Here is a 288,358-nt window from a genome sequence, read left to right as displayed (position 1 = left end):
CTTGTTGTATGCTCTAGGAAGCTGACTTGAAGGTCAGCATCAATGAACTTCTCCATTTTGTTCTAATCAGCTTGGAAATGGCAGCTAAGAATCACATAATGGGTGGACAGAGAGTCAGGACATTTGTTTCTTCCAGCTAGGCTGCAGCTGGGTAGCTTAGAACATTCCTCTCTCAAAGGCCAATGCTAAATTTCTATCCTTGCTCTCTTTTACCAGCATTCTCCCCTGCCTCTTCAGGCCTATGGTGGTGCTATGGTTTGGATATGGACTGGGTGTATCCACAAAAGGTTCATGTGCTAGAAGCTTGGTCCTCAGCGAGGCATGGAAAGGTAGTGGCACCTTTAAGAGATGGGGCCTAGGTGAAAAGGTCTCTATTCCATGCTGGATTTATGGTCAGGTGAGAGTGGACTGGGGCTAGCAGGGGTGGATTAGTTTCTCAGAGCAGGTTGTTATAAAAAGAACAAACATTGGCCCTCCTCAAACTCTTGCTTCCTGTGTCACTACATGATGCCGCAGTCTGGCTGGGCACAATTTAGGAGCCACTTGTCAAAAGAAACTAACTTTATTTTTAGAACCACACACGCCAAACAAAACAGCTCCTCAGGAAAAAACCCTCAGAGCCCAACTGCCACCACCGGCTTCCCACAAGCCACACCCACCAACCCAGCCTCTTCCTCCCACAATCCTCCTGCTCTGAGGCCGATTGGCTGGGTCGCATGGGCGGAGCCAAAAAAGTCCCCCAATGAGCAGCTCCGTGGTCTGAAAGGGCAGGGAAACAGCCCAATGAGCATCACCGCAGAGGAGCCAATCAGCTAGATGTTGCTAGATGTTGCTGGGGCCGCTGTGAGCCAATCATCAGCTGGTAGTCTGAAAGGGCAGGGAAACAGCTCAATGAGCATCTCCACAGAGGAGCCAATCAGCTAGATGTTGCTGGGGCCGCTGTGAGCCAATCATCAACTGGCAGTCTGAAAGTTTGCTGGGGCCCCTTTGGCTGTGGCTCTCAACAACATGACTTCTTTTTTTTTCCACATGTGCACCCGACATTGTGATATCATCTACCATGAAATGCAACCAGAGCAACATACAGACTAAGACAAGTGGTTACAGCTTCCACTGTTGCCAGCTCTGGAGCACAACACTATTTCTTGTTTATTTCCCATACAGTTGCCCAAACATTTCTAAATAGCCCCTTTGAACTCCTTCAATTTTCCCTTCTTCTCAGGACCTTGAGCAATGAAGATGAACACATGATGAGTTAATTGAGGGCAGAACAATTTAGCATCACCAAGAAATTCACATCTGGGAATTTACACAGGGAAGGTTAATCTTGAGGGATGCCTGGCATCATCAAGTAGGCAAAGAGGAGATGGGAACTTCAGGCTGAAGGGATCGTATGTGCCAGGGCAAAGGAGGGTGAGCAATAGAGACATGTTTGGTATGAGTAGAGCAAGGATTTCATAATGAAAAGTGGCAGAGAAAGAGACATGTGGAGAAGGACCCTGAGTGCCTTGCTAAGGAATTCAGGAGGGGTAGGAAACCATGATATATTTTTATTCTAGCAAGATTTCTCTGGAATTGCTGAAAGTTATCTATGGAAAAGCTGGCCTGAAGGTAGAAGGTTAGCAAATTCTTGGTGGTTAGGAAGTGAAAAAGAGATGAGAATTCCAACAGGAGTATCAAGGTGAAGTAGCAAGTTCAGGGAGATATTTAGGAGGCAGAATTAACAGGAGAATGAGACTAAAATGGAGACATAACCAATTTTTTATCCTTCTGGATATATAACTCAATTATATTTCCTAGCTTCTCTTACAATTAAGTTAGCCATGTGACTAAGTGGGCAAAAATGATTCACATTACTTCAGGCTTAGCTCTTACTGCCTTTCTACATATTCTTCCATGCTCCCTCTACTTTCCCTTTTATGAAGACAATGCAGTGGAGGGTCCAGGAGGACTCTAAAAGCCCAGGGGATCACTGGATGAAAGAATCTTGGGTTCCATTATACACAAATCAGCAAAGTAGCAGGATATAAAATTAACACTCATAAATCAATCATGTTCCTATACATCAGTGATGAATCAATTGAAAGAGAAATTAGGAATACTATCCCATTCACAATAGCCTCAAAGAAAATAAAATACTTGGGAATCAATCTAATAAAAGAGGTGTGAGACTTCTACAATGAAAACTCCAGAACACTAAAGAAAGAAATTGAAGAAGACCTTAGAAGATAAAAAGATCCCCCATGCTCTTGGATAGGCAGAATCAATATTGTCAAAATGGCCATACTATACAAATTCAATGCAATTCCTATTAAGATTCTGATGACATTCTTCATAGAAATATAAAAAGCAGTCATGAAGTTCATTTGGGAAAGTAAGAGATGCAGAATAGCCAAAGCAATCTATACCAAAAAAAAAGTGAAGCAGGAGACATCACAATACCAGACCTTAGATTATACTACAAAGCTACAGTAACAAAAATGGCATGGTATTGGCACCAAAACAGACATGAACATGAATGGTACAGAATATAAGGCACAGAGACAAACCCACATAAATACAGTTATCTCATATTAGACAAAGGCACCAAAAACATTCATTGGAGAAAAGAAATAAGCCCATTACAAAAAAATGAAATAAGCCAATTCTAAAAAAACCAAAGGCGTGATGTTATTTCTGATATGCAGATGCTCACTCAAAATAGGCATTTGCTGGGCTGGGGCTATAGTTCAGTAGTAAACCACTTGCCTAGCATGCATGAGGCACTGGGTTTGATCCTCAGCACTACATAAAAATTTTTAAAAAAATAAAATAAAGGCATTCTGTCCATCTATAACTACAAAAAAAAATTTAAATAGGCATTTGCTGGTAAATGGATAGAACTGGAGACTATCATGCTAAGTGAAATAAGCCAATTCCCCAAAACCAAAAGAACCAATGTTCTCTCTAATACATGGATGCTGATTCACAATAGTTGGGGTGGGAAAGTTGAGGTTCACCAGATTGAATAGGAAGGAATGGGGGAACAAAAGGGGAGGTAGGAATAGGAAAGACAGTAGAATGAATCAGACATAACTTTCCTATGTTCATCTATGAATACATGACCAGTGTAACTCCACATCATGTACAACCACAAAAATGGGAAACTATACTTCATGTAAATATGATATGTCAGAATACATTCTACTGCCATGTATAACTAAAAAGAAATTTAAAAATTATAAAAAAAGAATGTTGGGTTCCTGAATGACTCTGTGGAGGGGGCTAATACAATCTGTCTTTGACTATGATGTGAGAAATTAATATTTACACTGCTGAGCCACTGAGATTTGTGGATTACTGCATAGCAAAGCTACTTGCTCGGGCTGACTAAGGCAATGATGAAAAGCATATGAAATATGAGAGTCAACCTTTCCCCTAACTTCCCACATCCAATCATTCACAAAGTGGTGCAGGGTGTATCAGAAGCATAGTGGCCAGATCTTAAACTTCACATGTCCCGCTCCAGACATCCACCATGTCTTCCCATGTTTTCCATCCCCCATAGACACCTTGAAAATGACTCTTTCATACAGGCTCAGCCACGCCACAGGAAGCATCTCATGTTGCACTTGTTGTATATATTTGTCTCCATTGCTAGGTATGATCTCTCTGAGGGGAAAAACCACATCTCAGTCATCTTCAGGACTCCAGCAGCTCACACAGGCTGGACACAGCTGTCATTTTACATAGAGATGACAATGGACACCAGAGACCAAGGGAATTTTGAGGAGTGAGTGGTCCCAGTGTCACCTTCCATGAAGAGAAATCCATGGGACCTGGCCCTTCAGGAGTCCCTGGAGACCTGACCAGGCAGTGTAGGCAAATGGCAGGGGCAGAAACCAGATGGCAATTTGTGCCAACTCCTGTGAAAATTCCTCAAAACAGAAATGGTCTCTGGTGACAATATTCTAAAAGCCCATAAAATGCAGAAATATTTATAAAGGTGAACCTTCTGGGTTTCAACAACAGGCACTCATATCCCAACCTTCCAAAAAAAAAAAAAAAAGTGGCATATTTTGTTAAAGCAGGTCACTAGGAAACAACAGGATTTCAAGAGCTCAAATAATTTCAACCACAGAACAGAAATTCACCTACTTTCTTTAACACATTCAGGCTATTGTTAACCTTTTATTAATCCACAAAAGGGCAATCCTCTTCCTCCACATCTGGGAGCAGTATTAGCAGAATCAGAAAACAAAGCTTTGACCAAAAGTTGACTTTGCATTCCAATCTCTACAACAGAAACGTGAAAATGTGAGCATTTTAAAGCACATACTATGTGCTGTGCATTTATGATCATGGGGAATTTTTTTTTATCAAATTGTACCTATTAAGGCATCATTGATGAATTTCCTGGAAACCATGTTTCAATTCACTAAGGTAAGAAGAAAGAAAAGGCTCTTTTTCTTTTGGATTTTCACTTTTCTCTGTAAATGAAGGCTAGACAATCTGAAATTGTTCTCCATGGCTTTAATTAACATGTATCATACTTCTCAAACTGAACTTCTCTGTCTTAAAAAAAAAAGAAAGAAAGAAAGAAAAGAAAAAGGTGTTTAAAAGCCCTTGAACTTACAGTGAGTCATTCCTTACCCTTTTCTCTCCCCTCACCTTAAGAGATCCTTGCTCACCAGAAATTCAAGAACACAAAGATTAGACAGAGGGGCAGAAGTTGAAGAGGAGACAGTAAGGGCAGGGAGAGGGTACTGAGTAGATTCCACTCAGGGGAAGACTAGTCTCAGGCAGGCAGGTGGCAATAGGAGTGAGAAAGTCTGTAGCAAGTCAGGATGAGCGAGTGAGCTTAGGAGCAAAACAATCCCCAGCTCAGCAGCGACTGCCATACACTGAGCTGGGGAAGTAATGGTAGCATCCAGAGAAAAATGTACTCTTTCATTTATTTCTGCCTGTTATCTCACTTGGTCCTCTTACTGGGTCAGGAGCGGATTACCACACCAAATCTTTCTTTTTAAGGTGAGGAAACTGAAACTCAAAGAGTTTCTACCAAAGGTACAGATAAAGCAGGAGGCAGATCCACGACCGAAACCCAGGTATAACTTCTAAGCCAACATTCTTAACCACTTCTAAGGGGGACTGACTTTGAAGAAAGAGATGAAGAGATCAACCAGAAAAATGAGGAAGAACAAGTGGACGCCTGCTGAGAGAGCCCAGCAGTGGGTGGGGAATGGGGACTCCTGTGGACTCAGGGCTCAGGCACAGGGAGGAGAGGTAAAGCCATGAGAACAGATACAATATTTTCAGGAACTTCTGGGAGCAAGATAGAAGCAAGAGGAGCTCTCACTTGGGAGAAGAAAGAGACCATCAAAGAAGATGGAAAAGGAGAACCCAAGGAGGTAGAGAATGTACCAGGAAGGCAGAGTCTTAAGGAGCTGAGAGTTTAATTGCAGGGCGCAGTGCATACTGAAACACTATACATTCAATTAGGCTATCAATCCATTTCATAAATCCACTAATAGCCGCCAATAAAATTAAGTTAATGAAATTGTGTTAGCATACCCAAATTTATTTCTACTTGACACAGTGTTTTGCATGTGAAATCAGTTTAATTAATAGTAATAGTAGCTAATTTTAATTAAGTGCTTAACTCCAGTCCAATTATCATGCTAAATGCTGTGTACACTTTTTCAGTTCATTCTCATAGCAACCCAGTGAGATTTGTAATTATTTTCTTCATCCCCATTTTAAAGATGAAAGAGTTGAGGTTTCAGAGAGGGTAGATAATTTGCCCAAGGCTGCAATCAGTAGTAGCTGGTGGGACAGGGGATCCAGGGCACCTAGACTCCCAAATTAGACCACACTGCTCAGTTCTTAGTCAAAAAATAGGGTGTAAGAACAAAGCACTTTTGTGTAATTGAGGTTTAATTCAATACTTTCCAGGAGCCCTGGCTCAGAGCGAGAAAGTTCCAAGAAGCACAGGTGGAAAACCACTGCCCTGAGTTATCTCCCAAACTCCTGCACCCTCACCAGCAGGAACTGCCCTGTGCCTTTCACATAGTAGGCACTTAATAAATAATTGTGAGGAAACGCATGAAATATGACTCTGCCTTTTCGGAAATGTGGCCATGTAGTTTTCATTTCCTCTGCTGACTGACCCAGGTAGTTAAAGTGCTAAGATGGATCCTGGGGGAAACCAAATGTTACATTTATGGAAAAGCTGCTTTTAGATACTGAAGCGGCTTCCAAGTTCACCGTGGCCATAAGTTAAGGGTCTGTCAGCACTTCCATTATGAAAACCGCTTTGTGGTTTCATAACTTAGCCATAAAAGTTTGCCTCGGGCTCTGCTTGGGCATACAAATTGAAAAGCTTGTTTTAAGCCAAAATGTGGGAATTAGAAAACAAACAATTTATTGGTTTCAGACATAGTTTTGTACCCGACTTAGCCAAACAAGATTTATTATGTGGGCAATTAGAGTGGACTAAACCACTTGGTTCTTGAAAAACAAAAATGGCCAAATTATTTATATTTCAAAAAGAGTCCCTGAACACAATCAATCATTCTTTTTAGTTATATTTTCATCACATACCCTGTACCACACATTGATGAAACAGTCTATTTATGTATATTTTTTTAACATTTTTTGTTAATTTTATCAGAATGACAAAATTGCCTTGTCTTTACCAGAATACAAGAAATGTAAATAAGAACATTGTCAAAAAAAAAAAAAAAAAGAGCTTTATGCTGCTTTTGATAATTTCTTTGAGAATGACGAGTGGCTTATTTTAATGAGCAAAAAAGCATCCTTAATAAATTTTTAAAAAGCAAAGTAGGGTGGGCAATGAGGTTTTCTCTTACAACATTATAGATGGTAGAGACCTGAGTCAAACCACAGAGACAGGACACTGAGGTCCAACCAAGAATGACCTGCCAGAAGCATTCCTGCTGGCATTTAGGAAGCCGGAACCAAGGACTCCTCATCCCAGCTTGGTGACTGGCCACACAGCTGGGGTTAGAAGCAGGCCTGAGTCTTGGAGTACACTGTAGCTGGAAAATACTTGATAGAGTTGCTAAATTGTGTCATGTATGTTTTAACAAAATTTCTGGTTATTACTTGGACTTCAGACTTGCGTCTAATTAATAAAAGAGTCCATGGTGTTTTCCAGAATATTTTTTGAACAGTCACCTCCAGAATATTTTCAATCAATCAAAGTATTGAATTAAACCTCAATTACACAAAAGTACTTTGTTCTTACACCCTATTTTCTGACTAAGAACTGAGCAGTGTGGTCTAATTTGGGAGTCTAGGTGTCCTGGATCCCCTGTCCCACCAGCTACTACTGATTGCAGCCTTGGGCAAATTATCTACCCTCTTTGATATAACCATTCAAGTTTCCAGGATTCAACATTTTTCTGGGCCACCAGTGTTAGTACAACACACACAAATGCCCCTGCTTATACAAGAATCCCTTTTTGCACACAAGATATAAGGCATTTGGTGACTTTGACCTGCTAGATCACAAGTCACATGTCATTAGTATCCTTGTTGTAAATTTGTTTTATGTCCTCTTTAGGCCAGGCACAGCTGTGAGCAACTAGAAATGGGAAGTTAGTTATCAAGGGCAGACTACTAAGGCACAGGCTCTAATCTCACTCAGGAGGGACACAGGCCTGGGCATGAAGAGCAGCTTAACAATGAAGAAGCCAGTTCTGGCCCAGGCATGCCCTGAACCAACCAGGCTATTGACATCACAAATGTGCTGGTGACAGAAGCAGATTGTTTATACATGAACCAGACCAAATGCTAGATAATACTCTGCTACAGCACTGGAGAACAGAAGCATCTGGTTCAAGATTTAGACCCTCTTTCTTTGACATTACCAAGGCACCTTGCACCACCCTCTCATACTGTCATCAAGGTCTGCTACATCTCTGTCTGTCCTTCCAGACTCTACTCTGTGGCATGAGCCAAACCTCACTGCTCTCAGTGTCACAGAGGAGGTATCAACATCCAGTTGCGGAGTGAATGAATGAACAAATACTTGCACTCACTGGTATATCCAATTTCTCTTTCAAAGTAGCTTTTCCAGGTCTCTCCTTCATTATCCCCTCCATCTTATATAATGTCTCTGTTCCCACGGAAACCATTCTGAACCCTCAGCAACCACCGCTTAGTTTTGCAGAAATATTTTTGGTAGAAAGAATGCAATTCTGTTAATAACCATCCAGTGAAAGTATTTTCTTAAGTCAAAGAAGAATCTGGGTCAGAAAAACAGGAAATTCTTAAATACCTGGGTAGAAGGTCACATCCCACTCCAATCTCTCTGGTTTCCACTTCAGTTTTGGATTGGGTTTCTGTTAAATAGTCCAACCTGCTTTGTAGCTCATTATTCTAGAAATAAGGGGGAAAGTACTTTTAGTCAACCAAATGTTTTCTCACAAATATGCAATTTATACACATTATTTGATTTTCCCCTATGACATGGACATCTACCACAATGTATTTACTAAGCATCTCTTATACAATAGAATGTGAACAAATACATTGATTGAATCCTTTTACATAAATTGGTGTGTGTACATACATGTACATCCAATTTTACATAAATGAAAACAACATATCCTAGTCTATAAAATAATCTGTTTTTTTTTTAGTCAACAACTTGTTATAGGTATCTTTCCATGTTTACTAGTTTTCTTTTTGTCAGCAAACTATTTTAATTGGTTCATATTATTCCATCCTACAGATGTTCATTGTTTATTTAACTAGTCTCTTATTGATGGGCATTTAGATATTTATCACTTTTTTGCCATTAAAAATAAGGTGTCGCTCAACTTTTAACACTCCCCCATTAAACTATAAAATGGGTAAGTCTATTAATTTAATTTAGTGGGAAATACCTCTATAACTCAATAATTAGTATTTCATAGGTGTGGAAAATTCAAAATCTCAAACATATAAAATAGAACAAGCTCCTTGGGATTAAAATTAACATTCTGAATAGTTTCTTTTTTCTTTCTTTCTTTCTTTTTTTTTTTCTTTTTTTTAGTCCAGAGCCAAACATTACATAGGTAGATGATTAGATGCTCACGAACTGGAAATTTGTCCCATGGGAGAAATGAAGGACAAAGGTGCAAGAAAGTTGAGGATATGGGAATAAAAACAGATGAAGTGGTTGTATCTGAAATTTAAAGGGCAAATCACATAAAAAAAATCAGAAAGAAGTGGTTATCTCTGTGTACTGAGGTTTTTCAGATGCTTTTAAAGAAGTTTTTTATATATATATTTTTGGTAATGCTAGACTAAATTTCCAAGAGGTAATGACAGCATTTATCTTCCTGGCTCTATCCTTGAAGCATGACATGTAGGAGATGTCAGATAAAATGTATCAAATAAATAAATGTATAAATACTTTTACAATGTTATTTGTCTAACTAGAAAAAATTAAAGCATTTGTTTTTTATTTTCTTTTTATTTATGTAATTTTTATTTATATATGACAGAAGAATGCATTACAATTCTTATTACACATATAGAGCACAATTTTTCATATCTCTGGTTGTATACATAGTATAGTAACATCAGTTCGTGTCTTCATACATGTACTTTGGATGGTAATGATCATCACATTCCATCATCATTAATTTTCAAGTTGGAGCTGAAGCTAAGGCTCTAGTCTAAGATACTAGAAAGCACAAGGAAGTTTAAACATCTTTTGAAAATAGAAGCTTATTTGTTTTGAAAAGAAATATGTAGGTTAGAGTCAGAAGCTCTCCCTCTGAAAGGGTGATACCAAGGAGCAAAGCAGCAGCTCTCGTGCAAACCCGAGTTCTTCACCAGGTAAAGGTCTCTGGATCCCTTCTGATAATTAGGGAGCAAAGAAAGATAATGCATTCCAGATTCCCAAGAAGCCAGCCAGCTATGACAGGAGTCTGGACTCTAAATCTTTCACCCACTCCTTAGAATGAAGAATAGTGTTGGCTTACTGCCAAGAGGATGTCAACATTCTCTCCTCTCTTTCTCTCTCTCTCTCTCTCTCTCTCTCTCTCTCTCACACACACACACACACACACACACACACACACACACACAGCTTCCCTGGCAATATCTGGACTCTCCCATTTGCAAGGAAAGAGAAAGGCAAAAGAGACCTGCCACTGCGCTAAATCCAGCAATCCTGTGACCTTACCCCTTCTCAGTTTAAAGACTTTAGTCATAAGGATTTCACAGGACGCTGGGTCTAGAACCTATTCTCAGGGGGCGTAAGAGACAAAGTTAGCAGATATGCCCCAAGTGCTACATAGTGAATAATGGCTATGTAGCCCCAAATCCTTTGCTGTCATGGAAATTCTATCTATGTACATCAGGCAACCAGAGAAGCACAGAAATAAAACATTTATATTTATGAAAGTTCAATTCGATCGATAAAATATTGGTTTATCTTCTGTATATCAGGCAACCTGTGAAATTAGGTGAGGAGAATTAGTTAGCAATTTTAATAGATATAGCATGATTTGCAACTCCAGAGCAACTCAGGCCTATGGGAGCACAGAGAACTGAGCAGAAAGAACTTTGTGACAACTTTCATTACAGGAAGTCACACAGAATACTAAGAGAATTTACAGGGGACAGCAAATTCAAAATGGGAACAGAGAATAGTGATTCTGAAATTAGGCGAGGGAGAGTAAGAAAAGGCAAAGTAGAGAACTCCAGGACTGTAGAAACACACTAGGTTGAGAAAAGGCACTATGTTGCATTAGAACAGCAATTAGTTATGAAGGGCTATGGATACTATTATAAGGAGTCAAAAGCCAATCCCATAAAAGCAAGGTCAGCACCAAAATTTCATGATCCCTTGGCTCCCAAGTGAAAATTGCATTAGAGGGAAATCAGACTAAAGATAGGAAGGGTAGCCTGGAAGGCCACTGCAGTTATATCGCTAAAAGAGTAAGAGCCACACTTCTAGTATAGAGGAGAATGTACCAAAAAAGCCAATCCTGCTGCAAATAATATCAGTACATACTGGATAAGAGATAAAAGGCAGCTAACCAGGTCTCTAGAGAGTTAAATAGAGACAGGCAAGAGACCTGAAACTTGAAGCAAGTGATAAGTACTTCTTGTATTCTCTGTTTTGTTTATTTTTGCTTTTCATTTGTAGCTTTGCCTTCAGAGTAGCAATGCTGTGGTAGCAGCCACAGATAAAATAAAAATTCATCATAAAGACCATTGTTCTGGTAAAAGAAACCAAGAGAAGGAGTAAGGGCTGCCAAGAGAGAAGTCAAAAGAAAAGTGTGGGGGGATTGGAAATCTGTGCATATATCAGCTCACTCAAGTGTCTGATATATCCTTGAACCATGTTTACAAGGGGTGAATTAAAAAGAGTTTGCAGCTAAGACTTAAAGAATGGAACTCAGACCTGAGATATCATCTATCCTGGGCTTGGCAGTGCATAGTTGGGGTCAACAAAATTCAATTCATTTTAAGACAAAAACCTCAGTAATCTTCTCATCAAAGAAATAAAGTGTTATGGTTTAGATATGAGGTGTCTCCCAAAAGCTCCTATGTGAGACAATACAAGAATTTTCAGTGGTGAAATAATACAGATTATGAAGTTTGACCTAATCAGTGGGTTAATCCACTGATATGGATTAACTGAGTGGCAACTTTAGGAAGGTAGTGTGTAACTGGAGGAAGTAGGTCACAGGAGGTGTGACTTTGGGGCTTATATTTTGTCCCTAATGAGCAGACCTGTTTCTTGGTTGTCAAGTCCTGAGCTGCTTTCCTCCTCTATACACTCTCGCCATGATGCTCTGCTCACCTTGGACCCAAAGCAATAGAGTTGGCCAGCTAAGGACTGGACCTCTGAAATCCTGAGCCCCAAATAAACTTGCTCTTGTCTATACTGTTCTTGTCAGGTTTTTGGTCACAGCAATGAAAAAGCTGTCTAAAACATCTTGTCTCCATAGCAAAGCACTTATAACATCCAGCTTACAATACAAAAGTTCTTGACATCTGAAGAGTCAGGAAAAATGTGATCTATTTTCAAGGGAAAAAGAATCAACAGACACCAATGTTGATATGACTCAGATGTTGAAATGTTAGATAAGGACTTTAATGTAGCTATCATAACTGTGATCAATGAAGTAATGGAAAAATATGCTTACAAGTAATGCTATAGTTAAAAAAAAAAAAAAGAAAGAAAATATAAGAAAGGACCAAATGGGAATTTAGAACGGAGAAGAACAATACTTAAAATTTTTTTAAAAATTATTTTTGCTAGATAGACTTAAGAATGAAAATGATGCCAGGTGTGGTGGTGCATGCCTGTAATCCCAGTGGCTCGGGAGGCTTTAGGCAGGAGAATCAGGAGTTCAAAGTCAGCCTCAGCAACTGCAAGGTGCTAAGCAACTCAGTGAGACCCTGTCTCTAAATAAAATACAAAATTAGGCTGGGGAGGTGGCTCAGTGGTCAAGTGCCCCTGTGTTCAATCCCTGGTACCCTGCCTCCCCCACCAAAAAAAAAAAAAAGAAGGAAAAGAAAATGACAAAGGAAGGAATCAGTAAATTTGAAGATATATGAGTAGAAATTATCCAAATAAAGGAAGATAAAGAATGAAAATAATACATAGAACTTCATGGAACTATGGGACAATTTTTTGAGGGCTAAACTAAGAATACTAGAATCACAGAAAGAACAGGGAGGGAAACAAAAGCAGAAAAATACTCTAAGAAATAACGACTGAAAACTTTCTTGAATTTGGTGAAAGTCAAACATTTACAAAAGAAGTTCAGCAAACCCAAACAGGATAAAGTCAAAGAGAAACATATTATAGTCAAACTGCTGACAATCACAAGCAAACCTTGAAAGCAATCTGTTGCCTACTAGGTAATAATCATTTGGGTTACCACAGATATCTTATTAGGAAGGATGGAAACCCAAAACAGTGAGTATTGAGAGAAAGAAACTGTCAAGCTTGAGCTTTATACTTTTGGTAATAAAGTGAAATTATGATCTTATTTTCAGGTACGAAAAACTAAGAAAAAGTTTTACTACATGGCTTACATTACACACATGCTAAGTAAAAGTTCTTTGGGCTGAAAAGAGGTGATATCAGGGAGAAACTTAGAATTTCAGGAATGAATATCAAGCATCATAAATAAAAAAACATGAATAAATATGAAGTTTTATATTTTATTTTAATTTCTTTATAATATATGTAATTTATTGAAGCAAAAGTAACAACAATGTATTGTGGGTTTGTAATAACTGTAGATACAATGCATACAACAATTTTAATAGTGGGGAAAGAGTAATCATACAATCACTGCAAGGTTTCTTCATTTTACACACAATGGTACAAGACTGTCTCTAAGTGGACTATGAATAGTTGGTATATATTGTGACTCCTAGAGCAATTACTGAAATATTAAAGAAATAGAGCCAAAATGCCTATAGATAAAATGTTCATCTAAAAAATATTGAAATAATCCAAAAGGAGGTAAGAAAAGGGAATAAAGTAACAAAGCAAAACATACAAAAGAGCACAAGCAGAAATGAAATGGTAGACCAAAATCCAATCATACAAGTAAAATTACTATCAAATTATCCTTTATAATTAAATGTTGATGGGCTCACTGCAATTAAAGGCAGAGACTACTAGAATGTATGAAAAAACTAAGTCTCAACTATATATTGCCTATAAGAGATTCACTTTAAATACAGAAAAACAGACCAGTTGAAAATGAGTGGATGGAATAAAATATGCCATGTAAATAATGAATATAAGAGGGTAAAAATGGCCATATTAATATGAACTAAAAAAAATTCAAGGCAAAGAGTATTAACTAAGGTACTGACCAATATTTCATGATGAAAAGGTCAATTCATCATCAAGATGTAACAAATAAAAATGTGTACATATCTAAAAACAGAGGCTTCAAAACACAAAATTAAAAAACCAATAGAATTAAAGAAATAGTCCAAAAGATATTAAGGGATCTTAATAAACTCTCTCAGCAGCTGATAGGACAACTATTTAAAAATCAGGAAAAATATGTTATGTAAATGATATTATCAATAACCTAAATGTAACTGATATTTATAGGACATACACAACAACAGAATATATATTTTTCACAATATTTAATCAAAAGAAACCATATGCTGGCATAAAACAAGCCTCAATAAATTTAAAATAATTAAAATCAGGGGGCTAGGGCAGTGGCTCAGTGATAGAACACCTACCTTGCACATGTGAGGCCCTGAGTTCAATCCTCAGCTCCACATAAAAATAAATAAAGATATTGTGTCCATCTACAACTAAAAATATTTTTTTTAAAAAAAAAAGAAGAAGAATTAACATTAGAGCTGGGATTGTGACTTAGTCAGTGGTAGAGAACTTGCCTAGCATTTGTGAGGCACTGGGTTCAATCCTTAGTACCACATAAAAATAAATAAATAAAGGTATTACATTCATCTATAACTAAAAAAAAAATTTAAAAAAAGAATTAAAATCATACAAAGTAGGTTCTTGGCCCATAATGATATTAAATTAGAAATTTAAAAAAATAAGATATCTAGGAAAATCTCAAAGCTTTAGAAGTTAAACAGCACACTTCTAAATAATCCATAAACCAAAGGAAAACCTCAAGGGAAATTAGGAAGCATTTTGAACTGGATGGTAATAAAAACACATCATATCCAAGTTTTGAGGATACTGCTGAAGCAGAGCTTAGAAGGCCATTCATGGCTTTAAAGGCTTATATTAAAAATAAACAAACAAAAGCCTAAAATCAATGACCTAAGGTTCTGCCTCAAGAAGCTAGTAAAAGAAGAGTAAAGAAATCTCAAAGTAATGAAAAGAAAAAATTAATGAATACCTGAGAAAACTCAATAAAATGTAAAACAGGAAATAGAGAAAATCAACAAAGCCAAAAACTACTTAAATTTTTCTAAGAAAATCAACAAAATTGATAACCCCACAGCTAGATGATTAAAGAAGAGAAAGAATGTACAGATCACCAATATCTAGAATTAAAGAGAGAGCAAAAGGAAAGAACTGAATAGCTAGGTGGGTAAAAAAGAATAACTCTTACTTGATATAAAACCAAAAATTACCTCATAGTGAATCATCTAGATGAAAAAGCTATAAAATCCTTAGGGGGAACCACAGGAGTAAATCTCTGAAAACTTGCAGTATGAAAAGACTTCTTAGTACCACAAAAAGCATAAATAACAAAAGAAAAAAAGTTCAACTGAACTTTATCAAAACTAAAAATAAAAATCTTTTCATATTTATCGTTAAGAAAGCAAATTAAGAAAAATATTTGTAGCACATTTATCTGACAAAGGGCTGGATCCCAAATATATAAAGAACTCTTCTTACAACTCAATGAGAAACCAAAAATTCAATAGGCAAAATTCAAAGGGCAAAAGATTTGAACAGAGACTTCAGAAACCAAGATATATGACTTGTCAGTAAAGACACAAAAAGATGCTCAAATAGGAAAGATATTCAACATCACCAGTTACCAAGAAAACTCAAATTAAAGCCACAATGAGATGCTACTACATACCCTCTAGAACAGTTAAATTTAAAAACAAAAACAAAAAACCCAGCAATGCTAAGTCTGAGTAAGGATGTAGAAAAACTGGTATATTCAAAGTGATGGTAGGAGAATACTGTATGATTCCACTTATATAAAATGTAAACAAATCTACAGTGATAAAAAGTGATTAAAAAGTGAACCCCCGCCCAAAAAAATCAGGGGGTACCTGTGGTGAAGGGGGGATAGTTTGCAGAGGGAAACAGAGAGTCTTTGGGGGAATGACAGAAATGTTCCTTATCTTGACTCTAGTGGCCACTCACAGGTATATGCACCTGTCAAAGCTCACTGAATTACAAGTGGAGCATCTTTAATCCAAAATTATGAAATCTGAAACTTTTTACACACTGACAGAGTGCTCAAAAAATTGTATTTTGGAGCATTTTGGATTTCCAAATTTTGGATTTCAAATTTTGAATTAGGGATATTCAACCAGTAAAGTCTGGAAATATTCCAAAATCTGATAGACTCCAAATACTTCTGGTCCTAAGCATTTCGAGTAAGGGATTCTCAATCTTCATACGTTTTAAATGGATATAGCTTATTTATGTAAATTATACACAACAATGTTGATAAGAAAAGGTAAAAGATGATAAGCGTCTACCCATGGGTAGTTGAGGAAAGTTGGAGGAGGGACAGATTTAAGAAATACTTAAAAAGTAAAATTAACAGGACCTGACCCAGTGAAGCACAGAACATCTGCCTCTCAGTCTTGCAGAACTGGACCAGAGTGTAAGACAATGAATAGCTTCAGACTGCTGACTGGACTATGCTCCATAAAAGACTGCTTCTGAGAATCAAATTGCAGCATTTTCCTGCTTTCAAATACTACCACCTTGTGTTTACATGTGTAATGAATACTACCAGGTGACTTGGAGGCTTGCGTGCCTCCCAGAAAGGAAAAACCTAGTGTGGCACCTTTGAGCATTTGGGGGAGCTTATGTATGTCACAAATGTATGGTAGACACCTCCTTCCCAGCTCCCCTAAGACCCAGGAGAGTGAACAACCAGGAACTGTAGCACATGCACTGAACAAAAATTCATCCAGTCAAAATTAATGGGGATATAGCTAATTAATAGAGTCCTTGCCTAGGATGCACAAGGCACTGGATTCGATCCCCAGCACTACCCCCCCCACACACACACACAAAGTGAATGGGGAGCCCTAGTGCAGGCACTGCAGCCTAGAATTATAGAGAAAATGAATGATAGTCCCAACAATGCACCAGACATATTGAGAGGTTTATGAGGCACACACAGCAAATATCAAGTGCAGAATGGACAAAACCAAGACATTTGACTCCTTTCTTCTGACTTTAAAATTTCACTGTAAGTTTAGGATTTTCAGCAGAGAAAAATGTAATGGAATAAGTCCCAAAAAGCCTTTCAGCCTAGTGTGGTGTGTACGCCTGTAATGAGACTTGGGAGACTGAGGCAGGAGAATTGCAAGCTCAAAGACAGCCTCAGAAACTTAACAAGATTCTGTCTCAAAATAAAAAAATAAAATGGGCTAGGGATATGGCTTAGTGGTTAAGCAACTCTGGGTTCAATCCCTGGTACCAAAAAAAAAAAAAAAAAGCCTTTCAACCTTATGAAGATGTATGCTTAGAATTTTATTTTAGGAAAAAAATCTTACATCAGAAATAAGGAATTGAGATATTTTGTCTCCTAAAGATGAGCAACACAGAATTGTTGGGAAAAAAAGAAAAAGAAAGAAGAATTGATCTATTTTTGCTATTAGGAAGATTTTAAATCAGTTGATGATGGTGGAGTCTGACAGGGCCAGGCAGAAGAAGCTTTTAGAAATTTGACGTGTGTTTTTGAGGGGGTGTATAAGTGTAAAATCTAATGAGTTTGAACACAGGTAAGTATTGATGATGAATACAAGAAACAAAGTAATTCACATTCTCAATTTTCAAAGAAAAAAAGGGTTCTAGATTGTCAGTCATGATAAAGGGAAGAGCCAGACCCTTTCTCTCAGTCCAAGATCAGGTACAGAATATTCTCATGCACTGTTCATCTAATGTCCTGAAAATTCAACAAAGTTTTAAAACATTTATAAAAGTAATCTCAGAGATGATCTAAATCCTCTTCTTTCCTTCCTCCCCGCTTTTCTAAAGATGAAGTAACTGAGCCCAGGTTGTCAGTTGGCATGATTTCCCTGAGGTTAAACATAGAAAACAGCAGAATGTGGATAAGAATCTAAGTTTCAGGCTGGGGTTGTGGCTCAGTGGTAGAACACTTGCCAAGCACGTGTGAGGCACTGGGTTTGATCCTCAGCACCACATAAAAATAAATAAATAAAGATATTGTGTCCATCTACAACTAAAAATCTATTTTAAAAAAATGAAACAAATAAAAAAAGGTATGCTGTCCAGCTACAACTACAAAAATATGTTAAACAAACAATAACAAAAAATAATCTTAAGTCTCCAAATTGCTGAGTGATCAAGAAAGAATTAACATCGGGCAACCTTTTACAGTGTGTCAAGCACAGGTCTAAGTGTTTTACATAACATTATTTCATATAATCTTAAAAAAAAAATCCACGTTACAAATGCTGAGACTGAGGTACAGCAAGATAAGTCACGTGACCAGAGTGGCTCAGCTTGTAAGTGGAAGTGTCAGTATGCAAATCAAGAACCCCTAAGACAATGGAGTTAAATTAATGATGTGTTAGTAATTTTTTTTCTCTTTCTAAACAGTATATATTTTCTTAGTTTGTACACATTCTCTTATCACAAAGGCAATTAATTTAGTGAAGATTTTCCCTTTTGATATTTGAATCCTCTGAATGCAAACAGCACTATACATTAAAAAAATAAAAACACCTCACTTTGTGTTAGTAAATTTTTAACATAAGGCTCTCCAGCGAGGAAAAAAACTCCAATTTGTGGTGACTGTGATCTCCATGGTGTAAAGACTCCCTTTTCACAGCTAATTTCAAAGTACCCATGTGATATCTCACTGAAAGTAGAATTGAGAAAACATGCACAGAATCATGTCTCATGAGCCAATAGGAAGCAGCAGCTCCAGAACAGCACCAGGTGTTCCTGATGCTCTGTGCAGTCCTGAAATCCATGGCTCAAGAGAATAGCTAAAATGCTCCTGGGGGAGACGGAGGATGGAGAGGGGGCCTCAGACTGAAACTGAGTTTGCTGAGCCGGACTGCCGGGGTAAGGTGGGGGCATTGTTTGGGTGACCTTCTTTTTCCCCTCTTTCCTCTCTCCTAGAACCAGCCTCTTTCTGGACACATGGACCTCCATTGGGACACTCACTCCAACTTTTCCCAGGGAAGGCGTGATCCCTTTTACAGGGAGCTGCAATTTCAGAAGGAAATCTGAGAAATAGAAATGCTCATTCCTAAAGCTGAAGCTAGACCCAGGGACCATGGTGGTGGGGGAAAGGGCGGGCAGGAAGAGGGATGAGAAAAATAATAATTTACTCAGCTTCCAGAGACTGGAATTCTTGGGCCTTGACTCTGATACCAGACCCCTATGGGCCACAGGAGGCTTCTGGTTATGACTGTTGTAGGCAGCCCCTCAAAACCAGAGTAAATGAAGACCCAGCTCATAATCCCTACAAACAGGCTCAGGCTCTGATTCAGGCTTACCCATCTCCACTAACCTGGACAGGTTTCATATTGTCCCTGAACCACGGGTTCCCATCTATAAAATGGGGAGAATACAATCTAATTTGAAAGGAATCCCTTTTAATAAAAAAGAGAATAATCCATTAAAAATTGAGTGTGAGCATGTGCCAGGTACCATGCATTCTCATTTCACTGTCACACATACGTAGGTGCATTTATGATCCCATTGTATAATTTTAAGAAATTTCCCCAGGTCACTCAGCTAATAAGAAGCAGATCCAGTGCTCACTCTTGGGTAAGTGTGATTCCAGTCTTCACTTCTTACATTATGCAGAGCATATGGAAAGTAACTAGCAATGTCCGACACACACTTCATACTTGATAGATGTCATTTCTTCCCTTTCCCCTTGCTTCATCATTGTCTCCTGTGCTGTCTCACTGGGGAAGGACAATCATGAGGAACACTGACAAGGACAGGTGCTTGGCACACCAGCTTTTCATGGAATCTCAAAAGGAAAAGGCTCCATGCCAAGTTCTTAAGAGCCTTTAGAGCAAATAGATTTTGGCTTCTCCTGCTATTAATACCTCACCTCCCAAAGTTCTTCCAACCCCATAATTTCCCTCTCTGGAACCTATACAAAAATCCCCAAATGACTTTCAAAAAGTCAGAGAGTCAAGAATACTATGCATCTTAAAGTTTCAGGTGAATTAAGTCACCTCATGGTCACGCACTCAATGTAACAGAAGACCACTGGATTAGGAATCTGTTTTTCAGCTGGCTCTGGCATTCACTAAGCTGGGTGACCCTGGGCGACACCACTTATCTTCTCTGTACCTCTGTGTTTTCATTTGTTCACACAGAAATAATAGTCCTTGTTTTGCCTTTCTTAAAGTCACTGAGAAAATCATATGAGGAATGTAAGTGAAAATACTCCACAAACTATACCGTACTACATGAATGTTGGAAATTGTCAATATTAATCAACAGCTTTTCAGCCTCATTGAGGAAATTCTCAAAAAAAGAAAAAAAAGACAACTATAGCCAAAAAGCAAAAGTGAGCAGCAAGCTGGCGTGAGGAGAGTGAGATGGTAAAGAAAAAGGAGCTGTCAGAGCCTCATTTGCAGAGCTGGCAGTTAACCTTCAATCCATTTTATAAGGCCAGGAAATAGCCATATTTTTTAATTAAGTGTCAGCAGCAGGATCAGCAACATAAAATTTAATGGTAGGGAAGACACTGACTTAAAGAACCATAACTTCTTACCTCTCCTTCCAAGAAGGAAATCTTTTCTAAAAGCTGCAATATCAAGAGCTGTTTCTGTTGCACTTTTTTCTTTAATGATTCAATCTAGAAAGAAACAAATGAAAAACTGTCAAAAGTATAGAACTGTATAAGTTAACCTACCAGGAGAGTCAGATGGCTTTGGCTGTCACTTGAACAGAACCAGCACATGGATTTCTTTGTGTTTTCTAGAACAGCGCTGACCTGAGATGCTCTACACAGGAGCTCTGTGACCAGGGAAGCTTGGGCTTACAATTGTGATTTCAGAGTCACGTCTCATTAAGTTTGTTTAGTGCAACATCTCCATGTTGGTTCTGCTGTGTGATCCTTAATAATAGCCTAGAGACAATCCAGGGAACTGCAGATATAGCTCAACAAGAAATAATCATTCAGCTTGAATTTATGAAGCAACCCACATTTCAAATATTCAGTTTTGTTATTCCTGTTAGCACATTCATATCTGTTCAACCAAGTGTCAAAAAGTTGATGTGTTAATGGAATTTCAAGGGTTGAGGATTCTGAGGTCTGGAGTAAGCAGGACTAGCTTCCTAAAACAGACTTGCGCTGAGCTAATGCCTTTGTTTCTATAGTATACTTTAACTTGGACTCCTCCCAGACAAACCAGAGGTTCCCTAAAAGCAAGAACTGGAGTACTTTATATCAGACTATGTCTTGAACAATAGCGAAAATGGTATGCTCATTAAATAGCACATTAACTTTCTAACCATCTTGCGTATTAAAGTTGAACATTCACAAAATCACATTTAAAATTTAAAATTCCTCTCAGTGCAAAATGTCATAATTCCTCCTGCCACAGTGGTGCACGCCTGGAATCCCAGCAGCTGGGGAGACTGAGGCAGAAGGATTATGAGTTTGAAGCCAGCCTTGGCAATTTATTAAGGCTATATGGAACTTAGCTTCACCCTGTCTCCAAATAAAATATAAAAAGGGCTGGGATTGAGCCCCCCTGGGTTCAATCCCTGGTACCCCTCCCAAAAAAGTTATAATTTATATGGAAGGGAATATAGCAAAATAGAAAAAGTACATATGCATTTACCCTTTGACCCAGCAATCCCATTTCTAGGAATAGATTTCAAAGATATAGTGGTTAAATAGAGAATGACTTAGTTACAGGATTTTTTTTTAAGAAAACATAAAGCAAAACTCCATGATGAGTGATTGGTTTAATAAACCATGTATCATAACAATAGATGTAACCTTCCAAAACATGAAGACCTCTAAAACACTGATATGATGTGCATAAAGCATGTATAGTATGCTAGCTTTGGTGTAAAAGAGCTGGGGACAAACAAATGCATATATATTTGTATAATAAATACTACAAAGATAAAGCCCTAATTATTTTTTATATGTTTTTTTTTTTTTTTGTATTTTTGGTACCAGAGACTGAACCCAGGAGTGCTTAACCACTGAACCACATCCCCAGCCCTTTTTATTGTTTCTTTAAATTTTGAGATGGGTTCTTGCTAAGTTTCTTAGTGCTTTGCTACATTTCTGAGGTTGGTTTTGAACTTGTGGTCCTCCTGCATTAGCCTTCCAAACCATTGGACTTATAGGCATGTGTCACCACACCCAGCTAGAACTCTAATTATTAAGAAATAATTTATCAATAGAGGGAGGAACTTAGGTAGAGAGAGTCTGGATGAAAGACATTTTATATATTTTGTTACTTTTTGGATAACTTTGGGAGCATACTTTATAGATTCAAAAAATAAAATTTAACCAAAAAGAAAAAACTAACCCTAAAACATGATGATTAACTGAAATGAAGCAATTTTATCTGTAATATTAAATTGGTGAAAAGTATTCAAATGTTGTTAGCACAGGTAATTTGATATTTTAGAGGGAGAAATACATTTTAAGTATAAATACTGTTGCAAAGAAATAGCACCTTCACTAGGAAAATTCTGAGTAGCAACACTGGTATTGTTATTTTGAAATTATTTTATATATGTTGTAGTATAATCATGTTTGGGAACAAGATTTTTAGTATAATAAAAAGCAATACAAGCATGAAATTAAAGAAGCAAAAAATATTTTGTTAAATTTGAAATGACCATATCAGTATAAACTCAGAATCTTTTGTTGTTTTTCATAAAAGAGGCATTACTCCTCTGAGAAAACGTCAAAACAATGACAACATGACACCTTCAGATCATGGTCTCTATTTACTATTCTCCATTAAAATCAAACAAACAAAAAACCCATAAGATATGTTAGAGGAACGACCCATTCCAGGGACAAAAAATAAATTAGATGAATGTGAGATACTTTATTATACCTGAAAACAAGAACAGGACAAGTCCCTCAGTGGGCCAAGGAAAGAACAATCTGAGCATCAAAAAGAATAATGAAGCCAGGCAAGGTGGTGCATGCCTGTAGTCCCAGTGGATCGGTATGCTGAGGCAGGAGGGTCATAAGTTCAAAGCCAGCTTCAGCAACTAGTGAGGCCCTAGGCAACTAAGTAAATTCGTTGTGAGGAAGGGGGATGTGGTTCAGTGGTTAAGTGCCCCTGGGTTTAATCCCCAGTACCAAAAAAAAAAAGAATTATGAAATTGAGTAAAATACATACATGGGAGATATATATTCATGTGTATATGTACATATACACATATACGTACACACACATGAATACTTCATAGGTCTTCAAAAAAAAAGCAATCACAGCTGCTTTGGGCTCCACTGGAGGTGACAAAGGCACCAACTCCTTACCTGAAAATGTGGCAATATAAACAGAAAAAAATCAAGCATTTCTCTTGCCTCTTTTATACAAACTACTTTTTGAGACTGTAACAAGCCTTAGTTTATGAGGAAAACGTTTTCACTTTACTGAAGAATTTTACTTAATCAATATGGTAGGAATGACAGAATAAGAAAAAAATCACAATCTTGCAATCTCTGTGAAATACTTAATACAACCATCACCAGAGAATGAAACAGAGTGGATGAAAGCTGAGGAGGAACTGTATAGTTATGTTTTGGCCCATCACCACCTGAATCCATTATTAGCCTTCACATCACCCAAAGTAGGACAACTGGCCTGTCTAGGCCTCAAAAGTGACACAAAATGAAGTATATAGTACCAACCCCGAAGTATTCTTGACTTCTCATAAATAAAAGTTAAAACTTAATCTGATCAAGTTTCCAGAGCTAATAAGGAAACGAAAAGTCAAATACAGAATGTGGAAACCTTTATAGGACAACTGGCTCAGTTCCTGCAATAAGCAGCCAACAGGGTAAAATCAGAAGGTGGGATCAGACAGGGGCAGCATGCTCTAGGTTAACAGATCTTAGAAATGTAACAACTAAATGTGAAGATAATGGTGCTGATTGGGATAAAGCATCAGTAAAAATAAACTTTGCAAATTTTTATTACAGATTGGCGTTAAATGATACCAAGAAATTACCACTAATTTTGTTTCAGTACGACAATAGCCTTATGATATAAGGAAAAGTTCATATGTTTTAGAAATGCTTGGTGAAGTATAAAGGAAACATATGCAGAATGTCTGGGGTTTGCTTTTTATCTTTTTTTCCTTCAAATTTTTGTTTTAGTTATTGATGGACCTTTATTTAATTTATTTATTTATATGCAGTTCTGAGAATCAAACCCAGTGCCTCATATATGCTATGCAAGTGCTCTACCAGTGAGCTACAATGCTAGCCCTTGCTACACAAGATGAAGAAAAGAGGTGATTAGAGCAAATATGGCCAAATCATAGTATCTGTTGAACCTAGATAATGAGTCTAGTGGGCGTCATTGATTTTTTTCTCTGTTCTGAGTGCATTTGGCATTTTCATTATAATTCCACAGAGTTTTAAAAAATAAAATAAAAATACTCTGAAAATAAAAAGCAAACTACACAAAATAGAATATAAGAAACACACTTAAGGAAAAAAAAAAAAAAAAGTCCAGGGCTGGGGTTGTAGCTCAGTGGTAAAGCACTTGCCTAGCACATGTGATATACTGGGTTTACGCGTGGCAACACATAAAAATAAATAAATAAATAAATAAATAAATAAAGGTATTGGGTCTACCTACAACTAAAAAAAAATTTAAAAAAACAATAAAAGAAAGTCTAGTGTTGATAATAATGAAAGAAATTACCAATTAAAAACTGTAACAAGTTACCCTTTAATACCTATTAAATTTGCTCAAAACTAGTGACTAAAGAGGCCGGTGTTGGCAGGGCTGGGAGGGACAGCCACTCTCATGTGTTGCAGGTGGCACTGTAAATTAGAATGACCCTTTAGGCAATTTAGCAATAAATATTAAGAGCCATAAAGCTGTTCAGACCCTTTGACCCACTAATCCCGCTCCTGGGAATTTATCCTGAGGATATAATTCAAATATAGGAAAAGAGCTGTATATATAGAGATGTTCTTGCTCCCATTATTTATAATAGAGAGAAAATGGAAATAACCTTAATGTCTAGCACTAAAGGAATGAGCAGTAAATTATGGAATATCAATTTGATGGAGTGTATTACACAGATGCTAAAAACAAATACACTGCAAAATGGAAGAGTGTTTACAAAAAGCCTCAAGGGACAGAAAAAAGTTTACAATGGTGAAAGTAAAAGCTGGAAGAGAAGTTAGATAAATGACGTAGTTTTGGGGTTGATGTAGGATTATGAACAACATCAAAAAAAAAATTAAATCTGTGTAAATTTTCTTCAATTTTTATCAGAATAATTTTCAAAAGTAACCTCATCATGCTCCTTTTTCATTCTTTCCTACAGTATTAAGATTTTCTTTTTAAATTGCCTTTTGAAATCTAAATGACAGCCATAATAGGCACTGAAATTCACTAAAACTTTCTAAGAAGGTGAAGGGTGATATTTAACCCAACAACATAAAAAATGGTTTCAAATATACTACTTTGCTGTCTCTGAAGGACTCAGAGAGGTATGTGAGTCAAGAAAAGCAGTAGATGTAGTTTAAAAACACAGGAGTGAGCAGCTTATAGGCACATGCCAAGAGGATCCTGTAGATTTTACTTTAAAAAATAGTCCTGCATACTTATGTATTCTGTGACCTCAAATTCAAACCAACAGCATATTGAAACTATTTTTTTAAAAAAAACAACTGAACATGTACAGACTTTATTTTCTTATCCTTAATCCCTAAACAATACAGTATAACAATTAGTCAGACAGAACTGATATTTTTTTAGGTATTATAAGTAATCTAGAGATGATTTGAAGTCCATGGGAGGATATGTGCAGGTTATATACCAACAATGTGCCATTTTACACAAGAGACTTGAGCACCCTTGGATTTTGGTCTTCATGGGTGTGTCCTAGAACCAATGCCCTGAGGGACAGCTGTAAAAAAATTAAATAAATAAAAGGCAAAGATATCATCAGGAAAGAGTGCTATCAGGAAAGATTCTGGGAGCTCTTCTGAGAAAACAGGGCCAATGCTACACTGATAAGTTACCTGGTTCTGGAAGAAGGAAAGGGCCATGAGAAGGATTTGGGGTACAGAGTCTTCTGAAAACAGAACTCCAGATTTTCAGCAAATAATATTTCATGAAGCAACCGTGCTATTGTGCTAAGTGAGGGCTGTTCATGCACATTTGCTTCCATCTTTAAGCATTCCTTACAGCAGCACCCTGTCCAGAATATTCTATGACCAGGGTTGACTAGTTCAGATTAGAGGGGAAAAAAGGATGCTTGGGCTGGCCAAGCCCCACATGCCTAGAGAGGGGACCTACTTTACATCTCGCCTTGGACTCCCCTGCAATCTGCCCTGGAACACAACCCATACCTTATCCCAAGTGAGGCCCCATTCTCTAAAATAGCACACTCATGTGCTCCTGGGTTTTATAGTGTGGTAGTAATATCTGACCTCAAAGTCCTTGGTTCTTTCTTCAGAATCTCTAAATCACATGTTGGTATGGAAAATGATACTATTTCTAACCACTTTTTAAAAAATCTTAAAATACTGTCTCGTAGCATGTTTTGTACATGAGAAGCCTTCATAGTTAGCTTCTACTACATGATTACTGGTTTTTCTCCTTCACTAGACTTTCTAAAAGTAAAGATCTTAAAAATTTTTAAATTCACTAATAAGAAATGAATAAATCAATGAACCCATCTGTCTATCCTCAAATAATCCAACTTCAGGGTCAAAATAGTCCGGAATCGACTCTGTTGAACCAAGATGGTCTTGCTAACCACATGTTTCCAAAGCACCCCCCAAATCAGAGACTACCCCAAAACCCAGGGTACCATGCTGTCAGTATGCAAAGGAAATCTGTTAGTTATATCTGCTCCTACTCCTTGATCCATTTCAGTCTAAAATTTGACCTACAGGTTTACCGACTCCTCACAAAGCTGCATTTAGGGTTAGCTGTCACCAGGAGGTGGCAAAGGACCCACGTCATCAGGCTCAAGTCAGTATTAAAACTGAGAAGTCAGAAGTACGTATCTCCAGACTTTGCCTAAACCATTTCTATGAGGACACTTATCTTGTTGCAATGCCTAAACCTAAATATCAAAAACAATCCATTATTAGACTCTCTTAATAGAGCAAGGGGCAAATACGTCTTGATGGAACCTTTTAATGAATGTTAACAAAATTTCTTCTAATCTTCATCTCAATTATCATGTTTGTTTGTAACTCAAACTGAATATGACTGGCAACCTCATGCAACCAGGCTGGATGCTGAATCTCTAAGACTTCAGGCTGGTTTGATATTTGAAAAGAAAGGCGAAGTAAAAGTTCTAGCTCCTTAAAACTGATGGAGGCTTTTCTTCTTTTAGCTATAATTGAGTTATCTACCTATGGGGTTTGAGCTAAGTGGTTACCTTTAAGCATTGCTGCCCACTTATGGGGAACCCAGGCCCTGGCCCCAGAGAAGCTGGATATCTCAGTCTCCTCCTTAAAGGCCCTCCAAAGCCCTAGTGCAACACATGAGGCCCTTCTGCTGGGATCCCATTCTTGTCCCAGTATCATTTCATGCCCAACTCATCCCTCAATGAACCTACATGGAAGCTGCTGCACCCCTTCAGCACTTGGTTAACATACTACACTCCTGCCTGCAGGCCTCTGCACAAAGCTGGTGCCTCCATCAGGAATGCCCTCCCACCCTCCATCACTTCTCACGCGGATAATTCCTGCTGTCATGATCAACTCACTGTCGTCTCCCAGGCCAGCACATCCCAACTCCATGTCCCTCCTCTGTGATGCTTCAACCCTCTGAACAAACCCATTAGGACATGTCAATGTTATTGTTATCCTTTGTTTCCATCTCTGCCTTGCAAAGACCCAAACCCACAGAGAACAAATGAATGGTGAATCAATTATCTTATACAGAAGATCACTTCTTGGAGATGAAATCACCCTTATCAACCCACAATTTTTTTTATAAACTGCTTTGGAAACAGAGACTGCTAGAGTAAAAGAATTTCTCTCAATCCATTTCAAAAAAGAGCTTCTGTCAACAAGACCAAAATGAAATTGCATACAAATTAGGAAGGTTCTGTTTTGAATTCAGCTCAACCCTGGAAGTTGTAAGATTTCTCAGCTTCCTGAGAAGTTTTTTTTCCCCCATTAGTAGCAGGTAGAACATGGGCCACTTCTATTAGATGTTGGAAATTATAAAGTTGTGTAGTTAGAATTATGTGACCAGTGTCCAACAGTGTTAAGACTCAGAAAACATAACTCAGTGTTGCACTTGGGGACTATGAAGAGACATTAATGAAAAAAATACAGTAACAAATAATCATTAAATACTAGACAACAATTGTTTGTCAAGATATTGTTGTGTAGGTGTTTCCCAGCTGGGAAATAATAATATACATGGGAAATGCCTCATGTAAAATAGGAAACTGGCTGAAATAGCATGTGGGAGGTGCACATTAGATTGTTACACACTAGGAGTGCAGAGCGTGCAACAACTCTACTCCTTATTTCACTAATACTAGAAGGCACATTAAAATGGATAGTCACACAAGTTTCACACTGACACAAACTAGCCACGATGGCGACAAAGAGCATCACACCCAAGTTTGGGTCAAACTCTCATAAATGAGAGACTGAGGACCAGGGGTGCCTACCAAGCAAACCAAACGCAACCAGAATGCATCGTCATAGGTTAGGAAAATGAAGCTCACGCTTAACCAATCACAAACTGATAACTAACCTCAGACTAAGAACTCTACCCATCAGAAGCCACCAATTAATCTGTAGCTAGGAACTTCGCCAATCAGAAATTGCAGACTAACTTCAATGAGGGGCTTTCTACTTTAACCAATCAAATGTTTTCCTCACACCCCTTGGTTGAAGCCCCAGTCACTTTCCATCTGGTGATGCCAGGTTAATGATCTGCTGATTTCTCACATAAACTCCTTAAAACTAAAACAAAACAAGACAAAAGTGAGAGTCACATTTAATCCAACTGTTGAAGATCCTGTAAGGGAAAGAGAACTAGATTTTTAAAATCCAGACCATTTATGACATTATTATTTTCTTTGAAGTTTATTATGTGTTCACTTTAATTTTAGGAATAACCAGTTGAGGCCCACAGGCACATTTATTCAAGTCTGGGTTTGGGGGCTTTGTGCATATTATGTGTACCCACACCACAAAACTCCACCACACATTAGTGAACAAAGTGTCCCAACCTCTGTCACCAACACCCCTGCTTTGTTACTCCTTCCGGTGGACCCTCATTTACAAAGACTTCCTATGCATTCATAAATAAATAATTAATTTTTCCATTGAAATATTTTTTAATGATGTATAACTACCAATTAATGTTACTTAACAAAATGAGATCATTTGGATTATGAATTCTAGGTCATAATTAAGCAAAATGATGCTTTATTTTGAGTTCCAATAGCCTTTTCTGGGGAAAGTTATGTTGCTATGTTATTTTAAATTTTTAAAATTTCCCAAGGAAATAGTTCAAAATTCCCCATTATTGTTTTCAAAACCCCTATAGATCCAGTAAACCAGTGATCTGACTAGGCAGGGATGGAACAGGACAGGCAAGAACTTTCTAGAGCTCAGCCAGGCTTCTACCAGATTCTCCCTTGGTTTCCTCTTGTCCTGACAGGGCCTTGTTTTAACCCAACCTCTTGATCACTATGGCAGACAGTTGTCTCCATTTCCCTCAACAAAACAGGAATCATGTTTGATCCCTATATATTGCATTGCAGAGAGAGAGGGGGGGGGGAGGGGGAGAGAGAGAGAAATTGATATTTTACATTCTTTCTCTGAAAATGATTTTTTTGCTATAGCTTCCTTTAATTCTATTTTGAAAGTCTTTAATGCTGTAATTTCATAGCTATTGTATTTTTAAAGTACATTCTCCTTGATAAAAGCCATCACAAAATTCAAGAATAAAATAATAAAGCTTAGACTCTTTTATTAAAAAAATAATACATAGAGAAATATGACAAGATCAGAATCTGCCCTGCCTTAATGCAGCATGAAAGAACAGTTTAATAAGGGGAAGGAAAATGGAACATTATCTCATTTGTGGGGAGGGAGTGAAGGGAATGAATTAAGGCCACAACAAAATTCAACTGAAGAATTGCTAAATGAAGCTCTGAGTGGGCAAAATGAAAAATCAATGAAGGAACGGAGGGGAAAAGGTACATTTTTCATCTTCATGATGCTTGATTGGGTTTGTGGAAATTCATTTTCAATTAATGTGCCTTGTGGCATTCAGCCAGGCTACATATGAACAAGGCACATATTTTAATCAATTTTTTTCTATTAAGTTTGAAGTAATATACAATAATAGAACTATGCTATTCAAAAGAATCCATTGAAACTGCCTTCTGAGGTAAAATAATCTAATTTGGTATGATTTCTATCTTTTATTAAAGATAACCTAACTTCTCTTTAAGGAGAGCAACTGATTCTCCAGGGTGCCTAAAAATGACTTGGCTATAAAAATGTCAAGTAAAGGTGGATAAACTGGCTTCCCAATCTGAGTGCTTTCACTGAGAAGGCAGGAAGGATGTGCACTGGGTACCTGGCCTTTGCAGGGTTAGCCCTCGATGCTGAGAAACGAACTCAGGTGGTTATCCCCACTCAATGAGGATCCAAGAGATTCACCATTCGTTCATCCCCTCAACAAGCACCTCGACGTTGGTGGGGCCAAGACCTCAACTCAAGAAAGTCTCTATCCATTGGGAGAGGCCCAGGCCCTTTTATTCACACCTTCCTGCTGGTCAGAGGTTTGTCTGCCCCCATCCTTCCTGGGGCAACAAACTAGCATTACATTGCTGCCCTCAAAGTGAGGAGAGGATGGGAAGAAGGTTGGCACGAGCTCTTTAACAAAAAACCTGCAAGGACCCTCATTCTTCAGGCTGTTCATTTCCCTGTGACTTCAGAGGAGGCAGGTGGGATGGAGAAGTGGGGAAGCAGCTGATTTATCCCTGTGCTTTCTCTGATGAATGCAGTTTCAGAGACAAAATACCAGATGCTTCATAGCAATATCCAGGGAGAGAACTATTTCAGAATAATGTAATGAATATATACATATATTCACACCTGGTGCTAAAAAAAATGGTATTTTCAAAAATGTTCATGAATGAAGTTCAAGTACCCTTGGACATCAGCCCTCCCCAGCACTAGCCCAGCCTCCCTCCCAGCTGTCCTTCCTGCCCTTTCCCCTCCTATTTGCCCAACACCCACTGCCAAAAACCTCAATCAGAGACTCAGATATGATCAGGAAATAGGGAGCCACTGAGGAATTACGAGCCAAGTAATAAAGACGATTTTTCTTGGCTTGGTGTTGACCACCTACCACAACTACTCTCAACCTACATTTCCAGCCTCTTCATTCAGCAATCTCTCCTCTAATCCAGTCAAACTAGATCAGTGTTCCCTGGACTCACCCCGCTTTCTGGCCTCCATGTTTTTGTTTTTATTTATTCTATATCTTGTCTGGTATAACCCTTCCCACTCATTCAATTCCTGCCTCAAAAAATTCAAGCTATCCTGCAAGACCCAGTCCAACACCACCTCCTCCCTGAAGTCTCTCCGCCCACACCAAATTTAGTACTGATTTATAGGCACTGTGCTATTAGCACTTGGCATGCATGCTCTCAGTGGCCCTTACAGCCACCTTATAATCATCCGTGGAGGAAGGCCTATGATGATTATTCTTATTTTATTGATTAGGAATCAGAATCTTGGAAAGGAGAAGTCATTTGTTCAAGATACAAAGCCTGATCAGGAGCAGAGGCAGGATGCAAAGCCAGATTTCATTTACTCGGAGCCTTCAAACTTAACCACTGTGCGGTCCTGCTTCTGTGTTCTCAGTACACAAAGCTCACAACTGGGTGTATCACTTATTCTGTCTCAGACCTGAGGAGTTGAAATGTTAGCCAGAAAGTCCTCTGAGAGCAGGAACTCACGTCCATTTCTGGACTCAGTTCACAAAAGGTACTTCTTTCGTGTTTATTGACTGTCCCATCAGAGGAGAGCTATTCCTGGCTCTGCCTCAATCCCACTCCCACGAAGCAAAGGCCTGGGTTTTCCTTTAGACTTCAGCAGAGGGGCAGGAGGACAGAAATATTCAAAGACTGGCACAGGGCAAAGAAGTACAATTTTACAAAGGTGACATTAAAAAAAAATGGTCTTGAGAAACAAGCTTTCATGAGCGAAAAAAAAAAAGATGCCTTAGTCATACCATATGCAAAAAAATAAATCCCACATGGATTATTCTTTATCAAATAAATTTTTATTGAACACCTACTACAGGGCAGTGACCATGCCAAGTATCGGGGATACAGCCATGAGCACAACAGACAAAAGTCCCTGCCTGCACAGAGCTTACATTCTAGCAATGAGACAACAACAAAATAAATAAGTAAAACTGACAGGAGAAGTACAAAGTGCATTAGCAGGTAATAAGTGCTACATGAAAAAATGGAGTAGGGAAAGGACGGAAGGGATGGGCACATGGGGCATAATTAAAGACCTAAAGAAGAAAAACAAAACTTCAAAACAGTTACAGAAAATATCTTTACAACAAACAAGATGTACAGCATAGCACAAAAGGACTGATAACTTTTCCAAGATTTAAAAGTCATACAATATGAGACACCACAAACAAGCACCATTGACTAGGTCACCCAAATGTTTTTGATAAGTGATTAATATTAATAATATGGAGAGTTTATACAAGCCAGCAGGAGAAAAGATAAAAACCTAACATAAACATGAACAGAGGATGTATTATCACCCATATACATGAAGGAGGACAACTGAATGGTCAAGGAGCTTATGAAAAGTCGCTCAGTCAAGAGATCTGGAATGGGTAGAAGTTAGGTTGACGCAAATTAAAATTAAAACAATGAGATGCTATTTCATAACTGTTATTTCATAACAAAATTATAGTCCACACAGCGCCAGGTGGTGATGAGCATTTAAAGAAATCTGCCCTCTCATATATGACGTAACGTAGGAATGCTTTGGAAAGCACATGGGCAGTATCCAGTAAAGCTAAGCTAATCAACCCCACGTCCTGGCCATTCCTCCTGTAAGTGTATTTCCCAGTTAGAGAAGATGGAGGCATGTTTGATGCAGTTTGTTGAATAATAAACCTGGGAAACTAATAAATGTCTATCAATAGGATAAACAAATTACAATACATTCAGATAAAAATATATTAGACAGCCAATGAAATAAATAATTTAAATGTATATGTAGTAACATCAAAAACAAAACAAGAAAAAAAGAGTAATTTGCAGCTGGGCACCATGCACACACCTGTAATCTCAGCAACTCAGGTGGCTAAGGCAGGAGGATCACAACTTCAAGGCTAACCTCAACAACTTAGTAAGAACTTGTCTCAAAATTTTAAAAAGGGCTGAAGATGTAGCTCAATGGTAGAGCACCCCAGGGTTCAATCCTCAGTACCACACACACACACACACACACACACACACACACAGAGTAAGTTGCAAAATGTGTATAATATGATTTATTTTCTACAGTATAGATTAAAATTTATGCAAAAATTTTCAACACAAAATTAGCCATATACTAATAATAAACACATATCTCTGTACTAAAAGCATGGAATAATGGCCTGGATAGACCCCAAATTGCTTCTGAAGGAGAAGGAAGGGTAGAAGTGGGAAAAGGGGTAGAATTGGATGGAATAGAAAAAAAAATAAGAACCTGTTCTTTATCTGCAATGTTTCCTTTTATTTAAAAAAAGAAACAAAAACATGTCAAAATGTCAGCATTTTTTAATTCTAGAAAATTGTATGTGGAGTTTTTTTATTGTTATCTCTAATTTTCTTTAGCTTGATTTTTTTTCCCAATCAAAAAACTGAAAAGAAGCTAGCTTTGGAGTCAAAGACCTTGAAGTGGAACCAGCACCACCATTATTTTTTGAGAGACTTCTGGCTACTTATTTTCTAAGACTCTGAGCCTCAGTTTCCTGGACTTATAAAATTGAGTAATGGATACCACTCAGAGGAGGTGAATGTGGGAATGTGAGGTCTGTATACACAGCCTTGAAAAACAAGACATGCTTAACAGCTGGTAGGGACCCGGAACAGGAACTACTCAGCCTCACATACTTCCTAGGGGCAGAAACTGGTCAGCCAGGTCTCTGAGAACTAGTTCAAAGCATATGAGAAACAAGCTCAATAAAGAGAACATGGATTCAGTGACATTTACAAAGAAAAGACCTTCTCCCTAGGGAAGACACTGGTGCCATGAAAACATTAATCAAACTCTATCATCAAGTGCACTGTGATAGTTCTTGCGAGAATACGTAGAGAACAAAGGTTCACACAATTATGCTCCTTCTAATAGTTTTGTATTTTGGATAAAGTATTAAGGTTTTTAAAACAAGGATGTAACTAATACCATATTTAACATTAAACTTCAAAACTCTAACATTTTCATATACTATAAATAAATTCTGCCACAAACTCTTGAGAAGCACCTCCTTTGGGTGGGAGCATCCAGGAGAGGAGATGCAGTTAAGGGCAGTTAAGGGCAGGGCAAGGGAGGCTGGGGATGGGGTGTGTTTGAACACACAACTCGGGTTTTGCTAAGGCAGTAATTCAAGTTCCTACCACATCCCCAGGCAAGAAAGAGGTGAACTGGAGGACACCAGAAAAGGCAGAGCAGAGCAGCTGAATATGGGTTGTGTGAGGAAGGAACGAAGATTTAAGAAGATCATGAATTAGCCCAGACCATGGCCAGGATGAGAGGAAGGTACAATGAGGCTCTAAGCCATAGCATTTAGGAGGTACTCTAAGGTTAATAGAGATGCTTGGACCTCTACTCACTATCTGCTCCACAAAACAAGGCCTGTCTGGCCTCCAGGTACTGTCCATATCCAAAAGAGAGGGGAGCCCACCTCCTGGGGGACTTGGCTGGTGCTCCACTATCTCTGAAGGTCATGGCACTCCCTTCATTCCAATTATCGCACCTTTTGAAAGTGGGTAATGAATCTATTCCACTAGAACAAATGCCAGAGACTTTTCCACCAGAGACTTAGAAAAACATGGGATGAGCAGAGGAATCCCTGGAAACAGTGTAAGTCACCGCCATAGTGTAGCATCCAGGTGAGCTGTTCTTCAAGCTCACTCCAGGTCCTGCGGAACTCTGGATGCTCAGAAGGGTGTGTGGGATCCATGTTTAAATGGAGCACCAGGCACAGGGTAAACTGGTTGCAGCTGCTTAGCAGCAGTTAATTTCAGAAGTGGCTGAAGCAAGTAGAGAATGACTGGAAAAGGGCCGGATAGAAATATCAAAATGAAAGACTAAGGGCAAATGTGGACAAGAAAACATCTGCATACCTGCTTTTCCACAAAGATGTGAGGGGAGAGAACTATCCAGTGTCAGAGGCATGGTGGGCCTCCCCATGAACTGCCTCCATTAGCCCAGTCCACTGGTTTACAGAAGCTAATACTCCCTTCACCAAGACTGCTGCTGCTACGACCAACTAGTTCCCAGCAACACTGTTAAGTTTTGATGAAAAACCAGCACTTATGGATGTCCAGAAAGACCTCTATAAAAATAAAGTTATACGTGAGCTATATTGCACTTCAGTATATTTTAGCCAAATAGTTTCATCAGACATATTTCTCTTTCCACGAGGTTTGTTGAACTGTCCAATCCGGCAAAATGCCCAGGTTGGATACACTTTTCTTAAACAAACAAGGAGAGAGAGCCTACTAGTGTTGATACCCATTCGGAAAGGACACCTAAGGGCCACTTCCCAAATGCAATCACACTACAGGGACATGGCACTGCTTGTCTTTTGTGAGGTGTGATCCAGTGGGGCACACTTTCTTCTCAGGGCACTGAAGTTCTTCAAGTTCTCTTCCCATCACCATATCTGGTGTCCTCAGCAGCTTTTCCATAAGAAAGGATTCATGTTCCAAGATCCTAGGTCAATCTACGCTTCCTGAATTATGGTGAGTAGTCTTTTTCATTGTGGTTCTTTCCTGATGTCTGAGAACCTAAATGTCTAAAAAGTGCTCTGTGGATCTCGGATTTCTCCCGACTCTGCAGTTTTATGATGTACAAGTTGAGGTCACAGTATGTGGGTGTTTTCACAAATGAGAGCCCCACAGGATCCAATTTTCTTTTGAATAGAATGTCCTTCCTTTTTTGTTCCTTGGCTCATCACAGTAAATACCACCTCTTCCTGCAGAGGGCGTACAAGTGTTCTTCTAATCAGGAGCAGCAGAGGGAATCACTTCCACACAGAGCAGAATACCACTGTATCATCTTCCAAAGAGCCGTAGACTAAATCTGGAGAAGAGCTCGTGCGACATGATCTGGAGACAGTTGAATTGAGCGGATTAGGGATGAGGGCTTAGTGCTACAGCTCCTTCCCCTACCCCAACCTGGCTGATTATCAGAGACGGGAAACAGAATCCTCTAAACAGGACATTTGGCCAAAGTGTGTTTCTGTGTGGCACACTCCAGTGCACCACAACAACTTTGAAATGAACTGTGACAGCAAATGGTTGAGCCAATTAAAATGGAAGTTTCCTGGGAAGAATTTGAATTTTAAAAATTGCATTACATATAAATATTCTACTCAATAGTCTGATGGCTAAGCTAAAGATCAGCACAGAACAAAGAAGGGAAGAGAGCAGAGTACCAAAAAATCTGATTTGGCCCCCACGACCTCCAAAAGGAAAAAAACAGCAGACCTGAGTAATGGCCAGTACTTTAATCAGCTATACTTGCTTTCAGTCACTTCCCTTTACTGAAGGTGTACACAGCAGGAAGACATTCACCAGCAGTAATAGTAATAGCAGCAGCTAGTATTTATTGGGCATTCCCTATGTTCCAATTAACACAATGCTTTATTAGACTTCATCTCATTTAATTCTTACCCAAAAACCTCTCAGCTAGATAATGATATTAACCTCATTTTATAGACAATGAAATGAATACCTTTTCAGGTTACTTTTTATTGTCATCCCTAACAATCTCCAGTCTCTGCCCACAAGAGGTACTTGTGACTCATGGACTGGGAAGATAAGTTCAGGGGCTCCACACAGAACAGACAAGGGAAGCCCTGTTTGGCCAATTGGCCAAAGAACCAGAAACTCAAAGTTGCTACTCTCTGAAGAGCCACATTTCATCCGTCCCCCCTTCCCCACCCCCATTCAGTTTGTTTCCCCAAGGAACTGTCATCACATTATGATGAGGGCATCATCACTCTGAAAAGGGTCTAAGAGATGGTGAACAAATACTTTGAAAAACATTGGATAGGAATTGAGAAACCATTTTGCTGTGTCTTCCACTTCAGAAGTGGTCATTGTTAATATTATTTCACCAAGGCATTCTGTTTGTTTTGTTTATATGGCAGTAGTAGGATTGAACCTGGCTCACTCTACCACTGAGTCACAACCCCAGTCCTTTTTACTTTTTATTTTGAGACCAGAGTCTTGATAAGTTGCTCAGGCTGCCTCAAACTTGCAATCCTCCTGCCTTAACCTCCTAAATCCCTGGCATTACAGGTGTGCATGCATCAAGTCTAGCTTGTTTGTCTCTTTTCTAAAGAGGTACAGTATAGCCAAGTGTAAGGTCCTCTGATAAATAGAAGAAGATTGTTTAAACCAGGAGGAGAGCAGTTACACCCAGATGTGCACAGTGGGAAAAGGATCCAGGAGAACCACTCAGTCTCTGTGTTAAGTGTTAGGTTCCCAGCCTCCAGGGACATTATGTAGACTGGATTCTGTGAACTTCAGTCTATTCTCTGTTTAACAAGGACATCTCAGACCCCTTTGTAATATCATCCCTCCAGGATTGATCTGGATGACTATAGAAAGATGTTATGATCTGCATACCCCCAGGCTAATACAGCATTAAGAACGAGTTTTATAGAATCCTCCCAGGACACAGGATCTAGGGGTTGGCAAGGAACAAAGCTTGCCTGACAGGACCTGGATAGTTTCAGACTTGGACCAGCTTTCTCCCTTTAGTGCTCCAATCCCTGGTGACTAGCCCCCTGGGCTTTCTTCCATGAAGACCTTCTTACTCCAAGCTCATCAGCAGCTTTCCCCCTCAGGTCTAGGAGCTTCCCAGGGAGGCTGGCTGAATTCATGAAAAACATGAAACCCAACAGGGGGAGTCAGGCCACTGCTATGAAAATCCGGGGCATGGGTCTCAACCTTGGCTGCAGTCTGGAATCACTTGTAGAGTAAAAAAGCAGCCTAAAAGGCCCCCAGTACCCAGTCTGCACAGGTGGGGCTTTTGTTGATGTCATTGTTGTTTTGCATACTATTTTTGTCAGACCCAGAATCAGCTAAGAGAGCTAGTGGTGGGAAGGAGAAGCTTGACCTCCATGACAAACGACATAATCCTGTAGAAAGACCTAGACTAGTGCAGGTACTTACCCTACACTTTTCAGAAGACACTGCTCTTTTTGCTTTTTTTCAATGAATTGACCCCTTCAAATATGTACTCAACTCTAGATAGGGCAAAGGGGAGGAAGGTGAATGGAGGGGGAATGGAGATAGGAAAGATGGTGGAATGAGATGGACATCATTACCCTAAGTACATGTACGAAGACACAAATGGTGTGCCTCTAGTTTGTGTTCAACCAGAGATACGAAAACTTGTGCTCTATATTTGTAATATAAATCTTATTGCATTCAGCTGTTATATATAACAAATTAAAATAAAAAAAGAAAAAATATGTACTCATCCTACATTTCAAAAGGTCCCCTCCCCACCCTAAACCCTTCTTATATAGTACAAGTCCTTACTGTCCCACACAATGGAAATTATGACATTACTGAGCTAAGGACTATAAAATGTGGGCCAGTCACTTTTTATTTAGATTATTATCATTACCTCTATTATTATGAGATGATATCCTACAGGGGTGGAAAAGATAGATTGCTTAATATTTAAGGTTTCCAAGAGCCTCAGTAGTAGTATCTGGACATTTTGAACTGAAAAAAGAAGCCAATCAAATTAATAAGTTTCTTCACAGGCATTACAACCAAAATGACACTAGAGGTAGATGGAAACTGGATTCCCATCCTTGCTAAAGGTGGAGCTGTGGTGCATACAAGCTTTCAGATTCAGCATGAAGGAAAGAAAACTGTCCCTAATATCTGCTTGAAGGTTGGCCTCTTTCCTCTCTTTCTCTTTCAGTAGCAGGTGTTTACAGATAAAAATACACTTCTCTTCTAAAGCCAGAATTCAAGAATTCACACTGACCAATTCAGTCATCTAGATTTTTCAAAACTTGGCCCAAGTGATCTGGAGGGATTTAATTATGGTTTAGCTGATTTCACTCATTATGCAATGTAATAAGCTAAGATCATAAGAAGGGGCACATCCTAGTAAACAACAAAAAATTCTTTATATAAAGGTACTGGATTTCCTCCACACAGCCTTTCAGATGACAGAACACAGAATTCTGTTGGAACACTGAAGAGCTCCTCACTCGACTTCTTACTTCATGAGGAAGACACCCTTGGTGAAGGGCTACATACCTTCCCAATATCAGAAATGTTTTCTATATTTTGAATGAAGCAATGAAATTTTTTTCTTGCAAGTGCCACCCAGTGGTTCTGGCCTGGCTCTGCCTCATAATACAGACCAAAATATACTTCCTCTTCTGCAAAGCTTCTTTCTAAGAGCACAGCTCTCACAGTGCTCCTTGGTTATGTCCTCCCCAATTTCTCCAACCAGTGCCCCCATTATCAGAACCCTCAACTCCTTCCAACCTGGTCCTGCTCTTCTGAAAGTGCTCATTTGTCAATGCCGCTTTTCCATGTTTCTAACTTTAAGAAAAAAATATGTATTTCCATAAATGTATACACAGCTGAGATTTTTCAGCAATTCTTTTGTTGTAGAAGTTAAATGGTATACTAGAAAAATACGATCATTTTTACTATTTGATTTAGGTAATTTAAATCCAGAAAAAAAAAAACATTCTTTTTGTATGTCTCCATTCACTGTTAAAACCCAGACAGCCCCTAGGTGGCGCCAACTCTAAAGGCGCCATCCTTATGAGTGACTGGGCTTTCTGAATGCAGAGAGAACACAGCATGGACATTGATATATGTACATGCTCCCCTATACATACATACACACACACACACACACACACACACACACACACACAAACACACACACAGTTGGTCTTTTGTCTCCACACCTGTGGGTTTAACCGACCTCAGACTGAGTATATTTAAAAAAATTAAAATTGCATCTGTACTGAACATGTACAGATTTTTTTCTTGTCATTAGTCCCTAAACAACACTGCATCAACTATTTACATAGCCTTGACACTGCATTAGGTATTATAAGTAATCTGGAGATCATCTGAAGTACATGGAAGGATCACATAAATTGTATGCAAGGGATCTGAGTATTCAAGGATTTTGGTATCTTTGGGAGTCCTAGAGCCAAAAGTCTCAGATACTGAGACATAATCGTGTGTATGCACATGCATGTTCCCCCACTTCATTCAAACTGGTACCTTCGTTCTAATCTGGCAGGTTACAAAGCAGAGAAGTCTATACTTCCTTTTATAACAAAGTCTATCTAATTTTGCTACCACTCTAAAACCCTTACAGATAAGGATCTAACTGCATCAAAAGCCAATCAGTGTGAAGTTCTGTTTTATGGTTTTCCAACATGTCACATGAGAATAGCATACTCTCCTGCAGTGAGGAGGAAGAAATGCAGCTCCCACAGGTAAGGAGTCCCATGGGAGACAACAAGAGATCACCTTTGCCCCAGACTTCCAGTGTGTGAAATTCAAAAGCAGAAAAAGTATGCCCTGAAAGCCAAGGTTCACTGAGATGGAATTGTGACAAGTGATGCCTCCCCTTGGGAAATACCTCTGAGATCTACCTAGTGCAGATGGCAGGCCAGATTCACCCCTGTGGCCACTGCCTGGGGTGGAAATCAGACAAAGGTACGGCCTAGCTTCTCCTTAACTGATTCCACTTCTCCCCAGACACTTCTGTGCAAGCTCATAAAAGACATGATTCACACGGTATGGTTGGGCTTCTCTTCTGGGGACAAAATTCTATCTGGGTGACATGTGTGCTTATCCTATAGCCAATAAAAAAAAAGTGTCCCTCTTCACCCTTCTAATTCACTGACTTTAACTCCACCACACTAACATCCCCAACATTTTATGGGTTAATAAAACACATAAACTTTGAATGTGTCTATCATGTGTATGAATTATTGATCAGAAGTAAACTTTTAATTTTAATAATGCCCTAATAAAACAGATATCTCTTTAGGGTTGTGCTTAGTATTAGGCAAAAAAAAAAAAAAATTTTTTTCAGTTCTCCAGTGACAAACAAATGTCGAATTGAATTAATGCCTTTTCTTCTCTTTTGCAAGTTAGAGAATTTAACCAAGGGATTTCTTATAACCCCATTAGCACTGACTGTTCTTTTTCTGTCAAACTACAATAATATGTGACAGGCTTTACAACAGCATGGACTCCCCTCTATCAAGTCAGCACAGGAGGGAGAGAGATGAACAACACTGACCAAGCCCAAAGATCTCTTCTTTCCCCTTAGAGGAATGTAAGTGTTCAACTTACCTGCTTTTTCTCATTTAGAAAAAAAGTAAAACATCCCCAGAAGAATAAATATGTGACTTCATTTCATGTTCTAGAGACCATTACGAAAGAGAAAGGACTACAGGAAAAAGAAAGCATGAAGAACAGGAGTGGGAGAGAAAACAGGGAGTTGGGAGAAAAGAGAGAAGCAGACAAGGAAAGGGAATGTGAGAAGCAGCACAGGAAGAGGCACTCAGTCATGGAGAAAGGACATCAGTGGCGGCTGGGAGGGAGAGGCAGGCGGGTCTGGGAGGCTGCAGCGCCCTGAGCTCAAGTCAACCTCTCCGTTCACACCACAGAGGGTATCACTGTCCTCCTAGACTGGGTGTATTTATGAACCCACTTGCCTTCACAGCTTTCTAACTGCAGTACTTTGTGTGGAGAAAGCCCTCTTTTAGAAGGATAATCACCAGTCCACACCAGACATATGAAGAAATCCCTGCCTGGGTAAGTTCATGTGGGAGCCAGAGGAAACTGCTGAGAGAGCCACATCCATTCTAGGGCTGAAGTCTCCCCACCACAGGAAGCACTCCTGGTCCCGAGGCTTTGCGCTGCTGCTTACCTCTTCAACCATCTGCTTGACTTTCTTCTGCTGGCAATGCACCATGTCATCTAGGTGTCTGATCCGTTCTCGCAGGCTGGCTGATGCCTCCTCCAGCTGTTGATACCTAACACAGGGAGAAAAAAGCAACTGAGTCCTAAACCAATGCAGTCACACCAGCACAGGAGGTCACCACTTTGTAGAAATACTGTCAAAGAAACTCCAAGACAGGCTGTTCTTACAGTGCACAACCTAGATGACTAGAAGGAAGACAGGACTCTTCCAAGTTCCCACTTTCAAGTTGTATCCTATGTAAAGCCAATTGCTACACCTTCTGGGGAAAGAGAATTTTTTTTTCCACTTACAGGTATGATAGCAGAAAAGGAAATATAACATGCAGTATAGAAAGATGTACCCAGAAATACAGAAAAGACAGTAGTCGGGGTTAATACAGGATTGGAGCATCCAGTTGCCATGATTAGGAAGACAGAGAGGGAGAGTCTAGCAACACAATAAAATATGTGAAATCCAGGGCAAGAGTCCTAGAAAAGCTGGAGTCAGAGTTAGCCTACACATAATTTATTTGGGATAAACAGAGAACATGTTGAAAGACCTTCTCCACATCAAAACAGAGTCGCTCAGGTCACAGAGCATTTCATACTTTTGTTTTGAAGCAGCACAAATGATTCTCTGATTTTGTTTGGTTCAAAGAAACCAAAGGAGCCGCAGATGACTCTAGCCTCGGGGACCTCCAGCATGGAGCATTAGAGGAAGGGTTTGGTAGTCTGCACCTCCCAGCTCTGCCAGGTCCCTCCTCAATACTACAGTTAAAAAAAAAAAAAACACTTCTATAACCTTGACAACTCTGAAGTTACATAAGAGGAAGGAAGGGGCTGGGGCTGGGGCTCAGTGGTAGAGCACTCATCTAGCATGGGTGAGGCACTGGGTTCCATGCTCAGCACTACATAAAGATAAATAAATAAAGGTATTGTGTCCATCTACAACCAAAACATAAAAAAAAAAAGAGGAAGGAAAACAGGTATTTTTTCAGCATATACTAAGTGGTGGGAAGTATGTCCTTTAGGACTAAAGTTCCGTCCTAATGTGATCCAATAAGAGGGACCATGCTATCAACATTATTACCCTTTCCACCTTTAAAAAAAGAATTCTCATTTGACAGTCAATAAAGAGCCTCAGGGAAGTTAAGTAACTCACCCAAAGTGCTCCAATATTCCAGCCTCCTTTCCTTCAAGGGACAGCCATGGGAGGGGCCACTGCTCTGCCTTTCTATATCTAGAGGGAAAGTGGACAACTCCCATATTTTCCATCTAGGGTTTTATATGCCCATAGCCAAAGGGCAATCCAAGATTTGGAAACAAACAAAAGCATTTTAAAGTTAATTCCCAGGACAAACAGTATTAGTCATAGTTGATGAGCTTTCTCATCAACAAGGTGCATCCTGCAAAGTTCAAGGCTCGGGAGAACATTTATAGATTGAACTTTTGCACTTGCGGCATCTTTGATGTACTCCAGTGTGCCCAACAACTACTGCAGGGGAAAGGTGGCTGTAAGTGCCTAAAAGAACCTGCTCCACACTGGAAGCTCTCAATCCAATGTCACACTTGCATAAGTTTCTAGTAAGTGAAAACCACATGAGTGAAAATGCAAGGGTCAAATGAGCCCACAAAAACAGAGCGTACCCACCTTTGATATTCACAACATGACAAAGGGCATTTCCTCTTACCTTTCCTTGTCAGAATCAGTGATTTCCCCTGACATTTCTGTTTCATGCTCCAGGAGTTGGAGTTGCAGTTGATGTCGTTCCTAAAATCAATACAAATTGTAATCAATGGATCAGGAGCTACACAGCAGATATGCACATGTCAAGCAATTCCAGCTCTAGTGACTACAAGTCTATATGATGCCCCCCTGGGCTTTCCACACCACTCGCACAGAGTCCAAAGTTCAAAGGTGCCAGATCTGTTGATGTGCATTTACAGCTGTATTTATGGATTTAGTGACAAGTACCCTAGATAAAACCACATTCAAGATTTTTTAATACTTATTTTTAGTTGTAGTTGGACACAATACCTTTATTTTATTTATTTATTTTTATGTGGTGCTGAGGATCAAACCCAGGGTCTTGCACGTGCTAGGCGAGTGCTCTACCGCTGAGCCACAACCCAGCTCCAAGATTTTTTAAAGAGTATTCCATCAGCCCAAGCTCTAAATAGTGGTAATCAATGCTCTGAGTTAGTAGCTCTGGGACTCTGGTGATGTCCTATGTTCTAACCTAGTAGTGTTTACACAGGTGTCACTTCTGAAAAATGTACTGTGGTTAGAATAATGGTCCTCTCAAAGATATCCATGTCCTATAAGCATGTCATCTTATACAGAAAAAGGGAACTTAAAAAGTTTCCTAGATCTGGTGAAGGATCTCTGGGCCCTTACTGGAAGGAAGCATTAGGTAGACTCAGAAAAGTTGGAAAATACTACAGTGCTGACTCTGAAGCCAGAGGAAGGGAACATAAGCCAAGGAATACAGGAGTCCTCAGAAGTTGGAAGAGGTACGGAAATGGATGTTCTAGAGCTTCTGACAGGAATCCAGCCCTGCCAACATCTTGAGTTGAGGACTTCACCTCCAGAATGGAAAAAGAATAAATTGGTGTTGTTTTACGCCACTCACTTTGTGGTAATTTGTTACAACCATAATGAGAAACATATCCTTCATCATATATACGTAAATTTTAAAGTTTACCTTAAAAAAAGTAAGAATTTGGACAATTATTTCTTTGGAGAAAGTAGAAAAATGTTAAAGCGTGGTGCTCATCATCACTGAAATTGTACTAGAAATTCATTATAAATGTCAATGTGATACATTCCCTTAAAGTGGAAGTTTATCAAGTCCTGCTCACTAAGTGGGAGGAGAGTATTTTAATTTCAGTCCTCTTCTAAGAACTACTGTGCCTCATCTTTATGTTCAGGAATTCTCTTCAATAAACTCCTACAAATTTTATAGATACCAAACCTCTTTTCCACCAAGTTATTAAAAGCAAATCTTTGAAACTTTACCTCCCACTCCTGTTCCCAAGGGGAAAGCAGGAGCGGGCCAGAAGTCTCTAGCCTGGCCAGGGCACATTGGGAAAATGAGGGAAGGCTGGCTTTTGCTGGGGCTTTGTTATTGTTTTCAAGACTCCACAGCAGACACATATTCATAAGGCCTGGCCTAGGCAGAATGTGCACCCTATCAGTGTGGTATGCCATCAGCTCTGAAGGAAGGGTGACAAACTTTTCACAAATGGGTATTTCTCCACTACACAAGTAGAGGGTCACACAATAGGACAAGACCTAACTACAGAACGTGATAAAAATTCTATTTTTAAACAGTGAGATACAACCAACCTTCAGTGTACACTGCACAAAAGTTTCTTTCATTTGTCTACACTTGTGAAGGTTATCTGTTCCTGAGGAGACCCTGGGGAAGCACATTCCTTAGATTTTCACTGAATAGAAACAAAGATGCTTCCAATATCACACTCGGTGAGAGAAACAGAAATGAGGTATGAAGTAGAGAAGCCATTCAAAAGCACACGGTTTGTCCTCCAGCAAAATCCGAAAGTAGAAGAGAGCAGGACACAAACACTGCCACCATTCCCGCCTGTGGACACACTGCTCACATGCAGTGAGCGGGACAGAGATCTGGCCAGATGCCTGCTTGCAAAGATTTATCCCTGAAGGGGAAAGAGCCTAAGTGGGTATATCTAATCTTAGCTAAATAAAGGAAGCATTTCTGTAGTCTAAATGGACAGGAAGATTTAGAGAAAGGACAATAAATTTTCAATCACTAAAGAAAAAGCCAATAGGATTTGAGGAACCTTTTGTGTTCTCTTAAGTGCTGGCTGGCCTCACCCACTTCCTGGCCTTCCCTCCCATTTGCCTCATATAAGGGCTGCATGTGGAAATCAGTGGGAGCAAACTAGAAACTTGCAGAAAGCCAAGGGTACCAAGAAGACCACCTATAAGATGGGCCCTGCGAAGGGAAAGCTCCTGGGGCAGACACTTAGGCAAAACTGTAGCAAAATAAAATTGAGGTCATAAATTATTAAGCCCTTTATCATGTGCCAGGTACTATGCTCAGTTAGCATTTGGCATGGACTTTCCCCCCTCATTTATATCTCACAAAAGCCATTAGGATAAGAACTAATATTATCAGTATTTTCAGAAGAGGAAACTGGGTTTTAGAAAACACAACTAGAAAGACAGGCAAGGTCCAAACCCTGGGTCTGTCTGATTTTAAACACTGTGTTCTCACCACACACATATACTCTTTCTGGAAGATTCTTTGCTGCCGAAGCCACCTCTCCAATACTGCCTGCTTTTTATGCAGCAGTAGAAACTGCCATCTAGACACTGTGTTTGACTTAACCAGCATATTCTGCTTTGTAGGAGAATGATGATCAGGGGAACGTTCACCCAGGTTCTAGAAAGTGCCCCTATTGTCGCGTCTTCACTACTGTGATCACCTCCAGTCAATACTGATATTATTCCTAAATGAGCAAACCAAGTACAGGTGGGATTCTGTTTCCCAGGGGTAGAGGTGAGAGCATAACTCCCAAATTAGGATATTTGCTCAAAAGGAGCCTTCAGTGAACTCAGAAGCTCCATAGCCCTGAATTTAATGCAGTTTCCCCTCTGGTTAGAGCCCACCTTGTGAGAGGGCTGTAAAGGGATTATGTGGCAGATACCGAGGGGGATATAAAAGGATCTCTCCTCTAAAAAAAAAGGAAGCCTGGGCCGTGACCTTGCTCATTGTCATTTCCCAGTCTCTATCATCAGTTAGAAGATTCTCAGCATGCAGAGTGAGTTACAGGGTGCTAATAATGTCTGTCTTGACTGGTCACCTCTATCTGCAACCTGGTAGGCACCTAGAGAGCCAGTGCTTTCCCTGAAACCAGCCACAGCTTTGGCCCTGAACTCCTGGGCCATCCCCAGGAAGTCAGTGTTAGGTGCTAAATGTCACCCATTCTTCCTCTTCCTTCCTGTCCTCTGTCCTCTCTCCTACCCCTCTCCCCTTTTTTCCACTTCCTGTCTAGTTTCCAGCCTCTTCCCTTTCTCTAGAGGGTTTCATTATCTCAGCTGTGCTCCTACTTCCCAGGCCCCTATCCCCACCCCTCAGCCTGTTTACCACTCCCACAGAGAATGTGGCTTTCCCAGCTCCTCCCAGTCCCTAGTCCTAGGCGTGTCAGGGAAAAGTCAACATGCCCCAGACGCATGCCCCATAAATAACAGGATGGGGGTGTTGGCTGAACATCCAAATAGGGCTGGATTACTCAATGGGTAAACTACATGCCTGCCTGGAGTATTAGCAAAGCATGGATGCTAAAAATAAAATTAAATTAAATTAAAAAAGGAGTTTTTGTAAAGAATTTCATGTATAATATTTTTTAAAAGCATGGAAATTAAGTAATCAAAGTTACTAAGGGAAAAATTTGAATTCTATTGGACGTTCTCATATTTTATTTTATAGTTTTTTAAATTGCAAACTGGGCGGCTGAGAGGAATCAGTGTTGAGGGCTTCTGTATTTTCAGATAGGCCTGCAAAGCACCTGTAGAAATGCAGCAGAGGCTGGGAAAGTGGGCAACTGTGTCTGGTACCTTCTCCATGCGTTCAATGAGTCTGTCCAGCTCCCCAATCCTCTGGTCTTTCTCCTCCAGGCTGATCTCTGCTGCTTGCATTTTTTTATTGGCTTCTTCAATTGCTTTCAGAAAACTGTTGGTTTCTTCCTGCAAAAGAAATATCCTGTCCTCAGTATAGGCATGGACTACCTAGGCTACTACAAACAGCTCTGGCCTTGGTAGACCATGATTTCCCTGTAAAAGTCAAACCTCAGGAACTAATTTCTGACAAACGATGATCTCAACTTCTGTGATTCTGGTTCTCAATTCTGATTAAAGACTTATCATGTGGTTTTCTAATGGGCCTCAACTCTTATTTCTCCTTTTCTCCTTGAAAACGTATGTACAAAAGGCATAAAGAACCTGTGACAGTTCAAGTAACTTTGAGCAGATTCACAGAATGTCATTGTATTTGCCAACAGTATAAAAGGAATTAGGGCCAGATCTGGATTGGAATGCAGAATTCCCAGATCTTTATCCCATACTGCAACACACCAACTCACTCTTTAAGGGGGAAAAAACACAAAAAACAAAAAAGCAACCCAACTCAGTCATCTGACACATTTACTAAGCCTCTAAGGATGCAGACAAGGCAGACATGGAGTCCCTGCCTGCAAAGAATGTACGCTGTCCTATGAAAGCAAGACGTGAGACACAGCTCAACGCTGTGACAGGTACAAAAAAATTCCACAGCAGAGAGCAGAGATGGAGTGGTTTCCCAAGGACTGAGGACATTTCTAGATGCATGAATGGAAGAGACCCAGGCACGGAGAGGGTGGCACTTACAGGGGATTTAGGAAGCCCAAGAAGACTCTTGGACGGAGAGGCAGAGATTTCAGGTAGAAAGGAGATGCTGCCACATGGTTAGCTGAGAAAGGCATGCATTTAGAGACCAAGACTTGGGCCACTCTGAGCAGGGAAGGGGATGAATGAAGGCAGGAAGTGGAGAGAGGAGGGAAGTGGATGAGCAACAAATTCCCTGATCCCTACCACTTCCAGCCCGCTGTCCCTGTAAGAAACCTGACCCTTACACCTCGTGTCCCAGATTCCAGTGGGTGCTGCCCCACGCACCAGAAGCGCCTCCTTCTCGGCGCTGTGCTTCCGCTGCTCCTCATGCAGCCTCTCTTCATACTGGCTGTACAGCTTCTTGGTCATCTCTCTCATCACCTCAGCATTGGCTTCTTGAGAAGATTCCACCTGCAAAGAGACTCATTTCAAGAACTGCAGCTTTTGCAGGTCCCAGGGCGATCAGCAGCTTTCCCTGTGGGTATTTGGTGCATGGACACACAGAGTTAGGGAGCAGGTCACCCAAAGCTCTCACTAGAGGGAAGCAGCAGAAACTCTCAGGACAGGGAGGGAAGGAACAAGGAAGATGGGTGAGCAGGGCACAAACTAAAGTGGCACTGTACACTGATTTTTTTTTTAGGATGTTCAGGACAAAGGTGGTCCACATGCATGAATTTTTCAAAAGGTAGAAACTTAGCTTCTCTGCACAATCCTAATAATTATGTTGACTAAGCCAGTGTGTAGGTCAGACTTTATTTAAGTTTAAATAAGAAATATGGACTCTCCCTTCCCCACCTGTGTCCCTTCCCTAATGTTACATTTGGAAGCACTTTGACCTAGTGGGGAAACTAATTTAGGCACTTTAATTGGCCTGAATGGGCACAGCTTGGAAGATGAAATGACTCAGTAGCACTGAGGGTGGGCAGGGCTGAGATTGGGGGAGCTGGGGCTTCCTTTCTGATCGGGCCTCGTTCTCACACGTGAACTCTGTGCCGTGGATCTCATGCCGCTGGGGGCTTGCTCCCATGCTCCTTCCAAATGAAGGAATGTTCAACCAAGAGAGCTGAGTCTACAGCATGCATAGCCTCAGGATAAGGGAGGAGTCCTTCAACCTCCACAGGTTAAGTGATGTTTACTCCAAAGGTGTGACTTGTCTCTTTTGACACCCTTTAATTCTCTGTCTCATCACTAAGCAAGTGTTAGCACCAAGAACCACCAAATGGAAACTCCCAGGCAGAGGTTATCACTTATCTGAGAGTCTTGGTCCAGGCACACGAACTGCAGGAAAGGGATCTGTCCCAGAGGCCAGATCACTCCACATTCAGGTTGTGCGAAAAACCCTAAGTTCCCGTAACATTTTTTTATTTTTATTTGGGAGATAAAATAAGAGAAAGGGTAGGGGAAAGAACCCTCTTGAACTCCCCCTGGTGAGCATAAAAACAAGCATCAGTCTATGAAACAGGCCTGGACTTGGAGCCCTGGATTCCAGAAGCAACAAGACCGCCAAGCGGCCTAATGATGTCCCTCCATGTCTGGTGACATGCCACCCAGAGCAAACCAGAATACACAGAGCAAACGTGCATAGTAAACAGTCAGTAAGTATTTGTAGAATAAATAGGCAGATAAAGATCCTGTGTTCAGGAAAAGGCATCATTCAGTCATTTCAGACTTTTTTTTCAGCAACGAATCTTTTTAGTTCAAGCCTCACCCTGAGGGATTGCCCACAAGGGGGAGAAAAACCAAAAAGAGAAAGGAGAAAATGAAATGGAAGACTTGAAGACTGGAGGCGAGAGAAGAAGGGAAAGGTTAGTAGGACATGGGGGATCACGGACTCTACCTTCAGTTTCAGCAGCTGGTTCTCCACTTGCGCCACCTCTAACTGCCTCTGCTTTTCCCGCAGCTTGTCCATCGATGCTTCATACGTCTGCTGCAAATTTCTGATTTGATCCTTAATGTTGCTGTTTTCCAAAGTAACATCCACAAGGGTTTTCTATTTGGATGAAAATAAAAACAAAACCACATCTAGGTGTGAGAAAACATAGCCAGGGTCTTGTGCTACCACATCCCTTTGTCGGACCACCCTGGGACCTGCTGTTTGAGGGACTAAAGGCCTCCCACAGTGGTAACATGGTCTGCCATCCTGTGGCCTGGTGGACCAGCTAGCCTCCCCCATAACCTCCCACAACTGTTGCCAACACCACCTGCCACCGCCTAGGATGGATAGAAGTGGATTACAATGGAGTCTTTCCAAGGAAAAATGTCTATAATACCTCACTTCTCATAGGGAAAAAAAAAACAGGCTTTAAAATAGTATAGCAAAATCCCATTAGTAGATCCAAACTCAAATAATAATCTTCACTGTGATAGAAGTATAAATATCTATTTTCTTCTTTTTTTCTGTATTTTCCATATCCACACAATGAAATTAGAAAACAAAATATAGGCTTTACAGAATGAAGAAATCCCCCTCTTTCTTAAAAGCGCCCTCACTTCAGTACTCCCATCACTGCCCACAGGGATGTTACCAACGTGGCTGACACAACTCTGATGCCTCCCCACACCCCTCTCCCCCCTCTGCCCCTCCCTCTCCCCCAAGTGCATCACCTTCCTCTCTTAGGCAGAGAAGGGTGGTGATAAAGAACTACAGAGGAAGGAACAGAGGTTACTAACTTAGACAAGTGCCTGGCAAGTGTCAAGAGCCTAGTGATTATTGCTTTAGGCCACCCACTAGGGCAAAAATGTTCAAATTAATACTGTGACTATTTATTGCTTCAGTTTCTCCTTGGCTAACCCTCCCTAGAGAGAAATGGCTTCCATACACTCTAGAATTCCCACCACTGAACACTAGGTTCCGGGCACCTTCTACCACCTCCCCCAGTCATCCACATCTTTAGGAGATTTAGAAATTGGTGCTGGACTGTTCCTAACACCTCTGTCCTCTTTTTAAATCATTTTCCTAAGTTTCCTCAGCCTCCACTTTGGACAATAAAAAGTGTCTCATCCAAATCTTATTTGAGTCAGGAAAAAGAATTGTTGATGGAGGTAATTAGATATTAAAGGAAATACTGTGACCATTTAGTAGCAGGGACTCACAGAACATGTGAACTTTAAAGGGCTTTAGAAGGCACCTAGCCCAACCCCCATCTCCAAACCCCTCTGGCTCTACAGATACTATTCTTGTGTCCATATAAATAAAACTCAGTCCAGACCAGAAGACCAGGATTCTTCTAATCCTCATTCTGCCACTAGCTAGACACCTTGTTCACATAATTTCTCTCTGTTGGCCTCAGTTCATCCATAAAACAAAGGGAATGGACATCCTCTCAAGAGTTCTTTCCAGCACTGATAGTCTATGAAATCAAACCAAGGGTCTGGTTTCCCTGTCAATAACAATGAATGTGGGTAGAACCTTCAAGTGAAGAAGCTGAGATCTTGCATGAATAAGAAACCAACAACCTTAGGATTCAAATACTGTTTTAATCTATTAGTTATAAAATTCTCTGAATGTTCAGGACCAAGAGACTGGACAATAACTAGGGGTCAGTCAGGACCCCTGGGTTAAGGCTGCACTTGTCCTAACAGCTGACCTCTGGGGATACATTTCTGGAAGGTTGGTAAGGGGCACATCAGAAGCATTTGAAAAATCACCTGGAAAAAAATATTTTCTGGCAACAAAACAAAACAAAACAAAAAAATAGAAACAAAGTACAGCTATCAACAAAGTCTAAACTCTTCCTGGTGGGCTAGGTGAGGTGGCATCCAGGAGGGAAGGGAAGGGAGCCTTGGCAAGACCCCTTAGTGACAAGAGGAAGGGAAAACAAAGGCTCCTGAATAAATCAGAGCCAAAGTGGGACTGGGACTGGGACTGGGCCTGGGGCCAGGGGAAACTGGCATATACAAAAGAGAGCCAGGAAAAGCAGGGGACTCAAAGGCCCCGCCAGAAATGGGCATCCCAGACAAACCCAAACACAAGACCCACCCAGGCCCACAGCGGGACAGCGGCCAGCTGCTGCTGACACTACTGCCACATGCTGATAGAGCCGTTATTAGAGAACACTAGGTCCTGGGGGGAAGTAGAGAGGCCCAACATGAAAATCTGTTTGCTTATCCACTAAATTATTTATAAAGTACCAGAAGATATTTGAAATAGTCTATGGAACTTTTAAGAAGAGCATAAAAATAGCCCTGTGAAACTGGAGGAGGGGCAAAAACTACTATTTTATGTCTTTGGAAAGTTAGGCCCAGGGAAGCTATTTCAAGCGAATATAGTGCTTTGTTTTGAACATCTTTAAAATAACCTCCATGTTAGGTAGGGGACTACATGACTAAAAGAGTAAGAATGGGAAGCAGTGAATGGCTGGCTCTTAAGAAATCAAATTAATCAAGAGAATGATCTCTTGAAGTGAGCTGACCACACACACACACAGTTTTACAAATGTAGGATACTGGGTCTTTCTCTATCTCTACGTAAAGACATTCTTTGGGATGCACAGGAGTCTTTCTATTGCAAAATAATTTCTAAATTAAGAAAAAGTGTCTACCAGCTTTTGGGAGCTTTTGGTCATGAAAGTATAGACTGTTTTTGGTTAAGTCCGTCTTCTCTATCATTGGGTGGGATTTCCTGAACCATCAGGGTTATGGGAGAAGGTCATTGATGTTTTGGGTCTGGCACAGACACTGAGGACTACTGAGTTCTCTGTTGGAGCAAGTGACAGCTCTAGCACTGGACTCAGAATCCAAAGCCATATTTTACAGAGGATAAAGCAAAGGGTTAGGGTCTCAGCTTGGAAAAGTTTCCTTCCACTTGCTTCAGCAACTCCTTGGCACAGTCTTTGCTGTGGTTGTGCTTAGAGGACTCTGAATCATGAGCTCAGGGCTTTCTGTGACTTTACTACAAAAGAATAGGCCCTCCTCCTGATTAAGCTCAGCTGCCCTATGACAGGAGGAGCCATGCAGCAGGAAGCCGATGAGTACCTGCAGGCCAATGGAGTCCGACGCCAAAGCCGAGTTCATAGCATTAAAACTATCCAGGGCTGACGACTGGGTCTGGATGTGACTCTCTAGATAGTCCTGCTGAGCATGGGAAACCTGGAGAGATGGAGGAGACAGCCACTCAAAACCAATCCGTACACATCCACAGCCTAAAGCTGTAGATGAAAAGTCAACATTGGTGTGACCCCAAGAGTAGAAATGCAGGACTTCTCCTTGGGGTGGTATGTACAGGTCCACCTACAGCACCTCACTGAGACCTCATGGTCACTGTGCAGGAATCAGTCACTGCCCTTTACTACGGGAAGAAGCAGAATGGGAGAGGGGCGTTAATGAGTTGCTTAGAGTCAAACAGCTAAAAAGCATCATAGCTAGGAGAACCCAGTTGGGATGACTTCAGCCATCTTGCCCTTTCCCCTCACCACTGACAGAACACGTTTTGGGTTCACCCAATTCTCAAGGGTTATTTTGTTGCTGTCTCTGTTGGGTGTGTGTGTTTAATGAGTTTGAGGAAGTTTCATCAGAGGCCAGTCTCGAGTTAGACATCACCAAGGGCTGGGCAGAGAGGCGAGCAGGCAGTAGAACTAGGGACAGGAGTTTTCAGCAAGGCTCAGGAGTGGACCTTGTATGAATGTGGGGGCGGTCACAGGAAACAGCCTAGCACAGCAGAGCAGGAGGGTGGGAGAGAGAGAGCTGAAACAGGAAGCCAGGACTTGAGCATGTGGCAGGCTCTTGTCCAGGGGCATGCTTGTATGATAATAATTTAGCAATTCTAATCTGGCTGCAGGATGTAGTTGGAGAGACACTGTGGGCAGAGAGGTAGGGCTCCTGGGACAATTCTACAGTGAGAAAATGAGCATGTGCAAGAAATGATGATGGGAAGCAATGGGCAGGTCTTGTTTACACTTCTATTGCAAATTCAATCCTTTGGCTTTGAGGATAGTCATTAGTGTCTGTCAGGGGATGACAGAGTGAATTTCCATAATTAGGTGAGAATGTCACACATCCCCTCCTCCAGGCCAGTAAAAATGGGCCAGTGGGTATGTTTACATAGCCCTATGACTATAATCAAGGCCAGAGGGCCTACGTGAGCAGGAAACCCCACAGCCCAGCCAGGAACTAAACTCAGGCACAGCTGTAGCAACTGTCCTCTTTCCTGCAGATGTTGATCTCACAGAAGGGATGTCACATGTGTACACAGACTCCTATCTTTGGGATTATTAATAACAAATACTCTATATCCCACAAGCATTAGCTTGGTTTAACTAGAGGAAGCTTATTTTCTTAAATTTTTGAGTAGGTAATAGATTAGCACGGTGCACAAAAAGTATACAAGGCACACACTGAAACAAATCCCCCTTTCATTCCTGTCACATCTGCCAGGTTACCCCCATGCCCTCCTCTGCCCTCCAATTAGGAGCCATTGTGAATAATCACTTTCTGGATTATCTTTTAGTCACTTTTGTGCATATAGAAAACAATCTTGATGTTTGTATTCTTCCTTCCTGTTTTATATAAAACAGGATATTTTGTTATGCATATTTTTTTCTACATTTTTCATCATGGATCCTTCATCCTTGAAGGCCTTCCCTATCTCTTTTCAAAGGGTTTAGTTACTCCTTTTTTTCTTTTACAGTTATATGTCTTCTGTTGGAGATATATAATATATTACTTTCCTCTTCTTATACAATATTTTTGTGTGTATATGTGCTTGGGGATTTGAACCCAGGGCCTCATGCATGCCACGCAAGCACTTTACCACGAGCCACATCCCAGCCCTACTTTCCTCTTCTTAATGAACGTTTAAGTTTCCAATCATTTACTTTTACAAGCAGTGCTGCAATAAATAAGCTCATCCATAAGTCATTTCTCATACATATCAGAGTTTACCTGTGGAATAAATTTTTAGGAATATTAGGAATAGACTTCAATGGGAATGCTTCAAATATAAAGATTATCCTTGCCACAAAAGTTTCCTTTAAATAATAAAGTCTAAGTTGTGATAAAATTCCCTCAGTTTGTTTAGAATGTGGCTCCATTAAAAAACAACAACAACACTGTATACTCAAGTATCTTTGGGGATCAGCTGCTGAGAGAAACCTCCACCACCCCTTAGAACAGCCATGACTTGAGATATGGACTTACTGATAGCTCCTGGGTGAGCTGGCGAATCTTCTGTTTCATCTCATCATAGTCTCCATACATCCGCTTCCTTACTTTTTCCAAAGTGGCTCTTACCTGCAGCCCCCAAAATGTTAAACATCAAGCATTTTTACATTTTCATGCAAGATATCCAAAACTTCACTAATGAATAAAAGGCTCCATTAAAAATAATAATAATAATAATCATAATTTCAAGTACAGGACATCTAGTGAATTAGAGAGAATGATCCAAAACCTAGTTAGAAAACAAGAGAATAATCCAAATTTTATATATAACATAATGATTAAGAAATATTAGATATCCAAATAATAATCTAAAGGAAAATACGGTTTTTAGAAATTCACCAATCACCTTCCTGCTACATTTGGGCAAGGTCTGACTTTTCCCATCACATATATATTTTTATGAGTAGAAAGTTTTTTTGTTTTTTTGCAACAGTTTATTCTGTAAATGCACAGCTAAGAGGACCAAAGAACCAAAAGGCAAACATGAACCTCTATTTTTCCCTATTTCTGCTCTGATTGCCAAAAAGCAATTAATGGAAGATGGAAGACAGGAAAACATAGCTGAATGGTCCATAAAATCCAAAGTGGGTTCCTCAATAATCACCAATAATCCATGAGGCACCAGGTCTAAGAGAGGTTGAAGGGGGCCCCCAGACACTATTCACACAAACACTATTTGAGGTTCTCGGTAGTGACTGTCAGAAGAGCACCAGGGCCTAAACATTTTTAAACAAAATAATAAACCTCACAAACAGACACTGCTTCCTTCTTTCTTCTGATGCCTGTAGATGGACTAAGTGCTCAGGAATCCTCAAACAGGACAGGAAGTCTCAAGGATCTTCCTCCAGGCTCACTCTAAAATATCTACCTCAGGAAGGATTCACGGGCAACAGGTCTCACTAGAATGTGCATGTGTAGGGACAGAATTGGGAGGCTTAATTTTGAAGGTGGGTTTGCATAGCAAGCACATTTTTTATGAAAAATTATTCAGTACCATTAACCACCAGGGAAATGCACATAAAAAGTATAATAATATTCCATCTCCCCCTAGTAGAATGATTGTTATGAAAAACAACAACAAATACTGGACAGGGCATGGAGAAAAGGACTAGTGTACACTGTTTTGGAGAAGGTAGTTAGTAAGTTAGCACAGGCATCATGGAGAACAGTGTGCAGCTCCTCAGAAAACCAATAGGAAGCACAGCATTTTAATTACACTGTAGGCTGGTGGTGATTTAGGGGCAGAAAGGAGGAAAGACCCCAAGCCTTCCCCCATGAATGCTAATAACAGGGTTTACTTTCTTGCTATTAACTATAAACAATTTGGGAAAATTAGGCCAAAAGCATGACTTTCTATTATGGGCAAATGGAACAACTGTCATTTGTGGCCCTGAGCTGACTTGCGTACTGTCACCTGTGGTGAGTGGTGAAATCTTGAGCTGGGTGTCTTTGTCACTAAAGAATACCAGAGGAAGCCAACACAGCCAGCATGCTCACCAGGGAGAGAGTAAACAAACCCATAAACATATATAGGAGTGACCAGGCCAGAGATGGATTTGAAGGTGAGACTGGAAATTAACATTACATTGCAGATCACAGTGGAGGCTGGTAATTCCAGGTCAGAGCCAGCCCTGCAACTCTGGCACGTGTCACCCACAGGTAAGGATCAGCCTGAACCTGCTATCTTTGTCTTGGGCAATTTAAGACTTGCAACCTTGCTTAAAAGGCTTTCCTCTAAAGCAATAGTATGTTATTTGGAGCATATAAATGAGAAAGACCTAAGTGTTTCCTTCAGGAAAATATAGGAGGCTTAGAATGCCCAAGATGTTAAGAACACATAAGAGGCCAGGGGCTATAGCTCAGTTTCAGAGTGTTTGCCTAGCATGTGTGAGGCAATGGGTTCAATCCTTAGCACCACATAAAAACAAACAAAATAAAAGCATTCTGTCCATCTACCACTACAAAAAGGAGGAAAAGGAGGAGGAGGAGGAGAACAGATAGGAATGAAATACTCCACATGGCTAAAAATTGTCTTTGGGGAGTAGAATAACTGGAAATTTGAGGTAGGTGGTTGACACACACACACAGTGTGAGTGTGTGTGTGTGTGTGTTGCTTTTCTAGATTTTCCTCACATTTTCTGCTAAGCACTTATTATTTTTTAAATTCAATAATACATGTTCTTGCGTGAGGGTTGTAGCTCAGTAGTAGAGCACTTGTCTAGCATGTATGAGGTACTGTGATTGATTCTCAGCACTGCATAAACATAAATAAATAAATAAAATGCATGGTGTTCATCTACAACTAAAAAAATTTTTTTTTAAATAGTGGCTTTGCATGTCATCTGCAAACCCACTAAATGAAATAAGGACAGCCTCACAACCTTCACATGAGAAAACAGAAGACTAAAGAGGCAGAGGTGATGTGCTGGGCTACCTGGAAGCAGGGTCTGTGAACTCACAGGCATGGAAGCCTCCCCTGCACTCTGTTGCCCTTGCTGCTCACAAGTACTTTCCATGCACACACAGGTCAGGGCTCGGGGCCCATCAGTGTTAGAGCAGCTCATTTCCTCTTACATCTGATCAGTGTGGTTTGGGCAATAGGAGCACGAGTCAATCTAGGGGGATACTGGGTGGAGCTAAAAGAAACAGAGATAGACATTAAAAGATGAGAGAATGCTCCAAAATGTTAACAACTATGTGGGTTAAATTGGCAATATTATGAATGATTTTGTTTTCTTCTTTATATATTTTTGTATTTCCCAAATTTTCTCAAAAGAATTTGTAACTTTAAAAAGATAAGAAATAAAGCATTCAAAGAAATGGCATTTATTGTCTTGGTTTTGGGCAATGGTCTACTGTGCTTTATTTGCCAGCATTCATTTCACTCAAATAACTGGTCTGAACCCACCACATCCTCTTAGTCCATTTGTCAGGATTACTTTGGGATCAGGCATGTGACCAGCCCTAGTGAATGAGACAAAAGGGGAAATCTAATAGCTGGAGGTGGAGGGGTGGAGGGGATATAAAAGGTATCCCAGATGAGTGGCCTCTTTCCTTTCTCCAGATACTGTCATATTTTCAGAAGATGTCCCAAGCCTAAGGCTAAGGAGGAAAAAAACAATGGGACACAGAAAAGGAGAACCAGCACCTGGCCATGCCCTGCCTGGAGTCCAGCTACTTCCAGACTCACTGCCATGTGAGATCAATTTTCTTTCTGAGTTGACGTTTCTCTTACTTGTATTCTAAAACATCCAAAGTCATGGAGTTGTCCAAACTTATACATTAGGCATGTCCAATGTAAAAAAACAAAAGCACTTAAGAGTCTTTATACCATATATGGAAAAAGGAAACCATGGATGGGTCTCCTAGGATCCTCATTTAGTAACATCTATCCCATGCAGAATGACATCTGTGCTTTTAACATTACCACGAAGATATGTAGAAACATTTCCATTCAAAATAACACTATAAATTTTTTAAAAATGCCTTATTATATTCACATCAATGTTTCCAATGCCCTCTTACATGTTATAAAAGGAAAATAAACCAGAAAAACAAAAAAGCCTTCAGTGGCTCACATCTTTGATGTAGTTCATCTCTTCTTTCAGCTGATTGGTGGACCACCCATACACCACCATTTCTTTCTGCTGATTTGGATCAGATCTTCGCACCACGCCATAAACAACACCCTGAGGAAGTTTCCTGGTAGGTTCTCCATTGCTTAGTTCAGGAGGCTAAAAGAAGGTAGGAAAACAGAAAAAAAATAACAACTCATGAAAATGGCTATAATAATGGGCCCACTGTATGATAATGCAGATTGTGCACAAGGCTGCGTGCCTGGCAGCAGGGATGGGTGGGGCTCCCAGCTTGGGCTGGGCCTCCCTCTACCCTAGAGGAAGAACACCTTTGGCTAACTTCTATAGAGGCCCTTGTCCACTGACCTCAGAGTGCATCTGCACAGCCCCGCCTTCCCAGAGGGGGGCGCCCTTTTTCAATTCTCACAAGGTACCAGAAGAACTCGAGTTATGTCACAAACAAGTGTTTGAAACCTCACGCTTATGACACTAGTTCCTTTTATGACTTAAGTGCATCACTAAATACATGGCCTAAAATGCAGGAGGTTGAGGTTAGCAGTCATCAGTCAGCCAAATTGTCTTCTGAGGGTAGGGCTTACCCTTGGAGCCAACTTCTGAGGAAAAAAGGTGGGGTTAGTGATCATTCATGAAATATTTCTGAAAAGGCAAGCACAGGCCATGTGACTCCAGTCCAAAAGAATCTTCCTACTCCTGCCGATGGATCCTTAATTCCTTCAGTTAAAGCTTTGATCACTGTTGAAATGCAAATCCCTTTAAGAAAGGATAACATGTCCAAGTCTTAATACACCTTTATGGAAGAAGACTCAGGAAGCAAGAAAAAGGAGAATTAAGGTTGGCTGAGTACCGACCATCTGTGCACTCTGTCACAGCAATTTTCCTCTTATTCCTAGCTGAGAAAACTGGTATTGAGAGAGATCAAATAACTTATGTTCTTTAAAAGTAAATTCAAGCCTATCTTGTCTGACTGTAAGTACATCCCCTTGTACTGTAGGGTTTGCTAGATCTAGAGGGACAGAGTGGGGGCCTCTACAGCATGGAAGGGACAGAGGCAAGAAAGAAACCTAGACCAAGGACTGGGACTACATTGATAAGACAGCCCCTTCACCAAGCATGGTGGTGCACACCTGTAATCCCAGCGACTCAGGAGGCTGAGGCAGGAGGATCACAAGTTTAAAGGCAGCCTCAGCAACTTAGTGAGGCCTTAAGTAACTTAGCAAGACTCTGTCTCAAAGAAAAAAAAGGGGGAGGGATGTGGCTCAGTGGTTAAGCACCCATGGATTCAATCCCCAGTACAAAAAAAAAAAAAAAAACCAGCTTCCTCCTCATTTTTCCTGGGCTGATCCTCTTACCACCGTGACACCAGCAAAGGCAGGAAACCTATCAGGGCAACCCCACTCTCCCACTAGCTCCTCAACCACCTTTGCATAGATTCTTTCCATATCTTCACAATGTATTTTTTGACATACAAAACCAAAAATTTGCATTTAATATCATTTATTGTGTCAGAACAATGAGGATTTTATGATCCCATTCAAAGTTTGTAAAATTTTTAAAAAGCCTAGAAAGATACATGACAAATTACTAATACTATTGACCTCTGATGAGGGGACAGTGGGGCTGGACAGGGACACTGGAGAGCAGGATTACTTTTGGTTTTTTTTTTCTTTACATACTTCCATATTATTTGTATAATTTCTCTCTCTCTCTTTTTTTTAACAATAAGTTTTATAAAAAGAGAGAAAACACATTCACTACTTCCCAACCTTCTGCACATCCTTGGGAGAAGATCTGAAAGTCTGGTACACTCTGTCCTTGCTCCTTGTAAATGCACACGTGTCTCTGGCTCCTAGATCCTGCAGGCACTGCTGCTGCCCCAAAATTTGTTCATAAATTCAGGTGAGCAGCTATTTAATGGTTCTCCGTGGGATGGCAAGTCAGCATTAAGATCCCCAATGTGCTCGGCACGTAATTAGGAAGAGGAAAAGCTCTACTGAAAGTCCCCACATACCAGGAAATAAAAACATGTTCTTTCAGTCATGGGCTCCACCCAGTTCCTGAAAAACAAGCCCATGAGAACCTGAGGCTTTGATGAGATACAGTCGCACAAAGCAGAGGTGCTCAGAGGTGGACTAGCATAGAGGAAAACTCAGGTAGCTGGATTCTGTCTTCCAGGAGGGGACATGGGTGCCACCACCAAGACAGGAAACACAATACCAGTTACAACAGATCCATGGAACTCTGCCTGAGAGGGCCTGGATCTAAAGTTGTGTGCGCGGAATGATACTGAAGACGCATTTAGTGAAAAATAGTAAATGGCACATTCCTGTTGTTTGTTTTAGGAATATGTGGCTTATGTGTAAAACATCTAGAAAGATGCAATGCAAACCTCCAATGACAATTTCCTCTTAATTCAGAACATCACTTTTCCTTTACACTCTTTTGTACTCCAAATTTTGGCAGGTGGGGAAAGGGGGGCAAAAAATCAAAGTGTTATTTTTGAGTTGATGATTTTTATTTCAATTTTCAATATTTTCTGAATAAGTAGGAAGCTTTAAAAGATAGAAGAGGTTCTGGGGAATCGTCCTCAGTATATAAATATGGTACAGCTGAAGGGAACACCTTTGTTCCTCTTAGTTGGAGGGGTGGATAGTTAACATTTGCCCCAATCACAAAATGTATATCCAAAAAAGTGCCAAAAAAGCGGAGACTGCTATCCATCAGTTTTACAAAACATCAGTATGCTTGTGGTCAAAAACTGGAGAACACAGGAAAAAATTAAAAGAGCTAATGTTTGGCAACATTAAACCTGAATGTTTCTCCTCTTATAGCCTTTAAAATATCTCTCTGTAAGATAAATAATAACTGATGCATGATAAAAGTATTCTGATAATATTAAGAAACAGTCTATCTTGAAAGAAACATGTTGAAATATTTATGACATACTTATTTCTTTACACAGGGCAGAGGGAGTGGATGGGGGTATAGACAAAGAGAACTGGCCATGGTTGAGGGCAACTAGAGCTGAATGAAGGGTTAGTGATTCATCATACAGTTCAGTCCCCTTTTGTATAAATTTCTCCATAATTGAAAGATTTCTTAAGCCCTCTTGATAGTATTTTTGAATATTAAAAAGTCAAATTTTAAAAAGGATATACTAGGGCTGGGATGCAGCTCAGCGGCAAAGCACTGGCCTCATGCTTGCAAAGTTCTAGGTTGGATCCCTAATCCCAAAAAAGAAAAGACAAAAAAAAAAAGAAAAAAAGAAAGAAAGAAAGAAAGAAAGAAGAAGAAAAAGAACCCCCCACGAAAAAAAAAATTAAACTAGACCTATTACCAGCCTCCTGGGGTAAAACAATAGCAGGCAAAAATCTCCTTGAAGACAAAAGCCCTAATATGACCTGGAAGGAAAAGAAAGTTGTTCCGAGAAGCGAAAAGGAAACAACCAACTGAAGAGGCCCTCCATTGGCCCTGAGTGAAATGCATTAGAATTAACAGGAAGTGTGGTCAGAATGCAGAGGTGCCCCATTAGGGTATGTCTAATGAGTACTTAGAGCTTAAGTTTTACCTCCAGGCTCACATTGTGTTAGCAGCGAGTACTTCAGAAACTTAGAAAGGAGAAACTAAAGGAAAGTATTCAGTCTAAATTGCTGCAATATGGGATTCACTGGCCATTGAAAAGTTTGGCCAGTGAGGCCAGTGAAAGGTCACCATATTTTCCAGCTCCTGAATCTTACAATACAACAAGTTTCACAAAGGCAGGGACTTCCCAGCTGTGTCTCGATACTAAGCATAGATAGATATTCAATCTGCGTATGTTGAAGGAAGGCAGACAGATCAAATTTTTGAAATTGGGACTGGGGTATTTGGCATCAGAGAGACAGTCAATCTGTACAAAAAAAAAAAGAAAGAAAGAAAGAAAAAGAAAAAGAAAATCCTTTTGTCAAAAAGGGATCTTGAGGAATAAATAACACAGAAACATAGCTTAACTCATTGGAACCGATGGCAGTAGACTGCCACAGCCAGCCACGGCCCCAGAGGCCAGAACCAGCAGCTGGTCACATTTCCAGGATCATGGCATGAATGACTTGAAAAGTAGAAGTCAAGTTACTTCCAACACTTCTTGCAGTGGACCTCTTTTCTCTGACCAGAGGATAGTGGGTGCCCTGGGACTGCCGAGTGCTGAGGCAGAGGGCAACCTATCCATCTTGTAAGCAGAACTGGTACTTTCAGGAATCTGCACTGGCCTGTCTGACCTGTGTGTCCATCTTAGCAAATTTTTCATCCCAGGTCATTACTCATATTTGACATTGTTTTGCCTTCTTATAACAAACATGAATATAACAGCTGAGCCCAAAGGCCCTTCCACAGCCTGGACAAGAATAGGGAAGCGAAGGCTGCCAGCTCTGTATTCTCAGAGAAATGAAAGCCTTTGACTTATGAGAAAAGTTATTATTTTTTTATTTTCTGACAGTCTCACAGATTAAATAGAGACCACTCTCTAATCAACAGCCCCAGAGTAAAAGGAAAGAATATCTGGGGGGGGGGGGGGGGGAATCAGGAACTGTTTTTCTGGAACCTAAGGGTATATAGGACATGCCTTAGGTAACCCTGACTGATAAAATGTAAATACATCTCCTAAGCAGCTTTAGCCTGATAAGACAGAGTATGCAAGTCGATGTTCCCAGGGCTACATGGCAGAGTTACAGACCTGCCTTAGGATCGCAAATTCACTCTGTACCAGCTGGGTGGCTCTGTGCAACATTAGTTACTTCTCTGAACTTCAGAAAAATTGAAAAAGAGTTGTGTAGTCGAGACAGTTTACAAACAATATTCCCAGCTCCTTTTCAATGTTCATGGGAGTGTGGGTGGAAGGCTGAATGGGGGTGGGGGCCACTGGGGGCAGCCATATAGCCCTGATCTGATTTGAAATCAAGCCCCTGCACTAGTGGGATGCATTATGGTTTTACAAAAATATTATTTGAAGAAAGAGTTCCACGGCTAAAATAATTTGGAAAAACAATGAGTCTAAGCTAATATTTCCATTTGCTCGCAGAGGAAACTGAGGCCCCTAGAGATGGCACGACCTGCCAGAGCTCTGCAGTGGTGGTGAGGAAGCCAGGACTAGAAGCCCAGGCCTTGTCCCATCCTCCAGGGCTGTTATCGCTGAGAGGCACCAGAGTCCCTGCACACTGTCACAGAGGGCAGCCCCAGCCCCATCTGCAGCCCTGAATCATGGCAGCACACTCCCTCACCTGGCAACAGTCTGGATGTTGTATAAACAGTCACGCCAAGGATAAGAACCAGAGAGCTTATTCATCCAGGGCTTTTAAAGGAAAGGGACTATAAAACCTGATAGCCAGGGTTTCTTCCTGTGAAACATTTTACTGGCTACAAAATTCCCCACTCTATGTCCATATGCACACATCTGCTCTCCCTCATTCGGTTTTCAAAGGTCTGGAAAGGGCTTCTTTAAAAACATCAGGTCACTGAAGGACACTTAAATGCTGGATGTTAATAACTATTTAAAATATTGTCTGCTTCAAGCTTTTCTATCAATTTGTAAAAGCCTTCATGACAAGAACACAATCAGTTCAAATAAGATTCCCTGAAATTCAGCAATTCAGCTAAGCATTAGATCCTGATTCAACACATCTGTGTTGGCATAGGTTCTGTCTCTTATTTATTTATTTGAGTGTGTGTGTGTGTGTGTGTGTGTGTGTGTGTGGTTGGGGGAGTGAGGATACCTGTACACACATGGAAACACCGTGCCAATGGATCTGAATAGTAATGTGGAAACAGACATTCTCAAAGTTCTTAGAAAATTATAGATTTTATAGCTTCAAATTATCTACTATCCATTTTAAATCTAATGTTCAACAATTTTATAAATAATTCCATATTTATCATTTTTTCAACATGAAATTTGTACTTGCAAACTAATTAGCATCCCTTCTCCCACATTACCAATGATTCTTTTTTTCTTTTTTTTCGAAGAAAATGCCCGTTTATTGAGGAACAGCTCTGCATATTTATAGAGCTGGAGGGGGGGTGTGGTTAGACAGATATGACAGTTTAAAGGTTGAAGGGTTTGACAGTTGGCATGGGGTGCTTTCTAATTGGTGGGTAAGGATCATGTGAGCCTGCAGGGCTAGTTTGATTGGTGGGTAAGGATCATGTGAGCCAGCAGGGCTAGTCTGATTGGTGGGTAAGGATCATGTGAGCCAGCAGGGCTCACTATTGGACAGCTTTTCTTAGGGGATGGGGAAGTTCTTTGGAGCTGGGGCAACTCCCAACGTTTCCCCCTCTTTGTTATGGGCATTGACTCATTCTGGCTGTTTCCTGCTGAGATGGGGTAGTGTGGGAGAATCAGAGAGGAGGGAAGTAAGGAGCCCCCCCAGGAGGGCAGAGAGGACTGGTATAACTTCAGGAACCAGATCAAGGAAGGTTCCTTGCCACCACAGATCCGTGATGATGTCAGTCCATTCGGCATAGGTCTCGACTGGAGGTATCATCAGTAGCCAGGAGTTTTAATTCCTCATTCGGGAGGTTCTTCACAATCAGTCGTGACATGGCACCAGGTTCCTCTGTTCTGATTCTAGCACCTCCAGACAGCAACTGCCCACGACAACTTTCACGCTGCTGCCGTGGGAGCTGCCATCTTGAGCAAGCCGGAACAAAGTGACCAGTGATTCTTAATATACAATTAAGAGCCCACAGCTAATTCATCTGAGCTGTTCATACAATTTAAGGTAATTGTATCATACAAAGAAATTTGTTAGAGGTTGAATAGAGTCCTCAAAAAAGAAAAGTTGACGTTCTAGGCCCCAATGCCCTCAAAATTTGACTTTATTTGGAAACAGGGTCCGGCTGGGGATATAGCTCAGTTGGTAGAGTGCTTGTCTCATATGCTCAAGGCTCTGGGTTCAATTCCCAGTGCAAAAAAAAAAGAACAAAACAAAAAAAAAAAAAAACAGGAGACAGAGTCAAGTGAGTCCTTACAGTGGGTCCTAACCCATTTTTACTGCTATCATTACTAAAAGGGCAAATTTACACACAGGGACAGATGTGTACACAGGGAGAACTCCATGTGCCACATGAAGAGTACAGTGATGCAGCCACAAGCCAAGGACTGCAGGAGGCACCAGAAGCTACAGGAGGCAAAGAAAGACTCTTTCCTTGAGCCTCCAGAGTACAGACCTGCCAACACCTTGATCCTAGATTTCTAGTGTCCAGAATCACAAGGGAAAAAACTTCTACTGTTCAAGTCCTACAGTTTGAAATGCTTTGTTTTGGCAGTCCTAGGATATTACCACAAAATTCATTCAACACAATCAACAGTCATTCATTGGGCTCCTACTTGGAGCAAGAAAGGGAGCTAGGTTCTGGGGAGAAAGAATAAAAAGATACTGCTCATCGCTCTACACAATTGAATGTCATATACAAATATTTCAGAAATACAAATCTGTAGACATATGGAGTTCTTAGCAGCAGATGGCTATGTGCCATGCGAGGGGGGCAGCCTGAAGGCTGGAGTTTGACGGAGGGATAGTCACTGAAGCAAGGGGAAGGTCTTTGTGGGGAAGTTGATTCTTGAAAGACAGGGGAGTCTTGGGTAAAGTGAGAGCTGGCTGGGAAGAGACTGCAGACATGGGCAGGGATCATCAGAGGTTCAGAGGAAGAAGGAGATGCCAGTTGCTAGGGAAGTTCTTTAACAGCAGAGAAAAATGACCAGATGTCTTCTAACGTGTCCACCTATACCCTGTTGAATATTCTGCCTAGAACCTTCTGGGAATCTGCTTATATAAAATGAAATATATTTAATACTGAAATAATAGCAATATACCAATAAAACACTGGCATTTTGTAAAAAAAAGAAAGAAAGAAAGAAAGAAAGAAAGAAAGAAAGAAAGAAAGAAAGAAAGAAAGAAAGAAATCATCAAAACAAGCATGGCCACACACTAGGACAGGGCCCAGGCTGCAGAACTGGTATGTGGGATAGGCATCTTTCCAAGAGAAGCCAGTTCCAAACTATGCTGGGAGGTTAGGTGCATGCAGAAAGAGGAGGCATATGGATGGAGGGATGCTCAGATTCACGGAATAGGATGAAATTACATCAAAAAGAAGGTAGAAGGCATGAGCCACATGGCCCCCAAGGAAGTAGGAGAGGCAGGGAAGCAGCATGGGGGTGAGGGGGTGGGAGGATGAGTCCAGAGGGGTAACAAGGAGAACAGCAAAGGCCAAGGCCACTGGGTCTGGCCTTCAAGGGAAGAGATCGGACATGTCATCACTGCCTCTCCAATCCACCTTACAAGACACTGTGGTGGCTACTTTGCTTGTATTAACTCATTGACTGTGTAGCCAGGTGTTGTCACTCCTGCTCTGAAGATAAGGAAGCTCTGTGTGTGGGTGTGCACCTGTGACCAGCAGAAAGCAGGCTCCAGCAGTTGACGTCTCTGAAGAGAGGGACTGAAAGGAGCAGGCAGCCAGGCATCTGCCTTAGGGATAGGAATCCTCCCAGTATATCTCTTGTTCCCACAAATCCATAAAAAGGCACTAACTCTGTTGTAATTGCCCCCAGCAGACTCCGAACACACCTTCACACAGCTGGGTAAAATGTACCATCTGCAACACACCTGCATTTTGAGTAATTCCTCTTCTGATGACTGGAGAACAGGGACAGAAGAATACCCAGCAGGCAGTGGCATCTATGCCTGGCCAACCACCCATGGCATCCCAGTTACTCTAAATACACTAAGTGTTTTCCAGGATGGTGTTAAAGAGTAAAGCTCAGCCCACCCTCAGCCAGCTGTAGCTCTAACAAGGCACTGGAAATCCTTTGTGAAGCTTTAGGTTATTAGGAGTCAATCAGGCTACTGACCTCTTCCCACTTCCATATCCAAGCTAGCACCAATCTCCTGGCCTTTGACAACTACAGTTCCCCTTTCAAAGGAACCAAGTTATCTGATCAGGGAGGGTCATCCAGGGTTTTGGGTACTTTGCAATTTTGTGGATTCCAGGGAGGGGCAGTCATATTAGAACCACATCAGAAGAAGTGGCCCCTCCAGAGTACCCTTGTGGGTGCGTGGACTCTGGCTCTCAATGATTCAAGCTCAGGAACCTGTCCAACACATGATGATGAAACCACTCAGAACAGCCCCAACAGAACCTTCAGGTGCTGCCACCACCCAACGACTTTAGTCCTAGAGAAACCTCCAGCCCCACCCTCCTCCTCTCTATCCCAGTTCTTCTACAATGAGTCACCAGTGTGTGACAGGTACTCAGACTGCACACCCGGTCTCCCTAGTATAAGAGGCATCGTGGTGCATATACTGCCCCAGTGATTTCTGTCCTGAGTTCCTCTGCACCTTGGAGCTCCTAAGCACCCACAATAGGATCTGGGAACGGAAGAGGAAGGGAGACTAGGAGGACTCTGATCCCCACCAAAGCCACTTTTGCCTGGTTTATATATGATGGTTCAATATATAACATATTTATTTAAAAAAATGTCTACTGCTTTAACAAATTTAAAAACCATTACTCAAGACAAATAAGCAAATGGGTACACAACCCGATTATCAATACCACTTGACATGGCTAAACACATGCCTCTTTCCTTGGGATCACCTGATTTGTCTTCAGTAGTGACAGCCCCTCCAGGACATCTATCATCCCAGTTTCAGCACTCAGAAACCCTTTATGAACATCTCCCCAGGCATGCAGCTTGGGTCCAAAGACAACAGACCCAATTCTCAACTCTTCTACCACGCATATAGGCGTAGCCACCAAGGCCCTTATCCTGTCACTCAGCCCACTTGGGCCTCTAATTTAAACCCATATAAATATGGTTATGTCATACTAGACAAATGTGCCATAAATATTCACTGGAGAAAAAAAATAGCCTATTCAACAAATGATGCTGGGAAAACTGGAAATCCATATGTAGCAAAATGAAATTAAACCTCTATCTCTCACCCTGAACAAAATCAACTCAAAGTGGATCAAAGACCTAGGCACTAGGACATAGACCCTGAGCCTAATAGAAAAAAAAAAAGTAGGCCAAAATCTTCACCATGTCAACCTAGGATCTGACTTCCTTAACAAGACTCCTAAAGTGCAAGAAGTAAAATCAAGAATCAATAAATTGGATGGATTCAAATTTAAAAGCTTCTTTTCAGCAAAGGAAACAACCAATAATGTGAGAACAGAGCCTCCAGATTGGGAGAAAATCTTTATCACTTGCACCTCCAACAAAGCATTAATCTCTAGGGTATATAAAGAACTCAAAAAACTTAACACCCCCCCCCAAAATACAAATAATCCAATCAATAAATGGCCTAAGGAACTAGACAGATACTTTACAGAAGAAGTAATACAATCAATCAACAAATATATGAAAAAGTGTTCAACATCTCTACAAATTAGAGAAATGCAAATCAAAACTACATTAAGATTTCACCTCACTCCTGTCAGAATGGCAATCATCAAACTATAGACAACAATAAGTGTTGGCAAGGATGTGCTGAAAAAGGTAGTCATACATTGCTGGTGGGATTATGAATTGATGTAACCACTATACAAAAGCAGTATGGAGATTCCTCAAAAACTGGGAATGGAACCACCATTTGACCCAGCTATCCACTCCTCGGTTTATACCCAAAGGATTTAAAATTAGCATACTACAGTAATGCAGCCATATTAATGCAGATAGAAGCTCAAATCATAATAGTAAACTATGGAACCATGCTAGGTGTCCTTCAATAGATGAATGGATAAAGAAAATGTAGTATATATATTCAATGGAATATTACTCAGCTTTAAAGAAGAATAAAATTATGGCATTTGCCAGTAAATAGATGGAGTTGGAGAATATCATGCTAAGAGAAATAAGCCAGTCCCGGGGCTGGGATTGTGGCTCAGAGGTAGAGTGCTCGCCTAGCACAGGTGGGACCCGGGTTCAATCCTCAGCCCCACATAAAAATAAAGGCATTGTGTTGTGTTCATCTACACCTAAAAAATAAATATTTTTAAAAAATAAGCCAGTCCCAAAAAACCAAAAGCCAAATGTTTTCTCTAATATGTGGATGGTAATTCACAATAAGGCAGGGGCCACTAGAGAAGTATAGCATTACTTAGACTAGATAGAAGGAAATGAAGGGAGGGAAGGGGAGGGGAGGGAATGAGAGAGGAGGGGATGTGGGGATAGGAAGAATAGAACAAAACAGACATTATTACTTTATGTATATATGTGACTGCATGACCAATATGATTCTATATCATGTACACTCAGAAAAATGAGAAATTATATCCCATCTATGTATGATATATCAAAGTGCATAAATTTATTCTACTGTCATGTATAACTAATTAAAACAAAATTTTTAAAAGTATTCTAAGCAGTCATTGTGCCTGAAACCATCAGCTATAAAAGGGACATACAGGGAGAAGAGCAGTGTGGAGGCAGAAGGGAATGTCCTCCCAGCAACAGAGGGTCCCAGCCAATCCTGGTCATCTCAAGGCACCAGTAGCCAAGCTGACCCTTCCCATTCTCTTTGTGGTTATAAGTTTTTTGACCCAAAACTTTTTTTTTGTTCTTCTCAGTTATACATGACAGAGAGTGTAGTTTGGCAAATTATACATACATAAAGTATAACTTATTCTATTTAGGATCCCACTCTTGTGGTTGTACATGATGTGGAGTTACCCTGGCTGTGTATACAAATACGAGGCTAGGAAAGTTATGACCGATTAATTCTATTCTTTCCTATCCCCCTCCCCATCCCTTCCCTTTGTTTCCCTTTATCTAATCCAGTGGATTTCTATTATTCCCCTCCCCAATCTCCCATGTGACCCAAAACTGTTTTTTATGGTAAATGTTCAAAGAACTTTCAGAGAAGCTTAATGAATTCTTCAACGACATAACCATAGTACCATTATCATAAGTAAGAAAATGACCATTTTCTCAATGATAGCTAAAATATTAGATATTATTTATATTAAAAATTATTTAAGTTATCTCAATATGTCTTTTACAAATTTTTTTATCCAAGATCTAATTAAGGTTCACAAATTACATTTCACGTTAGGTCTTTTAAGTCTCTCTTGTCTACTACCAAGTCTCATCTTTTTAAAAATATCATTGAATCTATGGAGAGGCACAAACCACTTGTTTTGTAAACAGTTTCACATTTTGGATTTTGCTTCCTTATTTTAATTCAGTTAGACAAGTTTGGCAAGACTGGTACACAGGTAATAGTGCACTTCCTCAGAAAGCACATAACCTGGCCTGTCTCCTATTAGATCACTCGGTTGAAATGCTGACTGCCCAGTTGCTCCACTGCAAGGTACGCTGACCCTGTAGAATCAGTAAGTCATCTTTCAAGGTAACATTTTTAGACCACATGAATATCCTATTCCACAATTATCTTTCACCAACTAGTTTTTGCATCCACTTATGAACATCCCTGGTTACAAAATGGAGACTTTTTCTAAATTAATTAGCTAGCATTCTATAAAAAGGCCCCTTTCCCCTCCCCAACACTCTCGCTCTCTGATTATCAAAATATACCTATATATTTTGATACATTATCAACTATACCTATTCAATGTGTTATAACCCTTATCCAAAATGCTTGGGACCAAAAGTGTTTCAGACTTCAGAGTTTTTGAATTTGGGGATATTTGCAAAGACTTTACCAGCTGAGCATCCCTACTCCAAAATTTTGAAATCTGAAATGCTCCAAAATCCAAAGCATTTTGATTGTCATGTTAGTGTTCCAAAAGTTCTAGGTTTTGGAGCATTTGGGAGTGCAGGTTTTCAGATCAGAGCTACTCCACCTGTACTGTCATTATTCTTTGTGATGCTCCATCTGTTACCATTTGATCAGACAGGGCCCTTTCAATTGAACTCCTACATCCTTTTCCAGGACTTCACTCATCTCTGAGTGCTACCCTGCTTTCTAGCTAGATGCCCCAGGCCCACCTTGCCCTTTCCCTGCTTCTCCCTGGAGAAGCCATTTTTCTAGATCTTTCTAATGGGACCCATTTTTTGTGAGCACATCAGCAAGTTTATATTCTCTCACTTTTCTCTACCTTTTCTTTCCTCTCCACTTCCTTTCCCAGTCCTTTGTCATCTGCACTGGCATGGGAAGCACCCTGTCCTTCATAGGAAGTGGGAGGAGACGGATGTAGAGGAGGGAAGGGGATATGGGGACCTCCAGTAAACTTAAGGACATTATTAACCAAACTACTCACCAATCAATGAGAAGCTTCATTTTCTATGGTTTACCACATTATTGGTTAATGCCAAAGCAAGGCTTGTACTTCAAGAAGCTTCTATCTCATGATTCCATTTTGGAAACTTACATCATTTTTGTTTTGTTATATTTATATGAAACATGCACAAGGACTACCTAATCTCTGGCACTTTTATCCCCTCCTTTTGTTTTATTTGTCTTCATTAGCACTCGCTATTTCTTAAACTCTATATTGTGAATGAGTAAAATAGCTTGGCCAATGTGTTAGTCAGCCTTTTGGTTGCTGCAACCAAAATACCTGACAAGACCAATGTAAAAGAGGAAAAGTTTACTTTGGGCTCACGGTTTCAGGGCATTTCAGATTTCAAAATTTTGGCAGAACACCATGGAGGAATGGTGGCAGCAGAGGAGAGCTGCTCACCTCCTGGCGGCTGGAAAGCAGAGACAGAGGGAGGAGCTGGGGGCAAGATATAATTCCCAAGAGAGTGCTCCCAATGACCCACCTCTTCAAGCCATACCTCACCTAACTACAATTACTACCCAGTATAATAATAAATATAATTATGAATCTATCAAACGAGATAATCCCTGATTACATTACTAAACACTTATACTCTAATCATTTCACCTCCTACATCAACACAGGAACTTTTGGAAATCTCATATGAGCACTATAATAGCCAGGAACACGGGCTAAGGTAAATACAACCTCCCATTTAGTCTTTAAGCCTGCACTTCAATGTCCCTGCCAAGTATTCAGTTATTCCCTTCTCTGTGTTCCCAAAGCCCTTTCTATGTTGCTGGATCTGAATACTTGAAATATCACATCATTGTTTATTTATGTCTGTTTCACCTGAGAAACTGTGAGTTCCTCTAAGGCAAAGACAAGGTCACACTTATCTTCACGGTCCCAGCACTTAGCACAGGAGTTGCTGGCACATGAGTGTTTACCATTTGGAGCAGGACTCCTCCTGCATCTAGTCAAGGTGTCCCTTCTGCCACCAGAGCAGCCTGCTGGGCTTTTCCTCCATGCCTGAGCCTGAACTGGGCTCCCAGCTGGCTACTCTCAGCTCCTGAGAAAGTCTCTGGCTGGGCAGCAGCTCACAAAGGACCCTTTGACTGAACCGCACTGGGCTGTTTCAGGAAAAACCACGTTCCCTGCCACAGCACCTGTCACTAAGGCCAGTGTCCCTATAGTTCCAAGGCAACACAGGGCCACAGTGTTCGCCAAGAAACAAGAGCAGGGGCAGAACACTGGCAGAGCCACCAGGGAGAACAGGCCGGCTTCTGGGAGACAGGCGGGCAGGTCAAGGAGGGCTTTATATCAGCAGAGTAGCAGATGCACAGCTCTGAGAACTGCCTGGGGACAGGAGGAGAGTGGGTTAAACAGAACAAGTCCAGGACTGTTGAAGATTGGCCTCAAAGATGGCTCACCTGCTCTCTTCTCTCAATCTTCTTTTCAGTTTGCTCTGAAACTGGACTTTCGGGTGGGACGGTTAACCGCAGTCTGCAGACATTTGCCTGGAAGAGGTGGAGAGGAGAGGCAAGTTAGAGACCAGCATTTGATGCAGAAAGAGCAAGGTGACCTTGGACTTCTCACAGCCTGTTTCCACTTGGCAATGGGGGCTGCTGTACCAATCACACAGAAGACTGAGAGGGGAAGGCCAGCCTCTGTCTGGCCCGGCACAGGCACACACCAGCCTGCTATTCAAAACAAGGAAACCACTGATTGACTTCGGAAATTTCAAACATTTTTAAAATATGTATAAAATGATCTCAGTTCACAAGTATAGACCAACATGCAGCTAGAGGAAGAGAAGACAAAATATACACAGTGGTTCTCTCTAAATTAGAAGATTTCAGGTGACCAGGGTAGGAGGGTGCTTTCTAACCAACTATATATTTAATCATTTTTCAACAGAGATATATATGCTTGATCACAATTTTTTAAAGTCTATTTACCTATGTTCATAGTAGTATTATTCACAAGAGCCAAAAGGATTTTATTTATCAAATGGATAAACAATATGAGGTACATACAAACAATGGAATATTATTTAGCCTTAGGAAGAAAGGAAATTCTGACACATACTACAACAGAATGCTAAGTAAATAAGTCAGTTAAAAAAGGACAAATGTTGTATGATTCTATATATGTGAATTACTCAGAGTGTTCAAAGTCACAGAGAAAGAAAGCAGCAAGATACTGGGCATGGCGGTGCATGCCGGTAATCCCAGCAACTCGGGAGGCTGAGGCAGGAGGATCAGGAGTTCAAAGCAGCTTTAGCAAAAGCGAGGTGCTAAGCAACTCAGTGAGACCCTGTCTCTAAATAAAATACAAAATAGAGCCACAATATGTGGCTCAGTGTCCCTGAGTTCAATTCCCAGTACCCACCCTAACCCCTCCAAAAAAAAAAAAAAAAAGCAGCATGCTAAGTTGATGGGGGAATTGGGGAGTTGTGTTTATTGGGTAGAGTTTCAGTTTGGGAAAATGAGAAGGATTCTGTGGGTGGATAGTGATAATGTTCACACAACACTGCAAATGCACTTAATGTCACTGGACTATACACTTAGAAATGGTTAAGACAGCAAATGGGATGCTTTGAGTATTTCACGATTAAAAAAAAAAAACTAATAAAACCAAAGCTGCCCATGTTTGCTGAATATAGATCTAAAGAAAGAGCATTAGATGGAAAGGCACAGGAGACTAAAACATAAGATTATAAGTTGATAAAACACCTGACTCCTTCATTGGCTATACCACCATGAATATTTGTCCCTAATCACTGAGCATCTTCTCAGTTTATTAAAGGCTGCCAACAGAGTTCACTGAAACATTGGAATAAAGGTTCCTACGTGATTTTTTTAAAGTCCAGGGCTGGGCTGTAGCTCAGTGATAGATCACTTGCATAGTATGCACAAAGCCCTGGGTTCAATCCTCATTACTGAAACAAAACAAAACAAAACAAAACAAAACAAGTCTAAATTACACTGTTTCTCTTAAAATAAAACAAACATTATACCATTCCTGGAGAGAAATTACGATATATGTGATCTATCAATATTCTATTGATAAGGACAAACCACTGAGCAAAGTCATTTCTCTGCCTACTAGGACGGAAAATATACAACCACAATCTGTAGTGTGAATGAGGCATTAACTATAATAGCAGCTAACCACAGACTCCACTTACTACATGCCAAGCACCTGTAAGCCTCTTCCCTCCACTTATTCATGTGATCCTCACCATGACCCCATGCAACAGGTCCTCCCACTAGCCCTACTTTGCAGTGAGGAAATCAAGTCTCTGAGGGGCCTCATGGCCTGCAAATGGCAGAGCTGAGATTTGAACCCAGGGAGTCTCCAGAGCCTGTGCTCTTAACCCTCACATTCACTGCCTACTACATCCCTGAAACATCACGTGAGCTCAACTCATGGGAGGGCCACTTGTCCTAATATGGGTTGAACTGTGTCTCCCTAACTTCATACGTTAAGTCCTAATCCTAGTATCTAAGAATATGAACCTACTTAGATATAGGGTCTTTATAATGGTACTCAAGTAAAAAAATGAGATCAAGGGTGACACTAAATCAAAATGATTAGTGTCCTTATCAAAATGGGAAATGTGGAGGTACATACACTTGCAGGGAAAATGGCTTATGAACTTAAGATGGTTATCTAAAAGCCAAGGACAGAGGCCTGGGACAAATCACTCCTTCACGGCCCTCAGAAGGAATCTATCCTACTGACACCTTGATTTTAGACTTCTAGCCTCCAGGACTGTTAGACAAAAAATGTATATTGTTTAAGTCACTGGGTTTATAGTGCTTTTCATGGAAACCCTGGAGAGTATCCCCTACCCTTTCTTGGCCCAACCTGGTTAGCTGGGTCACAGATCTGCACTGCTCAACAGGCAGCCTCTGAGCAAAACACCCTGCAGCCTGGAAACCCGGGTTTGGGTGGGATTGCAAGAGACCTTTCAGATCCAACCTGCCCACCTATGAAGGCATCCCACACTCAGAAATGTACCTGAAAGGTGGGCCCCAGCCTATGGGAATCATTTTGCAGGAGCAAGTGAGAGAATCCGAGCTTGAGACCCAAGTTAGTACTTCCACTTATGCCATCACCTCCCTCCAAGATGTCACTCTTTCTACCAGGCATTTTCAAATTTCTGATGCTGAGACTACATGTTCTGCGGAATTTCTACCTAACCAAGCTAGGGTTTTCCTTGAACTACAGCAAGTTGCCCTTTCTAGATAGTTCTCCTATCCCCTGAGACCTGTTCTGTATGGACTAAACAACCCCAGTTCTTTAAGATATGGTTTTGAGAACCCTTTCCCTCCTCATTCTCTTCATCCCCCAATGTCTTCAGGGAGAGATATGGCCTGACAACCAGGGCTATCAATGGCTCTAATGTGGCTAACCTTGCAACCAGCCTTCAGGGCTCGCTACCAGACCTATGGTCAAAAAGAAACAAAGTCATTCCGCCAGCTCCTTCTCTTTCCTGAGAGAACTATGCAAAGGCACTGATGGAAATCTGGATCCTCCAGAGAAAGACAACCCTCTCACTCCAGGCCACTTGGACACATTAAAACCAGTCTGGCACATGCACAAACATTAGGTATAACCCACCCTGGGTGGCAATCCAAATCCACAATATTCAGCAATCTTCTCTGATAGGCTGGGTCTAATCCAAGGCATAATTCTGTATAGGAAATGAGGTACTTCCCCCTGCACCACATCCCATGCACACACGTATATACTTGCACATATACATGTACACACAAGTACATACAGACTCCAACATGAACTAGTCCTGTGACTATGGACAAGTTAGTTATCTCTCCATATCTCGAAGGTAAAATGAGATATACTAGGACTAGCTAGCATATAGTAAACTTCGATGAATGTTAGATACTTTTATTATTATCTAAATACTATCATTGTCTTAGAAATCTATATCCTCCAAAATGAAACAGACCTATTTGGCTTCACTACCCTGCTTTCCATGAAAATAACAATTTATTCAGTGGGTTGGGGACATTAGCACTGTAAGTGATGCCTTTTGATTGCCTGATTACCCTAGAGGGGTAATCCCTGATGGCCATAATTTTCAGGAAGGTGCTTATGAATCCAATCACCCAAGAGTGAGATGGCCCCTCCCCTGGTTGAGCTCATTCTTCATCTGCTACCACAGAACTTTGATATTCCTCAACATACTTCCTACACAGTGTGCAGGTACCTTTTGTGAATTGAGTTCTCACACTGAACCATGTGTATGCTGGGGTATGGAAACCCAAAGGGTAAAACACAATGCATAAAACAAAACGAACCTGTAAAATAAAACATTTGGCTTCAAAGATACCTGGCAGTTGCAGCAGGTGCTTGAAGCTGCACCCCAGGGCCCTGTCTGGGGAGGTTACTATTGTCAATAGAGGTGCTTTGATGGAAACATTAAAGAGCACAACTATTCTTTAATAAATGCTGACCCACTGACGTACTGAAGCAATTTAAACTCAGCTGGGAACAGGATCACATACACACCTTCTACATTGTCACAGGGAAAAAGAAAGCTGCAGAACAAAATGTTAAGAATAACCTCATTTTTGTTATATAAATATACACTGATGATTTGTATAGACTTAAAGGAAAAAAATATCTTTAAGGAAACACAGCCAACTGTTGATGCTGTTTATCTCCCAAAAAATGGGGTTTCTGTATTGTTCAAACAACTGTTTGAATTATAAGTTTTTAAACAGTAGTAGTAGTAGTAGTAGTAATAATAATAATAATAAAGATGGAAAGAGAATGTGCCAAAGAGACCAAGACAGAAAGACCAATCCTCCCTAAATCCACAGAATAGTTTCAGTGACAGCAAAAATAACAATCTAGAGGTCCAGATGGTACTCTGAATTCCTAACAGAAGCACTAAGGAAAGTGAACCCTGAACCCCTCCCTGCTAGGCTGACCTGGCACAGTCCACCTCCCTCTACTCAGTCACCTCTAGCAATCTCCCCACAGGAAAATCCCCTGATCAAGATCAAGGCCCTGTAGCTTATCTCTGAGCATTTTATGATGCTGATCACCATGGTTTCCTGAAACTCAGATACACAACTCCCAGAGCCGACCCAGGCTAAGCAATATCTGAAAGGCAGAGAGGTTCTCACAGCAGCTGGCTCAACCCTTGAGTTCTGAACAATGCAGAGAATTGCTTCTTACTTATTCTGAACACCACTGCTAGTGGACTAACCATCCCTGGAACCAACATCCATTCCAGTGGATCAAAGCAGGAAACTGGACACAGCCTATTTCATTACTCAATCACTGAGCACCCACTAATTGTAAAATACTTTTTAAGAGATATAAGGGTACCATGTTACCATGTTGATAAAGAAACTGCTGTGCCCAAGGAGCCTATAATCTAGAAACACCCTCAACAAGGTAATAAAGAACAGTTGTCCTACCCAATACTGCAAGCTTAATGGCTAAAGCATGGTAAAACAGCACTTCCTGGGGTTCTTCTGGGTTCTGACACCTACCAGTGATAAAACCTCTGGAAAGCTACTTAATCTTCAGGGCTTCTGTTACCTTATTGTATAATATAACAAATAATATTGTACTCTTTTAAGATTGTTGTGAAGATTAAATTAACTAATATGGATAAAGGGCTTAGAATAGTTTCTGGTACATTTTAAGGGCTCCCTAAGTGTTCTTGATTATCATAGGAATAGAGGACAACCCTAATCTTAAGTGGAGGTAGGATTATGGAAACAAAAGTGCCTAGAAATGACACTTGAACTGGGTATAGAAGGACAAAAAGAACTTTCCAGGTCAGTGAGGTTTGAAGAATCCATCATCATCATGAGAGATAACTATCAGGCAAGGTGTTCCAGACTGGCTGAAGATATACATACCTGTTGGCATGTTCAAAAGATGATAACGGGGCCTTCAACCTGAGCTAGATAGGAAAGAAAAATGAACAAATACATAGGGGCCAAACTCTGACAATCAGGCTCCAATTAGAAGACAATAGAGTCACTGAAATCTTTGGAGGAAGAAACTAACATTCGAATCTGGGTTCATTTCAATAATTAAACCAATAGTCACTGAGTACCTCCTACATTCCCTGCACTATGAAATGGAAGGAAAGGAAAACGTAGGGGGAGACATCAAGCAAACTTTGTACCATAATGGTTTTTTGAGCCCCTATAGTACTTAGCATAATATCAATACATAATGGGTGTTTGTTCAATGAATGTTCTGTTTGTTGGGGGGGGTGCTTTTGTTATTATTATTTTGCTTTGCTTTGCTTTGGTTGAACTAAAACAAAGAAAGCTAGCTACACCTGAAACTCCCTGGAGATTCTTCTACTTAATTGGAAGCAACTCTCCTGGGAGGGACAGCAGGAGAGAGGCAGATAGCATCCAGGCCTCCTGTAGAAGAAAAAATATAACCAAGCCCTTGTTCACAACTCCAGGCACCTAGGGAGCTCAGTGGGCCCCTGGAGCCTTGTGTCTCACCCCCTTTATAGGGCAGAAATTCCTCACTTAGGGGTATTCTGAGGATCCCCATACCATGATGCTCTCAGCCTCTGGTACCTGCGCTCACCCAAGAGGAGAAAAATCTATCTCAAAAAAGAAGGGGTAGAGGAGATGACCCAGGGAATTGACAGGGACTTGCTAATCAGTTTACAGAGATGGATTTCCCTAAGGAAATTAGCCAAATGTATTTGCATTTCTCTCAGGCCTGGTCCACTCTGACTGAGTCTCTGCCCAACTTCCCCTGACAACAGAAGGTGTGGCCTCTGTGGATGTAGCTGGGGAACCCACCCCACACTGGGCTCAGCACAATTAATCCAATCTCTGGCACCTGCAGGCCAAGCTGTGTGGGGCCTGGAGCATGCCCCATCTAGATTAGGCCTCTCAGGTCTGCTGTGTCCCTGAACTTGTAGCTTGATTATCTGCCTCAGGGTGGGGTGAACTTTCTCTGCAAAGTGCCAGATAAGAAATATTCAGGTTTTTCAGGCCACTGTAAAACCATTCCTAATTCAGAGGCATACAGAACAGTAGAGGATCTCCCCCTTCTACTTCCTGGGACGCTTTTCCAGGTGGTATGGTGTCCTAGTGCCCCTCTTTCCCATGTCAGAGAAAAATTCATCAATAAGAGGACAGTAACCTCTCCTCCCTGCTCTCTCTGGCTCCTTCTGTACCAGGCACACAATGTACCCAAAATGTCAAAATCCAGAGAGAAAGCACAGGTGAGATAAAAGCACAAAAAAATACCAGTGTGTCTTAGAGTGCTCTGACTCCCTGCCCCTGCCCCCACCACCTTGTCCTCCATTTTACAAGGCCCAAGGGAACTTTCTAGAACACTGTCCCAAGAATAAACCAGGAAAGCTTTCAGGGAGGAGTGATTCTTATAGAAATAGAAATATTCTTATAGAAATAGTCTTATCCTAAGCTCAAGGAAACCTCCTTAAAAATGCAAATGGCTTAGGGTGAGGCCAGGACAGAGCTCTCTTAAGTTTCCTGGTGATTCCACACAGAACCAGGGTTGAGAACCACTGACTTAATCAAAGAATGAAACTCCAACTGTGCTACAGGATGAAACAACTAGAATATTTGAAGGCTTTCTCAGAACTGTCAAATCCTCACCTGGACTAGCATTCCCATCCACTCAGTCACCTGTTTCCTGCCCAGGTGGACTGGCTTTATCCCAAGGCTTCTCTTCCTGTGTTTCCGTTTGCCAACTGAACACTAAGTATGGCTTCTTTAGGACCCTGGGGACTCCTCTATGTAAGCACCTATTCCATCAGACCTGAGGAGAGAGAGTCCCTAAGACTTGTCTTCAAGTAGTTAACCACAGGGGAAATAAGCAATGGTGAGGTACATAAGCCATGGGAAGGAAGAATCAGGGCAGACTTCCTGGAGAGGATGAGCCTCATCAGAGGAAAGCATGAGGAAAAACAAAGAGGCAAGGAACAGCACTGAAGCTCAGAGAATGACAATTAATTTGGAATGCCTGGGGTTATGTGGGCAGAGTATGTGGGGTATAGAAAAAACAGCCAACGGCCAGGTTGGAGGGCCCAGATGCTACACTAAGAAGTTGGAACTTTTTCCTGGTAGTACAGAGGAGATTCTTGAAGCAGAGGAATCAGGTGACTGGATTTTGCATTTTTGAAAGATTACTCTGACCATAAAGAATGAATAAAAGTCAGTAGCAGTGTGATTGACACTTAGGAAATACCACTCATCTGAAATGGGAAAAGGGGTGAACCCTGATATAGTAGTCTACTCTGTGTTGGAAAAGCACTGCAACCATTTTAAGATCATAATGTGGTTAATCACTGGAAGTATTTGGGTTGAAGCATTTCAATACATTTCTCTCATCAGCCCAGGATCTGCAGCTCCTTGAATGCAATTGGACAACAATTCTTGGGGCTTACTGACTTGAAAGAGTTTCCCAAGTGACTAGAAGCATGGTAGTGACACCAGCCTCCAGGTCCCCTGCTCAGATATGGATGCACAGTATAAAAACAACAGGGACCTCACATACAACCCTTCTGCAGTGCTTTGGAGATAAGAAACACAGGTCAGAATCCCCCATAATCTTTACAGAGCAACCGTGGCATCTCTATAAATCAAGTTTCCTTAAGAATTTCAAGTCTGGCCTGGCATGCTGGCTGGCACACACTGATAATCCCAGGGCCTTGGGAGGTTGAGGCAGGAGGATCAGTGATAAGTGTCCTTGATTCAATTCCTAGTACCCCACCGCCCCCCAGCCAAAAAAAAGAGAATCTCAAATCTGTTCATCCTACACTAAACACAGCAAGATGGAAGAACAAAAACACAGAGTTGGGATTTTTTTTTTCTGAACCTACAACTATCGTTTTTTAGTGACTAAGGCTTTGGGGATAATTACTGAGGATGCTATGGTTTCAAAACTACACAACTTGGTGTGTCAGGAGCTGGCTCAGAAGGACTGTGGTAAGAAGCCAGAGGTTTTCTGTACAGCAGGACCCACCTCTCTTCTCCCTGTGGATGCTGCAGACAGCTTCCTTCCACCAGATGCTGAGATTCCACAACATCCAGTGTTCCTTCCTCAGAGCCCACAGAAGGATACAGAGCTTACATGCGCAGATGTTTTTGCGGACTGGGAAAAAGAAGTGAGGTAACACCTGTCTGACCCAAGGGAATTCTTCATTTTGAGCTATCAGACAGAAAGGGGACATTAGAGACTAGTGCATTAGCCAGGGAGCAAAGACTCTCAGCCCATTCTGGTTTTAAACATAGGAAGCCTCTGCCAAGGCAGAGGCAGGCTAGGAAACAATCCTCTCCTATGGCCTTGTTGGGGTTTGTTTTGGTTTGAATTTTATGTGCCATTGAGGAGCCATGATACCAGCAAAACCAGCCAACAGTCTCTTATTATCAACAGAACACAGTGCCACATAAAACCCTTGACAGGTCTAGCATCTCACACCACCCTAGCCAAACAGCTTAGCCAAAAGTACTGGGGTACATAAAACAACAAGTACTTTCCACCCCAAGCTCACAACCTGGCCACGCAACTGACCTTTCATTTCAAAGGCTCACACAGCAAGATTAACTTTCATTTACGAAATTCCTTTCAAAATCATGAAGTAATGTCAATATATTAAAAAATGTTTCCCCCACTCCCCAAGGTCATCATTGTAGCTGTGGTTATTCTCCAAACAATTTATCTCCCTGCTGTTGCCATAGATAAAACTATTTTTAGAGCACAACTGGTTTGAAGGCTTTTTTTTTTTTATTTCACAACTCCTGTTGTTTGGCATCCATAAATGCTTCTCAGGATTTTGTTTATCAGCTAACAGAAATTAGTCTTCCCACCTCCCCCTGCCCCCGCCTCCCATGAGAGATGATCTTAGGAAGGAAGTACAATTGCAGGTGGCAGTCACTGAACAAAGGATAACTAGTGACAGGCTGGTCTCCCACACTGCCCCTGGCAGCTGACTCAGAGAACTGAACTCCTGTTCAGTGTCAGCTGTCACCACGGTTGGCTGGAATGACTGGACCAACATAGCCTGGTTCCCCACAGACACTAACTCGATTAGCTCTTTGGATGAAACAGAAGATTTACTTTAATGGCTAATATGTTCCTGCCAAAGATCATCACTTGTGTACCACTGGGTGAAATGAAAGAATGATATAGGCTTTACCAAAAATTTTCAACTTCAGAAATAGTTTTCATAATTATTTGTTTAGCCTGCAATTTTATTTTCAAGACATCCTGTTTTGGTTTTCCTAAAAAGAAATTAAAAATAAATGTTTTTGTCCCAAGGCAGGTCCAATATGCCATTGTTGTACACCATATGTCAAATATTCCATTTAGACAAATGCTACCATTCCTCCATGCAGTATCCCAATATTGTCAGCTGCCCTATAAATTCCTACTCACACAGCAAGACTAAACTCAGACATCACCTGCAGTAAGAGGCCTCCCTCAGTTGCCTCAGGAAGAACCGTGCCTTTTTAGCTTCACAGAACTTTGAAAATACTTCACCCCACTACACAATTAATGCTTTGTTAATTTCATGATAGCAGTTTATGACAAAGTCTGCCTCCATAGGTAGAATGGACCCCATTGATCAGCACTGTACCACAGTCCCCCCACACACACACACACACAAACACAGCACCTGTGATATTTGCAAAATCAATGGCAGAGTTGGAAATGATAAAGATATGGAGAATACTAGAACTTTTTGACATCCTATTTCCAAAACAAGTACCAGGATGCCTAGTATAGCCCTGCATAGTCTGATTCAGATCCCTGGGACCTCCAGTCCAAAGTCTTATACAGTCTTATTCAAAAGGCAAAGCACTCTCAAAAATGTTCACAATGTACCAGATACCAAAGCACTTATAACTAAAGAGATACTCAAAAGAAAATATTGGAGAAAAATGTCATTGGGTATACGATATATTAACTAATAACATTTATGTATCTACCTACAATATCATTTTAGCTACCCCAACCAGTCCCTATCTCTGGAGGGGAAATGGACCTCAGCTGGGCTCAGGAGTATCTTTTCAGTGATTTCTATTCTCTCCCAATCAAAATTTTGTTCCAATTGACAAATATTTCCAAAGAAATATGGCAAATATCCACCTTGAAGTAAGGCCAGGCCTGTGGCTGGAAACCCCTTAGGATCTAATATTACTCTTGAAATTAATGATTGGACAACTAGAGTTCTGTCAACCTATATGAACACAAACATAAACATACACACACACACACACACTCAAAACCCATCACTTGGCCCAACCCAATTGTAACACACACCCATCTTCTACAGCTAATGAAAGACAACTCATAAGGTGATATAACCACCACCAATTGGTTGAGGTATATAAAAGTAGATAAGGATGTCTCAAGACTAGCAAACAGAGGTACCAAAGTGGCTTCTGGTTTGGACTTAAGCACTCATTCAGCTAAACTTGGGGAAACATTATTCAGCAAGTGTTAATCCACAGTGAAGAGATGTAAGTAATAAGCAATGAATATCATGATGAAGGAATAAGTCACAAACCAAACCTCTAACAGTTTGCTCTGAGATCCTGATTTTGGAAGAAATGCAGAATGTAAAAGATGCATATGCCTAGCCATTCTTCAAAGAGCATCTACAGAGGTAGGAAAGGATATAACAAAGATTGCAGAGAAACAGGCTTCTAAATAAAACCCTCCCTGAGGATGTTGACCAAGGACCACCTCTGCTGCCATTGTGTTAGTATTTAAGCTAGAAAGAAAAAAGTGGCTTGCATAAACTAACCTCCCATACAACTGGGCTCCTGGGCAGCCAGCTGCTAACCCCTGACTTGCAAAGAGGCACCCACTTTGGCCAAACCCACTCCAGAATCAGTACTATTCTGTCACACTGAACACAAGTGACACCTACTTACTTCTAATCAATGGAAGAAGGAAAGTTTGGGTTTAAAATACCATCTTACTTGTGGGCCTCAGGGTAGAGAAACTACAGAAATGTCTCCCTTGCTTTTTTAAACTGGTGTCACCAATAAGTTTGGCTTGACAGAAGAGACAGGAAGGAGAGGAAAACTCTGGGAATTCCAGAAAGTCTCCCAAGACCTCTTTTCCAGCTGGTGAGGCATCCCTTGGGCGTCAAGTGGGAAGGTCACAACCAGCGCTGGGACTGACGGGAAAGTTGAGCCCAGGGTGGGTGTCAAGGCCAAGGGCTGGCTCCCACGCGACCTCAAACGCAGATACCTACAGAAGTGGCAGGGGAATCAGACCACCAGGGCCACCTCCCCAGCTACTCACCCTCCTGCTGGGCGTCCCGGGCGCTCTGGAGCCGCCGCCAGAGAGCAGGGTGACGGTGGACGTGGAACGCAGCATCCTGCAGCGGTTGTCGGCGTTGGGCTGGGCACCCGAGCTGCTCCGGGGCAGAATAAGTGTGTTGGGCGCGCCCTTCGCGGGGGTGGCTCTGGGGCCACTTGCTGCTCCAGCTTCGGCTCGGCGGGAGACGGAGGGGGCGGGGCCTGTACTGGGGGCGGGGAAGGGGCGGGGCAGGGGCCGGGCCGGGCCGCGGGGCGGAGCCCTAGCGCTCTTGCCCAACAGGTCCTGCTGCATTTTCTCCCTAGTGCTCAGACCCTGCCAAAGTTGAGCGCTGTCCTTTCCCGTGTCTCTTTATTCTGTCCCGGGGAGTAAAGAGTCCTCGATATTTGGGAGGCCTAGACTCTCTGTCTTCTGAGGAGTTGAGCTCCGCCTGCACGTTCAACCTCAGGACTCATTACATAGGTCCCACACCCACCCCTAGCTATTTCCCCCACCCAACCCCCAGCCACACCCGGGGATCCCTGGGACTATCACCCTATCACTTATTAAGTATTTATTGAGTGCCTATCCTAGCAGCCAGCACAATCGACTGACCTCGTGGAGTTGGCAATCTGGTGGGGTCCCGGAAAGATAAAGAGATGACAGGTATTGGGTGCTAAGGTAGAAGAGGGTACACAGGGAGCTATGAGAGTACACAACCAGTCTTAGGAGCCAGGAAAAGCCTCCCAGAGGAAGTGACTAAGCTAGAAAGCAAGTAGGAGTAAGCCAGACATAGTGTCCATCACAACTGCTCATATTTATTCAATGATTACTGTGCAACCAGCTGACAAGTACTTTGCATTACGTCAGTTAATTCTTACAACCACGCTTTGCGTTAAGCACCACTATTATCCTGTATCTTCATTTTGCACATGAGGACATTGACTAACCAATGGATTGAGTAACTTAACAGGGGCCCCACTGGCTGCTGAAGGGCAAAGCTAGGGTATGAATCCTCTCAATCTGACCCTAGTGTCTTGCTTGTGCACTCTGCTGCCCCCTAACATGAAAGGGGCCAGCTCCAGGCCAAAAGAAGGAGCATTTTCAAGATAGAAAGGAAAAAAGGGAAAGTATATTTTTAAAACTGTAAATATCACAATGAAACGGATAAATGGTAGAGATGCAGCTAAAAGGGATCTGAGGCCAGGTCATGATGAGCTCATTTTGGAAATGATAAAGATATGGAGAACACTAGAACTTTTTGATATCCTCTTTCCAAAACAAGTACCAATATGCCTAGTATAGCCCTGCATAGTCTTATTCAGATCCCTGGGTCCTCCAGTCCAAAGTCTTATATAGTCTTATTCAAAAGGCAAAACACTCTCAAAATCAAAGAAGACATGATATCTCCACCCATTCTTCAAAGCCCAGGTAAAACTCTGCCTCCCACCAAGCTTTCCAGGACCTCATGCCCTTGAACACTCACACTCCTGAACCCAGCAACTCTTTGGGACCATGTTCTCTGTTAGAGTCATCTATTTGTATGTTTTCCCCCATCCTTCTGGAGGAGGGGACAGGCTCAACCCTCTCTGAATGCCCAGTATGGCACCAACAGGGAAGATGCTCAAAGAATGTTACTGAACAGAATTTCACATGATCTTGCAAAACTCATTTATTTTGCAGATAAGGAAGCTGTGGCCAGTGTATTTAAGTGATTTTCCTGAAGCCCCACAGCCTGCTTTTTATTATCCTCACCATAGACGTGCCTGTGTTCTAAGTGCTTTATACATACTTTCTTTCTCATCCAGTTCTCATAGTGACCCACCAGTGGATATTGTTATCATTCTTATTTTCAGATGAGGAAACTAAAGCCAGACACATTAGGTCACTTGGTGCATAGCTGAGACTAGACATCTACTCTTCTAACTCCAAACCTATTGCTTTTTGACTACACTCCTTCCTTCATCCTCCCATCTAATTACCTTTTCCAAGAAAGGTTCATGAGAAGTTTCTTTCCATCCTCATTCAACACAGCCCTCTACACTTGGTAGAGTTTTATAAGATTGAAAGCTGCCTTTCAATAAATAGTGGTCAACATATGACTGTTGAAGGCCACCAGAAGTAGAGACATCTGCATGGTCATCTCAGTGGAAAGAAACTAATGATTAGTGTTGCTTTGTTGTTTTGCCCTGGGATAAATGGAAATGGGCTGTTTGTTGAATGAAGTCAAAATAACCTGCCATCAGCAATGTTTATTTATATTATGGTAGCCACCCAATGACTACCCAAAATGGAGTCAACCTTTGAGAGAAAGAGTGGTCCATGGATCCATTTTTCTTCCATCCACTGATGTCTTTCATATTGTTAATATAAATAATACTTTTCATTATAATCCATTGCAAAAGTAGCAGACTGCTTACCAGCTTGGGAGCTACATAGGAACTGTATCTTATTTACTCTCTGCCTGCTTGATACCTGGAACATATTCATTGGCACATGGTAAGTGCTCAGTAAGTGTTGAATGAGTGAAGAAATGATATTACCGAGCAAAAATGCAACTGGCCTATCACTGAGCAAAATAGAAACTAAAGTCCTTGCCAACCAAGCTTCTAGGTGACAAGGGTGGACCAGGGTCTCCAAGAACTTTTCCAACTGAAGCAAGCAAAGCCCTGGGATTGTCCCAGTGAGGGCAGTTTCCCAACAATGGCTGCCACCAATGATTGTGGGCAAAAGCCAAGCTCTGGCTTATGCCTCAGCCACTCCCTACCAGGCCAACACTGGGGCTGGTAGGACCTAGTGGTAGCAAAGTTCACAAGGAATTGCAGGAAAGAAAAGAGTAAGGAGCCCCAGGATGTGGGAAAGGAGAGGAAAGAAAATGGTAAGAAAAGTAGAGAAAATAAATCAATGGAAAGTAGCTCTAGAATGGAGAGGAAATGATAATAAAGCCATAGTCACAGGTTTCCATGAATAATTTGAGAAGAAGATGATGATACAAATGAAGGATTGAGTGAAAGGCTGAAAACTCCTGCTCAAGTCAGAAGTCCTTAGAGTCAGCCAAGCGTGCCTGTAATCCCAGAGGCTCAGGATGCTGAGGCAAGAGGGTTCAAAGCCAGCCTCGGCAACTTTGCATTGCGCTTGTATTTCCCAGGTGGAAAAAGGAGGAGAAAGTTCAAAGCCAGCCTCAGCAACTCAGCAAGGGCCTAAGCAACTCAGTAAGACCCTGTCTCTAAATTATATATATAAAGGGGGGCAGGGATGTGTCTCAGTGGTTAAGTACCCCTGGGTTCAGTCATCCCTGGTGAAAGAAGAAGAAGAAGGAGAAGGAGAAGGAGAAGGAGAAGGAGAAGGAGAAGAGAAGGAGAAGGAGAAGAAAAAGTCCTCAGAGTCTATAGATTATAGAGTAGGAAAGAGGGCAGAGTGAGAGGAGCAGGGACAGGGCTCTGGTGGGGAAGGTCATTGTGGTCCCTCTCAACGTGCTCTGGTTCTCTCCAGGACCTCCCTGAGCATTGGTGGTAGAGGGTTACCACTATTTGGGCTCCAGGGAATAGGAGATGTGACAAAACTAACTTAGCTGCTCTCCCTTACCATCTATTGGAATAGCTACATATGCTTGAGAGCTGCCCTAAATATCTCTGCTGACACACAGGTATATAGAAAATTCCAGATACCTGTATAAATGTTCAGTCTTTTCTTGAAATCAGTTATTGAATTATACCTCCTCTCATCTCAGTTTCTAGAATTCTATTTCATGTCCTCTAGGCATCTGCTTTCTGAATTGTCTCTGTTGCTTTCTGTTAATTCTTGTGCAAACTCTGTGTCTTTAGCTGAGGAGCTTTTGATGGGATCCTTTCTCTAGCCAAGACTGCTATTAGATTTTTAGCAGAAACAATTAGGAATTGAATCACTTGCTGGACAGAAGCACAAAATGAGTGAGCCCAAGCCATGTCAGGCTTCCTGATATTTTGCACCCTCTACACTCTTAACATCTCTGAAGCTTCCCTTTCTTCCTTTTCTATTCATCTGCAGCAACATCCCAAAATCCTGGCACATTCTCCTGTTCTGAATGCCACAGAAACCAAACTTTCACAATGGAAAAAGGACATGTTTGCAGCCCAGGAACAAAAGTATTGAATTACAAAGCCCTTTTGAATAAAGTAGAACAAGAAACCTTACATATTCACAGGCATCTGAAAGGTAGAGAACAGGGCCTAGTGATAAGAAAAGAAGACTGAGAGGAACCCAAAACCCTAGCCAAATCCCCCACATATCCACAGTGTTTGTAAGACTATCTAGACTGGGACCTGCTGCTGACCCACCTGGGAAATACAAGCTCAATGCAAATGATTCTGCTGGCTTACCAACTAACCCAACGAGCAAATGATCAACCAGTAGAATGATCAAAAATAATTTTTTTTCATTGAACAAATATGTACCAAGAATTTACAATGAGCTGGGCACTGGGGAGGCAGAGACAAGTAAGACAGCCCTGCTTTCTAGGATTTCATGATCAAATTGGGAAAAGAAACATGCATTTAGGAAATAAAAATATGGCTAACACTCATGTGGCACTTACTATGAACAATAAATTGTGGATGCATTTTGAGATTTTTGAACATAGAGCAATGAGAAGAGTACTATTATGACCCCTAATTTGCAGATGAGGAAATTGAGCCACAGGGAATTGAAATGACTTACCTATATTACCAATACTGATAGATGATGGAGCTAACCTTCAATCTAAGGCTAGATAGCTCCATCTGTGTACTTGACAATTCACCTCCTATTTTGGGACAGGAGCTAGATTTGAGACATGTCCAAGGCACAGAGGTGGACAGAGAAGAATCTGCTGCTGCTGCAGAGGACAGGAAGGGCTTCCCTGGGAAGGTGACCTGGGAGTTGGTCCTAAATAACAAGGAGGAAAAGGTAAGGGCTTTCCACACCAAAGTCCTGGAGGAAACGGTGAGGTCAGAGGGTCTGGGAAATGGCTGATAGCCAATTCAGCTTGAACTTCAGGGCAGAGAGAACAGCCAGAGACCAAGTAGGGTGAGGTTAGAGTGTAGAGGGCCTTGAATTCAGTTGAGCCTGGATTACAGGTTATGAGTTATGGAAATTTCATGAGCAAAACAGTGATATTATCAGGTTTGCATTAAGAAAGATGGCATGGGCTGGGGCTGGGACTCAGCAGTAGTACACTTGCCTGGCATGTGTGAGGCACTGCATTTGATTCTCAGCACCACATATAAATAAATATTTTATATATATATTTGATAGACCATTATTTTATATATATATATGAAAGATGAAAGGCTGCAGAGAAACCTGTGAAAGGAAGGCAGAGGCTGTCAGATGAGCACTTGTTTGCTTTTTGGTTTTTTTATTTGTTTGGGTTTTGGTACCAGGGATTTAACCCAGGGGCCCTTTACCACTGAGCCGTATCCTCAGCCCTTTCCATTTTTTATTTCGAGATAGGACCTTACTAAATTGTGAAAGCTGGCCTTGTACTTCCAAGCCTGTCTCAGCCTCCCAGGTCACTGGGATTACAGGCAAGTGCCACCATGCCCGACTGTGGGTTGAGTATTTTTGAATGTACTGAAATTGTGTTGTTATGATATAAAGACGATCTCAACAGGGAGATTCAGTGGCAGTGGAAAGAAAAGTAGTGGGGTGGGTTCCAAAGTTTAACAATCAAGAGAGCTTAGTGACCAAATAAAAACTAGGCAATTTTTGTCAATTGTAAGACCAATACTTCTATAGACTCCAAGGGAAGAGGAATCACTCACGCAAATGAATGAAGTTTAGGATGAGTGGTTACTTTCTCAGTTTGGTGGCATTTCTGTTCATTAAACACAAAGGTACAAACCTCATGTCCTACAAGGTGTCAGTCTGACTTTCTAAATAGCTACTACCATGGGCTTATAGTAGAAAGCCTTTAGATGCAGAGGCAGGAACTTATGTGTTTATCTTCTCAGAAAGACATCCTGCTGTCTTTTAGAGGAATTAGGCTCCTCCCAGTATCAATAATAACAGAAGGAGTAAGACAGTTGAGAAATGTTGAAGGAATTAGGACCTTCCTGGTCAGTGTGGTACAAAAAGCAGCTCCCTCTATAGCTTATGTGTGTCATGGGGTAATTTAGATTTTCCCTGAAAGCTACTGAATTGGTGACTGGTTAGAAAATTCCCCTTGGATGAATTAAAATGTGAGTCATACCAGTATTTTATATGAAAAATGAAAGAGCTAATCTATGAAGAGGAAATTTTCATTTTGCATTTCTGCTTTAAAAATAGAAATCCCTGAGATGTTTATGCATACATAGTCATTCATGCAGAACACCTGCTACATCCATGTGAGTTATGACCATTATTTCAAGTTAGCTTCTCCCAGAAGCAGACTCTATATAGGTAATCATTAAGGAGCTGCTTCCAGGAGAAAACAGAAACGAAATGTGGGATGCAGGAAGGGGGAAAGCTAGCAAGGGAGCAAGCTCAGTTGAAGTTTCAGATTCAGCCTGATCCCAAGGGCAGCTCTGGAGTGTAAATGGCCCCTCAGAGCTGGTCCTGCCTCAAGACAAAGGCTGAGGTGCTTGTAAACTATGTTTGTCAGTCCTTGTCTCAGGTTTCCTGAGGAGGGGGTGAAGGATAAGGGAGGTTTATGATCTCCCAGGTGCTTGCAGCACTTGAGAGGAAGGAAACTTCATGTCCGTAGTAGAAAAGTCCTCTATAAGCGACAGGGTAAAGACAATTAAAATTAAGAACACAAAAACAGGAACAGATATACAGAACAGGTCAAAGGAAGTCTGGGTGGGCACTAAGTGTGTCTATCACATCTATATACTATATCTACATACAAATCTGGAAGTAAATATTGATATCAAAGGGTATAGCCTATCTCACTGCTCAGTAAAACCTCTGGAAAAACAATAACCATAAATCACTGTGTGGCCCACAAGTCTGGAACAAAGTAGGGTAGATATAGGCAGTCTAAAATAATCAGAGGAAAAAGTGTTTAATCTACTAATAGAGGAGGCAGTACCTAGAAAATCAAGAAGCTGGAGAAAGGAGCGGAATCTGATTAGATAAAACCTGGAAAGGATAATTTATGGTCCTAAGCTGGGTCCAAAGTCAACAAGAGCATTTTCAGGGCTTTGAAAACCCAGTTCAGCAGTATCATGCACTAAGATACTTGTGAAACTGAGTTTGGTCAACAGCTCCAGAGCAGATCATTCTTCTGTATCAGAACATCTCATCTTATTTCAAGTGGGATTTTCAGAGAAAGGAAGGTTTGGAATCAGAAAAGCAAGCATCTTTACTGTGTGGTGCTGGTCCAGGCATGACTGGAATGTGCCTTCAGGTCTGGGTACCTGGTTAAAAGGAACATGAACACCTGGAAAACAATAGTAGTACCTATTGTGAGGCTTGGATGAAATTATAAAATATAAACTACATGTTTATGATATGTACAACATAGCCTTCAACAACTGTGAGCCTTTCTAAAGAAAACCATGAATTGCTAACTCAGGTTTTGGGTAACACACAGTGTGGACGAGCACAGTTTGCTTCTTTAGATTTGGAGTACTTTCTTCCAAGCAAAAATATTGAGTGGTTCATACCAGTGCTAATGTAAGACATTTGGAAAAGAACAAAAGCATTTCTTTTTTCTCTATTTGATTTGCTCTATTAAGAGAGATTAACATGGAGAATTTATCTGCTCTCAGCTTGTAAGAAAGAGAATCATACAACTTCAAAACCAAGGAGCATTTATCTTTTTTAATCCTAAGACTACCAATAATACACCTTAGCATTATTTTTTCTACATTTATGCCTAATGAACTTGTGCCAACAGACTTCCATTATAGATGCTGAGGCAGATGTAAAGTTTACTAAAAACATGGAAGATGAAGAGTCTTTCTCTAAGTTCAATTTACCCATCTAGCCCCACTCCTGGGGTAATCTTTCTGCTTTCTGGCATGCCAGTGGTCACTCCAGGGAGGAGCTCTGCCTATGGTTGTGAAAGCCATTCACAACACAAGGCTTTGCATCCTCAGAGCTAATGTCCTCCTGACAAGCTGTGCCCCCAATGTGGGGCTATGCCCACTAAAGAAAAAGATGCCATTTCTAATCCAAAGTGGGGGTCCTGTCCTGAATGTGGGGTGCTCCATTATTTTTGTGTAAGATCCCTCCCCGCAAAACCCTGTTCCTGACATAGCTCTCCTCATTTCAGGTTCGTGGGGACCTCTTTCTTCTGGCCAAAATCCTTGGAGTCATCCTTACTTCCTCCCCTTACTCTCCTAACCTTCATTCTATCTCTCTAGCTTTCCCTTCAAAATGTGTCCAGAATCTAAGTTCTTCTCCTTACCGGAGCATAATCCACCATGGCCTCTCCTTTGGTTCCTTCAAGCCACCTCCTAACTTGTCTGTTTGTTTCCATCCTTGCCTCCAATAGTCTAATTGATGGCCACAGTGTTCCTTTCAAACCCACACTACTCCTCTGTTTGAAACCTTGCAATGGCTTCACAACTCTTCAGATAAAAAGCCCAAGCTTTGTGCATCTGGTTTGTGCCCATGTTCCCTAACAAAGATCCAAGGTCAAGGAGGCAAGGGTTTAGTCAGTTTTGTTCATTACTCTAAAACCAGCACCCCAACAGTGCCTGGCACAGAATCAACATCCAGCAAATCATTCCTGAATGAATTATTGGGCTTTTGTCATGTCCCTGGGGTTACAGCTTGTTCAAATCAGTCCTTCAGGATCCCAGCACCTGGAGAGGGGGCAGCGTGGGCTCCATTACTCAACTGACCTAGAAAAATACATGTAAATATCTCTGTCCAAACATCTCTCTGATCTGGCTATTTCTGCCTTGCCCATCAACAGCAGGACATCTCATCCCCTCCTCTTCAAGAACAAATGTGATCAGGTCTCTCAGAAAGTCAACTTTAAAAGACCCAAGGACCTGCTGATTTGGACCTCCATGAAAGGCACTGGAGAGAAGGAACAGAAAGGCTTGAGAAAGGAGGAATAAGGGAAAGCATCATAGCAGAAGAGACAAGGGACAAAGCATCACCCCATCCATTGTGCATCACCCTCCTCCACTGTGGGTGGGCCCTTGATGTCAGAGGCTGCCCATTCATCAGAGCAGACATCTATGTGGCCCAGAGATGCACACAGCCATCAGTTGCAGGTGCCAATCATCCAAATCCTGCTTAACTGCAACCATGTGGCAGAAGTGGGAAAAGGAGATGGGAGGCTGCATGCTTCTGCAGCTGGGACGTGCATGCTTGGGGCTTCATGTCATTGATTCAAGTGCCCTGGATCCATCAGCACCCTCGCAGGTGAGATCATTCACCATGATCTATCTTGATGTGACTCCCATGCACCTGTCAGACTAGGAAGATCTCCTGGTGCTCTGGTTACTGGGGACAGATAGGATGAGGCTAAGGTTGGTTCAGAGAAGTAGTAAGGGAGCTCTTGGATCTGTCTCTGCTGCTGAGGCTGATAAGGACATTGAACTCAACTGGAATATGAGAGGAAGGCAGTGAAGTATCTCCTGGTCACAGCCCCAGACCATCAACCAGGAATGAAGGGTTTGAGGTTAAAGAGCTCCAAGTGTAATAGAGAGGCTGAGCCCAGCAACAGAGAGTCCTGGAAGAGAGGTCAAGAAAGCATGGGGTGGGCTGCCAGGGGATTTCAGGCATGAGGCAGGATTCCAGATAGAGGGGTCAACATGCCCCAGTTTGCCTGGACTTTCTCAGTTTTAGCACTGACTCGGAAAACCCCATCCATCCCAGCCAGACTTGAATGTTTAGTCCCTCCAGATCAGAGGAAAGAAGAAGGCCAGACCTTGGTGTGAGAAAAGAATACTGGACACTCACAGAAGAGTGACCCAAAAAGAAAGCCCAGTTGTAAAATCTAGGACAGATGAGAGAAACTGGCTTTAGAAAGAGGTGAGGTTAAGTGCCTTGGAAGAAGTTCAATGTATTCCATCGAAAAAAAAAAAAAAGTTTCACGCTATGATATTGGCATTAAAACAGGTAGACCAGTGGTATCAAATAGAAGACACAGAGACAAACCCACATAAATACAAGTATCTCATACTAAACAAAGATGCCAAAAACATTGGAGATTGGAGAAAGTTGGAGAAAAGATAACCTCTTCAACAAATGGTGCTAAGAAAATTGGAAATCCAAACATAGCAAAATGAAATTGAGCCTCTATCTCTCACTATGCAAGAAATTCAATTCAAAGTGAATCAAAGACTTAGGCACTAGAACAGAGAACCTGCACCTAATAGAAGAAAAAGTAGGCCCAAATCTCCACCATGTCAGCCAAGGGAATGACTTCCTTAACAAGACTCCTAAAGCTCAAGAAGTAAAATAAAGAATCAATAAATGGGATGGATTCAAACTAAAAATCTTCTTCTCAGCAAAGAAAACAATCAATAATGTGAAGAGAGGACCTACAGACAGAGTGAAAATCTTTACCACATCCACTTCAGAGCATAAATCTCCAGGATATATAAAGAACTCAAAAATTTAAAACCAAAACCCCAAATAACCCAATCAATAAATAGGCTAAGGTACTGAACAGACACTTTACAGAAGAGAAATACAATCAATCAACAAATATATGAAGAAAAAAAAAGGTTCAACATTTCCAGCAATTAGAAAAGGAAAATCAAAACTACATTGAGATTCCACCTCACTTCAGTCAGAATGGCAATCATCAAGAATACAAGCAACAATAAATGTTGGTGAAGATGTGGGGGAAAAAGGTACACTCAAACATTGTTGGTAAGGTTGCAAATTGGTGAAACCACTATGGAAAGCAGTATGGAGATTCCTCAGAAAACTTGGAATGGAACCAACATTTGATGCAGCTATCCCACTCCTCAGTTTATACCCAAAGGACTTAAAATCCGCATACCACAGTGACACAGTCCCATGAATGTTTATAGCAGCTCAATTCACAATAATTAAACTATGGAACCAACCTATGTGCCCTTCAACAGATGGGTAGATAAAGAAAATGTGGTATATATACACAATAGAATATTACTTAGCTTAAAAGAAGATTGAAGTTATGGGATTTGCTGGTAAATGGATGGAACTGGAGAATATTTTGCTCAGTGAAATAAGCCAATCCCATAAAACCAAAGGCTGAATGTTTTCTCTGATATTCGGATGCTAATTCACAGTGAGGGGGATGGGCTAGGGAAGAATAGTGTTACTCTGGATTAGACAGAGGGGAATGAAGGGAAGGGAGGGGGCATGGGAGTAAGAAGGATAATAGAATGAATCGGACATTATGACCCTATGTGCATATATGATTGCCTGACTGGTATAATTCTACATCATGTACAACCAGAAAGATGAGAAGTTATATTGCATTTTTATACGATGTGTCAAATGCATTCTACTATCATGTATGACTAATTAGAACAAATAAAAAAAGTTTCCATAGTTAAATAAAATTGGGAGAAGCAAGGCTAAACAAAGCTAGTGGGGGTTAAGATAAGACCTATTGTCCTGGAACAGTTGGAGCATCTTCCAAAGAGGAATAGCTACATTCCGACTTAATTGACCACAGCACCTTCATCACAAACCATTGGATGCTTGCTAGAGGAGAACTTTAGAAAAAGTAGCAAAACAGCTCAGCTGGAGGAACGCTGCTCCAAGGCAACTTTTCAGGAATGTGCCCGCTATATTTGGTTTGGTTCCCTCCACCCCCCGGAAAACACATGTTGGAATTTAACTTCCATTGTGAGCTACTAAGAGGGTAGAAACTTAATCTGACTATAGTGTTTAGAGGTGGGATCTTTGAGAGTTTATTAGGATTAGATAATGTCATGGGGCGGAGGATCCCATGATTGGATCCCGACAGCTTTATAAAGACAGGGAGTGATACCAGCACACACATGCGCACTCCCTGTCTCTCCCAGAGTGAGGCGATGCTCCACCTTGGGACTCTGCTAACTCTGCTAGCAAGAAGACTATCACCAGATGTGTCCCCTTGACCCAGGACCTCCAAACGTGGGTCAAATTAACCTCTTTCCTTTAAAAGTTAGTCTGTAGTATTGTGTTATTAGAAAAAAAAAAATCACACGGAGTTTGATTATGTGAATTAATAATTGCCAAGCCCAGAGAGCCAGGTCCAGAGACACAGCCTCTGCTTTAGACAAGACAGCCGAAATTGAGCACTACTGCCGCCTCAACAAACTGATGGACTCACCAACTTTTCAGAGGTTGAAGTACCAAGGCTAAGGACCATCATTTGTCATGATGATGCCCCAGCTGAATGTGGGCTTACCTGGGAACCATCTCTGAGAAAGGAGGGGGCCCGCTTAACCCAGGGAGTAGGGGGAAGAACAGCGACTGCCCCACTAATGCTGGGGGCAGGAGTTGGGCGAGCTGCCCCTGAGTGTGATTTCTGTGGTGTCCGCACTATCTTGATCTTCACTGGGGAAAAGCATCTGAGGTAGATCTGGTAGTGAGCACAGGAAGTACAGAGGGTTCTGGGGGCAAAACAGAGCCTTGACTGCATGGCATCAACCAAGCAGGTTCCCTGGGCACAGCCCTGGTGGGGAATTTAAAGTCTTCTGCAAGAGTTTATCTGCAGTCTTACAGATAAGCCACTGTGGGAAAAAGAGTAAGATCGTGAAGGGCTTAGGCTTAGGATTCTGGTAGGCATGATGTATAGACACACCCAGGAGGGGTGGAAAGACCCTGAGTAGAGGCCTGGAGACTGGGTTCTGTGAGGACTCTGGCTCTCTGTGTCTTCCGAGGCCATGACACCTCTGTGGGGCTTCATACTTCCATGTGGTGACTGAGGGCCTTGGGACTGAGTGCTGAGATGGTTTAGCCTTGACATTCCAAAGCATTCATAAACAAAATGATTCCCAAACATTTCTTTGTTGTCATTTACTCAAGCTGTTGACTGTCATTTCCTCTAAATCTTAAGCCGCTTATTATAAAGATGGGGCAGGCCTCTGTGCTGCTGGTCAGAGTTGCAGGGTGAGTTCTTGAAAAAACTATATATGGGTCCTTTATTGTGTATTCAGATCAAAAGTCAGGAGAAGCCACCTGGCCATGACCTGCATTCTCCACCCTGGCAAACTTGGACTGTGTTCACTTTCTGGACATGCTGTGTACCTCCATGCCTGTCTTGGCTTGGATTCCCTGAGGTGTAGACTCTGAGGTGGGGACTTGTGTGCAGGAGAAATGGGGAGGAGAGCTTAGAAGACACTGCTGTCTTGCTATGAGGCAGCTAACTCAATGGAGGGAAAAGCTGAGCTGTGACAGACAGGGGCCTTGGCCTATGCCACAGGTACTCTTGAGCTGAATGGCCCTTCAGAGTTGGGGCCACTTGAGGCAAGGGAGTTGAGCCTTCTTACCCACCACCAATCCCTGAATTTGTGTTTGCCCTGGGGAGGGGACCTAATATTGGTTAAGGCAGCTCCCTCCAGTCAAGGGCAATTCTTGGGACCCACAGGCATCCACCTCTTCCTGTAGCCAAAAGACTGAGAGGAATGTGGCAGTACCCTGCACATCTGCCACAGGGCTTTTGCTCACACTCCTCCATTCACTATGAGGTTATCTTTGCTGAGAAGCTTCCCCTTCCTCCCCCCATAATGCATTGTGTAACAAGGAACTCCTTGAGGGTGGGATTGCCTTACCCATCTCTGTTGCAGACACATGGTGCTGGACAAGTAGCCAGAATGAAAATGAATGTGCTGGATGGGAAGTCAAATCCCACAGCTACCTAGAATGAGAGTATTCAATTTTCTTCCCAGAGCCTCAATTTCTCATTCTATAAAGTGGGTAAATGGTCATTAACACTGCTTTTTAGTGTTGTTAGGATTAAATGAATAGGACACCTGGCCCAGGATAAGTACTTATGAAGAGCAGAGAGCCTGTTTCTCGTAGACAACTCATTGGTCTACTACTCAGTGACAAGCAGCGGGGAGGAGAAAAGAAATCAAGGAGAAAGAAGCTGTGGGTAGCTGAGACCATGAATGGACATCCTGGGGGAACTGTGGGCCCTCAGTGGTGGAGGGACATTGGGAATAAAGGAGGCCAGAGGCTGGGGTGTGGTATCTAACGTGGGTGGCTGGGAGGGTCCTGAACTAGAGGGAGGGGAAATTAAAGACCCAGGATCAAGCCTGGTCCCGAGCCTGTGTCCTGTTTTAGAAAGTCTTAGCCCTTCATCGGTGCCTTATCTTCATAGAGATCTCTGAGCACACTATCTCCACTGTGTTTATCATCTCCCCCAACAACATTCTCAATGAATAAGCAGACAGACATATCATAAATGCCAGGCGTTTCCTCCCTCTAGTTTGGATTTCAGGACAATGCATTTATCACTGTTTCATCATATGGGCCACCACATACACTGCTGAAAGGAAACAGCCTGCATTAGCAGGGGCTGGGGAGCTGGGCTCGCCTGCATCCTGTCTCCCACAGGGTGGGCCAGGCCGGATACCCCACCGCAAGCCCACTTCCACCCCCTCCATCTCCTCCCTCCACAAAACCACTGAGGAGAGAAACATTTTCCTGTCCTGGGTGGAGAGGGACCTTTGTCCTTTGTCCTGCCTAGATGAGGGTGAAAGGGGAAGAGTCACTGCTGTAACTCCATGCTCCCAGCTCCCAGCTCCCAGATGCCCTGTGACTTCACCACAGGCTCCTAACAGCATTCATTTAACATGTGCATTCAGATTATGGGTATTTAATGTATGTACTTTGCTTAAAATCCTCAGGATATATACAGATCCAAACATGTCTTGAATTAAAACCCCTTGAGTAAGTAGTATTTTTATAAACACATGACTGAAATCAAACCACTTCAGTTGAATAACTCAGGATATTGTTCTGACTAGACAGTTTGAAATGGGGGTCAGAAGAAAACCTCATTTGGGCCATCCACAGTGAATTCTACTACTTGGAAGAACCACCACTTTCATCTCTTCATTAGCCACCCAATCCCTTACTAATTTAATGCACACCCATTTATTACTTTCAATGTGTCAAGTGCAGTTCTAAGGCTGTGGGAAATGCAGTGATATGTAGGAATTGTCGCCCGGCCTGAGAAACTAACAATTTGGAGAAGGATTGAGGGGAAATGTGTCAGGACTGGGTGAAAGAATTATCCACTTATGGACCTCAGGCAGTAATAGAGGAAGTGAAGTAGGGAAAACAGCAGGGAAGGAGGCTGGGCTGTCCTGACACTCATGTACTAATGCTTTTCATGGTTGCCCAGAATTTTGCCATTAAATCTTACGTTGGAAGCCAATGAAACATTGTAAGCAGAGGACTCCCATTAGACCAGACTGTCAGTGGTGCCATTAGACTGAGAAAATGAGGGCTGAACATGGCTTATTCAGTTGTTTATCCCAGGCACTAGCATGTGCTATTCAAAATAGGTAGGTTCAATAAATATTTGTGAAAAAAATAAATGAATGCCCCCAAATATTTTAGAATAGCAGCGGAGATGAGAGGGTATCAGAGAGGGGAGGACTTGGACTTTTGAAGTCTGGAAAAGCTTTGGAATATCCACAATAGGATTAGGGAATAATAAGCAAATGATGGATAAAATGATTGACAAGCTGCTTGATATCCTTAGCTGTCAATGCTGTGCAAATTCAAACCAAATAAAATACCACTTCACATGCACTAGAATGGCTAGAATCATAATAAGCATTGGTAAGATACAGAAAAAAATTGGAGCTCTCCTATGGTGCTGGTGGGAATGTAAAATGGTGCAGCCACTTTGGAAAGCAGTATGGCAGTTCCTCCAAAGGTTAGATGGAGATTTAACATAGGCCCAGCAATTCCACTCCTAGGTATACACTCAAGAGAAATGAAAGCATCAGTCCACTCAAAAAATGTGTCCACAAATGCTCATAGTAGCATTATTTATACAAAAAAATGGAAACAACCCAAATCTCCATAAACTAATAAATAAGCAAGATGTGGCATATTATTCAGTCATAAAACAATTGAAGGACTGATACATGCTACAACATGGATGAACTTTGATAACACTATATTAAGTGGAAAAAGCCAGTTGTGAAAGACTACATATTTTATGGTTCTGTTTACATAAAATATTCAAATTAGGCAGATTCAAAGAGGGAAATGAAAATATCTCATTAAGTTGCCTATATCTGGAGTGACTCGAGAGACAATGGAGCAACTATGATTATTAAAGAGAATGGGGCTTCTTTTTGGAGTCATGAAGATGTTATAAATTTGCTTGTGGTGATAGGTGTGCAAGTCAAATGGGCTGACTTAATAGTATTTGAATTAAACCTCGATAAAACCATTAGTGAAAAAAAAAGATACAGTGACACTCCTATTTATCAATAATACTTTTACATATATACACACACTCTCACAATGATTGCCAGACCACCGGGGAATAAGGATCATGACCTGTCATACAGCCAATTGATCTCATTTTTTTCACTTTTTCTGAGCAGTTTCAATGATCAAGGAAAGAAAGTAAGTGAAAGAAAATAGTCCATAGTAGATAATAATAGCTTACAGTTACTGAGGGCATTTATGGACCAGGCACTATAGAAAGTTTTACCCATATGATCTCATTATACCTTCCATATGTTTATGTAATATATATTCATCCTTCCCAGTGAGATAAGTGCCTTCATAAACCCCAGGTTAAGAAAATTGAGATCCAGAAAGATCAACTAACCTGACCAGAATTTTTCAGCCAGTCAGGAAGGTGTGCGGACACTACCCAGGCAGCCTGCTCCTGAGCACATGCACTTAACCCTGTCTGCTCTGCCTTCCTAAGGGTGAGGGCTGAAGGCAGAGGTGCAGCAGGAGGTCAAGAAAAGTGGGATACCCTCACCCTGGGAGGGGCGCAGGTACCTGTGGCCTCAATAAAGGTGAAAAACTGGTTCTGTGAGTGTGACAGTGGTGTGAGGAGCTCCACATAAGCTAAGGAATTTGTGGTTATGACTCTTATTTTGAGATCTTGGAGACGGGCTAGTTTAAAGCTTGGTGCATTCCAAGGTGTGGAGGAAGTGGGTCTGGATGAAGAGTATGGGGGTTGGTCATGGGGCTTTCACAGCCATGACGGGTTATTCCTTCGTCACAGGTAGTAAAATGATTAACATCTTCTAAATCTCAAAATCCCATGAATTTCAGAGGGATGAGCATGTCAAGGATACATCTCCAGGGGAAAGTTAAGGGGAACTCTGTCACCTACCAAGCAAACGTGGAAACAGAACAGGACTGTGAAGAATTCAGTCTGCCAGTGATTTCCAAACAATTAATCACCAAAGGCTTCTTTCAGCAACACTCTCTAAGAATAGCCCATTTGGAAATATTTTGTCTATCCAATTGCATTTTAGTGACTAATTAACTTGTTTTCAACATTTCCATCAATCAAGGAGATTTACAATTGCCAATTAGAGCTTCTGATCAGCAGAGACCACCAACCTTGACTAGCTGGAATGCCCTATGCCCCAAGCCAAGAAACAATGATCTCACCAGCTACCAGTGCTTGGGTAGCTGTGTAATCTCTTTCTGCCAAGCTTTTCCAAGTAAAGTAATGGTGTCCATGAGACCATCTCTGAACCCTAAGGATACTCAGGGCCTGTGTCAGGATTCATTGTCCCTATCTTGTCCCCTATGGTTAGTGCTGTCTTGTTATCAGACAGGTTGGGGGTCAGAGTGGGGGGACAGCTGGGAATTAAGCCCAGGTTTGGGTAGCTGGAGGACAAGATGATAATTAACAGGTTGAGGCATTGAAATTGCATGTATACAATTCCCCAACTGGTGCCAAGCAGATTTTTTTTTTCATTCTTTTCAGTAAAAGTACTCCCTTAGGTCTAGAGCTTAGCTTAGTGAGAACCAATAATATAAGCAATTTAGATTTAAAAAAGAGAGAGAGAGAAAAAGAAATGGGCAATTACTAATATATTTTATTTAACCCATAATCCAAAAAACATTTCAACATTGATAATACTTTTAGTATTATTAAAATAGTAATGAGATATTTTATAATTTTTAGTAGTAAGTCTTAAAAATTTGTATTTATCACTCATAGGTCATCTCAGATTAAACTAGTTACAATCCAAGTGCTCAGTAGTCACATAGGACTAATGCTATACAGTCAGTAAGAAGAGCCATAATTGAGGCCCTTAAAGGGAAATTGGGACCCTTCCCAGACCTCCAAATCAGGGCTGTCCCTGCTGCTGTACAAGTCCTGGTTTTGTTTAAATACAAGTAATGGCTTCTCTGAAGATAATCTTCAAGGTCACACAGCCCAGCTGCTCATCAAAGGCATAGCTGCCTATTGATGTAGTATGGAGTCTACAGAAGCTCACAGTATAGACACAAGCTCCCTTAGGGAAGCCAGGGCCCAGGGACCTAAACTCCATTCTTTAGATAAATTCTAGCTCTTTGAGGAGCACGGATTTCCCACTAAGCTCTTCCCTTGGACCTTCTGGTTTATCCCCTCCAGAAGTCACTATATAGCTAACTGCTCTATTCAGGTACAAACTCAATGGCCATTTTCTGCTGTACAGACTGGAATTCAGAGGAACAAGGAGCTTCCAGGGTTCCCTACAATGCCCAATCTCTAAAGGTTCAAGTTTCCTGCCCTTGGGCTCTGTGAGACATTTTTTCCAGCAGTAAAACTAGTTCTCCCTGTTACTTTAAGGTAATCTCAGTGTGTTCCAGATGATTGCAGCCAACAGAGCCTAAAAGGCCTGCCTCACCCAGAGGCCCTAGGCACATTCCTAGGCTCAAATTTGGCAAGAGCCTGTGTCTTAGATTCTTCTTGTAGATGGCAATGGAACTACTCCGGTTTGTCCCCATATGCCATCAGATTTATGGGGATTTTGTTAAGTAGCAAGACCACTCCAAGGAGAAGAGCAGAGAAGAATGTACACCACCTCCACTTCCACTGGATGGTCTTATGGGAAGACCAGGATTCTGTGCACCAGACCCTAGTGTCAGAACCAGAGGCCTCCCTCTCTGTACCTCTGTTCTGTCCCCCTTTAACCCAGCCCTGTCTCTATTCCTGTGAGTCCCAGCTGCCCATCAAGTCTTCCCCAACCCCCAGCTGGTATTATATGCGCCTTCCTCTGCATTCCTGCACCCCTTTACTACGCTCATGTGTAGTTGTTTAGCTCTTGCTGCCTTCTGCTCCGGCTCTCATAGGGAAGTTGATTGCATGCTCAGATACCTTATGCAGTTGACAGTCCCTTGGTGTATTAATCACCATTATGTCCTCAGGTTTCTTACCAGCCACCTCCCTCCTTATGGTCAGTGAGCAGTAGGTATTCAATAAATGTTCATTGAAGAGAGGAAGGACAGAAAGGAAAGAGAAAAGGAGTTAGGAAGGAAAGAAAGAATCCTTAGGCCAATTGTTTAAGGTGTAAGATAGCATCTAGTCAAATCAAAATCTGGGCCAGTAGAACCTCCCCAAGGGGAGCCAGCCAGAAAACAAACTGCAGCCAGCAAGCTGCCATCAGGGCAGTGCAAGAAGGACTTTTGGGGAGAAATCAAGAAGGCTTCAGCTTCATCACTCTGATCCAATTTCTTTAGTGGAATTGTGCAATTCCAGTTTATTTCCACATATGCATCTGATATGATGCCCACATCTGTGTGCAGGACAAAGTGAGCCTTTAAGAGTAAAGTGGGGGCTGACATTGTGGCTCAGTGGCAGAGCACTTGCCTAGCATATGTAAGGCACTGGGTTCAATCATCAGCACCACATACAAATAAAAGAATAAAATAAAGGTCCATCAATATTTTAAAAATATTTTAAAAAGAAGATTGAAGTGGACATTCAAGAATTGAAACCAACAGGGGTTAGGGTTGTGGCTCAGTGGCAGAGCGCTCGCTTAGCAGTTCAAGGCGCTGGGTTCAAGCCTCAGCACCACATAAAAATAAATAAATAAACTAAAGGTATTGTGTCCAACCACAACTTAAAAAAAAAAAAAAAAAAAGAATTGAAACCAACAGTTTTTTGAAAAAACACCTGATGCCAAGCAAATGTTTCTTGAGAGACCAGTCATTTCCAGGAACTCCGCTGGGCCCTGGGAATACAATGGCCAGCAAAATAATTGCAGAGCATACACTTGTGGAGTTGGTAGATTGTCAATTGCACAAATGGGAAAACAACTTGAAAGAAAACTGAAGGCAAATAAATATTAAGCATATATTTTAAGAGGTAACATTGAAAAGGAAAAGAAGGTTTGAATTCAAAGTAGAGTTGAGTTCAAATACTAATTATGCAACTACTAGCTATAAAATTTATTTAAAAGAAATAAATTTATTTAAAAATCCCAAAGGTTCTATAAGTTTTCTAATGCCAATCAGCATTCTCCATAATTTCCATTCTATGGACACAGCTACTTTTAACTCTGTTAGCAGTTTCCTCTGGTATTAACTCCACATATTTAAGTGGCACACTTAGATGACGATATTTAGATTTGTTTAAATTTAAGATCTTTTCTACTGAATTTCCATATGAACGCCAAGCTCTTAGATCTCCCTGCCCACTTCCCCTCACCATTCTCCAAACAGATAGTTAGGTTAATTCATGTTTAGTGTCTTATCCTCTGACCGTGTGACTATCAATAAGGCCATGTTATTGTGTGACTCACAATAAGGCCATGGGATGCACTATATAGTACTATTTTTGTCATACAACTTTTGTGTTTACAAACTAAGCTAATAATTATCTGTTATTTAGCTCTCTGGGTACTTTTACTAATTCCTCACTAGCTTTCCTTCAAAAGTGACAATCTCTGAATGACCAGACTCATCTGGGCACATACCAGTGGTGTCTTTCCTGGAGATATCCCACCCCACTTCCCTGCAGAACCCCCATATTTCTGCTCCAGCTAGTTTGGGGTTTCTCTAGCCAGCACCACAGAGCTTTCCTGGAGCTTCTCACCACCATCCTAGGGATCATCTGGATGGATGTCCTGGAGTGGACCACTGCCTTTACCTTACATTTTCTCTTTCTTGGAAAATTTCCTCATTTATTTGCAACATACATTAGGTTAAGTAGGAATTAAAGTTTTCAGGACTTCATATTTCTAAACTCATCTCGATCAACAGTTTAGATGTGTACAGAATTCCGGAACAAGGACATTGCTCCATGGATTCTGAGCATCTAGTGTTACTTTTCTTGAAGTCCAGTGCCATTCTGATTACTGATATCCCCTTCCACCTTTCAGAAGTTTTTAGGCTCTTCTGTTTGTCCCTACTGGTCTGAATCTCTTGATTACATGTATCTTTTGGCTCTGTTTCATGCATTGTTCTTGACCTTGTGGGGATATTTTCCATCTTGACATTCATGTTGCTTTCAGATATGGAAAAGTTCATGAATTACATCTTTCTCCCCTTTATACCTTCTGTTCCCTCTCTATGAGACTTCTGTTATTTGGATATTAGTCCCCTCTGGACTGATCTTCTAATTTTATGATGTTTTCTCTCTTGTTTTCCATCTCATTTATATTGTTTTATTCACATCTCTGGATAATTACCTTAATTCAATTTTATTTTCTAAGTTTTTAGTTTATTTTTTTCCTTCTGCTCTCAAACTTTGAAGTTCCAAAGGTTATTTCTATTCTCTGTGTATTCCTGACTGCAACCCCTGGGCTTGGTTAGGTGTCCTGTGAGGATCCATCCCCAATAACAGGGCTTGGTGTTGTGGCTCTGGCTGGTTCCTTCTGCCTAGACTGCCTGTTTCTTCCCAAGTTCTCATTGCTTGCTTTTTCTTGGTTTCCATCTGTCTTTGATATTAGAGTTCTCTCTCAAGTGCCTGATGACCCTTGGCTGGTTCATTCCTATTTGACACTAAATTGGGCACAAAATTGTTGATGGGCGGCATTTTGTGTGTGGTCAGGGTCATTAACTGCAGGGTTCTTCACAGAAGACAAGAGGACATATAACCAGGCACTTTCACTGGTCATATATCTCACCCTTGGCATCTGTAAGTTCTGTGCCCCGAGCCAGCATCTGCCCTGGAAAAGCATCTATGGGCTTGGAAAGATATCAACGTGTCCCAAGCCAGCAGCTCCAGGGTTAAGAGAGAGGATCTAGAAGGATCCAGTTGTTTCATATACAAATATTCAACAAATCCTACTTTCATTTTCAGAGAACTCTACTTCAAGCTTTACCCCAACTATATAGATGGCAGCATTCTCAGGTCAGTTAAATTGACAGTTGACCCTCTCTTTCCAGCTTTCCAGATTTTATTACCATTTTTTTAAACTTTCCTTTTCTCTTTGATCATTGTTGTTTTAAAAAGAAAAATCCCTTTAGTGTCATGGTAGGTGAGTTTCAGGAAAGAACAGTGGTATACACATGTATTTGCCCTGCCATGTTTAACCAAAAGTCTGTGTCATTTTTTTAACCCATTTGCTGGGTTAGTTCATGTCTCCAGGCCTCTTCTTTTTCATTTAGAAAAAGCTGCCTATGAAAACCTCACAGGGCTCTTCTGAGAATAACATGAGATGATGTTGGCAAAGCACTACATGTGGTTTATGCTACCTAATATGTGCTCAATACATAACAACTACTATTTTCAGTTACCAGATACATTCTGAGAAAACGCCATGCAATGCACCAAAAAATATTCAGGTTATAATGAAGCAGAACTCCCCGAATTTATTAAAGTTAGATATTGAAAATAATTTTCTGTCAAAGATTTCTCCTTTCCACACCCATAAAATTTTAAGAATGTGATAGGCAGTCACGGGCTGGATTATTTTAGATAGTACTTCCTGGAATCAGCAGACTGAAGAGATAACCCTTAAAATCACAAAGAAGAAAAGCATCTTTTTTTCTCTTTCCACATATTTTTATTGGTGCGTGATAGTTGTACATAATAATGGAATTTGAGGTTACATACCCATATAGGCACACAAGATAACACTATAATTTGACCAACATCACTTCCCTTCCTAGCCCTTTCTCCTCACCCCCTGCCCTTTACCCGATGGTCCCTTTCCTCTACTGATCTCCCTTTGATTTTTCATGAGATCCCTGTACCCCTCCCCCACCTTACTTTTCCTTTTTCCTCTCTAGCTGATACTATGAGAGAAACTTACAACCTTTCACCTTCAGAGTTTCTTAGTTCACTGAACATAAATGGTTTCTAGTTCCATCCATTTTCCTGTAAATGACATACTTTCATTTTTATTTATGGCTGAATAAAATGTCATTGTGTATATGTGCCACATTTTCTTTATTAATCCATTCATTGATGAACACGTAGGCTGATTCCATTGTTTAGCTATTGTGAATTGTGCTACTAAAAACATGGGTATGCATGTTGCTGTAGTTTGGGGAATGGTATAGCTGGATCACATGGTAGTTCATGCCTAGTCTTTTGAGGAACCTCCATACTGATTTTAATAGTAATTGTACAAAATTACAATCCCAAAAGCAGTGTAAAAATTTCCCTTTTTCTCCACATTTATTATTGTTTGCATTTTTGATAACTACCATTCTAACTGGTTTGAGATGAAATCTCAGTGTAGTTTTGATTTACATTTCCCCAATTACATCATATAATTTGTTGGACATTTGTATTTCTTCTTTTGAGAAGTCTTTGTTTAATTTATTTGCCTATTTATTCATTGAGTTATTTGGGGTTTTTCTAGTGTTACATCCTTAATTATTAACTTTGCTATGTGGAGCTTTTTAATTTGATGCCATCCCATTTATTAACTCTTGGCTTTATTTCTCCAGCTTTAGGGCTCCTATTGAGAAAGTCATTGCCTGTGCCTATATGCTAGGATGTTGACTCTACATTTTCTTCTAGGAGTTGCATAGTTCCTGTCTAATTCCTAGGTCTTTGATTCATTTTGAGTTGACTTTTTGCAGGGTGAGAGATAAAGGTCTAGTTTCATACTTCTACATATGGATAACTAGTTTTTCCCATATCCTTTTGTTAAAAAGGTTCTTTTCTCCAACTGTGTGTTTTGGGCACCTTTGTCAAGGATCAGATGACTGTAGATGTGTGGGCTTATCTCTTTGTCTTGTATTCTGTTCCACTGGTCTACATGTCTGTTTTTATGCCACACCTATGCAGTTTTTGCTACTGTAGCTCTGTATAATCTGAAGTTAGGTATTGTGATGCCTCCAGCTTTGTTTTATTGGCTAGAATTGCTTTGGCTATTCTGGGTCTTTTATTCTTCCAAATGAATTTTAGGACTGTTTTTTTTTTTTTTTTTTCTAATTCTGTGAAGAATGTCAAACAATGCATCTTTGATGAATAAAGAACACAGGGACAGGGCAGTGGTAATGTGGCAGCCCATCCTTCCTGGGCATTTGAGTTGATTGACTTTCCAGGCCAGTAGCTTGTTGGAACATTAGAGCTCTGAGTGTCATACTGCTACAGGAAACATTCAGCTGGGTTGTACTAGAAAGTGATATAAAGTAGCACTGCAAGGATGTATTTGCATTAGAGCTGGAAAATAAATTTGAATGTAGACAAGGAACAGCAGCCCTTAGGTTGAACACAGACCATTAAGAATAGGATTCTGGACTGCTCAGGCTTGGGGAATACACAGCTCTCCTAGAAAATGAGTTTTGATGGGAATTCATCTGTAGAATCTGGTGTCTTTTTTATCCAGAGTGAATTGACCCAATAAAAAGTTAATACAGAATGTTTGAAAATTTATTCACTTTGGGCAGAGAGAAAGAGGCTTCTCTCTTAACTCCATGACTTCTCTAAGGAGTAATCATGCCTGACCATTTTCAGAGAAAATTAAACATGCACATTTGGTGCCAGTGTTGGGGGGAAACAGTTGGATGCGATTTATAGATGATGAAAAACATTTGACAAGAGTTTTTAGTGAACACTTCCCTTTGAAGGAACTGTGACTGTGGGGAAGGGCCTCTCGGGCAGAGTTCACATTCAGGAAGTCCAGAGCGCTCATAAACAGCAACTGCCCTTGTGGAAGAACTGAAAAACCCAGAGACTTCTAGATCCTGGCCTAGCACCCAAGCTTTTGTTTTGATTTTTTTTTTATTTCATATTCACTCTAGGAAAGCAAAATATAAATGAAATGGAAAATTGCTTAAAATCCTAGCACCAATCCTAGTTTTTTTTTTTTTTTTAAACAAATGATCTTTGTAGGAGAAGAAACGTGTAGTAAAATTTTCTAGTTTAAACACACTGATAAGTTCCTACAATGATGCCCAACTAAGGCTTGCATATAGAGGGGGAGTCCTCTAGGGCAAGATTCAAGAGTGCTTCAAAAGACGTTCTTTTCTCTTGCAGGTCTGGCTCCTCATCATTACAGGCTCACTTATACCAAGTAAATATTGGGACTTGGTGAGTCCCCTGAGAAAAGGTCAATGTCTTATTGGCCGTTAACACACTTTAGTGGAGATTTCTTTGCCACAATAAAGCCAATACCTTGGGAAACAGGTCATAAGTCCCCAAGAAGAGGGAAGTAATACACAAATTCTCTGGTGGGATTTTGAAATTATGAAGGCACTTGGGAAAACAGTTTGGCCATTCCTCAAAAGGGTAAACATAGAGTCATTCTATAATCCATCAATTCCATTCCTAGGTATGTACCCAAAAGAACTGAAAACATAAGTTCAAATAAAAATTTGTATGCTAACAATCAAAGCAGCATTATTCATTATTTCCCCAAAGTGGAAACCACCCAAAAGCCCATCAACTGATGAATGAATAAACAAAATATGGTTTATTCATACAATGGAATATTATTCAAACTTAAAAACTAATGATGTGCTGATACCTACTCCAACATGGATAAGCCTCAAAAACATTGTGCTAAGTGAAAGAATTCAGATACTAAGGGCAACATATCACAGGATTCCATTTAGATGAAATTCCAGAACAGACAAATCCATAGAGACAGAAAGCAGATTAGTGGATGCCAGAGTCTGGAGTAACAAAAATATTCTGAAATTGGATAATGATCACTGCACAACTAACTCTATGAATGTATTAAAAACCAATGTATTGCACATTTTAGGGAAATAATATGGTACAGGAATTATATCTCAATAAAGCTACATGAAACCCCCAAACTAATTATTCTTTCCCAGCTGGTACCCAGGCAGGACTTAGCCTTCTCCCAGGATACTAAGCCTACATCAGCACAGATCTTGAAAGAAAGGGTGGGGATAATTTGGGTGGCGAGATGACAGCATTTTACTCAGCTAATGACCTTCTTCTTTAATAACTGACAATGAACATGTCTAGGCATCCTCACTATTAATAAAAACATGCATAGAACACTTGACAGAATCAGAGGTGTAGGACCAGCCCCCAGGTTAAGTATCTGACCTTGCTTGTCTGATTCAAGAAGGAAGAAGGTCAACTCCATAAGGCCCTACCCTGGCAGGTGTACCAAGCAGGAGGGGGTCTCCCTGAAAGCCAGGAAGAGGAGATAGGAGACATTTCTGCTGATGAAAGAAAGAGAACCACACCTGGGCAGGTGCTGCTCTGACAGTGTTAAGTTACTACTTGAAGAAATAGAGAACCTGCCCTATGCCAAGAACCTTTCAAATGAGTTTCTTTCCCAATCGAGCCTTCCTTTCCACTGACAGTTTCCCCTTACAACACAGCTCCTGACAAAATGTCCAGCATATAATGGGAACTCAATGAATATTTGTTTCGTGAATTAACAGCAACATCACTATGACAGCAAACAAACAACACGAATGTCCCACAATAGGCTATTGGTTCAAACGTTTATGGTATAGTCATAATTGGGCAAGCCACTTAATATTTCTATGCATGAATTTTTCTTTGGGCTAAAGTAGAAGAAGTAATAGTATAGATTTCATAGGGTTGTCATAAGGATTAAATGGACCAAGGTATGCAAAACCTCCAGAACACCACCCAGCATAGAGGAATTACAAAATAAATGTGAATGATTATTCCATGGAATACTGTGCTGCTAGCTACTAAAGCTGTTTTGAGGAAATACATTTTTATACCTAGAAAATTTATGATAATTTGAAAAACAGGTTATAAAAACAGTATAAGCTCCATTTTTGTAAAATAAGCATACAAAGACAAAAGATTAGTCATACACATACATATATGCATGTATGTATTTAAATATATAATAGTAACTAGTTACTTCTATTTTTTAAAATATTTTCTCAGTTTTGATAGACTTATTTATTTATTTGTGGTGCTGAGAATCGAACCCAGTGCAAGGGCACTACAGCTGAGCCACAGCCACAGCCACAGTCACAGCCCATAACTAGTTATTTCTAAATAGTGAAGCTGATGGTGACTTATCTTATTGTTACTATTATTATGAATGCTTATCTATAGTTTTAACACGAGCATAAATTATTTAAAGAAGTGAAGAAATTAGTAAAAATTCCATTTGAATGTAAAAATGTTCATAACCTGATACAATAATTCCAATTTGGGGGTACTAGTCTAAGAAACCCCCAAATACAAAAAAAAAATGACTGTAAGAATTTGGTAAATATTTTTTTTCTATATATTATACAATATAGTGATCTATAAATATGTTCAAACAATGTATTTTAACTATAGTTTCTTGCCACTTTATAGCCATGATATTGCTCAAAAACCTTGTTGCAAGTGACCTTGAAAGTTATCAAATCTGCTAGGACTTGAGAGCTCTGGGGGCCCAGCAGAGGGGGATTTGGGCTGGGAGTAGGGACATCCTAGAGAAGAAACAAAATCAAAATTACCAGTTACTCCTTTTTAAAATGCATTATTGAATTTTGAAACGTTTGGTATCTTAATTTCTTGTTGTCATTTTGTATTAGACCTATATTAAAAATTCAAAAGTAACCCTCTGCAACCTCTACCTAGGGCACCAGGTTTGGCCATTGTGGCGCCTGCTGTGCTCTCTTCTGCCACCCAGTGGCTACACTTAGGAAGGTCAGGTAGGAAGATTAACTCAGAGGTTCTCAGCATGGTTCCCCAGACCAGAATCATCAGCATCAAATTCTTGGCTATCCTCTGGGAGTTAGTTCAGCAGTCTGTTTTAACAAACCTTCAGGCTTGTTCAGATGCACATTTAAGTTTGAGAAGCACTGGTTTAGACTATGTAACTATCTGTATCCAGGATACAGGATCTTTCTCATTTGAGAGAAGCAGATTCTCATTCCTTTTGAAAAACAACTAAATTTTACCAGCCACTTTTAAAAAATATTCATCTCCTTCTCAGAAAGGACAAGAAGGCATAAAACCTAACTCCTCTCTGTTTTTTATGTAAAACCGCCTACTTATAAACATACATACAGTGCTTTCTAGTCACTAAGAGTGACATTCAAGGGGCTAGAGGTTTAGCTCAGTGGTTGAACATTTACCTAGCATGTGTGAGGTTCTGGGTTCAATCCCTAGTATGACCAAAAAAAAAAAAAATGATATTCAAGGTTTTCCAAAAATCATCATTCCAAACCTGTTTTCTAGACTCACCTCCAACCAGACTTCCATTTCATTATTCTGAATTCTAATGCAACTGGCTGATTCTGAGTCCAGCTTTCATCCCTGTGTACCTATTGGTAAAATTAAAATTTTGAAATAAAAAGTTATAAAACATTTCACTTATTTTAAGGTTCTCTCAAATACCATTTCCTCCAGGAGGCCTTTCCTGGACCACCACCACACTGCATTTATACCTCTTTTTTGGTGCTTTGAATGTTACCCCTTGTTTATTCTTAGTGGATACCATTTGAGTCCAGGACCCAAGGCTTATCTCAGTGAAGCCCAGTGCAGTGAAGGTGCACAGCAAATGCTCTTTGAAATGTATATAAATCAATCACGCTGGGCTCTCTCAAAATAAAAATTGAAATTAAAACCATTGCAATGCAAACACTGCAACAGAATTGGCATAAGGCTGACACAGGAGCACCAGATGAGCTGGGAAGGCTGGAAAGACAAACCTTGGAATTGTCCCAAAGTCCTCTTTGGGACTAAGACCCTCATCTCAAGATTCAGGATCTGTGCCCCATCTGGGTCAGAGAGGCCAACACCTCCCCCTGCTGACTACTGCCGTGATTACACCAGAACTCACTGCTACAGGTGGCCCTGCAAAGCTTTCCCCCTCTTCTCAACCTCAGCCTCTTAGAGAACCCACCTGGAAACTCAAAAGCTCTCAAACAATTCCACCCCTGCAATTGCTACTAATTCCTAATTAAGGATGCTGCCTCCCATAGACCCGAAGATTTTTGGTCCAAATCTGTTGTCACCTCAGGAAGATGAGGTTAGTACTATTTTCTCTCCTTCCAGGCCATTTCCCCAAGTGTCACCATCCTCAGAGCCTGTCCTGTAAGTGTTCACATGCTTATGGTTTCAATCACTGTGGACCTATATGGAAGAGAGATGCACCAGGCCTCACACTGGAGTTGGGAAGAGGGGGCCCTTGAAAGAGAAACTGAAAGGCAGTGAGAAGTCTGTAAGGGACCCAGGGCTCCTGGAGAAAAACCTATGAGACGTGGAAGATGACTGTCAGGAGGGAGCAAGAGACTGGAGCCTGAAAGGGCAAATGAGCAAGCATCTAGGGCAGCCACAGTGAGAGCCTGGGGTAGAGTTGTGTGCATATCTGGACTCAGGGAGTTGAGATGTGATGTGATCACTTAGCCTAGGCCTCCACAGATAATGCCCTCTTAAGTGAGAACTTCCTCGTGGTGTTACACAATGTTTGTGGACAGCCTTCCTTCAGGGTCACCTCACCAACCCAAGAGTTTCAGGACCTGGTTTCGATTCTTTGGTGAGCAGTCCCATGGCAGATCTCTCTATGTTGTGGACAGGTGAAGTACTGTGAGGGACTTCCAGGGGGGAGGAGTCAGCCTAGGGGAGGGGGTTCCCAGTGGCCACACTTACCTCATATCAGGTGCAAATCCCTTCAAGTTGCTTGTATGGGGGACAATACAATGGGAAGAAACACTGAGAAACTGGCTTGGAAGAAATGAAAGAAACTGGAAACAGTGGTTGCCTCTAGGCAGAGACTGGAGATATTGGAATCAAGGAAAGGTGACTTATTTTTCACTGTTTTACCATACTGTACTATTTTCAGTTTCTAATACATGCTATAGATTTGAATATAGATAGATACATAGATAGATTAAAAGGACAAGAATACACAAGTCTAAAGGGTCACCTTATTAAATAATATGAAAAGGAGCCTGCCCTGATGAGAGTCAGGTTAATCATCAAAGCTGAGGTTAGGGGAAACAGAGAAACTGGCATATTTATTTGTTGTTAGATATATGCAAATTGGTAAGCCCTTCTGAAAAGCAATTTGGCAACATTTATAGAGACATAAAGGTTTATTCTTTTCACTTGATTCCTCAGTAATTCCACTTCAGGTTGTGTAGCTAAAACAAATAACTTGAAATATAGAAAAAGTCATAAATATAAATATATTTGTTATAAGAGAACAGAATTTGGAAAATTTGGACATCCAATAATATAGAGAGAGGGGTACTTAACTAAAATGATGTAAGTAAGGGATGTTAAGCCGCATTAAAAAAATGATAAAGATTAATAATAAGAAGCAATCCTATTCTACCTTGTTAAGTGACAGCAAAAGCATATACAAAATTGCATAAACTCTGTAGTTATACCTGTGTTTTAAAAACTGCATTGAGAAGAAGGAAATGCACCAAAATGCCAATAATTGTTGCATTCAGCTGGTAGAGTTATTTTCCCATATTTTGGTAACATAGTAACCCTATTTTACACGACAAAATGAAGATATGAGGTCTGTTTTGCAATCTCTCCACCTATCAAGCAAGAGCACACATGAGTCCTCTTATCAGTTGGCGGTCCAGAGGAACTTCAGGAGAGCAAATGCACACCAAAGATCAAGCACCACTATGTATGTCTCTATTTCCAAAATGTCTGAAGAGAAACTTCCAGGATGTGAGAATTCCAGCTGCTGTGTCAAACATAAGAGTAATTCAGTCCAAGTCCAAGGCCCGAGAACCAGGAACACTGATGTCTGAGCAGGAGAAGACAAATGTCTCAATTTTAGTAGAGAGTGAATTTGCCCTCCCTTCACCTTCTTTTTCTTTTGGGGCTCTCAACAGATTGTGTGAAGTCACTCACATTGGGTAGGGCATCTACTTTACCCAGTCCACCCACTCAAATATTACTCTCTCCTGGAAACATCATCACAGACATACTCAGAAAGCAGTTTACCGACTGCTTCATATTTCTTAGCCCAGTCAAGTTGAGATGTAAAATTAACTAGCACACAGAAAAGTCTTGTCACTGTTTATTCTTCAGGGAGAAAGTCAGAGACATTGATCTTTGTGAGCCTGGCACTAGACACATGAACACCACAGGAAAGCTGAAATCCTGCTTCCCAAACAGGCTAACATGGTGTTCTTTCACATCAAGAGTTTGTAATGTGTGTGCTCACCATACTTAAAGGGGGCAGGGAAACTGTTCTGAGTGAGGATGGGGAACAAAGTTCTCTGGGGGCAGCCTTTAGTCTTTCCTCCGCTGTTCAAGCAGGTAATCCCAAATTGGCCAAACCCAAGCCTCACTGAGGCTACCCCCTTCCCTTCTTAGCCTCCAGGGACTGCTATTCTACTATCTGCTTCTATGTGATCACATTTTACCTATCATAAAAGAGAATATGCAATATTTGTTTTTCTGTGCCTGGCTTATTTAACTAGTGTCCTCTAGTTCCATCCATGCTGCCAAAAATAATGGTATTTCATCCTTTGGTGGATAATACTCCATCGTGTACATATGCATTTCCTTTATCCATTTATCTGTCAACAGAACTTAGATTCCAAATCTTGCTTATTGTGAGTAAAGCTACAAAAAACATGGCTGTGTAGCTATTGCTTTAGTATAAAGATTAATTTCCTTTGGATATTTATCCAACAGTGAGATTGTTGGACAATATGTTCTATTTTATGTTTTTATAAACCTCCATACTGTTTTTCATAACAGCTATACTAATTTACATTCCTACCAAGAATGTATAGGAGTTCCCCCCCCCCTTTTTTTTTTTATTAGTTGTTCAAAACATTACAAAGTTCCACATCCTCACCAGCACTTTGTGTGTGTGTGTGTGTCTTTTTTGATAATAGCCATTTTAACTGGGATGAGATGATGGCTCATGGTGGTTTTGATTTGCATTTCCCTAATGATTAGTTATGTTGAACATTTTTTCATATGCTTTTGGGGTGTTTGTGAATCTTCTTTTGAGAAATGTCCGTTTATATCATTTGCCCATTTTTTTAAAAGGATTTTTTGTATTTGTTTTTGATTTTTTGCTGTTGTTGTTTGAGTTGCTTATATAGTCTGGGTATTAGCACTTTATCAGATGAATAATTTGCAAATGTTTTATCCCATTCTATAGATTGTCTCTTAATTCTGCTGATTATTTCCTTTGCTGTACAGAAGCTTGTTAAGTTTTGCTTTTGTTGTCTATTCTTTCAGGGGCTTACCCACCAAAAATCATTGCCTAACTAATGTCTTGAAGCAATTCTCCTACATTTTCTTCTAATAGTTTCATGTTTTATATTTAGATCCTTAATTCATTTTGAGTCCTTTTTTTTAATATGGTGAGAGGTAGGGTCTAGTTTAATTCTTCTGCATGTCTCTCTACTTCTCCCAGCACTCTTTATTAAAGAGGCTCTCCTTTCTACAGTGTATGTTCTTAGAGCCTTTATAAAAAAAAAAAGTTAACTGTAGACGAGTAGCTTTATTTCTGGGTTCTCTATTCTGTTCATTGATCTATTTTTTATGTTTTTATTAGTTCATTATAGCTATACATAGTGGTGTTCATTTTGACATAATCACAAATGCATGGAACATAATTTGCTTTATTTCAATCCCCGGTACCTCCCCTTTTCCTCCCTTTAACTCCACATGTTCCCCCTCCTCTATTCCATTTGCCTTTCCCCATCTATTTATAGTTTTTTTTTTTTTTTTTAAAGAGAGAGAGAGAGAGAGAGAGAGAGAACTTTTTAATATTTATTTATTTTTTAGTTTTCGGCGGACACAACATCTTTGTTTGTATGTGGTGCTGAGGATCCAACCCGGGCTGCACGCATGCCAGGCGAGCGTGCTACCGCTTGAGCCACAGCCCCAGCCCTATTTATTGTTTTTAAAATTGGTACTTTATCAATATACATAAAGGTGGAATTCATTGTGGTACATTCACACAGGCACATACGTAATTTTCTTTTTTTATTTGTTCTTTTTAGATATACATGACAATAGAGTCTATTTTGACATATTACACTTACATAAAGTAAAACTTGTTCTAATAGGATCCCATTCTTGGGGTTGTGCATGATGTGGAGCTTCATTGGTCATGTATTCATATATGAACATAGGAAATTTATGTCTGATTCATTCTACTGTCTTTCCAGTTCCCCTCCCCCTCCTTCCCTTCATTCTCCTTTGTCTAATCCAATGAACTTCTATTCTCCTCCCTCCTCATTGTGTGTCAGTATCCACATATCAGAGAGACCGTTCAGCCTTTGATTTTTTGGGATTGGTTTATTTCCCTTAGCATGATACTCTCCAATTCCATCCATTTACTGGCAAATGCCATAATTTCATTCTTCTTTATGGCTGAGTATTATTCCATTGTGTATATATACATTTTATTAATCCATTCATCTGTTGAAGGGCTCCATAGCTTTGCTATTGTGAATTGAACTACTATAAACATTGATGTGATAAAGCAATGAGTATTTTTAAAACTCAGTTCTCTTGCAATTTACCCGACCCCCCCCCAAAAAAAAATAAAATTCCTCCTTTAAAAGCCCAAAATGAAACAAAACAAAGAAAATGAATAAATACATCACTATAATCAGGTCTCAAAAATCATAATTTTAATGTGAAAGATCACAGAATAATATGCATGTAAAATTTTAAACACAAAAATATCAGTGTTTATGGATACATAGATGAAAAAATACATAATGTTGAATATAATACACAGCAGATTGAGAATAGAGGCTTACTTTAAGGAGATAAATGGATGAGGCAGAGTGAGGAACAAAGGGGAATCTTCAACATTATTTATAATATTTTCTTTTATTTAAAAATGTGAAGCATATATGAATAATTGTTAACCACTCTTAAATTCTGGGTGGTGAAAAAGCTAATTTCTCAACAAAACTAATCCTCAATTGAAAATTCCCAGAGATTAGATGTCATGCTTTGCTGCCTTGCCTATTTTTGTCTTCCCCATTTGGAGCTCTCTGAGGTTGCAGATGTTGGTGGCCAAATCACTGGGACTAAGTCCACACACTGGTCTCAATATCTGGGAAGCAAGCTCTGGCTCTAGGCTGGTACTTCTCAGAAAGCACATGTTCCTTGTGATGACCAGGGGAAGTACAGTGCTGTGGAAAAACCACTCCTGAGCTATTTAGCATCGTCACTGGCCTTGAGCCAAGGAGATTTTGATCTGACATTGCAACTATTTTGTGGCCCCTCGCACTTAATGGATTATGCAATGTGCGTGACTTCAGGCTTGGCTCGGCTAGGAAGGCTGCTCTCTAGCTCCAGAACTGCTGTGACCTATTGGGCCTGGACAGCCCACCTCCTACCTTATTGGCAGAAGAACATTCTGTGGAAAAACAGAAGCTTCCCGCATATATAATAAAGCAAACATGGGCTCTCTGTTCCTCTCTTCCCAGTATGGAAGCTCGATCACTAAGGTCATGGAGCTGTCCTGTCCCCGCTTTTCAAAATTATTTCCCTGTTGTGTGGTCTTTCCGTCGCCTTCTTTTTCCTTAAGCTTGTTTTCGTCCCCAGCCTACTTCACACAGAGGAACTCTGTCCCAGGTGGGACGCAGGCAGGACAATGCTTCCAGTCCACATGCCTCTGACTCTCACAAGGAATGCACAGCCCTGGTGACCTTGGGCACCCCAGCCTTTCCACAGGACATGGTAAGTCCCCAGACATTTTGCACCACAATTTTAGGATCCAGCAGCATTGAAACATTCCGACAAAAGTGAAAAAATTTTGACAGGAAGTGGAAGGAGAATAGAGTGACTTACTTCCTCTAAAATCCTGTTTCAGAAAACCAGCCGGGTTAAGGAAACCCCCTCAGAAACACTCAGGAGGGCCAGAGCTGTGTGATTCCTAGGTCATAGGAAGGGGGGTGCAGGCAGTTTGAATGGAAGCCAGTTTTCTAGTTTATTATCCAAATGCCAGAAGTCTCTCCAGAGAGAGCACACAGGGGCACAGAGGAGCTAAGAATCCCAGAGGGAGCTTGGGCACTGTTGACGGACCCCTTGCCTGGCTCTGCAGGGAGCCTTGTACCTGGCTCCAAAGAGCTCAGGTCTGCATGCCCAGAGATAGGCAGGACCAGATGAAAGACAAGACAGCCTAACCGTAGAGATCAGATCCAGGAGATGAAGAGGCTGGACTGGCAGGCTTATCAGCCAGGCCCTTTCAACGACAGGAGGGCATTCAACTGGAGGCACCTGTTTTGTCTTAATCTCCAAGACCTTTCCTGGAAAACAAAGCTGTCTGGAAGGGCCTGGCAGCTGGAACACAGCAAGGCCAGCCAGCGGCTGGGGGAAGTGGCTTGTAAAGAAAAGAGGCAGGTGGCTGCCTTCCCTTGGAGCAGGCCTCAGGCTCCAAGGGCAGATGTAGCAGGAGGCCAGGGGCTATGACTCAATGAGACTTCACACCAATGTCCTCAGCTAAGGACATCAGCAGTGACTATTTTGGAGGGACAGCATGATGAGCATGGCCACATACAGGGAAAATCTGGATTACTAGGAGCAGCAGAACGGGACTTTATCCTACCCCATGTTTTACTAGTTGATGACTTGGCATGTTGTCTTTCTGCACATGTTCCAGAACAAGTAAAAGGGGTAACACCACCCACCTCACAGGGAGCAGATGAAATCGAGTAAAGTGCAGGGATTTCTAGTCACGGGGTTTGCTTATTGCAGCATCTGCTATGTTAGGCATTAATAAAGAATCACTCCTACTGCCCCCAAAATACCACCAAGTCCATTTCCAGGGCAAAGGAGATTAATTGATGTCAAGTCTCTGGGCAAGGTCCTAAAGGGATTGGCTTCTGTTTTGTAAGTTGATTCCATCTCCCACTTGTGCATACAACCCCGCCAAAAACACACCACGAGGCAGCCAGGGTCAGGCCAGTTTCCACAGATGACATCCCCTTACTCCTGGGAAAGGCTGGGGACAGATCTATCTCATTTCAAGATCAGCTGCCACACAGCCCTAAATCTATGCCCCCAGAGCCCACTCCTACTGTGACCATTCCCCCAACTTAGCAGAGACTGTGTTGCCACCTCCAGGAAGGCAGTCCACTGCCCCCAAGCCTAGGGTTTCCAGACTCTACCCCCAAATCCCATATTGCCCTGGGGTGGGAGGTTTGAGAATGACTCCTCTTGATTGCTCTATTGGGGATAATCTGCTGATTTCAGTTTGCAAGTGCAGTTCTGAATGTCAGGCTAGCAGGCTTGGGCTAGCATGATAAACAGAGGGTTGTCATCACAGAGCAATCTGGGGGTTAGAAGGGCATGTATTCCCTATGAAACTCCTAAATTAGGGAACCACCCTACACTGAGAGCCCTGATGACCCCCCCAGAACAGCCATGCTACCCAGATAAGGCTCAGAACTAAAGTCAGCACTGCTTCAGGGAAGATCAAAGATAAAATGAGAGTTCCAAAGAGCCCAGTCACAAAAATGGCACCAGATGGCAGGTTAGAAGAGCTGCTAAAAACACACAAACAGCTACATCCATGAGGTCTGCGCTTCAAAGGCTCTTTGAGTTCCACTTGCCTCCAATGGCGGTGCTGAGTGGAGTGGGCAGCAGGCTGCATAGAAACTCACAAGTGAAGCTCCAGGCGATGAGAGGTAGGGGGAAGCTGCCGAGTATGAGCTCCAGAGCCAGACCCAGGGTACAGTCAGTCCCAGGTACTCACAGCCTGCCACCATGCCCTCCCTCTGCCTAGGGTGCCTTGCTTGTCACAACAGTACCCACTGGGGGTGGGGGTATCATTAAGATCAAATGAGTCAATCCATGTAGTGCGTTTAGACAATGCCTGGTATCCAGCTAAGTGCTAAATAGGTTAGCCATTGAACTGTTCATGGTCTTGAAAACTGGGTCCTGACTACAGATAGGGCTAGCAAAGCATAGGAAGAACAGACAAATTTTGCCTGGCATAAATATACAAAGGACTTCATTTATACCTAATTTCCATTTAGTTTAATCACCATGCTTTTGTATACTGTAAGTTCCAAAGGTCCTAGCCTGGGGCTTACACTTTGTTTAGTGTCAGCCCGAGGCCTAAGGTAGCAAGTTCTACTCTACCAACAGAAAAATGCCCAACTTTCCAGAGACTCAAATTCCTTATTACCAGAGTTTCCGCCTTCTCCAAAATTGGTTTGTGTTTACCCATCAAACCTTTGGAATCACATTCGCAGACCCTAAGCATTGTTGACAATCTGGTGAGACCAGGTAAGATTCTGCACGTGGGCAATTTGTCACCCTCTCTGTACACAATATTTCTGAACTGCTCAGGCACATTCTCTAGCCTTGATGAGTCCTCTTATACTCCAATCTTTCTTCATGGATGGAGGCTTGGCTGGGTCTTAGCTCACATATGTGAAAATCAGGGATGACATTGGACACTGTGTATTTAACAGGTCTAAGACCAGGACTTAGGCATGGTGATTTCTCTACAGAGCCTGGATTTCTAGTTTTGGGACTGTTAAGCTCCTGATAGAAACTTGTTGTCAAGTCATTTTTCCCTACCATTTAAAAATTTAGAACAGAAAAATGACTAATGACAGTCTCCCAACTAAGACAGGCTCCCTGTTACTATGGGCCAGGCCAAGGAAGGAATGCAGAGAATGTGGAAGAAGCCAAAGGCAGTCCCAGAAGGATTTTCCGCCTTTGGCTGTAGGCTCCTAAGCACATTCCTCCTGTCAGCCTGAGGGACAGGTGCCACTCAGAATCCCAACCCCCAGATGGATGCTGGGGTCAAAAAGGGGTCTAAATAGTTTCAAAAGAAAATATCAAAGGGTGACTTTCACTATAAAATTATACCTCAATATACATGACTTAAAAAAAAGTAAACAGAATTTATAAAAAGGCCTGAAGGACTTATTAAAACTAGAACATCTCATTTGCATTTGGGATGCTCCTTCTACTTAGAAGGAGGGGAATAAATGGCTGGTTATCTGAAAGAACAACACATTGACATTGACAGGGACAATGATGGAGCTCTGGGCAGGAATCAGCAGTCAACTGCAGTGGCAGCTATGGAGGATGGGAAGGGCAGTGGAAACCACCAGGGGTGCTGAGAAGCAGCAAGCCATGGCCACCTTTAGAACTGGAGCCCGAGGACAGGAGCTCACTCAAGTCCCAGGGGAGCACAACTCAAAATGCTGCCTGGAGCAGGGAGCAGTGGAGAAATGCCCAGAGCCATCCAAGAGAAGCCAGGGCTTACCTAGAGAAGTCTCCAGAAGAGAGGGTGGAAAACCTTCTTTTGGTTTCCTATAGACCATGGTGCCCATTGTTGCCTACCATGAGGTGGAGAGAGATGGAGCATCACAGGTTCTCCTGTGATGGCAGGAGAACCCACCTGAGTTTAGGGAAAGGAAGAAACCGAGGTGCTTGCTTATTATGGGTTATTAACAATAGAAAATGCTTCTCCCTTTGCCATTCCCTGGTATGGGCAGTGTGGATTTCCTAGAGCAACACAACCATCCAGCACCACTCATTCCCTAAGCATCCACCACAGAGCACTCCCCCACCTTTCTATTTCAGAAGCTGGTTCCAGGACAGGAAGTGTCTAAATTTTCCTTCCTCTGGTAGATCCCAACTAGAGTCACCTTGACAATTTCTTGGAGGACACAGAATCAAGCTTTGCCTGGTGGTACATCCCTGTAATCCCAGTGGCTTGGAAGGCTAAGGCAGGAGGATCACAAGTTCAAAGCCAACCTCAGTAAAAGCAAGGCACTAAGCAACTCAATGAGACCCTGTCTCTAAATAAAATACAAAGTAGGGCTGGGGATGTGGCTCAGTGGTCGAGTGCCCCCGAGTTCAATCCCCAGAACTTACCCCCTTTCCCCGCTAAAAAAAGTTCTGGAGAAAATAAAGTAGCAAAAATAGTGGAAGAGGCATGATTCCCATTGGATGATGCTGTTTATTGAAAGGAAATCTTACATGGAGGTAGCCACAATAAGAACATCTCTTCCCCATGACAACAAAAAGCAACCAAACCATACCCGAAAGCAAAAAAACCAACAGAATAAGCCAATTGGCATGATAGAAGGACACTTCAAAGCAGGGGAAAATATAATAGATATATGGTGATTGTCTCAACATTGCATTTGGCCACATATTTGTTTTTACATAAAATATTTTCTTCAAGCTAGCTAAAGAAAACTCTTGAGCAGGGTTAGTTTTTAAAGCAATAGACAAAAAAAAAATATGTATATATAATAAAATCAAATAATGATAGCATATTCACACTAGGAAGGACCTGGGTCTAATCTTCATCTTGTCCCAGGCAGCACCCTGTTAAGGTCATGGGTAATGAGATGAGCTGGGACTTGGGGGAAAAAAACCTCCCTAAATCTCAGTCCAGTCAATCCCTTCCAGTAGCTTCCCAACCTGCTGTATTGCATGCCAACTCCATTACAGCTTAGGAATGTGCAATCATTCACAGGTTTAGAGGCCTCTTATCTGGGTGGTAATGTGTGTGTGTTTGGAATGATGGCTTTGCTTCTCTTGAGGAGCACTTTTGCTTCTTGTTGCCAGCCTCACAGCTACCAGAAAGAATTAACCAGAATGAGGAGCAAATCAGATGCTCCCTCCCAAAGTCCTCAGGTGTGCTGTCTGGAGTTCAGAGTAGGCCAAGGCATTTCTGAGCAGGCTCATTGGCAAATGGATAGTAATGCAGCAGAGAAAGGAAGACCCCTCCCAGTGTGACTTCAGACTAGTCACGTTCCCCAAGAAGATAAAAGATTGTGGGGCTGGGCATGGAGGTGCTCAGCCCTGGGTCAGCCTGATTATCGCCTATCGCCCTCTTCCTTGAACTCCAGGAGGGGAGGAGTTCTCGTCACTGCTGAGGTCCCAGGGCCAAGGACTGCACCTGATGTATCACAGGTGCCCAGGATGTACTTGCTAAAATGGGTTAATGGCTAAAAGGAAGAATCTGTCCACACCCAGAGGGTAAGCAGAGGCAAGAACCACCCCCAGCCATGGTGAGGGGACAGTAACCCTGGAGGTGGAGAAGGGCTTGGTTCTCTGGCTCCAGACACTCATCCTTCAACTGGGGCCCATCACTCTGAACCCTACTGAGTGGGCTCCGTGACTTGCCCCAGACCTCACCCATTCCCTGTCACTGCTTGCAGGAGGGTGAAAGAAGCCCTCAGTTTGCATATCATGCCATTCTTTCCTCCCTCCTTGACGTCCATCTGAGCTCCAGCTCAGCCTACCTCTTGTCTACACATGCCCCAGCTTTCAAGAACTTCTGTCTTCCTCACACTAATCCCACACACACAACCCATCTCCCCCTTCCTCCATCACTTAACTAGATGCCTCCAGCCCTGTCCTATCACTGAAGCCCAGGAACCCTGTCTCCCTGTGCCCTGCTATTTTCCCCATCCCAGGCCCAAGGGCAGTGGGGGGAGGAAGGAGACATGACAACGGGGCCCCATCCTTACAGAAACCACACCACTTGTTAAAAACCCTGCATACAAGTCTCCCCTCCCCACCTGTATAAAAGAAAGTGGCGACTGGGCACTGGTCTTAGCATGGTTCAAAATAAGTAGCCAAGGTCATAGATACAGCCTACAGGTAAGCGACCTTCTGTCACAAGCTGTTTACCCAGATCACCTGAATACTGACTCGCAGTACTGATTATCCACTGTCACTATGTCAATTCCTTTTGTCCAACTCTGATTTTAAAAGCGGTCTTCGTTCTCCGCCCTCTCTCTCTACTCTTTAACACTTAAAATCTAGTAGCTTCATATTTTAAGAAAGAATACTCAATATAGTGTGTGAACTTCACAAATTAGCCACCCTACAAAGGCTCTGGCATATTCCAAAATGGAACAGCAGCAGTCTGTGAGAAGGTCTGGTTAAAATATGTACAGTCTACATGTCATTTCCTCATCTGCACAGTGACTGTTAATAATAACTAGCATTTCGGACCCTTCCTCTTGGCAAAGGAGAGGAGGGCAGAAGCAGCCAATGAAAGTGGCCGTGGAAAACGGCTGTGCAGAACGGGGCCTTCAGCCGATCAAATTATATTTTTGAAAATGCCCCACTGGGTGCTGGCTTCTCTTCCTCGTTTTAAATTGCAATAGCTCCATAAGATCCAAGAGCCACTGGACCTCAGAGAGACCCTACGGAGGAGTATAAGGTTGAGGAACCGGCATGTGGTGTGAAAAGGAAGTGGTGGGTCTCAGCTCGAGACACACTTCCTTCTGCTTTGGATGGCTGCACTGTCCGTTAGGAAGGATGGGCCACTTCAGCCCTGGAAGTGGACTCAGATCTGGCTGGTGGCGGTGCTGTCCTTGGGAAGGGAGTAGCTCAGTGGTGCCTCATAGAGGCTTCCCCCATCGGTGCTGAGGTCGTCATCGTCGTCCATGTCATCCAGCACTTTACTGGGCAGCTTCTTAAGTCTGTTGAAACAATAAGAGGCATGTTTCCTGGCCCTGGCTAGGGCTTATCTCTAATTTGGAGATGGAGGAAGATCTTGAGTTCCCTGTTCTCCCCAGACCGGCACATGAACTGCTCTGCACCTCAGTTCCTCCAGGTAACAAACTACCCACTGCCCACCTTTCACTACCAGAATTGATGTTGGAAGGCTGGGCCAGGATCAGTAGTATTGGTTCTTTCTTTGGTGCAAACTCCAATAGGGTTTGGCAGGCACTGTTTTTGACCTTGTCTTAATATTTTAAAATTTTCAGACCTTATTCGTCAGATTATATGCAATGTTTTTTCAAATGTTGCATTAAAATGTTATTTTGATTCCTTAAATGTTGCACCCTAATGCTGACCTTAGGGCCAGTTTCCTAATGAAGATGCCCTGTGTTATAGGATTCTAAAAGGGCTAAAGCCTTCTGTCCATTTATGAGAACTACCTGGGCAACTGGCACAGAGCCCCCCAGGCATGGCCAGTCTCCAAGAAAGGCTAACTCTATAGTTGAGCATGAACCTAACCTCAACCTTCCCCTCAATGCCCTAGGCACTGATTCTGTGGTAGGAAAAAGCAACCATCCTGCCCCATCTATCCTCATCATTAGAACTTCAGGAGAGGAGCTTGGGAGATCCCAGTCTTCCATGAGATAATCAGGCTAGGCCAAGAATTGTCCCTCCATGTTGGTGAGAGCTAGTCTGACCTCTGAGCCTCAGTTTCCCTTTATGGTCAACAGGAGTATGACACTGAAGCACTGATGTAAGGATGACACATGAGACCTTACTGAATATGTGGAATGACAAATTAGGCAAAATGACTTTCATTTCTAGGATGGGATGACCCCAAAAGGCAACAATAAGGAACTGGCTTGGGACAACAGAAATGGGAATGTTGTGAAAGCGTCAAGAGCTCCTCAAATATGGGGGGTGCGGCAACACAGACCACCACTTTTACCCACCTTAAGTCCTTCTTCATGGAATTGAGCTGCCCCTGCAGCTGCTCGTTCACATCTATCTGCTCCTCCAGCTCCCTCTGCAGCTTCTTCTTAGAACTTTCCAGTCTGTCGATTTCCTCCTCAGCCTCCTCTACCTGTCGCTTCATTGCTTTCAGGCGCAGGCTCAGCTGCATTGGGAGAGAGGGCGGGTTGAATGCTGGCTGAAGGCCCAACCCAGCTAGGACATAGAAGAGGTCCGGTAGGAGATGCCAGGGGCCCAGACATCTCCTCCTCGGGCAACCAGTCTCATGGAAAAAGAGCATCCTTGTTGAGGACCAAGTTTAGGGTTTGAAGTTCACTGAGACCTCCTACTTCAGTAGGCTTTAAGTCTCCATTCTGTGATGTAAGTCAAGAGGAGGACTCGGCCCCACTCACTCCAGGCATCTGGCCTCCTCCTGCTTCCCCTGCCTCAGACACAGGATCTCATCTGAGAACAAGAGGTGCCCTCACCTGGTCCTTCTGATCGGTCAGCGACAGATGCTCATCATCCACCTGCATCACCAGCTCCTTCACTTTCCGCTCCAGCCTTCGGTTGCTGAGCTGTAGGCTGGCCCGGTCCCTGGAAGAGCAGGGGAGGCAGAACTGAGCACCCCCTCATTTTCAGCCCTGTAGGAAGCCCAGGCTGCAGAGGAGGGGACGCTCTAACCAGGGGAGCTTAGGGTCGAGCTTGAGGTTGGGGAAATAGACAATTATACAGGAGGAAGGACCATTCTTTTGATAAATAAATGAGATTATGAGAAAGGGCATGACTTGTCAAAGGTGGCAAGGCCAGGGAAGGGCTGGGATGGCCTGTCCCAAGTTCTTCCACTCCTGAGCGCTTAACTCTTTCTTTCTTTTCTTTTCTTTTTTTTTTTTTTTTTTTTTTTTTAGTTGTAGATAGACACAACACCTTTATTTAATTTATTTATTTATATGTAGTATGAGGATCAAACCCAGTGCCTCACACGTTAGGCAAGTGCTGAGCCACAACCCCAGCCCCCCTGACCATTTAACTTTGTAAGGCAAAGAGTTACAGACTGCTGGCATTTTGGGTCCACTCCAGGCTGCTCCCTAAAAGTCCTCCTAAAGCACGTACATATGCATGTGTACTGCACCCCTTCTAGGAAAGTGAGGGGCCATGAGGAAGAACTAAGGCTGGCCAAGTGCCTCCCGGTGCTGGTCCTCAGCCTGTGAATGAGAGCTGCAGAGAATCATGGCGACCTGATCTCATATCCCTCATATCTGCTTGGATGCACCTGGTCCTCAGGGCAGAGTTAGCCCCCTGACCTCCAATCTGACTCAAATTCAGTTGCTGTGAGGCAACCTGTTTATTGAAGGGATAGAGAGACAAACAGTAAGCATAGTGAAACAGCTATGGTCTTAGGAAATAAGATATAAGTCTTGGTCCAGCTAGCTATGTTACTCAAATCACTTACTCTGATGGGTCAGCTTTCTCACCCATAAAATGGAAACAGTAACAGCAAAGTTGTACTTGCTCTGCCTTCTATTTGGACTAATGAGGATGGGAAAAGATACCTGGCATGCAAGCACTCTAACAGGATGGCCATGGCCCACTAGGGCCTCTGCCCAACCCTGTACCAGGCTCACCTCTCCTCACTCTCCAGACGGTCCTCCAGTTCTGCAATCCTGGCCTCCATTTGCACCACCAGCCCTTCTTTACTGGACCTGTAGGAACCTTCCAGATGGATAATCCGACTCTTTAAGTCCTTGTTCTGGAATCAGACAGGGAGGTTGTGAGGGCTGTGTGTATGCCATGCTCTCTGAGCAAAGCAGAATATGAGATGGAGCCAGGTATTTGGGTGATGTCCATGCTAGCACATACTGGGATGCAGGACCTGGGGAGCCCAGAGATGGTTGCAGAGAATACCCTTGACCTTGGGTTTCAGATGGTCAAAGAAAGAGACTATAATATCCCCCTTATGAGCCTGAAAGGAGTTGTCTGGCAGGTCCTCAGGCTCCCAAGCCTCACACAGGCTTGGGCTTGTCTTTTTACAAACCTCTGGGGATGGGCAGGTATCCTACCCCAAAGCCATGCAATGGGAGGTAGAAGCCCCTGGGTCCAGCTGCCCTCACCTGTCTCTCCAGGGAAATCTTGTCACACTCCAAGTCTTGCCTCACAGCTCTCTCCTGAAGTAGCTCATTCCTCATCTGCTCCATCTATAACAAGCAGAACAAAAGCTGAGATGTTAAAGAAATGGTCCTACAAACTCTGTACTGAAATGGTTCCCAGGTGCTGAATTCCATCAACCAAGTCAAGTCTCTTCATGAAGGAGGCTGACTTAAAGGGGACCCCACATGATGTCTGCTCTTGGACACAGCATCTATTTCTTATGTGTTTTTGGCTTTCCAAATTGTGAGGATAGTTATATGAATAACAATAACCATCATAGCTAACCCAGCTGTTATAGGCTGAATTGTCTCCCCCAAAAGATATGCTAACACTGTACCCCTTGCTAGTTTTGATGTGACCTTAATTGAAAAGAGGGTTTTTTGCAGAAGTGATCAGGTTAAAAAGAGAAACTGAGGTAGGCCCTAATCCAGCATGACTGGTATCCTTATAAAAATTAGGGAGTCTGGATGCAAAGACAAATGTACACAGGGGGATGCCTGCCTTGTGAAGACAAAGATCCAGGGAGAATGCCCTCTGATGATGGATGACTGCAGTGATGGATATACAGTCCAAGAAGTGTCAAAGATTGCCTGCAAAACACTGGGAACAAGGGAGGCAGCAAGGAAGGATTCCTGCAGGTCTGAGGCTCTGCCAACAGTCTGATTTCAGATTCAAGGCCTCTAGAACCATAAGACAATGCTTCTTTGTTCTAAGATACCAGTTTGTTACAGTAGTCCTAGGAAACTTGATACACTCGCTTAGACTCGGTGACTGCACTACTATCCTGTGACATTCCCCGCAAAACCCTGAGAAGCAGGCAATATTATCTCTGTTGAGGACATTAGGGCTTGGGGAAGTTAATCACTTATAAGGGGATTAACTGCCAAGTATCCCTGGGACTGAGGATTTCTCAGGACACGGGACTTTCAATGCTAAGATGGGGGATGTCCCAGGCAAACCAGGATGAATCACTCCACTTACCCAAGATCTACAGAAGTGGCACTAGAGAGGAATGAGTATCCACCTGAGCTCCTGCACTGCATTACAAGGCCACACTTCAGAAAGGGCTTCCTTTCTCATTCCAGAAAGGGAAGTCAGAACCTGGGGCAGCTCCAGGCCCTGACTAAAGGCTGTGAAGTCATCTTCATATAGAGGTAGGAGAGGAGCCTCACTGAGCAGCACAAGCAAGAAAGCCTCTCTCCTGTCACCATCTCCTCTCCTCAGTGCCAGTGCACCTCCTCAGCAGGAGTGACACTGAATATCAGAGCAGAGGTCCCAGAACTAACCAGCAGAGGGCACCCTGAAAAGGCAGGAGAACTCAGGTGAGCCAGTACAATAAAATCACCCATTCCTTAAGGATGAGAAACACATTCCAGGGTCCAACATGGCTAAGAGAGGCAGATAAGAGTTCCTGAACCACACATGGGGCCTGTGGAGCATTTGAAGTAGGCTCACCTGGCCACAAGTTGAGTTTTTGCCATCTGTGCAAACACCCTAATAAGAAAGATAGACTCACCTTCCCCGCCATCTCCCCCAGGAGCAAGAACTGCAGGTCATGGGAATGATAAGAGGAGACACCACCATATTGGGTCAGGCTTGCATTTGCTGCCTCATCCCCATTGTCCTGACCATGGCATGTGCACAGAAGGTGTGGCAAGGAATGAGGCTGGCAGGATAGGCAGGACCAGATATGGAGGCCTCGGATGCCCCCCACCTAAGGTCCCAGTTTCCTCCTGAGGTATCTTTATATTAAAAAAAAAAAAAAAAAAAAAAAAAAAAAAAAAAAAATTTCTACTTTTGAACTCCTGACTAGCAGCCTTCTAAGTCATGGGGGTTCTGAATTTTACGACAGACGAAACTGAGGCCCAGGGAGGTTATAGAAGCAACTACACGAACCAGACTAGAACCCGGGACAAGATGGTTCACCATCCTCTCCTTCACCTGTTCTGTCTCTCTGGAACAACTAAGTGAAAAGGATCCACATGGACCTAGAGTTCAAATACGACTATAACAAGCCAAGACACATGAGGGGCGCCAAGGGGATGAACAGAGGTGTCCCGTGCTCAACTCAGACCCAGAGGAGAGTCAGAGCAGCAAAGGAAAAACAACATTTTGAGGAGAATGAGAGAGTATGAACTCCACAAATTAGCAAAGACATGGTAGGGAGCCTAAGCAGCACCAAAAAAAAAAAAAAAATGGGAATGGCAACCCAGAGGAATGAATAAAGAAATTGAGACTGCAGCCCCTGTTCCCCTGCTGGGGGTTGAGAACCCAACACTGCTGGCAAAGGTAAGCTAGAAAATGCCAGGAATCACCTTCATAGCTGCAGACTGGTTGTTCTAACTATAGGAGAAATCTCGGTTCTGGCAAGCTTTAATTCTAATTTGGGGAGCTAGCTGATTTAAAGTGACTCCACTGATCCAAAGAAGGTTCTCATTTTAGACCTCTCCCAATAGCCACTGCTAGATATAGTGGTAGGAGAAGAGCCCCAAATATCTAACCCTCCAGGAGCCTTGAACTAGTGTGTGCCCACCTCACTGGGTAGAAGACAGCTTCCTCAGCATCCTGCAGCTTCAGGACCAGTGGCTGCCATCACCATAAGCCTAAGTCCCACCCAAATTTGACATGCAGGAAATAGGGAAGGTCTTCTTTCCATGCCCTGGAAGACCTATAGAACATCTCCACAGCCCACAGACTTCGGATCACAGTCATTGGTACCCAAAGCCTCAGTAACACTTGTTTGTCTCATAGACCAAGAGAAGGTAACATCTGGGTCCCACAGCTCCATAAAATCAGTGAACAGTGCTAAAAGCCCATTACCAACTGCAGTTGCTCCATGGGACCATGGGAGGGTCCTCTTTGTGTTCTAAAACCTTAATCCCACAGTTTCCAGTGCCATAGACCAACGTACTCTCTGTGTTCATCAGAGGGACCCAGGAAAGGCTCCAGAACTCTCTTGCACCCATCCCAACAGTCCTGGGGAAGGTCTCCTAAACATCAGGTGGCACAGGAACCATGGTTGCTGGTGCAAAAACCCTTGGAGTCCCCTGTCCTTGTCCTGAGAGATCTGGAGACAATCCTCTCCACAACCCACACCACTGAGACTGTAGCAGCTGCTGCCCCCAACCCCAGCACCATCAGGGCTCAACTCTGATACACACCTTTGGAAGCCTAAATCCACTGCAAAAATCATACCACTGCCTTCAGGAACTGTTGCAGTTTAGACTGCTGAGGCACTAGATATGAAAGACAAGTAAGTCACACAGACTGTTTTTAAGTTCCCCTATAGCCAAACCACTTATCTAACTGAAAAACTATATGCTATCTAAATGAACAAAATCTTTTCCAACAAAAGCTACTTCATAAAATTGGGAGAAACAAACATTACACAAGATGTGCAGACAGAGAAATATGTAAGGACAGAGAAACATGGAAGGAAACATGACGCTTCCAAAAGACAACAATTCTCCAGATATTCATCTCAATTTGAAGAAAGTCAATAAATTATAGCAGTAATTAATCTGTCTAAACAAAGTTCAGTTCCTGATGACTTCACTGTTGAATTCAATAAAACATTTATGGAACTATTCTAATTCTTTTAAAATTATTCCAAAGAAAAATTAAAATTGACTAGGCAACAAAACTAAAAATAAACAAAATGGGATTATATCAAACTAAGAAGCTTCTGCACAATAAAGGAAATAATCAATAGAATTAAGAGATGACCTACAGAATGGGAGAAATATTTGCAAACTATTCATCCAACAAGGGATTGAAATCCAGAACAAAGAACTCAAAAAATTAAATCATTCATATATATATATATATATGAAATATGTATAATATATACATATCTAATTCAACAATGGGATAAAAAAACCATAGATGCTTGGTAGAAAAAGACACAAATTGCCAACAAGTACCTAAAATTAAAAAAAACCCTGCTCAGTCTCATTTATCACCAGAGAAATGCATAACAAAACTATAGCAAGATATCAACGCACCCAGTTAGCATAGCTATGAAACAAAATGCTAGCAGATAAAAGAGGAATTCTTATATAAATTTACATTCCCACCAACAGTGTATATCTATTATAGAAAACAGTATAGCAATCCCTCAAAAAAATTACAATATACTCTATTTTTTTTCTTTTTCTTTTTTAAAGAGAGAGAGAGAATTTCAATATTTTATTTTTTAGTTTTCGGTGGATACAACATTTTTGCTTGTATGTGGTGCTGAGGATCGAACCTGGGCCGCACACAAGCCAGGCGAGCGCACCACTGCTTGAGCCACATCCCCAGCCCTACAATATACTCTAGCAATTCCACTATTGAGTATATCCTAAAGAAGAAATTATTGCAACAAAAAGATATTTGGACTCCCACATTTATTACAGCACTATTCATAGTAGTTAAAATTGAAGGTTACTCTAATGCCTTTAGTGGGTGAATGGATAAAGAAAACGTGGCATATTTAAACTATAGAATACTGTTCAGCTATATAAAAAAAAAAAAAAAAGAATGAAATCCTGTCATTTATAACAACATGGATGGAACTGGAGGTCATTATGTTAAATTAAATAAGTCAGACACAGAACAATAAATCCCACATGTTCTCATACATTTGTGGAAACTACTAAGTCAAAATGGAGTAGAGGTTACCAGGTAAGGGAAGGAACAAGGGGAGACAGAAGTTCTATAAAAGGCACCAAAACAGAGAGGAGGAATTATTTTTGGTTCTTCTTCAGCACAGCACTAACTACAAAAATATGAGATATTAAAAATGACTAGGAGAGTATAGAAATCCCCCACATAACAATGATTAATGGTTGAAGAGCTGAAAATGCTTATGACCCCGATTTGACTTCACGTACTGTGTGTGTGTATTGAATGACCATAGTGTATCCAGAAAGGATGAACAAATATGTCTCAAACCAAAACAATAATAAAAGAAAACACCCAGGGGCTGGGGGTGTGGCCTAGTGGTAGAGCACTTGCCTAGCATGTGTGAGGCACTGGGTTCGATTCTCAGCACCACATGTAAATAAATGAATAAAATAAAGATCCATCAACAACTAAAAAAAATATTTAAAAAAAAAAAAAAAAAGAAAGAAAAAGAAAAAGAAAGCAGGGGAGGTCATCCAGTTTCCTTAGGGCATCTTGTAGAGAGCAAGGGAAAAATGCCAGCAATGCAAAGGCTCAGCAGGCAGATCCCAGAACACTCCGCCCCAGCCCCTCCATTCCACTTGCCCCAGAGTCCTGAGAATCACATGTTGCAGAGAAAGCACTGGAACATTTCCTGTAACTGCTTATGAGCACAAAGTCCACAGATAACGAATGCGGGCTCACAGACCCACTCTGAACAGTTTCTGCACCAGCTGACGAAACCCACATGCAGAGGTCATCAGAACAGCCCAGCTATGGACTGTGGACATGCTTCCCCCCAGGGAAAGCCAGTCTGATCGTGGCCTTGGGGCCCAATCCCACACTTCAGTAAGGACAGGGCACACCTTTCACAAAAATGTGGTGGGAAGCAATCACACAGACTAGCAGCACTGGACCTGCTTCTCTGCATCACTCTGCCATTCACCTGAGTGCGACCCTGTTCATCTTACATCTTGGATACAGGCTCCTAGTCCCTAAACAAGGAATGGGAACAAGATAGTCCATGAGGACCCTTCCAGCTGGTCTGCGACATGATGTCTACTCTCAGGTTGCTGTGTCATGCCCTTTCTGAAGAAGCCAGAAGACCCTGCCTTAGGCAAAAGTAGCCACCCTCTCTTGCCTTTGGGAGTTCCCCCCATAGGGGTGAAGGTGAAAATATACATTGTCAAGGTGACAGTGGGCGGGTGTTTATGAATGCAGAGGAATGGTTACAGAAATGATCCAGTGGGTCCATTCATTGTTTAAACAATATTATTGGTCTCATACAGACACTGTGACAAAAAGACCCACTCAGTGACTTCCCTCATCACAGATTCCTCCAGAACTACAGCAGGGATGGAGGTGAACATCCAGAGGGCTGGAGAGGACACAGCTGGAGTCTGTAACAGAGAAACCCTGCACCTATCAGCAGGTGAAGGTAAGATGTCATGGAGGAGGGACAGTTATAGAGGACAGAAAGAAGGGAGTATGAGCAGGAGAGCAGAAGGGTAGGGTCCAGACTCAGCACCAGAGTAGGGAGGCAACTTTCTCTAAACCAGGGGAGAAAGAAGCCAGGGCTCAGGGGTGTAGATTCCTATAGCTCAGAAGAAAAGTCAAAGGCAAGAAAGGGAGAAAAGAGGTTGTTTTCCTTAACTGAAGGGATACAGAGACCAATTTATCTATCTGCTGGTAGATAGAGAATGATATTTAGAAATAAAGTAGTTGTGCACTGTAAGGTCAAAAAACACCAAAAGAAAAAAGTCCAGCAGATCAGAGGCAAGAGTCCCATTGTGATCGTATAGGTCAGGGGACCAGAAGGGAAGTACCCAGAGCCTCCCTCAAGCCAGATGCTGGGCCATTGAGTCTATATCTGAGCCCATGAATCCTCCTAGAAACCAAGGCAGGTTTTACTACCATGCCTTTCCAAAGGGATGGAAATGTGCCTGAGTCCGAGGGAGTTGGAAGCAGTTTTGGGATTCTAGCCCAGGTACTCTTACTAAAATTCATATATGCCTTTTCCCTCTTCCCATAATCTCTCAATAAATGGGGAAAATCCTACAGAAGAGAAAATTCTAGTAAGGACTTTAGAGCCCCAGAGAAAGTGTCTGCAGTGTAGTGAGGCAGTGTGTGTCCTGGGGTGGGGTGGATTGAGGATTGTCACAGTCACTCAGCTGGAGGCTCCAGACAAATTTGCACTGAAAGCAGGAACCACTGGCCACAGTCTTGCTCCCTCATTACCAGCAGCTGGGAAATGTGCATCCCACTAGGAAACAGACCTCCCTGCACAGAGAGCTCTGAACAGGGCAGCATTCCCAAGGGTCTCTACAAGTTCAAGCCCTCCCTGGAGAGCCCCAGGCAAATGGCAACTCCCCAAAGGAAAATGGAAAACAAAATGGCCATTATTCATAGTCCACCACATCCTCTCAAAAGATGGCTATTAAAATGAAAGTGTAAAATAAATCAGATTGGAGAACAGGAAGGAGTAAAATTGCAACCATAAAACTGAACAGTTACTATGATTTTTCTTGAATATTTTTGCAAACATTCTTCAAAAAGGACTATCTGACAATACATTCTAAAATAAATCCACTATGTGGAGCCTTATACAAGGTATTCTACAAGGTTTTGTGGACAACGCCCTGAGAAGGATGGTCTCACTGCAAACCCAGAAGTATTCTAGTAGTAGCTGCTTGTGGCTGTCCTTCTCAAGACAGGAATCTCAAAGACTGGGTCCAAGAACTTGGATCAGAGTTTTCTTACCATGTCCATATGGGTAAAATGAAAAGCACCTGGCCTGAGTTGGCCAGCCTCCTTCTTAGGGCCAAGAAAGAAAACTCAAGGCCAGAAATATTTCTATATAAGCTTAGTGCTTTACATGCTATTTACAACTATATTATATAGACAAAAACTTTCCAGTCGAATTGAAAACAGAACAGGAGCAGAGGCAAAGTTTATCACAGCTGGATTGAAAGAATGCTAAACTCTAAACATTTACATCAGAAAAATAACGGTATTAGATTCCTGTGGGCTTTACATCAGCAATACCCATGACCAGAGCCTGCTCTCTAGATTAGAAGCAGCTGCCTTTTGGGTTAATGAAAAGCTAACGATATTTATGATTGCTAATAACAATATTTAACCCCATCACCTGTGTTTATCATTGGACTGTGAAGAGCCTGGCAGGCCTAGGCTCCTGAGCTGGATTTAAAAATCATAATCACAAGAAAATTATTATAAATTAACTGTAATGTCAAGTCTTAGAGCAGCCAGTATAATAAAAGACAGTTCTGAGCCTTGGATCATTTTAACTAAAAGAAAAAGGAGAAAACCCACTTTGATCTCTCGCTTACTTCCTGTCTAGGAGACTCACAGTCTTAGTTATTGGCAACGGCAGCCACTGAGGAGCAGGTGTGAACTGGCCACTGAGGAGCAGTTCCCAAAAGTGAGTGCAGATGCCTGCAGCTTTTTCCACTGGGGTTTGGCCTGCAGTTGCCCAGGCAACAAGGCAATCTTGCTCAGCCCCTGGAAAGACAGTGAAGCTACCCGAAGTTCAAGTTGGTATTTTTCCTCAGCCTGAGAGCAGCTTGGGCTGGATGAGTCATCTTTCCACTGGGCTGGGTGATCCTGGCTTCCATGGCCAAGAGATTACCTCCTGTTTAGGCCCAGCCCTGCTAACTGTTTGCACTCAGCCACCAGCCAGCACAACACTGCCCATCACACCAGAACACCAGCTGGCCTGACATTTTAAACACCAGGCTGGACATCCCTCTGGCTATTTGAATCCTGTACTCATAACGAGAGTCACAGGATGATCAGGTGAACTTAAATCCTCACCCATCTCAAAAAACACCAATGACACTAGGCACTGTGGTACACACCTGTAATGTCAGTGACTTGGGAGGCTGAGGCAAGAGGATGCAAGTTTGAGGCCAACCTCAGCAACTTAGCAAGGCCTTGTCTCAAAAAGAAAAAAAAATAAAAACAGGACTGGGGATGTAGCTCAGTAGAAAAGTGCCCCTAAGTTCGATTCCGAGTACCAAAAAGAAAGAAACACCATGACATTATTTTTAACTTAGGAGTAAAGGTTCAGATGTGCTTGTGGAGGAAGGGGAGCTCTTCAAAAGCCTTACATACATAGAGTTAAAGTGTAGCCCCACCTTTTATAAACCCTGCGACTACAGTCAGTCACTCCACCTCGTAAGCCCTGAAAACAATGAGAAAGCATGTGAGAGACATGGCACAGCCCCTGGCGTTTAGAGAATCCACAGTATGGAGGACAATCATTATAAATGGAAACACGGTTTTTGGAGGAAGGAGGGGAAAAGAGATTTCTCAAGATTTAAACCAGTTAAATACCTATTACTGAACTGAATTCTCTTTCAACTTCTGTCCATTACAAACCTTTCCATCTATGGTGAAACTACATTTGGGTATGAAAATAGACATTCTTCACCTCTGTTGTATAAAAAATATCACTTTATCACATCCGTATATATCCCTTCTCTTCCCTATCAACCAAATACAAAAACAAAGAGTCCAAGCCTCCGAAAAGTCTTAAACACTTTTCTCTCAATTAGGATTCCCTGACTTTATCAGTCTGAATCATAGGTTCTGAGCATGTATGGGGGAAAAAAAGACCTCAGAAAGGTTTGGAACTAATGTTACCAGCAGGTACTAAGTGTCAAATATATACATGAGGAAGAGAACAAAACAGATGCACAAAAAGGATGGAGGACTTGGTCTCAGTTCCTTTCTTTCCTGGGAACAGCCCAGTTGAGGCCTCCTTCCTGTCTCCTGTCCTTACCCCAACTCCTGCTACACTCATCTTCTAGAACCCTGTATACTTCACTGTACTCAACAACTTCGATGGGTCCCCACTGCTTTCAAGATAGAGCCATTCAAAAGCCTCAATCTGCTTTTCCAAACTAATCTCTTTTCCTTCCCCAACAGAAACCAGAACACACCTGTCCCTTCATAGCTCCTCAGCATGCTATATGTCTATTCTTATCTCCCAACTTGGTTCCTGTCACTCGTTGCATCTCATGTTCCATTCCCCCTTCTCTGAGTTGGTATCAGTCTTCCTCTTTCTTCAAAGCTGACTTGAGGTGAAGCTTCCTTTAACTCTGCCTGGGTCCCCCTTGCTAGGATGGTCTTTCCCTCATTAGCTGCTCACGTCCTTCCCTTGGCGCTTAGCATCTACTACTTATCATTTTCCATTTTTTAAATCTGTATACCTCCTTAAACAAATCTTAGCACCTCAAGAATAGGGACCATTTGGAGTAATTCTGTAGCTTTTCCACAATGTCATGCCCACAGCAAGTATTCATCACATTTTGCAAGCATTAGCAGATAAAACACTGTCTTTGGAACCAAGAAAACTAAGGCTAACCTCTGAAGCTAACTGCTGCAAGATTCTGGTCAAACCACTGGGTGGCTCAGAGCCTCAAATCTCTGGAGCAATCTGGAAAACTGAATGAGATCCTTGCCGGATCTCAGCTTCCATATGAGGGGTTGGCCATTTACCTGGGAAACCTTTTTCTGGCTTATTCACCTAAGCCCTAGCACTAGGACTAGGGGAAAGAATAGGAGGTGTTGAGGGGGGAAGCAAAGAATCAGGGGAAAACCTTACAAGAATTCAGAGTTTAAGTAAAGAGAGACACACTTTAACTTTTTTAATTTGAGGAGAGCAAGATCCAAATTTTCCCATGCTTTCCCTTTCTGGTGTCTCTTGGTAGTTTGCTGGGATTCTAGGACCAATGCTATTTATCAGACTCAGGATAATAGGCACCATTTCCTGTTCCTTAAGAACCAGCCCTTGTTAAGGGGTGTCATAGGGTCTGCATTTGGCAGGGCCGGGACAAAGGATCTCAGGTTTGCAAGTTTCTCTTTACTTGTTCTGATTCTAAGCAGCAAAGCAGCAGGCATGTGGCCCTGGAAGTTAACCTAAGTGGACTGAAACAACTTCACAATGAGGGCCCAACTGCCTACACCCAAGAACTCTCTATACAACCTTCACTTGAAGAGGCAGACAATAAGCTTCAGATCAACCTCAACTTGAGCACTAAGTGCTTTCTAGTGAGACAGGTGTTCAGTCAACACATTTCTCTACCCTGCCTCTCAGCTCCTGCAGCCAAGGCCAGAAGCTCTGAGAATTCAGTGAAGACAGAGCACATTATCTTGGGGATTTGGGTTTGGTTTTTACCAGTTTCTACAAAACTGTAAAAAGCATTCACTCAGAAGGTACTATTATCATTGAGTGAAGGCTTCACAGGGTACATATTGCCACTTACCTTGAGAACTGCTTACAAGGCAACATCATGGAGTTTGCTTTCTACTGCACCTAACATAGTACTGCTGCCACTTGTCACACAATGGCTTGATGAACCAAAAACTAAGTGCCTCAGGGTTAAGTACTTAGCCAATTCTAGTTAATAGACTGTCATCCACAACCACTTGGGAACCTTCTACTTTATGTCACTTATTCTCTCATTCTAGTGACTCATTATGGTGAAGAATACTCAGTTTTCCGTCATTTTCCATATGGTATGAACTTCCTCTCCTTGTCCTAACTGAATCCTCATGTTTAACCTCTCTCGTTTTCTTTGTCATACTGTACAGTACCTGTTCCCTGCTCCGAGTGATTCTCTCAGACAGCAAATCTGAGTTGTTTCTTTCTTCTTCTAGTTCCATCTCCAGTTGGGACACCTTGTCCTGAGAAAGAAATCACACCCAAGTTATTTCACTGTCATGGACTCAGATCAGAAGCAAGCACTGGCCTGAGGGAGGAAAACCCCAAGGCAAATGAGAACTCAGTAGCATTAGGGTACAGGAATAAGATATGTCTTCTACTTCCCAAAGCAGATATTTTTAAAACCATGCATTTTATTGCTTTTGTAATATAAAATGTAATTGTGCATGCAGAAAATACATAAAAGAAGAAAAAACTACCCCAATCCTTAACACAAAATCTAAAAGATATTTTGGCATGTCTCCTTTAAGTCTTTTTTTCTCCCTATGAATCAACAATTTTCAATAGATCTACCTAAGCCATTTAGTTGCCTGTTAAAAATTAACATGGGGCCTGAGAAACCATCCCAGGCAAATTTCTCTAAATAGTTCATGCTCAAGACAATGTTTTTCCTCCCTCCTGCTTAGAGTTTCCAAGAACTTCCCTCCTGAAAGCATAAGCAGCAGCCTTCCACACCCGCCTCTCCTCTGGGAGCCAGGCGCTCCAGGCACTATTTAGTTCCAAACCTGCCTTTGAGTACACAGAGCCCTGGTGGCCAGTTCTGGTAAACTCATCATCACATATGAATAATTTGTCTTCCTTGCTGGCTTCGAATTTAATATCACTGAGTGTTAAGAGAAAAGCATTTCAAAGTAGTTTTGTGTATGAAGAGAGACTTCCAATGTGAACCAGCCCATCTAGCACTGGGGGATGGTGGGGTTTATGGCTGTGTTTCTCCTGACACTAGTAGATTAGTCATAGGTCTGGGTAAACTCAGAGCCACGCATACTAAAAAGCAATCGGCATTCTGAGTTTTTAAATGTGAGCCTACAGCATTTGTATATGAATTTGCAATGGCCAAAGCTGATGGACAAGGGACGGATATATCTATAAGCATCAAAAATTAAGCTCTCAGAACTCCTGTGAAGGACCTCCCCTGGCACTGATCACAACCTATAGGAAAACTAAAAAAACTTTCTCCCAGGAACAGAGTCCAAAAAGCCAACCCTGGACAGAGACTTGGGTCCTATCCCAAGCTGCCTATTTCTTGAGTGGTTATCTACTCCCCAGTTCTGTTTCAGTGCAGTCAGAAACCAAGGATCAATCCCCAAGGGCTGCACTTATATCCAACAGACCAAGTGTCTGAGTTTATAGAAAATGTCCATCACTAGGAGAACTCTCAAATCCTAAGAATGAATTTGTTAAGTGCTAGGGAAGGACCAGGCAAGACATTCATTACAGCAAGACAGTCCTGCCAGCCATCTCTAAGAAGAAAATATCCCTTGAGCACCTTTCGTGGTGGCAAAAACCTTGAGAGCCAGTCATTCTCTAATTAACGGAAAAATCTCTAGAATGATGCAGAGGGGCAAATGAAGCTTAGCTATGCCACTGCCTCCAGACCCTAAGTCAGCCAGAGGAAATGCTCTTTTTAGTCAACTACAGAGGGAGATGACCCAACCCAATCATCAGCTAAAATCACTTCTTACTGGTTCTCTCTTCCTGTCCCAAATCCAGACTAGTGCAAGGTCCAGGCCAGGGCTCATCACAGCAAAGTTCTTTCCCATTACCTGAGGGGCTTCCGTTTGCTTTAAACCAGGTTGCCTGAACCTAGAGTAATCCGTTTCTAGTTAACTGGGTTGACCTTCGCTTGCCTTAAAATAACCTCCTCTACAAAGGCCAGAACTAAGAGTAAAATAGAGCAATCTTATTTAAAAAAAGCAATAAAACCATAATCAGGTTATTCTGGTCTCTAAAAGAGGCCGATCTCATAAAATCTTCAATGGTTGAAACATCACTCCCTAGATATAAACTGTTAAGTCCCCTGGAGGCTTTAAAAAGTTATTTCTGCTTGTTTGCAAAGCTGAATCAGGAATTCCATTGATTCTGAATTTAAGCCATCTCTCCCTGGCCTTGAGCACTGTCTGTCTTTTATCAAAACTTTAACAATTTTCACTCTCCCCCAAAAGTCTGAGGTTCAATTTTCAGCCTATCTCTCTCTCTAAATTCCAGTGGCAGTACGTGTATGTGCATGTGTGTGTGTGTGTGTGTGTGTGTGTGTGTTTCTGGTTTGGACTTGGCTTTGTTCTTGAGGATTATTCTTTTTTAAAAGTTCAGGTGCACCGACTTTAATGTTCTTCCTGTCATCCTCAGCGACCATCCATGAGGAGATTCTGCTACTTCATTTACAATTTTTTAGTGTTGCATTTTCAACCCCAACTGGCAACCGGGTTGAGCCATTTCTGAGAATCTTTTTTGTAAACAAGGAATGGAGCCACAGTCTGCTGCTTAGCTTTAGCAAAGCTAGGTCATATATGAAGGCAACAGACCAGCTGTGGATGGAGTGTGTGGTATGGCCAGTGGGTGCTGATGATCTAGGGGACAGGAGACTTGGGTCCAAGGCCCACTGAGGGGCATGCAGCTGGCTTGCAGCTTTTGTAGTTGGAAGCACCACCCAAAAGAACAAGCTATCTGTGCCTTCAGGCTTAGTCCTCTAACTTCTTAGGGAATCTGTTCCCTTTCCTCTTTAAGACAGGACATTTAGACTAAACTGTGCCTGTCATCCCTGCTGGCTGGAACGTCCTCCAGGTCTATGAATTACCAGTTTCTTCACCCAATCAAGAAATGACCTTAATAACATCTGGCTGATGATAGACTAGAGCTGCAAGGCTTCCCACAGGCTGAGGGGTGAGCAGACAGGCTGCTTTCCTGGTGGCATGACTGGCTCTCCACCTCTCTAGCTCCCTCCCACGGGGCCCACAGACCTCCATCTGCTTGAGGAGTCTGCTGTGGTCGTCTTTGAGGTGACTCTTGGCCTCCAGCTCGTATTCCAGGTCCTTCAGTGTCTGCTCCAGAAGCTGTCTTTTTGTGAGTGCTTCATCCTGAGCTCGTTGGTAGTCCCGTAACTCTTCCTCCATTGACCGCATCTAGGAAGGCAAGGAGTGTGTATGTGTTTTGGGGGTGGGGGATTCTGGGGTACATCACTAGCACAGTGACCCCCATTCGATGCAGCTCATCCCAAAGCACAGAGAATCCAGTGAACTTCTACTTTCTTAGAGATCAGAAGACCTTGAGCAGGTCCCACCTCCCTCTGGGTCTCAGATTCTTCTTCTGCTGCTGCAAAAAAAGAGCTTCCCAGCTACAGTAACCCATTAGGTCATAAATTTAGTCTCTGACATACTGATTGACATTTTTTATTAAATAAAACAAAATATCAGTATGAGCAGATATTGTTTTGTGGTTATTTTGTACTGGATACTAATATGGGTGTATGGACATATTGGTACTAGGTCGCAGTGCAAGACCTAACTCTTCCTATGGGTCAAGCTCAAAATACTCAAGGGTCACCCAATTAGGTTAGTGCTTTCCAGAAAGTGATTCAATGCCCATCTGTATCAGCACCACTCAAAAGAGCTTTAAAGTTAGAATAAAACAAAAACTAAATTAATGACCTCAAAGCAACCTGCAGGCACAAAAAATCTAATAATAAATGTACATTAGGTGACAGCCATGGCTTTGTAGAAGAAAATGATCAGCCATCATACCTTACAGTGGTTTATTTCATCCACAAGATGGCACTAAATTAACAGTTTTGAAGAAAATGCAAGTGACAAACCAGCCTGTCAAGGGCCAAAGTTGCCTGTTTGTAACTTCTCTAAATCTCCCTAGTGGGGACAGTCATCTCAGCACACAATAAACATTTCTTAATCATCTGGGTGAGCTGATTCATTGAAGCCCAAGGCTCATTCTTTTGTTCTCAAAGTTCTACCCTCTTGGAGATGTACAGGAGGTAGAAGAAGGCACAGACTGAGGAACAGAATACACCAGGGGTTTATTTCCTTCAGGGAGTGTATGGAAGTGAGTTGCAAACGCTATTACAGGACATAGAACACCCTGTTTGGGGTGTTCAACATAGAAAAGTTGTCGAAGCCCCAATAGGTTAGACTAGTTCAGGAACACCAGTAGGAAAACTTTAGGAAGTGTGTTCTTTTATGGTTAACAGAGCACCCGATATTAGAATAACAGCCTTGATGAAAACATCTCCAGCTACAGACCCTGATCTGGATTTGGTGGTAATGGGGAGTGAAAGCAGAGAGTGAACATCATCCCTGGAAAAAGGGTGATGAACATCCTCTGGATACAGAGGGTTCACTATATTCTAGAGCATTCAGTTTCTCCATGACGCAATTTCTTCATTTGCAACAGTGGAGTAATTATCAACCTACCTCATAGGGCTGTCATGAGAATCAAATGAGATAAAACCCAAAAGAACATAGGTTTCAGAGTCAGAGAGAGACTGGACAATATGTAGCCACATATTCTTCTTGGCAACCTGCCCAACACCTCATGTCTCCCCATGCCCAATAGGTACCCCCAAGCCCCACAAGGGTTCTATCAAACTAAGAGTACCCAATAAGGGCACACAGAGGAGAGTAATAGGCTGAGCATCCCTATTCCAAAAATGCCCTGAAATACAAAACTAAAAACAGAATTTTGGAGTTCAGATGTTCTACAAAGAAATGTTCAACTGGAAATTCTATGCAAAAACTCTGAAATCTAGAATGTTTCCATTCCCAAGCATTTCAGATAAAGGATACTCACCCAGTTTAGTGGTTGAAAACAATTTATGTTGAATCAAACGTAAGCAAATAACTTTTAAAACAAGTGCTACTTTTAAGCAGTTAAAGCCACCCTTTGCAAAACAATTCAGAAACTAAACTGAAAGTTGGTGAACTCTAAATCTAGTTCTTCATTAGAACTTTTCTAGCTCCCTGCCACAGACACAATGGCAATATGGTCACATGTCCATTTCTCTCAACAGAAAGACAGCAAGCACTACAGCACTATTTGACCCCAGGAACTTTTTTCAACTAAGAAAGACAGTGACCAGAGCTGAGCTGAAGTTTTCCAAGGATCAGGAGTGACTTTGATGCCTTAAGGGTAGCACTTGACTATAGTTTTTTTAGGAGGGAGTGATGAGGTATCCATATCTTTTATACAAATAGACATAATATCTCACACAGCTGTGCCACTGAGAAAATCTAGGAAGAATCATCTTTGTTTTCATTATAGAGAATCTTTTTAATTACTAGTTTTATAAATAACAATGGGTCCATCTGGCTTTAACTAATCTCTCTGAGCCTCAGTTTCCTTATCTAACTAGAGGATCTCTAAGTTTCCTTCCAACCCAAAGATTGTAGCATAAAAAACTTTACACAAAAAGCAAGGGCGACTACTTTGCTGGGGTCACTGTGACCCTGTGATATTTGAAAATCAAAACAGACCAGGTATTTTTTGTGATGTCCTGGCAAATATCTGAACCCCCTCCACCCCTTTCCTATAGAAATGAAAATGTTTAATGCCATAGATCTGTGATGTCAGTGTGCAGATTTCAGTTCTTACTGGGAGTCCCGTGTCATGAGACCCTGAGCCAGAGGGGCTCTGTTGTCAGAGTCCTCTCAGAAGTGTTTAGAAGTCTATAATAAATATCCATTGTTCTCTTACAGTTTCAGAGCTGACTCATGGGCCACTTTCCTTTGATCATCAAAGAAATTAAAAGTTTGTTTTTTAAAGAAAACTTTTGTTTTCCTGTGGAATCTTTGTGTTCTTAGTTCTACATGAGAAAATAAGGTTTAGAACTAGAGAAAAAGAAACTATCATTGATTAAGTGCTCAGGTGGTACAGGCCCTCTGCTGTCGTCTCACATGTTCTCTCATTTAATCACTAAGTCTCCAGCATTTTGTGTGGCAACAGATGCTCAGAAAACCGGAGTAACTTGCTCAAGGTCATCCAGCTGGCAAGAGGCACTGTTAGAAATCAGCAACCCCTGAAGCCTCTAGCTTCCCATGAAAACAATTAAAAACATTCCCTTTATTTATTTAGCTCTTTAGAGGCCAGGGCTAAATAGTAATGACATTTGGATTTCTTTGTTTTATCATTAAATACAAAATCAAAAATAGGTTTCAGTAATACCAATATTCAAACTCCTAGGGATTTATTTTAGTCTTCATTATTATTGTTCTGAAACTATTAGCCACCAGCCTATCCTGTTAAAACTCTGAATTTTCAAAAACAAAGGGAAACAAAAAAAAAATTTTTTTAAGTCAGCAGTTATTACTAGGCAGTCACAGTGGAATACACCTGTAATCCCAGCAACCGGAAAGGATGAGGCAAGAGTTTGAGACTAGCCTGGTCAATTTAGCAAGTTCCTGACTCAAAATAAAAAATAAAATGGGCTGGAGATGTGGCTCAGTGATAGAGTGCCCCTGGGTCCAATCTCTATCCCTCCCCCCGAAAAAAAAGGCACTATAATCCTTGTTCTAGGGGTAAACTAAAACACGAATGCTTATAAATCATTTGAACACAACTGGGCAGACCATTCCTATTCCGTCAATGGCAGCTCAACATTTTAGGCACAAATCTTTGAGTCAAGAAAATGCTCCAGTTAAAGTTGTGTCCATTCACCTCAGCGTCAGGGGGGTGTTTTGTGTCACAGAATGTCATTTGCTCAAGTAACCATCAGAGGGCTATGAAGAACCAAGCACAAAAGCCATCTTAAACTATCCCCAAAGTTCCTTGTAGAAGCATCTCAAAGCAGGCTGGAAAAGCACTTTGAATGAGGATCATAGGAGAAAATGATTTGGTCAATTACCTCATCTTGCATTTTCATGGTTGCCAGCCGGGACTTTTCTGCCTCTAGGGTTTTCTCCTTCAACTGCCTTTGCATTTCTGCAAGCTCCCTGCGATTTTTCTCTTTATACTCATCCAGCTGGTTCTGGAGTTCCAGCGTTGATGTGCGGGACGCCTCAACAATGTCAGCCATCTGGAAGAAGTGAAATGGGCATGAGCCCACCCTGTGATGCTCCATCTGGGTCCAGGGAACGATGTGTGGACAGAAGTTCACACAGAAAGCATCTCCTCTTTTCCAAGACTGCCAAGCACCTGGTCCTGGGCTGTCCAGGTTTGGTCATCTCTGACTTGGCAACAGCATGGAGGAGTGAACAAACAGATCCTCTGGAGCTGGACACACTATCTTAGGGTCAGACCCTTGTTCTGCCATTTATCAGTCTATGACTGGGGCACATTCACAACTCTCTGGGTCTTGGCTGAGTCCTCTTTGGAAATACTGAAATCATAATATCTACCTTAAACAGTTGTTAAAAGATAAAGACACAATGAGTTAGATACAAAATAGCAAGTAAAGTAGCACATGGCAGGTGTCAAAAAAAATGGCAAATGTCAAAAAATATCAGGTCCTAGAATGCAGGAAGCCCATCAGCTTTGTGCCTTTCTCCTTCTGAGTATTCTGGGACAGATGTGAGCAGCAACTACAGTGTTTTGAAACTGTCAGATAGATATAAATGCTCTGGCTCTGCACAGAGATGTAGTTTCCGATTGAGGAAACACTGGTTAAGTGTATGCTTCCCTACCAGGTTTCTGCTAATTGTTTTGAAGTGATTCTGGTGCCCAGGGTCCAGTTTCTCTGCATCTGGGATTCTCAACAAGTCCAAAGAGCTGCTCCGGGGATCTACAAATCCCTGGCACATTTGTACTCAGCTAAAACTGCAGGTTTCCCTAGCTTTCATCAGACCCAAAGGGAGCTGGGTCCCAATAGGGGTAGTCCTCCCACATGCCCCACCTCTTGCTCCCTTACCTCCTTCTGCAGCTTCTCAATGGTTTGGTCAAGGTGCCAGCGCTCCTTCTCCATCTCGTTCTTCTGCTTTCTCAACTGTTCCTTCTGCTCAGTCTCATCATTTAGCTTCTCAGACAGATGCTTCTGCTTCTGGGTGATCTGACTGAGATCTCTCTGCATATGGCAGGAAAAGGACAGTGTTGTCACCTAGATATCAGGTCAACCACAGAAACTGGTGGCAGAAGGCATATCATAGCCATACTGCAAAGCAATTAGAGCTGTTACTTCAGAGATAAGGGAAAAGATCAGAATAAAGTCATCACAGAGAAACAAGTACATTGTTGGTTCTGAAATCCAGGGTCAATCCAGGACCTGATATTTTTTGACATTTGCCATTTTTTTTTTTTTTTTTTTGACACTTGCCATCTACTACTTTACTTGCTATTTTGTATCTAACTCATTTGGACAACAACTGTTTAAGGTAGATATTATGATTTCAGTATTTTCAAAGATATAGGTCAATTCAACCAAAAGCATTCTCAGGAATGAAGGGGCAGACCAAGCATGTATTATAGAAACATAACAAATGGCCAAGGCTGCTCATGGTAAGAATTCAGCAGCATCTGAAAAATATTCATGTTCAAAAACTGGCCTATTGTTATACCCTAGACCAACCGAAATCTACTTGGCAATTTATATCCTATGATATACAGCAATGCACCAAATATTCTAGAATTGACTCAGCTATTATACAGTTCTTAGAGTCAGAATAGCTAAAAACAAATATATAAGGAAAGAATACTGACCCATGAGTCCACCTGAGTGAACAGAATTGTCATCAACGGAAGTCATGAGTTGGACTCAGACAGAGATGAAAATGAATTTGAAAATCCATAGGTGAACTTGATGAATAAAAGAGATGCTAGTCAGAAAAGGAATATATGGGAGGTTCTGCCATGAATTGGCACCAAATCCCAGTACTTACTGCAAAATGCAACCATAGAGGATGCAGTATTATCCCTGGTTTCTTCCCCAAGGCTCTCATCTCACAAAGTCACAGAGACACATGTCCTTCAAAATCTAAGCAACATGCAATTCCAAAACAAAAACCCTAAGATTTCCCAGGAAGGTTACACTAACCTCTTTAAATGGCTCAGTGTTAGGACCCCCAAGCATCAGGATGTCAAGAAGGGGAACAATGCCTATAGAATGGGAAAAAGTTTTTGCCACAAGCACCTCAGATAGAGCAATAATCTCCAGGATTTATAAAGAACTCAAAAACTTGACACCAATAATAATAATAATAATAATAATAATAATAGTCCAGTCAATAAATGGGCAAAGGAACTGAACAGACACTTCACAGAAGAAATATAATCAGTTAACAAATATATGAAAAAAAATGTTCAGCATCTATAGCAATTAGAGAAATGCAAATCAAAACCACGCTGAGATTCCATCTCAGAATAGCAATCATCAAGAATATAAGCAACAACAAACATTGACAAGGATGTGGGGAAAAAGGTGCACTCATACATTGTTGGTGGCATTGAAAATTGGTGCAACACTATGGAAATCAGTATGAAGATTCCTAAGAAAACTTGGAATAGAACCACTATTTGACCCAGTCATCCCATTCCTAAGTTTATACCCAAGGACTTAAAGTCAGGATACTACAGTGACACAGCCATATCAATGTTTATAACAGCTCAATTCACAATAGCTAAACTATGGAACCAATCTAGGTGCCCTTCAACAGATGAATGGATAAAGAAAATGTGGTACATATACACAATGGAATATTACTCAGCTTTAATGAAGAATGAAAATATGGCCACTATAAATGGATTGAACTGGAGAACATTATGCTAAGTGAAATAAGACAATCCCAACGAACCAAATGCTGAAATGTGGATGCTAATACACAATTGGGGGTCCAGGGACGGGGGTGAAGGTATTTTGAACTAGACAGAGGGGAGTGAAGAGAGGGGAGGGGCTAGGGGGGTAAGAAGAATAATAGAATGAATTGGACATTATGATCCTATGAATATATACGATTGCGTGACCTGTGTAACTCTACATCATGTTCAACCAGACAAATGAGAAGCTATATTCCATTTATGTATGACATGTAAAAATGCAATTCTATTGTCATATATAACTGATTAGAATTAAAAAAACAATTAAAAAAAAGGAAGAAGAAGAGGCGCCGTGCGAACAGGACATGACCCAAACAAACTGGATCACTTAGAAACTGTTAGCAAGTGTTAATGTGGGTTAGTACAAGAATATGTATGGCTTGTCTGTCTTGTGTCCCTGCAGAGGATGCACAGAACAATGGTTTATATTTGTAGAGTGCTTAACAGTTTCTAAGCTGCCGTCACATGCCCTAAGTCAGGCATCTTAAAAACACTCCCAAACCACTTTGAGCTCTCTGAGTTTGCAGTATTGGACAGCTCTGCTCTGCCAACCACATGGCCCGGAGCTAAAAAGAACCTCCCATGGAGGCCTTCTGGTCCCTGGCTCTGGTAGACTAGCTCTGCTTTGAGAAGCAGCCAGCACAGCCAGGCTGCTGAAGTTAATTGCTGCCAGGAACCAAGGTCAACAAAAGCTATTGGGGAAACGAAGGTGGCAAAAGAGAGGTAAGCAGAAGTTCACCCTGGGGGCAGTTAACAGGAGTGAGTCCTGCCAGAACCATAGCTGGGCACATACCAGAGGTAGGGTCAGACTGGGGTTTCTGTTTTGCAATTTACTTAGTGGTCCTGGGAGCAAAGGGAAAAGAGGAGCTATGATACCAGTGAGGTAGGATTTCATCGTGTGGGAGAAACTCTCAGGAACATGCACCTCCAAAAAGCAGATTATTGGGGGGTGGGGGACCGGGATACCGAGGAGTAGTAACTTCCTATAGAGACTTCAGGTTCCACCTTGGCTCTTGTCCCTGGTAATCCCCCAGCCTCCCTTTCTCCTCTTCTCAGATCCCAAGCCCAAGGATCCTGGGGCAGCAGACACGCTACCCCAGCCCTAATCACCCTCCTTAAGCTGCATTTCTGCCCCGTCCTTGGCTCAGGTTCCTCCTCCTGTGCCACTGGGGGTACCACATTCTCATCCATCCTGGTCCTGGGGGTCCCCCAAACTTCCTCACTTCAACACACAAAGTACCTAGAATAATCATTTTGATAAGTTATATTTATAATATCTCTTGTATGCTTGCCCCTGTTGCAAGGTAGCAAGACCCATGTGGGCAAGGAACAGATTAACTGGGCGTATCTCCTCCCTGAGGCTTGCTATTAGCACATGGCAGTAACTCAGTCACTGAACATAGCTATTCCCAAAAGAGGTCTAAAGGCTTCTTATAGCAAAATCACTAAAGTTTGGGGTACTCCTTACTTAAATTATAGATCCTAGCCCCTTGACAGGATCACATTTTTTGTTAAAGTGAGACCCACAAATTTTCATTTAAAAGTTAACCAAACAATTATGCCCCAAAGTTTAGAATCACTGTCTAGAACAATGTTCCGCTTCTTCAGTTATTCAAGAAATGTGTTCTGATAAGTCACTGCCAAGAAAACATGTCTCAAATTCATAGCAAAAGAAGTAAACTTGGAAACACGGCACTTTTTTAACCGGCCACAAGGACAATGTTGAGTGAAATGCTCCATAGTTACAGTGACTGTATTTCTAAGACCAAATGACACAAGCCCATTTGCTAATAGTGGGACAAAAATTTGGAGAAAATTATCAAAGTGGAGAATCAAGACAAAGTTGATGATGTACAGTGAGTGCCCATGAGGTTGGGACCATTTTCTGTCAATGGATGCAGAACCAAACCAAATTAGCCCACATCAGTAACCAAGTTCAATGAACTTGTGAGCTTAAAGGAGGAGTGGCTTTAATAGAAGGAAGTCCATCTTCTCAGAGCCTTTGCCACAATAACTGTAGACAACAACAGTGGAATCCTTGGAGCTTTTCCCTCTATTGTCTGCTATGCACAGAAGCCCAGTAGGGTTGGGGAAGAAGACAGAATAGATTCCATCCCTGAAGGAGAGAACTGTGGCTTCCCCAGAAAATGTTTCTTCACCTCCCCATCTGCAGAAGTAACCAGGAATCAGAATGATAGACACCTTTGCCTTGAATGCAGTTCAAATAGCCTAGCTAGTAGCAGAGTCCTGGACCAGGGGATAGGGTCAAGCAAACCAAGAACGACACCTTTTACATCCCTCTGCCACAGTCTGTGTCACAGTAAATCGGGTAGAAGTTCACCATTGTCTCCAGTTGCCATGAAAATAAATATTTATCACATGTAAAGCTGCAACAGATACTAAGGTCACTAAATGTAAAATGTTGTGTGAAAAAAATATCAGCTACTCTTTCCTCTTCCTCAAGGGTAAAGTTCCCTTTTGGTTGCCAGTTTTAAGGACAAGAGGCATGCAAATAAGTTATTGAATGAAAGAAGCTGTCGATCTGGACCTCAATATTAGAGAAAAAATATTTTGGAGTGATGATGTATTTTTAATAATAGTGATGATATATTTTTCATGATACTCCTGAGACCAGCTAATTTAGGTAAAGATGGTGAAACCATCAGGCCAATTTTAAATTCTTGCCATTGATCAAGGTGTGGAGCTACACACTGCATTGAAGCATTTGTGCCTTCTCCACACCACTGGGATCACTGTCCCCAAAAGTAACATGTCGGGAATAATCTGAGGCCAGGCTAGACATCAGGAGGGGATGGGGGCAGCAATGACATGAGGATCTGTGGGCCGGCCCCATAGGCCCTCTTCTGTTCTATACAGGAATTAGTTCAGTCCACAGGTGGTGAACTACTTCCCCATGTGGGCAATGTTCTTGTTTAGCCAAAAATGTCCTGAGAGACTCTACAGCTGCACTTCATTCTTAGTGTGGACCTGACATGGAGGTGTGGATTTTTTTCCCCTATTATTACACATTTTCTCCTTTCTTTCTGCCCCCCAACTAACTCACAAATGTAAGCCCCACGTTTGGGCCACTAGTTGGACAATACCAACCATCATGAGTTTTAACTGGCAGCACAGTAAAATTGCCATCCGCACAAAACCATCTCAATAAGAGTTTGTAACAAAGATCTAGACTTGAAGGAGGAAGAAAGAAAAACAAAAGCAGTCAGACAAGGAAATCAGAAAAAACAGGGCTTCATGCAGAAATAGGTTCTCATTCAAACCCAAGGGGCAGACACTATTTGGATGTGAGAGGCCTGAGTTATGGTTGCCCTGTGTGATTCCTGCTCTACAACCCAAGGAGAAACAGCAGTAAAGGAAAGCTGTCATCAGGCATTTACAAAGATGAATCCTGACTCAGCAATTAATACTTACCGTGCCCAGACCCCACCTGTCCCTGTTGACAAGTGGTTGGTCCCTAATGCAAAACTGTAGCAACTTCCTTCTAGCTAACTCTCAACCCTCCACCCCCCATGGGCTTTTATCACCACAGAAACTCGCCTGAGGGATGTGTGGTGCAGGTTCTTTAAAACCCGACAACCAGCAGAAGGAAGGACATACCTGGATCACAATGAGGTCCCTATGCAAACTCAATTTAGAACTTCAGTGTGGGGTTTTGTTAGAATGTACTTCAAATAATCTTTCTAACCTTCAAATGGGAAAATCTCATTTTCCAAGAACCTACTGGTTTTGAATAGAGATAGCTATCTAGTTTCAAGGAAATGACTTCCTCCTGCTCCTTTTAATAGCCATCCTAAAGGACTGTACTTTGCGGAGTGCATTTGCCCAGAGGAGAAGGGAAATTGGCTTCAGCCAGAAAGCTGACTGCACATCGCCTTGGGGACCAATCCTGCCAGCCTTCTCACACAATTCATCTTTTATCTTTGGAAAGCTGTCAAGCTCTTTAATATATAGACGAAGGTTTCTCAACCCCGGCGCCACTGATGTGTGGGCCACATGATTCTTTGTAGTGGGGGCTGTCCTGAGCTTTCAAGGATGTTGAGTACCATCTCTGGCCTCCACCCACTAGGTGCCAGTATCACCCCCAGTTGTGACAGCCAAAATGTCTTCAGACATTGCCAAATGTCCCCCCAGGTGAGAACCATCAGTACAGATGGACAGTCAGATGCTCAAGTGATTATTATAGGTGAAAGAGTACTATCTGAAAGGAGATGACAGTGGCAATCTTTGCCTGCCCCTTCACGAGGGAGCAAAGATGACAGCCCACCATGTTTACCTGTGCATCTGCAAGCTCACTCTCTAGGATCCTTCTGGCTGACATGGCTTCTTTTTCTTCCTTTTTGGCACGCACAAGGGCCTCCTCCAGCTGCTGCATTTCACCCTACAATGAAACACTGGGTCAGGGAGTGCCGAGACACGTGCTGTGCCTCGGAGGCCAACTCAGACATCCACAGTGTGGCTGTGGTCACAACATGCCGTCATGGGTGCAAGATGACACATGACACACAGACGCTGGCTTCTTAGATGTGTAAGCCTGTCTGCAGTTCCAGTTCTAGCCGCATGTAAACGTTTAAATTATCTAGGACATTTTTGAAAATACAAATATTTATGCTCCTGGAGTCTCAGAAGCTACAGGTTTGGAACAGTCCCAGGCTCAGTCAGCTCTGTGAAAGGTCTACAGGTGATGCGGATAGATACCCAGGGTTTCCTCTTCACTGGCAGCTGCCTTTGTTTACTGAGATGGGTGTGTGCATCTCTTGCTAATAGTTTCTCACTTTCAGAGGTCTAGCAAACTGGATAATTGGTTTGGTAAAACCTGTGCAACCTCAAAAACATCAACTACGTGTTAAGAAACAACAGTTTCAAGTGAGAATCAGCCTAATGGTGGTGCAAAGGTGGCTTCTGCAGGGGCTCGGAGGCCCCTGAAGCCTCCACAGGTAAAAGGGTCTGACATAGGGTCGTGGTTTCCCACCCTGACCTCATCATCCCTGTTCCCAGGCCTCCCATTTACACCTCTTCTGGAGGAACAAAAGAAGCGGCTCTCACAGAGAGGATATACTCCGACTGACTTTTCCTACAAAGTTCTGGTAATAAACCCCTTCCCAGTGTCAGAGGCCACTCACCAGAAAGAAAGCGCAAACTGCGAGCCTCACCTGGCACTTCTTGAGCATTTCCTTCGCTTGGGCTTCATCACCCTTCACGTCCTCCATCTGCCTCTGCAGCTGAGCCATTCTCCGCTCCAGCTCTCCAATTCTTTCCCGCAGCTTCTCGTTCTCCTCCTTTAAAGCCTTCTCGCGGATGGCAGCTCCCACCTGGCTTTGCTCTGAAGCATTGCTCCGGCTGGCCAGGACCTCAACATTCTGTTAAAAACAAGGAGCCATGAACAAGGGAACTGGAGTCCACAGGCAGACCCTGGGCTGTGAATAGCTGACATCTACGAAAACCCACCATGTGCCAGGTTTTGTGCTTGGTTAGGGCTGGAGGGGGCTTGGCAATGACAGCCTGTAGGCCACATCCAGCCTGCTCACTGTTTTTAATAAATGAAGCAGGCTGGTGGTGAAGCTCAATGGGTGGGAGAGCACGTGCTGTGCTGTGCATGCACAAGGCCCTGGGTTCCAATTCTCAGTGACAAAAAAAAAAAAAAGAAAAGTAAACAAACAACAAGTTTCTCTGTGAACACAGCCACGCCCACTTGTACGCAAATGTGGCTGCCTTAAAACTACCATGGCAGAGACAGCCAGAAACCCAAAGAGGCTGTCACAAAGCCCAAAAGATTTGCCATCTGACTCTGTAGAGAAACTTGCCAGCTCTCGCCTGTGCTATGTGCTTTCCGTGGGCTCGCCACCATGTAACAAGCCTCATGGTGAGTGCTGCTCTCCTCAAGACGAGGAGATTGGGGCTCGGGTAGATTAAATTGCTCAAGATCACTTAGAAAGAACTGCACTCGGGAAGATGGAATCCAGAACCTGACTCAGCTCGACTTCCAATGTGTTCACTTTCCCGCCCTTTGTCATGGGCAGGGCCCTTAATAAAAGCTCACGATGGAGGATGGCTTGTGTGCACAGGTTTGTTAATGTCCAATATAAAACAAAATAGTCACGCTCAGAGCCATGCTCTAGGCGCTATCATCTGAAAGTGGCTCAAGCTGCACCCAATTCACAGTGGTGTAAGCTGTACTATCCTGATCTTAACCAATAAGAGAGTTTCAGAAACCAGAGCGTCTTTTTACAACCCCAAATGTTTCATTCTATACATCTGAGAAGACCCATTAGCACCAAGCAGCTGAGTTTACAGTAAGGTTAGGTGACATCGCTAGGAGTAAACTAAGGTGCCGGTGGCTGGAATTTCTCAGGATTACTTGGATACCATCTTCTAATGAAACCAGCAAGAGAATGCACCACAGAGACAAACACAGGAGAAAGGAAACGTTGTTGAAATCCAGAGGAATGATCTAAAGAATTCAATAGCCAATCACACTAGCCCATTCCTGTCCTAACTCTTTTGCCTTAAGAGGACACAACGCCAAAAGTATCAAGACAGGGTGGTACTGACATAGGACATAGAGATCAAGGAATACAACAGGAAATCCAGACATACACCCTTACATTTACTGTCAATCAGTTTCAACAGGATGTCAGAATCATTTAGTGGGGAACACATGGCCTTCAACTGCTGGATAGCCATACACAAAGGAATGGAGTAAGACTCTTTCCATACGTGACACAGAAAAATGAACTAAAAAATGCATCATAGATCTAAATGTAAAAGCTAAAACTATAAAATCCATGGAAGAAAAACACAGGATTCAATATCTGTGATCCCAAGTTAGGTGAAGACTTCCAAACTTCAACACCAAAAAGCACAATTGATAAAACAAAAAGGTACGAGGCTCCTTCAAATTCAAAACCTTATGTGCTACAAATGGTACCATCAGGATGCTGCCAAGATAACCCCTTCAGTGAGAGAAAATATTTACAAATCAAATGCTCAATAAAGGACACACATAAAAAAATATATAAAACATTCTTCAAATTAATAAAAAAGATAAATGAGTCATTTTAAATGGCCAAAAAGCCAATTAGATATCTTTGCAGAGAAGATTTACAAAAATCCAATAAGCACACGAAAAGATGCTAACATCATTAGTCATTAGAGAAGGGCAAATCAAAACCACAATGAAGTGCCAATTTACACCCACACAGAACAGCTATAATTAAGAAGACAAGAGCAAGTGCTGGGGAGGATGTAGAGAAAACTCTCGGACATTGCTAGGGGGGTATAAAGTTGTGTAGACACGTTAAAAAATAGTTTGATGGCTGCTCAAAATGTTAGAGTTATTGAGAGCCTGATAATTTCACTCATTGGTAAACACCTAACAGTTATAAAAATGAATGTTCCCCAAAAAACTTGTACATGAATGTTCATAGCATCATTATTCATAATATTCAAAAAGTGAAACAACCCCAAAGTCCATCAACAAATGAATGAATAAAAGAAAAAAAATAGGGCATGTTGGCATAGTATAGAGTAGAATATTATTTGACCACAAAGAAGAAAGAAATACTGATTGCATGCTACAACACAGATGAACCTTGAGAAGATTCTGCCTAGTGAAATGAGCCAGTCCCCCAAAAAATCCCATATGACATTTACATGAAATTTCTAGAATAGCAAATCTACAAAGATGGGAAAGGAGTTAAATGGTTGGCCAGGAGGAATATGGGGAGTGGGCAGGAGAGACTGCTAAGAGGTATGGGATTTCTTGAGTCAGGGGATGAAAATGTTCCAGCATGGCCTGTGGCGATGGTTGCACGACTCTGTGAACGTGCTAAGGACCACTAGGCTGTATGTCATGTGAATCATATCTTAATATAGCTGCTTAAAAAAAGGAAAGAGAGAAGGGGAGACCTGGAGACCACAGCAACGATGGCGTGGGGTTTGCTGCGCTCGTCCCAGTGGTTTGCTGAAGTGTTTGTGGGAGGAAACGCAGACCATAGATATCTGTCTGAACCTTTCAGTAAAGCAAAAAACACATCTGCAGTGGGTCTTTCACCTAGAAGACTCAGGAAAATGAAGATACCAACAACTAGACTGGTTGACCCTGGCTCTGGGTCTGACTAGCGCCCTGACATGCTAGATAAGGCCACTGGACCGTGTATGGATGTGCAGAATTTGGTGTGCAAGTTCATGGCTCAGCTCCCGGCTGGCAGGGATAATCCCAACCCCAACTTTCACAGAGGCACATGCTGAGCATAACTCCGGGGAGTTTGTGTGTATCACACACCGTTTGTGTGTGTCCACACACTTAGTCCTCTTGTGATCCTTTGTAAAGTGAATATGCTTTTCTCTATGTCTTCACGTTATGGTGAACCGCATTATGTTTACAAAGAACTTAGAAGCCTGTGTAGGCAAATCTTTCTAGAAGCACTCTCCTGTCCTGGCCCTCCCCCACCCCCTTCTCCACACACCCAGTTCACTATTTTATACAAAGTTCATAGAGCAAATTTCTTTTCCTGAAACCATATGTAATTTGCCTATAGCAGTCCTGGAATCAAAAAAGACAAATAAAACTACTGTCCCTTTGTTGGAGGCAAGTACTACCTGAGGCTCTTATCTATGAACTGCCAGCAAAAAAAAAAAAAAAAAAAAAAACTGGTCTAGAGCACCTCCCAGGCCTCTCCACTCTGAAATGCTTCAATCTAGGCATCTTCTTTTCCAAAAGCCACAGAACCACAGCATGATAGGGTGAGAAGAAAAAGCTACTCAGACAGAGGTCACCGGGCACAAACACTGAGACCCCACTCACAGTGCTGAGCCTGTGTTTCTGTGACGCTTTGATCTTAAGTCCTACGAGTCATAACAAGATTAGAGAGGATGTGCCATCGGAAAGGAAACCAAAGAGCATGCTTTTGATTTACTTAGCTACATCAGCCCCTTGTGATGCTTATTTTTAAAAGGATCCTGTGGATTTGCTTTTTAGCATTTCATTATTCACTCATACAGACGTCATAAATAGCTTAACAAAAATCAACTCTGATTCTTTTGCCACCCCAGGAAGTTGAAAACACTGTATTAGGTAATATTTACAGAGGCAAAAGTAGGAAATGTGTAATTTTCTATTGTTTTTCAAGACTGGACCATCACTAAAAGTCGAACTCAAATCATTTTTTTTTTTTTTTTCACCTATCAGGCAGCCAATGTCAAAAGATTTGACCATACTGAGCGTGGGTAGGATGAGGAGATGAGCACCCTCATCCATTGCTGGGAGAGCACCCTCATCCATTGCTGGGAGGATGAGAAACTGGGTAGGAACTCCAGTTTGGTAGTATATAATTGAAATTATAATGTACCTTCCTTTGGTCTCTTGTACTTTCTAGCACTTCATCCTACATGAATGCAAAATAGCATACATATGGCACTATGATAGCCAAAGACTGCCAACAGCCAAATGCCAATTCATCAGGCACTAAATAAGTTGCATGGGTTCAATGGTATTCTGTGGAGGTGGAGGGAAAAAATGAGAAAGTGAGGAATAAGACAGAATAGAGCACATAGTGCCATTCTGTGTGCACAAAATGAAGGTAAGGGGGGATAGATACATATCTACTGGGCTCCACTAGAGACTGGCTGTGAGGAAGAAACTGCAACTATGGAAAAAGTAGGGAGAAGTTCTCAATTGCAAACCATCTTGGAATTTTTGAACCATGGGAATTCAACATGTACATTTTCTTTTTCAACGCTGACCATCAATGGCCACAGGCACTTGGAGGACAACTCACCTCCTCAGCCAAGTTCTCACCTCCTCCAGCCTCTGAAACCCCTTCCTGGCCGATTCACAAGCACTTCTGGGCCACGAAAGATAGCGGAGCCCTGGAGCAGCTGTACAAACAGAGCAGAGCGCCAACTCTCCCACGCTCGTTTACATAGTTAAGCAATTCCTTTTCACCACATATAGCTGGGAGAGTAGAAAAGGCCCAGATGGCCCAGGACTTGCAATTGCATGAGTGATTCTCCGGCTTTTCCACCCAACCAATCCTCAAGTAGAGAAGTCCAACATAGGGTGAGAGAAATCCCAAGGGCTGTGAAAAACTGCTTTCAATACTCAGTTTTTCCACTAAAAATGTCTGTAAGTCTTGCATTTGACAACTAACATTTTTCATTTTACACCATGTCTCTTTTTATATTAAAAATACTGTAAGCTTGGTATTCCTGGAAGGTGCAGCTTTTGTCCTGTGACTTTGCCAAGCACCCTCCTCTGCACACAAACATGCATCACAGGCTAAGCAACAACCATAAATCATCTCCAGAATAGAATTTTCACCTTTACTTAAAAAAATGCATAGCACACCTGTAATCCCACCAGCTCGGGAGGCTGAGGCAGGTGGCTCCCAAATTCAAAGCCAGCCTCAGCAACTTAGTGAGGCCCTATCTCAAAATAAAAAAATAGAAAAGCTGTGGATGTTGTTCAGTGGTTAGTGCCTCTAGTACCAATAGTATCTAACAGCGTAGAGGAGGGAACAGAGGCTTTGCAGTTGGCCATATCAGATTCAAACTCAGAAAAGTGCCGCTTGCTAAGGTCTTCCATTGGACCTGGCCTCACAGAGCCCATTTCCTCATCTGTAAAAGGGGATGAAGCACCTACCCAGCACATTAGTGTCAGTATCTGGTTAAGTGAGGCGACTGCTCTTGCAGGTGTGTTATTATGGTTGGTAGACCAACAAAACCTATATCTGTTTCCCAAAAGGGAGGGACTATGCACAGCTTAGCCACTGTGCTTGTCCATCACCATGCTTGGCTTCAGGCCATGACCTGCATATTTTTACCAGCTACAAATGAAGCCTACTCTTCTCAAAAGAGACCATGAAGATGGTCTCAGAGTCTTTCCAGATCAACTGCGCAAAGATGACCCCCATTTTATTTCAAGGAAAAAGTCAGTTTCCTTGGCTGGCTAATTCATTAAAAATTTAAGCCCTTTCCCAATCAATTGGGAAATTGATAGCAACTAAGAAAACAATTCTTCCCAAAGAGGAATATTTTAATATGTTGAATTGCTAAATTTCTACTACTTTTAAAATACTTAATTTTTAATCACGTGCTCCAATTACTAATTTAAAAGGAGGGGGAAAAAAGAATATTTACTTGAATCACACAAACAAAAAGAACAAAACTACACTCTTTACCAGATACAAATAATGACCTGTTTAACAGCTCTTGTGATTAATGCCCACGTTGAGAAATATTCACACTGTCCCTGTAACAGGGGATATTCTACTCATAACAAACACAAAATCTCCAAACATCACCAACAGTGGCCCTTTCCGAGTGTTTTGCCTGGTCAGAACACTTTGTAGAGCACAAATCTGACATCTGACAGTCTCGCTCCTGACGGAGAACAAGTCACCACGACGGGCCGCCTGGCTCATCCTCGTACAGACCCAACACACAGACATATCAGGTTTTACTAATTAACAAGGCCTCTGCCATGGCCAGCTTTTGTTTCTTTTCTGTCTCCCTTTTTCTGCTGAATGAGTGAAAACAGCTGAGGCGTGGAGACCAGGAAGGCCAGGGAGTGGAATGTTGGTTTGTCAGTTCCATCTCGCTGGCCACCCCACGCTCCAGTGTGTTGAGGTTGCAGGATCCCAGCTGAGAGGTACCGAAGTGTCCCAGGTCAGCTCATTTGTTAGAGGGTTACTGTCTTTTCCCCAACACAACTGTGCAAGTCCACTCCCGACTGCACAAGGAGGGTCTAAGTCACCAATAATAAGTCCCTTCCTTACTTGGAGACAATAGGAAACCACACTCCTTGTGTTGTGCCTTCAGCTTCTCCCCAGCTGAGCAACAGTAACTTCTTTAGGTATAGAAACACATATATTTTGGTCATAAGGAGCTCCCTTCAGCCCTTTCCCTAGTCATCTGTAATTTCAGTGGCCTACAGTTTCTAATCTGGAACTTCTCAAATTCAAATGAACATAGGAATAACCTGGGAATTTCAATAACACACTTCTTCTGCTCAAGAAGCCTGAAGCAGGCCCAGCGCTGCATTTCTGACCAGCTCCCAGGTGATGATAATGGTGCTGGTCTGCAGATCCCACCGTGGCCCAAGATCTAAGCCACTCAGACACTGCTCAGACTCTGGAAGGGGTGTGGGCTCAGCTCCCAAATAGTCAAGTCCTTCATGCTTCTTAGCGCAACTCTAAGACGGGAGTAAGTGTGATGAAAGGAAGTGACAAATAAGTTAAGGGTGCTCATTACCAAATCCTCAAATATCTTCAAGGAAGAGTCAATTCCAAAGCCAAGAATAGATAATATTCAATTTCATTTTGCTAAAAGATGCACCCTGCAACCTATTGCATGATTACTTTAGGAGTCATTGAACTTCCATCTGCCCTCAGTTTCCTCCTAACATGAAAGGGTCAGTCTAGTTAACTTCAATGTCCCTGGTAGCTCTAACAGTGTAGGATTCTAGAATGAACCTGAAGAAATCGGGCCATATTAGGCAATCATGGAATTAAGTAAATGAAGAAGTGCAGAGGTTTCACTCCTACAACATCACATTAGTGTGTTATTTCCAAAGGCTGTCAGCTTATCCAGGGCATTTGTGTCAGCATCCCTGAGTACAATAGCCACCACCTAGAGCGGAGGACCATATCTAATGAAGGAAACTTCCTGCCAATAAGGCAGAACAAAGTGGTACTAGCTAATTCTCTCTCTGCAGTCACTAACTTACCATAACTCAAGGCTAAACAGACAATGTTTCACGAAATTTTTATTTACATCCTGTGTTTTTGTTGCTTTGCTGATATTCTTCCTGTGTATGGAACTGCCTAAAACTCCCTTTTATCATATTTGATTACTCAGTTTTTTTTCTGCAGTAGCTCAATAATTACGACACTTAAAATATAATTAACCTCCTTTACAAAGTGAAATAAGTTAATATGGCTTCCCTTTAAATTATCAAGAAGACAGCAAGATTCACAGAGTGGTCTGCAACTCAGACACAGGTCCAAAATAAAAGTTGTGATAATAAAATCCTCATACTTACTCACAAAATGCATTTCACATAGGTTCTCATGAGAGCCACACAATAAATTGGAGATACTCAAAATGGGAATAAAAACATCTATGATAAAATGCTCTGCATTAAATTAGGGAAAATAGTGATTTTCCCAAAAGGCAACATGCGTAACAGTTCAGGCCTCAACATACAGTTTGATTCTGTTCAAATGAAATGTCCAGAATAGGCAAGTCCAGAGAGACAGAAAAAAGACTGGCGGTTGACAAAGGATGTGGGGAGAGGGAATTCAGATGACAGGACTTCATCTGAGAGTGATGGAAATGTCTTAGAATTAGACAGTGGTAATGGTTACTCAAAATGTTAATCAATAAACACTGAATTATATGGAAATGGTGAATTTTTGTGTTATGTGAATGTTATCAAGAAAAAGAAGGGGGGGGGGAAGCTCAGGCCTGGGCATCAATAGACCTGAATTGGCCTTGCTTCTTCTTCTCAGAGCCTCAGTTGTCTGAAAAAATGAACCCCAAGACATTATACAAAGCACTTAGCATTGCTTCAGGCACAGAGTAAGAGCTCTGTTGAGGATGGCTATACATTCAAGTCAGGCAGGCCAAAGCCACACAACCAGCACTTGAACCCAGCTCTCTGGCTCCACATGGGACCTCTGCGAGTTGCTACTAGGTTCTTCCAAAGCGGGGAGGGCAACACCCATCCCCCACTTAGCCATGGAAGGGAAAAGAAGAATCCAAACCTGCCAACTGGGAGCTTTAGCTAACTAAGCCCACACTCACTAGACTGCATGCAGGGGCTTCTCTAAAACACAGCTCAGAGTTCTATACTTCTAACTGCACGGTGGCCTTTTATTTTAACACCACCCCTTTTAAAAATTTTACAAAACATTTCTCAGTCTCCCTGGGTCCTCTCACTCTCTTGGACATAAAAGAACTTATGTCATATTGTTAAGACCCCCCACACACATGAAGGCTAGTCTAATGTGACCCTGTGACCAGCATGTGAAATTTATGTTTGTACCCAACACCCCCCTGGCTGTGCTGTCAACCTTCAAGGAGCTGCTGAGCAGAAAGGGACTCCACCCAGACAATCCCATGCTCCAGAGTTTTATGTCACTGGGAAAAAAAAAAAACGGGGGTGGGGGGTGGGGGGGTGGAGACAGGAAAATAGCAGGGGTTAGACTCTCAATTAGATTAATTTGGTCACAGAAAGACCACATGTCCTTACAAATGGTTGCAAACCAGCTCACGCTGTCAGGACACACATGTTGGACGGGTCCAACAGGATTTTTTTAAAAGAAGATAAACAAGAGGGTTTTCCCGAGCATTGCCTCCTGGGGAGGTGTAGAAAGCCCTCCAAGACAAACCCAAGGCTGGATCAGGAAGCTCACAGGTGTTAAGCAAAGCCACAGTTCTGCACTGTTCCCCTTCCCAGAAATTTTGTTTTTTATGAAAACTGATCCTTCCACTTTTCCATTTTGCTGCTACCATGTGTTCACAAATGCTGAGAGGATCAAACCTCAACTGTAAAAAATATGCAATTTTAAAAAACTTAAATAAAAATGCTTAGAACAAGAATGTCAATCTGATGGCCAATCTCATGAGTGCCTCTTTGCACCCTCACACTGGAGCAAATTACCATGTAGAAAATGACTGCCTTTTCCCTTTGTCCCTCTACCAGCATGGCTCAAAAACAATGCCAACCAGGACTGGAGGGTGGGAAGGACTGGCATGGCCTTGGGGGGCAAAAGACTAATACTCTTGTCCAGCATGGACACGATTCCTACCACCCCCAGGTGGAGCACAGGAGACCCCTGCAAAGCCTGCATTTGGCTCTCTGCAGGCCACTCTGGGGTCAGCAGCCAGTGTCACCTGACTGGCAGGCAAAACAGGGCCAGAAACAGAAACGTCCTGATCCAGGTGTGCTCATCTGCGCACTCTGAAGTTTTGCCCATGTAAAAATTCCTCTCAACTGCAGTTTGGTTTTCTTAGAAACAGGAGTAGAGTTTATGAATCTATTCATTGCACAGATCATGAAAAATGAAGGAACAGAGTGACGTGTGTCAAAGTACCACTTACGGTAGAAAGAGCAAAAAGGGTCCAGGAAGGAATTGTGATGCCCATCCAGAAGTTACAGAGTAGAATCAGACTTCCTTCTAGGCAGAGACTTTGCGACTTTCATCTGTTTTTCTCCTTGGACCAATTATCTCCCAGCCATGCTATGGGCACAACTCTCACAAAGTCACTCCTTTTCTGAGTGAAGAATAAAATGTCACCTTTCTCTTCTGAAGAACTGGGAAAGGCAGAGGGGTGGAGCAACCAAGTCCATCAAACACCAGGGTCATTCTAGCATGGGCTACTCTATTGTTACTGTGACAAAATACCTGAGAGAGTCAGCTTAGAAGAGGAAAGATTTAGTTTGGCTCAGGGTCTCAGGATCTCAGTGGATAGTTATCTGACTCCATTGTTTCTGGGCCTGTGGTGAGCAGAACATAATGACAAAAGTGCATGGCAGACCAAAGCTGTTCACCTCATGGCAGCCAGAACACAGAGGGGAAGAACAAGATGTAGTCCCCAAGGGCATGACACAAGTAACTATTCCCTTCAACGAGGTTCCACCTCTTACAGTTTCTGTAACAACTCCCATCTGGAGTGCCTTGCATGTCAACCAGAATGCCCCATGAATCACCCGGGGCATTAGTGCACTCCCCAAATATTTCCATTCTCCCCTCCAGTCACAAGTATTCCCCGCCCTCTTTATGTCAGGTGTGACCATATGACCAGTTTGGTCAATGACTGGTGAGAAGTGGCATGCGTCATATCCACGTTCATACTCCAAGAGCCCAGCAGTGGTTCATCGTGTCCATTCCCACTGCTGGAGAGATCACAACACCTGGGTTCTCTAGAGACTCTCTGATGAGTCAGGTAACCCACCCTCACCCCACCCTGGAAATGTAGCATGCACAAGAAATAAGCTTTTCTTCATGTTAAGCTACTGAGATGTAGAGCTGCTTATTATTGCAGCATAACCTAGCTGAGCACATCACATAAAGACCTACCTCTTGCAGGTTCAGCCTGCCCACCTCAAGTCTACAGGGAACAAAATCTCTGGTACTTCATAAGCTGCATTCCCACAAACCAATGTAACTGTAATGAGGAAGCATGGGCTTCCAGAGTCAGATTCGGGTTCCTGACTGACCTATCAGTCACGTGACACTAAGCCAATCAATTACCCTTCATGAGCCATTGTCTCCTCAGTTTTGAAATGGCATGCAGGTCATGATGAGGTTGAGATTTAACATGTGTAAAGTACGAAGCATTTGGACAGGAATGTAGGACACACTAACGAAACTGTAGCGATTATTGGTGACTCTCACCATTATTAGTACCCTGTTTTTATCATGTAACAGCTATGAAGTAGAGCCTCTGTTTTCTGCTCTGTATTATGGGGAAGTTATGTCCATTCCAGGTGGTGCTACCAGGGCTCATGTCTCTGTGCAGGGACCCAGCACAATGCTAGGCACAGGTAGCAGCTGCTCAGTAACTGTGGATACCTCACCCTCTCCCTATTAAGCCCTTTATCCAGCCTGTCCTGAGCAAGCCTGTGTCACTCAGCTTTCTATTACTGTGAGAAAAACCTGAGAAAATCAACTCAAAGGAGGAAAGGTTTATTTTGACCCAGTTTCAGAGATTTGGGTCCATTATCCTTCAAGTAAGCCCAGGCTCCTAATGTTTCTACCACCTCCCAAAAGTGCCACCAGCTGAGGACCAAACCTTCAATACACGAGCCTTCAGGGAATATCTAGATACAAATTGTAGCAGAGGCAAGGATGACCCAAGGGCTGATGAAATTGAAGTACCCACCCTGCACATGTGGAGGAACCCAGTCCTTAACTGGCCTTTGGCTCTGGGCTCCAGATTGCCCTCCAGGCCCAGCTGAAGGGAGTCTCCTCCCCAGCCCCAAGCCACATCACTGGCTGCCAGTTACTGAACCACAAGCACTGAACCTACCAAGTGACTTGGACCTTAGGGGCCCTGCACACCAGCCTGCCCACAGTAGTAGCCTGCCCACCTGCAGTAGCCCAGGTGACCCACTGGGTTTGGGAAATGCTTTTGGATATTATTTGCAGAGATCTAACCCATCCCTGGGACCAGGTTTGCAGGAGTGGGGAGGTCCCTTGCCAGGGCTCCTATTGACTTACTGTTGAGGATCCAGGGAGCCTGGCCCCATCCCAGGCCTAGCTTTGACAATTACGGTACAGTGAGTCTCTGAGAAGAAACAGACCTCACATCTAGAAAAATCTGCCATTTGCCACAAAATCTCTGGTCAAACACTAAAGGCATCCCAAACTGTTCATCCTTGGGCAGGAGCTTAACAAGGTACTGTCACTGTACTGAAACCTCCTAACAGTTCCCACACCTCTGAAAGTGGCCCTAAATGGAGGAATACTAGTGGCTGCATAGAAGCCCATGTCCTGAACCCACGGCAGCCCCGGGGACTATCTGACTTGAGCCAATCACAACTCACTGAGCCTCATTTCCACAGCCACAAAATGTCAGAAAAGGGAACCTAATTAAGGACTTCAGTGCCCACCACTGATTGTCTACGCTCACTGAATACACGAGTTAAATAAGGCATGGCGCCATTCTTGGAGACTTAAAAATCCCACAGGACAGTTAAACATGTCCACAAGTGGAAAAGAAGCAATCGCCAGCTAAAGAGACACTCATGGGCAATAGAATCTAGTGGTCTCCAAAGTCACGGTCATCGGTGTGATTAAGAAGATGGTGTCTGCATGTCAGAGAAAGGTTCTTTCCTCTCTCTGACCTATCAAAGTTTCCATTTCTGTAGGTGAGCTAACATAGACCTGGGGACTCAAATGACTCACTCAAAGTCAGAAATGCCAGATTGTTTTTTTTTACATTCAAACCCTAATTGGAATCTCCCATACTCCCTTCCATCTTCTCACCATCTCTCTGACAGAGGAGAAGCCATCCTACCTGGTCTTCTTTAGGTAAACCTTCCAAGGTCTGTCCTCGTTCCCTGGGATGTAGTACCAGGTATTCTCTCAGCATAGGGCTTGAAACCACAGTGATGCTGCCTGGGAGGGTCTGGTCTTACTTCATCCTGATTGCCAACTGACTCCAACTAAAATCCTCAGATCCCTCATTAGACTGTGCCTGCGTGAAGGCCAAAGATGAAACCTGGGGCTAGAACTAAAGTCCACCAACTAAACAAAGTTTCGGCCACATCCAGTTTCCAGACCTACCCACATCCATTAGACCCTTCCCAGGACTTCTCCTTCAAAACTAATACTACAAGAACCACGTGTCACTGCTGGGGTCCTGCCCACATCCCTTCCATGGCTACCAGTCCCTTCCTTCTTTCCTCACCATCTAGGTAGATCCCAAACCCCTCTGGCCTGCATTCACTTCTCTAGATTCTAGAGATCACCTCTTGTCCCAATCCCAATGCCACTAAGTAATACCTTGGCCTCCAGGACAAATAAGACAATACTATTTTCCTTTAAACCTTCTTCCCTTCCTACACTGCTTCTCCCCAATTTTAGCTATCACCCCACCCCATCCCATGCCAGGGGAACTGAACAAGAAGCCCAAGTGAACTGCTGGTGGCTCCACCAAGGACACAGCCCTGGGCCAAGCAAGCACAGCATCCACTGAGCATTTACCGTATGTCAGGCATCATGCCAAGCGCTGTCTTTGGGTCATCTCATTTAATTCTTAAGTTCCCTCCACTAAGGGAGGCACCGTTATTAACTATTGTTATTCTTTGCTTACATGTGAAGAAATGGAAGCACTGAGAAGTTATGTCACTTGCTTAAGTAGTTACTAAGCCAGTAAGCAAACGAGCCAGGATGTAACCATGGGTAGCCTGACTCCAGAGCCAGATGGTGAGCCCCTCTGGGTGGGCCTGCTGGTGTGGACCCAGCCTTGCTCAGCACCCGACACATGGTGCACTCACAGTCCAAATTTATTGAATTATTTAGCTTGATATAGGTTTTAAGCATCTGGTGTTATGGCTTAGATATGAGGTGTCCCCCAAGAGCTCATGTGTGAGACAATGCAAGAAAGTTAAGAGGTGGGCTGGGGATGTGGCTCAAGCGGTAGCGCGCTCGCCTGGCATGCGTGCGGCCCGGGTTCGATCCTCAGCACCACATACAAGCAAAGATGTTGTATCCGCCGATAACTAAAAAATAAATATTAAAAATTCTCTCTCTCTCTCTCTCCTCTCTCACTCTTTCTTAAAAAAAAAAAAAAAAAAAAAAAAAAGTTAAGAGGTGAAATGATTAGGTTATGAGCACCTTAACCTAATCAGGATGTTAATCCTCCCAGTAGGAGTTAACTAAGTGGTATTTCCTATAAAATTTTTCCCATCAGGTTTTTTGGTCACAGCAGTGAAAAAGCTGACTAAGACACTAGGTATATAATATTGAACAAGCACACACACTATCATATACTGTGTTTATGTATGTGTGCGTATATATGCATATGTGTATGTATATCTGTATATAAATATATATAAATAAATATAGCAAGACAAAATGTTTTAGCTGTGTCATGGACTAAATCTACTTCTGTTAGTTGGCCTGAAAATCCAACCCCAATTTATAACAATGTCTCTATGAGAAAATTCTGTCAACTTCCAAACACCCTACATAAAAATAAATTGTTAGCACCCTCTGTTCCTAAATTGAGTACTCAATTAGCAGATTCCTTCATTAGGAAGTTATTTACCTCTGCATTACTAAAAAGAAAGACTGAAGGCTACCTCACTTTGTTGTCTCTTGGCCTCCAAAAACACTCTGGATTTCAGAGAAATGTGTGAATTGAACATTCCACACCTTTTTCTTTTTCTTTTTTTTTTTTAAACAAAGGCTTCATTCTCAAACCAAATTTTCACAAAACAGGATAGTTCTCTGGGAAGCACAAAGGCTTGCTAAACCTGATGAGTGATTGCCTCAGTTAATGAGTCCTCGGTTCTCTGAGTTGGTGGAGTCTTCATCTTGGAAGGAGCCTGTCATTTGTTCTAGCCACGCATTTTCCAGATGAGTGTTCTAGCCACTCCATTTCCTGAAGAGATTAAGTGGCTTGTTCAAAGTCACACAGTGAAATTCCAGCCACTGCAGGAACTTGATGGCCTTACCTCAGACTGGACTCCCTGGCCAGGCATTATCTGTTAACCTAAAAAGCAGTTCCCATGCTCGATGACCCAACCACAGCAGCTGAACTCCCGCCTCCTCCACCCGCACTGCCTGGGAGCCCAGGGAGTCCTTCTGCTTATCAGGCTCCAGAAAAACAGATTTTCTCTTTGCTTTCTGCTGCTGATAGTGGCTGCCAGCCAAGGGGAAAGGGTGTGAAGAAAAACATCTTACATTTCCTTCTCAACTTGAAAGAGGCATTCCCCGTACCCACCTCCAGCCCAGGTTCCCACCTACTCAACTCTAGAAAACCAGGATCTGACATAGAGAGTGTCCAACACACACCTCACCTCCCAGCCCATTCACAGGGCGTCTTCCAGAATGATCTTGCCAGGGCAGCACTTCTACCATGACAGCTCAGAGCCCAGGATGACTCCTAGCATATAATAAATTGAATCTCAGTGCCTGCCAACCTGACCTCTAAAACCTTCCTGGATCAACTTCAATCTACCTCTTTGACTGATCTTGCCTCAGTCTTCCCTTCAAGACCTGATTCAGATAATTCCTCTCTGTACAGTGTGTCAGGCTCAGTCTCAACTATACAGTTCCCAGAACAAGAACCATATAATCTAGAATTCTTCCCAAGAGTATTGCAAGAATAAAAAGTACTGTGGCAGAGTCTTTGAAAGGTAGGTTGTGACCTGGCCATATAATTCTGAAAAATTCTTAAAGTGGAGTCCTTTCTTAGAGAATCACAATCTACACTTTGCCTATGTAAAGGCTTTGGGAAGTTGTATAATATAAACAGCCACTTAACTTTATCCCAGGATTCAAAATTTATCTCAGATCTACCCTCCTTCCTCCACCTCCAGCACCTCCACACCAGTCCAGGTCACGGGCATCTTTCTCCTGGATGATAGTGTCAGCTTTCACCGGTCTCATCCCCTCTTCTGCCCTCTCTAACCCATTCCCTACACACAAGGGCAGAACATTATTTTGAATTCCAAACCAGATCATGTCATCCACTGCTTAAATGTTTCAACAGCTTTTTTTTGTACTCTTAAGGATCAAGGCAAAAATAAACCAAACAAACCTCCCTAACTCTGTCCACAGGGCCAACAGAGTCCACCAACCTTTCCAGCCCCATTTCATACTATATTCCTCCTCCTCACCCATCCTGTCCTTCCATTGGCTGTGAGGTTTCTGATTTCCCTACTACATTATTCTCCCTCCCGCCACAAGACCTTTGTACATATGCCCGCAAGACTCTGCTTCTACCTCTCTACAGCATTAGCTCCTATTCAGCTTTGGAGTCACTTCCTAAAGGGGACCATTCATGACCACCAGACTAGCCTTTCTTTTCCCTAAGCCTTGTCACAGTTGCAAATTTTTATTTACTTGTAGAGTTTTTTTTAACACTTATATTCTCTTCCACTCTAACCCTTTTGAAGACAGAGAGCACAGGTCAATTTTTGCTCACTAGTCTGAATACAGAATCTGGACCCAAGTAAATACTTTTGAAAAGAACTGTTGCACCAATTGGTCTGAAGTGTGAGCAACTGTGGTGAAAAAGTGTAACACACTGCACTGTGTTCCATGACCCAGAGATGATCCTGGTGCACGTGAGAGGAGGTGAGGGAGCCTTTCCTCTACCTGGGCAGAAGAGCTACACTGGGAAGGGAAGGGAGCTGCAGGCAAGAAAAAAGCACAGCAAGATGCAGAAGCGTGTGCAGATGCCCGCTTTCTAGCTCATTCCATTTTACCTCTAGACCATCCCCATCTCCAATCCTCAAGGGCAGAGAGAAGGTTGCCCCTCTTTCTAAATGGAGCTGAAGGCACTGGGAGCATGAAATGTCCCTAATGTGAAGACCCTCTCTACTGCTGAGCTTCTTCCCCATAGGGCCCGTGAGGTCACACCTCCATGTGGTGCTAACCTGTACCTTTGCTGTACAGCACACGGGCTCCTCTGAAGCTTTGAGAATCAAGTCGCCATTGGCAGATTCTGTAGGGCTGGCCTCTCTGCCACCCACAAGCTCCATGCCTGGGGGACCACCCCATTTCTGGAAACAGTAGACCTCTCTTTAACCCCACTCTGTGGTCAGCTGTCCCCGATGATTTTCCTATTAATGACACATACTAAGCCTAGAGTTAAAGAGGGTTGGGTTACTCATGACCTATTCTGGGGGCTTTCCCATTACTGGGTAAACGTTTAAGCTTGTGAGTGTGCCTTCATTCTTCTTTCCCATCTGAAACAGGGAGATACAAGTTAGGCACTTTTCCTAGAATGTGTTTTAACCTAGAGGAGCCCTTTCAGGACTGTCCCACCCTTCCCCCTTGCCAGAGACCCCCCCTCCAACCTAACCAGGCCTGTTCTTTGTTTCACAAAACAAACAGCCAGTTCCGCCTGCCAGGGCAGACAAGGTGCACTCAGGAGCAAACAAAGAGGTCCTCTTGCCCAAGGTGTTCTTTCCTGTTGGACTGATGCTGTCACTGGTGCCCTTTGTTTGAAGCCACCAAATGCACCAGGCACCCACAGGGACTGCCAGAAGCTCCCTGGGGCCTGCATTGGCTGATAATATCACTCCCCAACCTTCTATTTCCACAGCCATCCTCACACCATCAAACACAGTAGGATACAGGCTCAAGGGCTGCCAGAGAGCATGGGCCTCCTATTCTGGAGTCTGCTGCTCAGTTCTGACTCTACGGAAAGTACATCCAAACACTGAGGCCACAGAACAGTCACTATGCTGGACCCCTCACCCTTCTCTCCTCTGACCAAGAGCATCCATCTGCTGGGACCCATAATGTACCAGATACTGTGCTACCAACAATCTTGAACGTATCATCTTGTTTAACCCTCATCAAAAGTTCAGTGGGGAAGGCTCTGTTATGATCTCCATTTTACTGATAAGTGAGGACTCAGAACAGATAAGCAACATGCTCCGAATCATTAGGCAGGATGCTGAGTCTCACCCCAGAACACGTTTTCATACTGTGATACGAGATACTATGATGTTCAATAACATGCTGATAATTAGCTATTTGGCCACTGACCTTTTCTCTTAAAGGCCTTGATAACTCCTTTCTAAAACAGACATGGTAAAAGGCAGAAGCCTATGCTAGAACCAAATACTGGGCTCAGCACAACTCTCAATCTGTTCTGCCAATAATTCTGTCGGCACCTATGATTTTCTTGGAAAATGTCACATTTTGAGTTCAAAATCCCACAAAAAAAGGGGGGCTGGAGTTGTGGCTCAGCAGTAGAGCGCTTGCCTAGCACACGTGAGGCACTGGGTTAGATCCTTAGCCCCACACAAAAATAAATACATAAAATAAAAGTATTGGGTCCATCTACAACTGAAAAGAATTTTTTTTTTAAATAGATCCCACAAAGAAGAAAAGGCAATTTGGGTTTTGTTTTAATTCAACAAGTAAATGTGAACCCATCAATTACACTCTAGAATAACCCTGTGAACATTTTCCCTGAAAAGACATACTTCCCTCCTTCGTCTGTCACTCCTTTATCTTATCGCTTTTCCCCAGAGTTCAGGAGGCTCCATTTCAGAGTCACCCCTGGTTATCAGTTTTGCTTTCACAAGCAACATTTATCTGCATTGCTAAGACATTCTTGGCCTTCTGGAAATATGCTTTCATTTTTCTTGTCAATTAGTTGCTTTATGCGCTTCCAAAGTTATGCTTTTATATGAAAATAGATGCCTTCCCAATTCCCTCATCCTTCACATGGCATTAAATGAACTTGCAATGGATCTGGGACACTAATACTTTATTACAGTGGATCTATATCAGAGAAAGTTCTGCTGGTCACAATCCAAGTCAAGGGAAACACCTCCCAAGACAGCACAGATTTGTCCAGTGTTCTTCCTTGGTGTTTAGAAGCACCTCCCTCCCAAAGTTATCCATCCAATTTTTAATATGCAGAACCTAAAGAGAGTAGGGGGCAATGCTTTTGCATTTTCCCAGCTAGACTGAGAGTCCCTGGGGCTCATGTTTATCATCATTCTTTCTCTCTCCCCTTGGGGGTACTCCTAGGTCAAAAGGGCAAAGGTTGCTTTTGAGAGTCATTGCAGGTATAAAACCAGAAGTTCAGGTTTCACAAGAAATTTGATTTTAAAGGAACAAGGCGGAGGTAATAGGCATGAGGAATTCTTGACAGAGAAGGGAGGCCTTCCCATCCAAAAGGACCAAGCACACTTGAGACCAGGGAGTGTCAAAGGCTTCAGTCCCTGCATTTTACAATCCATAAGGAAACTGGTGATAAGACCAGCACCAACTGGAAGCCCTTGGTGGTAACGAGCTGACTGAGAAAGCAAGAAGGGTACCTAACCACAAAATGCAAGCAAGGTGCTAACAGTTGGTTTCTGGGTTACACATGCAAAGTATTTCAGTGAATGCAAAGGAAAAGCTTCCTACAGGAACTACTGAAGACATCCATAGTTTAAGGACCCATGGCCAAATTACGAGAACCAACTGTCTATCCTACAAAGCCCTCAGAAAGATGGTTTAATAAATAAATAAATAAATAAAGGCCTTCTTTCAAGCAGTTGCTAGTAGAGGTGATGACAACTACCTCCACCGCGCCTGTCATACAAGCAACAGGTGGTAAGTCCTTAAAAAGGGGCAAAGAAAAAAGCTATTGCATGCAGAGGAGAAGAGGAGATACCTTTTGGCTTTACATCTCACATCATACACGAAGCACATGGAGATATTTAGAGGGATGGCAGACACCAGTGTCTGAGCTCATGCCTAGACAACTCAAATTTCCAGGGAACACCCTTGGCCCAAATCTGCTGGACAGGATGCCAGCTGAATACTGTGCACCATCACAAGTGGCTGGGGTTCAGGAACGAACAGAAACACAGCATGCAGCTATTCTGGAATGGAAAATCGAATACACCAGTCTGCAATTAGTTTAAAATGAAGAATAGGGACCATTTAGCTCAACAGAGGAAGAACAGAAAGTTCATAGGATTAGGTCCTTTCCCAAAATAAAATCCATTCCTCCTCAGGCTTTCACATTTTCTGTTTTTAATGGCCCAATGATATAGGAGCTTATTATAAGCCACTCACAAGGGCGTTAAATGCTGAATCCAGGTGCAGAGAGAGAAACAAAGGACAAAGAACAGAGGTGATGGCAAAGATGGACTCTTTCACACCCAGAAATTCAACAGAACCATAGCAGAGACCTGAAGACAAGTAGAGAAGGAAGAGAATTCCACACCTTTGTACTTTCATCATAAATAAAACTTCTTGGCCTCCAGTTAGGAATAAAGATCCTCCTCAACTCCCCATTCTCACTCACACACTATCCAGTTACAAATGCTCATTCAGTGGCTACGCCTTGAAAACAAAATGCCTCCAGACTAGTCGATAAATGTAACATTTTTAAATGGTAAGAGCACAGGCACATAAAATTGATGGCATTTGGAGCCTCCATTCCTTGCCTTGGAGATTTATTTTTTAAATGGCTTTCAGGTTTATAACCTCAATCAATGCTTTCACATATCTCTGATTATTGATCTCATTCTTCTAAGTCCTGTGGGCTACAACAGTGGTATGTGACTTTATCCCCCACCCACACATATGTAGGAGAGGAACCTGGGTCTCTTGTGGATCTAAATCTTGTCTCCTTTATCCTTTTAGTTCTAGTGCCTGAACCAATCTCATATATGCAATTGGAGCTCAATAAATACATGTGATATCACTGGAGTTGCAAGGTGGTACTCCAGAAGTTTCTAAAATCTAATGACATATCTGCTTATGTACATGAGTGTGTATGTGCTCCTGTCAGGGAATCGAGTTTAAGGTTTATCCAAAAGTCCTACTAAGCAAGTGATCCTCTATTCTGTACTTATTCTCCAAAAAGGAAAGAAAAGGAAACAGAAAATGTCATTTATCTCTTTCCGTTTAATCAGGTAGACTTTTAATCCATTTTTTCCGCTCATTGAGATCATTTTCAATCTTAGGTGCGTCATCTTGTACTTGGGCTGTCTCTGCCTGCTTGGAGGCACTGACAGAAGTGATATGTTTGTTTTCTATGTCTTTCTGCCATAAAATAAATAAATAAATAAAAGGACAGGATCAAGAGTTCCATCATCCATCACTAGGAAACTCCTTCCACATCTGTCTATGACCCCAATCTCCTTGACTAATAACTCTGTCAAAAGGAAAGAGAAACATATTGGAGTAATTCTGAATGAGTTTTTGCTAACTTCAAGAGATCATCTCTTTCTTTAGGTTTTACTTCAATTTTTAATATTTTCAAAAGGATAAGAGCATTTCAAAAGGATATTACTGGACTTTATCACCATTAACTCCATTGAAAATTCAAAATCATGAACTCATACTAAAAGCATTCATTTTGGTTTAATATATTTACTTTCCTTGCCTTGTTAATTCCCGATATCAAATCAAACTTCAGAGACATAAATACTCACAAATTCACATATGCCTGCTAGACTAGTCCCCTTACCCCATGTGTAGATGGACAGATGTGATCTTATGTTTCTCAATGAAGAAGTCAAATTTGGAAGTTAAGTGCCCCTACACAAGCAGTTGTTCAAGTCTCTGGGACAATGATTTGTTTCCCCTCAGTGATGTGTGAGTCTGAGGCATATACAGATCACAGCGGGCACATGTGAATCTTAGCATCTACCTCCCCTTTGTTCATGGGGACCCATACACTCAAGCTAAGAAAAAAACTTTGGCATAATTTTCAAAATTAAAGGTGAAGGTTTACTTCCATTTAGGAAATGTTTGTTTTTTCTCGAACAACAGAAACCATGATTGTGTATCCTTTTTCACTTGGTCCACCAAGAGACTCAGAGTCACATTTCTAATTTACCTTCTAGATCTTTGTACTGTTGCTCATAGAATATTCCCCTTTAAATGAGAACCAGGCAGTCCTTGATCTCATCACTGGGCTCCTAGGATTGGAGTGTCATTCTAAAGTATTTGTGATGTTTCGGAGGCATTACAGTTAGGCCTGCCTCCTCTTTGGAATTTCAATTACTGGGCCAATGTGTAGATCAGAACTCTAACTTCTGTGAAGAGATGCCTGTTTATAGCTAAGTCTCCAGATTCCACCTTTGCTGTGCTGAGAAATCTACAACTTTAGTATGAACCAATTGTTCTCCTCTACAAAAGTTATTGTCACTGAGAATTTCAGAGTGAAAGTTTCACATGAAGAAACAAAGTCTCTGTAAGTTGGTGGGAAGAAGAGAAGAGTGGAGTGGGTCCCACAAGTATCAATCTGAATCCCACCTGGGATGAACACATTTTTAGAGAACTTTTATTGACATCATCTTGTTGTGAATTTCAAGCTATTCTCTAAAATAGACAGAGTAGACAATTTCCTTACTGCATTATGGCATCTCTTAGTCCATTTTGTGTTGCTATAACAAAATACCTGAGGCTAGCTACTACATGAAAAAAAAAAAGGTCATTTAGTTTACAATTCTGGAGGTCTAAGAGCATGTGTCAAAATAACTTCTGGTGAGGGCTTCATAGTGCAGAGTGACACATGACAGGAGTGTATGCAAGAAAAAGAGGTCACATAGCCAGAGAAAAGGCCAGAGGCTGGGGAGGGGCCAGGCTTACTCTTTTGTAGCAGCGCACTACCACAAGAACTGAACCATCCTATGCAAAATCACTCATCCACAAGACCAGCACTAGCACCTTCACAAGGAAGGTCTTGACCTAATCACCTCCCACCAGGTTTCACCTCTGAAAGTCTCTACCATCACATCATCTTCAATACTGTTAGATTGGGGATAAAGTGTCTAACATTAATCTGCATGGGACAAATCAAATCTAAACCCCAGCAGAAGCATTATCCCATTGCTGTTCTGCCTCGTCGCTATGTTCTGAGCATCTCTGAATACAGGAACCATAATAGCAAAAGTTGGTGTGTGTGTGTGTGTGTGTGTGTGTGTGTGTGTGTGTGGTAGATTCATAAAATAGACATTCTTTGTGCTCATTCCTTCATCATCCCAATCCATAAAAACACGGGTGCCTCTCATGTGCCAGAGGCTGTGCATAAAAGTGAATGAGGAGATCACAGTCATGTAGGGACGATAGGAGAGCAAGTTAATGGCAGTGCAAATGATATAACAGAGCTGTAACTAGTGCCACTGAAGAATGAAGGGATGACCTCACAAAAGAGCTACCGAGTTGGATATTAGAATATTTCCCTAGATAGGCTTATTGTCTAACAGTTTTAGATTATAGAAAAACTGCTAAGATATCACAAAGTTCCCATATAGTTTCCCTTATTACTACAGTTTACATGAAATAAAGATACATCTGTTATATAATAAAATGATACTAAAATATAATTATGAACTATATGGCTAACATCTATATTGTACTTTATTAAATTTTCCAATTGTTGCCCACGTATGAAAGTACAGTATACAGTAGAGGAAATGTATCCAGCACTAAATCTCTCTGGATGACCAAGTTATCATCAGTAAGGCTACATGTAAAGCAACACTGAAAATATTCTTACTTTGCCCTCAGATATTCAGGGGAAAAGGGACACTATTTTCCAGTAATAGTCTAATTTGCCTCATAATCTGTTTTCTTCACAATCTCCTGTCTATCCAGAATGACAATACCCTGAACTTTAATTTAGCACTTAAGAGTTTATCAGTCACTTCCAGCTTAAGCAGTCACTTTTGGATAAATGTTCCAATTCCCTAATGCCCAGGACTCAGTGCCAAACCTAAAGCCTGAGAAACAACTTGGAAAGGAGGGGCCTGGCAAACACACCTGAACAGGAACAGAACAGTACTAAGGCCATTAAGGAGCCAAGAACAGTATCTTCAACAAACAGTGATAGGACAACTGGTACCTACATGCACAGCAATAAAATAGATCCCTACCTCACATCATATTCAAAAATTAAATGGAATGTAGACTTAAATGTAAGAGCTAAAACTATTAAACTCTTAGAAGACCAAAACTATTAAACTCTTCTATAATCTAAAACTGTTACCCTTAGAAGAGTAAATCTTCATGACCTTGGATAGTTTCTTAGATATGACCAAAGTGGAAGGAAAAAATAGGTAAACTGGGCTTCATTAAAATTAAAAATCTTTGTGCTTCAAAGGACTTCAAGAAAGTGAAGAAAACCCAAGCAATGGGAGAAAATCTTGCAAATTAAATAACATATTAAGATACTGGCATCTAGAATATACTAGGAACAATCACAACTCCACAAAAAAGACAATCCAATTCTAAAATGAGCAAAGGATCTGAATAAGCAGTTCTCTAAAGAATATATACAAATGGCTAATACATAGATACTTGACATCAGTCATCAGAGAAATGCAAATTAAAACCAAATGAAATACCAATTCATACCCACTAGATTGGTTATCATAAAAAAGTAAAAGCCCAGATAGTAACACATATTGGGGAGGTACAAGTATTGGAGAGAACCTGGAACCTTGATACATTACTGTTAGGGATGTAAAATGGTACTGTCACTTTGAAAAAGAATTTGGTTGTTCCTTGGATAAACAATATGACCCAGCAATTCTACTCCTAAGAATGAATATACCCCAAAGAAATTAAAACATTTGTTTAAAAAAAAAAAAATCTTGTACACTCTGAAACTATATCCAGAGACTGAAGAATACCGGAGACTCTTTTTGAGAAAGGTTATCCAAAGCTTTTCCCGCCCCCACTTAGCAGGCCTGGCAGCATTTGAACTTGAATAGCAACGCTTTGACAGACCTGCACCTAAGAAGTAAACAAACCAGTAAAGGCAAGATTCTCAATAACAGCCCTATCTACAAATCTAACCAACTAATACCAAGTATCATACAAATATCTGCTTATCATAGGTCTTTTTGAAATATAAAATAACCACAACAAAAATAAAATCTGAAAGATACTGATTTTAATAACAACCAGACATATTATTACCAGTATTAGAGAACACTAGCCCCAAACAATTTCTAAAAGCACTTGTAAGAAAATTTATAATCCAACCCAACCTGCCCACCCTGGCCAAATGTTCATACTCAGTATCATTTTTGCACGGAAAACCAAAATAAACCTACTCTACTTGTTTTGTTTGTTTGGTTGTTTTTGGCTCTGCATACCTGAAAATATGTAATAGTAGCTCAAGGTAAATGAAGCTAAAAAGGTTAAATAATCTCAACAAAAGAAAAATTGTTCTTTGCAATATACCTGCCATCTTGGAAAAACTTATCTCCCAAGGAGAAGCACCCCTACTGTGATTAATAAGTGTGAATTCACATCTACTCACGTTCCTCCCATCCATCCACCAAAGACACACACACAATAGAATGTCCAATCTTAGTCTGCTCACCTGCTGTAAAATTAGAGTTTAGTGTAATGACGCTGGAAGAAAGACATTTTCAGACTGGGGATGTAGCTCAGAGGTAGAGGGCATGCCTAGCATGGGCAAGGTCCTGGGTTTGATCCCTGGTACCCCTCGGGGGGAAATCTGTCTACTGAAAAAGCTTTTCTCTACTAAAAGTCAGCTAGCATCAAACAAGTGGATAATCTCTACATACCTCAAGCACAGCTGGTAGGGTCAGGTCTAAAATTAGATGACATCTGTAAGAAGTTCTGGGAGTGTAAAATTAGGACAGAATTGAAACAGCCTCTCCGCTAAGATCACTCAACTATTACAAGTGCCCAATGGAGCCAACCAAATTCAGAAGCTCCAGTCCAGCCTCTCTCTCTTGTGCAGATACCTGTCCGTGAATGGCCTCTCAACTCAACACAGAAGACCCAATATGGACAAAATAGAAGTCCTCATCCCACTCACCACTCCAAGACATGGACTTCCTCTGGATTTCTCAATGCTTCCAATAATTCACCCAGTCACTTAGTGTAAAAGCTGAAAGTCATCCTTGTCAAATCATTCTCACTGATTCCCACCAAACCATGGCAATAAGCAGAGACTACAGTTAAAAGGCTAAGATGATGGGAGGGAGGCAGAGGAAGAGTGGACAGACATACTTGAGAGAATTGACCAGACTTGCTGATACGAACAGTTTATATCTTGTAGAAAAGCCCAAGTTCTGTCTTGCTTTCCATTTTCCTTTCTTCCCCATCCATACTTACTTATTTGCCTCTCTCTTCCTTTCCCTCCACTACATTCCCCATGACCCTTTACAGTGCTAGCATTTCTACTTTCATAGAAAATCATAGGAAACTGAACTTAGGTCTACATGTTTCTGACAGGTAACCTAACGAAGAGGAGGTGGAGAAGCTTGACTGAATTATTAGCTAAACCCTGGGAGAGATGAAGTTTCCGGTTTTAGCACCATTGAGTCTAACCACGCCTTGGAATGTCAGGAAAGCAGCTGATTCAACAAGGTCACCACCTCAGTTTGTCTGAGTCAGCCAGAGCCGGGCTCTGACTCACCCTTACTTCTGATTCCAAACCCCTGACTCAGCTGCTCACAAATTCCTGAATTCCTGGACCTTCTGGCTCTGGCCTGGTTTGCTGACTTACCTTGGCAAACCCTCTGACTTCTCTAGAAGGCAAATGATAGACTATTAGGAGAGGTTACTAAAATTGGGACACCAGAAGAGATGGCGGGTGGCTGACCTCCTCTTACACTGCTGCCATTAAATGGTTTGTGAACGAACATGCTATACATGTTTACCTAAAATGATCCTCTGAACATATGGAGAGAAGAAAACTATGTTGTCAAAAATAAGATCCAGGGCTGGGGTTGTGGTTCATTGGTAGAGCGCTTGCCTAGCATCTATGAGGCACTGGGTTTGATCCTCAGCACCACATAAAAATAAATAAATTAAATTAAGGTATGTGTCCATCTACAACTGAAAATAAAAAACAAAAAAAAAATTTTAAAAATATTTTTTTCTATCTTATACACTATGCATTGCCCAATTTATTTTAAAACAAGCTTTTCCTATTATTTCTTTTTACTAAGAAGCAATTATAAGAAAAAATCCACCAAATTATAATTTAAATATGAAAAAATCTCATTGTAAAATGTGATATTCCGCATGTCCTCAATCACTTTTTTTTTTTTTTTTTTGAGATTGAACTCAGGGACACTCAACCACTGAGCCACATCCCCAGTCCTATTTTGTATTTTATTTAGAGACAGGGTCTCACTGAGTTGTTTACACCTTGTTGTTGCTGAGGCTGAGTTTGAATTCTCGATCGATCCTCCTGCCTCAGCCTCCAGAACCACTCAATCACTTTTAACATGCAAATATAGTGGGATCTGTCAACCACCAAAAAGGATGCAGTCTCACTTTTTAATATGATATAGCTAAGTCCAAGAGTGGTTCAAGATGACTTGTCCAACTAGTAACAATATTTATAATACCAAAGGAAAAAACATTTTTATCCCCCAGCTTGATTGGTATTTACTCTTTTTAGACTTTCAAACAAAACATACATTTTTAAAGTACCCTGGAAATATATACCAAGATAAATTAAATCCTCAGTCTTAAAACAAATCTCAGCAAATACAAAAGGAATTAAAATCATGACTGTGTTCTCTGTTAAAATAAAATCAGGGGCTGGGGCTGTAGCTTAGTATTAGAGCCTTGCACGTGTGATGTACCGGGTTTAATCCTCAACACCACATAAAAATAAATAAATAAAGATATTGTACCAACTACAATTTTAAAAAGCTTTAAAAAATAAAATAAAACTGGAAATCAACTAAAGACAACAGAAAAATACCCAGGCCCTTGGAAATTAAATAACATACTTTATCCTTGAATCAAAGAAAAACCTTAAGGGATTTTTTTAAATATATTGAATAAAAATTAAAATATACATAGCAATAAGTATTTTTATTAGAAAGAGGAAATGTCTAAACTCAATAATCTAAGTTCTAACCTAAAGAATCCGGAAAGGGAAGAGAAATATAAATCCAAAACAAGCAGAAGGAAGGAAATGATTTTTAAAAGGGCAAAAACCAGTGAAATTGAAAGCACAGAAACAATTGGTTAGTGGGGAGAGGGAAATCAATGAAACAAAGCTGGTTATTTTTAAAATATCAATAAGATTGACAAACCTTGGAGAAGACTGATAAAGGAAATGAAACACAGAGTATGCCACTACAGACCCTGCAGGCATCAAACACATAAAGGAATACTGTAAATAATGCTGTACAAACGAACTTGATGATTCAGATAAAATGAGCAAATTCCTTGACAAGAAAAATTACCACAATTTGTGTAACATGAAGTAAAAATTTAGATAATCTCATAACTATTATGGAAATTAAATTCACAATTTAATTGTAAAGCTCCCCAAAAAGAAATTCCCAGATCTAATGGTTTTGCTGGAGAATTCTATTAAGCATTTACAAAAGAATAAACAAGAATCAATTGTACATAATCCCTTCCAGAAAAGTATTTCACTTAATGATACCATTATTACCCAAAATCAAATGATATAGTACCACCAAAAAATAAAGAAGTGAAAAAAGAACTCAGATCAATAACACAGAAATAAAAATCCTTAACAAGATACATGCAAATAGAATTCAGTAATATATAAAAGAACTATACAACAAGACCAAATGAAGTTGGTCCCAGGAATGCTAGACTAGATTGACATCTTAAAATCAGAAGAAAAATCATATGATCATATCAACAGAAGCAGATAAAACTTGTGACAAAATTCAACATCCACTCTTAACTTTAAAAAAATTTTTTTTTAAGAAAAAAGAGGGAAACATCCTCAATTTAAAAAAGAGTAGCTCCAAGATACAAGAAACATTATACACGGTAGGAAGAGATTAAAAGCCTTCATCTCCTAAGACTAAGGCCAGGATATCTGCTTTCACAACTCTCATTCAACATAGTACTAGAAGCTCTACCTATGTAACAAAGCAGTAAAAAGATGGAACAGACATACAAAGCAGAAAGGAAGAAATAAAACTGTGTTTTTTGCAGATTCAATGACTATCCCTATGGAAAATTCTAGGAAATCTACCCCAAACAAAACAAAAACTTTGAAACTAACAAGCAAGTTTAGCAAGGTCACTAAATTAACAGATACTGATACAAAATAAACAGATAAAAACATAAAATTGTATTCCTGTATACTAGCAATGAGCCCATGAATACCCAAATTTAAAAATTGCTTTAAAAAAACACAACATAAGGATTTGTATACTTAAAAATACCAATTCAAATAATACAAGAAGAATCAAAACAGATCTAAATAAATGGAGAAATATACCATGTTCATGGGTTTTTAAAAATCTATATAAAGAGATCAATTTTCCCAAAATTGGCATGTTGGTATAGTTTCTAACAAAATCTCAGCAAGATATTAAAATATCAATAGATATAAAAAATATTATTCTAACATTTATATGAAAATGTAAAGTAACTAGAATAGCCAAAATAATTTTGAAAAAGAAGAAAATGGGAGGAATCCATCTATCAGATTTCAAGAAATCATATAGTCACAGCAATCAAGACCTGTGGTATTGACAGAGCAACAGACAATGAAACAGAATGGAGAACCCAGAAATAGACCAACACAAATATATCCAACTTATTTTGGACAAAGATTCAAAAGCCATTGAATGTGAGAACAGTGTTTTCAACAAATGATGCTGGAGCGATTAAAAGCCCATATGCAAAATAAACAAACCTTGATCTAAACTTCTACCGTAACACTAAATTTAACTAAAAAGGAATCCTCGACTTAAATGTAAAATGTAAAGCTACAAAACCTTTAGAATAAAACATAAAAGAAAATCTTTGAAATGTAAAGTAGGTGAAGAGTTCTCAGACGTTACTCCAAAATCATAATCTAGAAGGAAAAATTAATAGGTCGGACTTCATCAAAATAAGGAATTTTGCTCTTCAAAAGACAATTTAAAAGATAAAAGATAACCACAGATCAAGAGAATATAGTTGCAAACCATATATCTGACAAAGCACTTGTATCTAGAATATGTAAATAATTTTCAAAATTGAACAGCAAAACAACCAAAAACAAAAACAAAAAATGAACAAAAAATATAAATAGCCATTTCACTGAAGAAGATATTCAACATTATTAGCCATTAGGAAACTGGTAAACCATGTGTAGTGGTTCTATTACTACACACCTACCAGAAAGACTAAAATAAAAATACTGACAATTCCAAATGCTCACAAGCATTTGAAACAAATGAATCACGTGCAAAGGATTCCCACCATCAACTGCTTGTGGGAATATAAAATGGTACAGTCACTCTGGAAAACAGGTTAGTAGTTTCTTTAGAAGCTAAATACATAACTAAGGGCTGAAAATATAGCTTACCGATAAAGCACACTGAGCATTCAGAAGGCCCTAGGTTCAATACCCAGCACCCCTCAAAAAATCTAAATACCCTTCAACCCAGCAATTTCACTCTTAGACATTTATTCCAGAAAAATTAAAGCATTTACACAAAAACCTATACACCAGCAGCTTTGTTCATATAGCAGAAAATAAGAACCATCCCAGATTCCTTCACAGGCAAGTGGTTGAATAAACTAGCACATCCACACCATGGAACACTACTCAACGATGAAAGGAACTCTGACCCGAGCCAGGTATGATGACACCAAAGAACTATTATGAGGGGGGGAAAGGCAATCCCAAAAGGTTTAAACCTGGATGATGCCATCTGTATATCAATCTCAAAAGGATAAAACTGAAAAGCTGGAGAACATATTCGTAGCTGTGTAAAGGCAGAAGCTAGGGGCAGGAAGGCAGCAAGGCTATAACAGGATAACATCAGGGATTCTTGCAAGTGACGTAGATGTTCTATACCTTGACTATTGATGTCAGTGACCTGGTTGTGCTACTGTACTGTGGCTTGTAATATATTACATTTGGGGGAAACAAGGTAAAGTATATGAGAACTGTCTGTATTATTCCCTCTAACAGCATGTGAATTTACAATCATCTGAAAATAAAACATCCAATTGTTAAAAATGTCTTCCTTAAGCTTACCCTCCACTTTTTTTTTTTAACCAGTCTTTTCTAATCATTGGCTCTACTAATAAATATACCACTGATTGAACCAATGCTGTCTAGAAACACAAAGGCTTTTACTGTTCATTAAGAAATGATTTGGAGAAAATAAATATTCATGCTGACATGTTCAAAGAAATTTGTTTTAAGAGGAAGAGAGGCACCCCAAGCCCTAGCTGGAAGAACAGGGTCTCAGACCCACCTAGGTATGCCTCAAGTTCACCGACATATCGCTGGAAACCAAGAGCACACCTATCTCCTCAAGAGGACTCTAAATTCCCAGCTAAACCTATATTTTTTTTCAAAAATAGGATTAGTTTCACTCTCATGGATGGGATAAGGGTCATTTTAATTCTTCAAACTCTTGCCCAAAGACCAGAAGGTACAGCCACAACTTATTGGGGCATATTTTTTTCCATTGACAAATGATACTTCTATGTCTTTTAAGCATTAAAGACATATTTTCACACTCATGTTCAATTTTATGGACAGAGACACAAGAAAAAGATTACCCATGTCAGGTGACAAAAGAATCTTTTATTTTTTTCTAGTTTCTCAAACTTCATGCTTTGTTCAAAAAGTCATGTTCTGGGCAGGATGGCGCACACCTGTAATTCCAGCAGCTCGAGAGCCTGAGGCAGGAGGATCACAAGTTCAAAGCCAGCCTCAGCAACTTAACAAGGCCCTTCGCAACTCAGTGAGACCTTGTCTCTAAAGAACTTTTTTTTTAAAAAAAAAAAAAAGGCTAGGATGTGGCTCAGTGGTTAAGTGCCCCTGGGTTCAATTCTGGACACCAAGGGGAAAAAAAAAAGCCATGACCCTAATAACCATATATTTCTAATATTTCAATAGAACAAAGCCCGGCTGCCATAGCTCTCTAGGGTAACCAAGGATCAGTATTTCTAGAGCAGAAGTCTCATCTGGTGTGACAAGAGCCCATGGCTTATCCTCCACCTTTGCTGTCCTCCTCTTGAGCCTTTCAGATCTGTCTTTTCTCCCTTTACTCTTGATATTTGGCTAAAACCCCAGTCTTTTATCTCTTGATGCTTCCTATCCTGCACACTTTCCACCCTCTCCTACCTCCACCGATCCCATCATTCCCATCATAGCAAACTCCTACTAACCCTCCTGCTTGTCCCTAGTGCTATGACTCTGCAGCTGCATACTTGGGACATGGCACATGCTGAACTGGACTTCAGGGTCATATTTAGAAACCCAACTGGCTCAAAAGACTTCTCCATATGTACATTACAATACCCAGCCCTCCCCCGTCTAGCTCCAACCTTGCTTTTCCACATCTCCCCTTTTCTAGCTGTTCTCTTTTCACTTCCATCCTCCTGCCCTCTCATCTTGGCCCAACTGCCTTCTCCAAAAGTACATTTGTGTTGATAGAGCATGGAGATGTTGGCTGGATGAAAGTCAGTGTGTTGGCAAAAGCAACAAACCAGGAACCCAAAAGCTGGACCAAGTCACTGTATCTTCCTAGACTAGAAGTTAGACTTCTACCATGCATCAAAACTCTTGATAGGGAACTAACTGCATCCCTATTTCAGACATTCACAAGAGCATCTAACAGAGGTTAATTCAAAAAAAGTCTACATTTGGATCATGGTGTGTTCATTTGGATCCTTAGCAGGCTAACCATATCCAGCAGCTAACCAGCACTTTGAAGCTTGCAATCCACAACACACCACCAGGCAATCACTGCCCTCGGACTCCTTTCATTTCAGGGCAGGGAAGGACCAATGTCTACAGTGATAGGGCCCCCCAGCAACTCAAGTGCCTTCTAGAAGCAGTAGTGCTGTTGACTTTACACCAGGAAGTTTAATCAGTTTAACTTTCTAAGGGAAAGACTCATAACAGCTCAAGAAAACAAAGGCTGTGGATTAAAAATAAAAGGGACAGGGGAGCCTTTCCACCTACCACACCTACCAGGCCTAGCGGATGTTCTGCTGCCTTTCCTATGAGCATCCTGATCACTGTGGCCCCTGTCCTCCCACCATGATAAGAAATTGCATGGAAAGCCAGGTCTCCAACTTTGTGTGACATCTTTATCTGCTGAACACTGTGAACACACTGAGCAAACAGGTCTGGCTGCTGTTTGCAAACAGAACCAGCTGTATGTGAATGTCAGGGATAAACTCCGACAGGACTAACCTCAAAACAAGAGGTTATTTGGGAGCCCACTTTCCTCTTAGTTAAATGCCAGGCCAGGTTCTCACTCATTTCTATCAGCGTTTTGTCAAGGTCAACACCCATGGCCACAACCAGAGCAGAGTAAATTATTAACCCTGGTTCTCCACTGGGCCTGAATCAGCCACAGAGGTCACCACTTGCTGCCACGTTTTCTCCCTGGTTCAGCAGCAGGAAGTGCACGGTACACAGCACAGGCATCTGCTTGTGGCTTGAAGGGTGACTAAGACAGATAGAGGAAATAGGACTGAGTTGGGCCTACAAGGGACACTGTTTTCATAACAGGATGGTCAGAAAGGAGCACAGCAGGTAGGGTAGGGGCCTGGCACCCTGGGGTCTCAGAAGCCAAGAATCAAAGGAACCAAGGAAATTTTCTCACACAAGGTCATGAGCCTAGGGACATGGAAGAAAAATGCCTTAAGCAGATACAGAGTTCTCTGTAGAACACAGAGCAGGCGGGATCCACATAGTGTACTGTTCTTTTGGATATGGCACATGCTGGACTCAAGTTCAGGATCATATTTAGAAACCCAACTGGCTCAAAAGACTTCTCCATATGTATTTTACTGGACAATTCCAACTGCCTATTTTCCAGGACATATGAATGCCTTGATTCTCGCTCCAAAGAAAGAAAGAGCTCAGTGTTTTCCAACTGCATTTGCCCACGTCCATCTTCCCAGCACTGTCATCTAGCCAACCCAGGTCCTCAGCAGGTGTCTTCAGGTCCTCAGACAAGGTGGGGATGGGAAAGACAAGGGTTAACATCCTCCACACCAAGTCTGTCCAAAAGCTTTCAGACCCACCTCTAATGCCACCTTTTCTGCATTCTGTCATTTATTTGCTTGACTTCTTTATTTCCAGCCTTCTTCTAAAAACTCTTTGAAGCACATCCAGCCTTTTTTCTTTCCCTAACTATAACTGGACTCAAAGTTTCCTTAAATCCAGACACAGCCAGTATTTCTTCCCTCTGGACCACACACTTAAGAAACATGTGCAGAAATTTAACAAAACAAAAAGGAGGAAAAAGAGGGGAAATGTTAAAAGGAGAAATATGTGTGCTTGGCCCTAATCTCCCTTCAATTGTATCCCCCAAGGAAAAGGCTCATCCACAACGCTGGAATTTCCGGAGGAAAAACAACATGCCTCCTGGGTCCTCAACTCCTACTCACTGTGGACGCAGTCTTACTTTATTCATTTCTGTGAAAACTGCTGCAGTCACCCGTGAAGCAAACACCTTGTCCTTTATTTTGCCTTTCATGAAACCAGCTTAATGAGCCTGGCTCAAACGAGTTCCCGTCCCCAGTGAGGGCTGGGGCAGAAGGATTTTTCCACTGCATATGACTGGTTTGTTCTCACACATAGAATCCTGACGTGTGGTCACCAAGGACACATGACTGGCTCTGCAGTTCAGACTCACTAAACCACATCTAATCATGTCAGAGGCCACCAACTTACTACTCTAATGATTTTCACTGCAATCTGTTCATCACCACAATATGCCTACATCCCTTTATATCCTTTGTATCTGTCTAGTATCTCAAACAGATAAATACTCAAATAGTTGTTCAGTGAATAAATACATGATACAAAATTATTAGATGCCAAGGATAAGTCAAAATGTTATATTAGTTATCTATTGCTGCCTACAAATGGCTTCAAAACTTAGCAACCCGAAATAACCATTATCTCACAGCTTTTGATGGTAAGGAATCTAGAAGTGATTCAGTTGAGTGGTTCTGGCTCTGTTTTCTGACAGGATTGCAGTCAAGATACAGAAAATGTCTCTGATCATCTGAAGGTTTGTCTAGGGCTGGAGGACCCACTTCAAAGATGGTGCACTCACATGACTGAGTTGACAATGGCCTCAGTCCCTAGCCACTTGGGCCTCTTCACAGGCTGCTTGAGTGACCTTGCAACATGGCAACTGGCTTCCCACAGAGCAAGAGATCCAAGAGAAAGCAAGGAGGAAGCCACAATATCTTTTATGATCTAGCAATAGAAATCACACTCCGTGTCCATAACACTGTTTGGTTACCCAGATCAGGCCTACTCAACATGAAGAACTACAAAAAAGCAAGAAGACCAAAGCCTGGATCACTAGGGACCAACTCAGAGGCTACCATAAATGCTATATATACTCCGACTTACTTTGCCAGCATAAATGTTCCTATCTCCATACTGTTCCTAACCTAATGGAATTAGAGCACTTTTGACATGTTCCATTTTCTGCTTACAGCATTCAAATAATAATGCCAACTTTTTTCCACCAAGTAGAAATCTATTTAATGATCTTGGCAACTCTTTAGAAAAACACCCATCAAGCAGAGTTTAGAGGGTCAGAAAGAGTATAACACACATTAAGTAGGATTTCCAATTTTAAAATTAAAGCTATTTTCCTTTCAGATGTTAAGGATTCAACTGTTGCAGTATTACAGAAGCTGGGATGGTTTCCCTACACTGACTGGTTCTTGTGGTTTGGTCATATCATGTCTGTAAATGCACCTCTTGGGAGCCTCAGTATGTGTCCACAGCTCCTTCTTCACTCACCCCTGCACTCTGGGTAATGTCTAAGGAAGGTTCAGCCATCTCAGGATCTCCAATTCCATTGGGACAGATAGGCAAACACCCCACTAAGAGGCTTCTATTAATATTTAAAGTTCTTTTTCCAGTACTGACCTATTGTCACAAACTAGAAATAAATGAAAACTTTGCTTCCACAAACCTTCATCACCAATGTATCTAACTTTCCCCTTCATCCTTGAGCCCTATTAACGCTCAACAGCATTTCAGAAAGTCAGGTGACTGGCAAAGAGCAAAACCTAACAAAACAGGGCCCAACCTAATTCTATTCCCTTCCCTTTTCCCACAAGAATCAGCAGAAAGAGGAGCAGTGATAATCCCATAAAAAACAGAACTGGAACACTGAAGAGAACTCACAGCCCAGGTCCCCACTTTAATAGGCAGCATTGGGGTGGGTGGGGGGGACATTCCAGGGCATTTCATCTTACTTAAAAGACCAGATCAGGCTCCTTTTCACAAACGAATATGCCCATGTCAAATTAACATACTCTTAATAAGTCTTTAATAATTTCCATCACCTTTAGGGAAAGAACAGGGTCCTTTTGAGATGCACCACATAAGACAGCATGAGTTGATCTCTATTTGCCCTTACTTCATCTCACGCCAGACTTTCCATCGCCCTTCACAGACTAGCCTCACCGGCCTCTCAACCAACATCTTGAATGGATCATGGTCCCTCCTGACACGAGTGCTTTGCACATGCTGCAGCCTCTGCTTGGACTGCTCTGTGGGTTTTGTTCAATCTAGTTAATTCCTGTTCATCTTTTAAAGCTCCATTGTTCTCTTTAGGAAATCTTTCTTCCCTCCCTCCATCAACTACAAAGCACTAATCACAACAGAATCACACATCTATGGAGAATGTCTGTCTCATTCCTTTTGTCCACTTTGTTTCTACAACCTAGCACAGAGTCTGGGATAAATGAATGTTCCATAGTTATATGCTTTACATAGTTAACAACTATGAGTGAACTATTTATTAAATGGAGATTCCAAAAACTCTACCAATGATCCATCCTCAACTATTAATAACTGGTTTGGGCTCTTTAACATCAAACCTGCTGATTTGTTAAAGTCTCTTCTCTTATCACCCTGTCACAGGTGGGAAGCAGCCAGGTAGGTGCCTGAGTGTAAGGCCCAGGTAATGACGGTAATGCACAGACAATGTGACTCTGAGACACAGCTGTTCTTTTGCTCTTTCTGAAGCCACCCAATTAAGTCTCAACACCTTCTCTTCGCGCTGCATGTGAATTTGCTGTGACTTTCTGAGTCAGCTGAATGCTCTGGATGTCCTGAAAGCCCTGTCTTCAGCCCTCCTTTAGAATCATTGGAAAATGCATCTCTTCAACCACATTCCTTAGGTTTTAGCTTTGATCACTAAAGACAGCCAAGATTCTTCTGTGTGAAGAATCTTGATGGATCCCTTCCTCAGCTCTTACGATGTGAAAGCCAAAACCCTCTCCCTAAAACAGGAACAGCTACATCTACAACCAATGATTAGGACAGTAGACCCAGGAAAGGCCCCTTATGCCGTCCTAGCCTGGAAAGCCAAAAGCCCTCCTTGTATTTTATGAAAATCTCATATTTTATGAAAAATTTCATTTTTTATGAAAATATCCCCTCTGGAAATCATAACTGTAAATGGAATCTAATGAATGTTTTTAAATAAATGCAACACACTTTAACTCATCCCAGGTCAATATTCTTTGTCTTGCATCTAGACAATTTAAACTTTCTAGACACTTTAATTGTGAATCTGAGTTTTACCATGAGTTTACAAAGTTACGAGGTTCATGGTATACTAACATCCAAAAACCCTTGGGAAAACCTTAGAAAAGAAAGATTCTCTTTCATTTCTTCTAAAGTATTTGGTATATAGTAAAGGCTCTGAGGGTGTCAAATCACAGATCTGAGGAGATATTTTCTTCTGAATCTTGCCATCTGAAGCAGTGGTCTCTCCTGACCTCCTACCCGACACAGATCTCAATACACCTATAACTTTGCCGTCATTTTATTTACACATCTTTCTCCCAAGACCATAAAAGATGCCCAAGGCTAGAGACCATGGTTTGCGTGCCTGTATATCCCTGGGGACTAGCACTGCTGGCACATGAAATGTGCTCCACCATCTCATGACATATGAGCCTGAAAATGAAAGTATGGATCAGAACCTCCAGGGCTCTCTTGCTCTACCTTCTCCAATCCAGGGCAAGTGACTGGGCAGAGTGAGTCACAGGGATGCTCCATTCACCAGGCTGCAGTGACCCAGCCCCCTGGAGTTTGCTCACAGCAGGGATGACACTCAGGGTTCACGGAGACATAGAGCGGGGACCACACCTGACCTCATATTTACATATTTTTCTGGCAGTGCTAGGGATTGAACTCAGGGCCTCACACATGCCATCAAGCATGCTACCATTGAGCCACATCCCCAGCCCTTTATATCCTTTTTAATAAATTACAACATGCCAAAGAGGCTTGCAATTATTAAAAGAGACACTCTGGGGGGGTGTGTGTGTGTGGCGGGAGTTAACTGTGACTCTCTCCCATCTTCCCTGGCGGGGGAGTTCTGTGTCACCCTGAGCATGCTGGCATCTGTGAGAGGCACCTTCCTTCTCCTGGGCACCTGACTGCAAATCCCACTGCTTCTCCAGCTCCCAGGAGCTGCCATTCAGGGTAAGCTGATTATTTGAAGTTAAAATGCTGAGGAAATGAATTTTACAGTTTTCTTGGCTAACCTGGCTCCCTTGGAGAAGACAGAAATGAGATTTTACACCGAATTAGCCGTGTCTTAAGGGAGGCAATTCCATTGATCCCGAGATTAGCACTGGTTTTCCCACGTGACCCTCTGCTGACCTTATGCTTTGAAAGAACCTGTTCAGGATGGGTAGGAAAGGGAAATCTACAAGTGACATAGAATGTCTATAAAATGGAGAGACATTTCCAAATTGGTTAGTGAGGAAAAACAGCCAAAATTGGAGGGAAAATTTTCAATATATATAAAATTTCATAAAATAATTTGTAGAACATTTATAGAACATGTAACCTTAGAAAAAAAAATTATAATATGAAGAACAGACAATATTAAAAGTATAAAGTCTCATTATATAAATATATGATGCAAAAATAGATTGCTTTTAGGAATTCCTCAAATAGATGGTTTATTAAACCAAGTAAAACATTCTTCCCCATATGTTCTATCACTGGATTCGGCTGCTCCTCTTTAGGGCTGTCTGTGGCCTCTTTCCTCATGCTGTCCTGAACCCCTGCTCTCTCTATTGTCATAGTCCCTGCCAAGACCCTCCACCCATACGGACTTGCTCACTGCTCCCCCAGTGACTTCCAGGTAGAAAGGAAACCTGTCTCTCACCAACTATGTACACATGCGCGCGTGCGCGCACACACACACACACACACACACACACACACACATACACACACACACGCACACACACACGCGCGTACAAACTCGAGACAAATACATCAGCTTTCCCAGTCCCAATAAGGCCCCTCTCTAGCACCCAGAGGCAACACTCTTGGGGTCAGCTTTGCCCCTAACTTCTCCCTCACCTTACACAAAGCTGTTGCAAGGGCCCTCCTGAATCAAGCCAACCTGTTCTCAGCCCCCACCTGCACCTATTCCTCCTCACTCCTTTCCTCCAACCACCCTCTAGCTGTCAGGCTCTCTCCTCCAGCTCACACCACTACAAAGTAATGCCCCTGTCAAGTCCTTAATAAAATAGCACTCATTTGCTGCCTCACTGATGACCACCTAAAAATAGTCTCCACGATCTCACCCCACCCCATATTTCTACCTTAACTTTTTTGGTTGTTCTTTAAAACATAGAAACATGGGTGTTTACTACAGAAATATAAATATAGAAAATGTAGAAGATAATGTAATTGACTTTTATACACCCATCAGCCAGCTTTAACACCAACACATGGCTGATTTTCCATTCACACCCACTCAACTGCCCCCCAAAGTTCCACACAGCTTATCATTTCATCCATAAATACTTTAATGTTTCTATAAAAACACAGACTCTTAACATTACTACCACCCCTAAAACAATTACTGAAATAATTTCTTACTGTTGTTAATACAGGACAGTGTTTAAATGTTCCCAGTGATTTTTTTGTTTTTTACAGTTGGTTTGTTTGAATTAGGATCCACACATAGACCACTTATTGGACCTGGGTCCCTGCCTCTTAAATCTCTTTATCTACAACAACCACAACTTCAATCTCCTGTGAGGCCCAGCCCAGACACTTCTCACTTCCCCACCGACAAGATGTTGCTCATGCTCTGCTCAGTGCCCAGCATGCCCACGGCCTCCATGGCCCCTCTGTGCAAGTGGCCCTCAAAGTCCAACTCAAACTCCACCCTGTCCAGGAGGTCTTCCTGATGGCCACCACTTCTCTTCTCGAGCACAGGCCGTGGGTCTCCTACAGCGCTTCATCTCCGCCTCACTCGGGGCAATCACTCTTTCCTGTCATCAACTTCCATGTTCCTCATCTCACCTCCCATCTCCTGGATGGCTGGGTGCCATCCAGTTTACCTTCATGTCCTCACAGAGTATAGCACCATCTCCTGCACCTGGCTGTTGCTCAGTCAATCAACATGTCAATGCAGTATTTAAAAATATGAGCTCACTATTATGTCTGATTATAATGCACCAAAAATAATTTTAAAATACAATCAGAAAACTGAAAAATGATGAGAGTATCTCATGCATCTTTATCCTCCCTCCTCCTCCCCCTGGTCCACCCACTTAGGAGATGTTTGTTGCCTAACTGCTGTGTGGCGGGCATTCTGAAAATGCCTACTGACTCTAAAGTCATATTTCCAGATGTAAAAGTATATTTTTTATCATCCTCAAAATACCTGAAGCTTTTAGATGCAAAATGAGTCCTTCCAAAACCACCACTGACATTATGATATTACCTCTAACAGTCAAGATTCACTTTGCCGAGAAATGTTTACTTCATAAACAAGAACCCAGAACTGATGTTTCATCTAGGGATTGTTGGGGACTCCACAGGTATCTCCCCATTTGTCTTCTCATCCTTCCAATCCCAGCCCTTCCTAACAATCCATCAAGTGCCAAGCCCCGTGGGGATGCCAAGTGGAAAATGAGGACAGTTCCCAGCACAGCAGGAGGGACAAAACGAAGAATGAAATTCCCAACTCCAGGGCTCTGGAAATTAAAATCCAAGAAGTAAACAGAAAAGTTCTTGACGGACTTGGATTTGAGCTGAGTCTACTCTCCATGAAAACTCGAGCAACTATACTGCCTGTGATTCCCTTTGCACAAGGGATGGCGAGAAGAAGTGTCAGGGGTGAGAAAGAGAAGCCAACAGTGGTGGACCATCTTCATCCTACTCCCAGATGGCAGCCACTCCCACCTCATCCCCTCCTTCTTCTCCCATGGGTCCAACCACTGCCACAAACCCAAAAGGAAAGAGGACATTTCCTTTATGAAATTGGAAAAAGCATTAAGGACACAGAACAGAAAAAACAAAAAAGTATTTTAGGAAATAAGATGCCAATATGTTGAACAGTCATTTTAAAAAATGTTTAATAGAATCCCCTTCCTAGTGAACTACGAAGTCCTATTCTCCATCACTGCTCTACTGGTGAGGTCCAATTCAATTCTGCTGAGCTAGGAAGTTCCACATAACCGAAGCATTCATCAATTTTTGCCTGTTGAGCAACCTCTCTGTTCTTTAAAAGGTATGACTGTGGGGGCTGGGCCTATAGCTCAGTCAGTAGATTGTTTGTCTCATATGCATAGGGCCCTAAATTCAATCCCCAGGACCACCAAAAAAAAAAAAAAAAAGAGGTATGGCTGTTTGAGTCTACCAAAAACTATTACAGGTTATCTGTTTGGAATACCTATAAAATGGTCTTATTATAATTTGACAGTTTTCACCAAATGTTCTGGTAATTTAAAACTACTAGTGCCCAAGCTCAGGCCAGGATAGAGTACTTGTTATTTGATAATAATAAAATAGCCCAGTGGCAAAAGTTAGGAAAACTGATGAGAGGAGGTTGGGCTGTCTCCGAAGACCTCCCAAGGAAGTGAACATCTTAATGCAGTATGATTCATAAAAGAAAAGGCAACTTTTAGTCCCAGAAGGATAAGTCCTTCCCCGAAGGCAGCATAAAGGCTGAACAAATTTTAAAAACACTCTTTACCAGATTAAACAACTATACTTAATTCCTTTTCCTCCAAATGTTTACTAGAAAACTCACAATTCTATCCTACAAAATTGCCATGTAAATATCATAACAAACAGAGAGCTTCTGTCTACTAAAATTTTTACACTTCTTTTCCCTCCCTAAAACATGATTCCATCACATCTGTTCAGCAGCCACCTTTAGAAGCAAAAGCTACCAATAAAATACAAACATGATCTTCTTTAAGAAACTGCAGGGAAACTCGAAAGCCAGCCACAGAATAGCAGAGTTCTCTAAGAAACTTCCCACATTTCCACTGGGAAAAAAAATCTAACAGAAACCACTTGGCCAGGACTCAAAACCCAGTTAGGAGGGGAATCTGTCTCTACCAACTTTCAATTATCAGACACTGCACGAATGTGACTGTGTGCCCTGCACCGTGCTGAGCTCATGGGGCTAGGATCACAGACTGATGACCTGCCAATGGGGTATGTTTGGTCTATGTGATTTTTTTTTTCCCCCAGCAATGCTTAAAAGTCAGGAAATCTCACACCAACATCCAGATGTGTGATATTTCTTAAAACTTGAAAGATCCATCAACATGGGCTCAGCATTCCTTCACTGGTAACTTTCACAGCTGCAGCAGAGAAGCTACTGATCCTGACAGCAAAGGACATACTCTCCAACTGCCACAGTCCCCACCATAATCTACTGTCTCCTCAATGACACAATCAGAGTTTCATTTACTTATTTAGTACTGGAGATTGAATCCAGGGGTGCTTAACCACTGAGTCACATCCCCAGCTCTAATTCCCCCACTTTTTTGGTTTTTAAGAGAGGGCCTAAATTGCTGAGGCTGATCTCAAATTTGCTATCCTCTTGCCTCAGCTTCCCAAGTCACTAGGATTATAGGAGTGCACCAACACACCGGCTTGCTTTACTCATTTATGCTCCCTGTCTGGCTCCAGAAGCACTTGAATTTGTCACTCCAAAGAGAACAGATAAAAGTATCCCTATGCTTAAGAAGTAAGAAGTTCAGTCTAAGGGAAAAGGCAGACAAGAGGATACATTACAACAGGGTAGGATACAAACCCTGAATGGCCAGGGTTCAAAAGAAACCCCAAGGAAGGTGCAACCAACTGCGTTGAAGGGAGAGGATGAATCGAGACATGCTCATGGGGAGAGGACATCTGGGGAGGGTTTTGCAGGATGAGAACAGGTTCATCAGGTGAAAGAGTGGACATGTGCAAAGCGGTGAAAGTACAAAAGGAACACAGAGTCTTCTGGTGATGGGATTAGGGAGAAAAGGGACTTCTATTATCTATCCAGCTAACAATTTTGAGCTTAAGTCAGGGACAATGGGGAGCAAGCAAGTTACCAAAGCAAGGGCTGACATGAGGTTGTCTCCGATGCTGGCAGCAGTGCAGAAAATGACCTGGGGCAAAGAGACTTTGAGGGCACTCTTTGGGTACTAAGAATTAGCTTCTAATGCTTAGAAACTCTGCATTCTCTGCCAACGAGACACATTTAAGCTAACTCACCTGTTATTTCTTTCACAGACAGATGTGTGTCAATACAATCACCTCTCTTGAATTGGAATAATAAAAATACTTTGATATAATACACAATGCAGACCTCTGAAAGGTCAAAATGAAGAGCCCAAGTCTCTACCAGTGATCCCAATTCCATACAATAAAGGTGTCTTCCTTCACCTGCCATGTCTCCTTGCCCACTCACATGCCTATGAGAGAAGACCTAGCAGCTTCCAAAAAACAACAACAACAACAACAAAAAACCTTTCTACATGTGCCACAAGTTTGACTTTCCTCCCAATCAAATGACTACACACACATTCCCACACACTGTTCTCAACAACCTTTAAATGAGCCACATAGAATATAACATGTTAATTCGTCTTTGATACAGGATCAAAGGGTGATAAAGAAACAATGTGCCCCAAGAAGAATCATCTTACTCAGGAGCCTATGGGCATATCCCTGAAAAAGGTCAACAGTAAGGACACCAGGCTATTGCCACATGTCCTCCCCAAAGCAATGACACTGAAATCATCCGTTTTGCTTCTTTTCCCCTCAAATCAAATCTAAAAAAAAAAAAAAAAAAAAAAAATCTAAGATAAGCAAATCAACAAGGGGCTTTTTAAAAACTGTCTCAAAGTTGTAATAACCCCAAACAGACTATTTCCCAGACTTTTTATTGTTATAACAAACAAAACCATCTTTCACTACTTGTCATTTGCAATTACCATGACATAATTGAAAATCAGTGAATCACCATGGGGCTGGGGAGAGAGGGCCTCCTAACTCTGAGCTGTCACTGTAATCTTCACAGGATAAACAACACCAAGAGTTCTTTCTTCAGCGTCTTTAACCTATATGTTAGAAAAACTCAAAATTTCATATTCTGTAATTCCCCTCTTTCCCTAAAGATGACATGATTATTTCAAAGAGTTTTCCCCCTTGAAAATGCTGTTTTTCTCTTCAACAGCCAATATGAGTCCTGCACCAATAGACTTTGACATAATTTAGGATCTATTTGTAGGAGCCAAAAATTCAATTAAGGGAAAAATCATCTTGGAAAGGCTTGGACAATTCAGCCAATTAACCCTCCTGTAACTTTTCTGAAGGGGAAAAAGAAAAAAAAAAAACAAAAAAAAAAAACCCTGAATGATTTAACAAAAAGCCGTACAAAGTCCAAAGGAACAGGATAAGGCAGGGGCAAAAGATTCCAGATGGTATGGTTTAGATATGAGGTGTCCTCCAAACGTTCCCATGTTGATACAGGAATATTCATATGTGAAATCACTGGATTATGAGAGCTGTAATGTCAGCAGTCCTTCCCAGTTTGAATGGAGTAACTGGGTGGTAAATGGGATCTGGCTAGAGGAGATGGGTCACTGGGGGGGTGTGCCCTGGAAAGGTTCATCTGCCCAGTATCCCCTTCCCCTCTCTCTGCTTCCTGGTCAGCCATGAAGGGAACAGTCCTCCTTCACTCTGCCCTTTCCCCATGATGTGCTGCTTCATCCTGGGCCCAGCAATAGATTCAGCTGACCATAGATTAGACCTCTAGAAGGAGTCAAAATAACGTTTTCCTCCTTGAAGATTTTCTCGTTGACGAATGTACCAGAAATCTGGAAATAGTTTCCGTTCTGCTCCTTAGCAAAGTCACCAGTCATCTGTCTCCATGCCAGACTCTGTGACCCCATCCCATCCTCTATGGTCCACAGGTGAGTGCGGCCAACTCACCTTTGTGGCCTCCTCCACGCTCTCCCTCAGGGCCTGCAGCTCGGCATCGTATTGTTCCTTCAGCTTGTCCATCTCCTGGTCGTGGCTGGAAACCTCTTCTTTCAGAGCACCCTTGAGGGCCGTGAGTTCACGCTCCCGCTTTCTCAAGAGGTCTTCTTGCTCCTCCTTGGCGATCAGCAGATCTTGAAGATCCTGTTTTGCCTGGAGGAGCTCCTAAAGGGAGGACATGGGAAGAAGGGAGGTGAAGAGCAGACATCTTTGTGGAGTGGACAGGTATGTCTCCTCCAGGCAGCCACCAGGCATACAGCCACCTCACCTGTCCTGTTTGCTCCCTCCTTCCTCATACTGCACACCTGGGGAGACTACTTCTGTCTCTTCCTCTCTACCTCAGAGGCCATCATTCCCTTTGATTCCTCTGGCCTAACTCTTTGAGATTTAATATGAGGGAAAAAAGTTAATGTCACTGCTTTGAGGGGACATGTCTGGTTGTGCCTCTCATTTCACTTCTGCAGAACGGCCTGCTGTCCTTGTTGTGGCCCTTCATGTGCTTGCTGCAGAGGGCCAGGCTGACCTCATCTGCTTCGTACCCGCTGAGCCCTGACGGTGGCCAAACCCTTCATCTACATGCCTAAAATTTGGATGAATTCATCCTAGAATTTGTCATTTCTTTTGCCCATCTGAGTGGAGCACGACTTTCACATTTTCTCCTGCTTCATTGCTGCAGTTCACAAAGAAAGTCACAAAACTGGGGCATCAAGTTCCACTATGAAGCACATCACCCAGGCCCAAGTGTGGCCTGAAGAGGATCTGCCTTCCTTTTACTTCAGTGACTTTGTCCTGGACTCCTTGGTGTTCCTCCAGCTCAGGGCTTGCCCTTATGGAACATGAATATGCTCAGCTTCCCCCCATCTCAACTTTTCTCTGCATGCCAGGCCTCTCCCCACCCAAAGCCACTTCCTGGAGAAGCATCTGTTCCCTACCAGCTTACTCCAAGTCTCTACTCCATCTGTTATCTTTTCTTTGTGCCATTTTGTTCTTTTCTATTTACTTGAATCTTGACTAGCCACAAAGCTTCACTACCAAACTTTTTGAAAGCATGATTTCTGCTCAGTGCCTCAACTTCACGACCACTCATTTGTTTCCTGATCTCCTGCTGTATGGCTTTTGTCCCTCTTTTACTAAGACAGCCACCTCCAAGGTCATCATGACCCACGAATCACTACATCCAGTGGCCTTTCCTCTTTTTAACCTCTCTGCCATCTCCGTAAGAGTCTCCTCTTTCTACACCCTCCTGGATCCTTTCCCGGGGCCACTTTTTTTCTGTGAAGATCGTTTCTGGCTTTTGTTTCCCTCTTTCCAAAAGCTAAGATGATCCCCAGGAATGCAACTCTACATTCTTTACTCTCCTCCTTTAACAAGTTCATCAATTTTTTTCCCCAACTATCAATTCTACAAAAATGACTCCAAATCTTTTACCTCCACCCCTCCTCCGAGTTCATTCCTACATTAACACATCTTCTAGAGGCACCCATCTGGAATACCCCCAGGAAACCCAGATTCAATAGGATTGCAGTTTTAAGTGAATCCATCGTGTTCCTTCCTTTCTACTTCTATTTTTCATCATTTTTGTGTATGGTACCCAGCTTAAGAACTAGACAACACCTTTAGCCTTTCTCTCATCCTTATCCCTCATAACCAAAAAGTTAGTCTTGTAATATCTTAGATCCTCCCCTTTGCCTCCCCAACTTAGATAATTAGCACAGGGGCCTTCAATAGCCTTGCATCTCTTCCCCCAACTCAGACTCTCACCTGCTGTCTCTATAAGATCCACATAGCATCCTCTGGAGCTACCTTCTTCCCTCTCAGCTCTGCCTTCCTCTGCCTTTCGGAAAATCTTTGAAGTCTTTGACTGCCTCCAAGAGTTCTTGTTTGCACACCTTTCCTGAATACCCATCTCACTCCCATTCTCCCTCTCTGATAGCACTCGACTCTTGTCATCTTGCATTCTACCTATTGTGATCATTTTTCTTATGTCCCCTGGTACATTATTGGCTTCTTAAAAGGATATGGATCTGATTCCTTATATTTTTGATTCAAGGATCAAGGCTATTAGGAGCATCTGTCTATTCTGGGTACAAACAAATTAACACCCGCAGTACAGCAGGAGTCTGGAGATGCCAGAATTATAAACAAGTTTATTCTTTCATTTGTGGTTTCTGAATAAGAATATATCCTATTCCCTTAGAGCTCCTGGGACTCAGAGCATCGGCTGCCACCTGGGGACCCAAGGCCTCTGGGATAATTAGCTCAGGAAGCATGCTGCTGCTAAGGGGATAAAATCATTTAAATCAATTTAACTACAACTGACAACAAAATCTCTTTCCTTTTCTCTAGGTCATACATATCCACTGAACTAGAGCAATCCCAAGATGGAGTGAATTGTGTAAACCAAGACTTAGCCCCTCAGGAATCTAACCAGCCACCATTGATAAACTCAAATACAAAGTCAATAAACTCTTCCAGGTATAGAAGGCAGCTCTGGCTCTTCAAAAGCACCAAATATAGAGCTTTCATGAAAATTTATCCTGTCCTTGATGATGTCTCTTTGATATTTGTCAAAGAGACGCCTGACTCTCCCTGTCCTGCCCCTCCATAACAGGGACCCTCCCTGCAGTTGCTGCTGCTACTGGTTACCCTGTAAGGGCTTCCTGGAGCCTCCTGCCGGAGTCTTCAGAGCAGCCCTTGTGATTCTGAACCACATTTCCTGCTTTTACTCTCACACATTTCTCCATTGTTTTGATGATAAGGCAGTTCCTCTTCCCACACTTATCGTTTCCAGGATATATCTGTTTCTCGTTGCCTTTTGTTTACCGCCGCCAATGCATGTCAAGAACTGAGGTTTTTATGTCCATTCTACACCGACTTGCTGTTATCTGTGGCTGGGACTGTTGCTTAAGTGGACTGTGCTGCAAAGATCCAATCAGATTACACCTTGCCATATCACATAGTGGCACTTGAGGTTTTCCAGAGCAGAGACCAAAAGAACATGAAGTTTCAAAAACTTCACTCTATTACGCCAGGGGTTTGTTGTATCAAGGACTAAAATACATAAACTTTAAGACACAAGTGAACATCCATTAGAGATGAACAAGCCTCTCTGTAGACTCTAATCAAAAAATGAAGGAAAATTTTGGCTGTTTAGAATCAGTGCTTTTTAAAACTTTATGCATTAAGAATAATTCCATATGTGACAAGTAGCCTGCAGATTAAAACCCAGTGTGTACAGTGTGTATATATGTGCTTGAGGGAGGAAGGGGGACCTAAAAAAGTGGACTGCATTTTGTATTTATTGCATACAAGAACTGTTCTGGGGGCTGGGGCTGTAGCTCAGTGGTAGAACACTTGCCTAGCATATGTGAGGCACTGGGTTCAATCCTCAACATCACATAAAAATAAATAAAATAAAATTATTGTGTCTATATATAACAAAAAATATTTAGGAAAAAAAAAAGAACTGTGCTAGGCATTTCCAAAAATTAAAAGAGGGGTATTCAAGGAAATGAATATTATTCTCATTTATAAATTAAAAACAAATTGAGTTGGGCTGTAGCTCAGTGGCAGAGCACTTGCCTAGCATGTCTGAGGCACTGGGTTCAATCCTTAGCAACACATAAAAACGAAACAAATAAAATAAAGGCATGCTGTCCATTTACAACTACAAAAAAACAAAAATTTTATTTATTTATTTTTTAAATCAAACCGGATCTCTGAGATGCTAACATGCTTAGGATGGCACAGTTTGTAAGCAGCAGAGCCTAGACTGTGACCCGGATTGAATTCCAACATCCTTTCTCTTTACCACTCAGTAACCACAGACCTGACCACAAACCACACACTCAGGAAGGTCAAGGATCCAACAATGGCACAATGAATCTCCCTGTGAAGTGCAGACAAAACAGAGCTCTGTTTGGCCAGTAAGGAGGTCTACCTTTTAAACCAAAACAAAGAAACATGACCAGAGCCTGAAAGACAAGGAAGGAAGGAAGGAAAGCTGGGCAGAAAAGGAAGCATGGCCTGGCACAAGTCGCTGCCCCAACAGCAAACTACTGAGAGGCACCAGAATGTCCAGGCAGCAACTTTTTTTGCCCACAGAAAGCTTTATATCACTTGCCACCTATTCATTCACACACACACACACACACACACACACACACACACACACACACACAAATAAATAAGGAAAACACTGGTCTAGATCCTCTTCTGCACAAATGCTTCCCAGAAGTTAGATGGGGCCCTCTCTCTGGCCAATGGTCATTGCAGGGGTAAATAAGAGGTATTATATCACAATGGTAGCTGACAGAAAAATCCTCAGAACTTTTGCTCTGGAAGGATGAAGTATAACATAGCTGGTGAGAACTATCATAAGTTTTAGTTTTTTTAATTAAGACTTACAGAATGTACAGTAATATATCACAGCAAAAGAAGTTATAGCTATTTTAGAGAACTCATTTGTTTTTGGTGTTGTTGTTTTAAGAGTTTTGTTTGCTTGGGTACTAGGGATTGAACTCAGGGGCACTAAACCGCTACATCCAGTCTTTTTAAGACAATCTTGCTAAGTTGCTGAGACTGCTCTCAAACTTGCAATCCTCAGCCTCCCAAGTCATTGCAATTACAGGCATGCACCATGGTGCCCAATTAGAGACCTCATTTATCAGCACAAATATCCCAGATCGATACATTAACCACAATATTTCAGAAATATTGAAGTACGTTGGCACATGCCAGGAATAAGACACCACAAGACTCATGAATTTAGGTGCATCTTTCAGAACTGCAGGCTCCATCAAAGAACGACCTCTGATCATTGGAAAACACCACTGTTGTGGCACTGAGATGTTACATGTTAACCTACTACCCCCAGGATGGAAGGCAAGGCATTCATAGACAAAGCAGTGCCCCAAAACTTGCTCTATGATCACTTTTATAACTTGAGTTTTAAATTTTCAGAACCATCAATTCAATTAAGAATAACTAATTTGGCTAAAAAACAAAAATTATCCCCTACTATTTCTTCCTTTAACCATTTCATTATTTCTTTTTCATATTCCTTATAGAGGCTTGGTATTATTTAACAAAATATGAAATATTAAAAAATACTTCTATGAGGGGAGTAGCTCGGTAGCAGAACACCCGTTCATCATACAGGAGTCCCTGGGTCCAATCTCCAGCAACAAAACAAAAAGAGATTTCATGAAAAAATATGGCTTTTTTGCAGGCCATACAAAGTACGGGGCCTTCAACCTTTTTCAGACATGCAAAAGCTTAAGGGTTTAATGTTCATTGTGTTTAAGAGCCTGATCTAAGCCAAAAGCCATGGAAAACTTGGCTACAACCATAATCTGTTATCAGATTCCCTCAGGCTAGTTTTTATTAAGATATGAAGAATAAATTGAAAGAGACAAGGAGATAGAGTCTATTTTATTAATGCTGTAGAGACCATAGATCATGTTTTAAATGTTGCTGACATGTCAAGGGAAACCAATAAAAGCTACAAGGATGAATTTGCAAAAGGAGAAAAAAAAACAAAAAACATTGTGTCCACCCCCAACTCCTCCTGCAAAGAGATGGCAGCAGATAACACCATTCCTGTCCTGGAAAGGACTAAACAATCAGGGGACAGAAATTCCAGGAACATGTTTAAGAAAAGATGTGCTCAGTTTCCCATTCTCGTATTTCTCATTATCAGCCTGGACCTGAACACACAATACTGAGGCTCAGATTCTTTCCTAGGAAGTAGTATAAATAAAACAACAAACTGTTTCAAAAACGAAATTATGCTCAGTTATTAAATACTCAGTATGTTGTGCTTTAAGAGTTAAAAGAAATATGGACTGGCGCTGTGGCTTAGGGGCAGAGTGCTTGCCTCGCACATGTGAGGCACTGGATTTGATCCTTAGCACCACATAAAAATAAATAAACAAAATAAAGATATTGTGTCCATGTATAACTAAAAAAAAATATTTATGAAAGAGTTAAAGAAGTAGGCGGTTCATTTTAGAAATCACTTCCTTTAAAAAGAGATTACTTTTAAAAGTAATTTCAATAGTGGAAATTATTTATTCATTTGCTATTTGGCACTGTGGCAGGCACCAAAGAGGGGAGAAGCAATGATGATAAATTGTTGAGTGAGCCAGCTAGAAGAGAGAGGTACAAATGTACATCTAGGTCATGTGAACGAAAAGAGAGCATCTAAGAGGATGGAAAATATTATGGGAAAGAGCGACTAGCAATTATAGAATTCAATTGTTAGGGAAAAATCAGGAACTCTGGAGACTTCCTAGGAACTAAGATAACATCTTTTCCTTTTAGAACCAATGAAGCATCCACACAAGGAATCCGAATTTGACAGTCTTCTCTTTGAACTTGTTTGTGAAGCTACGCTTTTACTGAAACCATAAACTCTTCAATGACATCATTTCTGGGAACTTCTCCTTAGGAACTTTTTTTTTAAGTAGTAAAAGGGTACATGTAAAGACGGGTCACCATAAAATTTTTTCAGAATTGCAAAAGAAAGAAAAATACATTAGAATGATTAAGCATATTATGGTCTATCTCCTTAAAATTCCAATATAAAAATTATAAAGTATAATAAGGAAAAGTATTTCTTATTTATTAACTTTTTAAAAAATATTTATTTCTTTTAGTTTTCGGCGGACACAACATCTTTGTTTGTATGTGGTGCTGAGGATCGAACCCGGGCTGCACGCATGCCAGGTGAGCACGCTACCGCTTGAGCCACATACCCAGCCCAACTTATTAACTTTTAAAAGCAGTTATCAAAACTGAAAAGGCACTATAATTATCCCTACATTATATAGATAGGTGGATAAACCTACCAATGGATGAAAAGGCAAATGAAATGTAGAAATAAAACTAATTGCTTAGATATTAGGGAAATGTATATGTTACCCATTTTAAAATTTCATTTTATATTACTTTAATATTTTAGTAATAAATACACATATTTTCAAAGCCCCATTGTAATACACTTTGTCCTTCTAATTCTGAGCCCCAAAGTGATGGAGCCACGATGCAGTCTAGCATCATGAATGTGGTGGTATTTAAGGAATCATCTGATCAACAGAGGAACACCACGTGCTAAGGAACAGGCTGAGGCCTTCTGTGGAGAAAAGGTCTAAACAGGGACCAAGAGACAGTTCTGTGGGAGTAGAGAAAATTATCCTTCTGTACCCATGTGACAAGAGTTCAAAAGCCCCACTACTGTGTGACCACGGCATCCTCCCCTCAGTGCCTGCCAGGCCAGGGAAAGGGGCTCTTCCGAGGAGGAACCATTAAATCTAAACAAGGAAGGGGAGAGAAAGCAGTTGACAATGGAGACTTCAAGTAACTCCAGAAACTTAAGAGCCAGAAGCTTTTTAGTCCCAAGAAAGGGTAAAAGAAAACGCCTAAGCTCTAAGGTAAAAAGCAGAGGAAAATTAAATAATGACAAGGTAACTTTTTTTTTCCTTTACTTATTTGGGTGGAGCGTTGATCTAAATGGTGTTTTACTTATTTATTTGTTAGATTTTTTCCTACAATCACACCTTATAAAAGAAATGTTTCAAAACTATATCAAAATCCAGGTGATAATAATGTTATAGCAAATATGAAACACCAAAATGAGCAGAGAGAAAAGTTATTTTTCCTCACCCTCAATTATATTTCCCCAAAAAATGTAGATATTCAAAATCAACATTCATGTGTTCTAAGTATTTTTTACTTGTGTATCTTACACCTCAGCAGGCTGACAATAACTCAGAGAAGACATAACAAGGGTCTTTGATAAACCCCAAAATAATTAACAAATGTTAAGTAGGAAGTGTCAACCTTTATCCACTGGCTTACAGATAAATATAAGGAAAGTATTTAATAGATCTTATGAGCAAAAGCCAGATGGGCAGCCTGGGTATGTAGCAAATGGATTCGTTCATTCATTCACTCTCTTACTCATAGATCCATCTAATCATCCACCAAATGTGTACAGACTGCTGTGCAGCCCAGTACTGAGGCTCTGTGCAGCCCAGAACTATGGCAGATGCTACCGATGCAGTGCAGAGCTGACCCTTCCTTTATGGAGCTTATAGGCTTGCGGGGCCTTAAGAAACAAAAAGCGTTAAGTATTACCACAATCTTATTGCTTGTTTTTTCCATAAACAACATATTTACAAACTATTCTTGTCCAAAGTCTTCCCTAAATCTATTAGTATTTAGATATAATTCCAATTTACTAGAAATATAGGGGATAGTGAAATAAGTTAACGGACACCATAAAGAGACGATCAGAACAATCCACAATGTGGGGCACAGCTCCAATTTTTTTTAGGTTAGTGGGATGGGAGACAGAGCAAGGAGATGGAGATGGGGGATAGGAGGAGTTAAGATAAAATGAAATTTGAGAGACACAAGAATGGAAATGTGTGATTTCTGACTAGAACCTAGCTCAGAGGAAGGAAAAAACTATAAAATATGCTTGGGGGAACATCTGGAAATTTTGAATAAGGACCAAGAATTGGAAATAGATAGATATTCATTATGAAAATCATTAATACTTTAAGTATAATAATGGTATTACAATTATGTAAAATAAATTCCCCAATTTTTCAAAGATGCATGCTGAAAAGTTCAGGAATGAGGTACGGTGTCTATACTTTGAAATGGTTCAGTAAACAACAACAAAAAAAGAATTGATGAGTGTATGAACAGGTAAATTAATGGAGTAAGTAAGTAAGTAATATTGACAACTGTTAAACCAGCATTGGTAATTGATGGGTGGTAATGTGCTATTCTTTTCCATTTTTCTGTAGAGTTGAAAGTTTTCCTAAGAATGTTTATAATTAATGACACAGGGTGCTCTCACAGAATCTGACCACAGCCACAGGTGAATGCACACAATAGAATGGCACCCAGCCCCCCCACCCCCTCCTCTGCAGCAGGTGAGGCCTGTCACTGGCCACCACCCCTTACCTCTATCAGCGCCCCCTTCTCCCTGTCTTCAGACTGCTTAGCACTGTCCAGCTCATCATGCATTTCTGAGAGCTGGTCCTGGAGGTCCCTGATCTCGGTCTGGTGCTGTTCTCGTTCCATCTTCACCTGGAAGAGCCTGGCAGGGAGGAAGCCCATCAGAGAATCTCCTGGGCTCTACAGTTCTTCATCCAATCTGACTTCAGACAGTCACAGAGTCATGTAAAGCCCCTAGGAGCCTCTCGTTCTCTGCAGGGAAGAACGAATCAGCAACCCAAAATGGGACCTGGTAAGAACCCAGGGCTACAGTCCAACTTGACCCAGATGTCAGGTGAGAGCTCAAACCAATAAAATGGGGGAGGGGGGGCAGAATGTAGGGAAATTTTCTACCCAAATGGAGACTATAGGCTACTAGAATTTGAGCATAGAATATAAAGAAATGAAAAATGTCAACTTTGATATTTTTTTTTTCAACAGTCATCCCACCCTCCCTTATCCCTGAACTCTAGACCAGGGGAATCAGCAAATTATGGTCTATAGGCCAATCCAGCCCATGACTGTTTCTGTGAATAAAGTGTTGCTGGAACACAGCCTTGCTGGTCCACTTATGCATTGCTTGTGGCCGTGGTCACAGAGCAATGATAAGAGTTGAGCAGTTATGACAAAGATGACATGGCTCACAAACCCTAAAATAATTACTCTCTAACAAGAAAAGTTTTCCAACCTCACAATGACCATACCTTTCAAGTTTCTAAGTTCTTTACTGTACCCTCAATGTTCTGATTTTTTTCTTGCTAACTTATTTTCTGAAACTCATCTCTCTGAATATTTTTAAAGCAAATAACCCTACCATCAAAATTACAAGGGTAATCAAATGCTGTTATGACATAAAGTCCCACTTTTCCTGAATTCCCTCTGAATTTGATCCCAGCTTAACCTTTCACTGAGGGCTTCCGTCACAGCCACAGCTATACATAGCACTATACATTTTTAAATCTAGGTTTTAGATCATTTTGCCACAGACTTTAAAGTGATGCAATGGCAGGAAGGTCCACCGTGGACTTGAATTTCATCCTCAAAGACTGAGAAGGGGTGCAAGTACCCAGCACAGAGACCAACATAAACCAGAATAAAATTTGCAAACTGGGAGATTGTGGAGGCCATGTGACAAGTACTTTTGGAAGCTGGGCCCAGGCTCACTGAAATCTGTCTTTAGCTATTACTACTCAATGTCCCCCACTTCTCACCTGTCATGAGATCTACTTTAAAGGCTGAAACTGTACAAGACATACTTCAAGGTGTACAAAGAATCTTAATAATTATTAACCTTCCTGCTTACCAGTCTGCACATGTCATCAACTTCACGGTTTTACAAGGATTGTTGGGAGGAAAGGAAGGGTGGGAAGCCTCAGTAAGGCTGGGTGTAGTTAAGAGGTCAAAGGGGCTCGGGCTGCACACAATATAAAAACTCAGGAAGGATAGCAGGCTCTTGGCCCCAAACTCACTCCTCCAGGTTCTTCCGGAGCTCCCCTTCGCTTTCTTCCAGTCGCTGCTGCAATGTGGAGTTCTCTTCCACCTTACTGTCACATTGGCTTCGCAGCTTTTCCAAGTCTGCCCGCATCCTCTCTCTCTCTTCTTTGATGTTTTGTTGATTCTAAAATGAAGCAGTGCAATTTTAAAGTACCACCACTGTATATTCACATCATCCCACAGAAACCTACTTCCAAACTCTAATGGACTCCTTGTCTTTGCACTTACATTACTGAACAATTTAATAAACAAAAATTAAAGCATAGGAGTGGGCTGGGGTTTTGGCTCAGTAGTAGAGCATGTGTAAGGTACTGGGTTCAGTTCTCAGCACCGCATATAAATAAATAAAATAAAGGTTTATTGACAACTAAAAATAAAAATAAAGCATAGAGTTCAAACTCCAAAGAATTTTAAGTATTTATACCTAGTGAATTGTAATACTCCTAAAAGAAATTTCTAGCTAAACTTTATTCTGCTACTTCTACTTAGTTCAATGTTTTACATACTAACTATACATCTAGTTTCTGATTGTCCCACAGTGTTTCTTTAACTCTATCAAAGCAAACAGTCTTTATGTGCTTTGGCTACTTACAAAAAATTTTCACTGGACAACAGCAGCCAAATAATGGGAATTTACTCAGGGATGAAAGGAATGCTTCTTTGGGGCAAAAAATAAAATGAGCTTTCATTTCACCTGGGCATCCCAACGTGCTTAATATGTTCTTTAACAACCAAGACAGAAATAGAAAAAATAAAAGAAGAGCCAGATACCTTGACCTCTAGTTGAAGCTGCCTCTGAAGTTCAGCCACTTCTAAGGTCAACTTGTTTTTCTGTTCCAATAGGTCTTTGACTTCAGATGATGAGTTAGAAGCCTGTGATTAATTGCAAAGATATCCTAATTTAAATGTTCAGGATGTTTTAATTCTCTTTTCCCAAAATATAACCAAAGCAGTAACTGATGAAGCATAGCACTAACAATCTAAAGACTCAATTCAAATGTCAACCCCTACAGACTCTTCCCCTGCTTTGCAGGCAGAGTTAATCAGGCTGGCCCCTCAGGACTCCAGTGAACTTTATATCATTTACCACAGTCACAGGAATTATTTCACCAGATTTCTCAACATTAGTTCAATAGGACTAAAACTTATTTACTTACTAAAACTTATTTCCTAGAAGTGTTCAAAGTATTCTATAGAATATTATAAAATATTAAGTATTAGATTTAGGACAAATAATACTTAAAAGAAACTGCTTTATAAAAAATTCTAGATTCCAGTACATAGAAACCACAAGAAAATCAATAACTAAACCTTGTTGTTACAAAATATAGTTTAGCACCACTGATTCTTAGGGATTGTTTGAGAACTATTACCTCAGGAGATTATAAACTTTTGGAGCGTGGAGATCATGTTTTATGCATTTCTGTGTCTATACATTCTAACACTTCTCCTACATTTAATAAAAATTTCAATGAGGGATTATTGTAATTCTGGGTCTAATCATGATAGAGTAGCTGATATCAGATTTATTCTCCCTACAAAAACTATGAAAGCTGAACAAAAATATGAGACATATTTGCAAGCATTGAAAACCAACCAACATGGGGCTATAATCCTTAATAAGGGAAACACACGCGGTCACACTACATTTACCCTGTACTCTCCCTGACTGTTTTCAAACCATAGCACAGTAAAAATTTTAAAGCTCAAACAACGTCATTAGGAAACTGTAAATTAAAATAATGAGTTACAACTATACACCTATTACAGTGACCAAAATTCAAAATACTGAAAATATCAAATGCTGGCAAGAATGTAGAACAACAGGCATTCTTGTTCATGATGGAGTGGGGGTGGGGGAGATGCAAAACAATGCAACTATTTTGGAAGATAAACTCTATGTTCCAAGAGTTGCACTCCTTGGTCTTCATCGAAACGAGCTGAAAAAAAAACCTGTATGTAGATGTTTACAGTAACTTTATTCACAATTAAAATTTGGAAGCAATTGAGATGTCCTTAGTTGGTGAATGGATAAACTATGATTCATCAAACAATAGAATATTACTCAATGCTAAGTAGAAATGACCTACCCGGCGGGGATTGTAGTACGTGGTAGAACACTTGCCTAGCATGTGTGAGGGTTTGATCCTCAGCACCCCATAAAAATAAATAAACAAAGGTACTGTGTCCATCTACAACTAAAAAATTAAAAAAAAAAAAAAAAATTTAAAGAAAAAAAAAGAGCTATCTATAAAAAAGACCTAGTAATATATTTAAGTTTTTTCCACATCAAAAAAAGTCAATTTGAAAAGGCTAAATACTATATGATTAAACTGTATAATATTTGGGAAGACACAACTATAGAGACAGTAAAATGATTGTTGATTGTAGGAGTTAGGGGAGAGGGAGGACAAAAAAAGCACAACACAGAGAGTCCTAGAACAGCGCATCTACTCTGTATGATTCTATAATAGGGATATACATCATTGTTTATTTATCAAAACCAATAGAATACACAACACCAAGAGTGAACCCTAGTATAAACCATGGTAACAATGGTGTGTCAAGATAGGTCCACTGATTGTAACAGAAGTACCACTCTGATGAAGAGTGTGTATGGGGAATAGGGGGCAGGAACTTTCCACTCAGTTCTGCTGAAAACCTAAGGCTGCTCTAAAAATAAAGCTTATTAATTTAAGGGGTGGGGGAATCTCTCACTGATGAAGGAACAGAGACTAGAGTTTAGAGATGGTAAACCAAGGAGACTTCAGAATCACGGTGAGGTGAGAACTCCACTGAAGCTCTCAAACCTGCAAGAAAAAGTACTCCTTGGATTCCTAGATTATTCTTAAGCCACACTATGAACAGGACAAGAATCTGAGAGGCCAACAGAGAAGAGGTGAAGGAGACAAGGAACTCAACAGAGACTCCACAGACTGGGAGTCTGGAGAGACACTAGGGTTCCAGTTCAGCCACAACCGAGAAGCTATGATAGACATCCAGGCATTCAAGATCCCAAGAAAGGAAGATGAGTTGTGCTATAGGACTAAGGGCAAAGACTCAATTGACCACCCCAACAATGCCCAAAGCAACTGAGCACACAGAATGAAGAAGAAAACTCAGGGTTCTTCAGGGGAGATGATACAATCCAGAACATCAATAATGTCATCCAGCCAGACGTGGTGGCACACATCTGTCATCCCAGAGGCTGGGGAGGCTGAGACTAGAGGATGGCGAGTTCAAAGCCAGCCTCAGCAACGGTGAGGCACCAAGCAACTCAGTGAGACCCTATCTCTAAATAAAATTCAAAATAGGGCTGGGGATGTGGCTCAGTGGTCGAGTGCCCCTGAGTTCAATCCTTGGTACCAAAATAATAATGATGATGATGATGATGTCATCCACTTTTTTTATTTAAATAAATAAAATCCTAGAACTGACAACTTAAAAGAATAAGACTTAAAGATAACTAACATAACCAGTAAATAAGATTAATTAAATTGAAAGGTCAACAGACAGTATCCAGATTTTGATGCACCAGAGCGGGAGGGGATACACACAATAGAGAACAAGAAATATAAGGATACCATGAAAAGTTGTAACACACATGTCATCAGTATCTCAGAAGAAGTGAGAGAATGTAAAAGAGGCAATATTCAAAGAAATAATAGCCAAAAAGTTTGCAAATATAATGAATGCCAGCAACCTATCAAGAAGACAGTGAATCTCAAGTAGGAAAAATACAAGAAAAAACATATTTAGATACATTATAGTTAAACTTCTGAAAATTGAAAATATTCAGAGCAGCCAGAGCGCAAAGAAACATTCAGGAAAATATACAAGAATGACACCTGGCTTCCTGCTGCAGCCCATGGAGGCCAAAAGACAGACAAGTCATTAAAATTATGAAACAAAGCAATGCTTGCCAAACTAGAGTTCCTCAAAAACTCGAGGAAATGGGGCTGGGGCTGGGGCTCAGTGGTAGCATGCTTGCCTAGCATGCGTGAGGCACTAGGTTTGATTCTCAGCACCACGCATAAATAAAATAAATGTCCATCAACAACTAAAAAATTTTTTTAAAATTTTTTAAAAACTCGAGGAAATGAAAAATATTATCAGACAAAAAACACTGAGAAAATTCACTGTCTGCCAAAAAGTACCACAGGATTCAACAGGAAAGTTCTCCATGCGGGAAGAAAATGGTCTTAATGGGAACAGAGAGGTACAAAAGGAAGAAGAGAATTTGAAAGGGAACACTCTAAATAAAAGACAGGCAAGACCTCAAAGGTGACATAACAGCTGGGAGAGGTCTAGGCACACGTAAATGGAAAGACATCATGTTCACAATAAGAGTACCAAAAATGTACAGATGTCAGAACCACATTTATCTATACATCAATAGATAATGTAATCCTAATTAAAACTCCTGAAGATTTTTTTTTTAATGGAAAACTGATTCTACAGTTTATTTGGAAAGGCAAAAGACCTAGAATAGCCAAGACTATCTTGAAAAATAAAGATGGAAGACAAATTCCACTAGATATTGAGGCTTGCTCTAAGAGTTATAATAATTCGATCTGTATGGTATTAGTGCAAGGAGAGATAAGCAGACCAATGGAGCAGAGTGTAAGTGTTAGAAGCTACAAATACAGGAAAACTGGCATGGGCTCCTAGTGGGTATAAATTATTTCAACTACTTTCTAAATTCAATTGGAAATATTGAAGTACTAAATCTATACCTACTTTATAACCCAGCAATTTTATCCATATATATAGTAAATATGTTTACCAAAAAAATAGCTTTACTCCAATGGACAAAAACCAGGAATATGCACTATAGTATACTGATACAATGGAAAACTACATATCAATAAAAAAATAGTTATTGATAATTACAACATTAATGAATTTCACTGACATCATGTTGAGGAAATAAAGCCAGGCATATGGGAATACATACTTTAATTTTTTAGTTATATGAAGTTCACAAAAGATAAGACTAATCTAGATGGTAGAATTCAGAAGGAGGGAGGAGGTGTAACTGATTGGCAAGTAGCTCAGGAAAACTGGATGATGGCTCTCTTGATCTAAGTGGCTTTTGCAGGGATGCAAAAGTATGTTAAAAATTCAGTAAAGTATACAGTTAAGCAATTTACTGAAAGTTATACTCCCAAAAGCCAATAGAAAAAAAAATATTTGTTGAAGATACATCTGCTGCATGATATTATACCCAAAGCCCATGCCTGGTGTTCCCAGACCCTTTGTGACATGACTTTACTACCCTAGCAATTATTGCTCCATAACTGTCAATGAGACGTTTATCTTTTACTTTCTGCAAATGCTTGTAAGCCAGTAGTAAGTAAATGCACATTGGCTAAAGTGGCTTTCTTCTTTTAGATGTTACATTTCCAAAATGAAAGCAGACATCATGAAGAGGAGCCAGATTAAACAGAATCTACTAGAAAAATATCTCTGATCTGAATGTGAATATTTATGGATCTCATTATCTCATTTTTGTTGTTCTTCTTCCAGGACATGATAAAAGGATGATGCTCTCCAAAGGACTTGGCTAAAATCCTACAGTTAAGCAGTTAGAAAACTACAAATAGGTGAGGGAAAGAGATAAAAGTAGGAATCAAAGCTGTAAAAAGCAGTTTTGGCTTGCGTTTCCCTGAATCCAGGTGTGAGACGAGTGTGATGAACCCGGAGGAGGTCCTACCACCTACTCCCAAGAAGGGGACCAGAACCTAACGCAAAACACAGGACTTCAATTTTCTCAGTGAAATGAGAGCAATTCAATCCAATGGGGAAATCATAAGTTGTCCCTTCCTAGACAAAAACTCCACCTGCTTTGCCATTTCTCAATATGATCTCAGTCTAAGGAAGAGGGCTTTTACATTCTCTCCTAAGGAAATACTTCACATACACCAAAAATAAACTTCTCAACCTTTGCAGCCAATAGTCAGATTCAGAACACACGGATGGAAGCAGAGAAGACAACGGTAGGCAATTAAAGTCATGGCACTGTGATCGCAGCCAGAGTCCTAAGAACCTTAATTTTATCTTCCCTTCACCTCTCACTTGACTCAGCAGCAACTTCTTAATTTGTCACCCTGCCTCTAATTTTACCTCTCTCCAAAAGCTACAAAAGGAATGAACTTTTATATACAATGGTTCATGTTCATTTAAAATCCTATGAAGGTAGCCCATCCCTTAAGCTGGAAATAGAAATTTCTAACATGATATGCAGGACCCCTATCATCTGGCTTTTTCCCCACCCTTCCCGAATCCTGGCTATATGTTCCATCTACATTAAATTGCCTCTAGTAACCTAAACATGGCAAACCTATGCCTCTTTGTATTTGTTCATTCCACTCCCTCCACTTAGAATGCCCTGCCTTCCCTTCTTCTGAGAAAAGAGTTCTATGCTCTTTTGAGAGAACATTAGTGCCATTTTTCCCAGAGGGGCTACCCTGACTTTCCCAGCTAAGGCTGGCTACCTGGAGTCTGTTATTACAAGTAAAGATCATGCAAGTGAACCAAAAGCAAGAATCATGGTGACAATTTTGGATTTTAAAAGTTTTATCAAGAACTATGGAACTAACTTAAAGAACTATGTAGAACTTCTGAAGATTGTATAAAAGGTGTACAATTTTAAGATTCCCTAGTGGAAATTGTGGGTGTGTATGTATATATATACACAGAGCATGGTCACGGGCTAGCTGAGTGCTATGTGAATGCTGAGCACAAAAGAGAGTAGGTGACGTCTAAAAGTATCCTCTACATAAGTTTCCAAAGTTTTTTTAAAAAAAAAAAAAAGCTACAGATAAACTTCATCCTACCTGCCTCCAGGTATCACCTCTTTCCCTCCAATGCAGAATTCCCTGGAGGGAAAGGGAAGATACACAATAATATTGAGGCCTAACTCAGGTGCTGTAGGATTGAGCTACAAGTCAAGGCACGAGCAGATGACACAAAGTAGATGTTTATCAAATAGAAGATGATTCCCATTTTAACCTCCCTAAAATCTCCAAGTCTCAACTCAAATTCAACACCATTAAACAGGCAGTTTTTTAAGAATTAGTACCCCTCCACTCTTTCCCTTCCTAACACTGGTTGGCTTCACCAGTCTCTAGTCCTTGTTCTGCCTTACACCTGACCTTCTGGGCTCACATCCTAGTCCTTTCATGGCTAATTCACCAACAACAACGTGTGAGATCTCCACTGGTTATGGCATTACATTATTTTTTTCTTAGTCTTATTTTTTCCTTCTAAATTTTGCCACTTTTTTATGTTATCTTGTCATGTTTTGTGCATTTTTAACAAAATATCTTTAAAACATTTCTTTTAAAAAAAAAAAAGCAGGTTATAAATTAGGATTACAGGTTAAGTGTCCCTTATCCAAAAACTTGGAAGCAGAAGCATTTTGAAGTTGGAAATTATTTGAATTTTGAAATATTTGCACATATATAATGAGGTAGTTGGAGGATCCAGGTCAAAACACAAAATTTATTTACATTGTGCCTATACCTGATGCATATGCTAGGAGGTAATTTTATACAATGGTTTTAATAACTTTGGGCATGCAATAAAGTTTATGTGTTTGTTATGACTGCTACAACTGTGACTGGACATATGAGGATTGGTGTGAAATTTTCTACTCATGGTTTCATTTGAACACTCAAAAAGTTTCAAATTTTGGAGAACTTCAGATTTTTAGGTTATATATAAAACGTGGGCTTCTGTTTTAGGTACTACCGTACTGCTTACCACTGAGGAAAGTACCCACCTACTGCTATAAATAAATGTAGTGACTGAAAAAAACAGCAAGTTGTTTACCACGTTCTACGCTAAATGAACTCTGAAAATACAAAACTTCAACTTACTTGATTATTTCCTTGTGCGCTCCCGGCTGCTCGTGACTTTAAGGTCTGGATTTTCTCAAAAACCAAGTTGACTTTCCTTTTGGTAGCATCCTCATTGTCAGTACTTCTGCAGAAGAGACAGCAGAGAAAACAATGAGGGACACAAGCATTGGGCTCAGAATATTTCATATGCCATTTGGGACAGAGTTTCCCATTTCCAAACATGTGAGAGAAACACCTGCACCTTCTAAAATAGTTAGAATACCCAGTGAAAATGTAGTCATTTGTTGTTTGATTCAAACGACTTGAATTCATTCCAAAAGGAATTCTCCTTTTCTTTCTTTGTGTGTGTGTGTGTGATGTTTCCCATACACGCACTGCTCTTTAAATCTTATGCTAAGAATAATCTGCAATGATCTTACTTGCTTAGCCCATGTTTAAAAAACTATAAGTCTCATGCCAAGACTGTCCATACAGCAGCCCTTTGTCTTGACTTCACTTGTAATACTCAGATTAAGTTTTAGAACTTCTACCACACCCCTGGCAGTTAAAAGATTTAAAATAAAATTCCTTAAGAAGGTACCTCCCACTAAAGTCTGCCTTACCAGTCTGTCAATATTATCAAGTGCCAAAGGAAAAAAGAATTTAAAGAATTTTAAAAGTCAAAGGTTCTTCTGCCTTAATCTTAACATGGAAAACCCTTTACAAGGAAATAACAACTAGCTCTCAGCTAGAAGAATCTCTTTGGTTACTTCCCTCCCTCACCCCTCCCAAAAAAAGAGTTACCATATTGTACTTTGAAACTATTTGTCAGTTCCAGCATATAGACAAATAATTGTAAAACATACATACAAAATTATCAAGGGTTCAGATACCAATGAAAGTGGTCAGTGTTTGACTTTCAGTTGCCTCAGGCTTTTATAAAACTCTTTCTTTCCTCCTTTTTGTATCATGTGATGAGGGAACTGAAACAGAAACTTCCAAATTCCTTGCTGAGAATTCCAGTGCAGCTAGTATCTGAGTAAGGACTGAAAACCAGATTCTTTCAACTCAATCTCCAAGTTGAGTACAGAAAGCACTGCTTTTAAATGACTCATGTGCTTCAAAACTAATGGAAGCAGAGGCTCCTGGCCAATGTTAACTCTGGGGAGAGATGAAGTTTTTATTTGTAACTTCTAATAAGGGACAATTGGGGACTACCGTGTGCGTGGAAGAAGTCAAGGTGGTGGCAGGCTCAACTCAAAACTGAACACTGGACCTTCTCCTATCCTTGAATAAAGGATCACTTAAAAAATATGTTCTTCCCTGCACTCCCCTACCCAGGTTCCTACAAATTTAAGCTTTTCACACAAGCTTAAATGCCAATATGAAAACTCCTGCCATTGAGAATTAACCCTCAAATGATAAGCACAGACCAGGAAGGGAGGATAAGATACAAAGCTTCAGAAAAGAAAATGAAGAGCCCAGTCAGAAACAATAATACTTTGGTCTTTAAGAGAAATCACTAACCCTTCTTTGAGGTAATTATAAAGTATCTGCTTGGCGGTCTCCTCATTGGTTTGTTGAGTGAGCTCTTGCTGGCCCTTCAGGAGATCCGGTGTGGCCTAGAACACAACATCTGTTATTAGACCATGAGGATGATAGTTCCAGGAAGATGCCCACACCCTCAAGCAGTGACTTCCAAACATATTCCTACTTCCCAAAAACAAATCCTCAGGTAAGCTTCCTCATTATAGTCAGTTCCAAGGCTGATTAGCTCTGTAACCCTGGGCAAGTTTACTTAACTCTTCCTCCCTCCAATTTTCTCACCTGTAAATTAGGGTAAATAATACCTACCTTCATAAGGCTGGTGCAGTCCTATAATATATTCAAATAGTGCTTGGCACTTACCAAGCTTATTATCATGTTCATCAATATCATTATATTTTGTGGTTACTTACCAAAACACTAAATGTACCACTTAGATTCCATCACTTTGCAATTAACCTAAATTAGGATTAACTTTATTTCTCTGACTAGAAATTAACCTAGTCACTCAACTTCATGAATTAAAAACATACCTAGGCAAACCTAAACACTGACTCTGTGGAAACTAATTTTGCATATTTCCAGATTTTTATACAAAGAAATTGATCCTCTCTATAGTGTTTGACAAGTTACTTTGCAGAAAGACCACAATGGGAATCTAATAGTGCTCAAAATATCCTAGAAAAAAAAAAAAAAAAAACTATGCAGTTGTCAGTAGGACATAATCTAATCCTAAGAAAATCAGATGTGCAATTACTGATTCAAGATTATAGATAGGAATATATATGTGTATTTTTCACACACACACACACACACACACACACACACACTCCTAGAGCCTCCTGTAGCCTGAGTTCATCATTTTAGAAGAAAAACACAGGACTCACACCAGTGTTACCTGAGTGTTTGAGCTGGAAGAAAACGTCTTCACAGAAATTTTCTTGGCACCAGAATCAGGTGAGGTTGGCACCACCCGGTTCTGTAACATCAAGGTAGCAGTGGCTGTTTTTATTTCTTCTTCCTTTTTACTCTGTGCTGGAAGGGAGGACACAGGAGTCACCATGCTTTCCGGACTTCCTTTGTTTTCAGCCGCTTTCCCATCTTTGCTCTGCTGAGGCCTGGGGAGGGCGCTCTGAGCACCCCGAGTGGCTCCCTGCAGTTTGGCGAAGGTGCGGCCCACACTCTGCTTCCCTCGGTGTTCTTGAGAGGGCGGCCTCTGCGGGCACACCTGGGAGGGACGGAGGAGGTGTTCGCTGGACTTGCCCAAGTTCCTACTAAATTCGGTTAGGTACTCCGAGTTCCCCTGAAGACCAAAAGGAAAGGCACTATCCACGCTGCGGGACCTTTTCCTGTCATCTGGGTTGATTCTGTTTCGTTTTCCAGATCTGCCTCTTCTCTGAAGCCCAGGTTTTTGATCAAACTTTTCAATTAACTGATCCACACCAGGAATTGATCCTGTATCAATATCCCGCCCAGTTCCTGGCAAGAAGGGGATGTACCTTCTATTTTCATGACGATTGACGTTGTCGGCATGGATGGCACATTCCTGATCATCAAGTAAAAATCTGTACAAGGAGGTGGCTGAAGTGGGAGTCGTGGATGACGAGGACGACCTCCGAGACCGACCTCCATCCAGGACTGGTCCCGCTGAATCTTGTCGCCGGAAGGGAAGAACATCTGGCCTGGTTTTCTTGGTTTCAGGGTGGGCCTGTGGGCTGTGGCCAACTAGGGACCTCTCATTAGGGGAAACAGCCTCCTCTCCCACCCTCTCCTTGGTGCAGCTCTGAACATTCACGCACACTGAGGTCTGCTTTTTGGGGTCTTCGATGACCACAGAGCTGCACAGACGAATGGCTGTCACACCGGATTCCAAGGGAGGGCTGGAAGGCTGGGAACTGCCAGGTTTGGGAAAGTAAGTCCAAGTCTTCTTATTATTGGTACCTTCTTCTGTTAAATTTTTTAGCCAATTACTTTCAGGAGGTTGGTGATTTGGTAAGTTCAGCTCATTCTTTTCAGGGTCATAGGGCTGCAGAAGCTCTGGATGCCTCTGAAAGTTCAGCACGTGGGACGGCTTCATGGGCCCATCTTTGTGTTCTAGAACTCCATTCTTGCCCTCATGGAAAGGGGGCTGTTTCAGGTTTCTTACTGGGCTGGGTTGGGCATATGGGTTTTCTGGGAGCTGCAATTCTTCTCCGCTGTTCTCCTTTAGCACAGACCCATTGCTAGAATGGGGGGGCAGGTGATTTATCAGTGGAGGTGGAAATGATGGCCCATTTTCAGGAAAGGATGTGCCAGCAAGACACCTCTCTGTGTTGTTCAGAACTATGTAGGGATGGCCGTCGATTCCCTGGACCCTAATACTGACCCCATAGGAGCCTGCCTTGGAGTGCTGGGAATTTCTTGACTTTTTGGTCTCATCACTTGCAAGCCTTAGGTGGACGCCATATTCCTGCTGCACATGTTGGTATTCACCAAAATACAGCTCCATGCTTCACTGTCCCAGCTACCGGGGCAAGATGGGGTAAAAAGAGGACATTAAGTGAGAATTACATCTGTTTAAATGAAGATTGGACTAATCATGAGGGAGAAACTTCAAAGTTCAAAGGAAAAAAAGACACTTCACAACCAAAGCCTGAGTGGCTGTCCTCCCCTGACCCTGACCTGTTCAAACAGGCCTTTCTGGATGCCCTTGAGCCCACGTGATCTGAGGCTTGTCAACACTGGGCCTGGCAGAGGGCGGTCACAGGTGTAATGACCTAATGCCTTTGGCATAACTTCACTATTCTGCTTCTGGCTTAGAGGCTATTCTGGTTGCTTTTTTCCCCCTCAGTTGGTTTCCTCACACTTTATGTTATTTATTTTTAACCAAGAAGGTGTTCCAGCATTTGCCAACAAGGTATTTTTCCATGAAAATGTATAAACGCTAAAGAGTTCTGATGCTCCGTAATTTTCTTTTTTTTTTTACATTGTTAATTTTCCTCTCACTTTTAAACATTTTTATGCACAATCCCACTTTAAAATCTTCAAAACTATTTGAATGCACTATTTAAAACACTTTTACCCAAAGCAGTCAGTTGTTTGTGAAACTATCAGTAAATGATTTGAAAGTTTTCTCAAGCTGTTCTTTTTCTTCCCAAAACAGTTCGAGAAGCATATCAATCTGAAAACCATTATTTTTTTAAAAAAAATGACAATTCAGGGCTTTGAATTTTGTGATGGATGCCAAAAATCATTGCCTTCACTTTCCAGAGTGTGACCACCCTTGTCAGATGCCTGCCAATAAACAGTTCACCAAGCAGGACGCACACCCCGCCCATGCACAGAGGTGTTCCCAGCAGAAACTCACTTCTCTGAAAAACCATAGCAGCAAAGAATAATAATGGGGATAATAGCTGTCTCATTTGTCACCTGTAGGGCCCTTTTGAGTTTTCTTTCTAATTTGGAGTCAATCTAATTTGGAGTCAATCTGATAGATGACTGTCTTCCTCTAGTCTATCCACATTTTGAAGTTTATTATACAGAGCTTTGTAAAGGATAAATCATTTCACTTCCCCTGTATTTCTCATTATCTAATATTATTTGTGCTTTCTTCTATTTGATTACACTGATTTGTATTTTTTTAAATTGTTCCTCTAAAGAATTACTTCTTATATTTATCAAACATTTCCATTAGTTTTCTAATTTATCGAGCTCTAGTTTGATTTTTATTGCAGTAGCCCTGCCCCCCTTATTTAAAAACCTCAGCAAATGCCAAAAACTGTGAAAAGTATTGAACCCTATATATAGGTATTGTTCCTATACATACACACCTATGATAAAGCTTAATTTATAAATTAGGCACATTAAGAGGTCAACAGAAATAGAATAATTATACTATAATAAGTTATGTGCATATGGTCTCTCAAAATATCTTTTACCTTTTCACTTAAAGAAAGCACTTTGTAGCTTCTCTTTGCCATATCCAAAGCACCAGCATCACTATTTTTTCACTTTGGGATCATTATCAAATAAAATAAGGGTTACACACACACAAACACTGGAATACCATAACAGACAGTGTGATAATCTAGATGGCTTCTAAGTGAGTACTGGATGGGTAGCATATACAGCATGGACATACTGCACAAAGGGATGACTCACACCTTAGGCAGGATGATATGAAAATTTGTCATGCTACTCGAAACCAGCATGTTAATTTAAAACTTGAGAGTTATTTCTGGATATTAATATTTTCAGAACAAAATTGATTGCAAGTAACTGAAACCATAGCTAAGGAGGAACTATAGTATTTCCTTCTGCTTTCTTCCATTTTATTTTGTTATTCTATTTCTAACTTCTTGACTTGAATACTTCATTTGTTTATTTTTGTTCTTTAATCACAATGTATAATTGTCACTTAGGAATTACTGGGGCTACTATTAACAAAGAGATCCCAAATAGCAGCCTAAGACGTCAAAAATTTTCCCCCAGATGTAGGAAGTCCAGGACTGGTATGGACTGCAAGATTTCATGGAAAATACTTCTTATCTTTCCACTTCTCTACCTCTGGCAAAGACAACAAGGTAGCTAATCCAGTATCACGTATGCCAAACACTTCAACAGGATTGTGCCGTCAAACTTCTTTTTAAGTTTTCCTGGAAGCCCACCTACCAATAATCTCTTAAACCTTTTTGGTGAGAACTTAATCAAATGGCCACCTGCAGTAGTGAGGTGGTATGAGAAACAGGGTCTTGTAGCTGGTCATTGACACTCTGAACATTAGTAAAACAAGAGAGGAATGGACATAGGGAAGGCAGGCAATAGTTTCTACCCTAGTAATGTTTCTATGGCTATGTTCTAGATAGTTTCCATTTGTGGTTTTAATTCTTTCTTTGACCCAAGAATTGTTTTTAAGAAGGTTTGTTTGTTGTTTTGTTTTGTTTTCATATCCAATATTTCATTGTGTTTGTTTCTTGATGGTATTAAGTTCTGCTTGAATTGTAGTCAAAAAATAAAGCCTCTTATTATTTCTTTCTTCTTATATTATTTCTTTCTTCTTAAAGTTGAGATTTCTTTTGTGGGCAAATATGTAGTAGATAATATTTGTTAAAGCTTCATGGATGCCAGGTGTAGCCTGTACTTTAAGGTATGGCATTCAAAAATATACCCACTAGTGCAAACTTAACACTAATTAATTCAGCAATAGCATACCCTTATTTTGTATGACTTGTTATAGGACTTTCTTGATATACTCAGTCTCCAATTATTAGCATGGTGCTGTTGGTTTTTGCTCAGTGATTATTTTTCAAATGTAATATTAGATATCTCTCAACATGCCAATGAAGACAACTCAAACAGTCACATTAATCTGTGATGTTTATCACTGTCTCAACAACTCTAAATATTTCATTATGCCTCCTTTCATTTTCAATTATACTAATATTTTTAAAATTTTTAATCAGAGTCAAATAAGATGTAATGAAAACCAATATTTTCTAGCTTCCCTTCCCCAATCCCAAACATATTTCCCAGAGGAAAGCAACTGGAAATTTTACTGTTTCTTCTAGTACTTACCCTCCTTGTTGCTAAATAATATTCCTAGCTGAGACTTCTCCACTTATCAGTTTTACATATGGTAGATGACACATCATAAAAATTTCTCATTCTACTAACCTCCCAACACCATCTGTTTTGTTCCACTTCTTAAGAGATACATCCTCAATGCTTTTTCCAAATTAAAGCAATTTTCAACGGCTCTTAATTGTTCTCTAATTGTTTCTCTTTCATTAATGCTGTTCTTATTTTCTGTATGAAATAGCTTTTCTTTCTCTGAAAATAACTTTTCTCAAGACACATGTTTTCCTCTGCTTTCTTCAACATCATTTTCTGAGAAGATTTTCTTTCCTGGTTTGTTTTAATTATATGTCTTTTATATTCTTAATATGACTTGTGGTTTGGGGCTGCCTGATCCTGAATGAGGGTCTAAAGCACATTGGAGGTGTGTGTGTGTGTGTGTGTGTGTGTGTGTGTGTGTGTAGGACTTATTAACTTGTGAGCCTCAATTAGTGTGTGTGGGGGGGGGGGGTAGACCTTCCCATGCAGGAATCATCAAATTTCAGTATCTGGGGACATGATTTCTGGAGTAATTCAACTTTCCCTGAAAAGAATTCTCCAATACATTACAGGGCTGTCCATGCCCGGCTGCTGGCAATGTGAGACAGGGCAGAAGACAACTGGAGGTCCCCGTGGGTATCAGTCTCATCAGTCACTTACACCCCCCTTCACTACTATTCCAGTGTCCATCCCTCTGATGCTGGGGCAGGGGAGGGGGCAGGGATGGACAGGTGCCCCATACCCAGGTTGTAGAGAAGATTCTGGATGTCTAACAACTCCAGTTCTCAAAGTTCTTAACTAATTCCCCAGACTGTGGCCCATCTCCCCAGCCTTCTCCAGGAGCTGATGCTCTCCATGTCTGAGACTCCCAGCAGCTCTACAGGTAAATCACCTCACTGCCACAGCACAGGCACATTAGGTTGAAGCATCTCTCACTCTGCCAAGTCAATTATCACACCTCCATTTGTTGCCAGGCTCTCCTCCACGGCCATCTTTACCTTCTGTGTTCTTTCCTATCACTTTAGTAGGATTTTGAAAAGAAGATCAACTTTTAAACTTACCTAGCCCCCACATGGCTAACTAATATGGCAAAACTCAAGCTGGGGATGCAGCTCAGTGGCAGAGCACGTGCCAAGTACGCATAACACCTGGGTTCAATCCCCAACACCAAAAAGAAAAAGAAAAAGGAATACATATACACACAGTAAAATATCTCAATTCCAAGGATATGTACAGACTGATGAAGCAAGACCAAAATAACCACTGTGTCTTGACCCCTTTCTGGTCGGGCAGCATTGGCATGTTTCATTTGGGGTGTTTAGAAGTCTAGAAGTATTCATATTTATTAAAGTTTATAATAACTTGGAGGGGGAGTAATGGACCTCAAACATGCTAAGTAAGCACTCTACCACTAAGCTCCACATTCAACTATAAAACTTTTTTTTAAAGAGTTTCTGCACAAATTTATCTATGGGGATGCTTTTCTCAGGTGGTATTTACTAAATAGGATTATTTTTCTCACCAATAATCTCTCCTTGTGATGATGCCAACTTTTCCATGAAAATATTTCTTCTAATATTTATTAATAAAGTCTTGTCCAGGGTTTTATAGTCCTTTTCAATAGCTGCTGCTGCTGCTACTACAGTCAACACTAATTACATTTCAATCTTTGAATAAGGCCACCTTGGTTTATTACAATCTTAGCTCCCTGTTGGTAAATTAATCCTCATATTTGATTTTCTTGAAACGTCCACAATTTACATTTCCTTGACAACAAACCTCAATCTAATATTTTCAGAGAACGATATTTCTCAGCTGGGCACTGGTGTCTTAAGCAAATGCGGATTTCCTTCCCAATCACAGTGTAAACAGTGAATTAATTAACGAATTTAAAGACAGCTGTTCTCCACTTCCAGGCATGGGGCCACATTGACGATCCTAACACACACCACAGACACATTCGCTCTGCCGGGGACTGAGACCAACCAAGGGCTTACATAATTTGGCAGTAAAAGCTGATCAATTGCCAGGATGCAACATTGTGGCACTTGGCAAATAAAAGTGGTGTTTTGGAGTGGAAATAATGCTTTATGCAAAGACTGCTAAATGACGATAATTGCTTTAGTTAGCGAGATCAATGAGTGTGTTTGTAGGAACAAAGAGCTTAGCTCTTGGAAGATCTACGGATGCCAGATGGAAACACTTCCTCTCCCTGAGCCACCACATGTGATCAGTGAGCATGGAGATTAGTCACGTAATGCCGGTGCATACATCCCTGCCTCTCCACTCTGGGTCCCAGTGGCACCTCCAAAGCCTGGATGCACATGCACCAGTCATGCCAGAAGTCCACAAGGCTCCTGAGGAAATGCAGTCAGGCAACCTGAAACCTTTACATCATGGCTTGCCCTTCCATCCTAAGAACAGCAGTGCCAAGCACCCAGCTCAGTACCTGGCACTGGAGAGGGACCAGTCTGCGTATGCTTGCTTTGAGTGAATCATTCCATTTTATCATGTAAGACATTTAGGACAACAACAAAAGCTGAGGTGGGAAGCTAATGAGCCTCAGTAAACTCTGGAGCTTACTTCCAGGAAATAAGTGAGCTACAAACCAAAAAGCAATTCCCCTGAGTGGGATCCTATGACTGTCTCATTCAGAGGAACACTGCTGCCAGTCTAACAATAATCTCAAGTTAAAACTTCTAAATGGTAGATCAAACAACCCCTTCTAAAGGACAGGTCTGTGGGACTGATGGGAAGCCATGATTTTGTGTGTGGGAATATCTGTATCAGAACTTCAACTAAAAATGAAAAGTAAGAGTGAAAGATCAGGGTGTGGAAAACCTAAGCAGAGCAAACCACAGACCAGTTTTGATGTATTCCCAGATGCGACAGGAAGAGCCAGCCTTACCTAAACTAGCTCCATGCTCTGTCTCTTTTGAGTGCAAATGTAGGAAATTAACCAAATTTTCACTATTTGCAAGGAAATGTCTTTGCATACAGTCAACTTTTTATAACTCCCTGGGAAAACCATATCGCAAGGAAACTTAAGGCTTGAGAATGACAACATATATATTTGGAAAAATATCAAAATTTTTAATACTGAGTTATACAGCTCCCCATTAAATCCACCTTGTACCAAAGGATGGTGCAAGATAGAATGAAGAGGGGTGGGAGGGAAAGGGAGGGGGCAGGGGGTTAGCAAGGATGGTGGAATGTGATGGACATCATTATCCAAAGTACGCATATGAAGACACGAATTGGTGTCAACATACTTTATATACAACCAGAGATATGAAAAATTGTGCTGTATATGTGTAATAAGAGTTGTAATGCATTCCACTGTCATTTATTTTTTTAAAAATCAATGATAAATAAATAAATAAGAATAAATTTTAAAATACTGTCTTTATGAAAAAAAAAAAAAAAAAGAATGAAAGACCTGTGAGAAGGTCCTTTTACTACATTGGAGACCCTTGGAGACCTTCAAACAGTAGTCTGAAGATCAGGATCACTGGGACTAACCCAGGTGATATAGGCGCCAAGCTGGCTCTCCTCTGAGGATCCCCCATCTCCCTCTATAAGTCTGTCTGTCTCCTTTCCAGATGGGTCTCCAGCCATCCCACTTCTCTTACCCAGAAGCATATATAGATCACCATTGTATGGTGTTCATGTTCCCAAATTTAAAATCCAGTGATTAACATCTTATGTTCCTCACAGTCTTTGAATAAAATATAAAATTCATATTAAAAAATAAAAAGCTTAAGATACGTTTCCTTCTTGACCCTTCAAATGATTTCTACAAGTTCTTCCAGCAATGCAGAGCTGAGAGCCGGAAGAGTGTAGTTCTGAAGACAGCAACAATTCTGCCCAGATCTGGGGCAGGGCAAAAAGCATTTCTAACATTGGACTCAGGTCAAATCCTGGCTGGATACACTCATCAACTTCCAAGTGTTTTCCTATCTCTAAAGATTAGGTTAGCAATGGTGACTTCAAATGGTAATGGAGAAAATTAAATCATATAGTATATGCTAAATGAAATAACAGGAGTTAGAAAACAAAACAATTCAATGTGGCCACAAGAAAGCTAACTTTGTTCATAAAATGTTTTTAAATACTTATGAGGCAGAGGCAAAAAGGTCACCACCATCCTGAAATAATTTATTAACTAATTAAGAAAGTAGAGGGCTAAGAATCTAAAGTACAATGCTGTGTCCACAGTAGAGATTTAATAAATATTTGCTGGGGCTAGCGGGTGTAGCTCAATGGTAGAGCATTTGCCTAGTGCATGAGGCCCTGAGTTCAATCCCCAGGACCACAAAAAAACAACAGCAAGTAAACATCTGTTGAGTGAACAACTGAGCATCTTCAAATTACCATGTGCATAGAAAAGTTCCTAACCAGCCAAGTTCAATGACGCATATCTGTAATCCCAGCTTCTGGGCAACTAGGTAAGACTCTACCTCAAAATAAAAAATAAAAAGAGGGCTGGGGATGTGGCTCAAGCGGTAGCGCACTGGCCTGGCACGCATGTGGCCCGGGTTCGATTCCCCCCACATACAAAAACAAAGATGTTGTGTCCAGTGAAAAACTGAAAAATAAATATTAAAATTCATTCTCTCTCTCTCTCTCTCTCTCTCTCTCTCTCTCTCTCTCTCTCTTTCTCTCTCTCTCTCTCTCTCTCTCTCCTCTCTCTCTCTCTCAAAAAAAAAATTAGAAATTAAAAATTAAAAAAATAAATAGCTAATGCCCTGGATTTAGTCTGTAGTACAAAAGAAAAAGAGAAAGAAAAGGTCCTAACCAGAGACAACAGATCTGTGCCATTTGTGCTATAGTTTCCTGTATGAATCCTAAACCCAAAGCAAAGCACAACAATAAGCCCAAAGACTTAAACAGCATTTTCTCCCTAAGCCCAAATCTGGCTTCAGACTCCTCAACAGTATACCTCTGCAGTCACTGCCAATTGATCAGTGGAGGCACAACCCAAAATAAAACCTGCTTGCCATTCCTGATATATTTACCTAAACCTACACTGAAGCCAAAATGTCCAAGAAATAAATTACTTCCAAAAACCAGATGGTGTCTTCTTGATTTCTGTCTTGCCCCAAGTTACACTATCGTCAAGGCTGAAACCCCACACCCAACGCTCATGTTCACGTTACCGCCATCAACACCATCTTCCTGGGCCACCAAGAGGAAGGGAGGACTTTTGCAGGTCCCAGCAAGAGAAGCTTCTAACCTCACACTGTGCTGTCAGACCCTGTTTTTATCCCTTTTCTTTCAACACAATCTGCCTCCAGTGAAACCTTTTACCTGTGAAGACCAGCTCCCCGCCCCCGCCCCCCAGGTTCAGATTCTCCAGTAGCTTCCTGTTCTCAGGGGCATCCAGCACAGTCAACTCCACCTAGCTCAGAATGGGCCACCAGTAGTGACTTCTCTGGTCTGTAGGTCTTGTCCCAACAACCATGTTTTAAGATTTTTCAACCAGTGAATCTGGCATGCTCGCCGTCCCTCGTGGTGCCAGGCAGGCTGTGACATGAGGTGCTGTCTCTATATCATCTTGTCTGATTGGATGTGACCTCAGGAAACCTGAGGGACTTTTTTTTTTTCTCTGCCTTAGAAATGTGTAAACTCTGGTGGGTCAGTAATGTTCTCCAAGGCTCACATCTGGGTTGGTCAGAACAGCCCTGGGAGTCAGACCCTGACCTTCTGCCTCCAAGACCCGAGCCCCTTCCTGAAGTCTTCCCAGGTTTTGCCACCCACAGTTATCTGGTATGACTATGCTGTCATGGTCCCTAGAGGGCTGCGGACCAAAACACATGTCCTGCTGTGCCAATAGGCAACCCCCTGTCTGGTCAGTCTCAGTGGAAGTGTCACTCCTCAGTCACACCTTGCTCCTTGCCATATATCCAGCACCCAGAAAAGTGTCCCACATGCAGTAGGCACTGAATAAATTAAGGGGTGAATGAATTAATAAGGTTCAAGGCACACAACTCTCTAAATTCCCTTTAAACACTTGAACAATGTAAAAAATAAAAACTCAAGTTTCCTTTAACAAATACCCATTCTTCAGGTATCTCCAGCCACAATACTTTAAACTGTTTAAAATATAAGAACCATGGGCTGCGGTTGTGGCTCAGTGGTAGAGCGCTCGCCTGGCATGTCCAAGGTCCTGGGTTTGATCCTCTGCACCACATATAAATAAATTAATTAAATTAAGGTCCATTGACAACTAAAAAAAGATCAAAAAGAAAAAGAACCAGATCCACAGCTCCATTGTCACTTTTCCTCCCACTTCCAGCTTCCAGGTCCTAAGTGTGCTGTGTTCCAAAAGCAGAAAATAGGCCCTGGGGTTACTGAGCATCTGTTAAGGAGGTAAAGAGGTACTGTGGAATTTCAGCATCAACTGTAACGTGCCCAGTTCCCAGAACATCCTCAAAGAAGATTTCTGTCAAGCAAATTCCAAAGCTATATAGTCTCCTCTGAAATACACTGCCTTCTGTAGAACATCTCTCAGTCACTCAAAACAAGAGAACCAACCAGGGAGACCTGTCCATCTGCAATCCTCATCAGGGAAAAAGGTGAGAGAATTTGCATCATGAGCAAACTTGGCCAGATGACCACCAAATTCAGAACCATCTGGGATGTGCCCCCATAGTGCAACCTTCCCACAGTCTTCAGTTCACAAATCAGAAATGCAGGAGTCAGTGTTTGCACAGATCTCAGAGAGACTATGCTATCAATGACATGCACCTGAATTTATCCTCAGAAACCTACTAAACAGTGCAGGAAGGTGGGTAGGAAAGATGATGGAATGAGATGAACATCATTACCCTAGGTACATGTATGATTGCGTGAATGGTGTGACTCCACTTCATGCACAACCAGAAATGAAAAATTCTGCTCCATTTGTGTACAATGAATTGAAGAGCTTTCTACTGTCATGTATAACTAACTGATCAGAACTAATTAAAAAAGAAAGGAAGATCATTTATCTCTTCAAAAAAAAAAATAGTGCAGAATGTGACTGTTTAAAAAAAAAAAATACCGTGTAGCCACCCAGTATATTAAAAACTAAATTAACATAAGCCTTCTAAAATAGAAACAGCAGATTCCTAGGTGTGTCAATGCAGTTGTTGTTCAAGATAGTTATTGTTCCCAGAATTGCTGACACCAGAGATCTTGCTCCCCAGTTCCTCCCTGGAATTCTCTTGACTGGATGGTAAGAACAGGGGGACTATCCAAACTCAGTCTGCAAAGCCACCCCAAATTCTGAAGATTGTTTGCTGTTACCCAAGTTGCTGGGGGGGCGGCCATTCACTGGGCTGTTCTGAGCATCTCTGTGGTCCCCAGCGCCCTTCCTCCTTCCTATGGCACCACTTGTCCCACCCCAGCCTCACATCCTGCTCTTCCTCTGCCCCATGCTCCCTGGTATCTCAGTCCTACATCATTGGGGCAAATGGGCACATATTCAGATGAATATGTGTGTAGGAGGAAGACCATGCTCTCCCCTTTCACAACAAGAATGTGTCTCCATCTTGGCCCCCAATTTCATCTTTGTTCTCTAGAAGCCAGGGAAAGATAGAAGGGCCTGTGCATAAATCACAACTGAGAGTCTTGACCAGCTACCCTTCCTAATCAAGGCCCTGGAGTTGGTAGGTAAAGGCCATCCATTTCACTACCTTTATTTCATATTTAAATATCTTTATTTTATACAGATGTTTCAACTAGAAAGTTTCACAAATCATAATGTTCTTTAATAATCAGAAATTCAATCAATAATCCAAAATTGAAGCTTCAATTATGCAAATTTAAAAAATACATATTTAATCTTTTTGGGTTTGTTAGTATATTCTTTTGTATTCCTATGAATGTGAATAATTTAGATCTCACTCTTGAAAGAATGCTTTTCTTGGGAATGAGGTGTGCTAGCAATCAAACCCAGGGCCTTGTGCATGCTACACACATGCTGTACCATCGAGCTACTGAGCTACATTATTGCTCCAAAAGCATGCTAAAATTTAATAGTCTACTCAGTCTATCATATTTATTTTGTTAAAAATAGCTCTTCACAAGCACTGTTAGAACTTAAGAACTTTTCCTGAATGTTCTTGTTCTCAACCACACCTTCAATATTGCTTAATCCTATTTTAGACTTTCACGAGCTTATATAATATACAGGTGCCTTTCAAGAAAACTTAAAAGACCTTTAGTATTCATTTAATGTTTCTCATAACATGTACAAATGCAAAACTACTATAGTTTTTGTTTCACTACAACCAAAGCAAAACTCTATACTAAATACAAGTACAATTTAAAAACTAATAATTCAAATTCACATTACTTTAATATGCAGAGCAATGATAATTTTGCTGAAACTACACCACCATATGTGGCAATGAACAGGAATTGTCTAGGACGAGTCCTCATGGTGTCATTGCATACCCATTACCTCATATAGGGGGATGCCATAATTTTCCATAGTTTTTTTAACCCTATGATTATGAAACTTTCATGTGTTCACTCTGCCATAATCCCACTGTTTCTTCCCATCGTGTGAAAGAATCCTTTAGGTGCCCAAGTCTACCTTGGTTCTTTCCAATAGCTCATGATAATTAGAATATTATAACCTGACATACAACACATTATAAACAAGGGCACTGGACTCAAGTGGTAGTGACCAGTGGTCATCAGCTCAGTCAGGATATGCTGAAACTGATGTTTCATTTGATGACTAACAAATTCCTACGAGCCTATGATAGTGCTGGGCACTCTTCTACAGCACTTACATGGAGAGACATAGTCCTTGCCCCTATAGAATTTGCATTCCAGTAGGGAGAGTGAAGAAGGAAGTCAGAGTGGTACATGATATGAAGAAAATGAAGCAGGGAAAGTGGTGGTAATGGTCCATCCCAGACAGAGATGTTGAAAAAGGCCTGTCCAAGAAGGGAGCAATTGACTTGTGAGAGGTGATGAGCCCTTCATAAGCTGAGCAAACACCAGGTAGAGAAAACAAGCCGAGAGTCCTGAGGGAAGAATGTGCTAGGCACTTCAGATGACCAGCAAGAAAACCGAGTTGGCCAGAGCATTGTGGGAGATGAGGAGGGGTAGGGGCAGAGTCAAATCATAGGGCATTATGGGTCTTTGTAAGACCTTGGTTCTATCTCAATTTGGTGGGGGAAGTCACCAATAAGAGCAGAGGTCCAGGCCCTTGCTGCTGCTCAGGGTGCTCCACTGACCCACATAAGGGAGCTTGTTAGAAATATTAGAAACTCATGGGCCCAGTCCCAGCCTCACTGAATCATTATCGGCATTTAACATGATCCAAATGAGTCTGCTCTAGCATCTCAACACTCAGAAGACAAGAAGAGAAGAAGCAGGCAAAGAGAACTGAGAAGGAGCAGCCAGTGGGCTGGAGGAAGCAGGCAGAGTGTGGTGTTTGGGGAAAGAAGGTATCCAATAAGCCAAATGCTGCAAGTAAGTACCCAAAGACTAGGGAGGTGGAGCCTGAAGGTGACCTGACAAGAACTTTGACACTGGAGTGAAAGGCATGGAGGCCCAACCACAGTAGGCTAACCAAAGAATGGAGTAAAGACAGTCTATCCGAGGAATTAAAACAGAAATAAAAGGCTAGCACAGAAAACATCCCAACCCCTGGATGAAATCTCTGCTGGGTCTGATTCCTCTCCCAGGAATGCAGTCTGCAGGACACAAATAAAAAGGTATAACGTGGTATTCATACTCAAAGAATGCTGAGCAAGATTGTTACTTAATTTTATGGAATGTGACTTTTTCTTCCCTCTGGAAGTTGCCTGGTGTCCTAAGTCACTGTCAAACCTCTCAGAGTATGGCGATTTCTGGTGAGAAGGTATGGTCTGTGTTTAATAAAGATCAACTGTGGAAGCCTCAGGAAGTCCCTCTACCAAGAGAATGAGGAAGCCCACATGTGCCTCAATAAGAGAATCCAGACCAAAAAAAAAAGGTCATTCCTTGTCCCCCTCCTCTACAGAGCCCCTCAAACTGTTAATGCCCACCTTTACCCCCACTCCATCCTACTCCAGGCAGAGGGTACCTTCCAACATACCCTTAACTTCCCTTAGATGAGGCACTTTCAAGCTCTCAGTTCCAAATTCTTAGACCCAAACCTCTATTCTGGGATCCATTACCATGCCCATCATCACTTCTCTTGTGCCAGCAACACAACCATAGCAACTCCAGTCTGTCCTCCTCCATCTGAAGCCCACACTGACACTGGTCCCTCAACTTCACCTCACTGGGCCTCTATAGGCAGCCTGGGAACAGTTCTGTAATTCTCAGTAATAATAATGTAATTAACTCTTAAATACGCTTACTGTGTACCAAGTGCTCATCTAAGTGCTTTTACATTGAACATTAACCTACCCTAAACTGTAACTTCCAAAACAATCCTCTGCACATTAACCCCACGTTGAACATTAACACGCACACTTCAGTTTGGGTGGTTAACTGATGACCACATAGAAAGCAGCACATTACAAAAAGTATTGAATGTCTTAGTGTTCTTCTGGGGGCTAACTTATAAAAGATTTCTGTATTAAAAAAAAAAAAACAAGCTTTCTGTATAGATCTCTGACAGGAGCCTTCAGAGTCATAGCAGTGGGAATCATGGTGTGAAGCCACAGATAAGAGTACCCAGTCCTGTGACGTCCTGAGGGAGACAGGAAGTAGACGTTCCTATCAAAACAGGTGTCAAGTTGTGAAACGAAACAGGCAATATTTTTTTTCTTTTTAAATCATTACAAAGAAAGGAGAAAAAACTAAAGAGGAAAAGGAAGAAACAAAAAAGGGAAACAAAGAAAGGAAGTCCCTGCCTAGCCGTTAAGGGGTTTTGTTGTTGTTTTATTAGTCTCCCATCTCTACAGTGAAAGGCCCGTTTCCCTGGAGCGGCAGGCTTCATTTGTTGCCTAACCAGTGAGAACAGCTCCTGGGACTTCTCTAAGTGTGAGGCGTGAGCAGGAGAGCTGCGATGAGGAGACCTGACATTCCCTGAAGCAGTCAAAACACTGAGCAATAAAGAGAGAAGCCTTAGAAACCCACAGCTGGTGCCCAGGAGAAAAGGGACCTCAGGGAAGCCTTGAACTGAGGCCTTTGCACAATCACTCACATTCATAATCACTCACAATCCTCCTCTCCGGCAAGAACCTATACGTTGTGCCCAGTCCATACAAAGCCACACCAAAGAGCCAGGACTCCACCCAGGTCCCAGGCCACCCACTGTGGGCCTCTCCTCTGCCCTTTTTGGTAGGTTTCCTGCTGTGAAAATCAGGCCTTCTGCTTAAATTAGGCTCAGTATACTTGGTGGCAGGGGTTGTTTTCCTTCAAATAGATGAGTCTAATCCTTCCACTGAGAAGCATCACCCTGATATTAATGCCTGTTTTAACAAAAAGAATCACAACAGAGAGCCTCAGACAATTCCAACCAAGAGGTAAATCTGGAGCCCTCACATCTAAATGCATTGCCAAGAATGTTACTAGAACCCATCTCCTATCCCAGTGCATTAGAGGAACCAGGGGTCTCTGTGTTTAAAGGTAAAATGTGGGATCTGGGGATTGAGCTCAGTGGCAGAATGCTTGCCTAGCACGCGCAAGGCCCTGTTCCAAAACAGCACGGTAAGTGCTCACATGCACACACAGGTAGAAAGGGAAGTGGGAGAGCCTGTTCTATATGTCATGATGTCTTAGCTCAAGCCGCCACAACAAAGTTTCACAGAGCGGGTGACTTAAACAGAAATTATTTTTTCACCATTCTGGCAGCTGGCAATCCACGAACTAGGTGCTGGCTAATTCTGTTCCTGATAAGGACTCACTTTCTGGCCTGCAGAGGCCACCTTCTCGCTATCTCATTACGCAGCCTTCATTAGTGCCTGGACATGGAGGAAAGGAAAGGTCCCTTTCTCCCTCATCATCTAATCTGACCCAATTTCCTCCCAACATCTCATCTCTAAACACCATCACTTTGGGAGGACTTCAGTCCCCAAAATGAAGTGCAGAGGAACATAAAATATTCAGTCTATAGCACATAGTTGGGAATCAAAACAAGCAAAGAGGAAAAAAATTACAGGAAGCCTGTTATCCAGAGGAATGAACTCACAAAATATTTGATAGAAAAAAAAAAAGAATTTTCACAAGCTCTTTCTGACTTATTTCTTTAAAGGCTGAATCTTCAACTTCATTTCTCTCTTTAAAGAGCCATGAGATCAAATACCCTACAAATATATGAAACAACCTCTTGGAAGCGGTGAGAAAGAAAGAAGTTGACCCAAGTAACTCAGGAAATGAGTGGAATCTGTAAAAACAAAGGAAAAGAACTGGACATGTTTCACTATAGTTGATTAAGTTGTTTCCATAGAGGGATGTGTTAACAATTCTGAAACCACTACTCATGTATACTAAAACTGAACAGTTAAGTAAATAGATGTCAGGCAGTAGGAACCCTGTCTCTCACTGTTAGAGTGGGAGGTAATAGAGATACAAGGTAAGAAGTCTGAAATGATCCATGTGGCACAGATTAGAGTTGGAGACATCAGTGTGAATTCATGTTTTGTCTGATACGCAGAAGGTTACTTATAGAAATATTTAAAAACAAGTATATATGAGGCCACAGACATGTATTTCCTTGCTGTTTCAACTGAGTGTCTATAAGCAGCAATACCTCGTAGCAATGAGCAACCTAGCACACAGACCGTGGTTTCTAATGCCAACAAATTCTCCACAGAAGGAGCTAGGACTCCTAGAAGAAATGACTGAGCCTAAGACAAGGGCAAAAAAAAAAAAAAAAAAAAAAATGAGAAGATGAACAGAGTATCCTATAGTGTCAAAAATTCAATAAGAGTTTTAAAAACAATACCCAAAATGATACAGTAATGTCAAAGGGAAAGAACAGCCATCTGAAAGAGCTCCCAACAGCCAAAGATAGAACAAAATAAAGTAGCACTGTTTATAACCCAAAGTATAAAATATCCACAAGTTCATACTTAAATGACTGAATAAAAATACGAATTGGGAAGGTATCTCCCATATAGAAGAATCCTGAGGAATTTACTTACTCTGCCCTCCCTAAGGGAGAGGGGATGTGCTCCTCAGTCTAAGAGCAGGCTGCACATGGTGACTTCCTTCCAGAAACTACAGTATGGGAAAATACAGATCAATGTGGAGAAACTTGACAAGTCCTGCCTCAACCAGGTCCATACTTTATCAAGATCAACGTGGATAGTGATGACTCATGTTGATAATATGTGCTGTGATGAGAAATGACAATCTAACACCTTATCACTTTACCTCCTTAAAACTCCTAGCACCAGTATAACCATGGGGAAAAAATAAGACAAATTGAATAGAGAAACATCCTGTAAAATGCCTAATCTCAAAATAGTCAAGGCCATCAAAAACAAGGAACATCTCAGAAACTCTCACAGACAAAAGGAGATGTAACAACTAAATGTAATGTGGGATTCTGGAACAGAAAAGGACATTAAAAAAAAAAAAAAAACAAGAAAATATGAATAGAGTATGAATTCTAACTAATAATTTTTGTCCATTGATTGTAACAATCTCAATGTTTGATGTTGATAATAGGGAAAACACACTGTGAGTTTTCTATATAAAGGGGACCTTTCTATACTCTCTTTACAATTTTCTTACAAATGCAAAACTAAGTTTAAAAAAATTTTTTTAAAGGATCATCATTTTAAAAGGCCACCAGGAAGTCAAAACCACAGCTGTGGTCAATGTGGTCACTCTGGGGCAGGCACTTATAATTTCTGACTCATCCTACACCCCCGGCCTGTTGGGCAATCAGAGCAAAGTTACTCATGTCCTTCAGCAGGTCACCTGGCCTACATCGTGGACAGGTCTGAAAACACTACTCCTGGATTACCTCCACCAAGAGGAACAGGGAGCCAGTGAACATGAAGCATCCCATCACAGGAACCCAAGGAGAGGCCCAGAAAGATCCACCCTGAGGGCACTGCACAGGGTGGAGTGTGAATATGACCTACACAGTGATAATTTATGAGCCGTGGACAATTTTCCATAAGCCAAAGGGTAGAACTGGAGAACAAAAACCTACAGCCTGTACCTTGTGGGCAGGAGAAGCAAGTAAAGAGCTGGGCAAAATAGAAGGCAGACCTTCCCCAGAGAATGCAACCTCTGAGCACAGTTTAAATGGGAACAGTCAACAAGCCCCATAAGCCAATGATGCTGCTACAAGACAGTCCTCCGCCCTTTCCTGCCCCATCTCAGTCAGAGAATATGCTTCTCCAATGCAGAAAGGATAACTGGATGAAAAACAGAAGAGCTGATTTGGTCACAGAGCAGAACAGGAGAAACTAAATAGGAATGGGGCGGGGGGAGAAGGAGAGAGGGAGTTAGAACAAAAAAAGGAGGAGCAAAAACTGAGGAGTGAGAGGGAGGCAGTTATGTGGAAGAGAGCAATGAAACCTGTTTGGTCACAAGAAGTCACAGGACAGCAAAGGTGAACTGGGGTGTTATTTTGACTGAATATAGGAGGTGACCATGTTAAAACATTCCTTAATAAGCACCACCTGGAAACCCACTTCCCTGACCTGCAAGCAGGACTTCCTCCCAACTAGGCCCCTTCACAGCTACGCGCCTCTCCTAAAAGCTTCTTCCTTAGTCACCTACGAATCTATTGGTGTCCCAGGACAACTTGAACTGTCACCTGCTCTATCCCAAGCTACCACCACCAACACCCAAGGGTTCGGGCCACCCTCACCCCTCTTTTTTTTTTATTGGTTGTTCAAAACATTACAATGATCTTGACATATCATATTTCATACATTTGATTCAAGTGGGGTATGAATTCTTATTTTTACCACGTGTACAGATGGCAGGATCACATTGGTTATACATGCACGTTTATACATACTGGCATACTAGTGTCTGTTGTATTCTGCTGCCTTTCCTATCCTCTACTATCCCCCCCTCCCCTCCCTTCCCCTCCCCTCCCATCTTCTCTCTCTACCCCATCTACTGTAATTCATTTCTCTCTTTTTGTTTTTTTTTTCCCCTTTCCCCTCACTTCCTCTTCTATGTAATTTTGTATGACATGAGGGTCTCCTTCCATCTTCCTTGCAATTCCCCTTCTCTCTCCCTTTCCCTCCCACCTCTCATCCCTGCTTAATGGTGATCTTCTTCTCATGCTCTTCCTCCCTGCTCTGTTTTGAGTCGCCCTCCTTATATCAAAGAAGACATTCGGCATTTCTTTTTAGGGATTGGCTAACTTCACTTAGCATAATCTGCTCTAATGCCATCCATTTCCCTGCAAATGCCATGATTTTGTTATTTTTTAGTGCTGAGTAATAATCCATTGTGTACAAATGCCACATTTTTTAATCCATTCATCTATTGACGGGCATCTAGGTTGGTTCCACATTCTAGCTATTATGAATTGTGCTGCTATGAACATTGATGTAGCTGTATCCCTATAGTATGCTATTTTTAGGTCTTTGGGGAGTAGTCCGAAAAGGGGAATAGCTGGGTCGAATGGTGGTTCCATTTCCAGCTTTCCAAGGAATCTCCATACTGCTTTCCAAATTGGCCGCACCAATTTGCAGTCCCACCAGCAATGTACAAGAGTACCCTTTTCCCCACATCCTCGCCAGCACTTGTTGTTTGACTTCATAATGGCTGCCATTCTTACTGGAGTGAGATGGTATCTTAGAGTGGTTTTAATTTGCATTTCTCTGATTGCTAGAGATGGCGAGCATTTTTTCGTGTATTTGTTGATTGATTGTGTAACCTTCTCTGAGAAGTGTCTGTTCAGATCCTTGGCCCATTTGTTGATTGGGTTATTTGTTTTCTTACTGTTTAATTTTTTGAATTCTTTGTATTTTCTGGATATTAGGGCTCTATCTGAAGTGTGAGGAGTAAAAATTTGTTCCCAGGATGTAGGCTCCCTATTTACCTCCCTTATTGTTTCTCTTGCTGAGAAAAAACTTTTTAGTTTGAGTATGTCCCATTTGTTGATTCTTGATTTTAACTCTTGTGCTATAGGTGTCCTATTAAGGAATTTGGAGCCCGACCCCACGAGATGGAGATTAGAGCCAACTTTTTCTTCTATCAGACGCAGAGTTTCTGGTTTGATCCCTAGCTCCTTGATCCATTTTGAGTTAACTTTTGTGCATGGCGAGAGAAAGGGATTCAGTTTCATTTTGTTGCATATGGATTTCCAGTTTTCCCAGCACCATTTGTTGAAGATGCTATCCTTTCTACATTGCATGCTTTTAGCACCTTTGTCTAATATAAGGTAGTTGTAATTTTGCCTCACCCCTCTTTAAATGTGAATCCAGTGCTGTCAAAGCCCCAAGCCATTTAGCTGAACCCAACATCCATCTCCTGACAACATGGACCCAACCCAGAGGCAAGTCAAATTCCCAGGCCACGCCTTCCAGCACCACTCCTAACTGCAGCTATATTTTCACATTTCTATGACTTCCTAAAAATTTTACTTAGTGTCAGTCTCCCCCCACCAGACTAGAAGACTCATGAAAATAGGGACTATACCAGGTTTTGCTGAGCATTTTGTTCCCAACACTCCACAGCATGTCTTTATAATGTCTTTACTTATGAATCAAATGTATGAATGATTCACTCCCTCCTCCCAGCTAAAAACCCCAAAAGGAAAAAAAAGGATATTTCAATTGTGTGTGACGAGTACAGAATTTGACCTGGAATCAGTTTGCCCATAAAAATGGCAGTATAAATAGTGGCTAGGCATCTGGTACTAGTAAACAAACTAGTATTTATTACTAATTAGCAATACCTAACTAATAGTGCAGTAATAATACTGCAAGTGCCAAATATTATGCCTAAACACTTCATGTCATTCAGCAACTACGCCAGGTAGGTATTCCTTACCTCCATTTTGCAGGTGAAGCAACTGAGAGACTCAAAGAGGTTATATCACCTGCCCAAGGTCACCCGGAGAGCTGCAGTAGAACTGGAGCTCACACATGCCTCTCTGACTCCAGAGTCCATTCTCTTCATGACTTTAAAGCTCTGCTATGAAACAGGGCAGTAGATGCTGGCTGGGGCCCTGGAACCTAACCACCATTGATGGCACTGAATCCTAGGAGGATGCATCCTGGCTCCAATACACCAGTTGCAAAATAAGCTTTTGGAACTCATCTGGATTATGGGCTGGGGTCTAGCTACAGAGACTTATAAAGAAAAAAGGGGCTGAGGATGTGGCTACCAGAAATCTAACCATCCAGCATGGACCTAGCATGTGCATACCCCTGCAGTAGAGACCAGTTCCAGAACACCCTGGCACTGGGTGCTTTCTGAGGGCTGTTTGCTGATCTGGGAGTCTTCCTGGAGTATTTCAAATTCAAAAGGAAAGAAACTGCAAGTCACATGGTAAGAAGGCACCTTTAAGATCAAGACTAAAGAGGTCACAGGAAGATACTGGCTTAATTAAGAGGAAGAGCAGAACGTTCCCCATAACTCCAAAGGGGTGGAGAGCTGTGGTCCCAAGAGCACTAGGTATAGAAACATCTTCTGCCTCTATGAGCAGGGAGACTTTGGGCAAGTTTCCACCTGCAACTCTGACCCATAAAAAGAGATGGTGGGTTTCCTGCCTAACACATGAAGAGCATGGAAGTCATGACTCCAAGAAAAAGCTGAGCAAGCTGCCAAGTAGCTGGCTACTGCATGGGGCCATCACAGGATTAAATGAGATCATGAACAAGGAAGCGACTTTTCAACTGTAGTATGTTCAGGAAATAGAAGTCATCAAACCTGTATTTCTGTGGCCTTTTTAAATCCAACCTTCGATATTTAAAGAGTATAAAAACAGCAACAGCTCAGTCTCAGAGAACAGGTAGACTCACAGCACAGCAGCTCTAGCGTAGGGATCCCAAGCATGGTGACAAGCTCTCAAGAGGGAAGCTACTTAGTGTCCCTAAGCCCACTTTGGACTCAGCGGGATTAAAATGGGAGGGACTGGCCTCGGTTCCTTTTCTGGCAGGTCTGCTAAACACAAGGGAATTAAAAAATTAAATTGCATAGCTGGATTTCAGAAAGGCATCATCTGGTTCCTCTTGGGATCTTTGGTGCCATGGACAGTTACCAAGAACCCACCTCTAGAGGCCCATGATGGGCACTAAGGGAGTGGATGGTAATGGAAGAAGAAGGAAGATGGGAACAAGCAGCCCTGCCTCCAAATGGAGCTGAAAGATAGTTGGGAGCCTCATGAAGGCAAGAGGGAGGGAGGGAGAAAGCAGGAAGACAGTAAGGGGAAGAGGCATTTGCAACTTGGTGACTTCCAATGACAGAAAATCAAGGGGCAATGGGATGCTGCGTTCCTTACAGGGAGGCTTTAGGGGAAATCCTGCCCTTGCCTTTCTCAGCTTTTAGAGGCCATCTGCACTCTTAGCTCTCAGGTCCCTTCCTCTAGCTTCCAGGATAGCAGTGCAACATTTTCCTCTGACTTGGCTTCCTTGTTGCACCTCCTTGTCTGACGCCAATGCTCCTGCCGCCTCTTCCCTCTTACAAAGACCCTATGATTATATGGGGCCCACCTGGATGATCCATGCTCCCCCGCTCATGGTTGTTGATTTAATCACACCCCTTTGCTGTATAAGGTGATGTATACAGAGGTTCCAGGATTAGAATGTGGATACCATGAGGAGAAGGGGGTGGTATCACTGTTCAAAGAGGTGGACAGAGAGAGCCAGTCTCCAGAAAGAGAAAAAAAAAAAATGGCTTTAATGTTCCAAAAGAAGCAGGGATGATATGAGAAGATTGCCTTGTTCTCAGCTTTCCCAACTCTGATTTCCTCAGGCTACTGCCTCCTGCCCATGGATTCCATGACACAGCACTCAGCTGCTTCATCAATTGCCCCAGAAAATTCTTCCCTGTGACTTTGCCCCAAACCACACAACCAGAAAGTGGTGGAACTGGGATTTACTCCCACGATCCTCTCACCCCAAAGGCTGAGCCCTTAACCGCTGGAACTCAGAAACACAGGTAATGCATTATGTGAGCGTTTAGGAGCCAAACAGATGAGCAGACTGAAACAATGGATCAAGTCTAATAGCATGAAGTGTAGTAGGGAGAATCCAAGGCCCAAGACCTGAGCCCAAGAAACCAACTATTTGACTGTAGCATGGGTAAGGCATGGACACAATCTTGTTTTTTTCAGGGGTTTGTTTTTAAAAAGGTCCGGGGGATCCTAATTGACAGTTCACTGTAGCCTGATTAGCGAAAACCACTACAATCTCTGGAAATGACCAGATTCAGCAGGACAGGGAAGTTAACTACACTGCAGATTCCCCTGGGATCAAGCACAACTCTAGAGGTGTCTTTTCACTCAAGCACACAGGCTCAGAGGAACATGCAGGGACTCCTGAGAAGAAGGGCCTCCCGCCCACATCCCATGAGCCAAGTGAACCCTTCTGATCATGCTGCAGATCCCCCTCCCAACTGAGGGAGGAAACCCCTCTGTCCACAGCTGGTCAGCAAGAGCCTGCTTTAAGAAAAGATGGCCATGGTGGTTTCAAGACAGAGACACAAAGAGAGGCACAGAGTGTAGAAGAAAGGAAGGGGTAAGAGTGAGATAAACACGCATCATATATGAATGCCAGAAGGGCTGTCATGTGCAAAGGAGATTAAACCTGTTCTGTGTGGCTCCAAAGGTTAGAACAGGCACAATGAGTAGGTGTGCCAGGGACATACATTCTAATTCAACCGGAGGGAAGGAAAAATCCTTCTAACAGAGATGCCCAGAGATAAAACAGGCTGTTTCAGAGGACAATGATTCCTCACCAGGGGTGGAGTGCTAAACAGGGCGCAGGTGCCCGTTCACAGGTGCCTTTGAGAAGAGACTCTCAAAGCCTCTCAGGTTTAGGCAGCTTCTTTCCAAATTTGAGAGTTGATGGTTTCATCCAACATTTACTGTTATCATCCCTTTACATATACAGAGAACATCAAGACTATCACACAAAGAAGCACAGAGGCAAATACAGCAGGGAAAGAATAAAGAACCACCCAAGGACAGAACTGTCTGCAGATCTTATCCTGAGTGTCTTACCTGTACAGAAAGCTGACTTGACAATAAAAGGCTCTTGAGTGACGGAAGCTCATCTGCCTGCAGTGGGGAGAGGGTGGCCTGGGCCTTACCTAAGGACCTCCAGCCTGGACTAGAAATAAATGAGAATCTCAAGAATTACTTCAGGCACACATAGCCTCATCCCAAGACAAATTCTCAGAACCATCAATAGCTGGTTGCCCTCTTGGCAGAAGAGTAAGTCAACACAAGCCTGTCCCAGAGGAAACCTGGGTGTGTCACATAAAAGCCTACACATACCAGTAGGGCTTTGAATGTTAATGATGCAGTTGATGGAGAACACAGAAAATATGTGCCCTGACAGAACTGTCTAAGAAGCATGTGATGCACTTGGTTTGGAAGATCTAACCTTTGGTACTTGGAAAGGAGCAGGAATCAGCATGAGGGTCCTCAGTAAGGTGTTACAAGATATTAAAAGAATCAGCAGAGGAGCTGAGCCAAAGGCCAATGAAATCATCCACATCAAAAAAGAGAATGAAGAAAATAAGAGGGCACCGAGTTGTACATGGCAGAAATGTCACCAGAGCTGAAGTGTAAGTTCCTTGAGGACAGTGACCACCAGATCTGGTTTTACTGGTGTTATGGGAGAGCCCTTGAATGAATACTGAGCCAGCAGTGTGTCCCCAAGAGCCCCAACTGACACTCCCCAGACAGACAGGTGGATGACCTGGGAATCTTAATTTTAGAGAAAATAAGCTCATATTCCAAAAAGCAGGGGAGAGGGACTCAAAAGTGCTCACATCAGCAGTCTCTGTGTCCACTGAAAAGGCCCCCAAATGACACTCTTCAGTGTATACCGATATTAAGAAAACATTGCCAAAATTTCCATCCAACCTGGTATAGATTTGATAAGTTTTAGTAAAATCCTTCAAAAGTTGGGGGGAAAACAATAACTTTGGTCTCTGTGGTCCAATAATAACTATGTTCTCTAAACTGTCAGTTTATTTTCAGATTCATGTTAAAATATAAACACCACATATTTATTATCTTGTCATTCTCAAGCAAATCTGATTTTCTCCATGGAATGTGACAAGACACAAACATGATAAACTCTATACTTTTTAAGAAAAGGATTGCATTTTTATCTTTTCAGCAAAAGAAAAGAGAAGCTAAAGGAACCCAAATAAATCATGTTAAAAACACAATGAAGTGCTCAAAAGCCATGAAAAAAAAATCAGGAAGCAGGGCTTAGCATTTAGAAAAAGCCAATTGCCAGGTTCTATGTACAGTTTTACTAATAGCTAATGTAAGACATTTTACAGGTTTTTAACAAATAATATAGCTTCAGATTTATATCGATTGGATTTTCTTTCTTCTCTCTGACTTTCAATTTTTGTCACTGAGCCTCATCATCACACACCTGTAGACTCATTAGGACCATGGAGATACCAGCCTAGAAAGAGAGCAGGTGATGGGAAGGCTCTCAGAATATTCCTCCACCTACCAGCCTGACCAGCCACATAGAGAGGAGAGAAAGAAGATGGCACTGCACCAAGGGACCAGGCCTCACTCAGGTCACGGGCAGAGAGCCAGGACAAGAAATAAAGCCAAAGTTCCTGCCCAAGGGTGATATAAACCATCCTTACTTCCACAAAGGGAAAGGAACCATAATCTACAGAGTAACTGCCATGAGTCAGGTACTGTTTTGTGCACTTAGCCTGGGTTCACATTTAATCTTCCTTTCAATCTTGAAAAATGAAGGACAAGAGTTTTCAGTTATTTGGATGAGGTTATAAAACTAACAGATGCCAGTGCTGGGGGCCTGGTGGAGCCCATCCCATTCCACAGTCCTCGCCGGCCCACTTGATTAGACCAGGCCCCATTGTAAAGCATGGCCCTCATGGTCTGCAGACAGGGTCTCCCAACTGAGAAGTGACGACTGTATTCTCACTGTCAGAATCCCAAACCATCCTGGATAAAACACCTTCTGGAATGATGGCTTGTGCCTTTAATCTTCCAAAGTAGAAGGAATCATTGCCACCTGTCAAGCCCTGAAAAGGCAAGGTCTTAACATAAGACGTTGTACAGCAAAGATGCTTTGTAGGGGACTTTCTATTCATTACTCCCTTCTAAAAGTTTCGTTTTTCAAAACAAACATGGTTTTTATTGGAAACATCTCTCCATGTTTTTCTCATAAGAAAAACAACTCCCTTTTTAGACTCAACTTAGAACAATACAACCACACCTACTCTTGCTTTAGCAGCTTCCAATTCTCTAAAAGTCCTAACAGTGCCCGGCTCACTTAGTTCTTCAAACTCCTCACTTTCCTGCCACAGGACACAGCATCAGTGACAGCAATCTAGAAGCATCTGGCTCTTTCTTCCCCTCACCCACTGCACCAGTAGTGGCTGTGTCTTGTCAACCCTGTCTCCTCACTGCTCCTATCTGTCCCTCTCTACCCTGTGCTGGAACCCTAATTCAGACCCATGTGTGCCTCCCAACGACTGCAGCAATGGCCTCCTTAGTCATCCCGTCTTGTCTTCCTCTGGTCTATACTGCACATGACCAGACCAGTGTGATCTTTTCAAATGTATCTACTACATTTTTACTTCAGCTTAAGAATTGCTCAATCGCATCTTCCTTTGCTTTCAGAATAGATACAAGTTCCTTATCATGGAATACAACACCTGAGCCCTTGCAATCTCTAGCCACATGAGGCTCCTGATGCAGGCCCTGCAGGGCTTGCCTGGCCACCCCTTCTCTTCTCAGCCCCTACCTTACCTGACCCTCCCCTTAACCAGATTTCCCATCAACCTTAAACACACACACACACACACACACACACACACACACACACAAGCTTGCCTCAGCCCAGGCACACACTGCAGTTACCTTTTTGCTTATCTGGCTCTGGGAGGGGCAGGGGCAGAACCCTGGCCTTAATCTCTACCCTGTTTAATTCCTAATGGTCTCCAGTGAATACACAATGACCAGGACAGGAAGAGTCACAGGACAGTTTTGAAGGAGTCTAAGAAGATCTCTGGCAATTTCTATGCTGACTGAAAGAAAAGTGTAGTAATATACAGAGGTTTTGCTCTGGGAAGATGCCCAAGATATGTTTTGGGGCTTGCAAGTCAAATTCCTAAAAAAAAGAAAAAATGATTCTGTGATTCCCAAGGGACTGGACTGGGCACATTGGAGAGGCTGAGGCACTCAGGACAAGGGTCTCCATCAAAGGAAATGATTTAGGTCTGTGAGTGTACGTGTTCATCCCTGAGGTTTGGGGTCCCAGGGAAACCTAGCTCTATTTCCCATTCACAGAATGAACATACCAGGGCAGGTTCTGGCCCCAATCACTTCTTGAGGTACACTGTTTTCTTCCTAAGCATCCCACTGCTGTCAGACGGCAGCAGGCCAAGGACAGTTAGGTCACTTAACCCTGCCACTTCCACTCACCCTCATCTCCACATCCTTTGAAGACACCAAACAATAATTGTTGGTTTTTTGTTTTGTTTTTACTTTCAGATATGGAACAAACTGTCAAAACCCATTTTTTTTTTTTTGAACTTAAAAATTTTTAAATCAGAGGGTGCATTTTGGTTTTAGCAGGAAAAAAAAAAAACTAATGAGCTTTCTGATAGGAATCCCGTCCACACCTGGCCTGTTTTTCACAATTATCTCTCTCAGCATTTTGGGGGTGGTTTAGAGTAGAAGCAATTCAGAAAACAAAGCATCCTATTTGCTAAAAACAAAAAATACCCAAACATCAGTGGTAAAACTTCCTGTAAACCCTGACACTTAGTTCTCCATGGTCTTGAAGCCCCTTATGAATATAGATGTCATCCAGAAGCCCACCTCCTGAGAACAGGGGCAGTGACTGGATTTCTGCCTTCAATAATCAGATGATCCAACAGTTCCTGATTCTACCTCCATCAGACAGATGGCCCAACCTTCAAGAGACCCGAGAACAGACCAGGAATAAAACAATAGCTATAAATTTAAGTTAGAATCAACAAGTCCAGTAAGAACTGTGTTACTGTTTTGTAAAGACTCAATATCTTGAGAAATACATGCAAGAAAAAAATTTTCAGAATGCGTTCACAGCCCAGCACTGTTGATCACTCTAACAACTAATTCAATACACCCAATAGTAATATTTTGGATTTGCAGTACTTTCATGTAAGTCAAATTATTGGGCTAATTGCATTTTCCACATTTTCAATACAGATTTAAAGTGAGGACCACCTGGACCAGGCAGGCATCTGGTTTCTGAGACAATCACTGCAGGCTCCCAGTTTCCACCTTCAGGGCCTGGCCACTACATACCATCCCCTCCATCACTATACCACCCCAGCTTACAATGACGGCAGAACAAATTCTACAGAAAATCCTGGGCTGCTTCTCTGAGCTTCTAGCTGGCTGCTGGCCTCCAACCTTCCTATAAACATTGACACTTAATAGACTCAATAGGCTTCTGAACTCCCATCAGAATCAAATCCTGCAAAGCCCCCCCTCTGCCCTCCCCAGCCCACCCCCTCCTCTTGGAGCATGCCCCGCCCTCCCCATCTCCAGCTACATTGGCTTCCTTGCTGTTTCCAGAACACAGCAAGCACCCTCCTGTCCTTATGCCTAATGCCTGAGAACCTTTCCTGTCCCTGACTCCTCCTCCTTATTCCCTTTCCCCCAGATAGCCAGATACCCAAACTTTCTGCAGGTCTCATCTTCTCTTTACTTATCAGAGATGAGCTCCCTGACCATCTCATAGAAAAGGCCACTCTGATAAGGCAGGCCCCTATCCTGCAATCCTCCTTATCTTGCCGCATTGTTCTCCTCAGCTCTTATCACCCACTGATATGCCTTTATCTCTGTGTGTGTTTATTGGCATCTCCTCTGACAGGATATAAGCTGTCATGAGTGGGACCTTTGCTTACACCATACCCTTACACTAAAGTAGAGCCTGGCCCACAGTAGGCACTTGGTAAATAGCTGTACTAAATAAATGAATTAATTAAAACATGCATATTAAAAGTTGTACCCACAGGGTTAAAATAATTTTTTTTAAGTCAACACCTTCTTTGAGCTTTCATGTATTCTTAAAACCCTGGGGAAAGGCTCAGAGTCAGGCTGAGGGATGGGAGGGGAACATGAAGAAAGCATAGAAAGGTCCTATTAATGAGCTGGATTCTCAGGGGGCCTAGCCTAGTCCTGCTCCCCACTCCTGGAGCTCACTACACAGCCATGAAAGGTAGGAAGGTGCTGCAGGTTGGAAATGACAAAACAAAAAAAATGGGACAGGGTTTAGGAAAACTAGCCAGAGACACAGCAAGAGATCTAGAAAGAGAAAATCTTACCTAAGATCAAGAAAAGCGTGGGCTGGGGTTGTGGCTCAGTGGTACAGCGCTTGACTGACATGTATGGGGCCCTGGGTTCGATTCTCAGCACCACATATAAATAAATAGAATAAAGATGTGTTGACAATTAAAAATATTTTTTTTTTTTTAAATCAAGAAAAGCAAATGTCACAGCTCCTAAATTAAGAGTAGCACCTAAAGGTGTCCCAGAGTCAACAGGAAAGGCCAGACATACCAGCAGGGCGTGAGAGGGAAGATGGCCCATCTGGAGGAGTGGGAGCAATGATGCCAATGTCACTATTGACCATGGGGACAATGGGATGAGTGAACTGAAAATAAGAGCCATCATCTGGATACCTACCGTGTACACTGCACTTTGCAGTTTAGAAAGCACAAATACAGTATGAATTTATTGGTTCACATAAAAAGACAATGAGGTGGTCAAAACAATGCTGAGCATCTCCATTCTGCAGGTAAGGAAACAGAGCTTAAGAAGGCCAAGTGACTTCTTGCTCAAGACACATGGTAAGCAAGCAGCAGAGTTAGAAGTTCAGGGTCCTATGGCTCCAAGTACTCCCAGTGCTTTTGAGCCCCATTTCCAAATAAACTTGCTTACTGCGTGATTAGTAGGACTTCTCCCATGATGTGCTCAAGTCTATTCATGGCATGTGCCCATCCTGAGTGCCTCCCAGGATTTGTTCTATGATCTCTTGATTGGAAGAAATGTGGTGTCCTCTGTCTATGCCTTCCCAGACAGCTTGAAACCTTAAGTGAGCAAAGAAGTCAAACCAAATCCTTTAAAACAAGTTGCCTCAGGGCTCCTAGAGACCACAGCCAAGTGGCTGCAGAATAACTAAAAAAAAAAAACTGCTACTGAAAGCATTTTTATGTGGAAAATGCATCCTTTACAAAAGCATCCACTACAAGGGCCCATATTTTTCAATAAACTTCAAAATGTCATTACCATAGCTTTTCATAGAAACTTGATTTCCAAAAATCCCATGGCAGGTGCATTGGATTTATTAGAACTGCATTCTTCACTTGGAAATATCTTACATACTATTAAAAAAGAAAAAAACCTCAATGTTCATAAATACATGAAGATGCTGTCTGCTGTTGTCACCAGCAGGTAGATGTGAAATTGAAGAGGAGGAAAAGTGCTAGCTAGGGCCTTTCAGGAGATCCATGGCTGGTCCCTTCCAAACTCAGCAGGAAGAAGGGAGTGCATGAGCTAAGCCACTTTCCTGGAAATGCTGCAAGGCTTCCAGGTGGCTGGACTTCTGGGCAGCTTAGTAAGAACCAGCACAAGGAGGCCTTGAGAAGGGGCTGAGAGGGAAGAGACGCTTCTAACAGCCTAAATCAACACCTCAAATTGCAGGGAAGCAGCTGGGAAGCCAAGGCTGACCGCAAAGCAATGGCCCAGGGCACTCCCAAGGCAGCAAACACATCAGTGGTGGCTCTGGGCACAGCTGGGGATGTAGGAGAACCCTGCTCTTCCTGGGAAGCCCGGAGTTGGTAGGAAAAGGACTATGGGGCTGTCCATGTGTCTCCTAGAAAGGCAGAGCAACCCTCAGCTTAGGGAATAAGCCAGCCAGGCCAGGGCAGGGCTGCCTCTCTAGACATGGGCACTAACATCATGGGTCATACTCAGGATGTTTCTGTCCTTCGAAAAATATCACCTCCATCTATTTAGTTTGAGTATTTGCCAGCCTGCCTCTAGTCAGCCAGATGCTGCCTTTCCAGGGTTGCGTATTTCTCTAATTATTTCCAGGAGAAGCAAATACTCTTGAGTCACTGAGGTTTGCCGTGGAATTCACTTTTTCCCACAAAGGGCTGTGGCTCAGCCTCTGCCCACGACTCTCAGGGGGTACTCAGTGGGGCGGGGTGGTTCCAGTGCTTACAGTCAATGAGACCTGTTTTGAAATAAATTCCTCAGCATCTGTGAAGAGTCCATTCATCTCCCAGGATTTGCTTTTTACCTTCTGGGGTTGGGGTGGGAGCATTGTTGTTGTTATTGTTGTATTTAAACCTGTATTTCTTAGAACAGAGCTTTACTGTTGAGGGAGAAAGTGTTTTAAAGACATTCCCATGCTTGCGAAAACAGTATTATTTTCTAAGCAGCAGAGACTTGGCCTAAATGCTTCCAGGAAGCTTGCAATGTTGTCCTGGGCCCCAAAGAGAGGCCATCCAGCCTGGCCAGCAAATCTCGGCATGAGTCAGGGGCAGATTCGTCTGGCCAAGACCACCTTGGAGGTTGCCCCTGAGAAGGCAGACCCCTTCCTCAAGAGCTGGCAGTCAGGGCTCCTTAATAATCACTTTTAAGACTCCCCTGACATCAACTTGGCAGGCACTGCGGAAAATACAGCCTCTCCATGATAGCAAGGATTCAATGGTGGCCTTTTCTGACATCATTCAAAATACTACCTCCAATTTCTTGAGGAGATTCAGATTCTTAGATTTTCATTTGAAATAATGCCTGCATACAGCTGGGATCTCAAATGTTCACTGCTCCCTCCATACCTTGTCAAAACATCTGAGTGCGGACCCTAAAGCCCTACTTCTCCCAGGACATAACTTCTGGGTGGGGACAGAAGAACAAAAGGTCCCTGTCAGTAATTTAAGTAAAGGCAGACAGGATAGAGATCTGAGCAGCTGAAGCCTTTGAGCTCTCCACCAATGCCTCTGGGTATTTGTCAAATGTTTACCAAGCACCTACTATGTGCAAGTCACTACACCTTCAAGACAGCAAGAAGACACACCGAAATCAACACAGCTGGGGTATCCAATTAGGTTCAGCTTCACGTGATGGAAAACCCCAAATAACTTGGGTTTACAGGTTGGGGATGTAGCTCAGTGGTACAGCACTTGCCTAGCAAGCATGGGCCCTGAGTTTGAGCCCCATCATTGCAAAAAAAAAAAAAAAAAAAAAAAAAAATCCTTTGGTCTAACCATTTAGAAAGAAGTGTGGAGGTAAGTTGTCCAGGGCTGGTATTGTGGCTCACAGTCACTGGAGATCAAGGCTGCTCTTTTCTTTATGCTCCAATCACTTAGAGCCCAGCTGCCATCTTCACAGCTATCTCACTATCCAAGACAGACTTTGGCGTTGTGTTCCTGTTCCACGCAGCAGGTAGGACAAAGAAGAAGCAAAAGGGATATATTGCCTAGGTAAGAGATTCCCCAGAAACTTCTTATAAGCCCACACAGGGCTCTTTACCTTTCACCTAATACAGTGTGAGTAACCAGCCATGCCCCGTGGGGGCTGCAGGGGGTGATGGGAAATGGTCTTTTAGCTCAGCACATCACACACCCTAAAGCAATCAGGCTTTGGGTTGCTGAGAAAAGATGGGAAAATAGATGCTGGATATAAAATCTGTAGTCTTTGACACAGAATGCATAATAAGAGAATTTGAGAACAAATCAATTTATAGCTCTGCTAAATTCCAGAAAAAAGAATAAGCATTAAGGGATAAAGGCTCAAGTTTGAGACATTATTCTCTAGGGAGACTAAAAACTTTATTAAGTGGAACATATTTTGAACAAGTAATAAAATCAATTCTCCAAAACCATTCACCTTTGAATTGAACATATTTCATGAAATATTAAAGCTGATAAGGAAATTTCTTAGGCATTTTATAACTGCAGCTCCATCAGAACTTTTTGTAAATACAGATCTCTGAGATTTACTCAGAAATTCTGATGGACACCTAAAATTTTGCATTAAAAAAAGAAAAAATCAGCGAGGCGCAGCGGTATACACCTGCAATCCCAGCAACTAGGGAGGATGAGGCAGGCGGATCACGAGTTCAAAGCCAGCCAAAGCAAAAGCAAGGTGTTAAGCAACTCAGTGCGATCCTGTCTCTAAATAAAATACAAAATAGGGCTGGGGATGTGGCTCAGTGGTTGAGTTCAATCCCCAGTACCCCTCCAAAAAAAGAGCCATGGTTGATGGGTGGAAATATGGAGGGCTCCAGTTCCCCAGAGGTGAAACACATAGGTGGAAATTATAATCCCTAGCCCAAGGCCAAGTACAGTATTCGCTCAGTATCCACAACAAACTGGTTCCAGGACACCCTTTTGTAAACCAGATGTTCAAGTCCCATATATAAAATGATGCAGTGTTTGCATATAACCTATGCACATCCTCCTGTATACTTTAAGTCATCTCCAGATTACTTATAATACCTAATACAATGTAAACAATATATAGTTGTTTATACGATGCTGTTTAGAGAACAATAACAAGAAAAAAAAAGTCTCTACACATTCAGTACAGATTTAGTTATTTTCAACCATGTTCAATCCAAGGTTGATAGAATCCAAGGATGCAGACCCTCTAGACTCAGAGCTCCGACTAGAGATGCAATAAAACAGAAGTGTGAGCTCAGTAGAAGCAAACAAAGATGTCAGTTACAGAAGAGGACCGAAGAACCACAAAAAGCAGTCATGAGAATTAGAAGTACAGCAACTGTCACAACTGCTTAGTGTAGGCACAAAGAGACCTGCATACCTAGGCCACCGAGGGTATTTCTAAGAGATAAATACAATTAGTAAGAAACTGGTAAATGTCATTCAGTGCCCAGGTTTTAGTAATTCAAGGAAATGTATCTCTATTAATTTTTTCAATGAAAAAGTTCAATATTTCATCTTCCCTCAAAGAGAAAAGCTTCAGAAAAAAAAAAAAAAAACTATTACGAAAGGCCGAATTGTCCAACATGCTTAAACTATTCTTTTCCTTTAGGTTGTATTTACTGAATAAAGTTATGTGAATTCTGGTTTATATTTTTTAAAAGCCACTGGATTAAATAGCCATAATTCTCCATAGAAATTCCACACACATCCAGGGAATTTTCACTCACTTGAGGAAAGTTTGCCCTCAGTCAGTCAGAAGTCCTCAGTGGGAAGATTCCATACTCTCCACTCTTAAGACAAAACCAGAAGACCTCTACCAATGATCAAGAAGATGCAGAATAAAGTCAGGTCTGTAGTATTATTTCTTTTTCTATTTTCTCCCCAACAGAACCTTTACTGGCAGCAAAAATAAGTCCCAAGTCTCCAGAAGATGAACATGACTTCAAAGAACAAGGCTCCACTTTGCAAAAAAGTAACCAACTAGAATTTCAGCCAATAATGCAATGTATTCAAATATAAACTGTAATTAGGATTTTGAGATTAAATTCAATGTTGAACTACAAAAGCTTGGGTTTAATGCATTCGAAGGAAACAGAGGGCAATTGTTTAAAATAGAAGGCCATACACCAAGTAAGAGAGTATTCTCCATTCAAAATGTTCCCCGAGTGTTAATGTGCAGATGGATTAAAACAATAGATGTATGTGTACCTTCGCAACCAGGCAAACAACCCACTGGTTTGAGTAAACTTGATTTCCACTAGGACTTGAGCCAGACTTTCCAACATGCTCAACAATTAGGTCTGCAACGCACTAAAGGTTCTGTGGCTGATGCATGAACCACACCTTTCCATGGTACTCTCACCTCCCCTGGAGCATGGGTGCCCAGGATTCACAGCCCTGCAGTGCCAGGTGCAGGGTAGGCATGCAGTAAGCCAGACTTCCTCTCCCAATTCCCTCTTCCTCAAAATAGCATGGGAAAATGGCTACGGGAGGCCAAACCTACAATGTCACCAAGCCTTTATCCCTGGGCTTTCCATTCATTGCTTCCTATTTCATTATATGAACATCCAAAACACCTCTCGAACAGTATCTTACTTGTGGGAAAACAACTCTATTTGTATTTGAAAAACAAAAGAAGGAAAAACATACATCTACATAAATAAATGTGGAGGTGGGGAAATACACTCAAATACTAACAGCTGTTTATCTTGATGGTCAAACTGGAAACAGTTTTTAATTTTCATCCTGTATTTTTCCATGTTTTCCAAACATTTTACAAAAAGCATCTGCTTTTTTCGTTTTGAACAGTTAAAAATGAAAAAAAAAATGAAAATTCAAATTGTCAAGGTGTTCTGCTTTATGTTTTACAACAATAAAGATGTTGTGAAGATTAAGTACCAAGAAAAAAAGATTCAACCTGTGAAGTGGCTCAGGGATACACAAAATCATCTAGACACAGAATAAAATCATCATTTAGTTTCCTTCTGCATTTTCTGACTTCTGTAAAGTGGTTTTATTATTTTCAGCTTATAAAACATTACAAAACATTCATCTATAAAACTTACATCAAAAAAAAAAAATGAATGCAACTTCTTAGGACCTTATCTTGTAACATGTTAAGAAAAGGTACTGGAGGAGTTATAATCAGACGCCGCACATTTGTAGCCACCCTGCTAGATGGAGGGAGCCTCACAAAGGCCTGTGAGTCTCCTCTGGGTCAGGAGAGCTGATTTACAGCAACAGTGGCCCTCCTTCAAAGCCATCAGGGGTTTACAAATGCCAGGGACCGACTCACCTACCTCGCTTCCCTCAGTTCTTCCATGTGCCTGGTTTTCCTCTCCCTCAGCCTCAGGTTAAATGTCACCTTCCCAGAGTGGCCTTCCCTAAAAAGGCTTCCTATCACAGCCTTCCAAGGAGACATGATCCATAGCGTTGATCCTTGATCTCATTGTGAACATCAACATAAATCAGTCACCAAATCCTCTCCCCAAACCTCCCTCTCTTCTCCTTGCTACAGGCATTGCTCATTCCAAGGCACGATCATTTTGTTTTTAAAAGGTGTGAGTTGGTGAACAGTCAGGAACCTACACTCAGCTCCACCAGGCATTAGTCACTTGACCCTGACCCAGCCTTTCAACGTGCTTCTGCCTCAGTTTCCTCAACAGTTGATCTTGAAAGCCTCTCCCAGCTCTAATATTTTTATACTTCACTATTTAGAAATATTATCATAAGATATTCTCTCAAAATAATGCTCCTAAAGCATACACATTTTAAGTTATAGCAAAAATAACTTCTTAATATAGAGCATGTCAGTAATACTTAAACTTTTAAGAAATATTTAATAAGTAGGTCATAGCCAGCAAATGTGTTCTTTTGTTTTCTTTCTAATCCAGGGAAGATGTACTCAAACAATTCACTTTAATGGCAGAAATGTAAATACCAGATAGCTCCTTCCTTGTTTTCCTAGGTGTCACAAGAATATGGGCAGATGGAGTAATGATCAGTGTGGCCAGGGTTTGAGTCCATGTCCTGGAAACTTGACATTTTCCTAAAATACTTTGTGGAACTCTGCTCTGAACCCATAGACTAATGGAGATAGCCCTCTTAGTCTTTCAAAAATGTTCCCTATGTGTTCTACATTAAACCCAAATTATGTGATTCCCGGGCCCTTTCCCTCCAACTAGACAGTAGACTTATCCTTGAGGGCATAAGTCAGGTTGTGTTCATTCTTATACACCAAGCATACAGCACAGTATAAATGTTAAAATGGATCTCCTCAGGGTTAAGCACATAGGCTATAGAGTCAAAATCGACACAATGCAATTTTACCACACTATCACCAAAATGGCTGAAATAAAGATGACAAACAAAACCAGGAGTTGACCCTGAGCACTAGAACTCACACACGGCTAGGTGAGAGTGTAAAATGTTTCCCATGGCTCCACACCTGTTAGGACCCAGCAATCCTGACGCTAGAGACATACCTAAAGGGCTTCATGTATATACACGGCCAGTACAAAAATGGGACACTATTAATAACAGCCAATAACTACAAACAACCCAAAAGTCCATGAGCAGAACAGATAAATCAGTTATTGAGGTATAGTCATACATGAAATATACAATGAAAAATGTAGCAATGGATTTAGCAATGAGAAAGAGTAAATTAGCACTACATGCAAATCTATGGATGAATTTCACAAGCATAACATTGTTTTAAAAAGCCAGACACAATAGGGGTCAGGGATGTAGATCAGTCGGTAGAATGCTTGCCTTACATGCACAAGGCCCTGGGTTCAATCCCTAGTACCACCACCACCAAAAAAAAAAAAAAAAAAAAAGCCAAACATAAAACAGTACATGCTATATAAATTTTTGATTCCATTTTTTTTTTTTTTTGAAGTTCAAGTACTGTCAAAACTTATTTATGGGGCTGGAGATATAGCTTAGTTGGTACAGTACTTGCCTGGCATGCACAAGGCCCTGGGTTCAATCCCCAGCACCAAAAAAAAAAAAAAAAAAAAAAAATTCTTATATGTGGTTAAAGGAATAGAATGGTGATTAATTTTGTTGAGGAATAATGACTGGGGGGAAGCCTGAGAAAACTTGCAGAAAATTCTGTCGTGACTCCTATACTTTTCTACTTAAAAAACAAAACAAAATATGAATTTGTGCCATAACTCTAATCACTCACTAGCTGTATGGCCTTGAACAAATTTTTTTAAACTCTCTAAGCTTTAATTTTTTCTTCTATTGGACTTTTATTTACTTATATGCAATGCTGTGAATCAAACCCAGTGCATCACATGTGCTAGGCAAGTGCTCTACCAATAAGCCACAAACCCAGCCCTCTAAGCTTCAATTTCTATACCTAAAAAATGTGGATTAAAAACAGAAACATAGGGTTGGGATTGTAGCTCAGTGGGTAGAATGCTTGCCTAGCACATGTGATGCACTGAGTTTGATCCTCAACACTACATAAACAATAAAAAGAAAATTAAAAAAAAAAAAAAAAAAAGATAGCCAGGCTCAGTGGTGCATGCCTGCAATCCCAGCAACTCAGAAGGCTGAGGCAGAAGTTCAAGGCCAGTCTCAGCAACTTAGTGAGATGAGACCCTGTCTTGAAATAAAAAGTAAAAAGGGCTGAGGATATAACTCAGTGGTAAAACACCACTGGATTCAATTCCCAATACCAAAAAAAAATACGAAAAAAAGAAAACCCCAGAAACATTACCTGCTTCATGGAAATGTGATAAGAATTAAATGAGACAATGCATGTAAAGTGCGGAACAGTGCCCGGCGTCTGGTGGAGCCCAATACATAAGAACAAGAGCAGCAACGGCCAACATCTACAGATGTCTTAGTGGTGCCAGGCACTGCTCTAAACTCTAAGCTCTTAATCGCGTTGGGATCCCATCTCTCTGGTTCCTGTTCTTATCTATTACTCAAGGCCAGAAGCAAAGGCTGTGACCTGGCACTCAGCAGTCTATGTAAAACCCAAACCACTCATCTCCAGAAGAAGGGTGAATCAGTAGGGAGCTGCTGCTGAGGTTTCAAAGAAAGGAAACTGGCAGGAGTCACACATCAGGATTAATCACAGCCCACTGAAGAGAAAAACGACTTTAGCTTCTGAAAGCAGGAGCTGCTTTTTTTGCAGGAGTAGAAAGAATATTTTATTCTGGTGGAATAATTCATTTGAAATTGAGGAGTCATTTGGGAACTGAAAGAGCTCATCTTTCTTCCCTAAGGAAAGAGAGGAGACAGCAAATTCTCTGTTAAAAGTGTTTCATGTTGACTAGCTAAATTTACTACCCTTGAATGTATTATAGCAGCCTTACAACTAGAGTAATTTTTAAAAACACATGCTTGCTGGGTAAAATAATTTAAAACGTTGGTCATAAAGCAAGAATTCAGATTATATCAGATCATTTTAGTTAAACCCTAAAAACATGGAGATAATAGTCTCCAATTTACAAGATCTACCTGTAGATTTAGAAATGACTTGTTTCTCATGAGCTTTTGATCAACTCAGGAAAGGCAGACAGCCTGAAGCAGTCCCACCAGGGACTGGTTGTACCACTGGACAAGTTACTTAAGCTCTCTGACCTCGGTTTCCTCAGTAAAATGGGGAGAGTAATGGAGTTATTAGGAGAACAAAATGGGGAATACTTGCTAAGTACTCAGATCAGTGCCAAGCACTGCTGAGTGATAGAAAGGTATTAGCATGATTCATTTTTACTATATTTTCTAATGTAGAGCAGAATTCCTCTAAAAAATTGTACAATCTAATCATACATTTGCATAGTATAGGCAGTTTAAAAACCAGAGAAGGGAATGTGTTAAGATTGTGTCAAGTGAGCATGAATATCTGGTTTTCGTGGGTTTACACATGCCTACACACACCTCCTCAACACTGGAAATTTAAATCAGGCCAGTTCTAGAACACAATGTACCAATGATCTCAGGTTCTTTGGATTCCCAAATAATCCCCCACCCCAAAGAGGCAAAATATTCTTCTTCTTCCATATATATATATATATATATATATATATATATATTTTTTTTTTTTTTTTTTTGGTGGTGTTGGGGGATTAGAACCCAGGGCTGTGTGCATGCAAGGCAAGCACTCTACCAACTGAGCTATATTTCCAGCCAGTTCTTCCAGATATTTCTAAGGACCCATCTTTTTTAAAATACACCAAAGAGGGATATTTGTATTTTTGTATTTCAAAAACATGCTGGAACCTCTCCACAGTACATCTGATGAGCAAAGTACATGGGAGTGCAAACATGGGCTCTTTCAACCTGTAGCAGAGGAGGTCTACTAAATTTTTACATTTTCCTTCCATTGTAAATGCTGAAAGCTTTCATTTTGTTCCAAAGGAAATGATCTTACCATAGCTCAACGACATCATCATTGTCTGAGTAGAGTGGGTATCCGGTGGCCATTACAGAAGGACTAAACTGTAAAACCCAAGGGCATAAAAGCTAAAAGCAACTCAATGGAAATGTCAGTTACGACATTCTTCCTTTTGATTTACAGGAGTCACACTCAGAAAGAGAGGACCCTCAAGGAAGGGAATTGCGAAGAAGAACACAGCATAACAGCAGCCCTCCCATTCTCTGTCCTCCACCCTTGCCACTAAAAAGGCTTTCAATACTCATGTGCCTTTGCTTCTGTGTGGAAGAGAATTATACTTGAAAATGCCACTGTATACAATGCTTTCATCTCACCAATAGGCACATTCACACTCTCCTACTAACGCTGGGCAGTGTGGTTAAAAATCCCTATGACTGTTCTCTGTGGTTTGCTTCCTGTTATCAAAGTGAGATTATTAAGATAGCAATTTTCTTAAGTATTACTCCAGGGTATCAAAGAACTTAATTTTGGTTAAAAAAAAAAATACCTGTGTAGCCTATATACTTAACAGACAATAAGACATCTAGAAAACTCTTTATGGAAGCCATGCGCTGGAAGCATGCCATACATGACTATAAATCACCAACATACAGCAGAGTTCCCTGCCTTTGCTCTACCCTTCGTTGAAAAACCCCTTTTCAGCTTTATTTTCCAGAACTTGGCACAGTAGGTGTCAGTATGAGACGGATAATGAATAGAAAGTTTCATACTCAGATTGATTCCTCAGCAATGAATTAGATTCTGGGAGCTCAAGGAAAAAGTAGGAGATGACAGTCATATTTTATCTGCAAGATAAATTTCCACCAGAATCTACTTTCTTGCTGACTTGCATGGCTTGGTTGGGTTTTATTCTTCATAAAGTTGCTTTGGGTCTTGATCTAAACATTCATTCATCCTTCAAATGCATATTTGACTCTACTAGGTGTTAGACACTGTGCCAGGTACCAAGGAAGGTTTTAAAAAAAAAAAATGACCTTATTTCATTGCTGAACGTTTCCATTCCACAAACTCCCATCACACCAATCACACAGTCAAACAGCACTCTCATCATCTCACAACCAAGTTTCCGATAATGCTGGTATCTGAACCTTGGTTTCCTCTCCATAAATTCCCCTCCCCCATCAGAGTAGTCCCAAACACTGGCCACCCAGGATTAGTCATGGGTCACCAGTGAATTACTTAAAAGTAAAGCTGACATCCCCAAGTAGTGTCCGAAATTTAAATTTAAAACATAAACAAACACACAGACACACACACACACACACACACACACACACACACCAAAACTCCCTAAGGCTGGGGGTAGAGCTCAAAGGTAGAGCCCTAGGTTTGATCTCCAGCACCATAAAGGGAAAAAAAAAAATCCTTATATTTTTATAGTTTAACTCCAATGTCTTTACACTTTACTTTTAGAAGAATTTTATTTCATCTGCAAGTATGAAATTTTTCCCACATTGTTCCCATGAGGACAGCACAGAAGAGCAATTTTAGCCCTTTTGACTCTTCAGTTTACCCCACTCAGAGACTCACACATTTAATAATCTTGATCATGAAGTCTTTCAAAGGTCTTTTAAAAATCTAAATAAAATCTATCCACTGGCGTGCCCTTCTTCCCACATAGATTTTTCTCCCTCACAAACTTTTTTGTAGATATATCAAGCATAATTTCCCTGAGAGTCATGTTTTCTTTAGGATCCAGTGGAGACACCCTCTCCCATGGAGAGCAGGCTAGGTACAAAAGCTTCTAAGGACAAGAAGTACATCACAACTCTAACTGGGAACTCACACCCACAGCTCCCCTTCCGATGTGTTTCAAGCACTCACACATGAACCCACACAATGGAGCCCCAGGGCCAGGACTTAGACCTGGGCAGTGCAGGGCCAGCCAGTCCACCTCTTCATCCCCCACATCCCCTGGCGGTAGGGGGGGATTGAACCCAGGAGCACTCTACCTCCGAGGTAAACCTCAAAACTCTCTTAATTTTTATTCTGAAACAGGGTCTCACTAAGTTGCCCACGCTGATCTAGAACTTGAGAAACTCCTGCCTCAGTTTACCAAGTTGCTGGAATTATAGGTGTGTACCACCACACCTGGTCTGAGTCCAGGACCTGCAGCCTGCCAAACCCCAGGTCATGCCTGTTGACTCAGTTCCCTCACCCTCTTGTCCCCACCCCCATCCCCAGCACAAGGAGGGTCTCCATAAAAGCAGCACAAAGAAAAGACCATGCTAGAACTTACTCTATTTCAGGACACAGCTTCTTCCTGGCCACTCCTCTATGATAAATCCTCAAGTTTTCCATGAAGTTAAAGCAGCCAAAGTCCTGCTTCCTCTGGGCCTACTCCCCTCCCCAGCATTAGAGCAAAGAACAGTGTCTCCTCCTCCAGCTCTCAGAAGGCCTCCAGGGAGGAAGAGCCCACAGACTCCAGAATCTCAAACCTGGGCTGCCTCCTAAATTCTCCATCCTGTTAATATGGCTCAAGGGGGGAGGGGAAAGGAAGAGGGGGATGCTTCCACTCCTTTCAGTCCAGTTGCTCTCCAGTGAGCTAGTTTTTACATCTCTATGCCGCTTTGAGCCTCCAGGATCCTCTACCAGTGGGTGCAGGAGGGGGAGGACCGAGGCAAGAATGCCCCTCCCCCACCCCCATCCCCTGTCCCCAGTCTGGGTCAATGACAAGCCACACATCTGGCCAGGCCTCCACCTGAAATCTAAAGCGAGGGATATTATTAAAGTCACAGGTTAAGGATCACTCACTCCACAGCTCCTCATTTAGAAGCCCTTGCAGTGGTGTTAAATGTAAACACTTCCCAAGAATGCTTTAAAACGGAGGGAGGTTTTTATTAAACGACTTAATTGAGGGCCACTTCTCATTGTGGAAAGCTTTTAAACCCAGGAATAAAAGGGGCCTGGTGGGTGTTTTCCAGACACTTGTTTTTAAAACCTGCCACCCTGTCATGGGGAAATGAAGCACACCTCAGGGGCCCGGTGTGTTCCTGTGGCTAATTCTCCAGCAGAAATAATATGCCCAAGAAGCCTACCCCCCCCCAGCAGCACCAGGAACCTGGCACAAGAGCTTCATTCCAATATTCATTTCAAGGGGCATCAGAAGCACTGAATGGGAAAAGTGGGGAAAATAGGGCTGACCAAAAAGGACCAAAATAATTCAAGAAAGACATTTAAAAGCTTGAAAAGAGGACACATCTTTGGTCTCCCAATAGCCAGATGAAACAATTTGGGGTCTTTTACAAAAAGATACCAGGCAAGAAGTAATGAAATGCAGATGGTAATGATGTTACAATATACAAATGAACTTTGAAAACATACTAAATGAAAGATGCCAGACAGGAAAGGCCAAATACCATATGATATAAATTTATAGGAAATTTCCAGAATAAGCAGTTCCATAGAGCCAGAAAGTAGATTAGTGGTTGCCAGGGGCCGAGGGGAGGAAAGAATGTGAAGTGACTGCTTAATGGGTACGGGGTTTACATTTAGGGAAATGAAAAAGTTCTGGAATTAGCGGTGACGGTTGCCCGACAAGGTGAATGTACTTCCTGCTGCTGAACTAGACTCTTTAAATTAGTCAAAATGGAAATTTCATGTTGTGTGTATTTTACCACCAAAACCCAAACAAACAAGAAAACAAGGAACTCCAAAACCAGGAGCAACCCCTTCCTCACCTGAGTAACAATACATACTGTACCGGCCAAAAAAATATAACAAATATTATTTTACTAACAACTCTATTGAGCTAAGAGTCAACCTTCTTTGGGCTTCTCTGTGTTTAGTCCCCGTTCAAACCTCCCCAGAACAAGTTGCTGAGTCCTCACACCAATCTTCAGGTCGAGTTACCGTTGTCACTAATGAGGAAAATGAGGCAGGAGAGGTCAAGTAGCTTGCTCCAGGTCACACGATAAATATGGGGAAAGCCACAGGTGAAGCTGAGACGCACGGTGCTAGATGACCTCAGCTCTCCACCCTGGCCAATGCTGCCTCCAGCCTCACACATGCTGCTATGGGGGCTGCTTCCCTTGCCTGAGACACAAATATTCTTTGACCGCTGAGGCCTAATCATTTTGTAGTGGTCTTAACTGAGTGATCACCTATGAACTCTGAAAACACCTTGAAGAGGTATTCCTTGGGTTGCCAGGGAACTTAGCAGTACAGCACACGCGCACACACACACACACACACACACACACACAAGGCAAGCCTTCAGAATCTTACAAGCACCTTCATGTGTGTAGAGCTGTTTTATTCAGTCCTAGAACAAGATGAGATAAGAGGGTGACAAGATGACCTGCTCTTTTACAAAGGAGAAAAGCTTTCAAAGTTTGTAGCCAGCCTCAGGCCCCATTCCACCTGGTGTCTTCAGCAAGGGCTGGAGTTTCACTGCTTTTAGCATGGTTATTTATATGTAAATAGTACCAGCAATTACAAATGAAGTTAAGGAGAGCTTAATGGGGAGTAAAGTAGCTATTCCCATTTGTGGGGCACCTTCAGCGCAAACCCGAAAGCACCAATAAAAGGTGAAATTCCATTCTTTCCACCATACTTAAGAAAGCAGGGATCTGAGTCACTAACCAATAACTCCCTTTGATCAGAGAGGTTAAAAAGTACTAACACTGTTTGAGGTTCCACCTTGCTAGGTAGGGCTTTTCTACCTTGGCACTTTTGACCTTTGAAGACCACTCCTGCATGGTGGGGGATTGTCCTAAGAAGTGTAGAATATGTAGAGGCATCTGTGACTCTACCCACTACAGCCAGAAGCCACCAACACTCCCAATCAAGACTACCAAGAGTACTTCCAGATACTGTCAAATGTCCCCCAGGGGAGCCTCTATCTGAAAACTAATATACTGTGTTAAATAGATGTGGCCCTAACAACTCCATGAGATAGGTACTATATCCCAATTTGACAGATGAGAAAACAAATTTGAAATAAAAGAGAAATCTGCCAGAACCACATTCCTAGTGATGGGCAAATAGGGCTTCCAATTCAAGCAGGTGAGACCTAAAGCTCTCCCCACAGTGCAAAAAAGAATGAGAATACACTCAGCCCTCAACATCTGTGGGATCGCATTCTCAGACTCCACCAACTATGAATTGAAAAAGTTTTTAAACAAATCTGTACTGAACCTGTAGAGACTTTCTTCTTGCCATTTCCTAAAGGATACAGTATAACAATTTGTACACAGCATTTACATTACCTTAGGTATTATAAGTAGTGTGGAAATGATTTAAAGTACACAGGAGAATATATGTAGTTACGTGCTGTCATGGTTTAAATACAAGGTACCCCTCCAAAAGCTCATGTATGAAACAATGCAAGAAAGTTTAGAAGTGAAATGATCTGGTTATAGGAGCCTAAACCCAATTCAGTGAATTAATTCCCTGATAAGGATTAACTTTGTGGTAACCATAGGCAGGTAGGGTATGGCTGGAGGATATGAACATGCCTTTTTTTTTTTTTTTTTTTTTTTTTTGGTGCTGGGGATTGAAGCCAGGGCCTTGTGCATGGGAGGCAAACACTCTACCAACTGAGCTATATCCCCAGCCCCAGGGGCATGCCTTTGGGATATATATTTTGTCCTTATTGAGCAGAGCTCTCTCTCAGCTTCCTGGTGCCATGTTCCCCACTGTTTCCCTCGGCCTCACACTTCTACCATGATGTTCTGCCTCACCTTGAGTTTCAAGGAATAGAGTCAGCCATCTATGGACTGAGACCGCTGAAACTGTGAGTTCCAAAATAAACTTTTCCTCCTCTAATTGTTCTTATCAGGTTTTTTGGTCACAGCAGCAAAAAAAGCTAACTAAAACATGTACAAATATTGTGCATATATATATTTTTTTTTTTAATTTTGTTTATTCATTTTTTTTATGTGGTGCTGAAGATTGAACCCAGTGCCTCACACATGCTAGGCAAGCACTCTACCACTGAGCCACAACCACAGCCCAATACTGGGCCATTTTATATAAGGGACTTGAGTGTTCGGGGATTTTGGTACCCACAGGAACCACTCCCCCATAGATACCAAGGGTCTGCAGGAAAGATAGAAGTCTTGCTGCTGGCTTGCATACGAAAACATTAACCTGTGCTTTGCCCTAGAAAACTGGATGGTGGGCTGGAGCCCTATCAGTATTTGGTCTTTAACACCAAAGAAAATATGTCCTGCAGTCTCTGATAGCAGGAGCAGCCCCCAACGATGCCTATAATTCTTGAAGCCTCTTCTATTCACAAAATAATCTACTAGCTGGTTGTAAGAATGCCTTGGAACAATAAATGCTTTAAGTAAATACAAGCAAAAACCATTGGCTGATGCCTTAAAATATGTTTGTAAAAAAAAATATAGACACATGGGCTGGGGTTGTGGCTCAGCGGTAGAGCGCTCGCCTTGCACATGCGAGACCCTGGGTTTGATCCTCAGCATCACATAAAAATAAATGAATAAAATAAAGGTATTGTGTCCAACTACAACTAAAAAATAAATATTAAAAATAGAGACTGTTATCAAGAATTCTCTCATCATTTTGTGAAACACTCTCCTTATACTCTTACCCTTCTTAGTGTTTGTTTGTGTCTTCTGTTTAAAAATAAATAAATAAATAAACTGTAGGTGCTAGAAAGACACAGATGAAATACAGGGATTTCAATTTTCAAAGGCTATCTTCCACTCCTCCTTCCACAAAAACGTATGGAACACTTATTTTCTCCTAGACACCAGGCATACAAGATCAGTAAAGAAATCCCTACCTTTTTTAGGTTTGCAGGTTTGTGGGAGTTCAGACATGTACACAAAGGACATTGACAATGTTCTATTTGCTGAGATAAAGGCATATGCAAGCCGTCAATAACAGCTGAAAACACAAATGAAGGATGAGTTGAGGGAATGGAGAGGAGCCCCTGCACCTAGAGAGGCAGTAGCTGTTAAGAGCACAGCTCAGAGCTGGAAACCAGTTTCAACACTGCACCCCATCACTAGAAAGTGGCACAACTTTGACAAGTTGCTCAATTTCCCATGGCCTTGTTTCCCTTACCTGTAAAACACACATATCATAATACTGTCTCACAGAGTAGCCATAGTAAACACTCAGGACAGAGCTGGGGGTGAAAGCTCTAGGAGAATTTGGTACTGTGGGGAGAATTACTGATCTCCTGGGTAGGACTGGGCTCCCCCTCCCTACTCTACCCCACTGCCTCACATGCAGGAAGCTGAACTCAGGCCTGCAGGGAAAGGTGATCATACCTTGAACAGGCCAGTCCTAGAGAATCAGCTACTGTCTGGGTCTAATTTCTTGCTCTCACCATTCCTCTCCCCACCTTTCCTCTCCCCAAAGTTTATAGGTGGCCCAGGACAGGAGGGACAGTTGGGCCAAATCAGGCCACATTTTAGACAAAAATTCTTAAACCCCAAATCCAAAACATAAGCAAAAGACATCTCAAGTTGGGTAAATGGCACATTGCAAACTATCCTCCTCTCTTATCTCTCCCTCAATTCTTTATCTGTTCCTCTGCAACTCTGAGAAAGCTTTCACGTTTATCACTACTCTGAGCATACTTTCCAGGTTTTTGATATTGGACTAGGGCAAGGAGAGAAGCTAGTCCACTTTTCAGCTGCTGCCGTGTGATTCCAAATGAGTCACTGCTTTTAATAAGGAGGATAAAAAAACACCAAAGGCAAAAATGGTGCAGAATGAAACTCATTTTTAAACAGCTATCAATACATGAAGTTGAAGGACATACATTAGTTCATAGAATATACTAGAACTTCTTCATGACTTTGAAAACTGAGACATTTCTTTTTTCTTTGTAATCAACTCAAAAGAGCCCAGTCTAACACTCTTAAATTGGAATTCCCAAATTTCCACTTATTACTTGACACCCAGCCTCACCCAGCCAACTTCCTCACCAAGAAAATGGGACAAACTGCAGTCATGCTCAGTCTCAGGACTCCTGGGAGTATTCATGGTAACAGCAGATCCTCTTCCTGTGCTGGACTTGACATTTGCAATGGAAAACAGAGGGTCTGTTTCAAATGCAACAAAATACAATGATAGAAAACCAAGGGAGTCAGAGGTCAAAACCAAGGGAATTGTTGGGGCCAGAAGTAGAATATCATGGTCATTCTGCCTAGATCCTCTGGCAAGGAAAAAAAGGGGAACGATTACTAATAATCAAAGCAATGCCCTGAACCATGGAATACATTACCTAAGGCAAGCAGAAATCCCTATGATTGGGCAGTAGGGAATAAACACCACCCTGTACAGAAAGAAGCTTCCAGTCAGGCTGGCAGAAATAGGCCATGTTCATAACACATGCCTTGCTCTGATCCTGGGCACTCTCACTCCACTGTGACCCTCCACTGAGTCCCTGGCCATGCTCCCTGGAGTCAGTCCTGCTGGGGTTGAAAGCCTGTGCAAGAGCTCACCATAGTAAAGACCACCCATTCAAGAACCCTGTTTTAAACTCATCTTCACTAATGATAGTACCATTTGGCCTCTAAGACCTTAACACCTGCAAATTTTAAGAGCTCCAGGTAATTATCATGCAGCCAAGTTTTGTTTTTGTGACAAGTACCACAGGACCAGGAAGTAGACATGCACGACTTCATTGTACTCCAGAAAAGCCCAAAGGTGAATTTTGTTCTGAATCTCTTACCCAACAACCAATTATCTACAGAACTTGGAGGGCTGCAGAATTTCAAGGAATGAGGAGATAAGGAATCTCTATCCTAGGATTTGGGGCCCATTCCTAACAGCCTACTCTGCTGTCCTTTAAAACACCTAGAAAAGTAGGATTCCATAAAATTACCCTTGGGATCACAATGTTACATTAGTATTTAGCCTAATGTTTACCTCTTCTAGTAGAGAGAAAGAATAAATCAATCTAGTCCTAAGGAGACTGCAACTTTAAAAAACCAGCCACTGAAAACAATTTCTTCATCCAATCTGCTTAAGAGGAGCAACTGTGCAAGGTACTTAGCTTTGCATTCAGGCAGATCTAAGCGCTCTCAAACCTCAACTCTGCCAGTCCAAACATTGTGAGCTGCTACAGAATCCAGCAACTCTTTGGGCTTCAGTTTCCTCATCTATGAAAGGAGGCCACTGCCTCCTATGTCTCAGAGATGTGAGGGTTCAGAGCAAAGGGAGAGAAATGCTGAACAGGAGACCTGGCACTTGGAAGATAGTTTATAAACAAATAATAACTATTCTTATATCCATGGGATGATTCACCCTATGGTTGGTTATTTGTAAACAATCTTCCCAAGGGAAAAACTGCCTGAAGCCTAGTTTTCAGCCTGTCCGGGGAAACCAAGTTAAAGTGGCAATGGTATCATGAAGAATAAAAGTCCACCCGCTGGCTGGAGTCAGACACAAACCAAATACTTGCGCTAAAAAGGGAGATGCTTTATGCCTTCCTACCAGCTGTATGTGGAGAGAACCACTACTAAGTTTACCTTACCAGTTACCAGTGTGTCAAAAATGGATCCAGCCACATGATCCAGAAGCTTCCCAACCCCAGAAGGACCCCTATTCATGAGACTCCTCTAACAAAAGTACCTGCCAGAATCTGGCCTTCTCTTTCTTCACTCCTCTCTCTCCTCTGCCTGAAGGGGACCCGTTCTTCCCTCTCCTCCAGGCAGAAAAACACCCCAAATCAGTCATTTTAAACTTGGTGTTGGGACCCAGTGAAATAAATTCTAATTTAAACCCCAGAAAAGTGTGTCTTTTGCCTTCTGTGCCAATGAACTCAAGAGGAATCTACCCAGGTGAGGCTAGCCAGGTACCTCATGGTACCTGGCAGGTCTCTGTGCCCATCTTAACTGCAACCCAGAGTTCACATGCCCCCCTCTCTCAGCTCACTATGGTAGGGACTGTCACCCATTGACCAAGAGTTCTCAGCAGGTAAGACAGAGAGCTCTGCCAGTAGTGGGGGCTTCTTAAGTATTTGCTCAATGAGTGAATAAAGAAATGAAACAACAACAATCCCTCCTGTGAATTTAAGATGAAGCCCAAGGAATACTGGTGTGGGGGATGGAGGAGGGAGCATTGAGAAAGAAGGTGAACGGTGTTGCAAGAAAACTCCCACCAGCTTCCCCTGGTGAAGGCCACCCAGGCTACCTTCCCCCCCAACCCCCCACCCCCACCCCCGCCACACACACATACATTTTTTTTTCTTTTCCATGTTCAGAGTTTTAATGTCATAACTTGTTTCATGATAACAGCAGTGTCATGTGCCAGAATAAAGTAAGCTCTTGGTCATTCAGGGAAAATTACCCAATTTTCAATTCCCCTTGAACTTTGTTTCTCCTCTGATGCCAACCTCTCAGCCATTTCTCTGCCCTTTAGCACCAGCACCAGAGGAGAAAAAGAAAGGCACAAATAGGTAGGCTTTTTAAAAGGTCCAAGGCATCTTTTTAGATTAATGGGTTTCAGGGGGAAAGAGCTAAGGAGGACATTAAATTTCATTAACCACCTCTCACCCCATCAGTAAAAGCAAATTAACTTAAAGAAAACCAATAAAAAGGGCTGTCTATTCTCAACAAAAATCAAAGTTCTTCTACATGCTATCTACTCTTTCCCTGAAAAAAGAATCCCTTTTTTCATATTTACCTTCCTTTACTCCCTTCTAACCACTTCACAATATTAAAATTGCTACTCCAAAGTGAGAAATGCATCAATAATTCTGTTCACATTTCAATAAACATTTTTCTTTTGAAAGGAGAGAAAGTATATTCACAGTGTAACTACTGCTTATTCAGGTGCAACTTTGTGGTATCACCAAAGTTTAAGAGGATTTCCCAAATACACACACACACACACACACACACACACACACACCCATACTGAGACAAGATTCACAAGTTAACAAATCATTCAATAACATGGTTCATTTTGTTTCCCTGATCTACCCGTGAGAGAAAGAAAAGAAAATCAACAGTAAGAAAATGCTTTCCATATGGCCTTACTCCCCCAAGGATGAGGATTCAGGTCAAGGGCCACCCTATAAGACCATGCACTCCATATAACCCCCCACTCCCCAGCCAGGACCAAGAGTATTACAATGACTCCCACAGTGGTCACACTTTTAGCAACTGAATACAGCAACAGGAAAGGGCATGGTAGTAGAAGGTAAGGGAAAACGAAAGACCAATTGGGCAAAACTGTATACTTTTTTAATTTAAAAAAATTTAAAAATTTTTTTATTCATGTTAGAGCTAGAAATTAACACAAACACTCCTCTGCCTCTGGAGGGCATTCTGGAAAGGATGTCATACCACTGCTAAGAGAAATACAATATACAGGGCCAACACCAAAGGGAAAAAAAAAAAAAAAATCAAATCCTCTGATTTGTGGCCAGGCAGCAACATCCGGGTGACAATCTAATACAAACACCAAACTTGGAATATACCAATAAATTAACAAAGATCCCCAGAGACTATCATGCTAATAAGAAGGACACTGAAACACACTTTCTAAATAACATATGTGTGATCAAACATATGTTTCAATCAGTACAAACATATGTTCAATTTTTCCTTAGTCCTACTTTCCTATCACTTTTAAGGTCAGTTGACAGGTGTCCAAGGTGTCACCTTAGATGTGCCATGCTACTTAAGGCATTAATTTCCTAACTCAGATATTATTCTATTGAGAAATGTACACATTGTTACATCTGTAGGACTTGATCACACATCCAGAATAAGAATAACTCACAAAGGCACACACATTGACACAAAAATCAACCACAAAACCTTAAGGATCTCATTAGCTTTGCATCTTGAAGATAAATTCTTCACATTTATGCAGAACAACAACAACAACAACTATTATCTCTACATGTTTGTTTGGGGGTATACAAAAACTGACAGATTCCTCACTTGTTTTTCCCAAATAGGAAAACCCTGTATTATAACCTTGATCTTTGCAAGGACTTTGTAAGTGCCTTTAATGCCTCACTCTTACCTCCCAGGCAGAAAGTGTCCCTGCAGTATTCAGTATTTACTGTAAACAGAGAGGTAGAAACAAAGGAAACTTTTTTTAAAAAGGCACCACCTGGCTCTTCAGGTAGAATTGTTGATTAGGAAGCCTCGAGTTCCTGAGATGAATTCTATATCAGGACTGATCTTTAATGGTTCAAAAGTTGGTTTGTGGGAACACCTCCCAAAACAGAAGCTCTCAAGTCTGGGCTGCAGGTCAGAATTACCTTGAGGGCTTTTTCGAATGCCAATGTCCCGGCTGCACCCCAAAACAACTGAATCAGGATATCTGAGTGTGGTTCGAAAGTATCAGAACTTTTTAAAACTCTGGAGATGTGCAACCCGGTTTGAGAGCCTCCAAAAGAACTTCCAACGTGTTTTGAGCAGGTAAGGGGCGTTACAGGGCACTTGGGGCAAAGGGATACACACGTAGTAAGTAGACAAAGTTTTTAAAAATCCTTTGTAACTCAACATGACAGTCAAGCACCTGTCCAGAAGCCAAACAGTGATGCAACTTGGAAAAGTCCTTGGAAGGCTAGGAGATGTGCTCTAAGTGAGACGGGGGATTTCAGGATGACCTGCCTGGACGGGGCAGCGGTGCGGAAGGCCAGGGAAACAGAGGCGGCCACATGCCCTTTCTTTTCAAAGGATAGTCTGGACCAGCCCGCCGAGCAATTAGCACGACAAGGTATCAGAGGGACTGACGTGCTTCCTGTGGATGGCTCCCAGCTGTCACTCCGAGCCCCGAGGAGGGTTCACTAGGAATCGCCACCAACTGTTCAGCACGTCTCCGGGGCAGGGTGCGGCGAAGGTTCCTGGAGCACACCTCCCAGCCCAAGACCCCCGCTCTGAGCGCAGACTCACGGGCTGAGCGCAGCGCACCTGGTGGAGCCAGAGCCACTCGGGGTCCCAGCTGCACTTGGGCCCCCGGGCCGAACTCCTGGCGCACACCCACCCGCCCCAGCTCCGAGATCACTTACCGCCGCCGCCTCCCGCGTCCCGCTCCCGTTGCAGCCCCAGAGCCCCGCCGGAGTGCCAGGGCCGCGGCGCCGCCAGAAGGCCGAGCGAGACCGCGCCCCGCCCCGCAGCCGCCCGCCCGCCCTCCCGGAGGAGGGGCAGGGGCCAGCTAGGCGCCCGGGCCCGCCTGAGCTGCCGCCGGACGTGCGGCTGGCCCGGGGTGCCAGTGCGACGCCCTCTCCCGGGCGGGCCCCTGCGCACCTCCCCACCCTGTCTGCTCTGGGCCAGGGGCGCGCCGCCAGTACCTCCTTCCAGCCCGCTTCAAGCCTCACTATCCTCTTCCGCACCACTTTGTCCTTGCCCTTCCCCAGATCGGAATGTCCTCCCACTCCCCTCCGCCATCTCTGGCTATTTCCCTCCTCCCAGCCTGGCCTCTCCAAATTCCCCTTCTCCAGGAAGCCTTCCCTATTTCGTGGCCCCCAGGCCACTCAGCCCAGTGTCGCCTTACGCTTCTGCTCAGCCCTTTTCTCCCCAACTCATCAGAAACGTCAGGCACAGCTCTTCTGCCACCTCAAATCTGCACGTGTTTACTGGGCACCTACTAAGTCTAGTCACCGGCAGAGTGATAGGAGACTGCGGCGGTCACTGACTCTAAACGCCTGTCCGCTGGGAGGCAGTGACTTGTCTAAGATCATCCAGTTGATGTAGCAGGGCTGGATTAGAAGCCGGCCTTCAGTTTCTAGTTTAGGCCCATTCCAGGGGGAAATGCCCCATGAGAGCCTAGTAAACAACGTTATCGGTTCTGAGTCCCAGTTTCCTCATTTGTAAAATGAGGAGCAGAATACTCCCTCCACCTGGCTGTGAAAATTACCTGTGGAAATACCACACAACCTGTACTTAAGAAGTAAATGTTTGCGGTCGGTTTTAGTAGCGTCGTTGCCCTGGCTTGAAACGGACGTGCGTTCTGCTTCCCCAGATGCTGCACCCTTCGGTTTCCGCCTTGCTGCGCGCGGGCAGTATGGCCCATAAGTAGATCTGCTACTCGGACAAGTACTTCCACGAGTCCTATGAGTACAGGCATGTCGTGCTACCTAGAGAACTTTCCAAACAAGTACCCAAAATCCATCTAATGTCTGAAGAGGAGCAGAGGAGACTTGGTGTCCAGAGTCTAGGCTGGGTTCATTACATGATTCATGAGTCAGAACCGCATGTTCTTCTCTTTAGAGGATCTCTTCCCAAAGAGCAACTAAAAGGAAGTTTATCTGGGGTCATCAATTAAATCTTCTGCCAATTTAATGTATATGTGTATATAAAGTAGTATTCGGTGAATACTTGAAAAATGTACAAATCATTCATACAGACCTGTGCATGAGCTGTATTCCTCACAGCAACAGGGCTCTGTTAAATACAGCTGCAAAGAGGTTATTGTAAGGTGTTTAAGATAAAATTTCTCCTAGTCAGTTTTTCTTTTAATATAAGTGTCCGTTTGACGTTACCTGTTACTTTTGTTAAATGAAGTTTGTATAGTTGCATTAAAAAAAGTAAATGTCTACTGACATATTAAATGAAATTTATGCTTGAAAATTCAGTAATTCAAAATAGCAACATAAAAGGACTCTGAAATATAGTAGTGATTCCTTGATAAACAACAGTGTGTGTGAACTGAAAAAAAAATACACACACACACATACTGAAATTGAATACATACATATATTTTATGTGTGTGTGCGCTGAATATATATTTATATATGTATATTGTGTGTGTGTATGCTGGAGTTGCTACACTATACACTGCTTAAGAATCCAAAGGAGACAGCCATGGTCCCTGGAGTCTTTTCAGAGGAGGTGGGATTGACTGAGTTCTTCTAGAAACAATGGGTCTAGACACAGGTTAGTCAGGATAATATGTGAACAGTGTGCAGACAGCCAGTCCCTTTGTCTGAGCAGACATGGTCTGGCTTCATACTAGAAGATGGAATGAAGCATACTAGAAAAAGAGATGGGGTCAAATGATAGAAAAGGCATCAAATACCAAAGCGAGGGACCAAGTTAACCAAACCTTGAACACCTCAAAATGGTTACAATGTCACCTGTATCTAACAGAGGACACCTAAGTGGACCTGGAAGCCTGGGATGGAAGAAACCTGCAGTTTAAGAATGAGCAAAACAAGGAAGGAAGGTTACAGCAAGAAAGGACAGGGAGAAGGAAATTTCCAAGCAGAGCTCCTGGAACTTGGTGACCAGATATGTGCAATATAGCCAGGTGGTTTGGAGAAGCAGAAATAGGGACATTGGGGGGAAAGTAGGTTGTTTTGTTGTTGTTGTTGTTGTTGTTGTTGTAGTTTTTAAGAGAGCTGCTAAGGGTTCCATGGAGAATGAGGCAAGGGTTCCAGGGTACTCACTAGAAAGGTACTACCAGCAGGCATAGAAGGATATATGTGAGCAACATCCAGGTTGAGGGTCAAGAGAGTGAGGGCTTGTTCACACAAGCTGCCAAGAAAGGAGAGTAAAGTACCCACACTAAGGATGTGAAGGGCATCAACCAAGGGAGAAAAGGAACAGGACATGAGAGCTGTCAGAAGAAATCAGGGGAGTCTATAGGACCAAAAGGTAAATGATTTCTAGTGGAAAGGACAGTACCCAATGTCACTCATCTCCCTCTCACATAGACGAGTATGAGGGTCTGTAGAAAGTACACACAGAACAAACATTTATTAACTGTGAAAAAAAGAATTTAATCAGCAATAGCTCCCCTTTGCTTCCAAACAGATATTTTGCTGATAACAAAAATAAGAGGCATGGTTGGGAGCAAGGAGAGTAGCAGGGTGGAGACCTATTTATCAGAGAAGTTGCTTTTGATGCTGTTCTTGTCCCCGTGAACATTCAGGTTCCTTCAATCTCAACTTAAAGCAACATCTCCCGGCCAAGCTTTTGAAATCTTGAGAAGTATCTTTTCTTTTCCTTTATTTTTTATTCAATGTAAGTCTTGCTTCCTAGACTATTGTTATGGAACCTGAAATATATTATCTGTCAATGGCAGCAATTTGCCAGAAGAGAAATTTTCAGGAAGAACTGAGAAAAACCTCTCTTTTGTCCTCCAAATTGTGTGAACATGAAACACGTGACACAAAAAATATTCAGATAAATGCTGCAGTGTAAATGACCTACAAGAAATGATGCAGAACACCAGGAGGCCACAGAAGGAAGGCTGTCTTGTAAAACATTCCTGTGCTTTGAAAATGTGATAAATTTGGATAATAGAGAGAGAGTCGAGGCAGTATTGGAAGGTGTGATCTGATAAATGAGGCAGGGAATCTGGAGAAAATAATAACTGCTTTATTTGGTTGGGGTGGAAAAGATGTGGTTGGGGAAAAACGTGGGGTTGGAAAGTGTCCCCAGGAAAAGATCTTTTGGTTGAACTTCTGAGAAAGAGTTTGCCTTAATTCAGGTTGCCCTGAGAGTGGAGCCTGAGACAGGACTTAGAAGCAGGTGATGTATTTAGAAGTTGACCCCAGAAGAAGGGTGAGTCAGTAGGGAGTGAGGAAAGACCAGTATTAGGGTGTTCATGAGATGGATGCTATCTACATCTCCCCACAACCTCCTGAGAAGTGTGCTGCATGCTCCCAAGAATTGACAGCCTGGACCTCAGGGGCCAGAGTACTTTGCTAAGGCTCCAAAAAAATTGCTTCCCATTGCCTTGACCCCTACTGCTGGGATGCATACCGCACTCCACCTCCCAGGCTGAAGGGGAAGCTGAGTGTGAGCTCCCATGTCTGAGTTTGCATGGTGCTGTCCCACACCTCTGGCTGCCCAGCTGCCCCGGCTCCTTACAGCTCCCATGGCTTCAAGTTCTAGCTCCTGTAGGGCCCATGCCTCCTACACTACCTGCCTCCTACAGCAAAAGATAGCCAGCAGTTTTTCCTGGCACTGTTTCCCTGCCCATTCCCCCTGCCCCAACCTGTCATAGTGCAGAAATTCCAGCAAGGCACCACCTCCCCGCGAGCAGCTTTCCCCAGAACCCCAGGGGTCAGATTTCCAGCAAGCTCCATGATCATGGCACCATGGCTTGTCTGCCCTCCAATGAGACCCAGCCATGCCCTCTCCAACATATCTGACTCTTGGCCAGGCAGAGAGGATCTATTTCTTGGGTGCTCAGTCTCACTTTTAGACCATGCCTGCTTCATACATGAAGTGAAGAATATTAGTCTTAGCCAAGTGCAATGCAGTGGTAAGCACCTGTAGTCATAGCTACTGGGGAGGCTGAGGCAGGACAATCACTTGGGTCCATGACTTTGAAGTCAGCCTGGGCAACAGAGCAAGACCCTGTCTTTAAAAAAAAAAAAAAAAAAAAAAAAAAAAAAAAAACTGTCTTAAACAATACTTTTCAAAGGGTTTATTCCAGAAGGAGTGTGAGGGAAAGGGATTTAATATGTCAAGCTATGATATTAAGTTTCTGTTTGAAGTTCTAGAGTCCTCTGGGCAGCCAAACATGGTAGGTAGTTCTTCCTCTGCCTACAGGAGGTAGGCATGGTACGGAAAGTTCCCACAATCTGGTCCAAATTGCCAAACATGCCCCTACCCACCCTTCATCCCCTGGGCTTGCTCTCAAGGCTCCTCCATCTGAAAGGCCCTTCCCTCTTGCTCCACTCTTTAAAGCTTTAGCTCAAGTTCTTTTCTTCTGCCTTCCCATTTACTGTATGGGGTGTGTTATCACAACACCTGTGTATTTTATACATACATTTGTAAGTTGGTTGGATCCAAGTAGGATTTGACTTTCTAGAAACTTGACTGCCTGTTGTGTAGGCTCAAGAAGTAGGACAGAAATGCCAATGTTCAGTCTACATTTGGAAGGAAAAATTAATCTAGAAACATGACAAGTTTACACTCACCATCTCTCCAGTCAGGCATCACTAAACCACTAACTGATACTAATCAATAAAGGCACATTTGTTTACTGTTATGCTCAATGTCTCCCTGGCTAATGTCAGGATGTAAGAGTCCCTTTTCAACCATGCTTTAGCCAAAGTCAGGACAGCTCAAATTCTAAGATTAAGAACAAAATCTTAAAACATTTTTAAAATGTTGGCTCTCTGGGCCTCATTTTCTCTGGAGCAAATTAGTGAATTGTTCTTTGGGTTGAATTATTTGGTCATAGATGATCTAAACCATGGGAAGGGCCATATTTTAACCAACATGGCAATGGACAAGACCTGAAAATATGGGTACAGATATTTTACAATTCTGTGATTTTATTTGTCTAGGATTGCCAAAGTCCTCTAACAAGAGACTTTTACTCTCAGAATACATTTTCCTTGGGTATGACTAAAACAAAAGTAGCAAACTAGGACAAGTGGGTGGTTAGGTCTGAAATAATGAATATTAGGACTTGGTTTGTCTTGTAGAAGTAGATACCATTTATTTTTCATAGAGCTTGTGTAAGGGCTGACCAGTTGGTCTGCTGCAGAGCAGGCTGCAATCAATTTCTTCGGCTTACAGCCCCAGGTCAAGGTAGTCACGATCAGAGTGGGAAACTTGGATTTCCTAGACAATTTGATGAACTTCATATTTTATGTTTAAAATGAATAGTCAATGTTGGTTTGGTTTGGTTTGGCAGTGCTGGGGGTGGAAACCAGGACAAGTGTTGTTCCACCACTGAGCTACACTCCCAGCCCTGAGGTAGATGTTCTTATCACCTTTTTACATAGGAGGGACTTTAGATTCAGAAAAGCCACACAATTTACCCAAGATCACATCCCTAATAAATAACTGGAGGAGCAAAGGTTGAGACCTGGGACTGTCAGAACCAGAGATCTGCCGAAATCAGGGAACCTTTCATTCCTCATTTCAGACCAAGGGTGACTTTCTCCCTACAGCTCCCTGCTACAGGCAGAGAGGACCTCAGAACCTCAGGCTGCCATAGAAGTTTTGAGACAGGGGTTATGTGAATCTCCCTCTCTCGGCTTTTGTCTTGCAAGGAGCAGAGGCAGTGACCACCTCTCTGAGCCCTGCATGGCATGAGTTCTCAGTCTCTTGTAACCCTGGGATGCCTTTCACGAAATTCAAGGACATAGAAATTGACATCCAATGAATGAAATACCAGAGTTTATGCCAATTTAATGAAAATGACTCAAGATATGTATGTTTGGAAAAAGGGAAACATGGCAAGGCCATAAAGTTGGTAACTTTATATATATATAAAAAATTATATGTATGATTGGGAAGCTCTGCCTGCCAGAGAGGCCAGGCAGGAGTTGAGTGGGGGTATCAGGGGCCAGTGGAGCTGGGGCAGAGAGCCCATTCTGGCAGTCCAGAGTCGCCCCTAGACTCTGGTTTAGGGCCAAAGCCTCTTTTTGTCTGAGGCCTCCTATAAGCCCTGTGTCTGAAATAGGGACTGGGATCTGTAGTCCCTTATCAAACATCAGAAAGATACTGGATGTTTGGATGAAAGACTCAACACTCAGAACACCTCTTTGGCTATCATCAGCAACACAGAGGAATTTACAGATAGCTCATTGAAAGGGGGTAGAAGAGACCACCCTTGAACCAGATGTACCAGGGGACAGGGGATGATGAGGGGAAACTTAGGCATTATCATTGCTAATGTGAGGTGTGGACATCACTGATAAATTTCAGCATGTATATTAATGTGAACAGAATAATTATTTTTAGCAACATTCCAAGATGTACCTTTACCCTTGTCTCTCCTCACCCAGACTATTCTTCAAGGCTGTTATTCTTCAGATTAAGTTTTCCTAGCATGGAGCATGACTGTATTTTCTATCAGAGGAAATCCACTTCTTCATATGGGGAAATGTATTTTTAAAAGTTAACCCAAACATTCCCACTTTCTGCTCCACATAGCTCCTCCTTTCCTTGTCTAGCCTTTGTTCTCTGTCAGTGGCCTCAAGGGGGAGACCAGACAGGGTCGAAGGCAGAAAAAGAAAGGAATCCTAAAGTGATGGATTCCAAAGCCTTTGGGTTTGGAAGTCTCTAGGACTAGACCAAGGGTGTGGGAAATGTGGGACTTAAGTGGGAGGTTTGGTTTGAGGGCCTGGAAAATACAGTTGTGCAATAGTAAGAGAGATAACTAAGAGGTGAGTAGGGGGAAGAAGCCATTAGGATAGGAATGAGGGGGAAGTGGCTGCAAGGGTGGGTAACATGAGGGAATTGAAGGAGCTCCACGGGAGATAGGAGGTCTCACTCAGTGCTGGCCCCATGCTACACCAGCTGTCCCCCCACCCCCACCCCAGTGAGGCCTTCCCTTCCACTGGAAGTGGGAGGCCCACTCATCCCTAGAGATTTGGCACACTCTCCTTCTGACTCTGAATGTTCTAGTCCCCCCCCCCCTTAAAAATATTCTAGAACATTCTTAAGCCCAGAAAAGGATGGGACTCTGAACACTACCTAATAAAGTAGCTGACTCTATTGTCACAGGATTAAATATTTTTTTAGAAAATATAGAACAGTTTATAAATATAGTACAGTTTGTTTCAAAGCCTTAATATTCATACTTAATACCAGAAAAAGATCCATCCACTTAACAGTTAAACTCAGACATCTCAGAATTATAACTTCCTTAATGGATACAACAACAGTAGAAACATTTTAGGAAGGAAAATGACCTACATTTGATATTATGTAGACAGCTAAGAAGTATGACACCAAGGGACATATAAAAGAACAGCATAATGTAATAAACTGAATTTGGCCAGAACATTCTCCCATAAGGGAGCCCTTAGGATCACACACCATCTATCTTAATTACATACCTGTCCAAATGATAGAACACAACAGGAAGAAGGTAGTTTTAATGAGCTTGGAGAGCTATAAAATAGTTACCCTGTTACAAACTTTGCTTTTTATATACAAGCTGGTCACAAAGTATTTGTTTTCTATTTTAAATTGTTTTCATAAAACAATATTGCTATAGAGTTGCTAGGAATGATAAAATGGGAAGAGATTTTTTAAAAGAGATTATTTGTTACTTCCAATAAGTCAGGGTGGAGAAGTCTGATGTCAACATCTCCACATTTTTTTCTTTAGCTGTTACTCTTTGAATATGAAGTACTTCATAAAAATCCATAGTTTTTAAAACATTATTTGGGTGAAAAAATCCTTTAGGACAGATAGTGGAGATGGTTGTATAATAATGTGAATGTACCTACTATCCTGATCTGTGCTCTTATCTATAATTTAAATGGCAAATTTTATGTTACTCAGATTTTATCACAATTTTAAAAAATAAAGAGTGCCTCATCCCAGGTTGCAGGGAAAACAGAAAGAAAAACATTCGTGTGTGTGTGTGTGTGTGTGTGTGTGTGTGTGTACACATATCTATGAATATATGATCAAAGGAAGAGAGGAGATGACTTATATTTGTTAAAAAAAAAAGTTTTCTGACCAAGTGTAGTGCTGCACACCTATAATCCTAGTAATAGGAGGCTGAGGTAGGAGAATCACAAGTTCAAGCCTAGCCTCTGCAGCTTAGTGAGGCCCTGTCTCAAAATAAAAATTGTAAAAGGGCAGAAGGTGTAGTTCAGCATTAGAGTACTTGCCTAGAATGTGTTAGACCCTGGGTTCAATCCCTAGTACCACAAAAACAAACAAAGGTTTTCTGGTTGGTTCAAGCTAATGGAAATGTCAAGTGTGAGCATTGGTTCATCTTTAAGCATTTATGGGTATCTAATAAAAAGCATCAGGAAAATGGAGGACATTGAGTCTGTATCTCATTTTATGAAATATCACCAATTAGCTTATGTTAAGAAAAGAAATTTACAAAATCACTTGGCACATTTAGCATGTTGTATAAGCCCCACCTCTGCAGGCTTCCCACCTGTCTCTTCAGGGTCTTCACCATTCAAAACACGATAGTCAGAAGGAAAAAAAACTAACACACAAACAATAAAGTCACCTATAAAATCTCCCAGAGTGTGAAGTGTGGTGGCACATGTCTGTAATCCCTACTTAGGAGGCTGAGGCAGGAAAATCCCAAGTTCAAGGGCAGCCTCAGCAATTTAGCAAGATCCTTTCTCAAAATAAAAAGAGCTGGGGATGTAGCTCAGTGGTAAAGTATCCCTGGGTTCAATCTCAGTATTGCAAAGAAAAAGAAAAAGAAAAAATACCTCTTAAAGTTACCAAGGTATTTTAAGATTCTTTCTTTCTTTATTAGTTAAATGAACCATTAGCAAGGCATCAATAAAGTAGTATTAAGATGCATGGGGTTAAAAAAAAAAAACACAAAAAGAACTCTATATATAGACCTGGATATTATAACACAACCTATTGAAGAAGAATTAATGCTCATACAAGATACCTATTTTCTAATACTTCTGTTATTCTCCAACAACTCCACAAGTAATAAAATTGCTAGTTTGCCCTCCATCTGTCTGACTCTGAAGTCTGTTTCAATCCTGTAGACCTGGGAAGTGAGAGAGAAGGAAGATTTCATGTACCACCTCATCGGTCCTCACAGTACTCCAGGCCACATGGTTATGTCCTTTGTGCAAGGAAGAAAGTGGTCCACAGAGATCAGACATTGTACCTGGGATTGCACAGCTACTAAGTAGCAGGGTTAGGATTCAGATCCAGGGCTGTCTAGGAGCCAGATCCAAAGCCTGTGTTCTTAATCATTGTGATACATCACATGCCTATAGGGCCAGCTCTCTTTTTCATAATGTTATTTTATAATGCATTTTTAAACTTATAAAAGTAATTCAGAACTTCCCAGTCAAGAGAGCTGAGTGAGCAAAGACTGAAACCATTTTCCTCTACTTCAAACAAAAATAAATAAAAAAGTGAAAAGCCCTCAAAGTAGAACAGAGGCTTATGGCTACAGGGGCTGCCACTGGAACACATGGTGAGCTGAGGGCTGGTATGAGCTGGGGCCAGGGCTTCAGTGTCTGTTTGAGAACAGGAAGCACATTTACCTTACTCATGGTGAGGGCAGACCGGACTGAGATCCCCGAACATGAAGCCAGAACTAGAGACCATGTTCCCTGCTCAAGAATAGAAGTCAAAATAGCTTGCTTAGATTTGTATCCAGAGATGTCATTTGCCCACAGCAGAGACAGATACAGGCACTTGCATGACTGAAACTGACTCACACCCAATATCCAGAATGTAGTCTGCCCAGAACATTATATCGTTAACCTAAGATTGAATTTAAAACCAGAATGTGCAACCAGGAAAACACCCAACAGTGAGGAAGAAAACATATCTGCGTGAAGATATCTCAGACAAAATGACAAAACACATGAGTCAACCTAGCGCTATAAAAAACAGTAATAAAGACCCAATCAGGGGCTGAGGATATAGCTCAGTTGGTAGAGTGCTTGCCCCACATGCACAAGGCCCTGAGTTCAATCCCCAGCACCACAAAAAACAAACAAACAAACAAAAAAAAAAGTGAGATAAGTCATGCTGGAGGAAATATAGATGCAAACTTGAATAAATTTTATATATATTTCACATGTATATATACGAAATTATATGTATGTAATATATTGGTTTATTTATTTATTTATTTTCTAGTTTTCAGTGGACACAACATCTCTATTCTTCTTTTATGTGGTGCTGAGGATCGAACCCAATGCCCCGTGCATGCCAGGCAAGCGAACTACTGCTTGAGCCACATCCCCAGCCCTATATTGTTTTATATATCATATATATATAAAAATTATATGTATGATATATATATCATACATATAATTTTTTTATATTCTTGAAATCCTGATAGAAAGCCAGGTATGGTGGTGCACACCTGTAATCCCAGCTACTCCAGAAGCTGAAGAAGAAGGATCACAAGTTTGAGGTCAGCTTGGGCAACTCAGCAAGACCTAGTTTCAAAAAAAATTAAAAAGGCTTAAAAAAAAAACAACAACTATGAAACAAGAACAAAGGGTCTGGGGTTATGGCTCAACAGTAGAGCGCTCACCTCGCAAGTGCAAGATTCTGGGTTCGATCCTCAGCATCACATAAAAGTAAATAAGAAATAAAGTAAAGGTATTGTGTCCAACTACAACTCCAAAAAATAAATATTAAAAAATAATTTTTTAAAAAAAGAAGAAAGACATGAGTCCTTGGGTTTCAAAGGTCACATTATTTGAGGTCACTGATGATAAAGAAAAATATTAAAATGTACCAGAAAGAAAAGATCGCTCTGACTTATTATAGACTTCTCAGCAACGCTGGGTACCCAAGAATGGTGAATAATCATCAAAAAGCTGAGGGAAATCACAGTAGATTCTGTACATAGGAATTCTATGTCCAGATAAGTTATTATTCAAGAAAAAGGTGAAATAGACATTTTCAGACATATCAGAGCTCAGAGATTTTATTTCCTTCAGATCCTTGCTAAGTGAATTATGTACATTTAATAAACAGCAGAAAAACTGGTAAAGTATTTTAGAAATCTAAATAAATATTGACTTAAGAAATAATAACAATTTTTTTTGAATTAGGGCCCAGAAAATAGAAGCAGAAGAAACATTAACTCATTCTACAAAGCCAAAATATCCTAATACCAAAGCAGATAAACACATTGCAAGAAATGAAAACTACAGACCAATGTCTTTTGTGAATAGAGATGCAAAAATTCTCAACAAAAGATTAGCAAATACAACAGCATTATGTTAAGGAATCGTGCATCAGGACTATGTAGGAATTATTTAAGGTCTACAAGATTGGTTCAATATTTGAAAACAGGGTAATGTGATTGACCATATCAATAAGTTAAAAATAAAAATAATTGTGCCAATAGATGCAGAAAAATTCATTTGATAAAAATCCAGGATCCATTCATGATTTTAAAATCTCAGCAAGTGTCAGGGGTGTAGCTCAGTGGTAGAGTCCTTGCCTAGTGTGCATGAGGCTGAGTTTGACCCCCAGTGCCTCTGAACAAAAACAAAAGTGTCCAGAAAAGGAGAAATAGACTTCCTCCA

General features: G+C 41.6%; 2 protein-coding genes and 1 pseudogene across 4 annotated transcripts in view; 1 reads left to right on the top strand and 2 right to left on the bottom strand.

Annotated features, from left to right (window-relative positions):
• The window catches only part of Myzap (myocardial zonula adherens protein), an 87,654-nt gene extending 1,578 nt beyond the window's left edge, over window positions 1-86,076 (bottom strand). The window contains exons 1-12 of one of the 2 annotated variants that reach the window (XM_076850849.2): window positions 85,886-86,076; window positions 74,002-74,088; window positions 59,297-59,452; window positions 55,695-55,787; window positions 53,535-53,648; window positions 50,398-50,550; window positions 48,846-48,971; window positions 47,754-47,882; window positions 43,843-43,922; window positions 42,120-42,225; window positions 20,454-20,537; window positions 8,285-8,385 (exon numbers count right to left, since the gene is read on the bottom strand). In XM_076850849.2, the coding sequence (XP_076706964.1) occupies window positions 8,285-8,385; window positions 20,454-20,537; window positions 42,120-42,225; window positions 43,843-43,922; window positions 47,754-47,882; window positions 48,846-48,971; window positions 50,398-50,550; window positions 53,535-53,648; window positions 55,695-55,787; window positions 59,297-59,452; window positions 74,002-74,088; window positions 85,886-85,960 (1,304 nt within the window). In that variant the 5' untranslated portion in view covers window positions 85,961-86,076. Of the gene's footprint in view, window positions 1-8,284; window positions 8,386-20,453; window positions 20,538-35,753; window positions 36,275-42,119; window positions 42,226-43,842; window positions 43,923-47,753; window positions 47,883-48,845; window positions 48,972-50,397; window positions 50,551-53,534; window positions 53,649-55,694; window positions 55,788-59,296; window positions 59,453-74,001; window positions 74,089-85,885 lie in introns of those variants that run through there. The other variant, XM_076850850.2, reaches the window with a different exon arrangement.
• A 38,917-nt stretch (window positions 86,077-124,993) lies between these two features.
• Cgnl1 (cingulin like 1) lies at window positions 124,994-276,516 on the bottom strand. 2 transcript variants are annotated; one of them, XM_076850847.2, is made up of 19 exons: window positions 276,443-276,516; window positions 222,823-224,427; window positions 221,907-222,001; window positions 220,419-220,524; window positions 213,307-213,408; window positions 212,511-212,659; window positions 211,009-211,144; window positions 201,982-202,194; window positions 156,714-156,920; window positions 155,837-155,941; window positions 149,645-149,797; window positions 148,643-148,813; window positions 144,756-144,917; window positions 141,888-141,977; window positions 130,586-130,669; window positions 130,100-130,224; window positions 128,963-129,071; window positions 128,477-128,640; window positions 124,994-127,501 (listed from the first exon to the last, which is right to left on the bottom strand). In XM_076850847.2, the coding sequence occupies exons 2-19, from the start codon at window positions 224,410-224,412 to the stop codon at window positions 127,366-127,368; spliced, it is 3,897 nt and encodes a 1,298-aa protein (XP_076706962.2). In that variant the 5' UTR covers window positions 224,413-224,427; window positions 276,443-276,516; the 3' UTR covers window positions 124,994-127,365. The 2 variants fall into 2 exon arrangements, with proteins under 2 accessions (XP_076706962.2, XP_076706963.2); XM_076850848.2 differs by lacking the exon at window positions 201,982-202,194.
• A 921-nt stretch (window positions 276,517-277,437) lies between these two features.
• On the top strand, window positions 277,438-277,698 carry LOC143394765 (cyclin-dependent kinases regulatory subunit 2 pseudogene; annotated as a pseudogene).
• Window positions 277,699-288,358: the final 10,660 nt, after the last annotated feature.

The sequence above is a fragment of the Callospermophilus lateralis genome, chromosome 3 (genome assembly GCF_048772815.1).
Source record: "Callospermophilus lateralis isolate mCalLat2 chromosome 3, mCalLat2.hap1, whole genome shotgun sequence".
Classification (NCBI taxonomy): domain Eukaryota; kingdom Metazoa; phylum Chordata; class Mammalia; order Rodentia; family Sciuridae; genus Callospermophilus; species Callospermophilus lateralis.
Note: the sequence above shows the minus strand (reverse complement) of the source record. Positions and strands in the feature narration are given on the sequence as shown.

Excerpts from the sequence above, each read along its gene's own strand:
- Cgnl1 (XM_076850847.2), bottom strand. The coding sequence starts at position 224,412 with ATGGAGCTGTATTTTGGTGAATACCAACATGTGCAGCAGGAATATGGC. Across the intron at positions 130,670-141,887 it reads TCACTCGGAGCAGGGAACAG|ATGGAGCAGATGAGGAATGA; the intron begins GTACTGTACAGT and ends TGCTTGTTATAG. Across the intron at positions 128,641-128,962 it reads TGACCGATCAGAAGGACCAG|CTGAGCCTGCGCCTGAAAGC; the intron begins GTGAGGGCACCT and ends CTCCCAATGCAG.